The 288,358-nt window shown below is 40.9% G+C and overlaps 2 protein-coding genes across 2 annotated transcripts; one reads left to right on the top strand and one right to left on the bottom strand.

The window, feature by feature from the left end:
• Positions 1-8,584: 8,584 nt before the first annotated feature.
• LOC124154922 lies at positions 8,585-9,049 on the bottom strand. The gene has a single exon (XM_046528696.1). It carries the CDS (start codon positions 9,047-9,049, stop codon positions 8,585-8,587), a length of 465 nt encoding a protein of 154 aa, XP_046384652.1.
• On the top strand, positions 8,953-170,361 carry LOC124155498 (T-box protein H15-like). The gene is made up of 6 exons (XM_046529359.1): positions 8,953-9,580; positions 67,927-68,587; positions 157,705-158,080; positions 162,968-163,129; positions 165,007-165,083; positions 166,715-170,361. Exons 1-6 carry the CDS (start codon positions 9,442-9,444, stop codon positions 167,385-167,387), a joined length of 2,088 nt encoding a protein of 695 aa, XP_046385315.1. The 5' UTR covers positions 8,953-9,441; the 3' UTR covers positions 167,388-170,361.
• The last annotated feature ends 117,997 nt before the right edge of the window (positions 170,362-288,358 follow it).

A 288,358-nucleotide genomic window follows, 5' to 3' on the forward strand; every position in this document is an offset into this window, starting at 1 on the left:
GCCTCGAATTACAATTTACATCATTTTGGCAATTAAAATTTAACTGTTAGCAGTTCCAGTTCTTATATGTCAAAACTAGACAGAAGTTTTAAAATAATTTTTTAATTTGTCTTGAGGCTTTGAGGGATGATCATACCACCCATAGTTACGCCGCTGGTATCGACAGCGTTTTTTACTCGTCCATAAACCTCTCCGCTGAATCTTCACTATTCCACGAAAGCCTACACATGGATAATCTCTCCCTCAGTAAAATACTTTGCCCAATCACGGAGAAAATCAATCATAAATTACTTTCGAATAGCTAAGTGAGAGTTTTTATGTTGAAAAAACTGGACAAGGTGTCATTAATATCCGATTTTTCGAAGGGTTCTAACGCAGCTGTCTTTGTGACTTGCGACATTCGTCCTTTCACGGAAACGCTGTTAATATTTTCGGGAGGAAGCAGATGATCGATACACTTGTGTGAGATAGGATTTGCATATCGGTGAAAGCCTATTATCACGTATAGGGCGGCAAGAAGGCATGTACCTCTATTTTTTGTTACCTTCCACAAATGAAAATCACCCCGATTCGTGTGGACCCAAGGAATTTCTCCGTTTCCCAAAACGAAAGCGGATAATGTATCATTAGGGGCCCTCATTTGGGTCTACACTGCCTCCCAAGTTGTTTTTTTTATTTCCGCCTCAATGGCTGATGGGATTCCATCCGTCCCGCATCGTTATACGGCATTTTCAGCGTCGCCGTAACGACCGGATGCAACGTATCTTGGTTCTTATTTTTTTTTGCTGTGAAAATGAACGCATTCATTCGGCTTCACGCAAAAGTGCATTTCATTATGGAAACAAGCGGTTGGAAGTGGAAAAGGAGGTGAGGGGGGGTGCGGTTGAATCGAGAGTGCCTCACCGGATTGGCGATTCGATTGGCGGTCTTTCGCGGTGAGCCTACTCCGCCATCATCCCCTACGTTTCCGCGGAGACCCGAAGACAATGGCGGACACGGACTGTGGTTCTCCATGCACAAAAAGAATAGGTAGTTTCCTTCATCACAGAAAACGAAAGGCATTGATTGCGATTCGTTACTCACCGTTAGTGTATTCATAATATACAAATTATATGGTTTTAGAAATCCCAGTTTAGACGAATGTTAATGGTCAATTTTAACCTCATTTGAAAAAGGCCAGATTGACGCCCATACGATGCCACTCAGTGGCGTAGCCAGGGGTAGGTCCAGGGGGTCCGGACCCCCCCGAAATATAAAAACACACTTATTTTCCTTCACAGAAGAAATCAAAATATTGAAAAATCATGAATTTACGAAATATTTCTTTAACAAATGAAGTTATTTCGTATATGAAATGTATTAAAATTAATTGCTATAGTAATTACTTAGTTAAATTAAATAATTACTTAGTGCCCTGTTTTTCAAAAATATTCCCCCTGGTTCAGGACCCTCCCCGAACAAAATTCCTGGATACGCCACTGATGCCACTCCACGTGACGTCACAGGAACTTACAATTAGATGCTATACGAGTAGTCCGGAGTTTTACATCGTCTGCCATACATTCCAATGCATGCATGTGGCACAGAGATCAGTGAAACATCTCTTCATAATCACTTATGAAAATTGCCTATGGTCGGAAAGTTTCCTTCGTTTGATAGGGTATTAATAGTCCTTATTTAAGCCATGCGCCAGCTGCTAGCAGCCTGAATCGTAGCGGCGCTCATAGCCTCGCACCAAGGTGGTCTCATACGGGGCAGCCGGAACCAGAATGCCCTAACACGGGCTTTTCCCAGCATTCATACTTAGCCGTCGCGTTTTCGCGCGCTTGAAATTTTTCACTTTTCATTTAATCGCCAAAAATAGATATCGTCATTTAAAAATCTAAAAGCGTGAAATACGTACTCCAGGAGTAATAATCTTTCGATTTAGGCAATAAAAAAAACTATAGGACCCTATTGTTGCCGCTCTGCACGCATTAAAATCAGATTTCAATATCGCTACTCGCGGCGCTACCAGTTACTATACATGTCCAATTTTCACGAAGAAATTAACGGCAGTAGTATGAAACTGAGCCAATTAGCATATGCACAACACATTTAACGCATGCGAGGCGATTGTAAACTAAAAAAGATCACTTCCACCACGGTTACTGGCGGATGTAGGCTTCCCACCCAGGGGACCAGGGTTTAAATTCCGGCGGTAGCTGAGATTTTTTAGAGACATCACAATTTCTACTCTTTGCGATTTCGATTTCTACGAGTGCATTTGGGAGGGGCCTTCAAGTGCAGCAATCCTTCCATAGGAAGGGGCGTGAAACCTTGGTCCTGTTGGCACCTTTCGTCACGAGTTCACGGAAAAATAATTTTATAGTCGTACCAGGAAATTATATAAATTGGACATAAAAAAGTCAGCCAAACGGTGTGAAGACCTTAGATTTGATGAGGTGGGCTGAGGTACCGGAGGGACCCCTTACGAAACAAACCCTTAGCTGCTTTTTTTACATCAGGTGACTGAGTCAACATCGATAAGTTTTCATTTATTTATAAAAAATGCGAGAAGATTTCGTCATTAGTTTGTTGATAACGTCATCAAATTGCAGAGCAAATAAACTTTAGATAAGTACATCTTTTTTTAAAACGACTGCTTTTACATGTCGATTAATATCTACTGCCGACAGAAGTCTATGGAATAGGATATCTATTCGTTTCTAGGAATGTATATCGTAATTTGTTTCGCTTTATCTACGGTGGTTGCTCTGTCCTTATTCATATTCATCGATTTAACGTTAAAACTCCTTGCACACGGATTTTTTCTTCTTCATATTGTCGTAAAAAATAATGTATCCACTTCCGATATGGATATCATCAAAAGAACTCTCACGGATTAGTATTGCATTTACAATGAAGTTTATCAACTTCGCGAAGTCTGAATCTGCAAAACCCATGCTTATTATACCTACTAATCTCATTACCTACTTAGCAACCGGTGCGACATAACACTCGAAATGTATTTGAAGAAAGCGGAATAGTTCTTCGCAGAGGAAATTTACGTTGTTATGAGTTGCAATATCTTCTACGAAAAATAACCACGCGTCAGAATTCATAAGTTCCGAGAGTTGCGTAAGCTTATGACGATACCCATTATTTGAAGACTATAACTGCGTAATTCCCGTCTAAACATTATGCATTAAAGCGTCTTCACAATGGATCAGCTAGCATAATTTACCGTGTTGGTTGTACTTCAGTTTGCAATTATATTTTGTCCCTTAGCAAAGTCAGGGTCAGATGATGGGAGTCGTGCATCACAGAACTTGAGCTTTTGTTGACGACGGTAATCAATATCAATTAGAGTCCTCTCTATTTGAGAAGGTAATGGTGTTTGAATTCTACATTTATTTTAAATCCTGCTTCTTTAAGAAAGCCAACTGATTTTTTTAACGGCCTTTTAACAAATAACCGCATTGAAATAACTATTTTCCGAAAAATTGGTTGGCAACATCCAAAATTCAGATCCAAGTCCTTATTTAAATTTTCGTCACATTACCCAGTTGGGTGGGTAAGGCGACGAAGTGGGCAAGATGGCGAATTCAGTTTTTTTCTGCTGAGCACCAGTAGGTAATGATACAGTAGAGCACATCAATGATTTTCTTCCGTCTGACTCAATAGATCTCACCAAGTCTGGCTGTTCTGCATCGAGGGTTGAAATGCCTAGAGTTCTATCAATGAAATTAAGCAGTCCCTTTGTTGACCTCTCTATACTTTAGGTATATCTGGAACTTTATACTCATTTCTTATCTGTCAACCTGTTAGCATGATGTCTGGTGTGATTTATTTGATTAGTTTACTTTCATCACATGGTTTTATCCAATTTTCTTTTTTTTGCATGGGATTCTTTAACCGACTTCTCGAGCTGGTAAATTAAATGGGCGCTAGACAAAGTAGTAAAAATAAAAGAACAGAAGTCTTTGAGACTTCGCTCTGGAAATACAAAATGGATGAATAGAGAGGTTTACAACGGAAGAGGAGAAGAAGAGACTCTGTGACGCACCATTTGATGAAATAGAATGCGTGTGCACGCGCCCTTTTCTTTAGGGGTTTCATTCACTCACTCTGTGACCTACACGAGGGCTAGTTTGGTTAGGTGAGGGTAGATTTCACTCCGAACCAGGTGACAGGCGTGTGAACTTCACATTATCAGGGTTGGGTGCGAGGGGAGGTTTAGGGGGATAAACCCCTCCCCCCAGAGCTCAGAGAAATTTTTTAGGTGAATCCATTTTTCTTAATTGGATTAATATTACTTATAGAATAGTGTAAATATTAATAAAATATCCCTCCGAAAGCCGTGAAACTCACCATTTTGAACCATTTATCTTAAAAATTTTCTAGGGGACAGCCCCGCATCTCCCGCTTACCCTGGCGGGTATTCTACACCCCCCAGTTGCGTCTAAACCCCCCTTGCCTTAATTCTTAGCTGCGCCCGTGGGGGGCAGTTCCTTTCCCTGAGCCACTTTGCACTTGCAGGATTTTACTTTGGGCATGTCCGAAGGCTTTACCCGAGATTTTAACTGGAGACTCGTCGATCAGCAGCGAAAAGGCTCTATCCACTAGGCCACCACGCTCCCTCATTACTATTACCCGGATGAATTTCATCGAACCCGCGGACTGCCAAACACAGTTAGTTGTGCTTTTACCAGTTATCTCTGTAAATTAGTGTAGACCCACTGGAAAAATCAGTCTCAACGCGCAAGTAATTAATGGATGGAAAAATGCAGAAGATGGAAGAATGCAGTAGGGGGCAAGGGACAGGCTCTTTGTCAAGTGATGAAGGAAGCACCAGGAAGAAGAGTCACGGGGAAGTAGGTAATAGAATTGGGAGACGCAAGAATATAGGACTGCATTGTGTAACACCTAGGATTTCAATGTCATGTAATGTACCTCATATATATATCTCATGTTAAACTAACAAACAGTCAAATGGATAAATAAATCTACATGATACCCTGCGCGCCTCCTCAGGGGTGTTTGGCAGGGGTGAGTGTAAGAAGCCGACCTGCGGCATGCAATACACTGCGTCTTTGTAGTCATCTAGAAAAAGGCCTTAGCACCTGCACAAGCCAGCAGTTGTTGTGGGGTGTTACTGATCATACATTGCTACCCGCACGTTAACGTCAACCTTGCAAAAAGTACCAAACTATTGAGTGGATATATATCAATGCAGCTGCATAAAACTAGTTAGATGCCGAAAAAGAAAACGGGGACCGTCAAACCCGCACTAGAAAAGGGGAAATAAAGAAAAGAATACATGCATTTGGGCGACATAGCGAGTGCAGCATTTAATAATATTATTTCTCAGTTTTGCTGTCTATTTCTTTTACCTTCCTCTCGTGATCTCTTCTACTATAGATAGAGAACGCCGCGATGCGCTATGAGAACAAAATAATCGCTGATGAATTGGATAATACGTAGAGAGGAACACCTAGCACAGAAAATCAAGGAAAAATTGCGAACAAAATTAAGAAGGAATGAAGCTGAAAGATATGCAATTGCAGCGTACATATATTAGGGTTGAAAAAAAGTTAATCGTTACGACGACGAATATACGCATGAAAGTATTTCTTCCCCGTTGTCAGCGATCCCTACTTTATCTCCACTTGCGTGCCCCTGTTAGGCCATTACCCCTCGGAAATACCCCCTTGCACCGTGATCCCTCTCGGTATGGTAATATGATTGCCTCATTTATTCAGCTCTCCTCGTGAACCCCTAAAACTACCCAAGCTCCCCTTGGGGGAGGCGTGGGTGCAGGCGCGTTTTCCCATGCTTACACGACGTGATGCGTGAGTGTGGATGTGAACTGTCGGGCGAACGAGAGTCACCCGTGAAATAAAATTTGGTAAAATAGGTTACACACACATGGAAATATGAGCATTTAGGAAAACTACTTTACATCACATACCTCCCGAGATCAACAACAGAAATGCGAAGGGAAAAAATATCATAAAAGTTCTACATTCTATTTTATATAGTATCAAAATATTGGCAGAAAAATGAAAGTAAGAATAAATAAAACAATGGAAGAAAGTGTGATGATTAATGAAGCAAAGGTTTGGGAAATTACGAAAAAAACAGAAATAGTTTATTGACGACTTAGAGAGATTACATGAGGTGGATTTGCAGAAAGAGTGGACTTGGAAGGAAATATAGTCCTAGAAGTAAAAAGGAAGCAACTACTCTGGTTTTGCCATGCCAATAGGATGCATGACATTAGATGGCCCAAGCAAGTATTGGATTTGAAACCTCTAGAGAATCTGAAAAGAGAAATACCACGAGAGAATGGGAGAATGGAGGGAATAAAGAGAGCAATGGAAACAAGAGGAATGGGGGGAGAGTCATGACAGAGAGAAATCGATTCTGAGAGCAGTAAAACGGCGACAGTCGTAAACAACCTCCTGATTGTATACGAGTAAAATATTTAATGTAATTAATTTGATGGTGAAGTCTTTCCCGCTTATATGCCTCCGATTTCTTGATACGTCTAATTTATTTATATTTCGAGAAAAGCATGCTAAACTGTTGTAACGGCGTACCTTGAAGACTCTAATAAATGCAAGTGGTTTTTTGGATTCCAATTTTTCGCACAAAATAAGGCACCCGAAGCCGAAGTTCCAAACATGGGTCGGTTAATATCAACATCTTTAAAAGTTTCACGAAAACATTCGAAGATACTCAAAGCATATGGTGACTTATGTTAGAGGATCATGCACACCATGCGGTCATGAAACTATTTCGCATAGTAACAGATATGTGCACATTATGAAAAGGCATAACTTACCAACGGTAATTAATTCCATTATTAAATTCATGAAACGTCAGAACAATGGAAAATTAAAAAAAATGCAATGAATCGTCCGAGCGAGTGGCGCCATTAATTTTATTAATCAAGACACTGTTACTACCCGCAATAGTACGAGGAAAGGATGACATTTTAAATTCATATTTTTTGCTGTCCATTTCCTATATTTTAATCTAGTGAGAACCAGTGGCGTAGCCAGGAATTTTATTCGGTGGGTGGGGGGGGGGGGGGGGGGTGAGGGGGAGAGCAAGGTCCAAAACCAGGGGTGAAAAATTTTGAAAAACAGGTAACTAAGTAATGGGTTTAAAACTAATTTGAAAAATTTTCATTATCGAAAAAACTTCATTTGTTGAAAAAATATTTTGTAAATTCATGATTTTTCAATATTTTGTTTTCTTTTATGAAGGAAATAATTGTGTTTTCATATTTCGGGGGGGGGATGTGGACCCCCCGGACCTCCCCCCTGGCTACGCCACTGGTGATAACGTCTACCATTGCACGACGGTAAACGAAGTATATTTTTCACATCGTCTAGGAAATATTCTCCTTCATTTTGACCAAGTTAATTTAGCCTATATACCTCAATCTACGCCCCTGTATCGATTCCCATCCTCAACTCACCAAGCATATCCGAAACGCTGAACTTTTTGTGTAACAACATCACGAAACTGGCCACCTACGCAATAGCCTCATGGTGCCCCTAAGTATTTTACGGACTCGGCATCAAATAATTTAATAGTTGAAACCCGCTAGCGGTGTGAATTCTTCTTGAAGTGATATCCTTTTCTCAAAAATATTCATCACCATACACTTTTCAGGATTTAATTTTAACTCCAAAGTACTGCACCATTCATTAACATAATATTGCGATTAGCTGTTGAATCAAGTGAAGTTTTTCTTTCAATATGAAGTGCTCAAAGGATATTCACAAAGTAATTCCTAAGAAAATTAACGTGCTTACATGTATGTACTTTAATTTTTCATGGCACTCAAGCTTGGCATGATTTCTTCTGTCCATGGCAGGTTCATGGCGATTAGCTACACGAGGTCCAGAAATGAGTGTGGAGAAGAATGAGGGATGTAAGTTGGTACAGAGCGCGAAGAAGGAAGAAGAAAAGGGTTCTACTTGAAATGGTGGCGAAAGAAGTCTCCTTCAAAAGATCTATATTTACATACTACACCGCAAGCCGCCGCAAATGGCGCGTGGCGGAGGGTTCAGGGAGCCAGCCGTTCTCGGTCAAAATATCTCGATCGCACAGTTACCAGGTAAATTTTAGCTGCTATTTCTTTGTCCCGAGAACCTTAGACATCCCCGTCCGAATTCCCTCGCCCGTAAATCAAAGCAATTCCTTGGTAAGCTTTCTGTTACCTATTTCGGAATGCCTTCCAGATGATTCACTCCTCTTAATCCACGTTAGCGATTCATAGGGATGAATCTTTTCCACGCAATAAAATCGTGCAAGTTGACCAGGCGATTAAACCGAAATAAAACTCATAGAAAAGAAACAAGGGAGGTCTTGAGGTGGTGACGTCACAATGCCGCAGACCAATTCCCATGGAGATTCCCCCCACCACCACTTTGTCAGCTCCATCCCTCCTCCTCTCCTCACCCTGCTGTATTGTATACACCACTCCCCCCTCTCCCCCCTCCGCTAGCTTCCTTCATACAGTCCCCTCCCTCTTTCTTAAGGCCCGACCCCCCCTCCCCCTCGGCCTCAGTCTCCAATCCCCACTTCATCTACATCCCTCATTCCCGTCGCTTCGCTTCATTCCGGTCTCCGACTGCCCGTCCGCGCCCCAAACAAGCCACGCCCCCTCCGCGCCAGAGAAGAGAGAAATGGGAGTGGGCGTGGCTTGATCGGCGAAGGGGGTGGGGCGTGAGAGACTGAAGCCCCGCCCACCCGGCGTCCACTCCTGCCATCTGTCGGTGGGACAACCAAACGAGGTCCCACCCTTCTGGCGCGCGGGGGACGGACCGCCGCTGGAGAAAGATGGAGGGCCCCACCCACCCCTGCAGCCCCCGCCCCTCCGCCCCCACCACTCCCTGCCCCCGCCGTGGGGCCTGCCCCGTTCTCTCCTCTCGTCGCCTGCCCTTCGTCCAGTCCGTGAGTGGTGAGCCAGCCATCGGGAGTGTGTTGTCGGTGAGTCCCTGCCGACGTTTCGCTGCTGTCGCCGGGATTTTCTCCCTTCCTTAGGCATCTTTATCCCTCCCTCTATCCATCCTTCTGTTTGCTCCTCTTTCCTCCAGCTATTCTCTTTGGTTTTCTCACTCATCTGATTTCCTCGACGAAATTCCCGGAGAGGAGTTCTCCAGGAGACGGACGTCGCATTCATTCCTTCCTCGGAACAACACCAGTGTGATAGCAAGGACCAACCAGTTCGGCGAGATCACGAACCTCTCAGACATGTTTACAGTGTATCCCCGTTCGGGTGCCCCGGGCCGACATCAGTGCCCGCACCACCGCATTTGAGTGTGAGTGGGGGCGAAAAGGCCCTTCAAAGTGAACACCAGGGACCCCTCCCCCCCTGTCGGTGCCCGCCCAAACACTCCTTGCCCCTCGTTGGCGAGGGACGCCCGTGTCTGTGTGAGGATGCGCCCCGTCGTCATGGTGTCCGCCGGCAAGACGCCCACCACGCGGGCCACCGACTTCTCCATCGCGGCGATCATGGGCCGCGGAGCGGAGGCCGAGGAGAGCGGCAGGAAGGCCGCCGACTCGCCGCCAACCGACGGTGAGTGCTCCCCCCGACATATCACCACCCTCACCGCCAACTTAATACAGTGATCGCAGGCAACTCCCAGTATCTATTGGGAGACAGACCGTATGTCTTTCATCTTACATCCACGAGGAACCGTGCTAGCTACCACCAGCGTGTGTGGCAGGGGGTTAAACCACACCACGCATGTAGCCCTCATCCTATTATAGTGCTATGATGACTTCTCTAACTTATTTACTACAGACAGACTTGCGAAAAAAATACAGCACACTTCGGCTATGAATGGATAACATATCGTGATGCTGACAGATGGCGTACGCTCGAAAAATTCGATTTTTTCAGACCAACATCTACGAGGTACCGTGAAAGCCACCTCCTGTGTATGTGACTCGGGATGGTTGTACATCAGGCTCTCAGCCTCAATCAGAATCGCGGTCGCTTTCCGGACACAGGCTAATTGTAAGTACAAAGGACAGCGATATGAGGTCAGACAAGAATCTAGGTGAGCGCTAAATGACGGTTCCTAGGCTGTTCCGAACCGGGCGATTTTAGTAGTTCAGAGGTGATCGCTGAATAGTAAATGCGGTGCTAGAAATACGCGGCCCGATGTGTAGATTGGAGGGGAAAAGACTTGCTAGAGACGAGGTTAGACCCGAAATAAGAGTGCCCATATGATTCCAGAAGCCGTATGAATTACTACAAAATTGAATATCGAAACAAGCTGATTCTATATCTTACCATCCTCGGTGGCGGTATGCTAGAGCCCTCGCCTGCGTAGCCGAAGGTCGTGGGTTCGAGTCCTGCTTGGTTAGGAGGTCCCTATCCATGGATGTTTGCGTTTTGCATTGATAATGTGGGAACACGCGTTGTAAATGCCGCTACGCGCTGATTCGGGTAAGTTGATGACTGGAGAAATAAATAAAGACGGTAATTAACAGAAGAACATCCAAAGTTGTGTAAATATGCTTCTTACTGGTAAACTCTTTGTTCCTTTCAAACAAAAAAACGAGGCTTCTTTCAGCGATTAGCGAGGATAAAATTAGAAAAAATAAGCGCGATGGAATGGAATTTTTCCATATTGTAAATGACGCTTAGGTACGAAAGGTTTTTGTACCTTGAAAATGATGAGGTAGATCGCAACCTCGGTCGGAATTGAAGTTCATAATCGTGGAAAATTGCAAGTGTTTCTTTCAATATCAAATGCTAGTTAGAAGCTTGCCTAAGCTGGTGTTAGTAGCAGGGAGAACTTCGGACACATTTACAAGAATTGGAAGGTTAGAAATTAGCCCCTCATTTTCCACGTCCCCTACAGGCGAAGATTCTTAATAGTGCCTGGCGTATATATATCGGGCCCTTTCCCTCCGTTGGGGGTACGCCCACTTTGGGGCCCCTGCGTGAGGGCTCACACCGCTGAGGTGGCGTCGGCGACCGGGATCGTAGACTCCCGCGTCTTCGGTCTTCTGCAGGTGAACTACGTGTGCGGCACTTGAGAGTTTCACCAAAGTTACCCGCGTGCTGCAGGAACGGAGAGAGTCTTATCTTATCCGAAGATGCCCTTTTCAAGCAATACCGGGAAGTGTGGAGGCAATTTCCATGACATTTGCAGTTAGAGATGATTTTCCAACGCTGAACGTTTACAAACGTGCTACCGTGGTGGGAACGAGGGATCTGATTGATGATTTATGGAGGAGTACAAGGGAATTGTGGATAATTAAAAAAGGGCATTTTGATTTCCTATAAAAATTATTTGGCCTTTAAAACCAACGACATTGCTTAGCACTTGGCGACATCATCTAGTCACTTCGCGTTCGAACATTACTCGATGTATACATGTTGCTTGGAAACGTCTGGGTATTAATATCATTCTTCGTGCAACATTGATCACATATTTTTTCACTGAGCCACGAGGCTTGTTTATATTATTGAATTAAATTTATAGAGAATACAAGTATAGTTACCTATGGCCACCGGCTATTACATGGGAGAATATTCAATGAAAGAACGCCGTTGAAGATAATATCACTGCCCCATTGTAGAAATAAATAGTTGGAAGAGCTTATGATAAAAATAGAGATAAAGATAACTGCTTTTAAAAATGTCACCGCTTGGAGCAAAACCGCAAATATCTTCCTCAAAATGCTTTCACACCCCTATCCGTACATGCTCATATTTTTACCGCGTTAGAATTTGATGCAGAGAGCAGAATTTTTTGACGAGAACTACCAAAGATTAGCCCTTAGAATGCCGAAAAGAGACGTCGCTAGGCAAAAAAAACTGTGTACCGGAGAGGCGAATGTGTTGAGCGCCTTAGAAACATTGCCGCGTCTTCGGTTTGATATGAGACGGTACAAAAGTGGAGCCGATACACGGAACAGTAGTAGAAAACATTGTTAATCTGATTCATGAAACCTTCAAGAATAACATTAAGCCGCTATGGTGTGGATACGTTCTTTGACCCCCGAATTTCAAGTCAATTGCTCGTGCTAATCGTGCTACCTCAACGAATGCCTTCTTAACGGATGAAGTGGCATTGTAAATAAATATAATATACAATTGAGAGTCAAGAGTGAGCGATGAACCTAATATAGGTGAAGCTGTTAATGTTTTTTTCTCAAAGCCGCGCATAGGTTGAATATTAGATTAGATCAGTGTTGTCATGGCAATATTAGCAGTGCCTGAACGCACTTATCTTAAAAAATTTTTACAAGTGAAATATTACTATGTGTTTTTTTAATTACAAGTTACGTCTACATATTTTAGAATACATTTTTGTTTAGGCTGCGAATATCTCCTTGTATCTTACATAGGAAATGTTGCGGCACTAAAAATTGATTGAAAGTGTAATTAGACTATAATGTCTTTTCTTAACCAGTGCTGGAACGGCGTTCCGGCGCCATAACAGCACTGGATTAGGTATGAAATTTTGCCATGTCCGGAATTATGAGGTATAAGTTTCAATATTTAATCTAGCGGTAATTTATGAGGCTACTGGAGTCCTTTGGGCACTCTTAGTTTTGAGTCTAACCTTGTCTCTAAGAAGTTTTTGCCACGGCGAAAATATCAGAGGAGGACCAACTCGGACGTTGTGCAGTTCGGCTGGTGTTCTCTGTGGTGGCACCGGGAGCTGCAGCAAATGTGATGTTTAACATTAACTATGTCCTGGATCGTTCTCCAATGAATAAACAATAAATAAGTTGTGATCTTATTGGAGGGAGGCCGGCATTTTTCTTTAGAACTTAGCTCGTCCTCTGTCATCAGGTCAGTTCAGTACTTAATGCTGGTTATACCGCCGTGAGTACTGGATATTGCCTGCACGAATGGGCAGGTGTGAAGAGTGGATGTAGAATCTTCATTAAAACGAAATACGGGAAACCTCGTTTCAACCTCCTATTATGCGTTACGCCTATTTTTCGACGCCGACTATTCGTATCGTTTGACGTCTTTCATATCTTCGTCTTTCCATCCACGAGGCCATTCTCATTCCATCTCGTGTTTTTGTATAACCTTCCGATATATTCAATATTCGTTCTTCCTAGACATTTCCCGGATTCACTCAGTCAATCAGCGATTCAACCCGTGGGTTGGTTCGGATGGGTGACGATAAAGTTCACCCCGGACTGAACTTTAGTCGTGTGAAGTCATACATTTGAGGGGACGTCCGAGCTGATCCCCCTCGGATATTTTCGCCGAGGCAAAAACTTGTTGGCGACAATATCAGATTCAAAGCCACAGTTCCAAAAGGATTTCAGCAGCCTTATAAATTATCGCTAAATTAAATATCGAAACTTAGACCTCATAATTCCAGACACGGCAAAATTTCATAGCCAACATGATATTCAACATATTCACGGCTTGCAAGGAAAAGCATTAATGGCTTCAATTCTTAATTTTATCTCTCTGCCTCCCCTCGACCTTCGAGGATTTTGTGTGAAAGCTGCACTGGGGATATTTGAACCGGGTACCCCTCGATCAGAAGCCAAGCCACTAGGCGAATCTCAGAATAGTTTACCGAAATCCGGCTCAGACAAATGATTTATTCATCGCGAATTTCATCTTTGGTGAATACAACTTTGCATCCGCGCGCATCTATGCGTACAAAATGACGTATTTCATGCAGTGGTTTTTCACTCTGGTTATAGTCTTCCATTAATGGTTTCAAAATTAACGGAGTAATATCTTCCCTGGGCAAATATAATTACAGTGTAATCGAAAAATGTAGGAACTCTAAACTTAAAACAATATTAAATTGAAACGAGACCTAATAAATTATTAGAAAATGATCTTAGAGTAAATTACAATGCAGACTTGGTTGTTGGTTGATTATGTTTCTCAAGAAATTTTTTTTCTTATGGCTATCGTATTTTGTTGAGAGGTGATATTTCACTTCAATTTTATTTATGAACGCTTAACTAAAATGCCCGTTTTAGTTTAGCTTTGCCACCAATCGCAATAAATTCAATTTTACTCGAGACGTTAACATGTTCCACAATATCAGTTCCATTTGTCCTCTCTTATCTTAATTACTAGTTTTAGGCAACGCTGCTGGTCTTGTGAGCTTTCCTATGAAACTAATATGTCTCCGACGAACCCCCGCTTCTTGTCTTCTGTTTGAGCTAATGTTCCTTCCCTCTCTCGAACTGTTCCATCGATGATATCTCTCAGGCTTCCGGTTCCGGACGGGTGTGACGTAAAAAAAAGGAACCGAAGGAACGAAGATTACGAGGCGTTATTAAAATGTGAGCGTGGATCGGTATATCCACGCCGTTTTGTCCATTTCTTCTCCCTACACTCACACTCGATGTTAATTGAGGCGGAGAACACTCCACGGTCGTCAATTGGCCGCCCCTTAATTATATCTACATCCACGAGGAACCGTGCAAACCACCACCACGGTGTGTGGCATGGGGTGATTCCACACCAGACATGCTGCACTCATCCTGGCTATATCAATGACAGACACTTTGTCACTTCCACCAAATATTTAAAAAATATGTATTTTATGGCTTTTGTGGGAGTAACAAAGTGTCTGTTATTTATAATATGGAGCCCTTCCACCTCGTACAAGCTTCAGGTTTCGAATTAATTCTGATCCTGGACTTAATCATTAGTGCCCTCGTTCGCCGGACACAGAGCAAGCATTCAGGACAGCGATACGCGGTCGGACCAAAAACTAGGAGAGTGCTAAGGTCAATAACATGCTAACATGTAAATAAAACTAGCAGTTGGTAATAGAAAAACGAAAAGTTACCGTTGCAAGTGATTAATTCATTATTATTATAGTCTTCTACCGATTAAGATAGGTTTCCATGGAATACTAGAGAATAATTCTGGGATCCTCCCTCCCCATCAACCACATTCCCTCTTCAATTTACAATAAGGCCTACTCCCTTTCATTCAATCTAAAAATCCTATTCTATTCCTTCCTCTCCCTCGTTTACCAAACATTCTACCCTCTAACACTGTTTTCAACATGCCCTCCCCGCTAAGTACTCGCTCCATCCATAAGTACCTTCTGTCTCCTTCGTATCTCATCTAAAAGCTGCCTCTCCTCACCCACCATGTCCAGCACTTCATCGTTTCACCTCCTTTCTGCCCATTTAACCCTCTCCATTCTTCTCCATACCCACATCTCGAATGCCTCCAATATTCTCTCGTCCTCCTTCCTAAGTGTCCACGTTTCTGCACCGTAAAGCGCTACACTCCAGAGGAGACTCTTCACTAACCTTTTCTTTAAATTCTTACATAGCGATCCTCTTAGAAGCTCCTTCCTGTTCATCAACGCCTCCTTCGCTAATGCAATTCCCTTCCTGATGTCCTTACTACTGTATCCGTTTTCCTTTAACGTACTGCCTAAATAGATGAATGGCTCAACCTGCTCAAGTTTTTCACCACCCACCTTCACCTTAAGTTTCACATTCCTCGCTCGTGATGCTTTAAAAAACCGCATTACCTAGGTCTTCTTGCGATTAATCCGATAAATTCATGAGTGGTATTATGGGGCACTACATAGGTACTTCATGAGAACGTATTATCTAACGAGATTTCATTCTCCATCTCGACCAATTTTCTTCCTTTCCCAATCTCGTTACCCTAATGTGCCTCCCTTTATTACGGATACCAATAACTCTTCGCCTCTCTATACCTTCTCCAACCAAAGTCTCTTGTTCCGATGAAATTTTCATCCCTTCCGCGCAATCAAATTGAAAATTTAGGTGTTGTGCAACAGATAATGGCATGCAAATGATAAAAAAAAGTAAATTAATAATTTGATACGAATTTTCATTGAATACATTCATTTAATATCCCCCAAATGGTTTACCATGACTTTATAAAATTAGTGTGCAAACTACATGCCAAAAAAAAATGGAGATATTATTTACGAATACACAGTGCTGTAGTTGGGGAAAAAATTTAGGCGGTACGCACCGAAAATTGCCAACAGCTGAACATGTATTATATGTACATCCGGCCGAGATTGAAATGTCGTACACCAACTCTTATATTAGTTCCAGGTTGTGCCAGGAGATAACTCTGAACAAGTAAATAATCATTCACGATTTTTCTATCTGAAATCCAATGGACAATTTACATTAGGGATCTTTTTAACAGATTTAAAAAGGTATTTTTACCGGTACGCATATAATGAGTTTGGATTTTAAGGGGTACGCCGTACCGGCCCAACTACAGCCTGCAAATACAATGAGTTATTAACTGCACATGCAGAGCTTATTTTCCCTAGTGCGAGTCAAATTTTCCTAGTGCCCTATCCTATCCATGAATATCGATGTATCCATTGGTATGATTTTTCACGACCCAGGTGCCTTCCCCTCATTGAATGCCCCCCTTCCGTCCCAATCACACCCTCCACCCACCCTTCCCCTATGATCTTTCTCCGCCTGCACAACAAAACGGCTATGCAATTTCGGTTCCGCAAATCGTTCATGGCGCTACCCTCGAATTGCGAAGTGCTCCCTCCAAAACGGAAAATGGAAATTATCATCGCTTCCATTCCCTCCCACTTTTCTTTTTCGGCGTTCGCGTGCCATTGAAGAGCACCCGCACCTTCGCCAAGTACACACCTGTACTTCACACACACAAACCTCGCAGCTGCGTCGGAGTCGACGATGGGATTGAAAATTAATCAATTGAGATTTTTGACCGGTTTGGATGTCACCTCTCATTTTAAGCGGCTTAGCCGAAAAATTTTTTAATGGCGACTTTCATCCTTGGTGTATATATATCTTGCACCCGTGTGCGTGACTGCACACCACGTTACTTGTTTCATGCAGAGTTTTGTTATCACAGTGATTGATTGAGGACCGAAAAAAATAGTGTTAATTAATGACTAGCACGCAATTCTGATGACAGTCGCCAAGTTGTTGTAGCAAAGCGCATAATTAAGATGGAATAGACGAACGCGGGTCTTTGCGATGGCGATGGCTTCCTCTATCGTATGCTTTTATAAAATACGGACTTCAACTTTTGTCGACAATTACCTAGAAAGTATAAACATGGAAATTACGTGTCGTTCTCTTAGGATTGACTCAGTGATTTCTTAAGTCACTGAATGACTCTCATTAAAAAAGTTATAGTAAAAAATTTGAGTGCAATAAAATTACTTCATCCGATGAAAATTCCTAAATTTTTATTTTAATCTTTTGTTTTCCTGTGCTGTCCATGTTGTGCAAGAGAGACAAACTAATGACTAGCAATACCGAATTTTCAATTTAACAGTGCGGAAGTGAAGAAGAGATATGGGATAGAGAAGTTATAGAGAGGCGAAGGGATATGGATTTTCGTAATTAAGGAATATTAGGGTAAAAAGAATGGGAAAGGAAGAAAACTGGTCCAGATGAAGAATGCATTGTCATTAGAAATTAAATTCTTACGGAGCACCTAGTTGTGAATGACAATGTAGATTCTTTCCACCATCAATACACCTAAAGCAGTAGATAGTAAGAGCGGGGAAGCTGAGAAGTTTACTTTATATTCAGAAATACTTTCACGATTCTTCTCAAGTTTTAAAACTTGTTTATTTGTCTTTCCAGTAAGCTGAGGATGAGCCAAATATTATCAGACTGAACTTAGTTTCTCAAACAAAATTTAACTTCTGATTTTAGAAAAAAACATTCCATCTTTCTTTAAGATTTTACGCTCACCCGCCCAAACATTGGCCAGCTATTTACCGTAGCATGCTCATTGCCTCGACAGTGAAAAAGTTTAGCGTGTTTTCAATATCTTGGAAGCAGCACATGTTGCTTTACTGCCGCTCCTCATCCAACACCTGGCGCAACATTTGGCCGCGGGGGAAATAGAGACGAAAGGCTCAAAATTGCATTAAGAGGACTCTATCGTGCAAGCACTGACTATGCATTCACGCACATCGTTTGTGACCACAAGCGCTATAATAATAGTAAATTACTGGACTAGAAGGACACCAGATAAACAGATATGAAATAATTTATCCCTGGATTATGCAATGCCGCAGTTATGATCAATCGGGTTTGAGGAATACGAGCCGATGGAAAATAAATCTGCCATCGTCTCCTGAGCGTGGCATATAATTGCTCGGGGAATTTTCTAGGAATCATCTCGTGGTCATAAACACTGCCCGTAACATTCGGTTAAGCTCAATTTTTATTGGCAAACGAGTCCTGCATTCGTATAGGTTATGTATGCTTATGGTGTGATATAGAGGCTAGCTTGAATCATAAAGAAATCACAATAATTAGTCCGTAGCGGTTATGAGTTAAAATAATTTTCCGTTGAGTCCTAGGGGAAAGGACGCAAAGATGTTGACCAACAGTCTTGACTCTATCGAGGGTCACCATTTGACCACGTACAAATGCCAGAATCGCTTGAGGTGATGCAATTTGTCGTCTGATCTCCTTGTTTACTGACCATCCGTTTTGTCATGAGCTTACTTCTGCTTCTCTTGATTTTGCGTGGGCCAGTTGGCACGGTTGCTGGAGACGGTGTGAGTAGCCGTGGAATCGGAGCACAAGGCAGTGCAATGAGGCGTTTAAGTCCCCGACTAACAGTCGTCTTTTTTTCTTCCTTTGTATTTGTGCAAGAAACGCCAATAACCTCATTCTCCATCTAAATAGCGAGGATTCCAACGGCCAAAGTGGCACGGACCTCAAAGTTTCATGATTTACTCCGCAAATTTGGTTCACGCACTGCACCAATATACATTCTGTTTGTAGAGGATTTATTCATTTAAAGTGTTATTTACGAGCGTGAAATAACGCATATTTATTTTTTGTGAGAGAAATTGCGACGTTATTTCAAAAATAAGCAGATGAGAATACATTCCATAAGCTAGCATATCGATTGAAAGTCTAAAAAAGAGGCCGGGAAAATTTGAATACCAGGGAGGAAGTACTAGTTGGCAGGTTCTCAATACATGATAAAATTTATTTTTTCAGAACTCACCAATGCCCCTATGAAATTGTTACTTTTATAAAATTGTTCATTATGCGTATAAAATGAATGCTTGAACTTAATTTTGATAATATTAGCATTTTACGAGAGAAGGCCATATAATTAATGGAATTCGGTCCTTTTAAGTATATACTACCTCTTTAAGGGCAGGAACTAACATAATTTTTCACTGGTATACCCTACCATTTTACTTTAGAGTCTACCTTGATGTGCTATTGTTCATGTTTCATGGATGAATAGATAGTGAGAAAAATTTATTATTAATGTAATATTATGTGCTAACTTACAGCTCACTTAGTTATTCATAACACTGTGCCTCATGAAATCATCTTCCGGAGACATTAACTTTAATCCTCTGTACTGTGTGAAACTCGCCAATAATCTCAAATATTTAAGCGAAGATGGGAGCGCTTTGAGCATGCCTAACTAAATCTACATTTCAATAATTTATTGGACTAAAAATAATAATTTTTGCTCATATCCGCGTGAAATTTTCGTCTTCGCGGGCCGCGGTCACCGGTTCGACCGCGGTCTTCACAGCACGACCGCCGCGCGAGGGGGGTCCCGTCGTCCCCGCGACGGATTCCCACCTCCGGCCGCCGCTTTCACTGCGCAAGGTGAGCCGACCGCGACGCCCTGAGCAAGGCGGAGCAAGCCGAGCTCCTCCGGCACACACTTCCCATCGAAGACCCGCGGTTCTTGCTGCCCACCTGCGATACGAATTGAGACACCTCACTACTCTCACGACGGAAGGGAATCAAGTGTGGTCACCACGATTTACCACCGATTACCACTAGTATTTCAATGAAGGATTCCCCAGTCGGCCGCCAGATAAGCTTTTAAGAACACTCAGCGAATTTATATTGGCTCACAAAATTCGCCACTCGCGTAGAAGGTGATTGAACGATCAGAATTTTAGTGAAAAATATACCTACTATTATCAGTGCTGCTGCCCAAAATGTATATTCTATGGTGTAGAATCCATTGATTTAACAACTTTTTGTTTTATATATTTTTATCATAACGTATAACTTACTTTACCTTTACTTTTTAGAACTTATACGATCACACTCGCTTCATACATTTCGTTTTCTGCCATAGTTTACCAGTCCTTCAATTATTACTGCAACATAATAGCCTCTATCATTTTGTACAAAGTAAATACTTCTTCTTTCCGTTTACCCTGGATCTTTTCTTATGCTAAATGTCGTCGAGTCTCATATCTTTTTCTTACATGAAGTGCACTAGCATAATTATTTTATTCGCGGGTTACTTTTATCGTTTTACAAGCGTTCTCTCGTACTTGGACATTTCAACTACTTCCTTATCGGACGTAAGTACTTGTGGTCAAACCAATCTTCGGAATCATTCTGTTGCTCCGTATCTCATGGGTGCTGATTTGCCTTGTTTGCTCTCGTAGAAAATGGCGACTCTTAACAGGTAAAATACGATAGAATGGATGTACCATCACACAATGATCTTTTTTTCTTAAATTTTTCCTACTTCGCTTTTTTCTTCGTTTAAATTTGCTTGTGGCCCTGAAGCTATTACTCTTGAATTTTCGTAATTTTTCGTCAATTAATTAGCGGTGGGAAACCGTGGAAATGGGTTTTAATGATTTATTATAACTTTTAATGATTTATATTTTGATATAGATGAAATCATTCAATTTTTTCTTCAACCGAGCCCTTCGATGACTATGATGTTACTTCGGCTGTGTATAAAATAATGGTGACGGATAGGTAAACCTATCCGTCACCAAATAGGTGTCCTTCCGCCGCATTTCTCTCGCTAGTAATGTCTGGTAGTAATAGTGATTTCTATTTCTCTATGTATTGTTTTTTTTCGTTTTTCCTCTTTATTTGTAGGAACTTAGATTTTCCCCAGAAGTTCATTTGACAATTTTTTCTCCTATTCCTCGTCAATGTTGTGGTTATATTTAGGTTGTCACCAGGGGCGCCGACTTATAAAAAATATTGGGGGGGCCCATATCGGAGGTCTTGCCCCGGGAAGAGGTTAAATTCAAAGTGTGTCGCAGCACCGAAACACTACCATGATTCACACCACTCGGTTCAGTTAACCTGCTTAATCTTATAATTATTTGTTTCAACACACATTGTTGAATTTATTTTAAAAGGTAACTATCGTCAAACATGGGAAATAAAAATAACAAATATATTTATGTGATTTCACAAAGCATAATATAACTTAATTATTTTCTTGAATTATTGAGGGGGCTCCGCCCCCCCAAACGAATCTTTGAGGGGGCTCGGGCCCCCTCAGGCCCCATGGAGTCGGCGCCACTGGTTGTCACTGTGAAATGTGGAAGCGGATTGTGATTATTTTCTTTGATGTTGACGTGAATGAAAAAATTCAATTTGGGTATCAATTAAAACGTAGTAAAGCCTAAAACTTCGAAGGTAGAAACTTCTTATATAAGGAGGTTATGCCTTGAGCAATTGGGAAAAAATATATATTTCTGATATGCTCTCTATTTTGCATCTGCCTCCAGTGTTGGTAATAGTTTTGGCACCATAGATACATTCCGTAACACTAAATTACCCAATAAGATTACTTAATTTTTCTCCTCCTTTTTTTAAAATTTGACGGCTAAGTTTAGCCCGTGAGTTTGAATGAATCAGTTGTGGAAAACAGCAGAAGTGGGATTTTCATCATTTTCTTTGATGCCGTTGTGAATGCATTCAATTTGGGCCTCGCCCTCGTCCACCGATGTATATCTTGAAATTTGCCGGCCTCTGTGGCGGTGGGGTGTAAACCTTTCCTACCAATCATAAGGACGCAGGTTCAAGCTCCGCCATGGGTAATTAGCCCCCAGGGAATGCATGATAATCCATTAATAATGCATGATAATCTTTGATAATCCATTGTTGTTTTTTGTTGATCCCCGACGTAAATGTCTAACGGTGCTTTTTTCGGGGTGATGTATTAAAAAAAATTAAGAATTAAATAAAAAATCTTCAGAGGCAGTTACCATTTGAGTGACGGATAGGTGAACTCTGAGGATGTCACTTCCCCGCAGCATCGCTCTTTTTCAACCCAGGGACCGGCCAAAGGGGTGGGAGTTCGTCCCTCGGATCGTGGAGGGGCATCGCACGTAAATCAGGGTGCGTAGTGAGAGAGAGAGAGGGACATTGGTGGGCGTTAGTTTATGGGTTTCTTTCGTCGAGATGATTAGTTCCGCAGGAGCGGGGGATCGAAACCATTCCTGACCGAAAGAGATTGTTTTTAACGGTCGCCGTATTTATGAGGGCGACTTGCAGAGGGAGAGGAGACAGGATACGTTCGATATAAATCGTTCACTCTCCGAGTGGTGTCATGTCTCGATTATTCTCGATCACAAGGAGAGGAAGGCGCAATTCGGGTAGTAATGGTGCTCGGAGTAAATATAATGCCAGCCCCTTCCGAGCGATAGCTCCAATGATAGCGGAAAAATGACGCAATCATTTTCCAAGGATGGGAATCCCATCCCTTTCTCCATCACTCGGCACGTCCCTTTTTCCGTCGCTGAAACCATCGCTGGCACAGTCTTTCAGCCAATCAGAACGCACAGCCGCTAACAGCGATTGAAACACCACTCTGGGCTCTTAATGGAATCAGAGCTGTAAATATGGAATGTGACGGAATAAGTAATGGAAAAAGGGACGGTGGGAATGACCGCGTGATTCAGAAAATGATAGGTGGCGCGATGACTCCTTTGTTCACTGAAAACATCGCTGGAGCTATCATTCTAAGCGATGGAAAAAATGATCGTGTGACTCAGGTTTAAGCCTACGATTTTTAAATGAATAAAATTGGTTTCAAGGTTATTGAAATTGAGGCAAAAGTTGAAGCTGGTGGATATCTCACTAATTCCATTGTTATTGGAAATCGTAAAAGTTGATCCAAGCCTTAAAAATTTGTTTGTTTTAGAGCCTCAACCTTTCCCGAAAGAAACAAACTCACTTCTATCATACAAAAAATGCTATCATAGGAATTAGCCAATCTGAGATCTTCCCTATCACGAGATAAGGGCTGGATGGTCGTATTGGTTTGGGGACTTACCTCTACCAAGCTAAGTTTGAAATGGAGTTCGTACGTGGCCTACAGGAATTGAGAAGAGAGGTAGAAAAATGATTAATGAATATCTTGTACTATATGTGGCGAAAGTTATTAATATTAGTTAAATTGCAATATTTCTACTGATATTATAGTAATGCATCTTCCATTGTAATTTGTATTGCAATATTTCTACTGAAGTTATTGTCGCTCGACGTGTTTCGTTGTCACAACAACAATTTTTTGCACTTGACATCGTTGTTGGGACAACGATTTCACGTGCAACAATTGGTTGATTCTTGAAAGTTGATCGTATTGTCTTCTAGGACCTACTTTCTGGGTTACTTAATTTTTCGCATGCCTATTTAAGCTGGCTTAATTCTCTACTGAACATGTTTATTACGCATAGATCTCACAACAACAAATTCTTGCACTTGAAATCATTGTCGCGACAACGAAAAGCATCGTGCAAAATTAAACTAAATGGAAATATTGCAATGTCTTATGCAACTAACAAGAAAAATGAATAAGAAAAGAGGAGGGAAAAAATACCCAAAAATCACCAAACAATCTATTTGAAAAATTTGCTTGAAGACTTTTATTTTAACCCCATCCACTTCGATTAATTTTCCGAATATCGTGCTCCTATTCTCTATTTATGTTTTCTGCGGTTCTCTTTTAAATGAAAGGTAATGAAATGATATTTTTTAATCAACGTAGAACCGTGAAATGAAATGTGATTATTAAGGATGGAGAACACTGCTATCGCTATTCGAATAAAAAAATCATTTTAATCCTTCCAATGCATCATTTTTCTTTAAATATGAATTATTTACGTATACAATGTATGTTTTAACTTTTTTATGCTTTCAAAATAATTAATAAATATTGTTCCTCTAAATAGTGCTAAAATTATGAAGATCCGATGATGAGATACACTCGTCATTGCGCGGTTTGGCGTCGAAAGTTCATGACGAGCTAGACTCGTCATTACAGCGCAAAGGGGTTAAGGTTTCGTGGGTTCATCTTCCGAAGGATATCTGCTAGTGTTCTCAGTTGAACTCAAAATATTGAATCGTTCTGCCCCATCCTTTCCCCGAGCGGCCGTGGTGGGAGTGAACGTAAGAGGCGTTCGATATAAATTGCTCGTGCCCGGAGCGAGTCGTGTCCCGATGGTTCTCGCCCGACTACTCCGGGAGTGCAAGCGCGAGTCAGGCAGTAGTCCATGTGTGCATGTCATTAGCGCCACTCGAATCGTCCGCGCTCCGGGAGCCACCTGGTGAGAAGGGGATTAATTATTTCCGATAATGTGGCGAGGAATTGATCGCCCCCTCTCGCGGGGCAGCCGTCCCCCCGCCCGCTATCCTCCTCATCCTCCCGAGCCGCGTGTGTTACCTCGGCGCGCTCCAAGGGATTTTACAGCAGCGGCGGCGGCAGCGACTCTGTTGGGGCCCTCTTGCGGTCAGCGTGATGAATTCTAGAAAGTCGAAGCCATCAATTTCATTCTTCTGGGAGGGTGGGGGTTTTTATAGCCGTGGCTGCGCCTGGGCGCGTTTCACTTGTTAAACAAAGACATGAGTGCGTGCTGGCGTCGGCTTTTGCTTTTTTGACGGTTCGATTGATGTCTTCGGAGGAACATCTCCTTCCCACCTACCTCCTCCTCTCCTCCCACCCCCCCGCTCCCTCTCCAGACCCTCCCTCCTAACCCCCCTCCATCCCCTCCTCTCCCTCGTCCGCCTTTCTGGCATCCCAAATCTTTTTTCCATCCTCCCTCGTCGCCCACTGCCTTCTTCCCCATCTCCCTTGCCTCCGCTGGTCCAGGGGTGCTTAGCGAGGTCCGTCTTGAGCATCATTATTGCCATCAGTAATTATTTTGGCTGCCATGGAGTATTTATGAAGTGTTCTAGAAGTATAAAATACGAATATCCAAGCGCGATGGAGTGGAATTTTTCCGTATTGAAGTAAAGAATTGCAATTTTCCACGATTATAAAATTTATTACGACCTAGGTTTTGATGTTACTAGCTCATCTTCAAGACCCTGAAGATCGAATCCTATGTCGTCATAAATTTTATAATCGTGGAAAATTGCAAGTGATCATTTCAATATTCTGGAAGTCTCCGCTCCCTTCATGGACTTCCGTCTTAAATTCACAATAAGTCCGACTCCCTTTCATTCTATCTAAAAATGCTATTCTTTTCCTTCCTCTTCCTCATTTAATCAACATTCTACCCTCTAAAATTATTTCTAACATCCCCTCCCCGCTAAGTACTCGCTCCATCCATACCCTATATCTCCTTTGTATCTTATCTAACAGCTGCCTCTCCTCACCCACCATGCCTGGCGCTTCGTCGTTCCTCCTCCTCTCCGTCCACTTCTCCCTCTCTATTCTTCTCCACACCCACATCTCAAATGCATAGTCTTCCCTCGTGCTCCGTCTTAAGTGTCCACGTTTTCACACCGTAAAGAGCTACACTCTAGATTATACTCTTCACTATCGTTTTCTCAAAACTCTTACCTAACTTTTCGTTTGTCAACTCCTTCCTGCTCATGAACGCTTGCTTTGTTAACGCAATTCTTTTCCTCATGTTCTCATTGCTGTATTCGTTTTCCTCTAATTTTCTGCCAATATATTTGATTCGCTCTACCTGCTCAAGTTTTGATTAAGGATAAAATTAGAGGGTGGGTAGTTAGCACCCTCTTCGGTAAACACGTGTACCCATCATGTGTATCACGTGACGTGGAAAATTTGACATAAATGAGAACGGGCGGATATATATTGGGCACATAAAAAAATGAAAGGCAAATTATTAAATAAATTTTAACTTTACTCGCCAATGAAAAGTCAATAAGCTTCCCTTGAATAATTTCTCGCAGGTGCACAGCAATAGTTTATCATTCGCTCTTTAGTTCGTGGACATTTTTCATTATGCAATTGCAAATATTTTCTCTGAATTACATAGTACAAATACATGCAGAAAGCAGCGACTTGCTGTTCATCCTCATGGGTTCAACGGGCTTTCAACTGGACTTAACCGGTAGAAAACCGAAAACCTTTCCTGCACCTGATACGCCGGGTAAACCTTAGATCATACAGTACAAATACATGCTTGTAGACTGCCTCCACATAAATTACGGCGAGAGAAGTAATGGAGGGAACTGCCAGATCTTTTAACGGAGTAATTTAAACGGAGTAAAGTAATCCGAGTAGTAAAAAAAATATTTTGAGGACTTCAGTGCTCTGATGTGAGGTAATCAATTTCGCCTTTATTGCGTGTTTATTCATGGATGTGTCTTAGATGGGAAGGATATCGATGCCGCTTTTCAAAGGATCATGTCTCCTCAACTCAATTCTGACAATCAATAGTTTTCCATATGGATTTGAAGTCTGTCGAGGGTGGATCCTCCCCTCCTCCCCGTACTTTCTAATAATATTTACTCAACGAGAAATCCAAACCACTCGATGAAATCAAATTGATTCTCTTTTCTTTAATAAATTCAAAATGGATACACACTCAACAAAATGAAATTTATTCGTTTGATGTCGTTCGGTTCGAATCATGTCATCCGTACCCAATCGTCAAAGTCTATTTTTCTCCCGAACAGTCGCTTCCCTTATTTCGTCGATCGATTTTTGTGGTATGGGAGGGATTTTCAATCAGCCCAATTTTTGATTGCTTCAGAAAATATCAACATCACATTTAACGAAACCATTTTTTTTACATTTTGAGGCAAAATAATGACTAATTGATATTTTGTATCCATATTTCATAAAAATATATTCTCAATGTTGAGAAAGAATGTGGCTCTGAATGAGAAAAATTTTCAAGAGGTAAATGAGTTTTCATGGTTTATTTAAAAAATACCATTGTATCAAATATTCATTATATATATACATATTTTCCCCCGTTTTTTAATTCAGATATACTTATTTTATTTTTGGATTTTAGCAAGTGAAATTTTAGTGCTTTTCAACCGGTGAATTGATTTTGCTGTCGGTTTTAAGCGTGTCGCCTAAGCTTCATAATATTTCTTGCGTTACTATAAATATCAGTTGCGCTTGTTGATTGGCAAATCATGCAGAAATTATTAAATGATTTTTCCAGATAATTTGGATTAATCAGCTGAGAAATGTATGGCCACTAACACATCACCACGCGATTTTCAGCAGGGGCTTAAAAATAAATTTAAAAAAACCTGCAAATTATATGGCTTGTTAGGATAAAATGATGTTGCACTTATAAGATGTCCCTTGTACCAGATGATGGGTCTGTGAGCAGAAAATCGTCGGGCGCATTAAAAGAAAATGAACAAACTCATTTTTAACTGTGTGGTATACGATTTTAAGATTTCTCGGTTGGATAAATATTACTTTTACCATCTCTTTTTAAAACTTCCGTTGGTTGCTATGGATCTGACAGACACCGCGCGAGTTTTTTTCACTCCTTAGCGCCACTAGGAGGAAATAGACCATTGACGCTTATAGCAACTCTGTTTTGACTCGCTCTATTCCACCTTGCACTTTTCGCATTAATGCCGGCTGAGCAGTGGCGGATTATTCAGCATAATTAAGCAAAATAATGGCACAATAAAGCGATATAAAAGCATTATTAGATAATTAAGATAGCAAAACAAAAAGCACTGATCTTATAGAATTTACATGCTAAGATACGTTACATATAATAATACTAAATAGCCTAAAGAGCATGTTAAATCGCAACTTGCCGGATCACCATGGGGCCTTATGACGGCATGTAAAGGGGTATATGCATAGCATGAAAGACATCATGTAAGTGTTCGATTACACTAATAATGGTGGCTTTAATTTTAAAGGTGTACCAATGAGTTTACCATGCGATGAATTTATAAAGTTTGTCACATCTGTGCCTTTCAGGCACATTGCGCCTAAAGTCGGCAATTCCAATATTGTGCCTGACAAAAGGTTGAAATAAAGCAGGTTTCCATGAATAATCGTCGACATTATGAGTATTTTATAATATCATGATAATAATAATTTATACCTGATTATGATGGTGATTACTAACCGAAACCCGAATCACTTTATTTAGAAAAAAAGAAGTGGTTTAAGAAATAGCTATCCAACCAAGAAACATCGAAACGCATTCAAATAATTGTGGAAAATTGAAACTTCTAGCAAACTTCCACTGTATCTTCCGCATGAATGTGTTGAATTCGATATGGCTTGCTCCTCTTTACGTGCACATATCGTCGTTCCGTCCGTCTCGGTTTTAGTTTGGAGTGATGGGGCGTGCGATTCAGGCGGCTCTGCTATTTCAGCCGCTGCTCTTTGGGCGACCGGGGGCGCTGGCATTGGCGGAGGACGCGATGGGGTGTGGGGGGTTTAAGGGGGGGTTGGAAATCGCTCACCCTCCCGCATTGCACCCGCGCCTTGCGCTTTCATCGCCCTATACATATGCGACCGCGAGAGGCCCTTAATTGATCCGACGAATGTCTGTCTGTCTGCAGCGAGCAAAAGGAGGAATGGAAGCCAAAAGCCAACCCACCCACCCATCCCCCCCCAACCTCCCTTAATGATCCACACGGGACATTCCGTCCACGAATACGCTCCGAATACACACACGAGGACTGCTTGGTTGCTGCTGCCGCTCCGTGTTGTTCATGCGATCGCGCCGTCGTCGCACGGGAGTGAAACTTGAGCTCACCAGGATAAGCCCGGAACGAATGCCTCGATCGCGTGATATCTGCGCACCAAGGTCTACGTTTGCATGAACCCCTATGAGGCAACGCAAGGGTTTGTGGCACGGGGTGTTAGGACATTAGCCGTGACCGTGCAGTGGAAAAATGGAGTTCTTACGTGTACTATATAAACGCAGGTTGTAAATGCAGCTAAATATGCTATATGATCAGCCATTTAAACTACATTTATCATCTGTTATAAAAATTTTCGGATACTACGAAAGTCTTTGAGAAATTTACTTTTCTGTTTATTACCTGTAATTTGCACACTGGTTTAGATCCTTTCATTTGTTTATTTTATTTATTTTCAACTTCCCCGTAAACAGCACATAGAGGTTTTTACAAGGGAGGAATTAACAAAGCTCGACGCAAACATCCATGCCTTGGATAGGGACCACCTACCCAGGCGGGATTCGAACCCGCGACCTTCGGTTAGGCAGGCGAGGACACTACCCCACAGCCACCGAGGCCGGCCATGCCGGTTTAATCCCGTATGCCTGAGAAAAAATGAGATCCGTAGACATTTTTCGTATTGCATTCATTTTTTTGTGCTGGCATTTTCCAAAAATGGTCTACTTTCAACTATCAAGCCGGTGCTACAATGAAGCTATCTTCGAAATCCACGCTATTAAGTGGATCTTCATTTTACTACAAAGAGAGACCAATTAACAACCAAGTTACAATGTTGAGCTCCGTATAGAATGGACAAATCTGTAAAACGTTTGTGATATGTGGCACGATGTAGTGGAAGTCATCAGTATTATCCAAATGAGACATTGCAATGCGAATTTCCACCGAATTTATATTCGCACGACGCGTTACCTTTCTACAAAAATTTATGCGTTTAACAGACACGTTGAACAAAGAAAATGCTATTTTATCAACGAGACGGTTCGTACGGAAATGATTGCGGTAAAAATATCGCAATGTCTTATTTAACTAATACAATTTTTAAAAATTACAACGGTTGTTTCTTTGTGATCTTATTGAGCTAGGTAGGTGGCCAATGTCATTTCAATGATTCATCTAAAGAATGTTTTTTTTTAAGCATAACTAGTGACGACAAATATTCAAACTGGAAAAGGGTCCAGTGTCAAAATTACCGGGAGGAACCATCAAATGTGTTTTTGTAAAGGCATCCTACGCCACTAAGCTGTGACCTTAAAAAAACCTGCATTAGAGATGGATAAGCCATTTCCTGTTGTATCCAACCATTGAGTGTAATGCTCAGCAATGCATGGGATTTTGCAGACCCTCTTTGGTTAATCGTGAGTAACAAGGATCCCATGAATCATTTCTGTCGCTTTCAATGAAATATTTAGGCACATCTCAGACGCTGTAAAAGCTCCATTAATCAATGTTTGAGCCTTTTTTAAGCTATAATAACGAGGAAAATTTTTAAGCTTCTTCTCACTTCCGATTCCATAGTTCTTGCTTCGTAAAGTAACGGGTTAAATTGCCTGGAAAGTGGTTCAGGAGAATCGTAAAGTGAATGAAATCGTGTTCGTGGAAGAGACCAATGGCAGTCGTTAAGTATGGGGTCAATCGAACGTATGTACCCTTTGCTCGCTCCATTAGGCCAGAAGAGAACGCCTTATGGATGAATGAACTCGCAAGCGAGTTTTTCTCCATTTCCAATGACCAGGATAAGCGCATTAACCTAAATAATTATTACTTAGGGATAGTACAGTAATGTAGGACGTTTATTATATTTCATTTCACACGATCAGAGCAAGCGTGGATGTGATGGGCATATTTCCTTTGGAGACGCTTGAATGAGGAAATACATTTTCACGTGGTAATAGGAATAGTCTCTGTTTTGATTCGGAGGGTGAAAGATGTAGTCTATATTCTCGCTATGCCTATTTTTTCTCATATAGCAATACTCTTCCTTCGCATTTTATGTGCATATACTCAACTTCGCTGTCCCATTCGGATTATAGTTCTAGGCGAATGATCATGGAAGTCCCGATGCTGCTCCGGCACCAATTTTTGGGCGATCACCTTAAGTTGCGGCCTACGATATTTGCGAATTACACGATATTTCATCAAAATATTTTTTAATTAATAATATTTTTAGCTTGAACAAATTTTATCGATTTTCTGATAATAAATTTCATTTCTCCTGTGATAAATGTCATATTTTAGTATGGTAAATGTGGAAGTTGTGAAATTACTCGAATAGAACTTGTTCAAACACCAATAAAATTGGACGGCGTAGCCGGCTCCGGGGATTCTAACTGTGTATATATACAAAGCATTGTGATAAGGGCCCATAGAACCTATGTACTTACTGATGATATGGATAGAATATCTGTTATTTTATTTATTTGATCAATACAATAATTACTGCAAGTAGGCTATCGCCTGTTGGTGACATGATAATTAAAATAAATGAATGAATAGCCACCTACTTAAGAACAAAGTGAAGAAAAAATACACCTATTTGATAAAAACACAAAAATGCGACTGCCAAACTAGTAACAACTGAAATTTTAACCAAATAACCCAATATCCAACGCTCTCATATGATCCCTACTGACATCAACCAAGAATCGATGAACACTTACTATTTAAAATCTTAAAATTAGTGTGGGAGTTCTTAAAAACCTCTTCAAATATGTTATTCCACACATTTATTCCTCTAGGCTCAGATGGTGGCGCAAAATTTGGGAAAATGCTGATGAATTTATTAAAATGCCATTTATTCGTTGCGCGATAAAATCGTCTCGGGGGGGGGGGGGGGGGGAGGGGGGGGGGGGAGCGTGACCATTGTTCAATACTTTGAAACAGACACCGACGACGATTTCGAAAAACCCATTGCTCATTCATAGCATTGGTCGCGGTTACAACGACAGATGTTACTCATCAGCGATAATTATTACCGCGAGCACGTTTCAAGTGGTTCGGTTAATTTGGTGTCGAGGGGCGGCGAGTCCATTTTCGAGAGGACGCTTTTGCATTTACCGGTCTTCTTTTTTTTTTTCACGCGGAGTCTCATCGCCCCTGAAGCACACCGGGACGGACGGGAGAAGGGGGAGTGGGTTCAGTGGAAGGGGAGAGGCTCGGTGTGCACGCAAGGATTGTCGGGAAGGGTTGAAGTGACAGGAGGAAGGCGTCACCCATGAATAGCCCCCAATGGGATGTCGAGCGTTTGTGCGAAAGGCCGCGTTCGCCGTTTAAGACGAAATTAACCCCTTCCAGAGAGAGCGAGCTTAGGGTGGCAAATCAAACAATCGTTTAGGGAAAGGGGTTGAGCCGCTTGGGCGTCAGTGATCCGCTTTCTAATCCCTGCAATCCCATAGAAATTGGAGCCTTGATGAAACTGCAGCGACGCCAGGTTTGTGCCAAATATTTTTTCTAAAACATTCAAGGGAAATAGTTCTTCTGTTGAATAGATTAAGTGCACTTTATTACGTATTTATTGAAGACAATGCAATTCACTCGTTAATTAGCACAAAACCTAAAGTGTAATAATATGTTTAACGTGTGTTGTAATATGTTTAACAATAATTGTGCATGTTAGGGAGCGTTAAATTTATTATTACGTTAGATCAATTCGAACAGGCTTGATGAGGTAATAGTGCTATCGCCAAAAGTCGATATCAACGATAGTAATACTAGAAGCACTCGCCAGCTATTGCCCTGCCTCAGCGTCATCCTATGAACCAAATGTAAAGCTAATTGAGTTAAAATCCTTGTAGGATAGAACAAACATTCCTTTCTACTGGTATTTGCTCAATAAGATTCAAGGCATATTACTTTCAGGAACTACAATGATTGGCAATATTTTGAACTTGTTCATCGTATCACACCGGAGCAGCTAGAGACGTCACTCCTTTAACGGAAGGAAATTTATGCATTTCTTTACTGATTCCCATGCCATCGATTAGAGCACATATTGGCCATTTTACATTGGGGTGATCAACGATTTTAACAACTGCACGAGCACGAAAAACCGTGCCATGAAATGGGGCTCTCTACTCAGGCGGGACTGTGTATCATGCAAACTTTAATAGTGCGATAATTTGGGTAAAACGTACTGCATTCTACGTCCGGTAGCGTCTCAGTGGAGTTTCAAAAATGCACTTGGATATTTCCCATCGGCCCGTCGTCTCGCACTGGTGACCCGGTCATTTGGCCGTGGACTATGGTCGGGAAGGGGTGGGACCGCGGTCGACACGGAGACGACGCATGACTGTGGAATGGAGGTGAGGAAACGCGTGTTGGAGGCGACGGAGCGAAGAGAGAGTTAATGAACCAACTTCGGGAATGATTTCGAACGATTCTCTCTCCATTGTCCATTTCATTCGGACGAAGAATGAGGGGCAACTTAATGAACTGATCGCGGTTCGGTTCCGGAGCTTGAGATAGGAGTGGATACAGCCCGAGAATGCGCCTCTCTAGATGGGTTTTATTCTTCTCCGTTGAGTAGGTAGCTAGCGTCTTATTTTTCGTCGCACGTAAGGAATCATTGCAGGTTATCCTCTGGGTATATGACGGTCACGCTTTACTGTTTCAACAACCTGTTTCGAAACTCAAATAATAAGGCATTACGAGATGAAAAACAGTGGTAAATAACATAAATCGTGCCACCGTACTATTAACCCCGAACTGAAAGGAGTGGAATATAACTAAATATCTATAATATATGGGAACTGTAAAACTATGTGTCTAAATCATTTTATCCTAATCGCTAAAGTTTGCAGATCACTGAGTCTGACATCGAGTCATGTCAGAAATATCAAGGACCAGTTCTAATAATGTCTTTATCCCAATCCCAAAGTGAAACAGTTTTTAGCACGATACATGAAGAATTGGTTAAAAGTCGCCCCATTTAATTCAGCGCACCTGACTTTCAGCATCCCAAGTGCGAGGAAACCATTTTGTTTTATCATGGAAAATCGTTTGGGAATCAAGTTTTTACATCCCTTCATTTTTTCTCACTCAATGTTCATTATCAGCCAATGAAAGATAATTTCCATTAATGTTTGGAAGGAAATTTACTTTTAACTCTGATTTATGTATCGCAATGCGTGCTGAATGCACAAAGTGCTCTCTCTCCATTGTTCTATTGGTGTCGTGGTCGTCCCTCCCTCCCTTTGAGGGGGGATGCCCACGGTTTCCGCCGCCTCGCTTCCTGCGTGTTTTTCCCACGTTCGACGCCGAAGGCGCGGCCCTCCTTGCCTCCAGCCACCCCCTCCGGGCGCATCACACGCCCCTTCTCCGCCTCCCCAACCCCGTTGTCCCACCGGGATGCGTGTATCGCAAAAGGGGGGCGATTATCTCGCGAGCAGCCTCTGGTTACTCCTCGCGTCGACTCATATCTCCCTCCCTTCCTCTCACAGCGCCATTTCCCCCCATAGGCGTTTTTCACCTCCTTCCTCACATTCTCGGTCGTCACATCGGATTTGCCGCCCTCACAGGGAAGCACCTACGACCAGCGGATGCATCAACCCTTTGTAACCGAGCGTTATTTCTGTGAAAATCAAACTTGAAGGTTTGTCATGTAGAAAATATTAACATTTTCAGGTCAATCGCAATTATCAAGAGCAGCTTTATATTTGAACATTCCATTTTTCAACATAAAATGACCAATAGCTCATGTCTATCTTTAGTACAGTTTACAATGCACAGCGCACTCATTTGTAAATGACACTTCCTTCATGTTACTCAGGAGCAGCACTGGGTTAGAAAGGGATTTAGAAGGTCCTACCTCAAAACTAAGTCGATATCTTTTAATTTTTTGACGAAATTTTCAAAATAAAAAAAAATTACTGAATTTTCGGATGCTTTCCTTTGTGTGTTGTGTGCAGAAAGTTTTCTCGGGATTTCAACCAGGTGATAATGTCCGTGGTTTGCCGACGCGACTTTTCGGAGGGTAACTCCGTCTGTTCACTCTATCCACCATCCCTGATGACGGAGGTACATGAATGGCGCACTCAGCCACGGAACCTGTCACCCGGTCGGAACCTCGGGAAGTATATCTGCGTCTTAAGCAGTTGTCAATTAAATTTATAATTAAAAATCGCCTTCTTTCTGTACTTCATGGGCTGCGGATAAATATTTGGATTTAAAATCCCATGTTTATTTGGAAATGAATGATAATTTCGTCAATGAATCTGGAGCATGGACTGTAGGAAAAACCGATTAGAGAGAAATGCCCACAATTCTTGTGATGGAGGATGATGCAAAAGGTAAAATGCACGATGAAAGTGAGAATAAAGAAGATACTTCTTCTTCTTCCTTCCAGGATTAGGCTACTAAGCCTATTCCGGCTCCACATCGCCATCTTTTTCTTGGTATTCCAACACTTCTCTTGCCAATTGGTCGATATTCCATTGCTTGTTTTTGAATTCTTTCATTTGGCATTCGAAGTAAATGTTCCTTCCATCTTTGCTTGTCTTCTTTTAATTTATCAGTAACTGCCTGGACACCCAGTCCATCTCTTATTCGAGCATTCCTTAATTTATCCAATCTTGTGCAGCCTTTCACTGATCTTAAAAATTTCATTTCCGACGATTTTATCTGACTTAATTCATTCATTCTTTTTTGGTACCAAACATTCTAATCCATGGAGTACAACAAAGAAGATACACAGAAGATATTTCACATTCTCAGGCTTAAGTTGGTAGAACCAAATTTCGATAATTTGGAAATTAAATCACTTGGTCATCTTCCGCCGCAGTTATAAATTTAATTGGACGAACGGAACTTTGTAGAATAAAAAAATCTGGGCGTTAGCCACACAATGGTGCCCTGAAAAAACGTGGAAATTACAATTAAGAGAAAATTAGGGGTAAGGAAATGAAAGAGACGACCAATAAACGGGTCCGGGGAATAATGACCGCGTGGAATAAAGAGAACTGGTATTGGGGGGGGGGGGGGGGGAGATGGAAGGCTGTATAATATAAATCCTAGAATTACAATATCATGCAACTATTGATCGGGTATTTGTCGAAAATACTCCCTGACAAGATGAAATATTGGTTATAGAGCGCCCGTTTATCAATTTATTAAAAGTTCTACCAGTAAGGTAGTTTTTAGTGGAGAATTTTCCGAATCACTTTGGTATTTTCCAGTTCCAGTCTAATTTACATCTACAAGGATTCATGTAAGCCACCGACAAGATGTATGGCACGTGGTGACTCCACACCAAGCATGCAGCACTCATCCTAGCCTTAATCAGAAATCGCCGAACACTGGCCAAGCATTCAGGACAAAGACAGGCGGTCAGGCCATGAACTAGGAGAGTACTAAGGACACGAACAGGCTACCATGCAAATGAAAAACTGCTAGTTAGCAATAGAAAAACGGAAAGTTAGCATATTAAGAGATTCGTGCATGGTATAAAAATCATGCTGATAGTATTAAAAAATATAATAAGTTGATAAACGTTCATGTAGGGTTATAAACAATGCAAATTATCGTCACAAAACGGCCTGTTCTGTCCATTCTGTTGGTAAATTCTATTCTCTTCCTCCAGTTCAACTGTCATTTTCCGCATTATGGCGGCATTCCACTGGAGCCTTTCTTCCTTATGGCGCCCTGGAATCACTCGTTTCAGTCCGTCCACGTAGCTTCGCGGTAATCGGTTGCGGCGGGAACGCTGGGGTGAGCGGGTGGTTTTTTTGTAGCGTCCTCGGTGGCCCGCTTCGTAAAACTTTTTTTATAAAAAGAATCCTCATATTTTAGCCGCTGAAAGAGCTCTGGATCACTATATTTTGCGGTACTCGCGAGCGCTACCTTTTTTCCTCCTTCGGTCGGAAAAAAATAACTTCTCATCTTGTTCCGCGTTTCTACCGCCGAATTACAGCCCCCGGGGGCTGGCAACCAGGGTGGCCCGTTGCCTCCGAATGGTGTCCGGTGGAGACGGCTACGACACTCCGCGGGTGGCGCTAAGCCTTCTCTTGTCACCCGTTAATGCCCCTCGGATGGTGGAGCAGTCATACCCGAGGTAACAAGTCGGTCTTTTCTTTACGCTTTTATGCAGCTGATTTTTTCATGCATTGTGTGAAAAATGCGACAGGTTATTTTACGTTGAGTGTCTTTTACTCGTAATCAATTGTCCACGTCAGTGGAGGAGATTAAATTCATGAGAACGGAAGGTGTAGTGATTACATTGAAGATTTTGTTTTTAGAAATGATTGACCAATTTTAGCAGATGTTAATGTGATGCATTTGACAGAAACGCCAAAGAAGACTGCATTTTAAAAAAGTTAACTGTTAGAGAGATTATTTTGAGCGATCGGTACTTGTAAAATTTGTTACTTTGTATTCCCCCGATAATTTTAATTGTTTTCACAGGTAGAAAATAATCAGTTCAATATACATTTACACACGGAAGGTGGCATAACATGTTTATGCCTATTTTCTTGTCTTTACCGTCTGTTTCCAATTCCTCGCATTCGTTATGAAATTTGTTTCCATTGTGTCCAAATTCCTCAGACTGCTTCCTAAAATGATAATGCTACTTGAAATTAAGACGTTGACAAGAATGGCGTTTGTTTGACGTCCGATTTTGGTTGGAATGCGTAAATTATATGAAGGGCCATTATAAATTTCCGCAAGTGCCGTAAACGACTGTCTGCGAGGAGAGGCGTGGAGATAAAAGTGTTTGCATGGAAGCGTTTTCAGAGTCCCACCTGCCCACCTTTCCAGCAATTCGTCCGCTGTCGACGTGGGGTACTCAGTGGGCAGTATATCCTGATGTTATCTCGAAATTTTCCAGGCTTGCCACCACCATATTCTCTCTAAAAACCCCCCTCCCTTGCTCACGGAACGTGAAGACCGGCCTGAATTGCCGCATGAGCGCTGGCAAACTGCCGCGTTTTCATTTTCATTTGTTTCCCGTTGCTATACGTTCTTCGTTTTATGTGCTCAACCCCCGTCCTCCATAGTCATCGCTAAGTTGCGAGGAAAGGAACGAGTTATCAGGCAGCAAAAATACCCAATAATTTGAATGATGCACCATGGATAATCTTAATGTTATGTTATCTTTAGGTGGCAATAATTGATATGAATTGAAATCTACACTAAGTGACGAAAATTGGTCTGCTCACCGTATGCGTCCCGAAGGCGCCCATCCAAATAATGTCTGTCCACCGAAAACTGAGATTATCAGGTTGCAAAGGCGAAAGGATACTATAATTTAAACCCCGAGGACTTTCGAACAGTTCTCATGGGATTTTGAGATTTTCTTGGAATCACTCTCTTTACCTGTACGCTTTGAGGAGGACTGACGGTGTGTAGATGCCTAAACCGTCTCACCGTTTGCACAACAAGCTCCTTGGTGTCTCTCTTCAATGTCCCGACGCCGGGTTTCTCTCCGGCTATCGTTCCGGCCTCATTTGTTTTAGCAAAAATAACCTTGGCCATCAGACACCCCCCCTCCAAGAAGTATCCCATCATCATAATCATCCTTGGTCAGCGGCCCTGATATTAGTTATATGCAGCCGTCCACTTAATTCTGAAGACAGATTTTCATTGAGAGGTATGCCTTCCCGTTTACATCCCTCTTCACCGGTTGTAAATATTTCGTTCAATGCCTTCCGTTGCCTATATTTCCGTCCGCTTGTCTCACTATGCCTTCATCAGACCCTCCTGCCTCATGATTTAGCTATACCAAATGGATAAGTGTCCAGAGTTATTATTTTCGTTATTTTACGTCTACAAACCACAAATGACGGGCTATTTGCAAAAACAAACACGTCGCAGCGAACGCGAAGACGGTATCGGTTGATAGCCAACAGCTTTCCGTTTGCCGTAACCTTCCCTTTTTCCTCTCCTCAGCCCAGACGGTACTCTTGAGCCATCCATTTCTCCGCTGAGCACGTTGACGTCAAACGACTCAAGCCGTTGACGCGCCTTTTAATCCGTGAAATAACCACTGCCTCGTATTCCCCCGCTTCGAAGCCTTCAGCTCAAGAGAGAGGAGAAGCCCCACGCAAAACGCACTCACTACTTGCTCGCTCTGGGGCATCTTCACCGCTCGCAGGAATTCCGAAAGCCTCTTCTTCTTTCTTCGCGCTGTTGTCTTTGCCCGTCCGAGGATGAAGAGGCGCTGCTGGAGAAAGGGAAGAAAACGGCGAGCCTTCGGAATGGTGCGGAAAACGTCTCGGGCGGAGAAAAAAAAAAGAAAAAGCGTGGCTGCGCTGTCGGTTGCTCGTGTGGGTTTCTTTGGTGACACCATTGTTCGGCGAAATTTACGAGGCATTCTTGGAGGACTTCGACGAACCGTCCTCTCTAGAATGATTGCCATTCTTAAGCGGTCAAATAAGTCGCGATAGTCCTAAGACGGTGGTTGCGAGGAAGATACATTGGTAATTTTGATGAAAATTTCAAAATGTACTCTTCTGGCTGTACTTAAATCGACTGGCGGTCAAAAAATAACATCCTATTCTCATTGTAATACCTGGTAAATGGCATTCAAAAATCAGGCACGCTCCTATGGCATTACTTGTCTGAGCGTAGGAAGAATATGTCGATTACTGATAAAATATTTAGATTTAGATCAACATTTAGATTTTTAAAAACTCTTTGAATTTCGTTTTACCATAAGAATAATGTCAAAAATAAAATGTAGGTGTATCATAGAAGTATACACATGCTGCAATTCAAGTCAATTCACTTTATATAATTTGGAAGTCATTTTTAAATACATGAAGATCATTAAACTCTCCGTGAAAAGTCTCGTAAGCTCCACCGCATGAAGTACTTCATTTCATTCGCAGTGCAGGGTCCATTATCTTTCTTTGATTCTATAAACTTTTTGAAACATATTACCGGCATATGTGTTCTGATAAATATTACATTCGGTAATAGTCTTTTTTTCGTGCTGCGGTGAATAAAAATGATCCTTTCAAAGCCAACGTTTGAGTCATTGACATCTATTGGCCAAAACAAGAAAGACATTAATACCTTTGGTGAGAGTGATCAAAATTATCCAGATTATTGATATCATGTAATATTAAGATTGGGAAACACTGTCATAAATTCGTAATGAAAGTTATTGACACGAAGTTTCATGCGTTGTGAATGCGGAATAGAGGGGGATTTTGAATTAAAAATGCTTCTCTCCTCAGGATTGGTGTCAGGATTAGCCGATTTGGAAAACAAGAAAGAATATCTTCGGTTGCACTGTCGGCCATAAATATCAGAGGGCCCGTAATCGAGTGTAGAAATGGATGGTAGGCATATATAGCGGTGGTTGACCGTAAATGGAGAGCTTCGTGCGGTTAATGAAGAGAGGCGAGATGTTTGGAGATGCCGAGAAATGAAGAGGCTGGCCGAGAAGGATGGAGGATAACTGCACCCAGGCAACATTCGAATTGATAACTGTTCACGATGATTACGACGGTGTGAAATCTCATTTACAGTGCAGCCACCGCGTCAGGATTTATGCGTGAGATGTGTATTTTCTTCACGGGCAACCGATTTGGCGCCTACTCTGTGCTCAAGGGATTCACATAATTAACCTTTCTCTCTTTCGACGCATGGGGAAAATTTCTGCTGAGAAATATTCGGAGTTAAATCAGTATTTACACCTCTTGCAGACCTCAGAGAAATATTTTAATAGAAATACGTCACTAAAATTTTTGTTTCTTTTTGATCTAACCTTCTTATTGGCCGTAGATTTTTTTTAGATGATTTTAATTCGATTTGAAAACACGAAATCTTATTTCGTTTGAGGATTCGTGCGATGCGAATTACTTGCAGCAAAGTTGGCGTCCTCAAATACTTGCTATGGGTTCATTAAACTCTTACTCATGAAGTTTCTTTCAACTGTGCCTTGCACTATAACGTAGATACATAATACAACCTAGAGGTGAAAAGTTGGGTGAATTCCTATATTTTCCGTGATTTAAAATCATGTCACTATAGCCCCGAAAGGGATGCTTTTGTTTTATAATCGGGTTCGAATGAATTTTGTGATTCATAGATTTTCTATTTTTGAAACCGCATTTGCGTCGTCAATAGCACTATAATGTTGAAGGTTTTTCTGTAATTGAGGCTACTTTATAGCTCCCTTTTCTGTTTAACCGCTAGTTTCCTTTACTACTTAAAGTTTTTGGGAGTTCCATCGCGCCATTCGAACTCTGCGTGAGGTGCGTGCGTGGCTACGAACTGACGTCTAAGGGGCTTTGAATTCTGCAAACGTTAAGTAAATAAAATCCTAAATTGCGTGCATGACAGCAATCTATTGATCAGAGTCCGGAATTTCACAAAAGTTTCAAAGGAAAACAAACAGGTCTTCGCTAACAATCGTGCTTGAGAATGATTCATCTGTCCGGGCTTGGAAATTAATGTCCGTACGCATATTAAGGCTTCTTTGCAACGTTGGAGACTATTAGGGTGAGGAAAACTCAGAAGATGCCGCTAATGCTTTGTTCCCTAGAGGTTGCAAAAAACAAGCAAATCGTTGCTTTACCGTGCGCCAACTTAACTCAATGGAATTCTGGTGGAATTTCAGATGTAACAATGTGGTACTCCATCGTGTAGAATAAAATCAAGTTGCTACTATGGTTCAAAGAGCAGAATTTTCACTCCGAAAGGAAATGCTGTTGAACTTCATTTACGGTTACTACCGCGTAGGTTGCTGTGGTGATGACAACAGTTTTCTTCGGTTCTCACATAGAAATTATATTGATCGAAGCATGGTAGCCGTTTGCACTATTCAACCCGATGGTAATTAAGTCGAACGAATCGAGTACACTCCAATGGTGTTTGAGCTGTAGAATAGTATTTCGAGGCAAGGGCGTATCCAGAATCATGACTAGGGGGGGGCAAGCCATGGTCTAGGGGAGGGAAAACCAAGTTGTGACATTAGTTTATGAGATTATTTCCTTGAAAAAATACATTTACTTTAGTTACATACTATCTTATACTAGTACATGTCATTTTTCGTGGGATTAAAGAAAATTTGTTGAATGGTTTCGTTTCAATTCAGTGCTGATTTTGATTAAAGACTTTTGCTATTTTTGCATCTAAGGGTGGGGCGGCTGCCCCTCGCTGGGTACGCCCATGTTTCGAGGTAGAAAAACTCGGGACGCTGGTGATGCGCGCATTAAAATGATACCATGTGGTATTGTATGCTGGTTATTGCACCTAATCTGCAGTGTCGTATTATAAAGCCTGATATCCAATGGAGATGCTGGGGTGTTCATAACTTAGTTGGCTCTTGCATTACGATAGGAGTTGAATTATTCAAGTTCCTCTAATCTATTAAATTTCACTACCGGCTATGTCGCGGCTTCTAAAAATAGAAGTAACAATTTTTAATTCAATGCATTCATTGGGGATTTGGAAACCTTACACCATTCGTGATTTTGTCTCGTCTTACCGCATTGACGCGGTCGAATAAATTCGAGTAATTCAGCACGCCACCGCCGCCACCTCTTCCTCCGATGAGTGAACTGCATTGGGCATGTAACCTCTTCCGTTCTCGCTCGACGCCTCCGCTTCCGCCGCTCCCTCTTTCGGGTCTCTTAAAAAAAATGAAGAACGTAATGCCATAAAACGTTGCCTCCAAAAAGGAAATTAAACACAATTGAAGGACGAGGGGAATAAACGCACGATTAAAATTCGACTCAATTGCTTTGCTTGAATGCATGTTCGATGCAGTAAACCATGCGCGAAACTGGAAAAATGGTAATAGAGTTGGCAGCCGAAGGCCTACCCACTTGTAATATCGTCACATTTTGGAGTGCGTGACTGGAGCTTTACAAAATATGAAACCAGTGGTGAAATATATTCACAGAATTTCAGAAAATCTAAGGTTTAAATGGAGTATTATTTATTTAATCGTAGGAGGATGTTAAATGTTTAGATTATAGTTACGGTATTGAATTACGATGTAGAATACATTTTATAGTATTGACCGTGAGGCAATTATTCGACTTAATAGTGAAGCGACATCGAATGTCTAGGGGAAGCTATTAAATTGAGAGAAATGCAGAGTTTTACATGTTCTAATATAATTGTTATAAAGTCTGCGCAGAATATTGAAATTATAAGAGTCGGCTCTTCCAGTGAATGGTCAAGCATGCCCTTACTTAGCAAATTAAAAAATTGTTTTATGTGGATTGCTGTGCGATGATCCGTACCATTTTTTATAAAAAGCGAGATAAAAAATTTTCAATGCAAAGATGAGAGCTGACGACACTGGGAAACGGATTGATAAATTGTATTTCATTCCCAGTTTATTTCATTACAACCGATAAATAAGTAATACAAATGAAAAAAATATTTACTATCCTTCAAATAATTAAAAATAATATTGATAATAAATCAGATTGGAGCTTAAGGTGGTTTCCAGTGGCTTTTGCAGGTGGGTTAAGCTTCAGAAAACAATTGTAATATTGTGTCTATCCTTGAATAACAAAAATGTCTTCCAGACGAAATTTTAATTCGCAATTAGTAAACAGTAAAGAAAAAGAATGGAACTGAAATTTAATTGACAAAATTAAAAAAAGGAATATGATTTGGAAATTCTTCTTTGAGATATCCCCTATAATATTTTTATTGGTATATAGCCAGAGTTTCATATTCTTTGGGAAGGTAAATATATTATTATACTCTTTCACTACATTTAGCAATAGTTGCCGAGATTCACTTCCAACCTGGGTACCTAGACTTTTTGTAAGGACAGTAAGTCACCGATTTCTTCCAGTAATTTGGAAAACGCATCGAATTTTACAGAAATTGCTCCAGGGCATTCGTTGTCAATTTAAGGGTTTTCTTTGGGAATTTCCGCACGTCTGGGAGCCCGCGTTGCGATCATCGCCCGCTGAAATCTGAGCGAGCGACTAGTGTCCGTGGCCGTCCACACGCGCTTCGCCCCAAACCGCCCTCCGTCCGCCCCCCCCCCCCCCCACTCTCAACCATCGTTCCCTCCGCCCCCCCCCCCTCCGGCCAAACCCGTCTCGATTCCCCGCACGCACCGCCCCCGGCGTTTGTTTACTCGCGCGCGCAAACGGTGAGCCCCAGCGACTCAATGAGCACGAGGCACGAGCCGCTGGCGATTTCGCGTGCACTGTGCGGATGGGGGAGAAAGGGTACGCGTAAGGAGGAACTGTGCGACCTAAAAAGATATTGCTATTTGCTTAAAATGAAAGAAATTATGGAAAAAACCTAAAATAATAGAAATGAAAAATATTCAACTTTTAAGTAACATTATGTATGCCATTATGAAAACATTCTGTGATTCATGGCCTCAATATTTAATTTTTATGCTTCTGCTAACACAAACAACACACTACACACACAGCACAGACAAATTCGCACTGAAGAAAGAAACTTCATGAGAAAGAGTTTAATGAACCCATAGTAAGTATTTGGGCATTGAATCTTCAAGTGGCTGTTTGGGGTGAACATGTTTTACCGGGACAGCCCATGTACACGTCTTGGGCGCGACAAGTAATGAGGAAGGGTGCGAACATGGCAATTCAACGCCATTTCTCTTCTTTCGTCGAATTTATTCGGCTTCGATTTTTCGCAGCGTTCATTGACTTACGCGTGGCGCGTCCCGGATGCGAAAACTATAGGGCGATTGATTTTCTTGGCGTACTCTTCCCAAATTTTCCTTTGGCCCTTTATGCTCGCCTAAACGAGAGCGTGTTCTTTATTTAGCTCCGGTGGTTTTGCCAAAATTAAGGAATAGTTTTATTTCATGCTCTTTCAAGTGCTATCTCGATATAGTTTCCACAAGAAGCTACATAAACCCTTTTTTTTTTGCTTAGAGCCGCTAGAGAGCTGGAGCAAGCGCGGTCGGCTTAGGTTTGTTGAGCAATTTTAGAATAAATATCTTTCAGAGCGACACTGAGAATATCATATTGGAACCTCTCTATCTTTCTACCACCGACGGAAAGGATCATTCAATAGAGATATTTTGCCGAACGGATAAATGTGGTAATTCGTTTCTTCTCCTGAACAACAAAGGACTTTAATAAATGCAAGGCGGAACTTCGTTAGACCATTTTCTTTTTATTTATGTACGGCTGGTGTCCTTACATCCCCTGCCACACGCCTAATGAGGCTCCTTGCAGAGTAATGTGTAGATGTAGATGAACTCAGTTGAAGTCTTTCATCGTTTGAGGGAAATATTAACAATCAATCCACCAAGTTTCGGAGATTTTAGCCTAAATTACTGAACATAGTTGTGGCCATCGCAGTAGTTCAGGTTGCATGAAATATTTCTGAGCCGTTCGCTTCTTTTCTGCGTCCAACTGATCCGCTGGGCGCGGTGACCATAACCTTTCACGGTCGGTCTCACCGCTGCGGCCGGCATCGCGCAAACCCGGCGACCGCCGCTACTCCTGAGGACTTGCCGGGCGGCATGAGTGATGGCGGCCGGCGTCTTTATTCACATCTTGCCCTAAGGATAACTCGTATTAATTCAACGTGTTACACATTTTGGACGAAATAGCTCTTCAGAATAGTCTACCTTGATTTCGTCAACAATTTTAAACCACTTTGGGGTAGAACATTCCGAGAAGCAAGAATTTTTCCCATTGCATCTGGCCACTTCCTGGCGACGTGCCTTAAAACGGAGCAGAATTTTATAAGTGTTGGTATCTTTATCACTAATAAATGCTTTTTCGGAAAATAGGTTGGTATGATGATCCATTTTCTACTTGGTTACCAGTGGGATTAATTGTTTGTTTCTATTGAGATTTTAAACAGCAAAATTATGATTGGAAACGTGGGTTGGCCAGAACAGGTGCCAGCATTAAAAATAGGAATATGATCTCGGAACTTGGTTTGAAGCTTTGAAATCCAATGTTGGAATAACAAACACGTGAGCACTATTCAATTATCAAATTCATTTACTGCATTTTTTATGTAATGTTTTAAAACCCACTTGGCGAAAAGGCTCAAATATAAAATAGCGACTGGATGGTAGTCTGGTTCTTTGCGATAATAGGCCATGGATTTGCGAGAATAGGCCACGCGGCGATCTTTTTGTCATTGAAAGCTTTGTTTTACTTCAAAAATGTAAAATGTTAATTTTAGAGTGTAAGATTTTACTTGATTTCCACCATCAAGTAGTTCCTCGTTGGTGTATGTTTTTATGGGAAACTATGTCTAGCTTGAATAAGGCTTTCTCGGGTTTCTATCCGGGTGAGAGTGTCCGTTTTCTCCAATATTTTGATTTCCTACACGTTAATTCATCATTCATGGCATCATTCTCTGATGACGAGGAACGTGTCGGACCTCAAAATGTTATAGAAAATTGACACTCTCTTACGAATAGAATGGCTTATTCAGTCTTTTCGTTGGGCAATCACCATCTGTTCCAATGGACTGCCTATCTCCTTTGGCTGAGATGAACAACATGTCAATTGCCCAAAATGGCTCAATGTCCCTAAATATCAGGAAAACCTTTGTCTTTGCAAGGGATACGAAATACATGTCCTCAGGAATGATAAAAGGCCTGAAGTTTCAGTCGCTGCAGCAATGGCGAGGGATATTAACGGCAACGTTTCACCGGTCGACGGCCGTGCACGTCTCAATAAGCATTCTCCGTCGATAATAATTCAGGATTTTATTCCGATGGCAAATCACTCCGATTCATTGGGAGCTCTGTGATTTGTGCGTAAGGCGTGGGGGTTGTCGTATTGTGCTGTCAATGGCGAAATCGACACTCCCACGTTGAAACAAAGGGCTCGCCCTAAGAGGAGCCATTATCGCCGCCGGAGACCCAAAGGCGATGGCGGCCTCAGTCGCTGTTCATTATGAAGTCACAGAAATTGACAGTTATTCCGAAACGCTTGAGTGATTATCGGATAAACTTTGAAATTTGAAAGGCAAGGTGAAAGGTCAGCTCTCTAATACTTACAAGCTATCCGTCGTGTGTACGACGTAGATAAATGTTTTCAAGCCAACTTATTAGGTACAACCAGTCTCCAATTTTAACTCGGACGTGTATTGTGCAAAAACAACGATATTAAGTTCTGAGTGAGAACAGTGGTGACTTTATCCATTAATAAATATAATTTATTAACAAATATGGGCTTACGTGTAATTAACCAGTATTATATTATCCTTCACTCAGTGGTTTAAATGGATGGTTGCATCTCCAGATTTCTCATTTTAATAAGGGATTTAGAATATTAAATAATTATAAAAAATACAACCCCATTTTTGTTGGCATTGAATACGAACCTACCCAACTCTGGATGTAATGTGTGTGATGACGCAATCGTTGATATTCATAAAATTCTTCTATAGGTTGCATTTTGACGTAAACATCACTTTTCATGAGTGATCATTAGGTAATTTTACTCCTGGCCATTGAAAGGCGATCGTTTCTGCTAGCAAAGCCATTCATCACCACTGAGATCATTATGTTGAGGCTACCTCCTACGACGATCTATGATGTGGCTACCACCTCATGGCAGATATCCTATAATTATATGTTTGGGACAAAGATTCATGCTACCTCGTTAAACATGCGTCTATCTATCTAAATTAAAGACTACATGCGCATGACGTATGGAAGTTCAAGAGGTTTTTATATTTTACCCTTTTGCTAATAATGAAAAAAATATTAGTAAATAACAAATAAAAAAATATTAAAAGTGTGCCCTTCAATAATTTTCTGGATCATATTTTGACTGGTTTTTGGAAGCTCTTCCGCTCTGCTCGCATATAATCCGATTCAATGCAAATAAAGCCGGTCTTTAGTGATGAAATTAACATCTTGAAAGACGCATAGAGTTGTCTGAATTAATTATCCCCAACAGGTTTTGTGGCGAAGTAAGAATGAAGAAGGATCACCATGCTTTTAGTTTGTGTCGCCGCCTCACTACTCAAGCTGTCAAGCTGGTGGTCAGGCGAGTTCCTCGCGGACGATCTCGATGCAGGCTTAAAAGAGGATCTAGAAATGGTAATGACGGTAAATTCTATGCGGTTTTTTAGGAATTTAGCCGTAAAGTGGCCGGGGTTGGAGGAAAAAAAATACAGCAATCTTTTGTGTCTCCGACACACCATCTGTGAAGATTGGAAGGCAGGCGGAGGCGGCTGAATTTTCATCCCTAAATTTATCTCCCGTGAGACGTGGAGCATGAATCATTCATGTTTGATATCGGGATGAAACGAGACTTGAATGGAAGAGAGTTTGGACAAATTATTCAAAAGTATTGGTTATAACTCGCTGGATTAGGCCTCGGTGTGGGGAAGGTGATGATGAATTTGAAGCGCTAACTTGCTATCTTCCGATAAATATTTTTATTCTTGACCATTCGATGTTCGTATTAACTAGAACCTTTTATATTATATATACATTAAAGACAAAAACGGGCTGCGTAAATAATTTGACTGAAAAAATCCCGTACAAAATATTGACAGAATAGAATCATGCTTTCCTAATCTGAAGTTGCGCTACGTATATTTGAACTGTTTATTGATTGTGAGTCCTGAATACTCAATGAGGCGGTAGGGTTTTTTAAAACGTATATTTCGAGAGGAATGGCGAAACTAAATGTTTCCTCCAGAAAGAGTTAATTCGGTAGAGCGCTTTATTGTCGCCAGTGGGCATTAATGCAAAACGTTTGGAGTTAAATGGTCATGAAGCGATCTATATAGACTAAAGAACTGGAATCATCTGGTAGTTAATGATAATATTTATTTCAATAGTGCCCTATTTCAATCAGGTGGGAAATGTTACTTTTCAAATGTGTGTAAAATTACCATTCAAAAAAGAGTATTCAGGAGAGTGTGGACTGCAGTTAACGTTCGGCAGTCTATACATTTGTAGATCCCATCCTCGGTTTTGAGTGTACTTTTTTGTGGCGAAAGAATTCACTCGATATATCAACTTTGTAAATGAATCTACAAGTTGCAGTTGGTGGCTAATCTAAATGCCTTTCTGAAATTCTGTGGTGTAGGCAGATAAAGATTTAGTATTTTTTCATTGAAAGTTATTACGCCAAGTGTGTGGAAATATAAATATCGTCATTATAAGCGCTGAATATATCCATCCTGAAATATATCTCCGCGATGCAGCGTGAAGCAATACGATCGATTTTCATCGTCATTTCAATGCATCAATCGTACTGTTTGCTCCGCGACTTTTGATTTGAACGTGAAATGAATTAGTTTTTAAAGTCTTAAGTGACGAGCCTCCGCTGAGCGGGCCATCGAAATATTAACCCATCCGTTCATAATCTCCTCGTTAATAATCCACCCAGCGCGTCGTAATTTCGGCGGAAGGGGAAAAAGATGAAGGGAGAGGAGCGGCGCGGACCAATAAAAACCGTTCCCGCGGGTGCCGCGTCCCATCTCCCTTATTTATGCTCGCGCCGGGCCCCATTCGACTATTTGGGAAATTCAATCGCCGTCAAATGCGCCGCGGGCTGGCAGGGCATTAGCTGGGGCGGGGAAGGGGGAGGGGGGCGCTTTCCGTGCTCCCTACACGAGTCAGATCGTTCGATATTCAATCGAAATCATATAATGAGCATCGTTTTGCTCCCGAATCGTTCTTTTGTCCTCGCCCCTCCCCATCGGCAACCCCGTGAGGATATTATCGTCCCCTCCAAAACGAACCTTTTTTTCGTTCTTCCCTTCTACTTCTTTCACTTCACGGGTGAAAAAAATGGAGGTCCCGACCCCTTTTATCCTCCAGAATGAAGCTCGAAATAGCCCGCCCGCTCTGTATTTATTGCGCTTCGGCGTTTGTCTTTTTTCCCCCCTCCTCTAAAGCCATTCCGAATTCTTATTCCGTTTGCCTCTGCCTCCATTTCATTGAGTTGCATCGTGTTTACACTCACACACCACGGTAAGACTTGAGAAAAATGCGATGACACCTAAAATGACAAAAAACATTACGACAGCCCAACCTGCTCAAGTACTCTAATCATATCTCGACCATGGTACTCAATGCTGATTTCCAATACTGCGAGACTTAGTGTAAGCAGTTGGTCTGAAGTATGTGCGATAAAATTTATGCATAAATATTAGGTAGGTATTAATAGTGCAAATATTAATTGGAAATAATTCTGCAAATAATCTTACCTATGAAATCTTCGGGTAAAAAGCAGGTGACGTACCTAAAAAGCCTAAGTGAACTCCAAGAACTTGCTATGGAAATATAACTTTGTTCAATTGTAAAGATGAGGCATTGTTTTCTTTTCTCCATCTTGTTAATACTAATGAGAAATAAGACTTGATGCTCTATGACGTATATAATTTCAGAGCATAATACTTTGTGATGTCTGACGACATAAGGCATAATGTGATTGTGGTGCGTGGTTAAATTGGTACTTAGCAGTCTGTTTCACCCAATTGTAAATTTATCTAAAATCTTACATTCGTATTTAATGAATGCCTGATATGATTTCACCTTTGCGTGGAAATTTCCTTCAGAATTTCCGCTCAATCTTCAAGTTATTATTTATTCCACTTTGCATCTTCGTAAAGGGTTTTGATGCTTTTCACTTAAATTCGTGAACCGGGCGCGATATTTCCCCGTTCATGTAATTTTTCATGTTATCATAAAACTAAAGATTCCTCACCAATTGGCGCCATTGATAGGGAGCCCGTGATCACGTGATCTTACTTCTCCCCCACCCCCCGTTCCCTACAGCGCCCCGTGGAATGGCCCATGTTTTTCTTTTTATCTCTTCCAATCGGTGTATATTTGGGTTTTCTCACGCGTGAAGCGAGCAGCAATCTTTTTTCCCTCCCTCCATTCCTTCTAAGTCCCCCATGGTCCTTTTCGTAGCTACATTGTGTGGGACGCCGCCGATAAGACCTTCGCCTCTGATCCGTCGATCCTGGAAATTGTTCGCAACTTGTCGCCGTCTGTTTTTTCTCTCATCGGCCCCAAAAATCTCTTTGTGACCGATTGTGAGTCGGGATTGCGACAAAATGAGAGAAAATGGTGGAAACGGTATCATTGAGCAGTGATCTACACCGAAGGCCGATTCCATTTTGCTCTCGCTGCAACTCATTTCATTCCTTGAGACTTTGAGAGCACTTCTGCATTCTTATATTATTACTGGTCGAACTGAATGTTTTCATTTTATTTACCATCATCGATTTCACTTAGTGTTAGTACTCAGTGACCTACCTATGGAGGAACATACCCATTGAAATTCCTTAATATGGTTTATCAAATTTTATGCTTGATTTTTTTTAAATTTACTATTTCTCAAATAACATCGCCTTGCTATATTATATGATGCCGCAGGAAATTGTATATTGTTAAGTTTAGATAAAAAAATTGTACTCCACGGCAATGAAGACGAAAAAAATTCTATACGATTAGAAATTTCAGTAAACTGTGGTGGTTTCCTTCAGAAGGGGACTTTTTAATTGTAACGAGTACCTTCAAGAATTCTGAATTTTATCCATCGTTTTCTCGTTGTTAGCTGTGATTAAGTACGTCTAAGTGTATATACTCTATCTGGTATTTTAAGTTTATAATCATCTTAAGTACCAATATTCCGATATAATCTTGATTCTTTTGCTTCCATTTATTGAGGTATATCTATCGATAACAACATTTATTGGCACAGACCTCTTAGGCTTCAACAAAAATGAGGAATAAAAATCAATATCAACATTGGGCCCAGTGACTTTCTTCAGATATGCAGTTAGTCACTCAGTTAGCAGTTACCAGTTGATTGTGGTTAATTATATGAAAAAATATTTGCTCGTAAATTTTAATGTGTCCTTTGTGCACGAACTCTAAAGGTACACGGCCGTTTGCATATGACTTAGCTTTAACAACGTTATTTATTGTAAACACGTTACAATTTTTATATGCAATTAGTAATGAAGAACGTAGATATCATATTTCGACTTCATATAATGTATATCTATTTTTACCAATCTTTTGCGTAAATTTAACCCTATTACTGTGCTAACACTGATATTTTTTCTATGTAGAAAATATCTCACAATATTGTGGCATTAGATTTGAATTTACATAAAATCCAATTATTGCACGATCGGGATTGACAAAACGCATTAAAATTTTGAAGGTTCCTAACCGTGCCTTTCCCTGTATGAATTGAATGAAGGTAAGCCGATGGATCACTTTTCTTGGCCTACGGAAGTCGTCACGCGGTTGTTGACGTGGGGAACTCGAAATTTGAGCCCTTCACCGAAATACAATGTCAGGCGACGAACAGGTGCTGTGACTCTCAGGGAATTCTCTCAAGAGGGTGGAGATAGTCTTCATGATTTTTCAGTAGCACTTCATTTTCCGTGGAAATTGAATCGGGCTGCGAGAAGGAATTCCTTTTACAAAATTCACTTCCACAGAAATTAAAGTAATTACCTCAAAATTACGGTAAAAATTGGTTTAGAATACATTTTGTATTCGTTATATTTTTTGCTATCATATGGAAATATTGAAAATATCAATGTTATTTCAAAATTTTTATTGCGTTAAGATTATTAGGCATTAATGCGGAAATATGACCATATATTTGTTATGCCTATGCATCGCTCCTACTTAAAATGTCATGGCGGTATTTGCTGTGGAATAAAATAATTCCTAAAGTCGGTGAGTTTTTTTTTATATTTTGGAAAAAAAAGATTTCTGTCTCACCATTGTGCCTGGTTGGTCTGCTTAACCAATTATTGAATTCTGTGGTTGAAGATAGTGCAATGATTGATGAATAGTGGACCAAATCACGTTTTTTTAAAATGGCTGTATTGAATAAATTCGTCCCAGAAGAATTTTATCACCTTCATTCATCAAATAAAATCATTAACATGCTGTTTTCTCAAAAATGTGTTTCAAACATGAACGCGAAGTTATTGAAATTAGAAAATATAAATTATGTATTTTGTGTCGTTCATACCCCTTTTTCAGAGAAATGGTATGGTTAAAACTCCAACTCTTGGCGTTTATTGTTATTGATACTTATAAAATATGCCAGCAAAGTGTGTTCACCAAAATATTTATTCAGATTCGTTAGCAAATACTATGGTCGGCAATGGACTGCAACTGTATATAGGCCATTTCAAGTCATTAAAAGATATTATTGCCAAATTAAATGGAAAAGGTTTCCATAATAGCGTATTTATAACATGGTGTATTATAATAGATAAATAGCTTAATGTACTTCATTGGCCCTTCAGTTTCCCAAAATATCGCAATTCCCGCGCAATGACGGCATAATGTGAGGTATAGCCTAGATATGCGTGTAATCGAAGTGCAGTTTAAGGTGTAAATGGAGTGTATAGATTTTTCTGTAACAATATTAAAGAAGTGTTCATTTTCCATTCAAAAACATATTTTTATCCGTTTATCCATTCAAAGCCTCATTATTTGGAAGAAAAATGACCCTGGAAATGTTTTCATTGAGTATTTAACGCCATTATTCAATTGTTTTTTCCCAGTTTATATGGCCGAAACGGCGACATCAGAAGGTGATTTTTTAATTTAATTCAATAATCAATACTAAATTTGATGTATTTTGTGACTTATATTTTATTGATATTCAGTGCAGTTTTTGTCAACTCCATTTTAAAACCTAAATTGAAAAATTGATTTGATGACATTGTATTTGGATATCGGTGACGTGAAAAGATATTTCATTCTTTAAAAGATAATAGTGATATTTTTTTAACTTATGCATGTTTTGCTTGGACTGTTGGTCAGGAAATAACCCTTAATTCAGAAATACGCCGCTGTTTTAGAGAATGTATTGGCCCACATAAAATAGAGCTTTATTCTCTAATTTAGGCAAAGCTAAAAATTATTATGGACCATCTGTTGTTTGAATTGGTTTAAAAGGAAAAGTGTAAGTATTGATAATGGTGAAAACATAGCCGAACGATATGGATTTAGTTTTACCTCCTCAAGATATCGGCTTTTAATGAATGACATCGTTTAAGCAGTTTCCAATATCCTCGCCCTTTCTTTGAATCCAGGGACAGGAAGAAATTAGACCTGGATATCATTATGTACTCTAGAAGGTCAGGGAGTTAAACCACTCTTGAAATCTGTTCTCAAACTGGGAAAGTAGGTTATTCCTTCGGTCGTAGAACTTAACTTTGGCCAGGAGAGGGTTCCATGCGATGGGCACATTAATCTTTTCCAACTACTTCTTAATGCTTGGCCTCTGCTCCCCTTCCAGATGCGCTTAATAAACCCACAGTTCATTTCAAAGTGAGCACAAACACATCTCTGCGCCCTTTATATATGCCCAAATAACACATGAAACATCTGTGTTTTTCGGATTTATCTGTTCCATTTATCTATCATTGCCCGGTGGATTTCGACGATGATTATATCATCAGAAATGGTAGTGGATCTGGGACACATGTTACCTTAGGTCTCAAGACAATTCGAGGATCTCTGCAGTGCGCATTGCGATTGTCATCTTTGATAGCCCGCTTGCACATCGGGTCCCGCCTCATCTCGGCTTAATTAAGCAATTTCGCGGCCTAATATCCCGTGGCGTTCGCTTTCTTGGTGCGTGTCACTCCTCGCAACGAGGACGTTAATGACATAGTTTCGGTATTTTGATTATAATTTCACGGATTTCCGGAGAAAATGAGCAGATTCATTGACGAGGAACAAATACTGAGACGGGTTAATGGCTGTGGGTGCTTTTAGACGCAAGAAAGTGTTGTTTTGGACCCTAATTCTTTTCCTTATATTTAGTTCTGAAAATTTGGCTTCGCTGAGTATATTTTTCGATTTGTATGTCCCCACTTCTTTGAATTTTTTGTTTGACTCCATCGGCAGAATAACATGAATGGAAGAGATCACTCGAGGGATTACACTGTGTTACCTGGAGTATAAAGCTTACGGTTATAATGCCTCTTTTGTAATGCGGTCTAATATTTGATAGCAGATAGAGTTCATCTCTATCTGCTATCAAATATTAGACCATCATCTGTACTAATAATTTTAGGCACTGATAAAGTGCACGACTCGTCTTCAAACTTATCCAATTAGGCCATGTGCGGTTATCTATCTCGGGGGAATACTTTGAATGAAAAATGAATGCTTCAATTCTCTCTTCAAAATTCAGAAATTTCAAAAATTTTTAGGCATTGCTTGAGGGAATTCTATAGCGGCGAATTTAAATGCTTGGTAAGCGATATTCCAATATATTTTTATATCTGCACTGGTTTCTTCATTTCAGTGCCATTTTGAGGGTAAATTAAGGGAACCTTATTTAATATAGAAGAGAACATATGACTACCTTTCCTGATATTGGGACTGAGTTGTTGTAATCTTTCGGGTTTATAAAAAATTATGGAATAATACCTATTATTTGAACAGTCCCTCTGTAAGCCTTCGCAGGGGTGGCGTAACTAGAAATATGCTTCGGGGGGAGGGGGATGGAATGGCTTGGGGTGGGGAGCAAACCCCCCATAACAGTTAACTTTTTCGGGAAAATATTTTAAAAATGACATGCCTGTATTACACATTTTACATAAATTTGGCTTTACAAATTAAACAATAAGCAGATGCAGTTATTACAGTTCAAAAATAGAAAATAATTGTAATAACTTTCAATTTCTCAGAGGCTTTTGGGGGGGCATCTATCCCCTCATCCCCCCCCCCCCCATAGTTACGCTCCTGTTTCGCAGTGTTTTGAAGATTCAGAGGATTGGTATAAGGGATATACACCGCGTGTGTCCATCTTGGTAAATGTCCTATATGGACCAATCAAGAGACGCCTGACTCCAGCAGATGTGTATATAAACGGTCGATACAACCTCTCTGCACTTTATCGTCCTGAAGAAGCCAGCGATAATATCGGCGAAAGATGGAAACTCACGTTGCATATCCCGTATACCACTCCGCTAAATATTTGAACTGTACATACAACTTACAACTTGTTAGTAGTTGAGCACTTATCGCAATTGTATTGCATTTACAGCGTCCTAACTTCATTATTTATATAGCTTATATTTTTAACTTCTTTATTTTCCGGTTTTGCGTAATTTCTAGTTCATATAAGTATAGCAATTTATACATTGCTGATAAGAATAGGATTTTGTTTCTAAAAAATAAACATTCATTCTGGTATGAAATCGTTTCATGCTTTATTTGGTGGAAGTTCGATATCTCCATAATGAGAGAACACAAATGGTAATTTCCACACTTTTTAATTCCAAATCTCAACTACCGACCCAGGTTTCAACACATTGGAAATGACACTATGTGTTGAAACCATGGTCATTCTGGCTTTGATCACAATGCAGTGGATATCGCTGTCTCATTTGTGTTTTAAGTTAAGTGTTGGTGTTGTTATTTCGGGCTTATATTTTTATTAAGTTCTGGGAATCCATACATATAATCATACTATGAGAGTTTAACAATAGCGTGGCATCATCAAGTCTGTGTCCTTGTTTGTAATTATAACTTTTTCCTGGACTCGCTTTGTTGTTTGTCATCTTGTCCGAGTCAAACCTTGTAAATCAATTTAAAACCACTTTCTGATTAGCTATCAAGCTGAAAATTTTAGGATAACTCAGAACCAGACGGCAATGCATTATTATAGCGCTTTTATTCCGTTTGGGACGGACTGAATCTCGATTCTTATTCATAATTTAAATTTGAAAATGGAGATTATTTCATGAATGGCCACCAAAATCCACTGGCGGCGCTGGTAGAATTATAGAAAATCATAACGAAAAATTTGTTTAGATCGAAGTTTATTGGAAATTTGTCGCGAGGCAAGGGTTGCTTTTTATAAAAATTGATTTTTACATATTTTGGAGATGAAATGAGAGTTTCCTGAGTTTCGTCTGCACTCACTCTCTTCGGCCCCTCCTCACATTCGCGCGCCGCAGATGGCGCATCGATCGCCCGCCAACTTCAATTCCCCGCTCTCCACACGGATTCACGCTTTCGACACGCCTCGGCCGCATTCGCGAGACCGAATGAACGGCCACCGCTCGGGCACGTGCGGGCGCAATTGCGAGCGGACCGAATCGCCAACCGGATACCAATCGATCACGCGCCAAAGGATCCAATCCTCCAGACCGCAATCCCACGTGGCGGAGACGCCATGGTGTCGTGCAGCACCATCCGAGTGCACCGTGCACCAATTCTTTCCTACTTATCTCCCAATTCTTCACCATCATCCTTTTGCAACTACTGGCTGAGGAGATCTAATTTGGGAAGGCGCGATCGGAACCAATATGAAGTAGGACTGATAATGTGCGATGATTCAACAGAAAAAAAAACAATCATTCGCTTTGACCGGAGCGACGGTGTCGTGCAGCACCATCCGAGTGCATCATGCACCAATCCCCACCAATTCTTCTTTCTTCCCTCACAATTCTTCACCATCATCCCTTTGCGACAACGGGCAGAGGAGATATAATTTTGGGAGGCGCGATCGGGACCCATATGAAGTGCGACTGATAATGAGCGATAATTCAACAGAAAAAAACAATCATTCGCTTTAACCGGAATTCGAATCCGGATCCCCCGATTTCCGGTCGAGTGTCCTAGCTAGTCAAGCTACCGAGGCGACATTCTTCTCTGTGGAAGGCGAACTATTTTTTCTCTGTGGATTTTTCGCACAATTTGTGCATAGCGGGCGACTCCGTACAGTTGCCACTGTGGCTTGTCCCGCTATACTATAATTAGTACTGATAACAGAAATCAATGGAGTATAGTGCAGGGCGGACAGATTCGTGATGAGTTGTTGCGATAATAAGTGCAGCGTTTCCAATATGTCAGGCGAGTTAAGATGGGAGTCGTTACAGGAGCTTAGGGCAAAGTGTAGGCTAAAATGACTTATATAATTCGGAGAATATTTTTTCTCAAATGACGTGAAACATATCCATTGCTTACTGGCGTTATATGGCACACGTGATCACAAATTGAAAGTAAAGGAAATAGACTACAAGACATATGTCATTATTCCCTCGTACTATTCAGGACAGTAACGGTGTCTTGATCAATAAAAATAATGGCGTCATTCATTAGGACGACTCATTGCATGATTTTAATTTCTCCGTTGTTTTAACCCTACATGGATTTTCTATGACTCTCTTGAGGTAGCTCGCAAGGTAATATGTAGATGGTGCAGTGGATGGAGATTCAGGACCTTCATATTTTATTCATTTCCGACTACCGCGAAAACAACACACATTGGCATTTAGCACGGGTTTATTAATACTTACTATGAAAAACACATGGTTTGATGGCAATAAGAGTTACAAGACAGAGTGAGAAAGTAAGAAGTAGAACTGAACGGAGGCAAATAGTTGAGGAAGCCAAGGCGCACACTCTCTGTAGAGCAGGAGATGTGACTAAATGTTGGGTGAACTTTTAACCTCTAATCAGACACAGCCTGAAGGTTGAAATACTGAACGAAATCAGCGTTGATCAATGTGAGGTTGTAATGAAAAGAAACACAGGGAATCTAAAGTAACTCTTGGTTGGAGAAAACGGGATACCACTCTTTCCACAAGTTTTACTTTGTTACGACGCGTTTCAACCGCTAGGTCATCATCAGGTACATACTGCTCGTCATCAGTAATGTATCTGATGATAACATAGCGGCTGTAACATGTAGTTCTGAAATAAAACTTGTTGAAAAAGTGTTATCTTGTTTTCTTCAACCAATATGCATTCTTTCCTTTGCGCCTCGCCTGCCTCAGTCAATTTCAAGTAACTCTCAATACTTGTAGTCGGGCTCTTTTTTATCTCCGAAGCAGCACTTCTTCCTAACCGCCTTCGCTATAAGGGCTCATTGAAAATCAGTGAGTGGATGGGGGGGAAGGGGCGGCTGAGGCGGGCAGACGAGTCCAATTGGGCTCAGGTGCGCATGAGTAAGGAGCGCTCTAAATCACGGACGACCTCTCATCCTCACATTTTACTCTCAGCTGCATTTCACGATCGCCGCTTGGTTCCACATGTTGTCACGGCGCGCATGACAGTCTCGAGGAGCGGACAGGCCCACCAACACCACGAGGGTGAAGAAAGATGAATGCCTGCACTCCACGATGAATATGAAGGCCGTGATCAATGAGGATTAACGCGGGCGCGAGAATGATATATGTTGAGCATGGAATCACTCATAGTGCTCACCACAAACATAGAGAGGGCCCAAATCATTCGTCTGTCGTCTATACCCAACGCTCGCTTTGGTAAAAGGCTCAAACAACAGTCTTTAGCACTTCCGGACTATGATTGGGCTTATAAGTTAAAACTCGCTCAAGTTGTCTTTGTTTCAATGACAACAATTTAATCTCAATCACTTAAGAGTTTCAACTTTAAGGAAGGTTCGGATAGGTGGAGGTAGAGTTCACCACGAACTAAGTGGCAAGCGCGTAAATTTCACCTTTATTAGTGACCTATTACCTAGCGGGAGCTTATATAGGTACCTTTGGGTAGCTTACAAAGAAAACATCGACCTTAGGGTGTCGAGTGCTTGAAAGCAATAGGATCATGACCTTTCGGGAGGGCTGGAGGGGGTAAATCAGGATACGAAAGCACCCCATTAGTTTCCTCCCTGGGATGACCCAGGCCGGAGTGAATTGATCACGATGACCCCTTTTGACTGAGTTCAGGAGGGGAAGCAATCAAATGGGAACTGCGAGGCGGAGGCGAGCTTTCAAGCAGCGCTTCCGACGAGAAACAATTAGCGGTGAAGGCGCAAGTCAGGAGCCTTCACCTCCGGTGGGCGGGAGGCGTTGTATAACGTTACCACACATATTCAGCAGGAAGGAGGCGCCTACGTAAAAAGCAACACGGAGCAGTGAGAGCAAGCGAGAGTAACGAAAAGCAATGAATCACCCACGATCCCTCTCTTTCTCATATGCATAAATATGTTTCCCCCATCTCCCCGATCGCTGCCTCTAATAGGCCGCATCCCGTGTGGGCAGCGCCGGATGTGTAAGGAATCGAAGGCATCTGGGGGGGGGGGGGTGGCGGGAGGGAAGTGTGGGAAAGAGGGGGGTGGGTACGAAATGGAGGGGATGAGCGCGTGATATCGATTACCGTTTCGTTTGTCACGCGACCAGGCGGCCGACTTCCAAACCTCACCTTCCGCCGCCACTTCCTCCTCCGCCCCCGGGGGCGGCCCTCCCCGTACGGCCCCTCCCCCGCGAACTCCCCCCTCTCCTTCATGGAGATCACTCTCAAAGGGGTGGAGGGAGCGAGCACACGTTTCCATCTGTACTGGAAGCACGACCCTTAATAAGCATATCTTCAACCTCGCATCTTGATGATGAACTTAACACCCATGAAAGCAGTGGCGTAACTATAGGGGGGTTTGGGGGAGAGATCCCCCCAAGAACCTCAGAGATATAAAAAAATTATTTGTAACTATTACTTAGTTTTGACTTATAATAACTGAATCTGCTTAAAGTTCAAATTTTAGTGCCAAAATGATGAAAACTGTATGTCAAGGAATGTCATTTTTCAAACATTTTACCAGATTTTGCTTGGGGCGAGCGGTTGCCTCCCTATGCCATCCCATCCCCCTCAGTGCATATCCCTAGTTACGCCACTTCATGAGAGGTAGTATTATTTTATCCCAGCAAGTCGTATATTATTTTGTTCTCAGAAGTTATTACTTTTTTTTAAACTTATGTAATAAACGGGTATCACGGTGGCTTAGTGGTTGGAACGCTAGGTTACTGATGAAGGGGTTCGGGGTAAACTTACGGACACCCCCAACCAAATTCCTCGATGTGGCTCAAGAAATGGAACTGGCTCCCCTACCACGAATGTGTGAAATTCACACGCCTGTGGCTTAGTTTGGAGTGAGCACTACCCTCACCTATCCTAACTAAGCTTCCGGTTAAATCACTGATGTCAATGACCTAGTCATTTTCAAGGTATGTACGGAAAATTCTTATTTCTTATCATCAGTATCTCAAATAGGGGTTTAGTGGAAGGGTCAGGTGGGTTTAGGGATTAAGTGGAAGAGGGGACTTCTTAGTCTCAACCTCACCCGAATAAAGACATCTTATTATTATTATTATTATTAAATATGAAAAGTTTTCGTAGCATAGGTAGTTGCTGAAGTAAAATTTTCATGTTTAAAGACCTGGTTACACGATAAATCAACACGTACGGGTTAATGTCGAAATTTATGAACGCGATAATGAACGCCAAAATTCACCGTGTAACCACCCAACTTGTACGAATACATGCATAGAAAATAGAGCCTGTTCTAATTTGGTTCATGCATTCGTACACGTTCCGTTCCGATTCACCAAAATCATTCACGCAAACGCACATTAACTCGTATGCGTTAATGTACCGTGTAACCAAGCCTTAAAGTATATTCGATTCTTGAATAAAGTCCAATGTATACATGCAATGAAATTTTGTAGATGTTTTCGCAAGTTAAGCGCAAGTAATACGTCAGGAATTCTACGCACTATCCACTGCAAGTGATGCGTCCTCTGAACTCATAGCCTTAGTTCCTTTTTGGTGGCATCTCCTCATAACTGCAATTTATTTTGATAAAATTGTCCTTTACAGATCAAGTGTGTCACCTGCGTTTCATATCTTTCTCTAAATTGGAAAATTTCGTTCCTCAGATTAAATCATACGGCGTTATAAAGCAAAAGTAGGGTACATGAATGAAGAGATTGTTGATTTATGTTATGCTAGATTTTGCTATGCTATTGTTGATGCTAGTTACTACTTCTGCTTCTGGAATCGAGTGATTAAAAAAAATTAAGGGAAGGGTAACAAAGAGTCACATAAAAATGTATATAGCATATAAATTTACTGGAAGTGGAAATGAGTATGCAATAACTGAGTTACGGTGGTAGTTGGTAGCCTGTATTACAAATCCATTAGGATAATGACCGACGTCATTTTCCTACATAGTAAACCTAAAATTTAGAGTAATTCATAAGATTGAAAGGGGGCAAACTTCGAAATTAGCTTGGAGTTTCTCCTCAATGGAGCGAACACACTAAAATCATATCTGAATTCTATCCAAAAATATTTAATATATTTAATCTAATTCGTAACAAATTTACCCCTTGTGGGTTGAAAATTTCGCTCTCAGAGGAAAGTTTAAATTGAAAAACGATGGTATGAAACAGTGATAGAATTCGGTGCTAATAATTCCATAATCGTGCCTCATGACCATAGACAAAGAATATTTCTCGCCTTCAATTGGCGTCGGGTGAAACATATGTCCCGACCAAGTCTCGGCGGTTGAAACGGAGGAGCGAATAAAAATGAAATTTATAAGTAGCTCCTCATTTTCAATTTTTCCACCAATCATTTTCATTTCGGCTTCTCTTCCTTCCTCGCCGTCGCTTCTGCATTATTCATCAGCATTGTTCGCTCCGTCGTGTGTATATATTTTTTCCCAACCTCACACCTCCACACTAACACATACACACAAGCCTTTTGACTGCCAGCCGAATGTCGGCTCGGCTGAGAGAGACACCACTTCGGCGTATTGAATGGAAGTTTTGGGAGTTCGGGGGAGACGTTATGAATACGATTTCGACGGTTAAGTGGCGATCAGTACTCCTTCATTGCATGACACCTCCTCGCCAAATCCGCCAAAGTGTCACCCGTTTCCCAACCCTCCTCCTCCCCCCCCCCTTCGCTGATCCGACGTTGCCATATTTCATACTCGCTCTCTTCAGCGTCCATTGTTCTTTTGTGGAAATTATCTCGCTCTCATCTCAGTCTGGGAGGCGAGGAGAGTTTTTGCCTCTTTTAGACGCCTAACACCTTTTAATGCATCGCTCGCGGACGTCCAACTCTCATGAGCTGACGCTTTATTTTTTTTTAAAGGAACAAATCCTTAAAAAAAGAAATTCTTTCTTTGCCCCCTCTCGTGATAACTTGTGAGTGTGCGCGCCACTCTTCGCCGTTATGGAAATAATAAGCTCGGGAGTGTAATGTCGAGGATCAAGGGTCACGCGATGTTCCTCTTAAGTGCTAACGAGTGCCCGTGCCTTATGTGGAGGATTTTATGCAGGATCTTGTGCAGCAAACGAAGTGTTTAAGAAGGCTTTGAAATCATAATAATACGGATACATAGTTACATCTCCATAATAAATACAAGAATAAATAAATACATTTACGTAATTCATAGCATACCAAAAGGATCAGTCTCAATAGAAGAAAATCAGGAATCACGCACGACCACTCTTTTGGTTGGGTTACAAACCGATACAAATGGAGACACAGGAAAACATCTGAGCACAAGACATGTTTACGCACGGATAAGTGTCCCTTATTACAAAAGATCAGCATTAATGCACCATTATAACAGAAGAGATATAATTACAACCGAAAAATCAAAGCATTCTTAAATTTCTTATCAAGTCAATCCCTAGTCAATAGTTTTAAAACGTCCTTCAATTTTATAATATAAGATCGACCCCCTGGGATTAAATTAATCTTCTACGGAAAATAGGTCCAGCTTAATATTTTAATGTTCATACGATCATCACACCATTTTACATTTACCTTCTTCTACCCAAAATTCAGGAGAAGATATCTAAAATTTTGAAGTAGACGTGACGACGTCAGTATTGAGGACATTCCAGGGATGAATTAGTTTATATTTGCTGTTCAAACCTCTTCCAGTGGCATGGCTAATTGGTATGCATGCCAAGTTCATTTCCGTAGAAATGATACACATTTCTGAATCTTGTTTCATACTTAATGTTAATGGAAAATTCGATGGTAATTATCAAATATGCATTCATTTTGAAAGAAATTTGCAGTTTCCGAAATAACTTGAATGTTATTTACAATACAAGCAGAATTCTTATCTAAAGCAGCAAATAATTTCCATGAATATTCTTATTTATAAAAGGAGACGTGGCCATTGAATATTGATTTCCGGAAAACTTTGTGGAGGAACGTCTTTGATACATTCTGGCATTTCCCATTTTTATTCTAATAACCTCCTGTACCGTTGGACAATTATGTTGTGAAAAATACTATCATTTGACAGTGAAAGCATTTTTATGTACATATGACTCATAAAATAATGTGATTGTAATATAGTGCATCCCTGATATCAACAACCGAATTTTTTTAAGTCGTTCCGAATTCTGGAGAAGTAAAAGGTATGAGTTTAGGAAACCGTCTGGCAAAACTATTCAATCGTAACACTCTTCCGGTCGTGTTATTATGCTCTCAGAATTTTTGAGTATTTTCCCCTGAGAATATCGTAAAGTTATCATCTTTGAGTGTGTGTCAGTACGAACTTACTGAGTGCCTAAAAACTGCACGTTTATCTTACATGATAAAAGACTAAAAAAACAAGAAAGAAAAAACAGAACGTCGTCTTTGTTTAAATGCGGAAAATGAATGCGTACTTACCATGATGAGAGATTTTTGAGACAGGCATGTACTGATCGTTCAAGGAATTTTGGAAGAAAAATACGCACATGTAATTCTTAGGGTATTAAGAAGAAAAGATTGGGAAAGTGAGGAAACTAGATGAAGCTGATTATGGTAATTAACGAGAAATTGATGATTTTTTTTCGTGGGATACTATGGAGGTTGCCAGATCATATCGCGGCAAATGGGACTACATTAGCAGTCTTGATGCACACTGAGGGTGATGCTATCAAAGCCATGGCGCAGACAATTTAGTAAAAGATCTTTGTGGGAAGATCTCAGCTTCAAACATGCCGGCGATGCTTAGCGTTTGTCTGTGAGGAATGGGCTAAAATTTATTTCTTTGAATTTGTAGATCTCATGAAGATATCTCATTGCTTTCATCACGAATTTTCGCTCTCAGACGAATTTTTGCGTTCGCAATTTTCCTGATGTCTGAAAATGATGTAATCCTACGCGGTAGAGGATTTTTATCAATGGTACAAAATGTCAATTCTATGGAATAATCGTGCAAACCTAGATGATTATGGCTTTGAGTGGTGACAGCTAATTACAAATGAAGTAGAAACCGTTGAACATTGAAAGTGGAACTTGATTTTGATCGCAATCAGCCGATACCCTTTTAAATTACCTTATACAATCGTTTTTTATTCAATTAAAGTTGAAGTGGCCCGTTTTTCCTCTCGAAAATTAATTGTTTTCAGTGCTTTTTATTCTGATTAAGAACTAGTCTCCCTAGCTTATCAAAGCGCACAAAAATAAATTGGATCATTGAATCCGAAATAATCCAAAATGTGTCATGCCAACGTCCTTGATGTCGATAAATGTGTTTATTTATAATTTTTGGCCCTGATTGTAAATTTTTATATGTATGTTTGTTTTGTGTACATTTAATATTAATTTATCGCCTTTCTACATTTCTTGTTCAGATGGGGAATTGTATATAAATACGCATGATGATGTGAAACAGCAAGTTGGTCAATTGAGCTCTGAAGAACTTAGGTGTTTCAAAATGTGCTTACGTGATGACACCGTGCATTTACCTCGTTAACCCAGCACAACAATAATACGATCCTTGATTATCCTGCGCGATTTTGTTTACGTGCTCGTCCGTCGTGCTTTTTTTGCGCTGGTGTAGGGATTCGTGTGTTTCTAAGTGGTTTGTGGGGAAGAGGCAGACCTTAACCCTGAGGGTAATTCCCGCCTGGTGCGACGGATCCCCGGCGTAACCCCAGAACGAAAAGTGACGGACACTTCCGAGCCCTCGGCTGCCCTCGGGGTCTGCACATTGTGTGCGTGTTGCTTCGCAACGCGCCATGTGTGGAAAACCACCCCGAAAAGCCGCCGAGGAAAACATATAACAGGGGAAAGATTGGCTGCTCCCCATTATGAAACATTTTGCCTGGGCACTTGAGAGAACCTTTGACGGCAAAAAATGGAATGGATCTGAAGAGCATCATTATCCTAGCGTCATATTTTTGTCATTTTATAAAATGATTAATGATCGGGAATGATGCTATGTAGTGAGAAGACTGTTTGTGGGTAATTTGTGAGAGCTGACCAGCATGTGCAACTGGGATGGAAGAGCCTGGTGATAGTTCTGCATATACACGGTAACGCGCCAGCCGCCTCAATGGGAGTGTGACGGCGGTATTAGGAAACCAGTCGTTAGCAAATAAAAAGGAAATGCTCTAATTAAGCTTCCCTTGGAATTTATATAATCCACGCAGAATAAATTCGAATTACACGATTTAGAGAGATATTCCCGCTACCTATGGAAATTCCTTTTCCCCCGAACAGTAAAAGTAGTTAAAATCCCTTCACTACGTACTTATAACTTGAAAACTTATTTCGGCAGTTCCATGGAATCTTTCGCTAAAAATTTTAACGTACCTGTGATGAAAAATACTTGAAACATGAAATCATTTGAGTGGGTTGGAAGCCATGGGGTACAAGTGGTTTCTTTTTTCTATACAGAGTTAGGTTCAGAAATTAGGAATGCAAAACTTTTAATCAATTAGATACTCAGTAGTGCATTTGATTTCCCACTCGATGTCAGCACTGAACAGAACCTCACTCGTTTCCCTTGGCAACCAGGTTTTTGTGTATTTCTTCTAACAATTAATTTCACCTAACTCAGTTGAGAAAAATATCACTTGTACCCCTTGGCTTCCAACCCACTCATTTAAGATTTTCCATTGGTTGATAATTTACAATTGTAAACGACCCTTTAATCGTATCACATTGCGTTATGCGGTTGCTAACCTAGCTCCTAATATGCACTCCAGCGATCTCAGGGTTCTTTTTCTCTTCATTATCCTCCATCTTAACTCGGGGGGTCTGCATTCTCCCCCCCGGGCCATCGTCGCGATTCTCTCCCGGCTGTCGACCCTCTCCATCGCCGCTCCTTCCTCCCGTCGGAGGCTCGCACGGAGGCTGGCGGGGGGTGCCAATCCACCCCTCCTCTTTCCCCCCCCCCCTCCCGCTCGCGTCGTTGGTGCAGCCATGGACGCTCCGAGATGCGCCCTCGCCCAACTTGAGGGAAGGGGGGTAATCCCAACACGCATGCGCGATCCCCACCCCTCCGCCGCGATTCCCCCCCCCGCTTTACCTCCCCTCCTCCCCGACATTTCCCCCTTCCACATCTGCTCTCCCTCCCCTTTTGATGGCGTCGCCAATCTAGCGAATTTCGTGCGGTCGCATCGGCGGCCGACCCAGCCACATAGGCCAGCTAGACTTTTCCTGGCTGCCAACCCTTCTCTTGCTAGCTGCTCCTGTCCGCCGGAAAATAAACTGTCCGAAGTGACGAAAGCCTGGCGATCCTTTGGCGCGGGTCCGGGTGTCGTTCCCTCGTGTTAACTGCTTCGGGATAAATTATCGGGCAACGTACGCGTGGACTTCCGCACAACTCTCCCGCTCCGAATTGGGTGTGTTGTTCAGCCACAACCACATCGAAATACAGCAAAAGGTTCTTTCAATCTGAAGTCATTTGTATTCAATAAATATTTATTCCCAATGCTTCCATAGTACACATATATTTAGAAATTAATGGGAGCTTTTACACATAATACAGCAAGAGCTACGTTTAGGAATATTCCTCTTCAGGGCTTATGAAAAAGGTTATTTCAAGTTAACATTTTTAAAACATAGATTCATGTCAGCATTGTGAATAATATTCTTGTGTAATATGTAATTCGTTTCCGCGTTATATTCTTGCCAAAATGCAAACGAAACGATGGAGCCCCTTTTGAAATTAATATTTTTCATGCCCTTATGATAAGGTGAGTAATTGAAAGATACCGTGCGTATTCAAATACTTAAATTATTATGTAGATTGTGGAACGCGTAAGCGTAGTGGGTGGAGCGCGTGGCTGCTGAACGCAGTGTCTCGGCTTCAATTCCCGGGTGAACACTTCGGACATCATAAATCGAAATCTCTAAGTGCGAGCTGGCCTTGTGAAAGGAGCTGGGCCCATAACCCTGAATGTGTGTAATTTGCAAAATAGTGTGAGGTGAGTTATATCCTCATGTGACCAAACCATGTCGAGTCCGTCTGGCTAGGTTGCCCCTATCCAGGACGTGTGATCGTCCTACGTTGTTGTTCTTTAGATTCTCCGCCATATAGGCTTTGAATGAGCTATTTTCGGGGCGATGAAGATTAAAAAATAATTCGACAATACTGAGGGGAAAAATAACATGCTTTAGTCATTATTGCGTTTTATGAATTATGCAAATAAAAATATCCCCGATCGAGGAGAAAATAACGAAATTTGAAATATCTCTATTTTGTATTGTTTATAGCCAGCAATTATGATTGGCTCTTCCAAATAATTTGTTTCGTATTTTCATCACCTTTGCAGGGAGGCTTTCGACGCGAAGGGGCCGTCGCGTGCCGTCTTCCCGGCGGCGTCGGCGGCGCCCCGACGCCTCCTCCTCCTCCTCCCCCGGCTCCCCCGCGTCCACGCACCACCCTCACTCCCGCACCAACCACCACGGCGACGGCGCCGCGGACGAGGAAGGCGCCGACGACGAGGACATGGTGGACGACCTGGACATTGACGACGACATGGACGAGGAGATCCTGGAGGAGGAGATGGAGGAGGAGGAGGCGGAGGAGGAGGTGGATGTGGAGGAGTGCTCGGATGCAGAGCCTCCGCACGACGCCCTCCCCGAGGACCTGAGCGCGGAGCCGCGGGTCAGCTCGTCCACGTCGCCCGGGCCGTCGGCCGAGGACGGGGGCGTCGGCGGCGTCGGGGGCGGGGAGAGCGGCGGTGGCGGAGGAGGCGGTGGAGGAGGAGGCGGTGGAGGAGGCGGCGGCGGAGGCGGGGGCACGGGTTCCGGTCGCAAGAAGGGGCGTCGCCGCGGAGGCGGTGAGGGCTCTTCGAAAGACGCCGTGCCGGAGGTCCGGGGCAAGTGCAACAGCGAGGCCCTGCGCGGCATCTCGTGTCATCTGGAGACGAAGGAGCTGTGGGACAAGTTCCACGAGCTGGGGACGGAGATGATCATCACCAAGACTGGGAGGTAAGTGTCTTGGAGTCTCCCTAATCCTCCCTTCTCCACTCACGCCATCTATGTCAGCGTTGGGAGGCGTACTCTCCAAGTGTACCTCGGGGTGACAACAGTGGACCCATTAAATTATCATTTCTCTATCAACCTCGATGCTAGCAGTGATTGTAATGGTACCTCGGGGTAGCATCGTTGCTCCCATTTTATTTTCCCTTGCTCCCTACCTCTAATGATACCAGTGATCAAATATTGCAACTGAATCGACCCACATAGAATTTTTGCGCTTTGCTCAGGTATATCTCCTGTACGTTTGTTGAAGTTATCCGAAATTAAAATCTGGTCCTAAGAATTTTTCTGGCCCGTATTTTAAGAATTTTTTGACTGTAATTGCTGGCATATCACGAAAATTATCTTAATTCAGTATGTAAATGCATCCATTATATTGAAGTATATGAGTTCCAAATATTGATTCATACCTTTAGCACAAAAAAGAATGTTTAATGTATCCTCCCCTTCCAAAAATTTGTTAGCGTGGCCTGTATAATGCGTTGATATTATGGTATATCTCTTGCAACAAAAGAGTTTTCTAGGGATAAGACCTTTTAACAGATATTTTGACCCTTGCCTGCCTACTTGGTACAATGGAGACGATTCGGAACAATATGGAATGCAGTGCAAAGTGTTACTTAACGGTGTAGAGACTGACATATCAGTGGAGCAAGGAAAGAGGGAGTGCATAAAGAAGCTAAAACGATCAGATTAAAACGCGTGGGTAAGAGGATAAGTAAGGGACTGATTGAGAAAAGTACGTGCATATCCAATTTTTAGGTAAATGGGTAAATCACGTAGAAGTATAGAACTTTTTTCACCAGCTTAGGTATTTCCATTGAAGATGATGGGAAAGTACAGTTGATCATAAGAAGGTTTTCTATAACCCGAATTATACAGGCTGTGGTTGATTTATATGTTTTATCGTGCTGCAAAAATACTTTTTTCTTTGGGATTTCAATGCATTTAATATTGAAATAGCATATATTCAAGTTTTGTGTACAAAGTAATGGCAAAAAGCGGAATATTTACTTTAAAAATATGATGAGGTGTCCTCAACTAATCAACGTTAGTTTCGGGGGGGGGTGATATTTCCCATACTTAAATATGCATCTTCACCTTCGGCACATGTCCTCGCATGGTTTGTAAGGAGCCTTATAACACAGCTCCCGCGATAAAGCGGGAGATGATAAGTTGTCCCTTGTCTGCTTACCTGGCGCATTCGAAACGACTCGGGAACAATGTGGAATGCAGTGTGAAGGGTTACTTTATAGGGCGGAGACTGACATCTCAGTGGTGAGAAGAGGGGGAGGGGTCGGGTTAAGGCTGAGGGGAGAAGTCTACTAGGGTTGGGTAGGGTGAGAATAGTAGTATGGAGCGTAGGGAGTTCGACCCTTCCCCTTTGCCGTTCGACTTGGCTGGCATTCAGGCTCCGCGGATACGCGAGGGGGAGGCTGCTAAAGGGAAGGGGAGGGGGAGCAGAGAGATGAAAGGGATGCCTGTTTCGGCGTGTCTCCGCCGCGCCGCCATTGTTGTCGCCTCCTCCCGCTCCTTTGTTTCTCGCTGGTTCGCCCGGGTGCCGATGGATGAGCCTCGCTTTAATGGCGTCCCCGTCGCAATTACTTCGGTCGTTGGGAAATTAATCGACCCCGAGATCGTCCATTACCGCACGCTCCCTCTCTCTTCATCTCTCTCTCTCTTTTGGAGGAAGATAGACTTCACTTGGGAAACGCTCTTTTTTGCGCGGCCATTTCAATCTCCGATCGCGGAATCCGCGACCATATTTGCAGGTTCACGAGGATATGCATAGAGTTCGTGTACGAGAAGACAAAGAGCGGATGATTTGTGCATTCATTTTGAATTTGGGGTCACAGGCAGTAGAACCTACTGCCGAAATTTCACAATAACAAACGCTTACTGTCGTGGACCCACAAGTTCCTGATGACTTTTCAGAAATAAAAATTCAGCTTGCTTATACAATTGGAAAACAATAGGATGTAATAAATACCTAAGAAGTACAGATGAAATATTACACTCAACAGAAAATAAAAAAATATGGGAACAGCAATTTCCATTCAATTCACCATTAATTATGTAACATGGGAACAGTGTTGACCTGGGGGAGAATGGAATTTTAAAAAATGTTGACAGCTTGTAAAGTATAAAAGAAAAAATGATTGCACCGAAAAACGTAGTAGTATCCGCTAGAGACACATCACGCCTTTTTACCATTTACGGTAATTCCACATTTACTCTAGTGCAGAAGAAAATGACAGATCATGCATAGCTTTGGAACGAAACACGGACTGAAACAAAAACCAAATTTAGGATGTCCTCTGCTCATGAATAATGCTTAGGAAATTCCCTTTCATTTTTTTCAAAAATAAGAATTTGAATTATTGAAATACAATCATGCATCTTCATGGTTCTCTTGCTTCTCTAATGTTAGAGGAGGAATAACTGTAGCAAAGAAAACCTCTCAATGCAAGGGAAGTCTTCAAGTAAACTAAGGCATAAATATAAATTCCAGGAAGGGGATGAAAGGCCCTTACCTTTCTAAACTTTTGCAGTCAATTCTGCTTGCTCAAACGAATTCGTTTTTTTTTGTTTTCATTCATTAAGTATCATAAAGGGGAGCGTGGTAGCCTAATCGGTAGAGCACTTATAAGATGCTGATCGAGAGGTACCCAGTTCAAATCCCGTTTGAAGCCTTCTTTCACCCCAAATATAAATCCTTTTAGTGCGAGGTGGCCCAGGAAAGGAACTGGACCCCACCCTGAATGTGTGACATCCGCACGCCTGTAGCTTAGTTCGGGGCGAACTCTACCCTGACTTAGCCAAACCATTGTTCGGGTTGAATCACCGAGTGTGTGACTGGGTCCCTTTAAAAGGTTACAAATATGATTTCGCAATAAAAAAGTATTTTCTCGTTAAATATTTAGGTCTTTCAGAGTAGGGATCAATTAATAATCGTAATTAACTTTCATTAGTGTCTATGTGCAGCAGTTGCGCTCGCTTTGTAATTTATCGGTATAAATAGTAGAGGAACATATCCCAACAACAGATGCCTGACGTTAAAATTTCCCTGTTACTACGAAGGGGATGCATGTAGAAAATAGATGGTTGTTGCATTTGCGACTCGGAAAACATCCAATAAAATCTTCAAATTGGTTATTATAACGTTATTCATGCTTTTCATTTGCAATTATAAACCGGGCGCAATGAAGATTGATCGACTTTTGCGACGGCTAATCGGCGATAAATCACTAATCGCTGCACTACGTGTTAGGTATTGAGAAATTGACTTTAAATATGATAAATCGGTACTTTATGAAGATTGAATGAACAGGAAATATTGGTATTCAAGGATATAATCTTTCGAAAATCATGTTTAAAAATCCTTGCGACTTGAACGAGGAGAATAACTACGCACAATTGAAAACTGCGGATTAATTACCATTTGGATGCCGGGTAATATCGGCTAGTGCTTGCCTCATGTCCTATTGAATTGTAGCCAATAGCCACTGGGATAGGCGGTGAAATTTCTCAAGCCCGCACTCTGAAATAAATCCTGAGAGAATTTTACGGCCGGCTCGTTTACATTAACGGCCGCTCGCGGCGCTGAGAGAATTCTTCCTCTTTGGAGGTAGGGAATACAGCCGAAAGGACAATAGATGGCCGTAAAAAAAATTAAGACTTGTCACCCGTGGTGACAGGAAAGCTTCTTGAGACCTCGAGGCATCGTTGTAACCTCCTTAAAAATGACCGTCGGTGAGTAGTACACAGTTTCTTAAAAGTACCCACTAAGTCTGAGCGTGGGAGAGGTGCAAAGAGAAAATTTGCCCGGAGCGCTTGGTTAATTTAAGGGAGTATATTAAGGGAACAGTTGTTGAGTGCCGCGCTAATAGCAGCGCCAAACTCCCGAGGCTCGCGGCCAACAGCCTAAGTAGCTCCGGAAAACTTAATGAAGACGCTGAGACAGGTAGGAGTATATGGACCGGGTTGACTTGAGGTGGGGTGGAGGGGGGGGGGTCTGATCTCGAGCCAAATCTTTTCCACTCCTTTTTCTTTAAAAATAACCCCGTTTTTCCCCACTTTCACACCACCCACACTCCGCTGTATCGGTGTCCGAGGCGATTAGGAAATTTATTTGCATTGCAGGCGACGCGGCTTCCGGCTTGATGAGGTGGAAGCGTTTTATATCGAGTTAAACCCATCTTCAGCAGCTTATGGTTCTCTCTTAAACTGCTCAAGGAGAAGATACGTCGGCCACCGCAGACACAGAAAAATCTTTAATAATGTCAACATGCTGGCTAACGCAGTTATCTTTATCTAGAACTTCACGGAGGTCCAATAATCAAAAAGGCTCGGTATGAATTTGAGATTTTTTTATTTTCAGGTATGAAACCTGCATATTTGTGCTATAAGTAACAATAAATCGATCATTGGGGGGTGATGTATACACCTTATTAGTGTTCCTCCGCTGTACGAGAAATGCCATTATTCCTGTACTGTATCTTTGCCTCATATGGAGTTAATATATTTTTGCCTTTTGAGTTATAATACACTTATGACTCCAAATGTTCTTGGCAAGATTTGGAGAGATGCTCATTAACTTTCTGATAGGTTGCGGAATCTTTTTTGCATCTAACGACAAAAAATGGAACCAAAATGAGACTTCAGGATATGGTCTGATAATAGGTAATCCTTTTGGTCTATTTTTCCATAGGCAATCCGAATCTAAGTAATTTACTTCCACGCTGGTTACAGAAACATTCTAGTCTTGTGGTCCGTTAGGCATTTGCATTTTCATGTAACATTTACTGTTCTCATTTCATTTTTTTTATTCCTTTACTATTGTACAGTTCAGGTGCTGGTGTATTCATTGGTGTCTTAAGAGTCTTTAGGAAAGGATAAAATAAAGTATTAAAATATGCTGTTGATTTACACCGATCTGCAAGAGTAACATGAGAATTGACATGTACTGAAGTCAATTATTTGATGGATACGTAAAAGTTTATAACAATCATAGCCAAAATTACCTTCCAAAGAGATCCAAATCCATTGAAAAATAAATACCTGTGATATTTAACGGTTATGTGCGAGTGGGATCATTTTGTTCAGCAAATTAAAGATTTATCGCAGGAATAGTTCTCCTGTTGCACTAATTAAACGCGTTTTTGGTTCCTTTCCATAAAAATATAACGCGTTCAGTCTGCTTCCACGACATGCTTCATTAGCAATGCCTCTATCCTGGAAAAGATTTCAAATGCACCATTAGCGACAACGACACGTTATGTCCTTTCAGATGTTGTAAATTTCTATCCTTGGGGGTCTGAGAGAATTTCTTTTCTTTGGAAATTGTGATGGAATTCACTTATCTTTAGTACTTTGGCAAAATAATTACCACTGGAAGGGGTAGGGGGAGGAAAAAAAGAATTGTCAAAGGAATACCCCAACCCTTATTTATGTCTCGGCACAGCTGCGAGGGGGAGGGGAGGATACAGTGGCTAATTAGCGCGGAGCGAAGAACCCCTCTTAATTTATGGAAACAACGGGCGAGATTTCTTATTTACGGAAAATAGGGATTGAAATTAATGAAGCGTTTTCTCGTGGAGAAGCCAAGCGGCAGCCGGCCCGCCATCGGAATCCATGGTGATAGAGTGAACTCGAGTCATAATTACCGCGACGACCGCGGCAGACGCCGAAGAAGGTTTAATCAAAGAGGCGAAATAAAATGTCGTTTTTGTGAAAACTTTCGCATTATATATTCTTTTTTTCGTGATCCGTAGACTGTTTTGAAAAATAGTGAAGTCTTTATTTTGTTTTTTGAGAATTTAATTTTATAACCCTCAAATATTTGGTATGTTTCAAGCCAGTGCCGGTATGTTCGCATGAATTTCAGATAACGGCTTGGATGTAGAGTTAGTTTAAGCAAAAAAGATATATAAGAATTGCAAAATTATTATGGGTTAACTTATTTTGGTATATTAGCAAAATAATACAAAAACAGAATTTCAAATGCGTTAGTCGAATGCAAATGTTTTTGTTTGAGAAAGTTTTTACTTTGTAAATATCTTCTTTAACGATTATTAAACTCCGTATTGTCTCATCTTGTGGATTGACATCAAAGGTCATTTGTGGACGGTAATTTTTAAAACGATGTATCAGGTAGATTGAAGTTAGCTATAGTTATGTATTGAAGCGTGTTGCAGTGATGCAACTTCCAATGCTTAATTTATTCAAGAATATTCACAGGAAAATTTGCACATAAAGTAGGTCATCAATTGTCAATACGATCCTATGCTTTTTGAAAAAGTGTTGAATGTTTTTATTAATATTTTTAAAATTTAAATACCCCTGTGCCCTCTTTTTTGGCCATTTGTTCTATATGAATTCAAATATCAGTATCTATCATGTATGTATCTCAATATGTGGGCCATAATTGTTTTCGCCATTCAGTCGGAACGACATATGTATAATCAATCAGGAAGTTTCATAGAATCTGGAGGTGATAAAATTACAGCGGAAATATTTTAGCGACGCTTACGTATATGTTTCCAAGATCACGATTAGAAATACGGTCCTCATCCCTTCTTACGATGGATAAAATATAACTCGACTCAGGTGGCCATTAGATAGGGTTCCAGACGTGACGAATGCAGCACTTTAGGGAGGCTCTTATGGTGCGCCGTCTCCAACTTAATAATCGTAACAGATCCCTCACCTGATATTCGTCACCAATGAAGCCGAATGAAGTGCCAATTCGTCATGAATGGAAATTAACTTCATCGAGATGCTTTGATAACAAATTTAGGAGCTATGGAGGTAATGAAGGCAACATACATAGGGTATCATCCTTGCTATACATGTCTACTCGAATTCAGAATTTACAGAAAAAGCTAAAAATTTGCTCCAGATTTCAGTCTTGAAGACCGACGGTATAGTGTAGAATTGCAACAAATGGCTGAAGTGTTATATTGCCACATGAAATCAATATATTTAACTTATAAAACATAAGACCCAATACTGTGTGATTTTTATTCGCTTCGTGGACTATCAAAAGCTTTTATTTTTTTGGTTATACGTTATATTTTATTTGATTCTATTTTTCGTCCACCCTTTTCAAAAATATCAATATGGCAGAATTAATGGACAGAGGTAAATTTACTTCGACTCAATATAATTGGAAATTCAGTAAAGAATAAAATTTTCACTCTGTGAAGAGAATGAGTGAAAAATAAGTGTTTTAATAGTGCCGCAACGTAGCGTGTTTGAAGACCAATTTATCCCACATGGAAGCGATTGCTCAATAGAAAGGCAGCTTTAGGTAGAAATTTACAATATTAATGGAGCTTACATTCAAAATGTTACACGCCTCATCATTATGGAAACGCACCTGGAAAGCATAAATATGTGGAAAAACTCATGAAGAATTACATCAATGGAAGCCGAAGGACACGAAAATAAATTTATATTGCATGGGTTTTTGGTTAAAAAATTAGGCATTCAAAGAATTTCTACCGCCTCTGAGATCTTTATCAACTCCCGACATCAATTCACAAGCTATTTCTTTCAAAATGAAAGTCGTGAACGAGTTCCCTTTGTCGCTTCTCAGCACAAGAGAAACACAGGCTTCATTAAAGCAACACGAGATCTCTGAGAAGGAATTCTCTTGTGGTGAATTTCCAAAATTTTCATATTTCTTTTTATTTTCTGATGAGGAGTAAATTAGAATTAATTGCGGGCGGGACAAGGCATTTTAAAACATTCCATGTTTCAATTTTTCCTTTGTGTGGAAACGCGAATATTAACGTAACGGTTGAGTTTTATTTTTTAATCCCATTCCTTCTTCCTTTATAATTCGACCAAAATTTTCACGCCGAATTATCGATGAAATATGGTAATACGGTTATTAAGTCCTCTTAACATTCACTTCATTAATTTTTCATTTGCCACCTGAGAGTTTGAATTCTTGTCACGCAGGGATGGTATCGTGGTTCCCTTTATTCCTTCTTTGGGAAGAGGGGGAGATATATATAGAGAGATGCTATCGTGCTTTTTCACTTTTCTTTGTCCCTCCAACCCTTTCCCCCGACGCCCTCCTCGGGTTGATCTGGTTTTAATTTCGTTCGTCGGATCCATTACGGGGGAAACATTCATTTTGGTAAGGAGTCAATTTCTCTCGGACGACCTCGCCACATTTTTCTTGGAAAAAGGGACTGGGACGTTTTGCGGCCGCATTTTGGTCGAATTTTTCACGACGGTGGTAATTTCGTTCCTTTCGGCAAGAGGACATAAAGCGGCACAGGGGGGAAAACGCACGTGGGAGGTTCCCTTGGTTAAAATACCCCTTCTCTCATCCCACCGACCTTCCCCTCCAGCTTTCTTCAACCAACAGCAATACTGCAAGACGAAAAAATGGTGAAGTTTCATTAGATGTCGCAAACTCACTTGATCTGTGTTACATGCTCCAAAAAATGAAATGAAGTATCAAGTGCTGCGGAGTTATTTAACCCTTTCTAACCCTGAGCTGTTTCTGGAAGAAATCAAATTTCAAGATTTTTCATTTTGAAAACTTGAAAATTTTACACTCAATGATAATTATCCTGGCAGCTAAATATTTCGTCATTAAAATGTACACTAAAAATAATATTTAGTTTAGATATCTCCTAAATAGAGCTGAAATGTTAAACATTTTTGATGTTGCTTAGAAGCAAAATTGAGTTTTAAAGGGTTAAAACAATCCATGCGACCAAGCGGCTTAGATGCGGCCTAGGTGGTAAATGTAAGACTTTAAGGCTGAACATGAGGTGCCGAGCTCAAATGTAGGTCTAAAAGTGAAAGATAGATTCAACAATTTAAAACGTTGATTTCTGAAATATTCACCGGAAATAAAAAATATCATTTGGAATAAAGTTGAGGACTATTCCCTATAATAAACTGGAAATATTTCTTGATTCATTTGTGTAAAGCTAATAAATAAAGATTAGAAAATTTGATTTCCTTTTAGTGCAGCTGGTCAGCGTAGGGATATCTGAATATTGACTTGTTAGTGATTCTGTTCAAGTTAGCGAAAAAGCGAAATTAATATGAATTATAATATTTTGTGGTGCTGGCAAATTTAGGCGAGCCTTGTGGCCGCAGCTCGCGCGGAAATAGTCTGCGCTTTAAGGCTGTCCTGGGCGCCACCAAAGCCGCGCATTACAAAACGGTTTCACCCTCTCGATGGCTGCTCGGTTGGTGTGAGTGTGTGAGGAAGGGAGGCCCGAATGCCCACCCTAATTGCATTTATCTGATATCAATCATCGGGGAGGTGGAGGAGATGTGTGGTTCGTAAAAGGCATCAATTCCGACCTCCTCGCCCACCCAACCAACACTCCGCCTTAATTTTTCTCGATCAATCATCTCCGCGGGCATATTAAGGAAAAATGTGTCGAGCGTTTCACTTTGTAATCCCCACACCACTTCCCCCCCCCCCTCCCTTCGACCGGCGGGTATGCGGCCAAAGACCACTCCAATTTCAACCCCCTTCCCACACCCCCACGCTAAGGGGGGGGGGGCGGAATACCAGAGGGGTTGTGGCCGCCCTTTCATTGCCTGCGACCGGCCTCCCATTTTCAACACCTGAATTCGTGACGCGTGCGTGCATCCAAGGCGTCACGAGGTGAAGAAGTCCGAGGCGAGGGAGAGGTGTCCCTGTTTCTCACACACTCATGATACCCTTACATAGCCGGCCTCCGGGGGTGGCGGGGTGAAGTCCTCCTCCGAAGGTCGCGGATTCGAGTCCTGTCTGGTTAAGTTACCTCTATGCAGGAATGCCTGCTTACAAAAAATATTGGGGGGGCCCAAACCGCGGAACTTGCCCCTGGAAATTTTATAAGTAGGGAGTTTTAAGTTTTTTAAGCATTTTAGAAGAGTCATATGATCAACATAAGAACCCTGATTACTCGAATCTCGATATCTGGACACTCCGGGGAAAATCGACAAGCCTGGCACATTTTTTCTTCACACCCATAACAGATTTTAGAGGGGGCTCGGGCACCCTCAGGTTCCATGGAGTCGGCCCCACTGCCTCTATCCAGAACATGAGTGTTCGTGTCTGTACGGTTGGTGGTTGTAGGAATCCTCCATGTATTGACCGTTGCGAGCTGTTTTCGGGGTAGATGGAAAATTATATAAGTTTTAAGTCCCGTCAGCATGCGTTGAAAATGACTGAATTAAATCAGTTGATTGAGGCGTCACTTGGAAAAATTAGTTTATTTTACATAAAACACTTGAATTTCACATGTATATAATTTTAGACGACCGGTTTCGTGCAACATCACCTGGTATTATTACTATTAAATTGTTTAAAGTAGGTACATGGTGCGGTGTTAGCATTAACGTAAGAGTAAATCAATTGATAACATTATAACAAATCCTTAAAAACTTACACCTGAAACAGATTCTTTAAATATATATTTTTGTCGGGAAGGGCTCAATATTTTTTCTTGTAGATCGTTCCCGTAAGGTCCTGTTCAAGAGGGAGAAGAGTTTTGCATTTGTTCTCTGTGATCAGCACTTAACTTTATCAGTAAATCTGCCTTCCCCCCAGCTTCTTCCCCTTTCCCCACCTTCTTTTATTCCTTGTGAAATGACGCAAGTCTGGCATTTTATGCAATTTATCTGTACGACGGATTCTTTCCTTACTATAATGTACCTTATGATGGCTACAAGACAGTGGAAACGCGTGTTATAAAGTTTTTAAATTCAAATAAATACACTGTGCGATATCTTTGTAAATATTTTCATTATGTTGTTCTATAAGAGTTAACTTCACTCTTTATAAGTCCCCTCAAACCCCGCCAATCCGCCATCAGCCACCCAGCTTTCCTGATGGCCACATCGCGTGACTCCCAGTTCACTCTCTCGTCCCGTACCCTGGTGCGATCCTCGCCTCCATTGGATACCCGGAGATCCTTTTGCACCCCTAATCATCATCACAATTCTGCCACCCCTTGCTCTTATCACCGCGTACTAACACCAGTAATTTTTTTTACACCATTTACACCCACACGTACATATTTTTCTGCTTATTATTATACAGATATTCTACCGATTAAATATTCTTCCGCTTTCCATTGAGTATAAAAAAAGTATTCTGGGAGTCTCCCTACCAGTCATGGTCTTCCCTCTTAAATTCACTGAAAGGCCTTTTGCCATTTATTTTACCTAAAAATCTTATTCTCTTCCTTCCTCTCCCTCGTTTACCCAATATTCCATCCTCCAACACTGCTTTCATCATCCCCTCCCACCTCAGAAAAAATATGGGAAACAATGACTTAGGCCATTTTTTCTTTAAAAATATTAGAAATACCAAAATAAATATTTTCGCTAGGCATTTACCTTTAAGGATACTAATTGCGATGTGGGATTACATAGAAATCTTAGACGAAGTTCAACTAATATGATACAAGGTAATATTATGGTAAAATAAATATTATTTATTATTATAAAATATTTGATGCACTATTAATTATTGCTAGTGGTTCATGCCTAATATCATAGCTTTATTAGGTGAAATCAATCATCAATCATTAATTACAGTACAATATGGTATCATCAGAGAGTTGAATTCTTTGTATTCAACAGTAAAACGAAAAGAAAAATACTGTGTACATCGAAAATCATGTAGAAAACTACAAGAAAATACTATTATAAAAATATACTTTCACATTTAGTATAGTTTCCTTACAAATTAGACATTAAATAATGTACTGTGCCTACTCAGGATCAAAAATAAGAAGGTAATAGTGGGTAACTCAGTGGAGTATCACATAGTGTAATTGCTTAACTGAAATGGATAGCTCATTGCTGTAATTGATGTATCGCGTGTTACAAATTCTCACTCATTGCTTTGGTTTTCTTCAGTTGCGGCACTTATCTCTTCCCTTGCGCTTCTTCGTGCCCTGAAATCCTTCCTTTAGATGGATACCTATTCTGCTCTATTCGACCCAATCTCCCCCTCCCCCAATTCCCCATTTCCCCCCAGGTCTCCTTTCAACCCTCCCACCACCCAACCGCTCCCCCGGTGGCGGACGAAATTGCTGGAAAAAAATACATGTTTTCCCAAGCTCCATTTGTTGGTCTAGCCATGCTTTTTTCCTCTCTTTTGATGGCCCTAAGGGAAGTCTAGGTGGGAGATCTATAATTTGGGGAATGTAAAAGGAAGCGATTCTAGTATTCTCGCCTCATTTTCCTTCATTAGAGGAATAAAAGGATACACTCTTCCATGAATAAACTCTCCTATTTTTCTCTGTCTATAATTATAGCTATCAATTCTAAACGACCAATTCAAACCTTTGCATGTGCCACTCAAGATAATCTACATAAACCGAAAATGGTCTTAATTTGGTATATTCATTAGATTTATTGAAAAAAAGGAATTTAGCGTTAATGAACTATGATTATTACCGTGAGAGAACATAATCTTTTAGAGATTGTGAGTGTAGTCTCATGATTTATCATATTCATTTCAAATCCGGGCTCTTTATTTGGAATGTTTATTTAGATTAATGTCTATTACGAATATTCATGTCTATGCCGAATATTTCTCTGTACGGTGAGAAAAGTGATAATATTTATCATACAATGCAGAGCCTAAACTTGTATTTATAAGATGTCATTTTGATTAAAATAAATGAAATCAATCAATGCTAACTCAATTATTTCTACCTCGAAATGATTAACTGGTGAAATATTTCCTTTATTCTTTTTAAAATGCTATTTAATTATGATTTATCATGTTATCAGATTTAGCTCTTTGATTTACACGTGCAAGGCTAATTTGAGCGTTTATTTTTTTGCCGCCAGTTGAATTATTCAAGAATAATAATTATTAGATTATTAATAGAGTATATTTAAAGGAAAAATGCAATTTTCAAGCAATTTGATACAGAGTTGTGATTAATTCCTCCTAATGTGCGTGCAATTTCGATTGAATTCCAAATGCACCTTTTTTTTAAAATCAGCTCGCAAATGTGTTTTATGCTAGAAGAATGTTTTTTTTTTAATTTTAAGAGTGGATTACGTTGATTGATGTGATGCAACATACGTTTCCATTACGGAGCCTCAATCACTTCCCACGAGCGCCTATTCATTAATTACTCCCCGACAACCCTTCCTCCCTACTCTTCCCACATTTTTTTCTCGAACCCCTCCCCAGACGATTTGACACATGACCCTACCCAATTTACCCAACCCTTGTAAACCCTTTTAATTCCTGCCCACTGCACCCTGAACTGCCCTTTGGAATTGGGCCTACCCCTTAGGGGTAACTTCGGGTGCTATCCTATCCCCGTCCCTTCATTCACTTACACCCTCAGGCTCCAATAACTCTCATTTTCCCCGCCCCCTCCCCGCTCCGGCACCCTTTTTAGACTCCCTTTGGCTCTTCACGAGCCTCGATCATTCCCCGAAGACACCCTTCCTCTCGAAACCCTGACGCTATCGGGCGTTCGTATCTCCACAGTACCCGCTTCCACTTTTCCGTATCCCTAACACGTTTCGCCCCATTCCTCTCCTCTCATCTCCAGGGAGCGGTTAGCTGGTTTTGTTCGCGTGTGATTCCAACATCCCCCCTTCTCTCCTCTTCCCCTTCCATGGACTCAATCCCGGAGACATCTATTTCCGCCCCCGATGAGCGGCTTGGTTCATCCCTCGCCCCATCCCCAAATTTGTCCATGCGGACGATTTGACTAGCAAAGTAGTGATGGGGATCAGTTTAATGGAGCATTATTGCTATCAACTCCCTACCATCTCATCACAATTGTGATGTATTCGAAAGGGTATCAGGGCGTGTGAGTGCTTGGTGAGGGATGAATTATTAGTATCAAAAGTGATCGAAGTGCGTGCTGAGAACTAAAGTGACGCGTGCTCTTTGAATATTTTAACCGTGCCTAAAAGGCGCTGATTGGCGAGAAATTCTTTGGTCGATATTTTTTTGAAAATGACCAGTTATAGTTGAGTTCTATGTTCTCAGTTTCCTAGCATTGCTGTGATATAATTTTTTTCTATGCTATTTGCTAAAACTAGCGTTAAGCTACTATCCGAATAACATTTTCGAACAAATTTAATGAAATGTAAATATTAATATCCGTAACATGTTTGAAAATGTGAGCATTTCCAAGAGTGCAATAAAAGTGACGGATAGAGAAAACAGAAGGTAGATATAAGGAAAGTAACTAGAACAGCTGGTGTCAACTAGTGTTCTTTTGGTGTGCTATTGTTAAAAAACTCATTGGGATAGGTAATAGAAAAGTGAATATTTTGATTTTTCTGTTCAATCCATTGCAATAAAATGTATTATAAAAACGATATCTTATGGATCTTTGAATAAACTGCTGCAAAAATGAAGGACGCGATTAAGTAAAGAAATCTGTGCACTAACTCTTAAAGCCAAGGGGATTTCAGTATTATTTCTCCTTTTAGTTCTCGATCCATATAAAGGTGCTATTTTTCGCTTATGCATTTCTTTCTGTAATTTTCACTGCACATCCACGCTAAAAAATTCACTTAAGGATGGAATAAGGTTGGGAGTTCAAATTCAAGTTTAAAGCCAACCCAGAAGTAACTGTGGAATCCGTAGTTGCGATGACAATACTCACCGCACGACATTATTGATATGAAGAGGCCATGGTACTGTTGTAAAATCCATTATTTACCTCCATGGGGACGCTGATTCCTGGAGATACACATTAAGCAGAGGTTCCTGATTTATCTAAGCTGTGGAGTCCCTCGAGAGAACTTAGGGGTATCTGTGAATGAATTGCGATAGAAAGCGGACATTTATTTCTGTGTTTTGTTTGTTCGAGCTGCGGGTAAGGAAAAATGCCTGCCAGAAGTCCTGTCACTCACCCAAAGGACCCTTGGGGGCACCCTAGTGCGAGGGGTCAGCTCGCGTCTGGAGACCCTTTTCACAGCCGGATGGCTTTTCCAGGAAAAGGACCAAGTCCCTGACACCGTCATTATTGGCCTTACACAAAGGGTGGGGGTGGGCGACCCCTCGTTCTTTCCTTGTCAGACGCTAAAGCGCTTTGTCCCTAATCCTTTCTCGGGGTCTTCTTTCATCGGTGGAAGGCGTGGTGATCTATCTTCTTAGTGAGCACGTCTTTTGATTTGAAAAAAAATAGTCGGGATGCCAAAATATTGCCATCGTCATACCGAACTAACCGAAGGTTTTCGCATTTGTTATGATATTTGCGTCGACATCGTCAGTCACTGGCGTGAGGAATGGTTACTACCGCAACCAGTGGTTAATCAATTTTTTGGAGAAGTTGGAAAAGTGGTAATTTTTAAAGTGGCTCTCAAATGTTAGTTTCTATTCCTACCAATTTAACAACCAATGTTCAAAATAAGGAATGAACATCTACAAGCCATATGTCCGTCATCTTATTCTTAAGGCAGAACTAAATGAATTGATCAAAATATTTCGTCAGTTGTAAAACCAAAACGTCCAGGGGCGCAGTAGGGGCGATGATTTTGTGGATAACAACTCTCGCAAGGGCCTGATTGGACTTTTTTTTGCTAAGGTTCCCATTAAAATTTATTATTGAAAAATAATATTATAGTAATAATCTATTCAGTGTGAATACTGCCGTTTGAATAATACTTTTTATAAATGATGTCAATATGAAATACGTTAAATAACATTCGCGGCGGTCGAAAACACATCCAGAGAAAACATGTACATGAGAATTGTCTATTGTAATATTCGTGTTTCTTGGTTCCATAGAATGATATTATGGCAGTGGCGTAGCCAGGGGGATTCGGGGGGTCCGTACCCCCCCCCCCCCGAATTATAAAAGCGAAATTATTTTCCTTCATAAAAGAAAAAAAATATTGAAAAATCAAGGATTTGCAAAATATTTCTATGAAAAGTGAATTTTTTTCGATTATGGAAAGTGTTGAAATTAGTTTAAAATCCTCTACTTAGTACCTTGTTTTTAAAAAAATTTTCCCCCTGATTTTGGATCTCCCCACCGAACGAAATTCCTGGCTACGCCACTATTAAGGAATGAGGAGGTTGCAGCAAACCCATTGGCAGCCCAGCACCCCCGCCGTCTAAGATGAAATCGACGTAAGACTCAACTGGGAGTCGACGGTTTACTTAAGCGCAGTATCGAACGGAGAGGGGTTCCTGGCGGGGGGGAGAGCTGCATTGGGCATTCTTGACCTTTCAACCCCCCGACTCGGGTCGGAGGAATGGATTCATAAATATGCGGTGCCTTGAACGTCTCCTCGGGGGGAAATGCGATTCGAACGAGGACGCCTACGTGGAAGGAGCGGTCTCAATGGATGGTGTAGACTCAGCTCCGGTCGTGTAGTAGGCGTGATTAGGACACAGGGTGGTATAAAATGGCGAGAGGCAGCAGCTTCGGTGTCTCGCGAGTTAATCATCTTAATTGCGCCACTCAATAATGCCAAAACGACTCACTTTGCCGACCGCAGCGTCGCGTGGGATTATCACGTTAGGCCGCGGGCATTTATGCATCGCTTCCGTTTTTAGCGCGCGAACTGCATCGGCTAATAAGTAAAGTGTCATTGCGGAGACAGGAACGACTTCATCTCGTCAAAGATGGACGGGGAGGAACTGCAGTTGATGTCTTGGTCTTATTAATTTGCCCATCAAACTGGCGGTAAAATAGTCGTTCGTCTGGAGTGGTTAGTTATCATTTGTCAATGGAAAAAGTATGCATCCATTCACTGACATCTACATCTACATAATATCGTGCTTGCCACCTCTAGGGTGTTTGGCAGGGGGTGATCAATAACCAGCATGCAAGAGGGCCCCCACATACACACCATTTGGTCATAAAAATACTATGCATAATAGCAAAATATACGTCCACATTCATGCAAAGGCGAAACTTGACAACTGTAGAAATTCTTATAGTAAATCCATACACGTAGAATTTCCTTCGCGAACAGTGTGCATGCGCAATACAACACAAATTAAGCATCCCATATCGGTATCACAGTTATTCGGGCGTCACCAATCCTTGGTTCATACGCCGAGCAAAGAATAAAAATGCACTGCCAAAGAACAAGGAAACCAGATACAAGATAAACCGATTACTCTAACGAAATCCTTTTTCTGAAGCGATGGTGAAGGATGTCATCTACTTTTTAGGAGCTACTGAAAGCGACTTTGCGTCGGAAATGAAAGGAATGACTGAGGACGTGAAGTAAAATCGTATGATTTGAGAGTTGGATGGTGATTTATCGAAGATATGGCGTAGAAGTGAGGAGTGCTTTTTTGTAGTCACTTGCTGCCAAACAAGTGATAGGAGGAAGGACGTGAAGAGAGGGATGTAGAAACTAGGAGTGTCATCAAAGTGAAGTGCGAATGCTAGAATCAAAAGAAAGCTATCAAGTGAGCCGTGATACGGAATTAGATCAATGGAATCGATGACGAAGTTGGAGAAAAGACTGACGAAAGGCTTTGATTACGAATATCATAACTGTAAAGTATCTGCAATGTAAAGCTAGAATCTTTGCTAGCAATTCTATGCCAAACTTAGATTCCCTAGATCAATGGTGGGCTGGAAAGTTCAATTCAAATATGATTAGGGACGAAACTTCGAAACAAGGCTGAATAACTCAGTATGATCTTGGGAGGTCGAATCAAGAACAGGCTAAAATCTGAAGAGTAGTTTTCTTATTGTAGATAAACATCTATTCTATCAAGGAACTTTACCACCCATTTCGAAGTTAATGGATAGATTGGTGAACTTACCCAGTATGCGTTACTTTGTGGATATTTTTAAATACCTCTTCTCAAATCCATTCTCTGTGTGGTTAACAATTGGCTCTACCTGTTGTGCAACAATTCATTTTTTTAATATTTGTCATCTAGTTTGAAACATTTATGCAGTGGAATCTATTGTCGTCATTGAACAGTCGAAAATTATAACCGTGGATGATGATTGCTTTGAGACCTAATGATTTATTACCGTCCATCAAAAAAAACTGTTTAAATGAAAATAGTGCCTATCAGGAAATTTTAAAAGGATCGCGAATGCTGAAAGTTGAATTGCTTTACTCATTAAAGCCTCGAATGGAGGTTGTCAAGCGTCGATGCGTCGCCCGACTCTCTGACCATTCACTTCTGGTCTTCAAGAGAGGGGTTGAAGCGAAGCGCATTGGACAGTGTGAGGAAATAAGAAAAAGCGTGGCCAAAAATCACAAATCCATTTTGTTTAATATAGGACCATGATTTTTTCCAATGTTATAGTTTTTCGCTATCTAAATCCGAATTTGATATTTGTTTTCGGGGAAGAAAATGTAGTGACCTTAATAAAAAAGATGGAAACCGCAAAACCCTCATTTTTCAATATCAAAATGGTATTCAACTGCAAATAATGGTGCCTAAAGGTCGCTAAAAAAACTTAAACCGATCATTTTCAGTCGATATTTAACCGTTAAATTGGCGTTTTTGATGTATTGACACGCGGTATGGATTGTATATATTAGGTTTGTATTCATAAAAAGATATGATTTGGTTTGAAATATTCCACGGAAGTATTTTTTTTAATTTTTATCTTCGTTAGAATTTGAAATATAATTCTGGATCTGGATTCAATGAGTTATTAAATGCATCGCGATGGTACTTGACGCAAAACACTCTATAGTTGGAGTTATACTCGTAGGGATATGTCCTCCATGGATTGCCACGAGGGATGAGGCATTTTGCCTTTTCTATTTGGATTTATATTTAGCCGTGGTCGAGTGAAACTCTTGGGACAGCGTTATTAATCACCGAAATAGCTGAGGTTGGATTTCTGGCTTTTGAAAGGGGAGTTGGTGTTGGACGAAAGGGATTTTTGAGTGTGGCTTAAGAGGGGGAGTGAAGCTGTCTCAGAGAGAGAGAGAGGCATCAAAGGATGAGCTGTGGGGAGGGACTGTGGGATGAAAGACGTGTGAGGCAGAGAGGGGACTTCATTGATGTTCCTGCGGCTGTGCAGGGCAACGCGAGCAACGCTATATCTGAGTTATGACATTGTGCGGCATGAGTGCATATACTTCGGACCCATGCGTCGCCGATTCGCTGATTAGTGTTGTCAAACAGTTGAACGGATGCTCTGAAATGAGAAGATCCCGTTATGTTTATGATTTATTCAGCTCGATATGTCGCTCTTACAGCGCTTTTCGGCTCAGCACACTATTTCTGCGGTGTGTTCTAGAACCTATGCCTTGCTCAATTGTACGCAGCCGCTGCTACTTTGAAAAGAAACGAGTAGTTTTTGGTTGTTCAGGGCCAAAGATAATATCAGATTAAAATTTTATTCACAACATACTTTCGCATTAATTGACGTCAGAATACCCTTTTCAATCGACAGAGATGTTAATTTTGAATACTTGATATGTTGACGACTGACCCTGCCTCAATTTCAACTCATTATCTTGGCAATGCAAGCGCCAATCAATTATATGTGCTTGAAATATTTTAATTCGCGTGCTACCTCGGGAAAGTTGTTCCGATATACCTGTGGTGGAATAGGTACAATTTTTGCGAGATACAATCATTGAAATTTGGGGGAGATAATAATTTAGCTCTTAAATACTAGACCCTCATTGCCCATTTCATCCTGAGCTATAATTAAAGTTTAATCCACTGATGTCCCACCATTATATTGTTGAAGTTTGCGTTACTAAAATAGGCTGCGTCATTTTCATTAAGTATGAAGATCTCAGGCGTTCGGTAAAATGAAGTTAACTACATGTCAGGTTGGACAGTGTAATGAAGTGTGTTTTGAACAATGCTTGAAAGCTGAGCAACGTTTCAGAGTACATGTCTGTGAAAGCTCCTTTGGAAACTTGGAAATAAATGGTACCTACTCCATGGTTTCATTTTGTCCGAGGATCACATTTTAATTATGCACTTAATATCTACTTCACAGACTTGTTCGCTGCGGCTGCATACATAAGCAGATTTTCTGGAGGCCTACCCGGGCTGTAGTTTTGAATTGCTAATGGGATCTCCTTTGCCGAAAAGGTTTCATCTTCTATTTTTTTCAAAAGGCCCCGCAGTGTGGAGAACATTCCATATTGTTTCGCGGAGGTGCTTGGGAAAAGCGGTGTCCTTTGTTTATTCCGCCACCGTTAAGGATGTGGTGTCATCCTCCATTTTGAATGATTTGAATAACTTTCAAGTCTCCCGTGAGATATTTGAAGTTCTCCGTAGGGTATTCTGTCCTCGTTTTTTCTGCATTAATTTCTGGGAACTCAGTGTAGCTCACGCAAAGAGAAAGGTATTTGGAGTGTTTTTTTTTTGCAGATTCTGGTTGTAAAGATTATTTTTTAAATCTTAGATGAGATTTATTTACGTTCGTTGAGATGAAGGGCTATTTAAATTTGAGATAATTTTTCAGGATGTTTATATTATTATTCATTCTAAATGCAGTTGAAATTTTCTCATATACGTATGTCTAACTTCATTCAACCTCCTTTTTTGCTCGTATGATACCGTGAAACAGACCATCGAGATGAAAGAGGCACGGAGTGTAAAGTTTTATTTTGATAAATTGCGTTCTCACCGAGAGATCTTTTCTGAAGTTATTATTGAAATTTACCGTTAGGAAACTATCACTAATATTTTGAAATAATCACGGCGCCAGACGATTTTTTTTACTGTTCTTGAGTTAGCGAATATATCAAAAACAGGTCAATGATGAGGGTGTTTTATGAAGCTTTGAGTTGCAGATTTAAGCGCTATTGTACTTAACATTAATGCGAGAATGCTTACATGCTAAGATACCTGTCATGCTTGGAACGATCATTGCCGGAGTTATAAGGGTGTCAATTAAATGGGATTGTTTTCCTCCTGATGCGTGTAATAAAAATTGGTTTACCGCATTAAACCAATCCCTTCCCTTGAATACCATCCCTTGAATCAAAACCTCGTCAAACCTGGCTGTCAAGGCTGTTTAGCGGTGGTACATGTTGCTGTTGATAGTCACCCTTGAAGGGCAGGTCGGAGAGTAAAGGGATGAAAGGTAGTCCACGTGATGTCGCGTAAGAAAACAATGTTTCAATTTGTGTAGGAGACCCATAATAACCCTCTCCGTCCCCGGAAAATATGATACTAAATAAGGTCTTTTGAGCATATGAAACTTAAATATTTTTGTATGCTTTTTATTCACGCGAGTTCTAACTTTTTATCACTGATACTCAAAATGTTTTGTGCTTTTTTTCGGTCAGAGAATAGGAATATACTCTAAACCGCTGAAGAAATCATAAAAATTCGTTTGTTATAGTTGGTAGTGGAAATAAATCGTACAAACGCATTGTGAAAAAGCGAAATTTCACAGTATAATTTAGCGTACAACTGATTCATTTTTTGACTATTACGGAAAAAAATATGATAACAAATCCCGTATTTTCTGCAGTGGACTACATGATTATTTTTGGACCTTTTTCCTTCATATCAACATGTAAGGGTGCGTCTTTTGTGTGGTTTTCCGTCCTTCTACCTGCCAACCTCATCAATTTCCATTTAGTGATGGACGAACGTAATAATTGCATCGCTCATTGTTGTCGTCGTCGGGGAGACGGGCGGGTGGTCCATTGCACGACCGCATCTGATTAGAGCAGCCACCGCACGGGAGCCCGGAGACTACTTGTCCCACTCGGTAGCAGTCGTGAACCAAACGTCCACTGTGACTCTTCTTTCCACGCTTCAAGCGGAGGACTCCCCAATCCGATTGTGGCGGAGTGACAGCGAAACCCACAACGAAAGCAACGCTCTCTCTCGCGTCCAAACGCTTATTTTTTCCACGGTATCTCTTTCATCCCCACACTGTGGACCCCGACACCGAATTCTCGACTTTTGTCACCCGTCGACCCCAGACAGAGGGAGAGAGAGACCGCCATCCTATCGGGCGTCGCGACCGCGGGACGTGTTCACCAAAAACCGAGCCTCATGCATCCCCCTCCCTGTCCATTTCGTACACCCCTCCTATTCAAAATCCCCCCTCCCCATCGCCTCCCTTCATTATCGCAGCATTGTTGCCTTTGTCACGCCGTCACGTGGGCACACTCGGTGTGCTCCCTCATAGAAAGGTCGCCGCGGCCGACACCAGCATCCCGCCCTCCCGGTTATGCCCATGGTAGCGTGTGTGTGTGTGACGGTCTTTTCGGCGCCTCCAACCCTAAGGGAGTGGGGTGGAGATTTTTATGCAGCCTTTAGGAGGGGGGAAGAAGTATGGGAGGACCTCGAGCGGGTGTCCGAAAGGATGGTTATGGGGCTCACAGGGGCGGCGGTTATAAGTGTGTGTGTGTTTGTTCGTCATTTGGGTTGGGCGTGAAGAAAATCTCGTTTGCCAACATTCTTCCTTTTCTGTCGTGTTGTGGCGTATGAATTGTCCCTTCATTAACACCCGTGAGAGAGGAGGGTGAGGTGGGAATGAATAAGGGATGGGAAGGACGAAAAAAAGAGAACTTGCGGGTCTTTCTCTGTCCTCTTCTGTGCTCGCGTGGTATTTTGAGATGGGACTGACGACCGCTCCCTTTTCAATATCAACGTTCGTTGCGACGTAACCAATTAAACAAGCCTTTCAGCTACTGGTCCCGCCTCCACACATAGTTGTTGCAAACATTGAGCGAAAGGAAGGGACAGGCGACGAAGTGGTAGCATTAGGCCGAACGGTCATGAGCTCAGCCATAACTTATGCATTAAGCATTCAATGATGCTTACGTTTGTCGACTGTTATAGGCATCACTTAGGTACATTTTATGAACAAGTTATAAATTTTTTGGTAAGCTATGCCAGGTAAAGTTGTCAATGAAATCCCAGTTGATGCAACAGCTACCAAAACATCATTCAAGTCGTTCACATCATTCAAGTACTTCTGATGATAACATTCTCAGATACAAGCATTGTTTCTCTCTCTTTGATTGATTATATACTTCTTTCTGTTTCTAATCCTTCTTTGTTCACTGTACATTCATTCCAATTTTAAGGATAAACATTTGCATGACGATTCCTCTCAAGCGAAAAAATGTTTGCTCTCAATTTTAATTTTTCAATGTAAAATATTAGCTCATTTACAAATAACCGTTATGAAATTAGCAGCGGTAAACATTTAGACGCATCGTTTTGTGTAGTTGTTTACCGCTATCAGGAATGTATGTTTGCCTTAAAGTTTATCAGTGTCTATGGGCTATGACGTGCTGTATATGAAGGGTGAGGAGATGCAGCTTCTAGTGAAGGAGACCGAAGGTATGGATGGGAGTAGGGAGTACTGGGGAGAGGATGTTGGATAAAATATTGGAGGTTAGAAAGTTGGGTAAACGAGGGAGAGGAAGGGGAGGAGAATTTGATTTTTAGATAGAATGAAAGGGACTAGGCTTTATTGTTAATTGAAGAGAGAAGTCCATGAAGGCAGAGGAGGCTGACTGAATACTTCTTAAATACTTCACCCACCTTAATTGATAGAATACTTTGATAATAATAGTAGTGGGCTATAGCATACCTACACTCTAAATATAAATTTAGGAGTTATTTGGTGGAATGCCTTACTCTCTTACCAATCATCTATTCCTTTATCACGGTCACTGAATGATTCAACCAGGGAATTGGTTTGGTTAGGATGGAGCTCACCTCGATCTAAGCCACTGGCCAATGAATTTCACACATTCAATGTATGGGGGGTGGGACCACTTCGCACTAAGAAATAAATAATGAATCAAAGAGAAAGAAACAATACTTGTATCTTAGAATGTTATCATCAGTACATGAGAGGATGGAAGGCTTACAGAATACTTCTTAAATACTTCGTCAACCTTAATTGGTAGAATACTTTGATAATAATGATGATAATAATAGTGGGCTATAGTATACTCTCTAGCTATCAATTGGGGAGATATTTGTTGGAATACCTTATGTGAGCAAGTAAAAAAATGAGCTATTCTTAGCCTCATTGTTCTTAGTACTGTGGTAATACCCCGTAATTACTTCGGATAATGTCGTGGTGTCCAGGAAGGGCGTGGAAGAAGAAAAGGGTGTTACATGACTCATACCCGGTAGCAGGTGATAAACCGTTGACAATTTTTTGCTTTGGCTCCATTGTGAATGGGAGAGATTTCCTCGTGGGTGGATTTGAGAGGCAGGAGGCTGCGACAACAGTGGAGAACTCAGAGAAGTCGCCTCCTTCCTCTCTTGGGCTTTCTTCTCACACTTTTGTGTTCCCGCAATCAACTCCCGTTTTCAACACCTTTGAAAGGCAGGCAGGGAGGAGGAGGGGGGGGGGGGAGAGAGAGTCTTTCTCGGCGAATCGTATAAATCACTCACGGTTACGGGGACGCAAGCGCGCACACAATGTTTCATTTGTTCGTACGCGCCTCCACGCAAACTCAACTCCATCAGTTCATCTCTCAGCGACTTCCGTGCATTCCTGAGACTCAGGTCGCAAGAGAATATATCTATCTATGTGTTTCCCTCTGAAGAATACCTTAAGTATTTTTTTTTTCGAAGAAAATAAACAAATGAAACTTGATGCAATCTTCAATGCTGTGTGACTCGACGAGCTGGAATGGATTTATCGATATTTCGTCGTTATCATGATCCTCTTAGTGCGAGGTGGCCCCGGGAAAAGAGCTCCCTCCGCCCCCTACGTTGAATGTGTGAAACTCATTCACCTGTGGCTTAGTTCGGGGTGAACTCTATCCTAACCTAACCAAACCAACCTCTGGGTGGAATCATTCAGTGATCGTGATGAAGAGATAGATGATTGGTAAAGGATGAGGTGGAAGAAAAGAACAGTATTAATGGCCAGAACGACGAGGATGCGACCATCTCAATATTTACACTGCACAAACGCTCAACAATCGCCCACCGAATCAAATCCGCTCATCTAGTAGCCCTTATAGTACTAGATGAGCGGATTTGATTCGGCGGGCGATTGTTGAGCGTTTGTGCAGTGGACGTATCGATCAGCCAAGCTGAAGAAAGCATTGCTGAGTATGAATCGGAATGGAGGCGATTTGAATATTAGGCTGAGGTTTTGACTTCCCAACCAGTGGATCTGGGTTCAAATACCGGCAATGGCAGGGATTTTTCATAGACTGCCGAATCCCTGCTTGAGTAGTTTGTGGAGGTTAAAACAAGTGCAGCACTACTTTCGTCGAATGGGACGTCAAACCGTTGTCCTCTTGATGCAGACTTCCGTTAAGAGCAGGCTATTGTCGACGCCGGGTTTCTCTCCACCCTCTCTCCTTCAGCCTTTCATCATGGCGTAAATTTACTTGAATGTGGGTTGTCTCCTCTAAATACCATCAAAGGTAAAATTTAGAGCGGAACGTAATTCAAAATTGTCAATATTTTTTCCTTCATCAATACAAACAAACAAACAATTTAAGCGTTACTATGAGTACAATTAAGAGGAAAATGAACACTGGAATTGTTTGTTTTCCAGCTCTTAAATATAATGACCATTTTCATGTAAGCGCAATCATCGGATCTAGCTTCATGGGAGGCACCGCAGTTTTTCCAATTATGACCAGGAATGTTTTCATTTCCTGATTGCAATCTTTTGCCGTTGAGACAATTTGTCGATTCTTATCGTTCCTCGCCACGATTTTCATGCCTTTGAGTGAAACAAAATTTTATCAGCGATTTTGTTTTAGCAAACCGCCGGGACGACGATGCTTATCTATTTGCCATTTTTCCGTAATCGGCCCTCCATTCTGTTGATCTTAAAGGTGCGGAATCGGAAAATTTAAGGCCGTCGAGCCTTTGTACCTCGTAGCTGACGTGAAAAGGCTTGAGTTAATATCCCTTGACATGTTACCTTTAACATGAGGGTGAAATGATGATTTCACGATTAATGAATCATTCTAAAAATTTTCTCTTTGCATGATAGTCTCGCAGCAGGTATAATGCTCAACAGTTGGCTTATTTTATGATAAATCTCAAAGGAACACGTATTCGTATCTGTGTGCAGAGGTAGTTCGGTGATTACGAGTATTTTTCAACGCTATGAAAACTTCTTTCCTATCCAGTTCTTAGCTTACTAGACGGGCATAGCGGAGAAGCTAAATAAATGACAACTGGACAGTATGAATTGTTATTTTTTCTCAAGTTTGAAAGGAATATAATTTGGTACAACGAAGAGAGCGAGGGAATCTTTCAATTAAAAAATAATAATAATTTGGATATAATATATCGTTTTTCTTTAATTTTTTAAGAGGCTTCGTGGAAAAATTTGGTTATCTATGGCTTAGTTGAAGTCAAAGCATATTGCTTACATGATAAACTTGCTGCCGTCAGTGACCGACTTTTGTCCAGCCATTTGAATGCGCGGTGGGTTAAAACACGTCTGGAAACCTAATCCTGTGCATCCACATCTACATACAATACCACTAGTCGCCTCCAAAGGCGTGTGGCGGGGGTTGCTAGGACACCAGCCTTAAACAAATAAAAAGGGAGTGCTCAAACAAATTTCCGCCAATGATTTAATCAGGTCCCTTACTGTTAAGGGGAAAAATGAATTCCCACTCCTATCCGCTCGGCAAAATATCTTTCTTAACCCCATCCACTTCGATTAATTTTCCGAATATATAATATATATTAATATCGTGGTCCTATTCTATATTTATTTTTTCTTTGGTTCTCTTTTAAATGGTAGGTAATGAAATGATATTTTGTAATTTGTAATCAACGTACAACCGTGAAATAAAATGTGATTACTAAGCATGGAGAACACAGCTATCGCTACTCGAATAAAATCATTTCAATTCTTCCAATGCATCATGTTTCGTGAAAAGTGAATTATTTATGTTTACTATGCATGTTTTAACATTTTTAAGCTTTCAAAATAATTATATAGTTCCTCTAAATAGTGTTAAAGTTATGAAAATCCGACGACGAGATACACTCGTCATTGCGCGGTTTGGCGTAGAAAGTTCATGACGAGCTAGTCTCGTTATTACAGCGCAAGGGGTTAATATATCGGTTCTGTCGGACCTGGAAATGTGATGGGGTTTCTGTACGGCCGTAAACTAGTCGAGTGATATTAGTGCAATGAGATTGTAATACAATTTTGATAATATTCTGTCGTAATAATATACGTTCCTCGCGGCGTGTGAGAAAAATCTGAGTGTGGAGATGCGGAGTCGGCGCAGAGCAGAGGGTGACGCTCCCGAGGACGGTTTTATTACCGTCCCAGTAGAGGGCGCATCGCGGGAGGGGAGGGGGGGGGGGGAGAAAGAGGGGGGGGAGAAGGGGAGTGGAGGGGAAGCGAGCGCCCCCTCCCCTTCCCTCCGATCGATCGAGTTGAACGATGCGCGGGGGCAGATGATGGCGACGAAAGCAGCCAATGGGAGTCGCGGGTGGGCGTGGATATGCACGCGCCGCCAACCCTCTTTTGTTTAGCCCGAGGGAGAGGGGAGAGCGGGAGGGGAACGGAACTGGGGAATGGGGGGTGAATATATGCATGCATGGGATGGTGGAGGGAAAAATGGGTGGGGGAATCCGCTGTATATCTAATGTCTAAATCCTCTTCTTATCTCTTATCTGGTATGTGAATATCTTTTATCTTTTTAATCTTCGAAAAAAAATGGAAAAAGAAAAACATATCTAGATTTCCGCGTCAGCGAATTCGTCTAAAATAACGTCAATACAAATTGAAATAGCAGTTTGGTTAAAAAAATAAAATGATATCGGAAAAGAAAAAATAATGTCCTACAATTAAATGCTATCCACATTAGAGAAAATAGCAAACTCATGTTAAATAAAATCATAACAAAATAAAATACCAGTTTGGCATTGAAAAATTTCGAAAAGATATTGGAAAGGAAAGTCATTAAAAAGAGCTATAAAAATGACAGTTTCCAAAAAGAATGATTATTTGAAAGCAATGTATTAATGTCGCTATATCCTATGCTAACGTGTTCTGTTCTATTGCCAGATTATTACATTTAAGTTTCCTTTTTTCATACAAACCTGGTGGAAAGAGTGAGGGGGAGTTTTTCGCTCATATTTTTCCGGAAGCGAAGTACAATTCATGTATTCTTTTTATGCTACATTTTTCTCTCCGGTGTTTGGGAAGAAGAATGTGGTGGCATGGTAAGTGGATCTTCGCTATATATATACAAACATATATAGTTGCGGGTGGTTGGGCGTTAGTATCCGGTTGCTGGAGTGGGTGAGGCGTTTGCAATGGGTCGATGCCTGCCTGGTTTCGCCTCCCCGCCACACTTGTAGCTAACACCTCGCGCGGCGTTTCGCGGCAAACGGAACTCGCCCCTTTACTTTTTTCATGAAGACCTTTCTTTCTTTTTAAAAAAAAACTCTTTCCCCCTCCCCTTTCCCGCTTCTCCATCCCTGCCTCATCCTACCCCTCCCTTCCCTCTCTATCTCTTCCCTTTGCATCACCAGCGTATCCTCGACTCGCGATCTGGAGCCCTGCGGAAGAAAGAGAAGGAGACGTTGGGATGAATACAGAGGCGACCTTCTCCTGTCAGTCCCATTTCCTCCTCCCGCACATTTCCCCGGCACTGAACACTTAACTCTACCCTCAGAATGGACCACCCAATGTGTGAGCATGTACTCTAGGGTTTTCATCGCGGCTTCGATGTTCAAAAATGTTCTCCAACTTTTTATTTTCGCTTATATTATTCTAAAAAATATAGAAAAGAAAGCTAGGATACTGGTACGCAACAAAAGGAAGGTGGCTGGGACAAACATTAAGCTTAGAAGACAAAAGCTTAAAGCTTGGAAAGGTGAAGATGTTTGAAAATGCTTATTCTATTTTTTTGGCTTATATTTTTCTAAAAAAATATTGAAGAGAAAGCTAAGATATTAGTACGCAGCAATACGAAGGAAGCTAGGACAAACAATAAGCTAGGAAAACAAAAGCTGGGAGAGGTGAAAGAGTTTTCTAACCTAAGAAGCCGAATTACCAACGATGGACGAAGCAAGAAAAAATAGTCATTAGAATAGCACAGGCGAGGAGGGCTTTCCACAAAAAGAAGAATCTACTTACAGCTTAAAATACGAGAATAGAAGTTAGGAAAAAATTGGTCAACCTCGCACTCTTGTTTGAGCATGCCCGACGGGTCACTCCTACGTGAAAACAAGATCCTCCGAGCTGTAGTTTACTACTCAATCCAAAGTTAGCGATTTTCATGCATGAATCGCAACCAGTAGTGTAAATCTACAGTATATTTTCGATGGCCCGTGCTGGCGTTGGGACCAATACCATTCGAAGGCGTGTATCAGTCAAAGAACAAAATCGAATGGACGATCAAATAACAATTGAAACTCCATAAATGCCACAACGGTTGCTCACACTGGGGAAGGAAGTTAAATATACACGAGAAAGTACAATATTTACTCAAAGCTCTTTGTATGCACACCGAACCTCAAGTCTATACGACCCGTCGACCCTACGATGTAGAGTTGAACCGATGTGAACCCGTGGTTCGCTTTTGGCGGTACAAACGTTCTAAATAATGCATTCATGAATAGAAAACTCTGAAACGCGATCGGGCGACGTAAATACGTGATAAATCAGCGGGGTGGGCACAAAAGATAGCTTTTTATAAAAGGGTGGGTTAACGAAAGGCGATGGACTGCGTTGGCTGATGTGAGAACAGGAGTCGGGAGGATTTATGGCGTGTTTAGGAGAGAGGGAGAAAAACAAATAACGTCTTGCCGAGAAAAAGTGACGAACGAAATACTGAGGGCGCATGCGTAAAATATTGCTATGTGTGTTACCGAAATGTAGGCGCAAGAGATAGCAATTTGAATGCGACCCTATTTGAACAAGTAGCTCATAAAGAATGGTGTGCAACAAAGCGAGCGTCGCTGGTAAGTCATTATGCAAATGTCGCACATTTCGAAATGAAAGATAGAAAAACGCGGCTCCCAAACCAGGCCTCTGTTTCGTACAGTAATCCATACTCAACTAGTAATAACTAGAAATATAAAAAACGGAACATTTTAAATGGAAAATCGAATGTTAATTAATTCAGGTAATGGGAAAGAGTTTCTCGATGAAGAAAATAATATCACACTGCTATAGCTATAATTTGATTTATGAGAACGAGGCATTTATTAAGTAAAATGATAGTTATACTCTTTCCTAGTATATTATCAATTTTTTGAAATGACAGGTACTCTTTTGAGCTGAAAACGTTAGAACCAATGGAAAACAACACCGTCCCATTGTCTGCGGGTTAAATCCTCGCATGATAATCCAGAGGTATTGGATATCAGTTTCATACGAATCGCTTTTTATACTCTGAAGCCGTTGGAATGTGAACTGGATCTGTTGAAATTACTCTCTGGAATCCTGGAAAGTATCCAATATTGGGAGATCTGGATTGCAATTGCAAGGTTCGTCCGGAAACGGAAATATTATAAAATATGTCAGTTTGCTGCGTTAAAGTTGACACTCAATGACAGCAAGTTACAAATATTGAATCAAACAACAACAATAAAATAGAAATCATTATAACAAAACATTTTATGGATATTGCTCAAATTGCTCATCAAAACAATCCCTATCCAATAGTTAATAAAACCTTTCTATGTTTTCCTGCAAAAATGCTGGAGAATATTGCATATCGCGACATTAATGTGTCTACACAGATCAATGTCGCGATTAATTAATTAATCCTCGCGGCGCTGTTGTCAATTTCTTCCACCAAGCTTCCAATATTTCGCTTCCAGATCACTTAGCGCTCACTATATTTTCCCTCGCGTCAGACGTGGACCTCGCCTCTTGCATGCATTATTACGGTGAGGCCGGGGGACATCTGTCGAGTCCGCCGTTGTGTGCATAGGACGGAAGTGTTTGTATTTGCTCAGAGGAGTCGAAAGAGATGGAGACAGCGGATACAAAGAACCGTAACGAGGTGACTTTCTGTGTGCTTTTATGCAAGGGGGGCATTCTGTGGTCACAAACTATTCGTGGAGAGGAAGAAGGCATAAACTCGGTGGTTTGACATAATGATCTCTGCTCACATATCAAATGGCAATAGTGAAGACGGGATAAGAAAACAGGGTTTAGGTTCAGTTAATATTTTTCCGAAAATGACCGTGGGCTGTGGAGTGGCCTACCTTGGCGGATCCATTTGCGATAATGACCCCGGAGAAAAATGATTTACTTAACCCGGGATTAATCTTGAGTCAATAGGGCTTAGCTTGAAGCTTTTCGGAGCGGAAGGTGATTTGATTGACATTCCTATCGTTTCATTATTATTATAGGAGAAATTTTCTAAAAAAATGATAAATATGAGGATTTATGGACGACAGTACGATATATTTTGAACAGATTCTTTTGGACTAAATGCATTTTACTGGACCTGTCTCAGGGAATATTACCTTCGAAGCGAAAATACGTTTGCAATAAACAACGACCTTCTAAAATTAACTTTTTGCTCACTCCAATATCTGCCTTAAATATAAAAAGAGCTATAACGTCTGTTTTGGAGAAAGAAGCGGTTATTGAATATTATGATCTCCGAATGCTTGGCCATTATCATTGCTTCAACTAGGTAGTTTAAAAATTAACATACACTAGTATGAGAGGTCGAGAGATGTCTAGATTCCTAGATTCTTCTTCCAAAGCAACTGGAAGTCCTATTCAACCGTCTGCGCACGAGGTGAACGCACTGGTATTCAAAAGGAAACAATAAAGAACGAGATGGTGACGGGTGAAATCCTTCGGTTTGTCGCTCACCGTATTCTACCTCTCCTTTTGGGTGGGCCATTTCTGGATATTTTTTTGGTTGTCTTTGCATTCAGGCGATGAATATAAGATATAGATATTTTATGAGTGAGCGTCGCGGACCTTCCTCCTACACCGAAATTCAATCCTTGCTGTTCGCTCAGGCAGTTTCCTCCTTCACCCAGCCAACGGTCGTTAACGTCTTGATAACAGTCGCTATGATTATGATGACGCACGCCCAGTCGAGGGGATAAATCTCCCGGAAGCACGTTGGAGTGTGAGGTGGAGGATGGGAATTCATATGGCGACGACGGAGACTCGTGGGGATCAGCCATGATTGCCTAGTCTAAACCGAGTGCTAAATCATGTTTTTCCTATTTTGAAACTAGGAAACATTCATGAGAGAGAACTAGTAAGGTGGCTAGAGTGCTGCGTTGTATTTCTTATTTCTGTAATGAAATGTTGACATTACATTAATTAGCTTAAGGGTAGTACCACGGTTTCAGGTCGGTACAATTTTTTGACGAATTAAATCTGCTCCTGCCAATAAATCTCATCGAGTTTTCTCCGCCGTTGAAAATATGCTGAACATCACCACCTAATTCCATCTTCGTTAAGTTTTAGTAGTATTAATGTACTAAATTCACAGCAATTTTAATGAGAATGAAATGAATGCTTTAGATGTACCGTTTCATGGGTATATGTCTCCCCGCAAGGTAGTAGGCGCTTAAAACTACGTAGAAACTTAAAAAAAATAGTGGGATTTGGGACTCTCTTGGTTTGAGATACATAGTCAACCGGTCTCATGAACGAGTAATGGTCTTACCTCTCTTTTATCAATCACAGTGAATTTCCAACGATTAAAAAAATAAATCAAATCGGCTATCTTTCTATTCTTAAGTTGCTGAGTGCTTCAGCTAAAACTCGTTCCTAACTAAAGAGCAGATGTGTTGGAACTGAACCATTGGTTTCTCGGTACAATATTTGATATATCCTGATGAATTGATGAGCGTCGCCCACGTTGCTTCTAAATGATGAAATGGGATGCACGCATGCATTTTCTTTTATGATAAACCCGAAATAAATTATGTCCAATCTAGGCAGGACCTGTATTTGACGCGGCTGTAAATCGGTGACTTTTTAATCCTCTCCGGCGCGCCACCTCGAGTAGTGGACATGAAAAGGTTTCCAGGGAGCCTAAATGGTTGAAAATTCCAAGCTGTGAAAAGTGGAACCTACGAGATTCCCCAGATTATAACGCTCGTGGCACATCACCGAGCAAAGGCCTGTTGAAAGTCGAGTGAAAAGGTGGTAATGGGATATATGTGTTCGTGGACACACTCGGCTTGGCTTCCAGGAAATGCAACTCAACTACCCTCTGGTGGAAGCGATCCGAAGCTCGAATTTCATGAGACCAAACATAAACGGGAACAGTTATAACACAAAGAATTCTTAACGGTAGGGTTTCATAGATGGAAATCGGAAGTGCATAGAAGCTGAGGGGTAAAAATATTTCTCTATGAAATACATAAGAATGCAAAGCTTATATTAAATAACTTCCCAAATGGTATCTATTTGTAATTTCGCAAATTAATGATATTTTTCCTTTCGTGCTGATATAATTCTAAGCGAAACGAATTATTATAACCAAGGAAATATGAGATCCAGTCATGGATAAAGGCCTTAAAAACATCTGAACCCATGGCAGTATATTTATCAAAAAATTTCTTGAGCATTTATGATTGGCAATACGTACAGACTGACGATAAAAATCGGAAGCTAGACTTTCCTTTTCAACGGAAAGAATATTTCCTGGATAGTTAGCTTCAGCTATCAGCACTCTTGCGAAAGTTAAATAAGCAGTGAAGGGTCTATTCACGGCTTGATGGCTGCACTGAAGATTATATCTCCACAATGATTGACTCCATCTAAGAATTTAATTGCAGCATAAGTTGACGTGTATCGAGGAGGAAAACAACTGGCCTATGAAGGATGGAGGAAAAAACTGTGGGAATACATGGACGAGGAGAAATCATCCGAGTTTATCAAATACGCAGGAATACGAAGTCTACTCGTCAGGTTTTTCCCTCCGTAGAGGCGCTTTTATTCATTTGAGGATAATTTATTCTCTGTTTTTTCTTAGGCATTAAAATAATGAGTCGTAAATCGGAGTAGATAAGTTACTTTACTTATCTGTCGATCAAATCTAAAAGCAATTAAAAGTGGTATCTAAACTTTGATATTCGTTCAAGTAGATGTGATCGCGGAATTTAAAAATAGCATAGGTAGATGACGCAGCTAGCTGCGTCGTACATGCGTCAGCTGTCATTTTCTTGTGAGAAAACTCAATACGTCTATCAGTGACTCTTTTTATGGCAACTATCTGCATAGCTATTAGCTGGTATTCATATCTCGGATTTAATTATGCATCATGATATTGGATAAGGTTTGCTGAGATTCATTCAGATTATTTACTTTTATTTTGGAGGTCTAACTTCTTTATGTTTCACTAACTGCAAGTTGACTCTAAAAAAATACTTTTTTGAAGCGCTGTCCGTTATAATTCGTGAGGATCGGTGAAATGTTAATCCTTTGTAATCTTTGCGGGATGTGTATTGACTCCTTCTAAACGTTTCAATTAACCTTCACTCAAGTTTATAAAATTGTCCACGTCATGATAATTCTCCTCAAGGAATTTTACGCTATCACATACATCGACTATATCAAAATGGCCGTGAAGTATGCATAGAAAACAATCTTTTTGCTGTTGAAATTGCAACCCACAGGATGAAAAAGGTCGGGGAAAATGACCTCTGAATTGAGAACCACTCGTGTTTCGAAACTTAAGTGACAATTGACGATTAAACCAGTCGTACAACCGATGATTGCACCTTTAAAACACTCAAGCTGAATCCTCAACAGTATCGATTAAAACTTTCTGAAGTTAAAAACGAAACCCTAAGCAGCTCGAGAAAAACTCTCATTCGAACTCTCATCCAATCTCCCGAAAACACCACAAGACGGCGAATATGTAGAGGGCTGTAGGTAGGAAATGGAAAGATGAAGAATGGGAATCAATCAACAAAATGAAATAGGGAAATTCCTCAAGAATAAATAACCACGCGCATTACAGAACTTCTGGGATAGTAGATTTTTCAAGGCGGTGAGAGACCCGATGAATACTTTTTAGCTCTTCTGGCGAGATCTTCGAAATGAAGATAGCAATTAATTGAAGATGAAACAATGAAATATAATATGTATCAATAATAGATGAACATATTTATATAAACACAGCTTTAGCTTTCTTAGCTTTCTTTTCTCTCTGCCATGGACCTCCTTTTCACTCTTTCCTCTCGTTTCCAAAAACTCTCATTATTCCCCGTATCCAATTCACACTTGATCTTCCTCTTTCCAGTTTTTCTGGTCTCCAATCCAAGATTTACTTTGGTTATATGGTGTCATAAATCCTATTAATATGGCCAAACCAGAGTAGCTGCTTCCTTTCTACCTAGTCAAATTTTTCTGCTCCATCATTTTCATCATTGTATCATTTCTACTTCATCAAGTCTAATTTTCCTGCAACCCCTTCTCATATAATCTCTCTCAGTCGTCAATAACATGTTCCTGTGGGTTTTCTTATACTCCATACCTCTGCTCCATATGTTGTCACACTTTAAAACATTATTTTTATATATTCTCAATTTCGTTTTTAAAAAAATAACACATTTATATTGCATCCAGGATAAAAACACAAACGGTAATTTCCACACATTTTCACCTTGAAAATGACACAAAGTGTCGAAACCATGGTCGGTCGTGAAGTTTTAAATTAAAAAGTGTGGAAATTACCATGGTTTGTGTTTTATCAAAATTTGTGTTTTTATCATGGGTAATACAACATTCCACAGAATCAAGCCTGAAACGATATTTCTATTGCCTAAATCTCGACTGCAGACCGCATCATTCCTCGCGGCTCCCAGCGAACTCGTGAAAAACTCTCAGGAGAGCTCTCATCCCAGGTCCCAAGAAAACGCCCTGAGGCATCGAGTATACTGTGTGAAGGGTCCGTGGGGGGGAGGCAGAACAAAAAACAAACAAGAGATAGGATTCGGTGAGCACACTGTGACAAATGAATTGTACATAAAAGATGGACCAAAGGGGAAAGGTGCGAGGCGGGGAGGGGGAGGGGGAGGAGGGGAGGGGGGTGAGAGGTACAGGGAAGGGAGGGAAGAGGTGGGATGGGGATGGGATGAAGGTTCCCGTGAAGAGAGAAAAAACGAAGTGTGGAGGAGGAATGGGAAGGTGGGAAGGAAGGAAGATTGGGAGAAGAGTGTGAGTTGGGAGAGCATAAGTAAGGAGCGTGGATCGTAAGGCGAGCCGTAGGGGGTCCAGCCGCGGTCAGCACTGGGGGGAAGGGGATGTAGGGGGCGCCGTGGGAGGGGGTGGAGGCGAGTCACAGGTGTGTTCTCTCTCTCTCTCTCAACCCCGTGCGTGACTGGAATTCGTGGTTCACAACACCCTCCTTCCCCCTCAACACCACACTCCCCACCTACGCCATTCAATTATGACTGACCCCTACCCCTTCTACCCCCACATACATACTTCTCTCCCCTCATCCTCCTATCCCGTTCCAACCCCACAGTCCCCACCCCATCCACGAGCAGAAGAAAATGCTATGTAAAAAAAGCGAAAGACCCCTTCCGTTCAGCTCTCCATCCCCCCACCGCCCGTCCTAACCTATCCCATTACATCGTCAGGTGTTCTCAACTCACCCCCACCACCCCACGCGCTCCTCTCCTCCTCCTTCTAGTGTTGTTAAATAGCAAAAACCTTCTCCTTTCCACCCGATCCCTTTTATTCTTGTACCCCTCCATCTTTTTACTATCTTCCATCCTCCTCCTCTCTGTGGCGAATTAAACATTTGGTCTTTGCAATGAAAGAGATCGTGATTGTGATATTCGAAATGAAAGTTTAATTGCGACGTTTCGTCTAAACTTATTTTATCTATCTCTGCTTTAACATGCAAAAATTTACTATGCTATGTGGCAACATTACGCTGCATAGAATCACAGAGGAAAACTCTACTCCTCTCTTCTCTAACTCTCCTACTGTATGATAGAATCTTCATTTACAGATGCATAATACCCTGAGAGCCACCTTCATTGTGTTTGGCATGGGGCGATAAATCGATGGCATGCAAGAGGACCCCCACATGCTCACCACACGGTGATAAAAATTATGCACAGAGGAGCAAAATATGTGTCCACATTCATGAAAAGGCAAATATTCCCAACGGTTAGTAATGCCATTGGAAAATCCATACTGGGTTAAAACAATAGAAATATAAAAATATGCAATGAGTCATACCAGCGATCGACGCCATTAATCTTATTAATCGAGACCCCGTTGCTATCCTTAGTAGTACGAGGACAGAATGACATTTTTTATCCCTCGGTTTTGGAGTCTGCTTCGTTTATCTGACATGGAATGATGACTTATGGTGAAAGTTCACATGTATTGTTCGCGACCTTCACTATTATTCAACCAACGTGTTGAAGTTTAAGATTAGGCATTGATATGCGTTTAAGTCTAATATTACGATGCTGAGGTGCCGATGTGTTATTTTTATCAAATATCTCCAATAGTGAGGCGCAATAGGATACGGCTACATTTAAATGAAAACTTAAGTTACAACCTGATCTATTCGTAGATACCCATCACTATATGAACCCGTAGAAACTGGAAAAATATTAAATGCGATAAAAAAATTATAGACGACAAAAGCCCACATTTCAAAAAGCGTAAGTCAGTAGAAAAAAATAATTTGGACATACTTCGACGCTTTCACGAGATTAACGTTATACGCCATTCTAAATCACGTTTTATCAACGCACCAGTCGTTCCACGCGGCTAATTTAACGATAACGCAATGAGAAGGAGTAGAGGGAGAGACTTCACTCGTTTGCTGTTTTATCGTTCAGTTTTCTTTCTTGTTTTTTGCTTTGCTTGTTTTTTCGGGAGAGGGGTTGGGGGCGGGTGATTGGTGTTTTCGGGACCGCTCCTTTCGTCGCCGGAAACGATTCTTTTCGATTTTTTAAACACCTCTCCTCCGTCCGCCTCGACCGCGCGTGCCCCCAACAGGATCAATTTACGTAACTGGTTGCCGTTTATCGAGATTTCATATGGCCAAGAACAGGAGGTATAAAATTCAAATGCCGTCTTGATCCCAACGCATTTATCGCAGCTATCTGGCTTCCTCCTGTATCTATACTGATTATTTATTATTGCGGGTGTCGGTGGCGGCGGGGTAAAGCCCATGCCTGCCAAATAAGAGGTAGAGGGCTCGATTCCCGCCGGAGTAGAATGCTCCTATTAAGGGCATGGATGTTCGTGTACGTTTAATTTTTAAATTATTGGAAAATCCCGTTGTAAAAGGCCAATACGGTGCAGTTTTCGGTAATATAGGTTTAAATAATATAATAATTAAATTATCTCACTGGCATCAATTCATTGAATTCTTCAGGGAAGTATAAGGAGTATCAACAAAAAATATTGCTATTTCAATACCAGTCGTGCAACTCAAAACGTAATTCCAGTGTATAGTTTCTTTTTTTCCTGGATGTATAGAGACTCGATCATGATTCCATCGAAATTGGGTACTGAAACTTTACCTCTTAAGAAACATAATTCGAAAAAAGTTGTAGATATTAGAGAGTCTATTCAGCTTTTAGTATTTGTGTCACAGACCATATGACCGTGTGCTCAAACTTTTTCATCTCCTTTATTTTAAGTATCGCTCCTTGATAATGCTTTATATTATATTTCGAAATTTGATTCGATCGTCATCCGCGATAATTTTTAATTAAGCTAATTTTTTAAATACTAGATTAATGTTCGTAGCATTAAAATAATTTCCCTAATAGCCATATTTCCGAATGAGAAACTAGTCGCTGAAGCTTCAACGACTAAGTAGGTGCGTGATGAAAAACTTGAGAGAGTCAGCAGGCGTTCGTTGCGACATGAGTGAAATCGTCGAAGATCATAGCTCATCCCCGTTTTCAACGGATCGTAAATTGTTCAGCTTTAAGTGGGTTTCCTCGCCGTTAAAAGGTCACTAAAGGCATGCATGGATTAAAATATTGGCAGAGGTTATGGCCCAGGTTTTGCAGTCTCATGATGATATCATATCGGAGAGAGCCCGAGAATTGAAGGTCAGCGCGAGCAACCCTTTCCTATGAGCGAGATAAAACTATTCTCCTCGCTAGTAATCAGCTGAAATGTGAATCGCTTGTCTTCGATGCATTTATGTGACTTTTGATGAATTATTTCCTAGCGATTAAATAAATATATCTCAGTATTCAAAATTTATTTGATTTAGGAGGAAGTTTATTTGTATTTCCGCAAGCTTTTAATGTTTACCTGGGACTTGTTAGCTGCTGTAGCTGCGAAATACTTGGATGGCCATTTTATAATCGAGTATCCAGCCTTTTTATTAGGATTATTGTTTGAAATCTCGATTAGAATTTTTGACTCTGAAAAGTGGATGGGAACCTAAGATTTTCAAGGGTCAGCTCATCCACCGTTCTATTTCTGAATTATAAAAAATTAACGAAGACTAAAAATACAAGTATGTTGTTGACAACACGCTGATGATATGAATGAATATAGTTAAATATGAAGACTAAGTAAATTCCTTAAAACTTTTGATTGGACAACCTAGTTTTTCTCGTTATTAAGATCATAGTGATTGTAGATGGTGATAAAAGTTGTCAAAACTTATGTCAGCTCATTAAAAGCTTTTGTTGTCGAGTTTGCGTATTTTATTCTATAAAGTTAATTTAATTTGAATCCATAAAGTTTCAAAAGTATAGGTATAAATAGATTTGAATATTATCAGTGGAATCCTTGATAACTCATTATTCAATAAAAAACAAGTTCAAAAATAAAATATATTTTGTTTTAGCTCCATCATGTTTTTTCCAAATTACTTGCCCTTACTCCTGCGGCCATATAAACTCAAGATGGTTCAAGTCCACTCTTCTTTGTCTTCCGTAATTTATATTTCTGCTCCAAGTCTTCTTAAATCCTTCGGTACTTGATCTCTTCAATGCAGTCTTGGTCTTGCTAGAGGTCTTCTACCATTGGGTCTGCCATTAAAATCCTATTTTATCATGCCGCTGTTGTCCTTCTCAATATGTGGTCCGTCATCTTAAAATTTTGCTTTTTATTGCTGCAATTATATCTGGCCTAGTATTAATCTCTCTAAGTTATCCATTTTCTCCGATTCTCCAATCTCCTGCCTCAAAAATGGGACCACATATTTTCCTTAGTACTTTATTTTCGAAGGTTATCATTTTTTTAGATCCTGAAAAGTCAGGTAATTTCATTACAATTCTTCGACTGAACCGCACATGATACCGTCCTACAATGCGTTCATCGGAATACCTCGGCTTAGCTGAACGGTACGAAACTCTCTCGCCTATAAGAGGAGGAGAAATTTTCGTTAAACGAAAAAGTTTTCTCCGAGCCTTGGAAGCCGGTTGAGCAAGCGGGGGCGGCTTGCCGTTTGAAACTAGAAAAAGAATGGAGTCGATCACGAAGCGGAGAACTTTTACATCTCCGTGGACCAGATCCACTTAGGTTGCGATCAGTTTCAATTATAAACGCGCGGAGAAACAATCTCTCTCCCAACGAGTCGGTGGCACTCAGGACTCAAGGGGGACCAACGCAATAAAAAAAAAAGTTCGGAAAGAAAGGGAACGAAAGAAAAAAATAATAATTGAAGTCGCCCGGCTCCGTCCTCCTCCGGTGTGGGGGACGAGAGCTATGCAAACATTTTACGCACGTTAATTTGCTTTCGTTGGAAAAGGAAGAAGAATTCGTTTCGGGACAAATCCCTTGGCACTTCCCCGAGGTGTAATAATAATACAGGCGATGCTATCTCCGATCCTGAATCTCCCCGACTCCTTTTTTTTCTTCTTCCTCTAGTTCTTTCCTTGCCCCATTCCTCGGGGATGTTGGACAGGGGTGGGTTGGTGGGTGGGAAAGGTCCGAGGCAGACGGGGAGACGACGCTGCTGTTCCCGGCCGAATAGTTTGGTGCGCGGTGGTTGAGCGACCGCCCGACCCACCCCCTCCCCCCTGCCCATCATCGGATATCCACGGCGACAGCCGCCTCACCTCCCCGGGGAATCTCCTCTCTCCTCCCCCGGGCTGCCTGCTTTTTGCCATCTGTCTCACCCTCATCCTTCCTCCTTTCCCGGCCGCGCTATCTTCGCATCCATCTCTCTCCCATTCCTTCTTCCTCCCCTTCCTCCTCCTCCCCCGCCATCCCAAGTCTCCCTTTCAGGCCTATGGGTGGTCCTCGTATCAAGCCCCATCACCACTCACCTACCCTCCTCCACATCATATCCTCCTCCTCCCCACCGTTTTCACTCTTCGAGACCAAGGAGACTCCTCTTTTTATCTCCTCCTTACTCTTCTCTATATCTCTCCTTCCTCATCTTCTCTCTCTCTCTCTTTGCACATCACCCTTCTTTCACTTAATCCTCCTCTCGATTCTCTGAGTGCACGTGTACAATAAAGGGCTTCCAAAAGATACCTAAAAGTTATTCCATCCTAATACGATTTAAGTGGCATCGAATGGATTTTACAGGACTTACTTCGCTAAAGTCACGGATATGCATATTTTTAGAAAATTACACATCTTAATTTTTAATAAAATGAGTTTAAAAAAATTCTTTTCTCGGCCTCTTGTTTGATAGTAGATGAGTTTCTTGGAGTGTAGGTCATGTGATAAAAATAAATAAAATGGAATTTTCACCAACGCTATGAGATAACATGGGACACAAATTACTAAAAATATGTAACTGAATGCAAGTTTTATTCATAAAAAAAAACTTTCGGGTCACATAGACCCTAAGTAACTTCTTTGAGGGTTAATCATGGAGGTGTGTGATCTCTTTGTTTCCGCGCGCGTCTTCATCGAGCGCGGTAGTGGTCTCTTCATCAGGGAGCCTCCGTGGCTACCGCTGTTCTGCGACTAATGGCTGCGCCCGCCCCTTCCATCCTCGCATACCTCTCTGGATTCCAGCCCAGCAGCGCGATCACTCTGCCATCACCCTCCAGCCCCTCGAGCGTCCATCTCCGACACCCCCTGCCATCAACCCCGCTCGGTTCCCCGCAGTCTACCTCTCTCTCTCTCTATCCGTTCTCCTCCCACAGCCTTTCCCATGGACCCCTTCCCACGAGTCCCTCGTCACACGTCAAGCGGTGTCAAAGTCACTCGCTCACTGCGGAGAGAGAGAATAAAATCCTCCTGACATGTGAGCGGAGGTCTTCAATGGGTGACCTGCGTACGTACGTAACAGTTGCCGCGGTAACAATCGAGCTACTTTGGTGATATTATAATATGAAAGACTGCGAGGGTAACATCCACCAGTGGAGGGGTGTGGATCGAGAAGTTTAAGGATTACTTACTGGAATCTGTTTCGAAAGAATGATAAGGTATGTTACCTCAAAACTCAAGGTGGTTTGCTTTGGCTGTAAAATTTGTTGCGACGACGTAAACATATTATCAAACTTGAAAACGGATGAATAGTGAACTTTTCTCTAATATCTGGTTAAAGGGGTTTATTGCTCTTCGCCAGGTTTAGGTAACATCTAAGTAATTTTCTCTATCCACTCAAGACCTTCTTGAATTGCTTTTAAGCTTTTTTTTTTGCTGACGATTGCAAATATAAATCCGTTAAATTATTCTCAAGCACAATTTGAGAATACTGAGTATCGGTGGTGGTGAGGAACTAAAACAGAGTAAAAAATATGTTCTTATCATTTGTATATTTGCCTAATAATCCAAAGCCGGAAGACTCACAAATTTTAGTTTTATTTTTTAAATTATTTTTATCAAATAGTAAATGGATACCTATAACCGCGCCTTGAGGTATATTTTTAAATTTATAAACAGTCCATAGGTTCCTTGACAACATTCTACGTGGGTCTCTTTGGTCAATAACTACTCCAAATCTAACTTGATCTATGCATTGAGATTTATGTTCGCCAAAAAGTTGTCCTTTCCAGTTTGGTTATCTTCTCTAAGCACTAGTCTCCTTTCCATTTTCCTTTCGGAATAACTACGTTAGATTTTTTCATTGCTTTATTTTAGTTTGAACACCGCGTATTGGTTTCTAACTCATTCTCTTTGTTGGCTCGAAAGGCATTCATATATTGCAGTCAAATCAGACCTTAGAGAATGATGGAAATAGACTTATTAGGACGAACTTATTATTATTTCACTTTATATTTTTTTTGCAAAATTGAAATACTCATCATTTAATATTGTTAAATTGATAGAAGTAGTTTATGTATCAATCAAAATTGGATTATTATAATTTAATTATCTCAAGCTCAACCTGAGTTAGCTAACCGTGGCTAAAACTTTTCATTTTTAAAGTGGTCTCCTAGTTACGCCGAGGTGATGATCTGAATCATAGTACAGCTTTTATCTTCCTAGTCTTATTCTCCTTGTCTTCTCTGGCGATCTTCTTAGTCTCCAGTTCTTCCAGGCACTTTTTATTTAATAATCCTAGATTTTACTACACACACCTTCGTGCTGTAGGTCCTGCGGTCTCCCTCCATCTGTCCTCATCTTCTTTTGTTAAACTCACGCCTTCCGTTGGCCACAGCGAAGGAGGAGGCTTATTTAAATATGGAGGTGTGGCCGGAATTTTATTTTATTTTTTGAAATATTTTAGTGGACCTCCCCTGGGGAGGAAGCTGTACGTTAAGCGTTGAATGGGGATTTTCGTAAGACTGGCTACCTCGACCCTTTTCAGAGTGAGTTGGCAGTTAGCATTCTAGCGTGATTCATTGAGGCAGATGATGAGAGTGAGTGAATAAGGTGATTTCTCCCGTGAAACGAATCGGTATACAGGCACTCACGGCTGGCACAACATTGAGTTGGAGAAATATGGAGTGAAACAACTCCTTGGCGGAGGATGAGCCGCCTAGTGGAATAGCAAAAGTGTTCTTTTACCACTGACTTGGTCTTCAACTTTCATTTTGAATAATACTCAGAATATTATAGAAAAGAAATGTGAAATTACAGGGGCGAGTTGTTTTAATACCATCATTATGTAAATGTAAAATATTTGGCTTTCTACAGTCAATTATTTGTCGATAGTAAACGAACATTGTCCCAATAGGTTGCAGCTTCTCATGTGGTGACTTCAATGCCCGGGGAACCATACTTTTTCAGCATAGTGAACTCACTTCGGAAATGTGCTCCTTGATGATAGTGTTGATTCAATTATTGCCAAATTTTTACGGCTATTGCACTTCTGGAGCAAAGAGAATCGTGAAATGTGTATCATTACCTTTGATCGACCATTATTACTCCCATCCAACAGTTATAAAATAAATATCGGGAAACTAATTCCACAGTTGAAATCGTATTTCCACAGTTGTAATCGAATTTTGTAGATTGAAATGGCGATTACAGCTCCCTTTAAGGATATTCTTCGGTTGACTCTTGGTGTTTTGTCGCTGACGATGAATGAAAAACAGTGATAATAGGTACTTGCTCCAAGTTTTCACTGGGATAAATCCACGGATCAAGATCAAACTCGCACACAAAAATGTTCTTTTCCCAATACATGTTACTCCCGCCTGCATGGGCCCTTCTTAATCCTCACCACCCATCCACTACTTACTCTTATCCCGCCAGCATCTCCCCTTAAGCCTCCCGAACATCTTCGCCAAAACTAAATGACTTGAAATCCGACGGCTAAGAATTTTATGTCCCGAGTGGCAGGAGACATCCTCACCGGTTTTATCACGCGCGCCGATGTGGCTACTGTTGGGACGGCTGGGAGCCGAGGAGTGAGGGGAGGTGGGGAAGCATTTGACACGGCTTTCAGTAGGTTCGGCAGATGGCCTGAAACGCTATAAAATTCTTTCCGAAGGTCCGAATGTTATTATGGGGAAGAATCAGTTCTCTCAATTTTCCTCCCTCGAGAGAGACCTATCTAATGAATAGGTGTTCAAAGTCCACGCTAGTGGCAGTCCTCAGCTTACTTTGATGACATCGTACAAGTTTCTGTCGGTGCGCGAACAGGAGTGAAAACTCGACTCGCTTAACGCTGTAATCGTTTGACGTGTCCGCATGGGTTTTCGCTGCCCGAAATTCGATATCCAACCGATTCCCGGCGAGTTTCATGCAAATAAGATTCGTGCAAAAGAACATCTCTCCGTGGCGTCGGGAGGTTGGGTCGAGCCTTGAGGAACGTCGAGTGAGGATTCCTCAGCCCATCTCCTCCCCTTCCCTCCTCCCTAAGCCCTGAGGAATTCCTCGGAAGCCAGAGAGATGCGAGGATATGGGGAAAAATCGTACCCTGTTCGGCATTAGAATTTTTTGCATGTTTGCCGGGAGAGGTAATACTTTCATACAGTTCTTTTCCCTAAATCCGTCTTAATTTGCCTTTGCGTTCGTGTTGTGGCATTCTTCTTGGGATTTTCCCTTTTATTTTTTTCTCCCCGCTTCGTTGTAAACGACATTTATATCTACCAAGCGATGATCTTTCCTTAAATATGGTGCTCCAAAGCTGTCCTTCCTAATACTGATCTTCCTTGTGACTCCTTGTTTTGCTATGTGTTAGAAACTTTAATCTTCAGTTTTTCGAAGGCATCTAGTTCTATCTTCATTTTTGAAAATTTTGCAGCTTTTTAATTGTTTTATGTTTATGATGTAAAGAGAACCACAGATCACACAAGTGTTCCAACATGTTTCAGGTTGTGAATATAAATAAGGGATATTCGAAAATACCTAAATTGGCAGGTTTGAGCTAAGGTGGTAGGTTACATAAGGAGTAAAACATTCAACAAATTAATTACTTACGATTGTTTTATGGAAAAAGGATTTGCAATAAAAATTAATCCATACTAACCATCGCACCTATGCCAACATTTCGCCTCCATATTCCTGCTATTCGACGATCCTTCCCTTTCTCGAAATCCGATTCCCTTTCCACGGCAAACTCTCACCCCCACCCTCCCCCTCCCTCCTTACATCCTCCTCCCTCCCTCCCCGCCATAACACCACCGCATTCTTCCCATTTCTCGCTTCCCTTCCCCCGACACCACCACTTACACCTTGTTCGACTCCTATAATCTCCTCCGCTTAACTTCTCTTTCCCCCCTCGCCTTCCATGCGACCCCTCCGTCCGCCGACCTTTTCATCGGACCGGGACCCCGAGCTGTCATCCGAGCAGGGAGAGTTTTTCGGGGGAAGAAAGAGGGTTTTTTTTACCCTCCCCCGTTCGGAGTGGACCACGGCTGACGATCCTTTTGCCACCAAATAACGTTTTCTTTTCTTTTCTCTCGCCTAACTCGCCTGCCAACTTCTTCTCTCTCTACTGTGTTGGAGATGGGACTGCCGGACACCCACAAATCCTTCGAGACGAGAAAAAGCTGATCAACGCTATCGATTAGATATGACGAAAAATGTTTTCCTCCCTCTCCTGTTTTGCTCCACCTTTTAGGGCCTCCAGTCCTCTCTCTCTCTTTTTTTATCATCCCTTTCCGAAGCATTTCATTCATTTCGTGTTTCATTTTTTTTTTACCGCAATCATCTCCGGATTGCCGTCGACTTCTTCATCTCTCTTGGGCCCAATTCATCCCTCAACCAAACACGCCCGTCTCCCGGAGAAGTCGGATTGTCTACTGTTTAAGTGTCGTGTCACCCGCCTTTATCGGGGTTTCCTAATGGCCTCCCGTTAAGAGGGGCTTTCCTTCGAGGTTTGAGACGTTCGATGTCAGTCTCGAAAATGCGGCTTGCTGCTCCTGCAGCCTGTTTCCTCATCTCTGTCTTGTTCCCCACCTTCCATCTCATTCCTCCACCCCGATATTCACATCCCTTCACGCTCATTTTTTTCTCCTACAAGATTTTTCCCTCCACGTATCCAAGATAGGGTTGCCAACCGTTCGAATTATCTCCAATTTGCGTGCATTTCTCTGAAAGGAGAAATCGCATTATTCTGGACGGAAGTAAGACCATACTTATTTTAGGAATAGGTTACATTTTAAATGAATTTTATGAACTTTTAGAGTAATGATTGCAATGAATTACTGAATTGTTTCGTTCAAAGTGGGGAGCATTGATGGATTTGCTGCCTGGAGCAAAAGTTAGTTTCTTGCCTTATATAGTCGGCCATCCTTTGTTTAACTAGAAGTGACTGTCACTTCCAATTCTCACTCCCGGCCCGATTACGAGTGCGAAGCATATAAAGCTGAGCTTGCATCTACAGCCGGCTATAAACTATATCAGCAGAAACAGAGATTTTTGATGCGTGAAATAATTCATTTCAGTTATATCAAAACATTATTTAAGGGCAGACTTACTATTTGTAATGAATGCAACTAGTCAGTTTGAATTATCAAACCGACCCAGTATATCAAATAGAAATTACAATACGAGTGCCTTGTCTTAACCGGAAGCAGATTAGGTTCACTGTCATGCTTATTTATTTGTAAATCAAATTCGCATTCTCACGGGTCGCCACAGGCGAATACACAATCATTTATCCAAATAAAAGATGAAAGAAAGAGATACAAACACAAGCATAACGTTGAAATGACGGTGGCGTGGAAATGGAATGATGACCGTAATCACATGAAAAACTTTCACCTCGACCGGGAATTATACCGCGGACCTTCTGACTTCCAGGACGATGCTTAGACTACATTTATTTCCAAGAAACATATGCCGAGTTGTTTCAAAGTACACAGTGAATATGTTATTATTATTAGAACAGAAAAGAAGATATCATTCCCAACGTGGGCGTACCCAGAATCGAAATTGGGGTGCAAAACTAGCCGTGGTCGTTCAAGTTGTAACTTCTTTTGCACAGAAGAGGTTAATGAAACAAATATGTTAGGGAAATTATGACAGAAATTTATAAAAAAATTTATAATTATTTGCGTGAAAAATAATAATTTTTATTTTAGCTCCATGTCGTATACTAATATCATTTTTCTTCAAAAGAAATTTTGTTCATAACTTTTGAACTAGATTTATTTTCGCTTCTAAGTGGGAGCAGTTACCCCCCTGTTCCCCGCTGGGTACGCCAATGATTCCAAATAGAGTATTTAACAGGACGTTATCGAGATTACTCTTTATAAATACAGGTCGTGATTGATTCATCTCATCTAATCTCACATGATTGAATTCTAAATAAGCTACATATTCGATTGCTGGACTAACTGAGAATAGATATCTTTCACAGAAACACGGAGAACATCATATAAGAACCCCACTATATTTCCTGGTCCTACAGAAACGATAAATTAAGAGAGATATTTTGTAGAACGGATAGATTTGGGAATTCGTTTTCCCCCGAAAAATAAAGGAATTAAATAAATGATAGGTAACATTTCGCTAGAGCATTTCCTTCTTCTTTTTTAACGGCTTGTGTCATAACACCCTCCTCCAAACGCCTATTTAGGCGTCTCGCGGTTTAGTATGTAGATGTAAAAAAAGCCTAAGTCAAGAACAGGCCTAACGTCCGGAATTTCTCCCTTGTACGCTGAGAATATCAACGCACAAGGAAGAAATTCCGGACAACGTAAAGTATACATATATTTTTCTCTGGAATTCCAGCTGAATGAAGTTGGTAGCTCTTCTCTCGGTCTCCGATCTCACCGAAGCGACGGCGCTGAGAAATATTCCCATCCTCTCGTGATCCCGAGAAACCTTTGACACGTCGCCTTCCTCAACCACACATTCCCGTCCCCTCCTGCTCACATTCATCTTCTTCGATCCGCTCGCCTCCAATACATTTTTCTCCTTTGTCCTCCTCATATTCTCACAGGTGTAGCCTATACACTCTTTCCCCGTCTATCCGTTATGTCAGTGGGGTCACATACCCACGTCTTCGCGGGTTACGACACTGCCCTGTTGCCCCGGGTGACGGATGGGCCCCAAATAACAAATGACATCTCGTCCTCTTTTTTCGCTCTCTCCGCAGTAATGGATCCTTTCACAAGGTTTTTTTTCTTTCCCATCGCCTCTCCAGCCCACCCTCAACCATCGCAATGTTTTGGGTCGATAAGAAATATTGGCCTTTACATTTTTTCGAGACAAGTCCCATAGATAATGTGTGGACAACATGTCTACACGCGATTGTACCTATGCTATCAGATGTGCCGACGTCATTATGGCCGTTAGAAACTCATATCCAAATTTCCCGTGTATGTTCAACACATTTCCACCCACTGTAGCCGCGTGACTGCATCTTACAAGTCTGAGCATGTGAGGCTCTTGCAGAAACTCTGCACTCCTTTTTGCTGTAGAATTGCCACAAATACGTTGTTGAAGCTTACTTTCTTTCACTTAACTTTCAGTTCACTTATAATTTTATTTTTGAAATCAGTGGAGATAAGCCCGCTGACAGAAAGGGACGGCTGCGAAACGGAATTTTAACATGGACGTCTAATGTCTCTAAATGACATTCAAGTGCCATAAAAGTGAACAGGATCGTATGGATTATTTTAACTTCTTTTCATCAAACATGCTTTCCCTGGAGATTCTTCCTTTCTATCGTGATCATTCGTATAAATTGAACAGCATTACATCCTGACGTCATTACCTTCCGGTGTATCCATCGCATATGGTTACGGTTTATGCTAAAGAAACAGTGTGATGTATCACCAGAATATTGCAACGGATTACCAAAGACGACCATGGAAGTAACATACCTAAATGTCTTCACAATTGCAAGCATAAAGTTTTTTGAGCGTAAGGGGGTTAATGCCCAGCTGCGTTAAGGCTTTGCGTTGCAGTTTCTGTTTCATTGACGCCGTTCAGTGTTTTTGGTTACAACCCATTTTGGAGGTAGTTGCGTTATCCTGGTGTCTTTTATAAGCGTGACGCGAGGGGATTAATGGGCCATGATGTCATCTTTGGCATGATATTTGAAGGGATTGAAATCTTTTAATGTATTAACATAAAGCCAAATCATCCTCATGTTTAAAATATCATTTCGCGAAAAGGTGAATATATTACTTCGACTCAATGTTAATGTCTCTTTAAAATGTGCCGCTTAAGGATGCCGCAACTGCAAGGCGTGAAATTTCATGGTAATTGTTATTCACTCATGCCTTAACGACGGAGCTTATGTTTATTGACACTTGTAATCAGTAAAAAGGGATTTGAAGCTCGCATATATCAGCTTGTTTCTGACACTATAATTAATGTTTATCAATATTACTGGAATCCTGGATCAGCGGAAAAAATTCCGCTCTCCTGCTTGTGGCTAGTTCCAGTTCGGGGTATTGGTTAGTCTTGCAGTTTATATAGTGGGTTCAGTATGGTATCCTCAAAGTCATGCCTTCACTTATTATAATCATTAGCTTTTTGATGAGATAATCATCATTATTGCTAAAACACACCTGTAGATGAGACCTTCCTTCAAGACCTCAGTGAATCACTGTTTTTTATTTAAGTTTTTCATCGATAATTGGGTAGTTTGCCTTCATGATGCATGATTTATCTCAACTTATTATAAATAATCGGATTGAACAGAAATTGAGCATTTAAATTGTTGATTTCCAAGTAAATGTAGCATATTTGCTCTCATAAAATGCGTTTGTATTATTTATCTAACATTTTAAACTAAAAAAAATCATAGTTATTTAGAAGATTGTGTGACAGAAGGGATCGACATAGGATAAGCGCTTTGAATATATAAATTTGAATTGTTGCACTAAGTCAGAGACATATATCATGCTTGACTCTCAATGAAACAGAAATCCTGTGAAGCAGCCTACATAGCATGCTTTGATGGCATTCGCTTGTTTTTAAAAGAGGAGAAAACTCCAAGATCTTCAAATGTTCTCTCTTTACGACTGAGAGCGGTGTGAGGTTGAAACATGCTCCGAAGATGCGTGGCTCTCGTTTCAGTAATTCGAGGTGGCGACTCCGTGGAATTTCAGCTGCTATCTTCTTCAGGCCCCGCTCAAGCCGTACTACCTGTCAGGCTCTTTGAATTTTACTTTTTTTTTAAATTCTACTTAAAAAAAATCATTATTGCATAAGTTATAAAAGCATAGGAGGCCGCCATTTGTCGACTCGAAGTATTCAATTATAGTAAGAAGTTGAATCTGAAAAGGTAGGCTGTGCTGCTACTAGACCATATCAATATTTCATTCCTTTTGAAGCCTGACGGGCTGCCTCTTAGCGTAAAAATCCCATGACTGGCAAGAACTTGCTTCTGCTATCTGCTCCCGATGTCTTCCATTATGGGATGGTTTTATGCGTGTTTGCAGTGACGTGGTCTTTAATGCTCCAGTGGGTGGGCGAGCGACGAGAATTCTCATTCGGAGTGACAGAATACGGAGCACTTATAAAGTCACCCACGAAGAGCCTATCGCCCTCCCTTAGCTTTTGCGCAGTGTGCAGCTCGAAGATAACAATATACGGCGAAATTGCTTAAAGTCGAGACCGGCTGTGCAAAAATGAGTGAGTGAAAATTTATAAGCTATGTCTCTTACGTTTAATACTAACGGTACTTTCTGCTCTGGGCACTACATTGTAATTTACGATTCCAGCGTGACAATTTTTAAAACAATTCGAACGAGTTTACTTATTTTTTTTAGGTATTAAAAAGCAATTTTAAGTGATAAATCATCCAAATTACTAGAAAATACTAGAATAGTTTGCGGAAATCCCGTGCGTCCGTGGACGTAGGAAACGGGAAGAAATAATGAATTGCGTCATCATGTCTTACAATTCACACATAGTAATGAATTACAATTCCCACAAAGTAATGAATCTTAATTTTTGCTGAGTGGTATCAGGTAGCGAATGGAAGTGAAGGGATTACTCTAATGCTTTTAGACGCTACCACTTTTGCCTTTGTAAAACGACTTGCTATTCATTGTGACCATGTCAAGGGTGAAAGTAGATGGAGAGTTCTTAAAACTTTCCTTGCCGGTTAATCGAAGTGATCCAATGATAATAGGGCGCTAATGATTTTTTTAATAGTACTATTTTCATTTTCGATCTGTAAATAAGAAAAAATGTATCTCGCGGTGCCAGGAACTTCATTATTAGTCATGCGAAAGGGAAATGGATGATCTAGGTTCAAATCATAATAAAGCAAAATTATGATTTACATCAAGCATTTATTTTCTCATGTCATTCACGTTTTACGTGATCGAATCTCGAAATTTATTCATGTCGCATGTAATGAAAAAAGTATATCTGACCTAACAGACAAATGTTTTGTAAATATTTTTGCCGGCCTCAGTTGCGGCATGTTTATCTCGTTGCCTGTTAAACCGTAGATCGCGGGTTCGAGTCCCGCCTGGGTAGATTGCCCCCTTCCAGGTCATGGATGTTTGTGTACGTTTAGTTGGTAAATTTTGAGAAAACCTCGAAGTAAAGGCCAATTTAGTGCTGTTTTCTGTTTGCTGGGTATGGGATTTAATAAATAAATAAAAACAAAATAAAAATTTTCCCAGGAGTGCATATGTTACCAGTTCATATATTTGTCGTTTTAAAAATATATGTTTACCATTATTAACATCAATAATACATGCATAAAGTGAAAACAAAATCCATTAAGAAAACTGTGCGGGAAGATTCAAATACTTCCTGAATCACAGTGGTAAATAATCGAAAGAATAACCCAAATTTATCAAAATTATATCGAAGAAGAGAGATAGTCAATGAGAAAATATTGGAAATGTTGCTGCTTATTCCTTTCCTCCCGATGACACCGTTTAAAACTTGCGAGGATATTTCCTTTCACTCTACGCAAATAAATACTTGGGCAGATTATTTACGGGAGACATAAAAGTGGGCTCCCAATATTTGCCTTGCGAGGAAGAGAACACTTGCCTAGGGTTTCATGTATGATTCAAACACAGCCAATCTCCCCATTTGGTAGCGCTGATTAGTGGCAATGTTGACTGCAAGAGGCCGATCGGATGGAACGTAAACCTTCGAAGCGTGCACGGAGGGTTTGAGAGCGCGTGACAAGAGATGATAAAGTCGAGCTCGACGCTTCCACGAAGCAAATATCAATCCGTGGCAATCCTAATCCTCACCTCGCGGTTCGCCGAGTGCACCAAGCCTACCCACCCTTCCAGACCATCACTCAATTCGCAATATCGCTCGTGGCAGGCGGGGGAAGCGGCCATGCCGGCCGGAGCCAATAAAGGCGCGCTTAAATCTAGTGAAATTATTGCCCTTCTCCCCATCGCGGACTCCGGAGCGCCGTGTCATCAGCGGACGCACATAATGACCGCGTAAGAGTGAGACATTCCCGCCTCGCCTTCCCTCTACACTGCGGCCCGCCTGCTGCACTCGCCCCCCCTCCCGCCCGCTGCACTCGCCCCCCCTCCCTGCCCTTTCCACCCTGCGTGGAACACCTCCCTCCCGTTTCCCACCCTCTCCAGCAGCCCTTTCCGTGATATCTCATACCAATCGCTGCACCGCGTTCCTCGAGTCGTTCCCTCACCTACCGCACGCCGGCGCTACTATTTGCTGCGCATGTTGCTTGCAATAGAAATAGTAATGAATAATATAAACCATGAAATATTTACAATAGTTATGGTTGCAATAATTAATATTAAAAATTAAATAATGGAGGACTGTCTTTGCGAAATATCAAAATGTTCAAATACCTCACCAGGGTTACATAAATTAAAAAAATATATTTTGGTCATGATGAAATGATTTAATTTGTAATGAAAACCCATTGCTTTTTCAAAATGTATACAATCAACAAAATAGGTATGTTCCCTATAAAATGCACAAAATACATTCGTTTTTAGACAGATGTATACTTATAGAAAAAAGACTAAACACAATTCAAGCGGGAAAATTCTGGTTCATTAAAAAATGATACCTTTACGTACAGAGGATTCTTATCCACGTACCTTAGACAAAGTTCATCAAGAGGTTTACACAAATACATTTAGCGGTCCAGTGTCAAAAGCCAGTGTCTTGTAACTCAAACGCGGCGGAAGGGAAGGTGAGGATTGTGGAGGGGGAGACGCGGAAAATAATGACGCGTTTGTCGAGTTAATGGAAACGTCTACCTTTTGAACTTTCTATTCCCGTTGTCCATTTCTCTCTCTCCCTGATTCTGCAGTGAGTCTGCAGCGCAACAGCCGGTCCTGATGGGCGTGGAGAGGATGAGACACGTGTTGTGTATTCGAGGGGAAACATTTTTGCCCTTGCGTGATTCTGCTCTGTTAACGACCGCCTTAACACAGTCTTCTCTCCCTCCACTATTCAACTTATTGTTCCGGCAGCCGTCGTTTTGTTTCTTTCCTCACTCGTACATGGCTAATTTATTAATCAAATACGGTTCGGCGTAGCCGAATGAAACATGAACTTGATCACATAGTCAAATGGCTACTATTGAGATTAACAGTGGAAACCGTTAGTTTGGACCTCAATAAGAGAAAAAACAAATTTAAGGAAAAAATACTACCGTTTATAATAGGCACGAGACCTGATTGTAGAAACGAGACATATGTAGATATAATAAGATTATATTGCTTTAATAAAAAAAAATACTTGATCTCTTAGGGACCGTGAGAGAGATACAAGTACGAATACTGAGGTGAATTGAGATGCAACCTAAAATCACCTTGCAATAATAGATAAAATCAAATAGCAGTCTATAATTGGGCCCCGGATAGCCTAGCTCCGCCGAATTGCGGAACAATTTTTTACAATTTTGAGCGAAAATGTGATTGGAGAAATAAAGCCAGTTCGATCAATATAGTTGTTAGTGCTTCAAGGGTAAAAGTTCATATATACATAAGTGAGGGTTCTGAATATCAGCTCCAAATTATGTCCTTGGTCACTCATAGCTTACTTACTTACAACGTCATAAAGTAATAAATGGCCAATTTCTTTTGCGGGTGTATGGTATGGCTCCAGAAGCTTCGGGCAGCCGATACTTGATACAGATATTTAAATTGTATATCTCAATTTATAATAATAATAAAAATATAAAATGCCTTTATTCGGGCGAGGTTGAGACTAAGAAGTCCCCTCTTCCACCTAACCCCTATTAATTAGATTTTTAGATTTCATCTCAATTCACCTCAGTATTGGTACTTCAATCTCTCTCAATTTCGAGGAACACTTAATAAGCTAGAATGAACAACGTGGTCACAGTTAATGGAGGTCGGAATAGTTCGTGCCAAGTTAGTTTCGAGTTGATGAAGAGGGAGGGGTACGGTGTGATGGGGCGCTAAGAAAGATGTGGGGGGGTGGGGGGGGAAGGCTCGTCCCATCGCGTTGGCTCCTCCCATCGTGACCGGGGCTGACGCAGATTTATCTCGTGTGGGTCACAGAGGCGACATTGACAGAGGTCGAGCCCCTCTTCCTCCACTCTTCTTTTCACGGAAATCACCAACTCATTGCCATCGACGGGTCGCCTTTCGATTCGACTCCAACCCGACCCCCTCGCCCTCCCGTATTGTTGGGCTAATCGACGAGGTCACAACAGTCAAGAGGCACTTGGCCTGATCTTGGATTCCGTGGAGGCACTCCCATGACGCCGTATATGTTAACCAGGCCATTGGAAAATGTACGATAGTTTAAATATTGGTGGAACTTCAGTTTCATTTTTGTTGGTTGACGGAGGGAGAGTAAAATCTAGATAAATAGCTATTGTGCCAGATATATGAGTCCAAAACTCGTTCAAAAATGCTTGGCTGCCATCTAATTTGACTATCGTTCATGTTTTCAGGGCAGAGATGATTCGAGCCTCCCAAGTCCATTTCAAAAATGATTTTTTACATGATATCACCTGATAGTAATTGATATGACTCTTATTTTCTGCTTGAAGTTGGTTCAGTATTGCTCGGAATAGTTTAACATTTACGTATACCCCATGGTGTATTCGTGACGAAATGTTACTCCCAACAGGGCAGGCACTAATTCACGACTTATCACTACATTGACTATATACAATAATTAGGACTTACTTGGCTGAATATTGGTTAAATATTCCCACGGGTATGTTTCATGATGGTCAACCACAAACAAAGTTTACCCACCACCGTCATTCATCGCTCAAATCATAAATTTGCCATGAGGTTTCAGCGTTTGGGTGGTGTACATATCTTTGCTCTCCCTTTCCAGCTCTTAATCGCTACCGCCCCAACCGCAGACAGGTCGCTTTCCGGGTTCATAATCAGAGGGATGGGAATTGGGAGATGGAAATCCGAAGGGGCTGGGTTATGCTTTATTAATGGTGGAGAGGGGCGTGCCAAAGACTACAAAGTTAAGACAGTCATAGTTTCCGGTAGAGGGTTGAGGGAGACGCCATCTCAACTTCATGGGCCCATCAATCCATTCATCTCTCACCCCTCCCAGCCCCTTTCCCGCAAATATCTCTTCCGGAGCTTATTTAACCACTCACACCACAATCGACTTCAACTCCCTATAGAAAGGGAGGAGAAAGGGCATCACCATGTTTACACTGCCTAACCAACCCGGGGCGCGCGACCCCCCCCCCCCCCCGAAAAACACCTTTAAGCTTCCCCCAACTCCTCCTGGGGGCCTAATTCGACAAACAAAGAGTCCGCTGTCAGGACGGAGGGGGTGAGGGGTCATTCTATTGGTTCGTTAGCGTTGGCAAAAGGGAGACCCCAGGGGAGTGGATATATATTTAAGGGTGTGAGAAGGGTGCGGGGGGGTGTGTGAGGTGGTGTTGTCGCCCGGTGCAGCGGGGGGTAAAAAGAGGGGGGGGGGACCCCAGCGGGTGGCTTAGGAGGTTTGTACCCCCTCGCCCCTCTCCGGGGGATTTTTGGGAAGTGTATGGAATAGGGGGGTTGAAGGCAGCCAAAACTTTTTGACTTTCCGATAGAAAGGGGGGAGTGAGGGAGGGGTGGGAAAAAGCAGGCTTTGGAAGGTGGGAGGGGTAGGGGAGGGGGCGATGGGGATGGCCCTTTTGTGTGCGTGAGGATGCGTGTGGGCCCGTTGGTCTCTTCACGCCTGCTCTCAGAAAGGGATACATTTTTCATTCCTGGTTACCCAGGCAACCAACCTCTCTCCCTCCTCCTTATATATTCACCCAAAGGACTCCTCCTTCCAATTCCTCCCCCTCACTCCTCCCCATAACCATATTTCGTTGACACAACACCGTGGCTGGTGGTAGACATTCGGTCGCCCTTCGGTTGGAAATGTTTGGCCACACTCCGCCAAAATTCTGATTCCATAATGATCAGCAATGCTCATATTTCCTGTAAATGCTGTTGCTGCATCAATATTTTTTCATTGTTGATGTTGATTAATTGAAATTTAAATTAATTGAATTTATAGCAAATTTTTAACTCTGTGATCAAATCATGAGTTTAAATTTCACTGCAAAATATATTTTGGAATCAGTCTTACAATGCATTCAAAATGTTTCAGTGGTAGTACCGAACAATAAAATTTCTTGCATTTTCTTAAGAAGTGATTCTTTATAATTATCTAGCAGCAAAGCCTTAAACCTAGTCATAATTTTCCTTTGGTGTTTACACTCTACTCTTATTCACTCAACGCTGAAATAATGTATTGCTTCCATTACTTGTAGTCCCGAACATCTCGTAAAGACTTTAATGAAAATTAGTTTTTGCTCTTAGTTGTTGTTTGAGTGCTATGGAAATATATATTTCTGTTTCCGGGAAGTGGGCTATAGTAATTGACAATACAGTGGAACCGCAGCCAGTGTCGAAATCGACTATTATCGGGATAGCATTGAGGATATGAAAACTAGCGGTGAAATAATTTTAACGAACGAATAAGTTGTGCAGTTTCCTTTGCTTGGTATGTTGGTATACGGTTGTTATAAATTGTGCGATCAACGGTTGGTCTAGGCCTCTTTTTACGCAACAAAGGTGGCAAAAACCAAGAAAAAAATCAACTTCAAGGAAAATTAGTGGACTGTATTGTAAATGGAAATTGAATGTACAGGTTGACTCGACAAGGGCACATTAATGTCTGCAACAATCTACACTCCCTGGTCACCACCAACAGTAGGCAAACAAAACACAAACGACAAGTTCGCTCCATCCAATGACAGGCAAAGGAGCGCATTACAGCCATCTTGGCGCCAGCAGCCACTCCTCTTGACTCTGCGATCTGAGTCTCATTGTGTGAAGCCGGGCCTCCGTACACCCAAAGGACATTTCCCAATCTCTCCCATAGTTCCTCTTTTTCAACCCTCTCTCCCACTTCCTCCCATAACCATATTTCGTTGACGTAACACCACACGTAGGAGCAGGGCTAAGACTCGGCAAGACGATCTCTCGACTCATCATACTTTCCGCTGGTGCGACCCGCAAGCGGGTTACACTTCCCTGCCCTCACATACCTACCCTTTGAATAAAAAAAGACACCCACCGTGGCAGCAGCAGCCGCCGCCACCACCGGCACCTAATTCTCCTCCCTCATAAAATACACCTCAAGGGTTTTGTCACGCGCTATCATTTTCCTATCCCGCATTGTTTGGTTTTACGGTCCTTTTACTCTTTATGGCAATATGGCCACCCTCCTCTCCTCTCTTTTTTCCTTTCCACCTCTTCTTCCTCGCGTGGAAGAGGAGAATTAAACACCTCCATTTTAGAAAGGAAGAAAAAACGGTCCTGTTGTCGCTTACATTCCTCTTCGGCCATAGTGCCGATTCCGGTTTCTTCCGTCGGTGGTCTCACGGCGCGCGGATCGAGTGCGAGGTCTCGTCGGTAGTCATGACAACAAGACCGGTAGCCGTGAATCGCGCAATCCGGTTTCTTTTGTCGTTGCTGGGTCTTGTGTTTATTCTTGCTGGATGGAATACTTATGGCCAAGCGTCAGTTTGCCTCTCCTGTTCCAATAAGTTCCAGTTGTTCATTTCATCAGCCGTTGTTTGTTTGTGTATCACATCGTCATATTTTCTTCACCGAATAGGTTTTTTTGTTTGGTGCGCTCGCAGGCTTTACGAGCTCATTTATTCCTTTCCTGAATGTTCTTCTGCTGATATTGTTCCATCGGTAATGTCACGAAAATTTAGTCCCATTTTATTGTGAATGTGAGTCACAAGAAACCAGTTTTTAATATTTAAACCTTCCACTGCGAAGCTCGATTTTTTCAGGATTTCGTCTTTATATAAAAAAGAAACGGGAATCTCTCTATAGCCTGCCGTTCAGTGATAATGAAATGCATAATTTACCGTTATAAAATAATATTTACAACTGCTATTATGAATTGTACGGACCGTAATCACAACTAGCTTCACAAGAAAATTGCATGGCTATCGGTCTTGCATTTTTGCGTACGAGAACACAAATTTATTCTATAGCTAGGTTAAGAACTATTATTCAGATTTTGTAGTTTAATATGACAATTTTTAATTCTTAATAATGGTTTTCTATCGACGGATTTTCACCGGAAAGTTTTTTTTGAATAGGCAATCAGCGAAAATTAGATATAGATTAGCAGGTACTTTTGTGAGAAAATTGCTTAATTTCACCGCTGGTTGGGAATTCTCTGTGTGTTTTTTCTTGATGATTCCCCTGATTCCCATAATTCCCCTCGAGTTTTCTTTAGATCCTTAAGCTACCATAAAATCCCAGTACGAAACGGATAAGTGATTGTTCTCACGGCCGAGCCCCCAGAGGGCGCCGTGAATTCCAACCCGAAAGGAATTCGTGAAACACGGCGTCCGTTTTTTGGGAACATGTTTACAACACCCGCGCTACGCCCGACGGACACATTTAAGGCTAAATCACAGCAACCACGGCTCGGGAGAGAGCACGTGTGTATATATATTATATCTTCACGCCCGGTATTCACCAATTCACGAGATTTAAGGTTGTCGCGAGCAAATTTAATTGCGCGAATTGTTTCGTCATTATAGCGCCTGACATAACTTCCGAATGTTGCGTGCTGGGTTGCTTGGAGCCTGGGGGGAGAGAGACTGGTCCCTTCCCGAAGCGGTTGTCGGGCGAAGGGGGGGGGGGGAAGGTTTGAAGTTTTTGTGAGGTAGTTGTGGCGGTAAGGGAAGGGAAGGGAGGGTGGGGGCTAATTTACGCCCGATTCCTTTGATTTATTTCCCTAGTACGGGGATCGCATTGTTGTGGGGGGAGATCGGTAACCGAACTTAAAATGTGTTTATATTTATGATAATACGATGGGAATTTTTCACAATGGTCTTCAGCACACTCACACTCTCCCCTTTCACATTGGAGGCTCGAGTATTTATTTACTGTGTTTGAAAAGGCACCTTTTACGGCTCCTGGCACTCTCGAAGTCTTTCGGACCTTCCTATTTCTCTGCCTATTTTATCTTTCGTTCTCTCTCTCTTTTCCCCTCATCCTACACTCCCTAAACCCCATTTCCGCTGAGAAAACTTTCTGCTTGCGATTGTGAAGATATTTAGGTTCGTTGATCCAATGGCCGTTTATATTAATCCAACGATATATTTTGGTGATACATCAACATGTTTATTCAGAATGACCCCTAGTTATACTGGGTGGTAACGAGGTCAGAATCTAATTTTAGTTTATTTCTAGGAGTGATATTGAAAGAATGGGTGAATATTCAAGGCAAGAATTTTTCGATCTTGGAATTTTTGGATACTATATTTGGATTGTGGAAAGTTATATTAAAAAATAATCCACAAAATGCCATTTTATCGTTACTTTTATGATACTTGCATGCAATATACGGACGATTGGGGTTCGTATCAATTTCCCGCGTCGCACATGTCTCTTTCCGTCAGAGGGCTTGTTTTGACGGGCGGAAATACAATTTAAATCATGCAACCAATGTCTTTATCTAGTGTAGAGACCGTTAGTATTTTAAGATTTGAAAATTGTTGATTATTGCCTTCTTAATGATGGGAGATGATTTATACAGATATTCAGATGAAAAAATGCTCAGCTTTTTTCACTTGAATACCAGGTCGAAAAAGGGAGTTCAATAAGGTTCATTTAAAACAGCCTTGCGATCGAAAAATTAAAAATGAGGCATTATTGCAAAGGTCAAAGTAAATTACATGCATCATAATTTTTTGACACGTGAACCACAAAACTCAAAAAATGCCTTTTCATATTGATACCAGCCATTGCTCTAGTCGCATGGTATCGAAATGAATATTTTCAGGTGAAGAATTTCTAAATTTCATGTGATTAAAGCCCTAGATCAAAGGTATTCAACCCGTTAACATCGAAGGATATTCTTTGGTTGATATTTTTAAGAATTCCAATTAGCTTCTCTTAATCCTCTTGGATGAAAGAGTATCAGAAGCTGTAATTTAAATCATGCAGCCGATCTCGGACGTTTTTTCATCTGAATTTGGGCCCGGATTTTTTTTTTCAAATGAGAAATCACCTCGCGGGTATGTAACATCCCTCTGAATTCCGAGGAGCGTTTGGAAAAAAAAAGAATGTAAAATAAAACTTTCATTCAGCCATGTAGCGTTTCACACCCTTCGGATGTTTCGGTGCGGGCCGGAGGGTGGGGAGATGTCGACGCACTGCTGGTTTTGAAAACCGCTGGAATTGATTTAAGCGGCATTAGCCGTGAAATATTTTGGTGTTGTCGTGGAGGAACCTCCGCTATCTTCGCACGGGAGCCATTCTCTCGCCAGCTGTATCTTCGTGGGCGGCGGTGGTGGGGAGTTACTTACAATGAGGACCCTTTCCTCCGGTTAGGGAGCCGTCAAGTAAGAGAGAACTCTCCGTCGAAGAAAAAAAAGAACGCAAGATCCACGATTCGGAATGGATCCAAAATTCTCAGCGTGACGGCGAAGGCGGAGATTTAAGACGAAATTAAGGAACCGATAAAGAAAAAAAGAAAAGGAAAGAATATAGAAACGAAAATATAACGCTAATTTTTTTCACTTCAGAACAAAGAGATCGGATTACCTATTAAAAAAGATATACTATTTCGGGGAATAAGGAGAAAAACTGAGCACTGAAGAGGAAATATTAATCTATTTTTTTTTCACTTCACAGCACAAAGATCCAGTTATATAAAATAAAAAATAATATTTTTAAGAGATCTTGTTATAATAACTTATGACAGCATGTGAGACACACGGAATTTTTGATAAATACATTTAAATAAAATATGAAATGTCTAATTTCAGTCCAATAAAAGTTTTATTTTCAATGTACTGAAATAGTTTAATTAGGGTTCGAAAAGATTCATTTATATAAACATTAAAACAAGAGCTCAAGAATAAAAGAAGCATGTAAAAATTAAGTGAAAAATAAGCAGCTATTCTCGTAGCTATATCACCCTACTACGGAGTCAAAGCTATCGAAAACCCATCGTGTGATTATTTTAAGTGAGTTGAAGAGTGTCTTTTGTTGACAAACAAATAACTTCGTCTGAAACGTGTTTTGGTTAGTTGATGGACTGAATTCTATAGCTCTACCTTTAAACGTTCGCGTGCGTTACTGTGCTAAATGTTCCTCGTCGCAAAAACGAGACCTGGAAATAATACACCGCGAGAGATGAAAATGAATTTTCAACGATTAACGGCTGTGGTGCCACTCCCTTTTGTACTTTTTGAGGAAACTTTTTTGATGCATAGTTCATACCCACTTGGTCCCTTCTCCTGCATGACACTCTGGGTGGATGTGGTGTCAGGGTTGGCCAGCGGAGGCGGATTGGAGCTGGGTTTTCGGTCCACGGGAGTAAGGGGGGAGAGGGTTGGAATGGGGTGAGATGGGTGGGAGGGGGATGATGGATGCGTGGGTGTGGGTGAGCGGCCGTCATATTAATATTCTGGAACGTTGGTGGCCGTGAGGGGGCGGTCAGGTAGCCGAGTGGAGGGAAATGGCAGATCCCCGCCGGGACGCGACAAACCTCCTACGCTCCCCGGTCGCCCCCATCCTCCGGCTGCCTCAGCCCAGCAGCATCCCTCCTCGTGTAGGATTACCAACTGGGTTTGGCTGGAATTCCGTAGAAAGCGCGGACAACAGTGGCGCAACTATTGGGTAGCGGGATTAAACCCCCCAGGATCCAAAAAAATAAATGTATAAAATATTCATGTGACAGCAATCCTTCCTTCTTGAAACTGAGTTATCATATGTTTTAATATTACTTCTATAATTTTGCAAATGAGTATTTTACTTTCATTATTAGCGAATTCTAACAGGCTTCACCCAGCATAAATAAAAATTTCGGGTATAATTATGCGGTGCGGTATGTTATTCAATATGATCCATATATTCCCCAAAGCCAAACACGACACCGGCCGATTATTGTCATATCGGGCATATAGGAAATATTCATGGGGCCTCTAAGTGGAGGAAAACATTATTTTTACGGTGATAATTTAAATAAGGCGAAAATTTGTTTAAATTTTTATAAACTTGAATGCATCGGGGAATTAGAATACGGGATCAATTGATCATACATGATAATAATGAAATATCTGAAATGCAATTGTAAAGCTTTTTATTAAATAATCAATCAGAAAAACCCTTTTGCGTGATTTGAAAAATCATATAGGAAATATTCAATTTAGTTAAAATACTAAAAAATAATATCATCAAGTCTAATTTGAAGCGTGCCGGGTCTCCGTCAAGATCCATTTTTAATTCGCTGTATATTATGGCAGCTTGCTTTAAAGACCGTTTTACACGGGACACATACTTACACAATCTGACGTGTGTACGAAGGCACAGTAAAAATTGCGTCGTGTAAAGCGACGAATTGCTAGAACACATGCGAGAATGCGTGGACGTGAGATACCAAAATAGCGCATGTTCTAATTTCGTTCATGCATTCGCGCAATTCCACACCATTTTAGAAATTAATGCAGTTCTAACCTGCACAATTCCGTACCCCGTGTAAAATGGCCTTAAAAGAGTTGCATTTTGATGACAAAAGTAATTCATTTAGTGTAGTTTTCAGGTTAATTTTTTATGCATACCGAATGAACTCCATGGGTATATAATTGTAACACTCAAGAATTCAATGCATTGTAGAATTTTGACAAATGTCGGTCCAAGTATCTTCTGAGGAATCAAAATCTGGACCGTTTATAGTTATTCCGTGCGGTTGGCAACCCTGCCCCCGAGACCCCCCCTTCCGTTATCTCCCCTGCTCCATCTTCCTCCCACCCTCATCGCTCATCCATGTCCCCCTCTCCCTGGGGTGCAACTCGCCAGCGATTATGCGACGTCACTCCCAACTCACCAATCTCAACTCTTTGCCCTCCCCGGGGTCCTAATTCGGCCTCGGGGCCTACCCTCCACACCCCCCCACGAAAATTCCTCCTCCGACGACATCCCCTTAAACATCTTCCCCTCCCCATCCAATCTTATCCAGGGGTCCCGGACCACCCCATGCTCTACGAATTCCTCCTCATCCTTTCGGAAACATGGCTACCTGGATGGATTTCATCAAGGAGAAGAGTTTTTTTAAAATTCCATATCGAGGCCTTCGGTGAACTGAGTGTCTAGAATTGTAGCGTGCTAGGAGTGTGAAGTTGATCACGTGCAATCGTATTTCTGAAAATATCCGGATGAGATGTACTTGGTATTAGCACTGGCGTTATTTTATTGGTATTACGCCGGCCCAATTTGTAGAACAAGTATTATAATTTATATTTTTTAAATTTATCTTCACCTCCCGAAAATAGGACACTCAATGCCCTTAGTAATCGAAATATTCAAATGATCTATAACGATGGATTATCATAAATAATCATGCTCTGGTTAGGAACAATCCACCCAGGCGGGAATCGAACCCGTGACCTTGGATTTGGCTGGCGAGGACACTACCCCACCGCCAACGACGGCTTTAATTAATTAATTAGCTCCAAGTACGTAATACCTGCCATCACTACCCATTCACCTCCTTGAAGATTGGCAACAAATACTCTACATGCTATTATTTTAGTTTTAATTCAATTTTAATTGGCATTAGGCTAATAATTTTCCGAGGATCTCTTGGAAAAACACCTCTGGCAGATCAATATAACTTACCTGGAGCTACTAAGCTCTAGCTGAGACGCGCGTTAAAGTCTCCGGTCCAAAACAACCCTCCTCCCCCCCCCTTCCCCAACGAGTTGACTGATTGACTTGAGTTCGCTTCATCAGCAGCACGGAAGCCCTCGAAACTTTTTCCGCCGTAATTGGTCCGTGTGGTACACGCCGTGTGTGCGTGAATGCGATGATGAGGATGGGGATGCTGAGAAGTGAAAGGGTGAGAGGAAGAAGAGGGCCTGGAGAAGTGGGTGCGGAGGGCGTCTCATAAAAAGGTGTTTTACATACGGGCCACGGAGCGAATGGTCGGCGCGCACAAAAAAATATCACGATAATAATATCGGGGAAGTCACTCTCGAGTGGGTGTCTCGGGGAATAACTTATAAAATTGTCGTGCCGGGAAGAGAAATGCGTTCACCCCCTCGGCGTCATGCGCCCGCCGCGTTGATTAATGGCCCATGTTATGACCGATAAGGATCGCCGGTCATTGAGTCCAATCGAGAGAGTGCGTCACACGGCTCGCTTGACGGCGCAATGCATTCGCTTCGGGGAAGTGCGCGTAATGCATGCGCCGGTGAGGAATCAGCGTCGCGTCGCGTCGCGGTCAGTGTGCTGCGACCAGCCTCACCAAACTCCTTGCCCTTTCGTTGTTTTCAGTTTCACTTTATTTAAGCTCGACGTCAGATGGCAGTAGGGTGCAATCCGAGGCTGCTGTGATTGTTTTATTACATGGCTCCTCATGGGGGATATATGTAGTTGGCGAAGGAACTAAGAAATATCTTGGTGATAAATGGGTAAATGGTCTTATTTTGTCACTGGATGTTCTTCGGGTTGTGGAGCTACAGAAAGGGCAAACTTTCTGGAGTGAAAGGTTATAGTTTGTTGAAAGCTAATCCAAGACGCTTATCGTATGGTGACACATTATCATCGTTGGCGGTATTTTCTTGTACCAATTGTTTAAATTTCATTTATTGAGGCTATTACTTTATTTATTTTTCTTATGTGAAGGTCGTTGGTTTTAACGTAAACGAGTTCTTTAAGGTAAAAATATTACAAAACTCAGTTTACGAAGAGTTCGTCTGATAACATGGTAACATATGGTCTTCTTTGGAGTTATTTTATTTATACATTTATTTCATTTATAGAGATATATTTTAATGTAATTATCTATCTGATGATACAAAATATTTACTGCTATAGTATACATAGAATCCGTCTGTTAGTAGCCTCAAATGGATTGGTGGCGCCACGCCGCGGCTGGCTTCACTAAGGGTATCACGACGGAGTCTTCCACCCTTTAACTTTTAATATTCATGGTTGCGACACTTAAAAAAAAGGCTATGCCAACCGGAGCCGTGAAAATTATAATGAGCAGCGTGATTTTGAGCGGGCGGATCGTGAAAAATTAGTCTCCGGTAATTATGTTAATGTTGAGGTTTCATTTGCATAACGTTTATCAAATTAACTTCTGGGACCCACTCAAATTGAAACGGTGCGTTTCTCATTTCGATCACATCTGTCTGCATTGAAGGCCTTTCCATGGATGAAAGCTCTGATTCTTTCCCGGCAAATAGAGTGAATAACCTTTTCTCGGGTTTCCAACCGGGTAAATGAGGCCATTTTCTTCAGCGTTTCGAGGTCCAACACCTTCCTCGTCATCAGCGTAAGACACTGGTGCCGTGTTCGTAACTTGCATATGTGCTCGCATCGCAGGTTAGTCTTTTCCCATTCATTGGCACCGATTTTCCTCCTCCAATGGCTTAATAGCTTTCAGCACTGGCCAACCACAGGTAGGCTCTGAGCAACACATGGGGGTCTGTGGTTTCGGATCTCCAAAGAGTGTATCGGTTGGTTCTTACACATTCACGTTCTGAGTTAAAGTAAAAGAAACGGTTTTAAAGGAAATTTTCACATTTTTTTATTTGTGACAGCTTAAAAGTTTTGAAATATTGGCCTTGTTTATTTTATCTACTTTATTGATCATAAATGTTCCATTTATATAATGAGTTATGCATGGAAATATCACTGGGGAAAGATTATTTACTTCTAAGAATACATTTAGGTATGAAGACATCAAGTAACGCCCGTCTGACAAGATATTATTCGTGCACTTTAGCTCATTATTACATAAGCTATTTCCAATTCTCTTTTGTCGGCTGTTGAAAGCCGGTAGCTTTTTTAATCATTAATTGAAAAGTAAACAATAGAAATCATGATAACCTCGGGATGTGCAAGGAGATTAGCGTTTTCAAATACCTATCAAAGAATATCATTCGAAATTTTACACTCAAGCTCTTGTTTCCTAAGTCTCAGCGAAGATCATGATGCTAGCCTGAGCATGACTTACGTTCGTTGAAAAGGATTAAGTTAGGAAATTTAAAATAAAAGAATACTTTAAGTATATGCAATACTTACGTCAGATCAATCACTTTATTGAACACTAAAACTCACAAACTTGTATTTGTGGCAAATTTTTCGCTGACATTTAGTCCACTTAACAAATTTGTTTGTTCCTGAGCTCGACTGGGCTCCAATTCTTCCGTCTAACCTTGTTAGCGTCACCAAAATTTTCCACTGGAATGGATTCAAGCCGGACTTTATACCCTCGACCCGACTCGTCGTATCTTTATCATCGCTTTAATCCGTCCTCTCTCTCTCTCTCTCTCTCTCGAAATTTCGGCTCCAAACGTCCATAATGACTCGAAAGAGCCCTCGTAATAACTCCAAATGTCCTTCAGCCTCCCCTCCTTATTCCCCGAACTGAGAAGAGGCGTTAGGAACTTATAAAAATAGAATAACGTGTGTAGGCATAGGAAACCTCCTCGTCACGAAAGTGACATTCATTCGCTCATTGAAATCGGGTCGCCAAGCCCGGTAGGGAAGAGAAAATAAAGCGAGGAGAGATGAAGAGAGGAATAAAAAAGAAGTTGAGGAGCTGGAAGCGTGAAAAAAGGAGTTGTGTGTGTGTGAGAGAGAGAGAGGAAGAGTGAGAGGGTGTGAGGGTATCACGAGGTAAAATATTGAACACCTTTCCGAGCGCGAGAAAGGCGTGTAGTGGTGTTGGTGGTGGCTGTTGAAATGGCCGGGGGCATACCAGAAGGTCTGCGTGGGAAGGGAGGGTTGGGTGGAGGGAGTGAGGGAAGGGGGAGGCGGGCAACTGAAGCGGGAGGTGGAAGGGAGGAGGATTAAGGGAAGATATGCCGAGAGGTGGGCAGCGGTGGTTCTCCCTCTCCTCTCCGTGTCAGTCTCGCTGTCTGCAGCAGGAGGGCCCCTGGCATTGCCACATCACTTGTCTCGGGAGACCCCGGATTACGACTCTCGGTGTGGCGGAAGGAGGAGTGAAGGGTAGTGTTTCTGGAGGGAGGCACTCCGGGCCACCCAGAGCGAGAGGGATGCGGGAATGCGGGGGGCGGCGGTGTGGACCACACTGCAGTGCAGACGGACGAGGTCACCCCGGCTGCCCCCTTCCCTTCCCCACCCCCTCCTCTTGGCCATTGGGAGGCGGGGTCAAGGAGTTGGGCGCCCAACTGCTCCTTCCTCCCTCCGGTGGATATGAATGTATTTCGTTCCCCGTCTCCTCTCTCTCTCTCTCTTTTTGCGAAACCATTTCGTATCGGAGAGCGGAGTGGAAGGATATCCGTGTCAGGTGATCGGAGAGACAATGGGTCCGCGTTCCACGCCGATGGCGAGGTCTGAGGAGAGGCTGTAAATGTGTCTCGGTGTGTGTATTTACTTGCCAAAAGGTTCAGTGTAAATAAAAAGCTCGAGAAATCCGCCTAATATTCTTTGAATATTAGGCGGATTTCTCGCCTATATATTTTTGAATAATTGTTAAACTTTTATGCTCCTGGATAAAATTGTCTAGTCTAAGTAAAATTTCGTACTCAATTATTGTCTTTTTTAATTTTCGTTTTTATTTTAATGTTTTTAATCGTAAAATATACAAATTTACGAATGAAGTATTTAGTTTTATGATTAACATCGAGCTTTAAACGTGGACCTAAGGACAACTGTTCAATTAGCATAACTTTTTAATGATGAATTTAAATACTATTTATATAAGATTTCAGATAAATAATGCTTTTCTAAATAGACCGTAAATAAATAGCATACGTTACTGTTCAATTAGCATAACTTTTTAATCATGAGTTTTTAATTTAAATACTATTTATATAAGATTTCAGATAAATAATGTTTTTCTAAATAGACCGTAAATAAATAGCATACGTTTCGAGAGCCATCACGCTTCTTATTATTGCCAGATACAGCTAATAACAAACTCATCCATTTTAATCTATAATTACATGGGATTGAAATGTGGGAAAGATTTAAAATATAATTTTTCTCAGACGTGATGAAACTGCGGTGATTACTAGCAATTATTTTACGGTAGGTAAGTAGCATGCAGTTCTTTGAGTATAATTTTTTTGAGACTGTCCCAGCTGTGTGACATGGCTAAACCTGACCTATAAAAAGATCGCCAACATAAATAATTAAAGGGTGAGGAAACCCACATTCGTAAAATGTTAACCTCGCGCACAATATGGAATTGCTTCATCAAAAACAATAGGATAGACCAATCATATATTCCTTCAATTTTCATTCAGAGGGAATAGAAATGAGTTATAGTTGGTAAATCCATTGATACCGTGCGAAAAAGATTGTCTAAATGGAGAGGCTTGGATCCTTGAGACGCGAATGTTATCCGAGCCTGGCATTGTATCATTTCGAGAGGCACTTTCTCTTTTCCCAGCGCCACCGACTCCATCCTCATCACACATCGGCATCTCGTCTGCAATCAATCAGTCACATTACTCCCCGCATCACCCCTCCTCCTTCCGCTCCGTACAAATAGCGCGCCCCCTGGCCTCACCTTACGCACCTCGCCTTTCGAGTTCACCCGCGCATGGAATCGTGCCGACCCCATCGACGGCCGGCGTTATTCTTTTTTCTTCTTCTCCTTCTTTTTTCACCGATGTCCCGCTTAGCAAATACGCTCTCCCGTATCGGGTCTTATGCCTTCTCTTCGTGCTCCACTTGGCAGTGATTATTGCCGCAGCCTCGCCTTTGCGGGAGCACCTCTAGGTTGGCGCTTCCGTGTCAGCCTGGACAGTGGCGCCGCTCTCCTCTAACAGTGGTTCTGGTACTCGAGTGTGAGTCGATATGCACATCCAGAGGCGTAACGCACGGCAGGGGACCACCCCCAGGCAACGGGGGTTCCAGGAAAATTTTTGAAAATTGACATGCCTGGAAATGCATTATACATCATTTTGGCACTTAAAATTTAACTTTAAGCAGATGCAGTTATTATACATAAAAACTATAGAAAAGTTTGAAAATAATTTGTTAATTTGTCTGAGGCTTTGGGTGGGGGGGATCTATACCCCCCCCCCCATAGTTACGCCACTGTGTACATCCACATACCCCCGCGCAAACCGCCTCAACAGGCGTGTGGCGGAGGTTTATAGGACACCAGCCGTTTACAAATAAAAAGGAAATGCTCTGACAAAATCACGCCTAGAAATAATTAATAATGTCCTTTGCGGAAAAACGAATTCCAAAACCTATCCGTTCTGCAAAATATCTCTCTGAGGAAATAAAGTGAGCTCCTAATATGATGTTCTCCGTGTCGCTCAGAAAAATATCTATTCCCAATTCCTGAAGCAATCTAAGCCTAGCGCGCAGCCTTTTTTTGAGTATCCAGCGGCTCCCATCCTAATTCGTTTAAATCTCTGTATCGCTCTCTGTACACCCGCCTCTGTTTTTTACGAACCGAGCATTTTTCCTTCGTGCCTTGATGGACGAGAAGTCGATCAATAATTAAGTACTCTTTTCTGCAATCACTTTTCGTGTCTATTCTAAAAAGTAGTTTTTTGTTTCCTCAATTTTTCTCTTGTGAGGTCCAATGCAACGATTTTCACTCTTCATCTCAACAGTATCCTTATTTGAAAAAAATCAATTTTCAATTATTTCTTCGCTGATGTCTTCGACGTAATTTACCTTTTATGGATACTCTTGCTAGGAACATTTCCCTTAGATAATTATTAGTTTTACACCACTTGAGCCATTTTCTTTAATTTCCTTAATGCCAGCCTCTTTGTAACATTTTACTTGGTTCGATTTTTGGTTCTCATTATCACAAATTTGCATGCTAATTGCTTCCGTTATTTTTTATGTTTTAATCTTATCTTAACCTTCACTTTATATCAATTATTAAGTTTAACTCTTTCTAAATTCTTTGGAAAGCTGGGGGAACTGTTCCATCTTTTTATCATACCACTGTACGAAGCCTCATTTGCATCAAAATTTAAATTAAGCTTTATTCAACATTAGTACCCACTTAATCATCGAGTAAACGGCACATGTTAGACCTTAATTAAAGCAAAGTGATATTTTATGGTGACACCCTGTTTTTTTTATGCCTGGCACGTTAAAAAATGGAATATTTATTATCTCCAGATGGTCTGGGGAAGTGAAAAGTGGCAGCATTGCCAATGTGGGCGTTAATTTCGACGTGATAATGTCGAATGTTTCATTCTCTCCTTTATGCAAGGGAGACAGACATGGGTGGTGCGTGGGATTGGAGGAGCGTTGAATGGAACTCCAGACTAAAAAAATATTAATATGGGATGTTCGAAGCCACCGTTTCCGTTTCTTGGGTGTTGAAGAGATGGTTTTGGAGCGACTGTACAGGAGAATACAGCGATAAACTCTCTTTTTACGTAAATTTTACGATTTTGCTGGGAATTTTTGCATGGTAGAAAGCCCAAAATAGCAATATTTTAAACAATACCTTTGAAATAAAATGTGTAGCGTGGAAGGAGTCATATGTTTCTGATTCTCAATCATTCTTATTTTTTCAATGCAAGTGACTCATCGTGTCGATCGTAGCACACCATAGTCATCGCGCTACCATTAAAATTCCTTACGCTGATGAAACATCTTGAACCGTCAAAGAAGAAAGTATAAAATATTTTCAAGCTTGATTTAATGGAATATTGCTATATCTATGATAAAAACACGAATGGTAATTTCCACACTATTTAATTTAACATTCAACGATCGACCATGGTTTAACATTCTGTGTCATTTTCACGACTTTAAAAATGACACAAAGTGTTGAAACCATGGTCGGTCGTTGAGTGTTAAATTAAAGAGTGTGGAAATTACCACTTGCGTTTTTTTTTGCTTCGAAGAAGAGTTAAGTTACCTTATGAGTAAAAAGAAAAGCTGACGAAGTTCTTTCTTTCTAATTTTATGACTCTCTCGTAGCAATAGAGGAGCCTTTCATTGCTCTTTTTCTAATGAACGTTCTGCACTTATTATATTCTTTCTGATGCCAAAAGCGTTGGATTAAGCTTGATAACTGAAAAATATATCTTAAATCATTTCGAAATACGTCAGCATCTTTGAAAACTTTTAAATTATAGCAAATTGTGGTATTCAGGACGTGGTAGGCGTTACTCTTGTTCATAAGATGGAAAACTTACTGAAATTTGGAAGCATATTTTATTTTGGAATTGCATTTACGGTTTGACTGACTTTATCATAATTTTTACATTTAAAACACTATTGGTGCTAGAAGGAAATAATATAACAGGTTATGCCAGTAGTTGGTAACCCGTCTTATGAGTGACCCGAGTTTATATACTCAATCTTTTTTTTAAATCTATTCTCGTTTTCTAAAAGGCAAAATATGTTTTATCTGCACTGACTGGGAGGACTATGATGGCATTAAAGGCATTCACCATGGAACCTACTTATGACAGCTTTGTCGGTTTCAGTTCGATCACTTAAGACCCCTTTCACTCAGTCTGTCCATCACTTTTCTGGATCCCAGGCTGGCTTGTGATCGCATTTAGACCGTCTGGACAAGAGTGGACCCCACGGTCACCTGAGAACCTCAAACTTTTGTAGTCTCTAGTAGCACTGTAGTTAATCCGTTAAGAGGATATTGGAGATTGTTAAAAGATTTGGAATAGTTTCGTCCACTATCTCCCATTTTTTTACTACGCGGTCCCATCCCAGTTTTATTTTACGAGTTCCTTTCCCCTTCTCAGCTTTCCGGTTGGTTTCCAGAAAATAAACCTGTTTAAAAGAGATGGAAATTATTATAGATATAACCCCAAAAGAAGTGTGACATCGGTTTTATTTTTCCGTCTCATGTTTTCAGCGCCGTCAACCGCCGAGCGCATGGGAAGGGTGGAATGTCATGTCCATCCGTAAAAATGAAAAAAAAAGGAAGGGAGGGAGCCGTAAAAATATTATGTTAAACATAACGCGCGCTAACGATTCGGAGGGGTTTTTGTCACGACCGTAATTTAGCCGTATAACGCGAGCCGCAGCATTACGGAGCACAATGCCTCTCACCCGCCTCTCCCTCCCTTCTTTTAACAGTCTCCCGTTTATTATGTTTACCACATTTCCTCTTCTCGGCATCCGTCGTGGATGTTCGCTCTCACTCGAGGCGTGCGGCCGTCCGAATGGAAGCGAAGAAGGAGACGGTGGCGAGAGAGAGTGCATGCAATACGACGACTCCGCTCCTAAGGGAGGGAAAAAAAATTTGTTGGATTTAGTGACGTCGTCTCCCTCCGTTTTCGCTTCCGCCCTCTGAGAGAAGCGCTTCACGCCCTTCGGGACAGTTGAAAAAAAACACAGAAATAAAGAAAGGAAGAGGAGAAGTAAAAACAAAAAAAAATCGGAATGTGTTTCACTTTTCCCCCTCTTCGCTCTACTCATCTTCGCGTCGTTTCGACTGATACTATTTGCTGGCCTCAGTGACGGCTGGGTAAAGTTCTTGCCATACACACAAAAGATCGCGGGTTCGGGTCCCGGATGGGTAAGTAGACCCTATCCAGAGCATGGATATTCGTTTACGTTTAATGGATAACTTAAAGGCCCCGATGTAAAAGACCAGTGGTTCTGTTTTCGATGGTACAGGAATGAACAAATAAATAATCACTCGAACTATTAACTTTTCGGTGCTATTCCTCGCTCATAATCATCATCAGTCAACAATTCTAAGATTGGTTTGACGCAGCTCTCCATTCCTCTCTCCTATCCACTAGCATTTTCATAGTGACATATTAATTCTCTTTTGCATCCTTTATAACCTGTCCTATGTAAATAATTCGGGTCCATCTCTTGCCCTTCTACGATTGTTTTCAATAGGCTCATCGTGTGGCCAACTAAGTTGCCCCATCGTCTGCTTATTCCTCGCTATAGAAAACGATCTTATTTTTAAATATTTTGAATGTAGTATCGTTCCCCTTTGCTCCCGAATGTATTCAGTGGACGAGAGGTTTACGAGGGCATGCAATTCCTTCTCTTTCCTACCGCCTGCCAGCAAGTGTCGCCATTGTCGCGTTTCGAGAGGGGAGGGGGGCAGTTGAAACATCATCCGAAACAATCGAAGTGTGGGCGTTTGATGGGGCAAGGCGTTATTTATCGCGGGCTTTGGCACCCGGCGTTTGACTTTTATCTCGTGTGGATGGCTTCATGGGACGACTCCTTAGCGGGTGAGATCACCGGATGGTTTAAGACGCTCCGCTACTGCACGGCGCACGCGATAAAAAAAAACACTCCGGAAAGATAGGCATCTTTGTGTGGTGCAGTAAAATGATCGTCTTGAAATTGAGCCGGGGTCGAGCTTCCCCGGACGACTTTAATAAAAATGGAAATGTTTAGAATTACCTACCTTATAATCTATTTTCTGTGGGTGGTCCGTTTGATTACTTGCCATGGAAACGTTGAGGTTTTTCTGGTATTTCAATGAAAAGCTTTGTGTGATAACGTATATTTGCCATCCACTATGATGTTTATTTCTAGCTGGTGACTATAATAAGCTAATAATAATAATGAAATGATTTAATAATCGTGATAATTATACTTATTTTGTGCACCAGTTCTACGTTTATTGCTGGAAGCATTTGAAATATGCTAGAGATGGCTGATGAGGATTAAACGGATTGACCGAGTGAATCATTAGATTTTCCAAGTACGTTTTGGAGAAAATATATATGTTCTGAAAACTTTGATAAGAATACAGGATAGCTCAGTCGGTCTCATTATGAGACTGCACGCAGGGCCGTAGCCAGGAATTTCGTTCGGAGGGGGTCCAAAAGCAGGGAGAAAATGTTTTCGAAAAACAGGGTACAAAGTAGAGGATTTTAAACTAATTTTAACTTTTTTCACAATAGAAACAACTTCATTTGTTAAAGAAATATTTTGTAAATTCATGAATTATCAATATTTTGTTTTCTTTTATGAAGGATAATAATTGTATTTTTATATTTCGTGGGGGGTCCGGACCCCCTGAACCTCCCCCCTGGCTACGTCACTGTCAACACGGTATGACGAAGGACAAATAGACGGCAAGGAAAATGAATTAGGACCTGTATTTGACACATACATAAATTAATATTATGACAAATGTAAAGAAAATAAATAAATTCCTGACAACGAACTGAGGTGTATAAAAAGATTGAGTGGAGACTTGAATGAAACAAATATCAGGGTTATTGATCTTTGGTGTTAAGAAATAAGAGTTATTTTTAACTTCTTATGGTGGCTAAAGCCTCCAGACTCGCGAGTAAAGCGTAGGGCCGAAGGGCTACAGGCTCACATCTCGGTTGAAGTTTCCTATTCAAGTTGGACACCTCCGAACAAAAATCCTCGAATTGCGAGTTGGACCACGGAAAGGAGCTGACTCCCTCATCCTGATCAGGTGCCCAACGCTTTTCGTACTCGGTCACCTTTCTCAGAATATAACTTTTAGTCCTATTATTTATCATCAACGGCCAGATTCCCTTAATTGATGTGAATCAAGCACCCCTGCGACTTAGTTTGAAGTGAGCTCTACCCTAACCTAATCAAATGAACCATAGAATCGAATCTCTGAGTGAGAAAGAGGTAGTTACAGCAGTGGCGTAACTATGGGGGGGGGGGGGCTGAGGGGATAGATCCCCTCCCCCAAAGTGTCAGAGAAATAAAAAAGTTATTTAACACTATTGTCTAATTTCGAAATTTAACAACTGCATCTGCTTAAAGTTAATTTTTTAGTGCCAAAATGATGTAAAATGTTTATCCAGGAATGTCATTTTTCAAAAATTTTACAGGACACAGCTTCGTTTCTTGGGGGGGTCACCACCCCACGCTATACCGTCCCCCCCAAAGCATATTCCTAGTTCCGCCACTGAGAGCATAATTCGTTGATTCCTCAGCCGACCGCAATTCTGCAGTGTATTCTGGCGGCGCATGTTTGGCCACCCGCAAATTCCACAATGCAGAGTGGTGAGGAGGAGTTTTAGTGTCCCCTGAGAAATGGTGGAGAGATGAGGTGGGTCATCGGGTCGTCCGGCAAAGCGGCCGCTGCTGTTATGACCACATGTCACCGCCGAAGAAGAAGATCGAACGCGCCGGCATGACGCGCTCTCCTTGCGGCGTCCCGGTTTGTTTTGGGTGGTCGTGGTTTTCGGAATGCCCTCTTGTTTGGCCCTTGTATTGAAGGACGTGTGTGTTGTCGTCGAGACACGAGAAAGGAACTAGGCAAGAAGAAAAATGGAGTTCCCCTTTTGCGCCTTTGTGACTCTTGTCCTTTTCGTCGACCGTGGAGAATCAGAGCTCTGCTTGCTCGTGGGTGGATATGTCTCGGGGGAATGAGAGAGGGCCCTCTCTCTCCCTTCGCTTTTCTTTCGCCCCACTGACTCGCACAACCAACACTTCTCTGTCCGTCCAAATGCTTGCTTCTCTCTCTCTTTTCGCTGCGGGTGTGTGGAGAATGACCGCTTCCAGGAATCGAACACACCCTCACGTCTCCCCGTCTCACTTTGGTTGTTGTATCGTGACCCAGGAGACTTTGACGGTGAAATATGGCGTGCATCGCGAAGGCCAATGGAAATCCAAAGGGATTTCATTCAATCTACTCATGGTCCGTTTACATACCGTAGCAACGGCTGGAGAAAGATGAGCAAAAAGAAAACACAATTCCTTCAAATTACCTGTCCTAAAATATTGTACGAAAAAGCGCATTCACGTGCATTAATAAATGTCAAACATTACCTCTATCTCTAAGCGGACTGATTGATCTCCATTCTCTAAACATTTGCTTCCAAAACATGAAAATTCAGTGTTCCAATTTTTCTACTTGTCCCGTTACAAGAACGAGTACTCATAAGTGACTGGAGCGATTAGATTTTTTTTGTTTCACAGACGATTCCACAAGCCCTCGGCTTACCCATAACCTGAAGGGAAATCACTCTCACATAATTTTACTCTTGGAGTCGGTGAAGTACCCATGAGTTGAAAAAGTTCATGCTAACTTGTATATCTGATTCTTTTGATTGTACCACAGGCGGTGGAAACTTAACGTGGGAGAGAATGGGAAATACAAATCGTTCTGTTCGCTCCCATTTGGTTGAAAGTCGTCTTCTTCGTAACGACACCTCATGACTGCAAGTACCTCTCTTCCAAAATATTCTTCCTGCGAGAAGATTAAAATATATGGATTTGAAAAACGGTGGTGAAGAAATATGACGCAAGAATTTGACACATTTTCAGTCGTGAAATATTTTCCAATATTTCAGGTGACGAAAATAATAGGATCAGTTTGAGTGAATTGGATAAAAATCCCGAATAAAACTTCCTCCATCGATCCTTTTTACGTACCACTTTTGCTACAATTTCACTGGATAGGCTTTGTCCCATCTGTCAGCTAACTGAATGTTTTCCTTTCCCCTCTGGTTTATTCTTTGTTAGTTATTTTAATTTGTCCCATTTCATATTTTTGTTAAAAATTTCTATTCAAATCGGTATGTGAAAAATGTTGTAACCCCCTCAGTCTCGGGTCATATATCTCTCGTTAATTAGAAGTTAAGAAACAACACTAGTGATTTCTGTGAATCATGCTTCAGTATTATGATGCTGTCATCTGTCAGGAGGCATTGAACTAGTTGCAATATTGACATTTAAATTATCCAAGCGGTGAAAAAAACAAACTTCGGCGCATGGTTTATAATACGCCAGGAACGAGGAAGTTAAAAAAAAATGAAAATGTTGTGCATTGCGATCAACTAGGCGTAAGATGCATGAATTACCCAAGTGCAGTTTGACGGAAAGTATACAAACGCATAAACGGCGTAGGTACACACATATTATGCCTCCTCGTATGGTTAGGAAGGGACGCATGAGGAGAGCATGGGAATTTAATTCGTTCCGCTCACTTTCGAGCGCGCTCGTGTGGAGGTCATGCACACGGGGTCTTCTTTTCCCCGCAGAAGGAACGCCGGCTCGCCACCACGAAAGCTGGAGTCTGCCTTGGCCACCGAAGAGGATTTGACGTAGCGTGGAGCTGAGGGAGATTTTCGTGGGGAGTGGGGGGATGAGGGAAGGGGCGAGGGAGGGGGGAGTTGAAAAGGTGGAGAAGTGGTCGAAATTTATGACGGCCCTTCTGACGTGCTCTTAAAGTAGCCTCCGGAGGACCACCCTCGACACCAAAAATTCTCCCCCGTTCCCCGCGGGGTTTCTCGCGCCCCCCCCTCTCCCATCACCCCAAAATGCCCCCTCGAACCTCTTCACCTCTCCCTCTTCAAAGCAGTGAACCCGTGAAGGTCCTCTCACCCACAACACGGCCCGCGCTGTCCTTTCCGCACCTTTCCCATCCCCCACCTCCTCTGCACCCCATTGTTGCCTTGCCCAAACATCGGAATTAGGCCGTCTCCCTCTTTCTCTCTCGCTCTGCTTTTCACGCGCTCCTCCTCCCGTCAACTGTTTCCTTCTCTCTTGTGTCCACACGTAAACTCACATCGCAAATGCGATAGACTCTCGCTATACGATATCAATCCGTTCCATCGTTATGTTGAATCTGAATTTTTGTCCAGACGATGAATCAGTTTAAAGTGTATCTATTTACATTGTTCTTGACATCTTTTTTATATAAACTACTATTTTATATACATAGACCTATACATCAAGAGTTTATATAGGAATATAAACTCTTGAGGTCTGGGCCAAATAGAAAAAAAGCATTAGCTTCTAAATTTTCATTTTTGCATGCTTCATCAGATGTTTCTCTTAGGGCGTGACATACAGACTCATCCTCAGATGTCACGATAGCATTCGCATACTTGATGACGATGCTATCGTGACAAGTATTTTCCTTCCTTTAGCAATCAATACATTTCTTTTGTTCTTGAATTGTATTGATTACTCCAGGAGGGAAATAAATTTTCCCCAAATCATCCTTATCTATCGGTACAAGAAAGAACCAAATAAACATCAACAGTATTTCACGCCCAAAGAGAAAACACTTATTACCTGATGAAGATAAAAAAATAAATTTAGAACTGAATATCCTTAAACCAACTGAAATAGGAATTAAAATTTCCCAAACAGTTTTTTCGGTTGGCTAGGTAAACAAAATCGGGGAGAGTAAACACCGGCAAAGAATTACTCGCCACAGCCATGACAATGAGAGCAATGGTATCATTCCAAAGTGAGATGGTTTCAATCTTCCTCTCAGGTTTCGGTTGCTGGAAACCCAAGACCCATCGGTCTTGTTTGTATTTACACCCTGAGCTTTTCTTCTCCTCTCTCGCAGCTCTCTTGGCCGTCCATTAGCGGGCTGTTTTGATTGGCGTCTCGCCTTCCTAATGACCACCTCTCGGGTACAAACCCGCTCGCGCTTGATTGAATATTCTTCTTTTTTTTATATAATATATATTTCTCTCCCGTTGTTTCTTTGCTTTCGGCGCCGAGAGGCAGCGGTGCTGCCACCCGCCAAACCGCTCGTTCGCTTTTCGGCCCCGGGGCGCCGCGGCCCGCTAATGAATCCGGAGGTAAATTGAATCCGCCCGCGCGGGGCGGCGGATGAGCCCCGAGGAAGAGAGGCGCTCACTCACTCAATCCTGATTGGTGCTTTCGCGCGGGAATGAGTGCGGAGGGAGGACGTGTGATTCTCATGGGTTTCTAATTGAAAAAAATAAACCTTTCCGGCACCGTTATCATCTACGATTCCGGCCCTCGGTGACCCAAATAAAACTTTTAATGCTCTATACCATGATGGAAAAGTGCTCTGGATCTCCGTTTTCTATCGTGGTTGTTATTCATGGCATTTTAGTTTCGGAGCAGTTTGCAATTATTATATCTTCACGAATAGAGCCCAAATGGAATACAATTCAGAGCTACTACAATTAAATCTTAAACGCATGACATTCGCTATCTTTTTGAACATATTGCATAGGGTGAGGAAATAAAAGTCCTTTTTTAAACTTAATTAAATCCATTGTATGAAACGGAAATGCTTTATTTATTTTTTAAATAAATTTGAGGCCATAAAGTGGGATATATTTCTGATACATGAGGTGTCAGAATCAGAGGTGTTTATTATGAATACCGTTCAGGAGCAAAATTAATGAGAAGATATCCATTTTTACTTTCGACATTTTATTATATTTTTGAAAACGGCTTAGGTAACATATGTAGGTGTTTGAAAGGTTGCAGAAAAAAACTCTCAAAAAGTAGAAAAAAAATCTCACGAAGAAAATAAAATCATTTTTGGAAGTGTCACAGCAATATTAGTGGTACTTATTAGTGGTGAAAAAATGATAAACAGCCGTTCTCCTTTAAAAATTGATATTTTAGAATAATAAGTCTTTCATATGTATTCTTTAATTTTTTTTCGAATGGTCTCTGACAGCTGATGCTCTTATAATTCCTATTTTTAACTCTTATCCAATATTAATTTGGTCTCATTTTTCCTAGATGGCGGCCATTTCCACGATGTTAAGCACCTTCCAGCGACTCCTCTCATTCACGTACTCGTGCGCTAAAAAATGGAGAGAGAGTTATGAACGCCTCCTCGCGGTAGGGGTGCCAATTTGTTCTCGTCCACCTCCCTGGGAAGCTTTCCTTTTATTCAATTCGTTGCCTTCGAAATTCTTTCCCTTCGACTCCGAGGCGGAAAAGTTTCCCAAAGAAAAAGAGAAGCTGCAGCAGCCAAATAAATGGCAACACAAACTTTGTATGCCCGTACTTGTGTCGACTCGGTGAGAATCAACGGCTAATCGAATTGTTTGCATCGTTATGTGTAGGTTCGAGAAGAGCTATTTTAACATTAATGAAAAGTAAGACTTAATTTTTCCATAAAAATTGCCACATCTGATTGTTTAACTATTGCATAACTTTATACGTGTTTAATTTTGTTATGAACTCAATGAGATGAATCGCTCGTTGAAGTCACTTGAAGTACTTTGAGGTCAATTGAAGGCGCAGTTGGAGGGAAAATTATATTAAATCGATATTGGGAGTCACTGATTACTAGGAGTTGATTTGCCGGATGGAGAACCTTTTTATCTACGCAAAAGGAACATTTTGGAATGAAATGACGCCTGATTCCTTTTCAGCATGCTAACTTTTCTAAATTCATCGCTATTGTTTCTCCTCTCTTTTAATCCTCTTGACCTTTTACTTCTTCAGACTCTGTAATGGTTATGGTAAATTTCATTACTTGTTTCAAAGTTTTTACTGTAAAAATATTGAATTTACTTCAACCTCCTAAAGCTAACCGAGCTGTCCACTCTTATACAATCAATTGCACGACAAATTTTGAAAACGTATATTAGTTCATAGAGTCTACTAGTAAGCTACATTTATGTATATACTTATAATATACACTTATTCACATATAAAGGTCACTAATCGCAAGACTTTTACTTAGGTACTGGGAAATTAACTGTGGAAAAAACAGTATAAAATGCATATTCTAATTATGTATTAAATTAGAGTAAATGCGAATAATTAATGTATAATGTAAGTAATCGAATCGTTAATGCATTATTAGACCGAAAGAAGGACATTAATTATAGGAGCTTACGCTATTGCATGAGACGTAACTTATAGAAAGAGTTTTGAAACGATAAAGTAGAGCTTGAAATGAGGAATTTTCCGTATTCTTTTCCTTCCCCACCTCCGGTAAATTTTGCCTTCAACCTGTTCACTCCTCCTTAAAGTTTCATGGGAGGAAGTTTCCATCCCATTCCTCCACCACGACCCAGCCCACTCGCATCCGACCCTTCCTCTCTCTCTCTCTCTCGACAAAGCCGCGGATTTTCATCTCTTGGAGACCTACAGCGACCATCTCGGAGAACCGTCTTCGTGCGCTGCCGTTGAAGAAGAGAAGCCCACCACCATTTCGATGAATTCTTTAAGTCGCTGGCAGGCGATAAATTACGGGGGAAAAAGGCGAGGTGTTGGTGGTAGTGGCCGTGTGTTGCGAGGCTTAAAAACGTTGAAGCGCGTCGCCCGTAAATTAAAAGGGAAATTGCCGGTGCGTGGGAGAGCGGCGTGACAATTGGGTGTGAATTCGGAAGAATTGCGACGACTGCGACCCTGTGGGAGGGTGGGGGAAGGGGACGTATATGAGGGAAAGGGGGGAGGGGGAACAAGGTATAATGGCTGGGAGAGTGGAGGGGGGATGAGATATTCGGTAGTGGCTGGAGTAGTAGGGTGGGAGGGTGATTTTGGTGGCCTCCGAGGAGGAGTGCGGTGCGGTGACTTAACGTTGGAAGGACAGGTGGGAATAGCGGGAGCCGTATTCACGGCCGAAAAAGTATGTTTTTTTTGTAACTTTGGAGAAGCGGGCAATTAAAGCCTAAAATTAAATTATGCTCCGAGTTTTCTTCAGTAGACAAATGCTACTTAGTTTTCCCCGATGATTTTTTCCCGCATGCACTGAAAAATCGTAGGTTTGTTTAATGAAATTGAATACTGGATTTAAACTTAATTTCTGTGATCTTTTCTCCTCCACACTTGTGAACGGTTGGGACTCAAAACACACTCCGGTTTCACTACCACTTGGAGATGACTTAGGACCGGTTTTTATAATGTATGATTGACACTAACCATAAGATGACACAGCCTTCAACTATACCTGGGGGTGACTGAAGGTTCTTGTTAATTTTCGTCTTCAAGGTAACCAGAACTTTCAACCAACGCCAAATAATGCGGAAGGCTGTATCATCTTATGATTAGCGCAAAGGACACATGATAAAAACGGCTCTTACAGTGGTGCGACTGCCAACATACTGGACCGGAAATGGTGTGATCCGGGTTCAAATCCCAGTGGATTGAAATTATTTTTTTCATAGATAATCTTTTACAAATGCGACCCTTTGGTAGGGGTCATATGTATAGAGAGAGGGAGCAGAGGAACAAGTTATAATGGCCGAGAGGAATAATAAATAAATAATGGAAGTGGAGGCGTCCGAGGTGGGACCAATGGTAGGGTGATATTGGTGGCCACATTATGAAGGGAGAGAGGTGAGTTATAATGCTGGAAGGACTAGTGGAAAGAGTGGGAGCTCTATTAATAGTGGCACATGTGTGCTTTTTTCTGAATGGGGAGGAGCGGGTAAGCTTACCTGGAAATTAAATTAATTTCCAAGTATTCTTCATCATGATGATGTAAAATGTGTTTTCTAAATTATTTTCCCTGAAGCGCGTGCAAATGTTCATGACGGACTTATTATTCATTAAATTGAGCGCATGGGGTATTTTCACCACGTGATATGTATTTCCTTTCCCCTATCTATGAAGAAGTAGAATGCATAGCCAAAATAGAATTGCTGTGAGGGATCTCTTTATCCACCAACACTCGTCATCCTCTTCTGCAACAAAAATATAACCTTTAATTTTCGCTGCCAATTTCATCCTTGGTGTATACGAGTTCCTCTCCATCCGCGAGGCTGCGCGCATTGCCATTTGTTATTATAATTATTCATAGAACACATCATCAAATAAATCGATAAATTATTGCAATCAAATGGAAAAAAATGTGCATAAACCATACTATATACAACCAATAGAAAGCCAACGGATAGAAAAAGGCAAATGACAAAGCAGGAAAATCAACAAAAAAACTATCGACAACAGATATCGTAAAGAGACGAATAAATAAAAATAGATATGTTAGCTAAAAAATAAAATATGTTTTAAGAAAGAGCTCAAGTACCCATTTACAAGTGCATTTCCACAAAATATCTTGCTATAAGAGAATTAAAGGTTTTCGCAGAGTGCGGAGGAGGCAAGCACGGCATGGCATTTTGGCGAGAGATGGCGTACACTCCGTGGGGGTCCACTCTGCTGCTCACCACTACCTATACCACTCGCCTTCTCCTGCTTCCCCCCACCGCACCTCCGTTCTCCGACCGCCGTCAACCTTGCGGGAGTCGAGCGCGAGGTGTCAGCACCAGTAAATCACGGCGGACGGCGCGGCGTTAGTGGCGATGGGAGCAGTCGTGTCGGTGGGCGGGCGGTTGACTCTGCAGTAGGCTCTCCCTCCCTCCCTCCCTTCCCCCTTCCTCCTCACCCCCCCCACCACTTCCCCTCCTCACTCGCGGAGGACTCCCCGTGGACGGGTGAGAAATAAATTGCTCGCCGATTCACGGTTCACGAGAAAGAGTCACGGAGAGGGGGCGACACCTCCGCCACCCTGTCTCCAATATCCCTCGCTTGCTGAGGGCTTGCGACGCGTCGAAAGCAGTGTGCCGCGATTTCTCATCCACGGCTCGGGTCGATATATCGATTCATCCACATGCTACCACGAGAGCCGCATCGATAGGCATGTTGTGGGGGGGGGGGGGTGTCGGGACACCAGTTGTTAAAAACTTAAACGGAAATTCTCTAACGAATTTGCACTTAGTATTTATTTAATGATCTTTAATTGTTCGGGGGAAAAATGAATTCCCGTACTGATTCGCTCGGCAGAACATCTCTCTAAATGCATCGTCTCTGTTGGACTTGTAAATATTGGTGAAGAAAAATTATGTCACAAAATGTTAACCCAGGATAGCTGATGCCAGTAGTAATCAAAATAACTAATGGCGTTTGGGTCGAAAACGCACCACCAAGGGTTAAACTACAGAAACATTGAGACAAGCGCTCCAAGCGGCCTTGGATACGTCGCGGTCTCCGGCAGGCAAAATAATCGAAATCATGAGTTGTCCTTCGTATCCGGCAACAGGGCAAACTCGCGACCAATCGGAGCACTTGGCTCAAAGTTTCTGTGGTTTGAAAATGGTGCGTTTTCAACCCGAGCATCGTTTTTAATATCGGCTAATACTTGCATCAACTGTCCTGGGTTAATATTTCGCAACACGATTTTTCTCCACCCTGAATAGTTCGATTCTAACACGATTTTCTCCGTGTCGCACTGAAAGATATCTATTCTCAATTGCTCAAGCAATTCAAAGCTAAGTTAAGCAGTCTCTGTTTCTCTTAAGGCTCCCAGCCTAATTCGTAGTGTTCGTGTCTCCGAGTTGGCGACCCTTTGCTCCTTGCAATACAGTTGGTACTCACGAAGCCTGCGACTCGTCGTAAATATGCGTTCGTCGCGGCCGAAGCGCCTCGCTCTGCGTCCGGCAGACGCTCTCATTATATCGACCGTGACAGAGTCTTGCAGGAGCAGAATCTTTATTTCTTTTCCATTTTCCTTCTTGTCTGCCCGTCTGACTCACTAGTTTGCAGAAAAAGCACGTTCGTGGAGCAGCAAGGCCAGAGCGGTCATGAAAGAGTCCGAAGAAATAAAAAAGAGTCCTGAAGATATAAAAAAAAAAATAATTGGTCGTGTGGTGCTTGTTGTGAAGCTACGTTCATGGGATTCATATACCAGCTTGAACCGATTTCCGAAAACTTTTAACGCAATTTGTTTCATTTTTATGATTATTGAATTACTGAAACAGTCAAGATATGTTTAATTAGAACATTTTGCCGATCACCTCTGCGATACGGTAGTCTCTCCTTCCAATTTGAGAGTTCCCTCAAAATTTCACAGTAAATTCCAACTTCTTTCAATCCATCCAAACATCCTATTCTCCGCCTTGCCCTACCACGCTTACCCAGCATTATACCCTCAAATACTGTTTCTAACTTCTCCTCCCTGCTGTAAACATGTCTCCTCCTTATGTTTTCTAAAAGCTGCCTATCCTCACCCACCATGTCCAGCACTTCGTCGTTCCTCTTCCTCTTCGTCCACTTCATCTTCTCCATTCTACCTTGTACCCGCAAGTACTTTTGATAGTCAGTTGAGTAAAATCAATGTTGAGGACCTGTTTTCATTGGTCGTTTAAGATAATGTGAGCATTATTTTATGGTAGTTCTTGTCAGCTGATTGGATTGCGAGAAGTGAAAAATCGAAGTGCCTTTTTATTCTCTCTCGTAATCATAATTGTCGTTCCTGCACTTTCAGAAAACCTTTTACCAGCCTTCTTGTGCATATACAAATAATCTTTTACTATTTCCAACCCCGTCCACAGTTGTCTACGCTTCCTAATTTCTGTCTTGAAATATCCTTCTCACTTATCTGTTTAGCGTAGATGGCGTGGGGCTGATTATCCTCCGTAAATGCCAACATGCATCAAAGCTCAGTGAGAATACGGTAGAGCTTTTATACTGATAGATATCTGTCTAAACGCTGTATGGGAAAGTCTATGCAACGATGGAACACATTCATGATGACATATCGGCACCGCTTACATAGTCTCGCGTTGAAAAGGTTGGTGGCAGCAATTTCCAACGTTGTCGAAGTGGATCATTTTTCGAATACACATTTTACACTGCGACCAAAACTTGCCCTTTTAAATCTTTTCACTCGAGCGCAATCATATAAAAGTTCGCCCTATTTGTAAATACATTACTAAGGTGCTTATTTCAATTGCATTGTTCCCATGTACTTGCTAACAAAAATGCCTTGATGAATGATTCATAATTTTATAAAGACCCACCTAACCACGATGATTGCATATCTGTGCAACGTACATAATGGATTTTGCTGCGAGAACCAGAAATTTAAGGAAAATTTTACATTATCTTCTATAAATTCTAGGCATGATAATTCCTCATATCCCGTACAGGGTATCTCAATTGTGTTTTGGTAAAGCTATGTACTGTAGTATTATTCGACATTTCATCTTTACGGATATTCAATTAACCCAAAATACTATACAATTATATACATTTAAAAATACTTACCCCGGATACCGAATAAATTCTTTTACTTACAGATTCATATTTAAGCTCAGAGTTTTCGTTTCCCTGACCATAGATTGCGTTTCAAAGCGTTGAATTTTCCTTAAAGATATGCTAAATGCATGATACGAAAAGTTATTCCAACTAAATGCTCATATAGGAAGAGAAAACCGTATAATACGAAGTGTTATGCTTACTGTAATCCCATATGAGAAGAAAAAATCATATAGCCAAAAACAAATGAGAAAAACAAATCGTGGGAAGAGAAAATCCCAGTAGCCACTTAAATCAATGGATTTAATACGAATGCACATTTTATTCCGTATGGTGGAAGCAATATCTTGTGATTGGTGTCGACTGTTGTGCGCACAGTTTTTCTCAGGATGAAATACAGCGACTTACTGTCGAGGAAGCGATGCCTAAGTGATGACCACACGTTGTGTTGGCACAGCAGAGAACACTACTTGGCACACGATATCAAAAAAGTCTTGTCCTCAACTATATTTATTTATGAAGCTCAGTGAAAGCCACTTTATCAGGCTCCCAAAAGAATTTCATCGAGGGAACAGTGCCAAAGTGGATACGAGTGGAAATATTTCAGACGCTTTGAAGAATATGTTTTTTTTCCATCAAATATGTTCCGTCGCTTCTTCTTGACAGTGCTCGAGATCCGTGATTAATGATTGGCGCCTTAGCACTGGACTATAAATGTCTTCATTTAATCGCAATATGTTTTTCTAAAATTTGTTTGCTTCGAGGAATGGGTCATAAGTGTCATAAGTTATATGTGTGGTATTTCAATCTCTGGTAGGAAAATCAAGATAAATTATGATTTCGTAACGAGATTTTTACCACTCACGTGTACATGAAAATCTTCGATCATGTGCGTTAACTGCTACCACCATTTGTATCTTTAATAGCGAGGCCTATGGTCCCAAATTAACTCAAACCTTCGACCAGCGTTGTTGGAATGTCCGCGCCCCAAGCTTCTCGCGATAACTGTTTATGTATCATAATCGCCACTTTCCTGAACACTAATTTATTATATGAATGTGGAAAATATTCCGAGGAGACTATTTTTATTTTATTACAGTTTCATGTTTATAAAATGAATTAGGATATCTTTTCGAGCATGCATTTGTAAAATCGGCAGCATTAACGGACGCACCGCTGGCACTTCAAACTCCGAATAAGTATTTATACTTTTTTCGTTGTCGTCCAGAACAGACCATGACCTTGTTCACAGCCATAATTAAATTTATTAAATAAGTTTATGAAGTTACATATGATTCTAAAAATCGTTGAATTATACAAGTTATGATATAGTTTGAGTTTCTTTTTCTTCTTTCGTGATAATTAAATCGCATCCTTAGTCCTAATAGAGTCCTCGTGATTTTGGTGTCAACATTAGAGGGCAGATGAACCTTAATCATACCTTATTATAATTAATGATTTTGTTAGAAGGAAATATTTTTATTTCGTGATTTACATTTTTCCTGTAACCAAATTTGGAAGTGTTGGAAGTTTGGAGCACCATTGGTTTTTTTAATATCAATTTATTTGATTCATATTACTTCGAGCAGAGTGGATGAAATTGTGCAATCGTATTTTTCATACTTGCTCAATACTCTCACTTTATTAAGCACAAAGATTAATTATTTCGTACACTTTTAATCGTATATTTTCGTCCAACCTTAGTCGTCCTTAAAGATCTAGAGTATCAAATAAATTGTCGAAAAGGCTGGACACCAAAAAACCCCTTTTCATGGTAACCGCAAAGTGTATTTAAAAAAATGTTTGCGTTGCCATAGCTCAGTAACAAAGGAGTTGCGACCCCAATATGGACAAATAATGCTTAATACTGTCTCACCTACTACCTCCTGAAGAATTGTAAATCCTCCAGAAACACCCAGCATATAGATTCATTGCATCGCATCGCGTTAATCCCCCTGTTTATGTATCATAATCGCCACTTTCTTGAACACTAATTTAATAATTAATTGTTGAAATTAATAATACGAATTCTACTTTTCGAGATAAGTAGTTGAATTTGAATATTATTTGTGACTTCTTTCTTTATGATGCTTTCAATACCTTTACGAAGTTGGTTTTAAGTTGTCACTTGGAATTGAATTTTTCTTACATCGTTTTCTTGTTGATTTATCTATTTTATGTGTATTTTTGCAATATCTCAAATTTTCCTGGAATGTAACACAACACTTTCATCCGCTAATCCCTGTAATTATAATTATTACGTCTTATCTCTGTGATTGCTGATTGTGTGCTTGTTCCTCTTGCGACCGCGATTTAACGTTCGGATTTTCCGCTCTTTTGTCCTCCCTCTCGCGAGCAGGAGGATGTTTCCGACCCTGCGGGTGTCCTTCTCCGGCGGGCCCCTCCTGCCTCCGCCGCCGCCGCACCACCACCACCACCTCGCCCACCACCACGCCCACCACCCGCTGGCCGCCGCCGCGGCCGCCGACCCGGGAGGCGCGGGCGACGGCGAGCGCTGGGCCGTGCTCATGGACATCGTGCCCGTGGACCAGAAGCGCTACCGCTACGCCTACCACCGCTCCTCGTGGCTGGTGGCGGGCAAAGCGGACCCTCCCGCACCGCCGCGCCTCTACCTGCACCCAGACGCACCGTTCACGTCCGAGCAGCTCCGGAAGCAGGTCGTCTCCTTCGAGAAGGTCAAACTGACCAACAACGAGATGGACAAGAACGGACAGGTGAGTCTCTCGCCTAACTACAAGTTACGCAGATTGAAAGCTATCAACCCAGAAAACTTTGCGCCTGCGATTGTGAAGATCTTTAAGTAAATTGTTCCTATTTTGATTTTAAGGTTTCCGCAGCGATTAGATGAACTATTGCAATCCATTTTCGGGTGTACGTCTGCGTGCTTAATATTTAAACTCGACGTTTCGTTCCTCCTGTTGGGAACGTCGTCAGGAGACTGAAGATGTTCATTTGTTTCTCTCGTACCGTTGGAATACTAGTACATTGTTTTCAAAGGTTTAAAAATTTAATAAAAATAAAATAAAAACAATTTCTTTGAAACGTCAGCTATAAAAAACGGGGGAGAGTATTGGAATATTGTTATTCAATTTTTTGAAAGATGTCTCTTCCACACATGGCTTAAATTATATCCATCATTCCTGTTAAAATTTATAGCCCGTTAAGAAATTTCTATCGCCTCTCTAATTAGCCTTGGATAATATGCAGATGATGACTATGACTTTGGCCTCATCCAGGAGGATCTTGTGTCCTGGCCCCGACATGAAAATATCAATCTTAAATATATATGTGAATATAATATATATTAATATCAAATGTGAATATTTACATCTTCAGTCGCTTGACGACGTTCCCAGCAGGAGGAACGAAACGTCGAGTTTAAATATTAAGTCCGCAGACGTACACCCGAAAATGGATTGTGATAGTGCAAATTGTTCCTATGCTCGTCTCTAGTGATCCACTGAAATTAATAATACGAATTCTACCTTTCGAGTTAATTGAATTTCAAGATTATTTGTCGCTCCTTTTTGTATGGTACTTGCAATACCTTTACGCAGTTTTTTAAATTTGAAGTTGAAATTTTAGTGTTACATCCACTTATTTCTTCTCAATGGCTCACAGCTGCTGTGGGTGGTAAGGAAGTCAGAATCTAATTTTTTCAATTTCTACGAGTGATGCTGATGGAAAGAATGAATCTTCAAGGCAAGCATGTTTTTGGATGAGGGAAAGTTAAACTAATATGTAGAACGCCATTCCCTGTATACTTTGATGGTATTTTCCAGTAATCGGAAGACAGTGGGCGTCCATTTTGAATTTCCCTTTCGCACCCGTCTGCTTCCGTCTGTGGAATGATTTAGACCGACTTGAAATAATAAACTGATCAGTGTTTTGACTTATTGCCAGCTTCGACGTCACATTTTCCCAATTTGACAGGAAAAAGGAGTGCAGGCTTTCTTCACGTGGCTCATATGCTGAGAATGGTAGGATGAATCCATATGGCTACTGTGGGTGGAAATGGGTTTATTAATGTGATCATGAGCATTACTGGCATTTTTGACTCAAGTTACGTGCGTTCAGTCTTCAATGTGTCCAATTTTCTCGTAAATTAGAGGATTTATTGTGTGATGAATATTGAAACCTGTTCATGTAAAATAAAGGTTTTTGTGAAGACCAATCACTATAAGTACCATTGATTATAACAGGTCGATAAAATAATCATTGTTTGATCATTTTTAAGTAGGTGTATACCGGGCTATAAAGGTGTGTGTGTTCCTTTTTACCAATCGCTCCAGTCTTTCCAACGTGCAGCATTGAATTCTTTATTGGTAAAAATTAATTATTTCTAATTTTTTCAATAATTATGGTCATAAATTGTAATACGGCTTCGAATGATCGAGATAAAGAAACAATCGTACGTATAAAACTGCGTCAATGTTTATTATGTTATTACTTTAGACATTCTTACGCTTAAGATGGGGGTTTGCCTTGTTGGTAGTGGCTTTTGACCTTATGGTCCCGGGTTCGGATTCCGGGAAAAGCTTTTGGAAACTATCTAATAAAAATCCTCGAGGAGCGAAGTGGTCCAAGAGGAAAGGAACTGACCCACTGAATCCATGAAATCACGTGTCCGCACGGGTTTAGCGATACCATATTTTGCCTATACCATCCTTTGGGTCAAAACATGAGGCCGCTTCAAAAGACTGAGGAAAATATAAACCAAACCTACGGGAATAACAAATTATATTAATATTAAAAATTCATGTACAATTTTTTTAGATTTATTTACATAGTACGTAGCGGGCTAGTTTAATTTTCCACCCCTGCCTGACCCCATATTCCCATGTTTAAGTTTCATCTTCAGTTCGACATGAGGCTGCCTTATCCTCCAATCTATCTGTGAACTTGTCTTCCCCCATTTCAGTCTGTTACTAACCAGGCAATTTTATTCTTTTCATCACAGCTTTCATCATTTTCTCTCTCCAAAATACCAGCTCAATGATCACTTTATACCTCCTGTCATTCTCTTAACTGGTATCCACCACTCAAACACCATGCATAGCACTCGTAATCCCATGAATGACATTCAAAACGTTTCTATGAATTAAAAGTAACAGAATGTAAATATCATTTTCAAGTGCATTTCTTGCTGTCAGCTCTCGTCGTCTACGGGGTGTGGTTGCAATATACAATTAGTCAACAGGAGAGGTGATGGCCTAGATTACGCTCGCTTATGGTGAATAAATGAAGGCTACCGATTAAATTAAAAGTAGATCGATAAGAGCGACATTAATACGAGTTAAATATGGCAGCATACACTCATAATCTAGGGTAATGACTTGATCTACACGTATTTTCACATGACACTATATATTCCTTATCAGTGCAGCAGTACCTAATGTACCAATTACGCCAAACTGTTCAGCTTAGTGCTATAATTTATTCGCTGAATTGAGGATGAGAAATTTTTCTGCCAACGGTAAAACTCAAGTATTGAAAATTCTAGTCTGGCTGTTGAATGCTTCACCTTCGTTCAACCTCAGCGGTGGCGGCATGGCCTTCCTGACTGCTGACTCTAGGGTTAGAATCTATTGGGAATGATTTGTTAACCCCGTGGTATTAAATTTTATTACTTGTAACATAGGAAGTTGTCAATGGATTTTCAGTGGAAGTTTAATTGGTTTATTTACTTAATGCGTCTTCTGTGAACTACATGATATTCTTCATTGCTGCTACAATAGTATCCTAATATACGCCGAGGAAGAAATTCACTTAAAAAATATTTCGTTTTTTTCGGCGGATCTTGAGATTACCGGTCAGGTATGCCACCAATTACACCAGCAAGCCATCTTCCTATAAAGCTAATCTCAGGATGAGTTTTACCGAAGCCAAACATTTTTTCGTGGCGAATTTCATCTTTGGTGCGTATAACTTTGCACCCTTGCGTGTGACTGCGTACAACGTTACTTGTTTCATGCAGTTGCGGCACAGTTGCTATTCGATCACATCATAAACGGGAAGCAGCGAGTTATGCGTGTTCCATTTCATGTGATGGATTGCTGGTAGCACTCATAGGTGTAGAAAGTAGGTATGTTTAGCTGCCATGATCAACTTCCAGCCAGTCCGATGGTAGGATAAATTATCTCCTGCTTGATGTATTTTCAGTTATTGATACGGAAAGGCTTGCTCGTACATGTTACCCCGTGAGTTAATAACGCCATTTGCATTTTCATTGCTAGTGTTTCGTAATATCGAAATCTGCTTGAGAAATGTAAGTGTTTTGATTCGTTTGAAGGCGTAATTTTACCGTTATTATGGATATATTAGCTTCATTATTACTTGTAAAGTAAGGCATAGAGATTCAGGAATGAAATGCATTGCCATATGTTTATGCTAATTGAGATTTCATAAAAATGAAGTATTTCCTTGGCATATATAATGTATAATGCCTTTTTGGATAGTCCATTTAGCCGTCGTGCATACTCTGGGTATCGTTTCTACCGACCATTCGGGAAACTCCATCAGGTTCATGGCGTCCCTAACTTTGACAGCGATAATGATGCGTGCATTTGTTCATATTAGACGTTGTGAACGAGTGGGCTATGCATAGAGTTAATGGAGTTTAAGACGATATTTTCACCTGTTTATTTGGCTTGAGTTCGATGATCATATACGAGAACTTTTTAAATTCTGCTCTCATTAATACTACAAAATAGTGTCCGACTGCCGATGCAGAACTCTCTTTACGCTGTGGAAGGGTATTCCATCGTTGTAGCTACTCATAGATGAGAGAAAAATATTTCATGGAGTCTTTGGTAGGATGAAAGCAATATTTGATGTTGTAAAATTTACAACTTCTTCCGTGCGAAATTTTGCAGTTCAAAGACAAGTAGGTTTGCTCTCAGTTAGGCGTGTGAGTGCAATGATATAAGCACCTACAGAAAAAAATCAGTGGTAAAAATTTCAGTTGAAAATTATTTCAGTTTGTTGGCCCTGGTGGTGGCGGGGTTAAGTCATTGCCTGCCAGTTCAGGGGACGCGGTTTCAACTCTCGCCTGAAAGGGGTATTTAACAATTCAGGATATGGGTGTGTGCAAAATTCTGTCCGTCTGCTCCCGGGAAAATCTAAATACAGGCGACGCCTTCTCGGAAACCCATTGGCAACATGGGCTAGGGACTGAATCGCCAGAGTGATAATGAAAAAATTATAATAGGTTATAGCATTGGAGTCCGTATCTCGCGTTTAGCGATCAAGTATACCACCAGTTACACTAAGTATCAAAAAGCATACCTACTTATCTGCCTCGAAATGCGGGAGTCCAAATCCTAGGTCAGGGAATTTATTTTTTCACCTCAAATATCTTCCTTTGGCCTGACTTGTCTGTACCAAAGTAAATGGTTAAATAAGAAATTCTAATATTTTCACTGTATTTACACTGATATTAATAACTTCCACCACACCGTAGCGCATTACATCTAAAATGTAGTTAAGTAATCGACGGAATCATTTTTTGTAGGAGGCCATCTATAATATTTGCATCAAAAGAATGTGACTGGATGATTGTGTGATGCGGCGCATTCAGATGTTCTTTTGTTTTCCCACAGATCGTGCTCAACTCGATGCACCGCTACCAGCCTCGCATCCACCTCGTCCGCTGGCGGGAGGGCTGCGGCGGAAACATCACGGACCTCGAGGCCGAGGAGTACAAGACGTTCGTGTTCCCGGAGTCGGTGTTCACGGCCGTCACGGCCTATCAGAACCAACTGGTGAGTGTGGTTGTGCTTGCTGTCCGCGTGAATAAGCGACACTGAAATACATGAGGGAGAAATGAAAAATAATTCCATCCAATTGCGATATAAATCAATCACACGCGTGTCAAATGAGAAAATTTCAAAAAGAGGGGCTGAATCGAACCTAACGTGATATTTTCAAGTTGTTTCACTTAAACTTAGGTAATTTCCGCATTGGACAAGGCGCTGCTCGTCAGTAATCCTAATAACTATTATTTCTCGAATAAAAATTCTCTAATTAGGTTTTTCTACGGGGATAGTTAGGTAATTTATCACAAAAAATAACTTTTTGGCCAAAGATCACGAATAATAGTTGAAATTTCAATGGAAATGTTTTTAGAAGCCATTATTTTGTCAAAAATGTAGTTTTTTGAAGTAAAATTTGAGCTTAAATTTTGTTAATGAGGGTATAGCATGTGCTTGACGCCCGAAAAATCAGTTTGTCTTATATTTATTCCAACTCAATCCAGTTGGCCATGCGGAAATCGTTTATGCTGAAGAGATCTTGGGAAATATTAGGTTTATTTTGATATTTGGTCGACTGCAGGAACGTATGCTCTCAAAGGTTAGAATTTTTTTGATCCTTTCAAAACCCCACGCATTTAAAAAGAGTTTCCTGAGTGTGAAGCACATGTTAAACAATATTTTTCCCTGGAATGGGGAAAGAATTATTAATTAGTTTCCAATCATTACCTTATTCAAATAGTGATTCATTCAAAATTCAATATCTTCAATCGTGATACTTAGAATCATGCTGCCTGCATTTGCTCATGAACATGAATACTCGAAGAAATATATTCATCATATGATATTATGCACGCTGCGAGTTTGAAAACAGGATTTTGCTGGACTAGCTTACCTTCACCCTTGTCTCGTCTCGCATGTCCGAATGAAATTTGCAAGGCCTCCTGAATGCACCGACCCATGTCCATCCAACGCGTGAGTCACTCCGGCAGAGGTTTTCCTCGGGCGAGTTTTCTCGGGTGAACTGCCTACAATGAGACCCGGCGGCGGCCGAGTCAAAAAGGTGCCGTCTGTTGAAAAATGACGAGTGCAGTCTGCGAAAAATAGTATATTTCTTTTCTTTCCTTGTCCGAGGTCAAAAAGAGAACTCTTTTCAATTTACACATGCTCGAATCTATACCACGGATCTGCTGACTTGGTTTCTTCAAGGATAAAAATGAATATGTCTGTCACTGCATGAAGGCGGTAACCAAGGGGACTAATACGAGAGGCTATGAGTATTGCTACTGCATACTTGGTTGATGTCCCTAGGCACCACCAAAAGAGTGTTTTGGTTCCTAAGGACATCATGATAATATTTTTTGGAAGTTCTATTATTACATTTACTAGACTTACTATAAATGTAGGAGGACTCGTCTAAATACGAAGTCACAATAATGATGTATCCATATAAAAAGTTTTAATGTCTTAGTATAAACACCTAAACTTGTACAACAAAGAAAAAATAGTAAACCATAATTGAAACTAAAAAGACCAAAATAACAATGTATGGTCATTCAAGAAAATAACGAAATAAATAAACAAAAAATAGGAGAAAAATAATAAGGTAAATAATTAGAACTTATCGGAAAAGTCTGCTCCTTATTAAATAATTTTACAGCATCAGAGAAAGGTTGTAGGATACCACAAAGATGGAATCCATTAAATTACGAAACATTAGCAAAGAATTATTTTTAATGACCCAAACTGACGACTTACCCTCGATATTTTTAATGGGTATATTTATTCATAGGTCGGAAAGTAAGATACTCTATGGTATTATTCTTCCCACCTTTGCTTCACAAGCCTGCTTGTATCCATGACAATGTATTCCCCTTTTCTCCTTGCAGATCACAAAACTGAAGATAGACAGCAACCCGTTCGCCAAAGGATTCCGAGATTCTTCGAGGCTCACAGACTTCGACAGGTGAGTATCGAGGTCGCCTCTTGTCGACCAAAACATCCTCATTGCGTCGGGAAGTTGAAAATGATGGGGTGATGATGACTTTTGCTTGAAAACGTAGAATGAATCACCATCCGATTCGCGACGCGTAGTATTTCGTTCGAGTGGAACGAAGTGAAGATGATCGGTGTGTGAGCTTCGAAGACGGGGAACGCACTCGATAATCACACGGTCGAGAATCACATATTTTACGAAAGTATGCCCGCAAAAGGAAGTATCAAGGAATCCATCTCAGTAATTACAGCTCTGTAGGTCTCGTCCGAGTTGACTTAATGCTTTCAACCGACGACCTGTCTTGGAAGTCGTAACCTGCTATTTTGTGCGCTAAAATTATTGCCTCAATGCTGGTGTTTTCAAGCATTTTCTTAGGACTAAATTTGGTCGAATGGACATCAATCGCACTGTCAAAAACAGAGGATTCATCGACGGGCATTGAAAATTTATAAATGATATCATTATATCGCTTGGAAGGCTTTATTAAGGAGACCGGTAACTCAAGTGGGCAAGTAATCATATTAAAACATTCTTACGTTAGCAGTTTACGTTCAAAAGCATACTTGAATCATTCCGGTGATAGCAGAAAGATAAATGCCTTTAATTTATTGATTGCCAAATTAAAAGGGCTATAAAAACATTGAAGATCAATGAAATATTGACACCCAAACATTAACTTGTTTAATTTCTCGCGCAATAGTTACGCATGAAGCCATAATACCTAAAAAAAATCCTAATGCAAAAAAATAATTAATGGCTTCTTCATGTCGAAATCTAGTTCTTATAGTTAAATTGGGTGACTCCAGGAATAGTAAAATCTTTTTGACCACTATACAATTAATTAGCTGATATTCTTATCTAGGCGAATGTCTATAGTTCAAGTTTCGCCTGAAAAAATTACAGTCAGTGTATTCAAATAAAAAATATCTTTGCATTGCACATCATTTCACATACGTTTTATGAATTGATTCATAAACTTATATGACTTTTGGCCATTTATTGTCATCGTTATTGGGTTGTATAATGTAAATTTTAAACCATCTAATTTTACTGTCCTGTAATTTGATTAATAGAATTATAATTTTACTAGGTAAATTTGAACTGAGTGGGTTTTATTCAGCGAATATAATGCTATATCTCATTTAACTGATATCATTGAGTTTTATTTCTTTCTCTTGACGTCTATCTTTAACGTTGATAAGTGTCTTGGAGTTTGGGCCTTGAAGAATTTAAATGCAAATTTTTGCCAACGTTAACGTATATTTATACACCTTCATTAAAACAAATCCAATTTATTGCAACAAAGAACTCATGAAAGTGTGTAATTGTACCGAAACGTTCGCAAAAATTTGCATTAACATTCTTCAAGACCTACACTCCAAGGGACTAATGAACACGAATATTATTAGCATCCACTACATCATGCCACATATCATTCAAGAAATTATAATTATTCAATTAATGTTAATAATTGAAGTGGGGCCATTGGGTTATTTCGCCATCAGACCAATAGACTCCATTGTTAACAACGTACTTGTAATAAAGGTAATGATTGAGTAACTCATGCCCATTATTTATTTCTCTTTCTCCAACCAATTCAGAGACCCAATGGACGCCATGTTCATGGAGCAGCACTTCCTCCGCTCCCCCTTGAGGCTTTACGCCGCCGAGTTGGAAGCCGCAGCGGCCGCCGCAGCCGTGGGTGCGGACCAGATGGGCGCCCACCACCCGCACCACCCTCATCACCACCCACACCACTCGCTCTGGGGGCGGCCTCCACCCCTGCCCCCGCCCCACGTCGCCCCCGCCGCCTCCGACCTGCAGGCCTTCCTCATCGGCACCCTGTACTCGCGGGGAGGCGGCGGCGGCGGCCCTCCCCAGTGCCCCCCGCTCCCCCTGCCCGTCCCGCCGCACCTCTGGGGGCAGTGGGCCGTCGGGGGCCTCCTCGGCCCTCCCGCGCACCAGTCCTCCCCGCCTCCACCCCCACCGCCCCCGATCATGTCCGCCGAGGGCGAAGCGCCGCAGTCCCCGGCGGCGGCCGCCGCCTCGCACTCGGCCGCCTCCCCCGGGTCCTCCCCCGCCCCGCCGCCCTCGTCCCCCGGCGGCGCCGAGCCCCGTCTGCCCCGGGCGCTCTTCCTGCCCCACGCACCCTCGCCCCGATACAGCCCGTACGCTCCGCACCCGCCCCCGAGGACGACGCCGCCGCCTCCGCCGGCCGCCGGGCCCCCCGTCCACCTCTCGCACCCGGAACCACTTGTCGCCGAGAGGAACTGACACTACGCGGGTCGGAGGACCTAAGGGGAGAGTGACATTGCACACGAGGAGGCTGTTCGGGAGTGTAACAGTGTTTATTCGTCAGTATTCGAGTTTACCGAGTGAACACCTGGATACTCCGATAAATACATCGGCAGGTGCTCGAGTGGAAACAATGAATATTTCAACAAAACCATGGCAACCCATGAGTCGTTATATACATTTTAGGGGTCGTATTCTAGTACGTAAAAGGCAACCCCCGTTTCCTCCTCAGCAATACAATCTGAGTTATATGCTGTTGATATTCTCGGTAGAATGTTAAGAAAACTATTCATCACTGACCAGCAAATAGCCAACCATATAATGAGATCCCCCGGTATTCGATTTCAGTGGAGTTCACTGCAGTATCCGTGTGGTTGCAATGGTATTTGTGTGAATAGTCCTTGTTTTCATGAGTGTACTCTCATTTATTTATTCGGGTACTCAAAGGACATGAATGAATAAATACTCTTGGCATGCCACTAAGTATTGGTCCTCCTCTCTAAATAAGTGCATGTGTATGGAGTGAAGGCCTAGCCGTGGGCTCGAAGAATATATATAAAACTTGTAAAATCAAGCGCAGAAGCCAAAGATGTGAGGAAGGGAGTTATTTATTTAGCCAGAGGATGCTTGAATTGGGAAGGAAGGGTGGCGGGGTCCTGGTGTGTTTGTGGGGGAAGACGCTTTTGTGACGTGTGAGACGTGGCAAGGCTGTTGAGGATCGAAATTGAGACGATCTACACTGTAATTGCTGCATAGTGACTCGTTGAAAAAGTGTAAAAAAAAGCCGTGAATTCGTGTGAAAGAGCTTGTGAGCGTGGACTTGCGAACGGTTTTCCCGCAGAGAGCACATCTTGTCAGCAAAATTGAAGTTGACAAGTTTAACGTAACATTCATCATTTTAAGAAGTATTGGAACAAAAATGAACCCTCAAGAAATTGTTCTCGCATGTTTGAAATTTCGACAAGGTCCACCCAAGGTGCACTTCGGCGAACTAGAATACATGTGTGCATGTGAGTGTGTTTGAGATGACGGTGTGATTGCATTGAACGTTTAGTGGTGGACGAGTTGATCCCAATTAGTGTTGATAGACTGGTCGGTGTTTGTGTGAATCTTCTTAGGAGGAGAAACCTCGGATGTTCATTTGTTTATTAGCCTATCAGCGATTGTACCGCTGTGGACGGTCACACAAAAAAAAACTTGGCCTTTGAGGAAAGTAGGAAAAAAGCTTCGAGATTCTGAACCGTTCACGGGCAGAAGAGGGACATGTATTACAGAGTATTCTTCCGATTTGACCCAAACCACCGTTTACTCTTCCCGAGCCCAAGCTTTCCCGTCGTGATGTGCAATTCGTTTGTAAGTTAAGTGACTCGAATTATTTTAATCCAGACCATTCCATTTATCTTCGGGGAAAGCCTCGCCTCTTCGTGCCAGGGCGCTCCCAGACAGGCGGGACAGGGCTGGGTACATGTTTAGACAGCCTCCAGTGATATCTTACAAATTATCTCCAGTTTTGGCGGTCGAAACAAATAAGCTGCTGGCGTCATTAGTGCGAAAATGTTGTGAACTACTCAGAACTCCACTGTGTCCTAAAAATATCAATATGAAAACAATTATAAGAAAACGTCTTAGGGAATATAGCAGAATTGGTTACAGTGACGTGTTCTCAGCCTCGATCAGGGTTCCGCGTTTTAGGAGGGTGAAACTCCTCCATGTTGGGCCAAATTCCTATTCAAATTTTCTCAGAGGGGCCAAAAATCTTCCCTAATGGGATGATTGTGCTGTTCCAATCCTAAAGCGATCATCCACGGGCATGAGTGTAGCAAGAACCGATGTGCATTACGACGGTGGTTATCAAACCCTTGCATTATCGCTACTGTGGGTATCGCTAGCGCGCACTTTTCGTCGTCTTCGTAACGCTTTGTAATTCTTGAATGAATTTCAATTGGCTCCTAAAGCCTTCCTGAATTTGTGGTTGCCTTCGTAAGATTTAATGTCCGTTCTTTTATACTCGTGGAGCTATTTTCTAATTCCGTTTCGCGTTATATTCGTTCTTGTTATTTAGCCCGTTCAACAGCGCATGACCTCTGTCCAAGATTAAATTTTCTCTGAAACTCAAAAAAATATCTGTAAAAAGTACATTCTGAAAATCAGTTTTAAATTAAAGATCGACATACGTGACGCAGCGCTATTACTTTAGCCCTGGTTCCGATCGTCTGGAATTTTTTTTTGCCTTCGTTACTGGATCTTGAAGTGTTGTTCTTAACAGGTACAAGGCTGAGGAAAGACGAATACTCCACCTGAATTCAATACATACTTTCCATATCTTCGAGCCCTCGGAGTTAATGCTTTAAAATATCGTTTATTTATTACCTATGCAGTAAAACGCGGAAGTATTTGTAGATTTTAACGAGGTTTCCCTTTTACGCAAATCTCATCTTCAATATAAGCAGGACCGGTGAAAATCCACTGTTTGTGTGCTTTTGGGGAAGAAGATTAAGGCATTCATGTTCTACGTCTTTTATGTATTCGTTCCATTGTATGTAAAAAAAGAGGAAATTCCTCAAGTAATTCCTTTTAATGACGAATTGTGTCCACGCCTGGTTCTTGCTTATGGTGCGGTACAAGGAATGTGATTATATTAATCATTGTGTATTATACATTTGCCTCCACTATCTCATTACCGCCATGGTTGATTTTGTATTCTCGGAAGAAGTGTTTTCCAAGAAGACGGGGACATAATCCGTGTGTACGACGGAAAGAACACTCTCTGTCCTCGGCCACCCTTCAAAATTGAAGTGACTCTGGTTTTCCCTGGTTTCGTTTTCAGATTGTTACTACGAGTTCCGTTACCATGTGAAAACTGAAACAAATGAATATGAATAATGTGCAACTGGAAGCGTAATTCGATGATTTTTATTGTGAATGATAAATATTAAACGAATTTGACAATTAATATGGTTGAATATTCTTTGTTTTGACCAATTTCCTTTTCCCTCATCCTTGTAAGGCTGAACGCAATGACTCTGCTTTGCGCTTCTCCTTCTATTGAGCATCATCATATCCGTAGAATGTGAAATGCTATCTACAAGAAAATGCCTAGAATGGATAAATAGCTCCTTGGAATTTCAGCGAGGTAAATACTGGAATAGGAATAGTATTTACCAAAGTTTTTACTACATCCATTTAAAATTATGAGTGTTTTTTTAAGCAGGTTTGTCAGAATAGACACCGTCTTGGTAATTGGCCGCATCATGCATAAACCTCCAAACCGTCAAGGAAGTGCCACTGCGAAAAGTCAATGGATGTACGTGCAGATTAGTAAAGCCTTTTGAATACTATGCATTAGGGTGGGCTGAAATATGATACCTAATATGACCCTCCACCCCTGACCTTTCCGTGAGAAGAATGACCGCAGATTGCCCGAATTTGCCGATAGTTTTTTTTTTAATGCAGCGGTGGGATTATTTAATTCTGGTATTATTTGTGCTCATATTAATCCTAGTACCTAAAGAGACGAAGCGGCATGGAATAAGGCGTTTTTTTCTAAGCTTTAATTACTAAGCCTATTATATTTAGCAAGATAAAATCGCCATTGATAAGAAATCACTTGGTTTTTGCGTTAGTCGCGGTAGTCGACGACTGCGCAGACACGAGGCCCCTGAAGCCTTGCTCACAATAACTTAGCTTATAGTAGATATGGAGTGGAAAATTAAAAATGTGCTTCTATTGACTCAGAACATTCTAAAATGTTAGTGTTTACTTAGGATCGTGGTATGTTGAGCAAATATTAGCCTTCTATTATAACTAAAACAGTAACAAAGAAGATAGTTTTATCTATCGAGAGACATAAATACGACCGCGAGATCGAAAAAGTGATCTAAAATCGATTTCACAATTTATGCGCAGATTGTGCAATCGTTGAAGGCACACGGAATTCATGGGTCTGGTTCATAAAACTTCCATTTACGCCAAGATGTTGTGGGTTAGCGGGGTAGCCTAGTGTGCGTAGGGTCGGGTCGCTCATCGGAGTGTCCCGGTTTCAAATCCCGAGTAAAACCTTTGCACTTACAAAAAACAAATCCTCGCAGTGCTGAGTGGCCCAAGGAAATAAAACTTCCCCCATCTCTAACCTTAATGTGTGTTATCACAAAGCCGTGGCTTAGTCTGGGGTGAGCTCTATCCTCGAAAGTCATTAAGTCTGTCTCCCAGTAGGAATGAAGAGAAGCATTTCTGCAGCTCTACCTAATGGCGCAGCCAGGAATTTCATTCGGGGGAGGGTTCGAAAATCAGGGGGAAAATGTTTGAGAAACAGGGTACTAAGTAGAGGGTTTTAAACTAATTTTAAAAATTTTCGTAATCATAAAAACTTCATTTGTAAAAGTAATCTTTTGTAAATTTAAGATTTTTCAATATTTTGTTTCCTTTTACGAAGGAAAGTAATATTTTATATTTCGGGGGTTGGGGGGTCCAGACCCCCCGACCTACCCCCTCGCTTTGCCACTGGCTCTACCCTAAACCTACTCTAACCAGCTTCCAGGTTGAATAACTTAGTGAGTGCGAAGCGTTGGTCTGCAAGCAACTCACCTGGCGAAAAATCCGAGAATATTTCACAGGTAACGTACGCCGGGGGAGAACAAAGTCATGGTTGAGTAAGAAGTTGTTTTGAAAGGGCCTTTGCTCCTTAGGATTACACTCAATCCCTTTTTGACGGATACTTCGCAAACAAGATGGCGGCTGGTTTCATCGGCTCAGGCGACATAGTGGGAAGGGGTGGGGGGTAAGGGCTGCGACACGTAGGGGGGGGGGGAGGGGGTGGAGGGGAAGTGTAAGGGGTGGGGGGTGAGTTTGACAGATCGGCGGCTCATTTTCTCTTCCCTTGTGTCTCGACGCTTCGCTGTGCCACACACACACATTTTTTCCTCATTCTATTTTTAAGATCGCTCGGGGAGAAAGAAAGGGAGTGACAGATACACCGCCTTTAACATCAACTGATTACGGCTCCGTGTTGCGTCGGCATGTTTTGGAAACAGCTTAACGCCTCCTTGTTAATTATCTCGTAAGCTCTTTAGACTTTTCAGACGTGGATGAATATCACGAGAGCGAGGATTTTCAACGCGGTGGACCGTTTTATGCGTGGCTTTGGTGGGAGTAATAGGGGTAACTCTAGCTAAAAACTAAATAATTCTATCGAATTTTTGCATTTATAAAAAATAGAGTCCACTGTGAAATATTGTTTTGGATGTTTTGCTTTTGTAAATCGCCGAAATTATTTTTTACATTCAACCAAGAATGGGTATCATGTATTTGGAGAACATAGGTTATCAATTTGATTAAGATAGCAAGACACAGGATAGCAATAATATAAAAGTCCACGTCAGGTGGTGGAAGTTATTTCGATCAACCATTGCATCGTGTCCAATCCTACATTTCGGCCGACGTTTTGTACCCTCGAGTCATTCTTCATTACTCTATGAAAGAATTGTATCGCTGGAGATTTATTTATCATCCCTCTACCAAGTTCATGACATGGAATGTGTGCACTTCAAATTGGTATTTTTTACTGTTTGTACATTTTTTTTCCTTAAATAATTGAATAAAATGTTTGGGATGTTATTAAAATTTAATATGAGATAGACTGTTTCTATTGCAGCGAAGGCGTAGTCAGAAAAATGAGTTTGGGGATATCACCTATATATCACATTTGAGTTGGGCATTGGAGGGGATACGCTTCATGCGATTTCTCCCTAGCTTTCTGAGGGGGTTGTTGAGCTCCTGGACTGTACCCTCCGCTCGCGACGCCCTTGATTGCAGTTCCCAATCCTTAGAGTGGTACTAATATAGAGTTCCATAGCTTTAGATATAATTCCTTTCAGCTCGCCTTCCTACGATCATGCCTCTCCATCCTAATCTCACTCTTTGACTTGCGTTGGTTTTTTGACTTCTCTCGTTTTCGTACCACTATCTATTCCTTCTATACCGGACGTTTCTACACATACCCTCAAATTCTGCTCTTCTTTTTTTCATTACACCATCATATAGTTCAATCCCTTCTCTTTCACTCTCTATGACTGACTTTTAACTTCGTATGAAATAAATTATTTTGCTCGGGCAGGGCCGTAATTTAGTAGGAATAATGTTAAAACCGCCAAAAAGTATCTGGTGATGATTTTATTGCTATCTTCTATGCTAGATAGTAAATTAAAACATCAGGCAAGTGAAATAATGGCATTTTTCTAAATTGCTTTGATTAGGAGAATACGACTTATCAGTGGAATACGACGTATTTTTCGCAGAAGTACAGCATGAGTATAATCGGGAAAGATGTGTTATTGGGAAGAGTAAAATCATCAATGCTCACGCACTCATCGAATAATAAAAAAATGCATTAAAAATTCGGCACTCATACAGACTAGAAAATATTCAATAGATCATAATCGCCAATAATTTTCACCTTGCCCGCGGCATTAGTCATCAAGTCCTCGGAGTCAGTTATCCATCTTTGAAAGAATGTAGCCTTAACCCTTCCTAACCCAGAACTGCTTCTGGGAGAAATCAAATTTCAATATTTTTCACTATGAAAACTTGAAAATTTTGCTCTCAATCACCATCATCGTGGCAGCTAAATATCTCGTCATTGCATTTTACATCACAAAATAATGCGTTGTTTAGATATTTCCTAAACTGAGCAGAAAATTAAAACATTTTTGATGTTGCTAAGAAGCAACATTGGGCTATAAAGGGTCAAATCGGACTCTAAAGAGGGATTGAGAGCCCGAACTCCTATCGTTGCGAGCGTGGACACGAGGTGCCTCAGCTGCACATCCTTCCGCGGGGGCTGCTTGTTACGCTGTTTGACTCCAGGTATTCTGAACAGTCGCAAGCCGACCTCATTGGCTCTCGGCGACTCAAGCTTCCAGCGAGGGCCAAACTGCCAGCGCATTGTGGGCCAAACCTCCAGAGTTATAACCAGAAAAGTGCCCGATTCATTCAACCGTTCGAGTGGAGCATAAATGTACGCAGACTTTTGGAAACGATAGTAGTGAGTTTTTTTCCGGGAGTTTTTCGGCTATCCCTCTTAAGTTGAAAATATAATTGTTGCACGAACGATATCGCAGCCACTTCGAAATTGCGGAGTCAAATGAAGTGTATCCATTCGATGGTATCAACGTTTAGTGGAGAGTTGATCGCTTTCCTCTCACAGTTAGTGTCGAGTGTGCCTACGGTCCGGTTCTCTCGTGCTGGCCACTTCTTGATTATTCTTTCTCAAGTGTGAGTGAGTATAAACCCCTTGTTGTCGTTCCCAGTACTTCATCGCAGTTTTTCTCGATCTTCATTAATTAGTGAAAAGTTCGCCGTGTGAAGCTTTAGTGTCGTGGTATTAATTAATCAGTGAAAAAATTCGCCGATAACGGACCTCGCACCAATCGCGAATTGTTCAGTGATCGGATTCTTCTCGATTTATCCCAAGCGACAGGTTTTCCTTGGCTGACCGTTTGATGCCCGTCGTCATCAGGGCAGATGAATGCTCACTAATTTTGCCCTGATGATGATGGGCGGCTCGAGCATCGAACCGTCGGCCATGAAAAACCTGGCAATCTGGAAAACCTGAGGAGAAGTCCTGGAACTAGTTCGACGGGAAATCCTACGTTCATATTCTGTTAAGAGAACTTTCCATGGTATTTAGAATTGGGTGCAGTTATTGCTATCCTCCTTGTTATTCTTTAGACGGGAGATAAATTTGAGCATTCCTTAACTAATAGCAACTTCATGTCGAGTTGCGACCTTTATTGTGTTTTTGTGCACAAACAGTGGCTCTTCTCGAATTCTCGAGTCGTAATTTTCGCCAAGTCACGTGAAGTTTATTTGTCGGGCTCAAAGGTTGCAGGAAGAAGAAGTGATTTATATGTTTTACCTGGCCCAGACGAGGCCACAATCCGGCCTCATCTTCCTCAAGTGACGGAGTCTTCGTCCAAGTCTGTGATCGTGAGGCTTTTGTCGTCGTCCCCTGATCAAGGCCCGTGTAGGGGCGCTGCTGGGCGATGACGGCGCCAGCGAGTCGCGTGGTGGACGCCGCACGAGGATTGATAAGGACACCGCAGCTGGAAAAGGTAAGGGAAGGAGGGGTTTTGCAATGGAAGGGTGATTGATCCAGAATTAAACGCGTCGGTTTGTTGGTCAGGCCGTGGGGAGTCACCTAAGGAGCGATCTCACCCCGAAAATTGGTCGTCTGATGGTTGCTTCGCCTTTTGCATGCAGATTACACACCGGGGAAGCTTCTGGTCTTTTGCCGAGAGTTGATTCGATCTGCTTGATGTCAAAATCCAATGACTTACCTTTGAAATAATAACATCAAACTAGTGTGTCGGAATTTTGTTACGGATAGTGGAGACAGTCACTTCATGTTCGCTCTAAGGAGCATGAGTAGAGCGGGAATCCGACATGTGTGGTGGTCGGAGTGTTGGATTTCCACCCACTGGGTCCGGATTCAAATGCCGGCGGTGGTAGAGATGTTTCGAAGACTCGTTTGTATCAATTTTTATTTTTTCTTTCGGGGTAAACTGCAGGATTAGATAATGTTTAAACATTTTCGTCATTTTACAACAAAATATGCGTTTTAAAAATACGCAAAAGCCATTTTCTTGGTGTACATAAATGTTTGCAACTTATTGTGGAAGATGAATGCTGTAAACGTAGTAGTTTTTCCTAGGCTGAGTTACGAAGTGCTTGAAATTGACTAAACGGCTAATGCTAAATTTATCGTTTACTTCGTAAAAATAATAGTAAATTATAAATTAAGACTTTGATTAGTTTTTCAAAATTATTTGGTAATGTGGAAACGTTTGTATTCTGGCTACAATGCTATAGCAAAGTGAACTATCAGATCATTCACTTATTATTCATTGAAAAATCAACGCAAAGGCTAAAAAAAAGCAATTTTCAATAAAATGTTCTCTTGAAAAAGTCACAAACGTAGTTTTCATTTTCACAACTGGCGTACAGAGTATGTTCTACGTTTCCACATTCACCCCTGTGTTGTGCTTCCAAAATGCCATAAAGAACCAAAAGGTTCGACATATTTACCTATGAAGCTAAATTAGGAAACAATCGCTTTTATCATAGATTGGGCATCCCAATTGTCCCATTTACACTTGGCCTTGGGGCCAATAATATTCATCGGCTTCTGAAACTGGCGAAAAGGTAATGTAGTAGACAGAACACATTTAGGTGAGGGAAATGTGGAGACGTTTCCACATTCACCCCTGTGTTGTGCTTCCACATTGCCAGCATCGGCATATTGACCTATGAAGCTAAAACTATGCTACATTTTCCAGATAGTAGATTACTTAATTACACTAGATTGTAGCATGTTTTATGCTTAAGAGTAACTTATATAGCACTAAGAAATGGCTTGGTGGACCAGGTGATTAAATTAATCTTAAAAACTTAACTCAAAAGTTTTACGAGTGGAGAGAAACTTGGAACAAGTATTTCACAGACAATAAACCATGAGTTGACTGTCACCGCTCCTAAAGGCTTACTAAAGAAGCAGGCCAAGAAGTTGATGCGGTCACCACTAGCCTACAGTACCTCCCAAGCCCTAAAGGTTATGCTTCCACATTACCAACATGCTCCCACTTTTGCACCAGTTCCTCTATAATTTCTTCAGTGGAGATAGAGATAGTGAAAAGGTATGAATATAAAGCCAAAATGGCGAACTAAAGGTGAATAGGTTCGAAGCTATCGTAACTCCCAGGTACTTCACGTAATCAGAATTTTCTAATATTGCGCTGTACCTCCTGTTAATTTCGGCCTTCTCGGTCCAAACTCACACAAAACGGAAAAAAAGGTGACCCCACGAAGGGCTCGAAGTTATTGTAACTCCTAGGTACCTCACTTCACAAAATTTTCGGATATTGCGCAGTTTCTCCTGTTAATTTCGTCCTCCTCGGTCCGAACCCACACACGATGCAGTTGACACGATTTTTGCTTCGCGCTGCCTCGATCCGCCGTCCACTTCGAAAATAAAACGCTATCAATCAGTCGCTACTCCCCCCCCCCACACACGACCCTCCTCATTCCGCTCCCTCCACCCCCCCCTTGAAAACTCACACGCGCTCGGCCGATCATCGTCCTCCCCCCCCCTCACCCCCGGATTGCACCCCTGCTGCGTGCGTGAGTCCCATGCCCGCTCGTTAGGGAGAGTTAAATGAGTCGTAAGTAGCACTTCGCCCCGGCATCGAACTCCGAGACGCGGCTTTAAATCCGTCAGCCACGTACTTTGTCTCTCGCCACCTCGCGTCCTCCATTACAACTTCCCTTCTCTCCATTTCGTCTCGCAGGCAGCCAGCCACACGCACACACCTCTCATGGAACCCTGTTTCCTCGTGAATTCCCTGGCCGCCCGTACCCTCCTTCCCCTAAATCACCCCGTCCATCTCTCATCGCGGCCCTTAAACCGTTTCCCTCCCCCCCTCATCGCCCACCCTAACCCCACACTCAAGAGAGAGCCGCGTTCCTCCTCCCCTCATTCCAAGCCCTCCTGTCCGCTTCGGGAGTCCTCACACGCGGCTCCCTCTTCCTTGTTCCACTGTTTCGTTGATTGCTCTCCTCCTGACTCGAGGCTTCCCGGCACTTATCGATGCAGCACGAAAGAATGACGATCTTGGCACGGGATTTAGAGTACATCTACGTACTACCCCGCAAGCCGCCACGTTAAAATCATTATTACTGTCGCCTCATTAATTAATAATTTTGAATATGTCGATGACGAGGACTAGTGCGAGAACTAATGTGAGTAATATAATTTTTGTTTTTTTCCCGGCGAACAATTGCAATGAGGTTTTCTCGGGTTTCCTCCATTTCTCCTTCCAACGTTTCGATGGACAACTCGCCCATCGTCATCAGGGATTCAGGAATCCAATGATTCCATCCAATCCATTGGATTCCTGAATCCCTGATGACGATGGGCGAGTTGTCCATCGAAACGTTGGAAGGAGAAATGGAGGACCTGACCCGGTGCGAAACCCGAGAAAACTTCACTGCAACTAATGTGAGACCAATAAGTGATCATATGATAAGATATGTCGCCAACAATCATTTTTATGAATGACATTCCATAGAAATAATGTTGAACATTCCATTATTATTACATTTTATATTTCATCTTCTTTAATCAATTGGTACACTAAAATTTTTTTCGAGATGGATTCCATTGAACTGCCAAAATATGTATTCAAATTATAAGTAGTCAGAGAAAATCGTTTTGTAACTATCTTACTTTCAACTTTTATAAGATCATCGCTTTCTTGCTCGAAAATACCTAGTTAGTGTCCGCCTTATCCCTCTTCTCCCAACCCAGATTTATGAAGTGGACTAATGATAGCATGCCTATTTGCGTGTGCATGTAGGATAGGACAGATATCGGGTCTTAAAACCAGAAATTTCGGATTGAGGGGCGGAAGGATCCGAAATTCTATCCTTTTATTTTCCAATTTAATCGCGTTCTTTCTCATTAAATGAGTGACTCCAACACGATATATATTAATCCAAATAATTAAATGCTGAGTCCTTCAAATCATTTTACATCAAAGAGTGGTGAGCAAGATTAAAATTTTTGAGTATGCGATTTAAAATCCGAGATTTACGTTCGGATCATCGTAGGGGAAGACATTTTTATGGCAATCAAAGTTACAAAGTCTGACCATATTTATAAATCAAGCCCGTTGGCCAAACGCCTGGCCTAATTAGTTTTTAAAATTCAGCCCTATAGATGGATACTATTATGTATCCAAATTTTAGCCTCAATTAAAGGATTTAACACTAACAAAACTTGGGAGTAAAAAACTGAATATTTATCTACAGTCCATAAAGCTATCACAATGCCCATAAAATTGATTTCATAAGTGATCACTCAGCACGAGTTTTACTTGATTATATTTCTGAGTGGAGCACTAAGAACTCTCTAAAGTTACATAGCAATAAAACTAAAATGTTTCCATTTAAGGAGGACCATTTGTTATTAAATGCATTCTATAGTGTGGATGAATTCATTGAAAAATTCAACCAAAAGTTAGCGAAGAGTGTTGAGCGAGTGAGAGAGTCGTTCACTCATAGCCTAATTAAATCATTTCGGAAGGCTAGTCATGAATTGGAAATTCCCGTGTCGACTGTTTGGAAAGTTTTAAGGAAACGCTTACGACTGCGAAATTGCCGTTTACAGTTATCAAATACTCTAAAACCTTCAGACCACGGACTACGTGCCACATTCGCCACGGAAATGTTGTTTCAAGGCGATGATGGTTTTCAGGAACATGTTGTCTTCAGTTATGAATCGACATTTCACCTCAGTGGAGATGTTAACATTCATAATGACACTGGACACTCATAATGTTAGTGGACACTGCTCAACGTTTGGGAAGAACTCGGCTATAGACTTGATGTGTGCCGTGTGACAAATGGTGCTCATATTGAACACTTATAATGTGCGCACATGCGCATTGTTGCAAACAAACAAAACTGAGTTGCTCTTTCATTTGACATAAAATTTATAACTTTAATTATAATGTAATAAATATTATAAATCGTCAAAACTCCGATATTCGATGATAAATACCCTATATTATATGATGTGTCCATGTTTCTGGGTCTCACCGCGTGGATTTTCATTGTGACGACAGTTTCTCCTGTTTCTCGATGATCGACCTGAAGACGCCGGTTGGAATACCGGAGAAACTGTCGTCACAAAGAAAATCCACGCGGTGAAACCCAGAAACATGGAGATATCATCTAGACAACGCTGCGGAAAACTACGCATCAACATATTATATGCTAACTCTAGCTGTTATGATCTGATTAGGGCTGCTTGGATAGGGAGCGAATCAAAATTAGCCAATGCACCTGAAAAGGATAGAACAAATGTATCAAAAGAGGGAGGGTACCGTGTCAATCTCGACTAGTATTCATGACGTGACAAAAACATTAAAAGCTTCCTACGTTCCAAGGAGAGACTGAATCGTCTCACTCCTAATTCTCGCTCGAACTCTGTGGGTTTTCCAAGCGATGAACCTCGTTAACGACTCAGAAAAAGTCCTCCTGACTCCATCCAAAGGCAACAATCGTAAATAGTCCCTTCCTCTTCGCGAGGTGTTACTTTTTCTGTAATGAAAAGAAGAGCGTCAAAGCGCACGTTGACAGCGACATCAGACTGTGGAGGTGCTAGACTTAAATTTTCGTCACCACCGCCTTCTCTTTGTGGTAAATATAGATTTACACTCATAATGTCTTCGAAATATTAAAATATTAGTTATCCTGAGATATTTAGATTATCTACTCCGAATATCAATTAGGTATTGATTTATATATTTACATGTGAATGAATCAGGTTTTTCCCATAATAGTGTATGAATCATTTAAGTCGAAGTTTTCACATTCATAAAATTCTATTAATGAATTCTAAATAATGTTACTATAATTTCTGTGATGAATCCCTGATACTATTGAACTTTAACTTATTAAACTTTATTATTAATTTTTTATATATGTATGATGAAGACCAGTGCACTGTGTGTATTTTTAGTGTTTTTACTTTCAATAAATGATGATATAATATGAGCAATAATGAATATGGTAAACTTAAACACAAAGATGATGGCCCGCAGAAAATTTAATAGTCATCAACGATCATTTTATGGATGGGATTTCACAGAAAAGATCTTTAACATGCCAATCTTCGTACTTTTATAGCAGAAAAATACAAATACCCAGCAAAGAAAGACAATGAAAGAGTTGGGGACTCGACATAAGATGGGAATTTCAAGAGGCTTGCTGATTTATGCACGCCTTTACTTCTTTTTTAGCCGTTGGACTCGGTTCAAATCTAGCGATCCTTCTTTTCCGATATGAGTTTCCCTCCGTCTTATACAAGCTTCGTGATATTCCTCTCAAAGGATTAGCTGATCGCGAGAGATGAAACTAATTCTTAGATTCTTAAGATTATTACTATCGCGATAATGAGAATGAATTCCGTCAAACAGGATAATATGGTTGTTTAGCATCCGAAACTAATGGCGAATAGAAGGATGCAACAATGATTCCTTTCTTTCCTCCTGGTTTTATATTTATAGCCATCGAATGAGGAAGCACTTCAGACCTTAGCACTGAAATCTCTTTAAGCTGTATTCATCACGCTAATTCTGCAGACAGTTGCGAGGATTGAAACTTTGCGATCAAGTAATTGCTCGCTGCATAAGTTGATGAGTCACAAAGCGTCCATAAAATACAGGATATTTCATAAAGAACACACGCATTTCGAATGCATGTATTTATTAAACTTTAAGACATTCGAGTATGAAAATTCACACACATATTTGCGAACTTTTCAAGTTTAGGTTACAGATGTTCAATTTGCCCACCATGAAAGTAACAGAAGCCGGCAAGATATAGTGGAAAGACATGCTGTTAGTATTGAAAGAACAGAGAGATGGCACTTTTCCACTGGTTTATCGTTGAAAGTACGACGTGTTTCGACCGTCAGGCCATAATTGTACTTGTTAATGACCTGACGGTAGAAGCGCGTCGTATTTTCAGTGATAAACCTGTGGAAAAGTGCCACTTCTCTTTTTTTTTAACACTAATGTCCACCATGAGTGGCACGAAAAATATCACATCGATAATTAAAGTCTCCCATACTCGGGAACGTCCTTCGTCACTAATGCTATGTCAGCATGGATCCGGTTCTTCACCTCTTCCAAGTTCTGTGGGAGTGGCGGCACTTGAAAGTTGTCTTTAACTAAACCCCATAGTAGGAAGTCATAGGGTGCCCAATCCGGTGACAGTGGAGTCCAGCTGAGACTTCTAAGTCGCTAGCTTCTTGGCCAATCCAACGGTTCGGTAGAGTTTAATTCATGCATTCACGTACTTGGCTACTTCATTGAGGGCTTTAGAAATCGACTCCATAAACCTTAAAGATCACCATTGATCTGAACGATGGCGATACAAAGCACTTAGGAGTTCCTTTCATTGTTATCTAAACGTCCTACAATACGGAAAAAGCGATTGAGAGCCAGACGGTAGGAAACTCACCTAACTCATTTTATCGTATCGAACAAAAAACTTTTGGGCTATATCGCCGCGTCAATTTTTGGGTGGCCGCAACGTTTCCCGACCGATGCTGACGCTTTCTCAAGGGATTCTGATGAGGTGGGAATTTAAATTCATACACACAGGTATCTGTGAATTTAAATTCCCACCTCTTCAGAATTCCTTGAGAAATCGACCAGCATAGGTCGGGAAACGTTGGGGCCACCCAACAATTGACGCGGCGACATAGCCCAAAAGTTTTTTATTCAACGTAACGAGTACCCGTGAAAGTTTTAACGAAGAATTTCCTTTGTCGTAATTCGGGTCATACTAATATACTTCATAAAAAAGCCGCAGCAAACAATTCACAAAAATTTATTTTAAATTTGATAGAATATTCGAATTAACAGGCAAAAGAAGCAGTAGAACAAGGGTTGTTGCCAATAATATATCTTCCTCTCCATGATTTCCCTTCGTATGAAGTTTCTTTCTGCTGTATCTTGAACGAAGGAGGGAGGAGGAAGCATGGAGGGCGAGAACCGGTGATAAGGAATATAAAGGGAGACAGAATGTGAGGAGGGACCATTATAAAGGAAAGGAAGATCAGTAAACATTGAAGAGAACACACAGTATTTATATGGGATGATGACACTTCAACCGTAATCCAAAGTGAAGAAAAAATTCGTGCAAAAAGTCACGGGCTCATATAATGAGGAGTTGCCTCACCAATATAAATGATTTTTTTGTTATCAGCAGCAAAAACAGTAAATGGGTCTTTCCAAGTAGGCTTCCGCGGAGATTATGATGTAATTTAGTGATTTTTCCGTGTATTCTTCCGCGCTTATCCACGCGGAAGAATACCATGAAAAATCACTAAATAACAGTAAATGGGTCGTTCAGGCAGAACCGAAATAGCGATTCATTCAGATGGAGATATTGAGTTATTACGAAAAAAAAACAATCTTCCTCATTCAGCCATTTTCTCATAACTTGAAAATGAGAAAATGCAGAATTTGCCACCCACATTCTCGAAATTTGAAAAAATATGCCATCAAGTTTTATTCCTTATTGGATTAAAGTTGATGTTTTACATTCCCAAATATCTGTTTCCTTAAAAAAATAAACTATCCTTTAACAACTTTGGGAGCTGGGTATACATAAAACCCATTAAGGAGGAGCATACATTTTGTTTCGCTATCGTTGGCAATTAATGAGCGGATGACATCATGGTCCTTCTAATAATACTTTCGACAAATGTCATCATAATCTCATGTGAAATATGTCTCTCCTCCTCCACGTTTACTGGACGTCCTTTTCTTTGCAATGGTCTATCCTCACATGCTGCCCACACATCACATTCCCCACATAAATAAAGATGGTTCGTCCTATGAGTGCAATTTTTAAACCGATGAGTAAACCAAATTGTCACCTCTAAAGGCCAACCGAAATAAGAGCGGTAGATATGAGTGGATGATTTTGATATCACATGCTTACTGTCAAGGCCGGATCCAGGATTTTTTTCTGGGGGCGCACAAAGGTGTGACAGGCAAACGGACATCTCATATTTGAGTTTAAAAACAACATTCAACAATTACTATATACATTATTCTCTTTATTTTAATATGAATTTCATTAATGTAGAATTAAGTGATTGAGGCTCCGTAATACACAAAATAAAACAAACTTAATGGTGACCGTATATTAAAAATCTTGTCTTTTTAAAATTTTCAAAAATTAGAACATTTTTAAGCGTCTGAGAAGGGGGTACGTGCCCCCGTCTCCATAAATCCACCTATGCTCGCTGTTATACTCTTAATATTAAATTTTAAAATACCAACAAACATTTTTGTGTTCAACTACGAACTGATCCATGAATAAAAACTCTTTAGCATCAGATGCCCACTTAAGTAATCTATACTTAATTAAAATTTTTCTAACTTGATGAAATTTTACCAAATATTCTTCCTATTGTGGACAACTTCAACTTGGTGTTGCCGAAGCGTGTGGGCTGCTTTTAGAAACAGCCGGACACTAGGCATTTCTAGACCCCAATTAGAGAAGTTTATCGGCGAGTTACCGGAACACGCTTCCACGGTGAGGCGCTGTGCGTATCAAATTCCCATCTCCTTGTCAGTGTTAATGTGCTGAGGTGGCGGAACGTTGGGCAATACGCACACGCGAACTCAACGCCATAGAAAACCAAGCGCCGTCTTGCAGTGATAGCCAACGAAAACACACTTTTGCGGGACGAAGCCTATTAAACGAGATAGGAATCGAAGGGAGAGGGGAAGGTCTCCCACTCTCTCTCTCTCTCCATGCTTGAAGAATTGAGCCATTCAACACTGTTGGAGGAGCATTTAATTGCCGCCAGAAAGATCACGACAACACACACAACGGGATAAGCACGGTGGCGCTTCCTGCGGCTTTGCGCAACACTATTTTAGCGTCGTATGTTTTTTTATTCATTTCGCCTGGTAAGAGGAGGATGGGGAGGCCTATTTCGGATTGATCTGCCTCGATAGTCATGCAAGCAGTCCCCGACGTGAGATATGAAGGGTGGAAGGGGCGGGGGAGGCGAGATATTAGCTCAGCCACGAGCCTTTCGGCCGGAAAGAATGGAGAGGGAAGGGCGTTCTATTATTAAATAGTCCAACTCCCTCGCGGCGGAGGAGGAATAAGGTCGACTTGAATAGGTCACCGCGACGTAAAAAGATTTCATGGGTTACCGTTAAGGCTTGATAAATTTAAAAATAAACTTTGTCATATTCCACACATTATTTATTTAAAAAAACACCACCGGTTTTGGACTTTTCAGGTCATTATCAAGAGGTATAAGAACAATTCGATAGATTGATAGGGTGGTATATATGTATACTTGGGTAGGATATCACAACAGTTGAACGAGGTGGGAACGGGGAATTTCGAGAATGGTGAATGAGTGATTGAGAATAGTAAGAAATTTTATGTTTGAATCTATCACGTCACCATCACTCGAAGTTAACTCGCAAACCACTGATTTGATACCGTTAAGGTAGACACTTGTACCCTTTAGGCCAACTTTTCAGTATGCGTATACTTGGATATTCTGTATTAATGTATTTCAGTAATTGGTCATTTATTCCATGAAGTTATTTTTGGAGGCATTCTGTTGCGCAGATTAGTATAGAGTGTACGTCTTCGTGAACTGAACTCCCTTCTCTAATTCTCGTCCTCCCTCTTACCAGCTAACCTAATATCCTTCCCTCTAGCACAGTTTTGGGCATCTCCTACCAGCATAGTACTCGCTTTTTCTTTTTTATCCATCTAGCTCCTCATTATGTTCTTTAGAAATACTTTACTGATTCGTCAAATATTTATTCTACAGAACGCATGTGAAATTTCTCTGCAATCGTTTAAATAAACTTAATTTTGTGTTTCCGTCGGTAAGAAATGCAGCGACACGGGATATGACGTTTTAATAATATATTTTTCGCACTTTTCCAAGCAGGGCTTGCGGTTGCCATAATCGCTGCAGGTGAGATAGTGAACTGGGGAGTTAATGTGAGAAGTGGGGCTAGGGCACGGGGATTTTTTTGAATTTCCCAAACACCCCTGCATCAATGGGCGGAAGTGTGACGTGATAAGACTCTTCCTTTCGAGAGAGGACTGCTGAAGAGCCAAAAATAAACACCTCAGAACTATGGTCTGGGAACACAACGTGATGACCATTGGCAATAAAGGTGTGGATATATTAGACCAGGATACAGAGGCAACGTTTTCACCCACAATATTCCTACTTGTGCCATTGTAGTATGTTATTATAAAAGTATTATTGCCGATAAATTAGGTTTCTATGTAGTATTTAAGAAGTATTACGGTAGTCTCTCCTCTCTCTTTTATCCACAATTAGGCCTACTACCTTTCATTACGTCTAAAAGTCCTATTCTCTTTACTCCTCTCCTTCGTTTACTTAACTTTCTACCCTCTAACACTGTTTTCAACGTCCCCTCCCCACTAAGTATTCAATCCACCCATACCTTCCATCTCCTCCGTATTTCATCTAGGATATTTTGCAAATACAAATTCCATCGAAGCTTTGATTTTTACTTGGCCATCACGAGTTTTTTAAGTAATTATCAGCATGATAATGAAAAACACGATATTACGATATTTTTAATGCTGAATCGATGGTATATTATGAGACTGATTGAGAAAATAAAATCACCTTCAATGAGTATAAGGCTTAAATTAATTAAAGTAGCACACGTATGATAATTGTTTAAAGCCCTTCCAAATCCGACTACATTAAAAGATACGGTAAATCTTGCCTATCAATTATTCGTCATAGTTTTTGAGGATTTTTTTGTGAAATAGCAAGAGAGGTGGTTTAGCATTCACATTTTATTTAAGAAAAAATTGTTTATCAATCATGCTGTTTTCGATTCCATGAAGACGCAAAGAAAACCAAAAGACGTAATCCTTTCAAAATACCAAAATAGCAATAAAATTGTAGCGCACACGTAAACTTATCGTGGCCCTGCCATTATCTCTCGATCTGCATGAGTATCAGTTTCTTGAAACTGACCTTTCACACTCCTTCTTTCGAAACCGTCCGGCCGTTGCATTGAAATATGTTTGCAGGAAGAAGACTTGAAAAGAGACAGCCTTAATAAATTGCAGAGAGAAAAAACTTGATGAGGGGGACTACGTCCAGTGTCTGTATCCGTTCAGAAGGAAAACAATGCCTCTTTTTTTCGACTAACCTAACGTTTAAAATTGTGCGAAAATCCCTCCCTCTCCCCCGCCATGTTTTTTCTCCCGCCTCGGCAGGATGCCCTTTAGTCAGACATGCCCGGAAATGTGGTGTAAAGTGGTTTAGCAGCTTCCTGCGCGATTTCGGAACTACGTATCTCCGCTCGTGATTTCCTTTACACCACATTGGGAAAAGAAAAAAATAACAATGCGCCCTTCCTTCAATTAAATGCACGTTCTATGCAGTGCTTTCAATAAAGAATAGACAATAGAAGTGGTCACCATCATCAAGTCAACAATCGTGAGATTGGTTTGACGCAGTTCACTATTCCTATCCGCTAACCTTTTCATAACGACGTATTTCTCCTTCTTTACATCCATTATAACCTGTTCCATGTAACTCATTCGGGGCCGCCCCTTGCCCTTCTTTCCTCCTATCCTCCTACGATTGTTTTCATAAGACCATCATGCCTCATTATATGGTCAACTAATTTGTCCCGTCTTCTCCTAAAGGTTTTTAGAACACTTCTCTTTTATTCCACTCTTCTAAGTATATCCTCATTGCTCACTCAGGCGATCCATTTTATCTTCATCATTCTTCGGTAGCACCACATTTGGAATTCTTCTACTCTTGAATCGCCTTCACCTGTCAACGCCCAAGCTTCGGTCCTACGGAGAAACATGCTCCTTATGGCGATGAATTGTTTCCATTGCTTATATACTTATAGTTTCAGCACTTAGTAGATTCTTTCCACATGTTCCCACATTCCCTCAATCCAGATTTTTATTTTAAGGCAGTTCAGCGATAACAAATTTGACTTGAACAAGGGAATTATTCGAAGGACCAATTCCTTTGGATATAAAGTACGAGATCGCCGAAAAAACCTTTGCGAATTCATTGGTGTTCTAAGGCTTTGGATTTAATTTACAATTTCAGAAGTGCTTGCCATTAAGTAGTAGGAACACACCTGCCCAAACTTGTCGTTTTAGTGTTATATTTTTTGGTCGCAATTTCATAATTATATTGCGAAGAGGCAGGAGGGAGGTTTTTGATAACTTTCTTTTGAATCTTTACGCATTATTTTCATCTTAATATTTTGAAATGGAATGTGATATTTACGATAGATTTGATTTAAAAAAATCGAAAACAAGCATCAGGTAGGAACTTATTATCCTGCAGACGTATTATGGCAGCACAAAATTTGTTGGAATGCTTTTTTCCCGTTAATATATCTATTAATTGTATGAAATACTAAGCTAGTTAAAAAATTAAACTTATAGCAAATATTGAAAAGGGTTAAGGCCATCAGGGGCGGACAGGCTCCGCCTTGGACCTCAGTTCCTATCAGTTTTGAGAGACTAAAAGCTTTCAAAGAAGTCAAACTTTGTATTTCAGACATGTTTTCTCAGACTTCGCAACAACTGAAATGTGTTGCATCTAATTGTAAATTGAACTGTTTTGCGTAAATAATAAAAAAAACTACTCACATAAACGCAGTTTCACTTGTTTTTACCGGCCCTGATTGCTATAATTTAATGAAGTAAAGTATGCGTGACTTCTTTTGAGAATAATATGCATGGATAAGTTACGCCATTGGAACAATTTAGATGATTTATCCCAACGCCATGTCATTGATTGCAATCTTTCTGGGGAGTCAAAAATTATATCGCAGACATGTTTCTTCAGACTTAGAAATATCTAAACAAATGTAATTTAAAATATTTATCCATGAATTGTAGACTGAATTGATTTCCTTAAATTATAAAAAAAACTACTCACATAATTAACTAAGTCTCACTTGTTTTAACCGGCCCTGATTTCCGTATTTTAATGAAGTAAAGTACACGTGGTTTCTTCGGAGAATAAGTTGCATGGCTATGCTACGCTATAGGAGAAATTTAGATGATCTATCCTTACGCCATGTCGTCTCATAAACTATGCTATTTCACTGAAAGCATGCAACGCTTGGCAGGTTAGAAAGTTTCGCGGAGTTCACCGGGGGAATGAAAGCAAGATTTAGCGTCTGCACTACTAAGCGTTTTACGAACTAGTTTCAATGGAAAATAAGGAAGTCATGAATTTAACGCTTATAGTGGACTTATTCGAAAAAAAAGTGTGCATATTGTCTCCGTAGTAGATGTAAATGAGACATATTTCAAGACAGTAGGGCCGCCGAGATGAATACAACTTCGGATAGCTTTTTTGAGGACAACTATTTTGAATCGGAAATGCGAGACAATGGATAGCGCAATAATTTAAGATAATAGAGACAGTCTCCCAGACGAAACTCGTGAAATGGCATTCTCTTGAAGCATTGTGCTAGCTTACGACCAGTATTTGCCTCGCCCAATTTTCTCAAGAATGTCTGCTGAAAGTAAGTAGGCATGGAGTTTCCAACAATAAGTTTCATAAGGTTTGTGAAGAGAAATCGTGAAAGAATAGCATACCATGGATGAATAGTAACGGCATTCAGACGCTAATAAGTTCAGTCCTCACAGGTCGTAAATTAAGCATATTATTCACGCAGCTTTTTTTGTGACGAGGAAAGTGGGTCTGATTATCTCTTCCTCTTGATTTGCATTACTTGTATTAAAAAAGTATTTTATGTATCCCAATGTAATGCGAGGGAGAGGAAGTCAGAGAACAGGATTTTTAGACAGAATAGAGGGAGTAGTCCTTACAGGGAATTGAAGAGGGCAGTGCTTGAAGAAATGGGATTTTCCCGACTGCTTCTTAAGTACTATGTATAAACCTACCTTAACCGGTGGAATGCCATAATAAATAAATGTAAAGCGAAAAATAGGAGTAGGAATAGAAGGAATAATAACTTTGCTATTTCAACATGGATAATATTGAGACTGATCATGGTTTCGTTACAGCGTAACATTTTCAGGTCAACTTCCCACCTTGGCAATTTTACTCTTTAACGAATCCATGGTCGGTCTCTATAAATTACCATGTGGAAATTGCAAATTTATTATTCCTTCTTTCCTACGATTAAGGATTTCCACCAAGTTATGCCCGCTACTATTACCAACGAAAAATAGGAGTTGAAAATATTTGTCGGGTTTCAATAACGAAAAAATCCCTCGGCGCTGATATTTTGGTTTTGACCGGTTTTGCTCCCTTAAACAAAAAGATGGCCATGTTTCGTTTTGAAGACGCTGAAATTAGTTTGAGATTATTCGTTGAATGAAAGAATTACTTGGAAAGGTGAGGACTTCATAACATTATTTTTCGGGCAGGGTTGAGGAATTCGAATTTATTTATCTTAAAAAAAGCTGGGAAACCCATGGCGCAGATTTTCGTCATCCATTTCGTCCTGAAGGACTTGTATCGGCGCCAACCAATTGGAAGAGACCACAAGTATATATACATGCCATGGTCAAGGCACCAGAATCATTCACTGATGACAAGGAACCTGACAGACCTCGAACGTTGGAGAAAATGGACACTGACCAGGCTGAAAACCCGAGAAAACACTAATCAGTCTATCCGCGGGGAAAGTACCAGATCTCTCTTCATTATTATTATGGTATTCTACCGATTAGGGTAGGTTTACATGGAGTAATAAGGAAGGAATATGGGAGTCTCCCTTTCCTTCCAGCACTGCCTTCTTTAATTCACTGTAAGGCCTACTCCCTTTCAATCTATCTAAAAATCCTATTCTCTTCCTTCCTCTCTCTCGTTTACCTAACATTCCACCCTCTAATACCGTTTTCAACATCCCCTCACCGCTAAGTATCCCCTCCATCCATACCTTCTGTCTCCTCCGTATCTCATCTAAAAGGTGCCTCTCGTCACCCACCATGTCCAGCACTTCGTCGTTCCTTTTCCTCTCCGTCCATTTCACCCTCTCCATGCTTCTCCATACCCACATCTCGAATGCCTACAATCTTCTCTCGTTCTCCTACCTCAGTGTCCACGTTTCCGCACCGTAGAGAGCCACACTCCAGATCAAACTCTTCACTAACCTTTTCTTTAAACTCTTACATAACGATCCTCTTAGAATCTCCTTCCTGTTCATGAACGCCTCCTTTGCTAATACAATTCGCTTCCTTATGTCTTTACTACTGCATCAGTTTCTCTCTTCATGTGCTGTATTAATTTCAAATAACTTTCGCGCCATTTTAGTTCCCTTAAAATTGTTTATATAACGCAGATCAGGAAAATACTCTACGAAAGATACGAAAAGCGCGGCGAGCGGGCAAGATGAGCGAGCGACCTGCCGCCAGTCCCTCCACGCCGTCATCCCGCGCTCCGTCGTACGATTTTAGCGCGCTGACCATCTACCGCCCGTCGCAGAGGACGATGGTTGCAAGTCTTCTCCACCTAAATGTATTATAGTACTTGATAAAGTTTTTCTAGGGTTTTCAGTCCGGTGATAAGTGGTGCCCATTTTCTTCAACGTTTCGAGGTCCAACGAGTGGCGCCGACTCCATGGGGCCTGAGGGGGCCCGAGCCCCCTCAAAAATTCGTTATGGGTGTGAGGAAAAAATGTGTCAGGGTTGTCGATTTTCCCCAAAGTGTCCAGATATCGAGATTTGAGTTATCAGGGTTCTAATGCTGATCATATGACTTTTCTAAAATGCTTATTAAACTCACAACTTTCGACTTATAAAATTTCCCGGGGCAAGATTCCCGGTTAAAGCCCCCCCCCAGTATTTTATTTAAGTCGGCATCCCTGGGTCCAACACGTTCTTCGTCATCAGGGAATGAATGACTTTGGCGTGTGTTTATTCTTGTAACGAAGTTGTAGTCTCTTCCCATTCGTTGGCGCCGATTTTCGTCTCCCAATGACTTAATAGTTTTCAGCACTACTAACTGCGCTGTCCCAACCACTGGGAAGACACCACAACTGCGATACTAGTACAGATACAATATCATTTACCAGATCTTTCTTCTCCCTAGATTTTAGTTGTGAAAATCGTATTCCAAAAAATATCCAATTTGTCCCGTGTGTGTCTTTAAGAAGGGACCTTGACTATATGGACTTTTTATAGTCTTCCTTTCCTCTGAAATTATCGCCGCCTCGGCGCGCAGCCGCTGCTTACGGCCGCGTCATGACCGCCTCGGTCCACAGCCGCGGTGTCGGTGTCGGGTCCGACGGGTCGACTTGTCCTCGGCCATACTCCCCGCCATTAAATGGAGATCGTCCCCTTTAATAGTTCTCACATGCTGGAATGTCTTTCGGGGAGCTTATGGAGATATCCTAACAAGCATTTTTCTCGGAAAGGCATTTCCGAGAATGATCATTGTCCTTGAAAGACGGAACTTAAATTTAAGCATCTTTCTAAGTCAGCGCCGTGGAAGGCCATCAGGCTACGGTGGTTGGTATGCGTAGTTATGTACCTACTTAGTACCGACTTTACGATATTGACAATGCGTCATGGATGTGTTTTGTCTTTTTTTTTTAAACGATTGGGTATTCAAATACGAAAATTCAAATTAAAAATATCCACAGATTTAGACGAGCAGTAGAGTAAGGGTATGCTGCAAGAAGTTGAGTGAACATCGAAATTTTATCGATTTTCTCTTATCAATATCAGGTCTATTAATTGAAAAAATAAAATCGAAGACTCCGGGGTAGGTGAATAATAGGTTAATAACTACCTTCGGGGATAAAGAATGTAAAAGATACAGCGTGTTGGTGCTTGGTTATTCATTATGTTAATCCTCCTGGTTCAACTGAGTGAATTGGATCCAGGGAAAGTATGTTTTTTTTCGTTTTCTTTTTCAATAACACTAAATTCATTTAACCATTAGTACTGTATTCCTGCCAATAATAATGGGACATAGGAACATGGAAATCGTACGCTGTTCCAAGAAGATATAAATCCGCGCGATAAGTAAAGGCGACTGTTGTAATGCGTAGTTGAGATGCAAGAGTTCACCCGAAAGGTACAGATAGGTATCCGACGTCTTAATTATAATGCCGTTTAAGTGGTGCACCCCATTTATGAAGCTTAAAGTTTGAATAAATAACTTTTCAGTCTTTTCCTAATTCCTATCGACCTATTTTGGGGATCATGCATGCTTAGCGTGTACTTTTGGCCATCCTCAATTCCTTCCAATTTCTTGTTATAATTTCTGCGGTAATATTTCATTCAGAGGGACCTAGGAGGTAAGTATTTTGTAGTTAAATGGCAAGGTTTTCTCAGATTATTGGCCCTTTCTTTGTCCTTCGTTTCACCACTCTGCAGCCTTGGGGACTTTTTAACCTGCATAACACTTTTCTGGTATTTTTTTGTCCTACAATCGGTTAGTAATCCAGAAACAGGTTGAAATCTAAGCGGTTTGTAGGATATGGTAGGTAGAATTTGTGTAGGGCACTTGCGTTACAGACGTGCCCTCAAATTTGAATGTGATTCTTGAAAAAATTATAGCGCCCTGAGCACCGGTTGAAAAAGGTGGATGAATGGGTTAGTTGCCGTAATTGGAGTGAAGCTCTTATGTATCTCTCTTCCTCGCTGAATTTCAAGGTGCGGGTGCCATGTTTTAGTTTCACTGACATAAGGAGAGAATTCGAGAAAGCAAAAGCAATCTTTGGGTATCGATTACAAGTGGTAATGAGTCTAAAATGAAAAGTAAATTGAAGAATGAACACCAAAAGTAATTTGCGTGACGTCTTCTTGGGATTACCACTCGATTAAATTATATTGTATCACCAGCGTTACAACTGAAAACTCGTCTGTCTTTGTGAGGGTGAATGAATAAATTTGACTGTAAAAAAAATCACTGAGATGTAATTATGAATTGCCGCAACAATTGGGTTACTCCTAATCGAACGGAGGCATCAATGTGATTTGGAAAAAAAGGAGAAGTTCTAACTAATAGGCGGGAAAGAATTATATATTATTTTCTTTGAGTAATCTTTTTATCACAAATCTCTGATTATAAATTTATATCAGGCAATCTGAGTCATGAGGAGAAGCTGGATTCGTGGGCGAAGCCAGCTTGTTCCTTTACGCGTGATATCTTAAAAGCGGCTTCTCTAGGATAGTGAATAATTCATCTACGCAGCGCTTTCGATCGTCTGGAAGTTATTTACGCCGGGTTTACACCTGAGCATCCCGTCCGTCGGCAGAGGCCCGCGGGGCGCACCTGACGTACGCGAAGAAAAACGGCCCTCATCCCATCGGATAGGGGAAACAATGCCGAGAGTTCTCATCCTTCCCCGCAACTCGAAATACGGGTTTCGGATGTGTGTATCCGATTAGCAAGTCTCCTCACACACCCATCACATATCGATAGTCTCATCTCATCGCGCATAGGGAAGGTATATCTGGCTGCGATGATCGCGGGGCAAAGAGGCTCATTACCACTCCCAGAAAAAAAAAACAAAAGCAAAATCCGCTCACCGATCCGCCCATACAAAGAGTAGAGGGCGGCATGCATCGATCGATGGGGCTCTTTTCTGTGAACCGCCGCCGCGCCGACCGCCTCCTCCTCCTGCCATTCATTAGGTACGACCTCCGCGGTGGGACGGCCGAATCATCCTCACACACTCACGTGCTAGCAGTTGAGATCCTCCACCCACTTTCCGGCTCGCAATCCCGCCGTGACAGGCGAAGAAACTCTTCAACGGAGCCCAACCGGTTGGCTCGAGAAAATTAAATTATTGTGCGATTAAAAAGGGCTTTCTTCTCTCAAGGAAAAAATGAAGGGAATTCATCAGCAAACGATTTAATTCTATCAGTTACTCAATGTTGAAATTTACTAGGTAATTGCCATTTTCCACCTATATTATTGAAGTATTCTGCTGATTAAAGTAAGTTTCCATGGAGCATATACGAAGTATTTTGTTAAGTTCCTCCTCTCTCCATGGAATTCCCTCTGCAATTCACACTAAAGCCTACTCCCCTTCGTTCTATATAAAAATGATATTCTCTTCCTTCCTCTCCTTTGTTTACCCAGCATTATACCCTCTAACACTGTTTTCAATTCAATTCAAGTTTTCAATTCAATAATAAGTTTATTTCCAACGCTGCAAGTGTAAATGGACATTTACTTAGTATTCTGTAGTCTGTTTTCAACATTCCCTCCCAGTACCAATAAACCAATAACACATTTAATAAATATAATCATAAATACCGTGCAGAACAGGAAAGAATGGACAGGCGTCTTGAGGGAGGCCAAAGCCCATACTGGGCTGTAGTGCCAAGGAAGAAGAAGAAGAAATCATATATACCACTGGTGTTATAGTGCCGGAACGCCATTCCGGCACTGGTTAACAAAATACATGATAGTCAAATAGCACTTTTATCAATTTTGTTGCCTCAAAATTTCTAATATATTCATAACCAAAACAAAAAATTTTGTGAGAAAAGGTAAATAATAATTAGTAATAAAAATACACATTAATATCTCACCGGCAAAAAAAGCTAAGGAAGTTGAGTTTTGGCACTGCTAACTTTTGACGAGACGTCACTGATAAATTCTGAAATTACGGGAAAGCAGGTACGGTTTTTAAGTTTTTTTGTGGAAATTATTAGGACTGTTACTGGATAAAGGCGGTAGAGGGAAGTCTTTGCCTGCCATACCAAAGGCACGCCTGGGTACGTTGCCCCTATTCAGATCATAGATCTTACGTATACGTAGTTAATAGTGTACGTTTAGTTGTTGACTTCTTAAAAACCCGGAAGTAAAGGCCGATTTAGTTCTGCTTTAGGCGTTACGGGAATAATTATAAGTAAGACAAAGAATTAAAAACATGTAATACTGTTCAGTGATATTGACCGGCTCCTAAAGAATATCACCAGCGTATTTTCATAAGTGTATGGGATTGTGTTTATTTCAAAATAATATCTTCTATTTGTAATAATTATATTATTATTATCATGTAATCTGTACCCGAGACAAAACTTTTTCCTCTCCTTAGGTTCCTATACCTGTTTTTCAGCTCCTTTGATGGGCGATGAAACTTAGCAACAGAGCTGAATAGGTTTGCACGAGAAAATAATAATGTTGTGTGGTTAAAAAAGGGATTTCTTTTCTTAAGAAAATAAACAACGAAATCCATAAGAAAGCGGTTCAATCTACCTGTTATTTATAGTTGCTATGCTTCAGTTAATAGTCAATTTGCAGCAGTAGCACAGGTAAAAACATATAAAGATGATCAATTAATAGCAATATCATGAATTCATAAAAATATCATTATAATTAATTTACCGGGAAGAAAGAACACTTATCAGGTACTAGTTCACATCGTATTTATCCTAATATTTTCTGAAGGATTAACATTTTTTTTGTGAAAATATTTTCTATACATAATGATTACATGGTTCCTAGTATCTTTGTAACGCCAGCTCCTCTCCTTGGAATCCTCCGCCCAATAGCGGCTTGTCTTGACAGGCGAGGAAACTCTTCAGTGAAGCTGAACCGGTTGGTTCGAGAGAATTAAATAACTATGCTATTATAAGGCGAGTTATTTCCCGGAGAAAATAACAGAATCCATCCGCAGTTAGTCCATTTATACCAGTTATTTTTGGTCTTCACCAACTACCTTTTGAAATTTTACTGAAATGATCAAAAACTGATGAATTGACATGAAAGAAAACGGATAGCAACTCATCAGTTATTTTTAAGTAAGCGTTTACTCTTCTTGCTAATTATTTGCACCAGTGGTATGATTAACTATGAATTTCAGTTGACCAGTATGACCAGTTAATAATGAGTTTCACGCGCACTTTTTCAATTACACCTCTAGTGATTGCAGTGCTTCCATTTGGTTTCGGTGGCCTTTGGAACTAATATCCAAATCTAATTTTTATTTCTGAATATTAATCGAGACACCGTTCTGATCGTGGTAAAGTGTAAGAAAATTGCATTGCCATCCAGTTTTGAGCTATCCTGAAAATTGTAGCGCTCTAGCTAATCAGGATGAGGTCGAAATTTGATTTGCAATTTTTTGACCGGAAGGACAAACAAACAAGCAGACAAACAAGAAAGGGAGTTGAGGGAAACGTAGTCAAAAAGAAACAGTGGTATATGCGTTACTGGCATCAGGTGCCATTGAAGTTCCTACGAAGTACACTGGATATTTTATTATTATTCCTAATGCTTCAACTTTCCTTTCCTAATTGACCTTCGCAAAGGTGAACATATGTCCCATCCTCTCCAAACTTTTTATGGCTGAGCTCTCCTCAGAAAAAATGTTTACTTAGTCCATTTATCTTCACTCTCTTTAAGATCGGATATCCAGCATGTATTTTTTTAATTGTGCGAAAATCATTATTGCTATCAAAGTATCAAATTGTTTTTACCGTGGCTAGTCCTGGTATACTTGAAATTTTTTTTAAATGTTTAAACAAAAATCATCAACTGATTCTAGAAGCACTTGAATTTACCCTCCCTACGTCCTATACCTCATAGCAAATACTTATCTTAAATCTTTTCTTATCCCCGGTTGTAATCTCAAGAATTTCCTGTCGTGTTCTATAAAAAAATCCTCCTCTCTGTCTATTTTCAAAGCAATGCCATTGCAGTAAGTACTTACGGCAATAAATAAAAGTCAGTTTTATGGGACATTGCTTCAAATTATCTGGGCAATTTTTGTCTGATTTTTCTCTTCTTCCTAATTATGAATGTTGTAGCATGCCACCCGGAATTGATCGGGAAGGATAGTATCCTGAGAAGTTAGAAACTTGGAACATGTAATTCAGCAAGATGTTTCGGTGCGCTGAACATCATATAATGGAAAATGAATTTCTGTATACCGCGTAAGGCATCAGCTTACAACCCGCTCCACAACATTGATTGTTAAGTGTGTCGTAACCAGCGTAGACAAAAATGTCGTGTGAACGCATACTCCAGCAAAAAGGATTGTACCGAGAGAATGAATAGTTAAGTATTGATTCTTTTCAGTTATCTGGTAGGACAGTTCCCAGAGAATTGAAAAACCTTGGGACTTGGAATTCATGGTCATATGGCAGGATGTTTAGTCATAGGAGCAAAGCATGTGTGGAATGTTATTCATATATAACAGCAAACAAAGATAATAATAATAATAATCCGTGATCCGCGCACGGGATAAGCTTTGACCCCGCTCAAAAACATTGGTAGTTTTGAGTGTCCGTATACGCGTAAACAAAAAATGTCTTGCTAACGCATACTCCAGCAAAAAAGGGTTATACCAAGAGGATTAATAGTTAAATGTAGAATAGGGTTACATTTTCCTTTTTGGCGTGTCAAGATGTGTCTCTACCCGGCAGGTTGTCCAACCGCAGAAGTTGTATGACGTGACATAAAAAAACGTTAATGAACAAACGACACAAAGGACGCGTCGGGCTCAACCGAAAGTAGCGCTACGGGGTTCTAGTGCATGAGATGCACCCATGTACCAAATTTAGCCGCGACCTGTGCAGCCCTATGGAAACTCATAGCGGACAAACAAACAGATATCCCTCTGTTATATTTATAGATTGCATCACTGTGCACTTTGTTTAATTTTACCTCGGTGTAATATTGTGCTCAAAAATTGCTATATGTATTTGTATTTTCTCTTGTGAGGAAATCCAGAGTATAAATAAACTCCATTCTTTCCCTCTCGTTCAGTTTTCGATTATGCCCTCTATCCATCTTTAGCCTTTCTCCGAAACCGCTTCTTCTTCTCTCTTTCTTTCTTTCTTTCTTTACCGCCTCCCATCCTCTCGCCACCTGTGACCCTCCCAGCACAGTATTGAGTGAAATGTGGCTCAGACGAGTACGCCCACTTCGAACAGATTACGCGGCCCCTTCCCTGGACCCGACTCCACTTCCCCCCATTCCACCTTCGCATCCCCCACCCCTCCACCCACCCCCCTTCCCCTCCCACTCGATATCTCTCTCCATCGCTCTCGTATTTATTAAATTTGGAACTCATTACGCCCTTCCAATCTGCTCCCCACGATCGTTTAGGATTTTTGTAATTAATTTTTAATTCCATTGCTTTTTATGGATTAATCTTGCTCAAGTACCACTTTTTTTAGTCTCCACACACCCGGCACCACATCACACCAATTTTTTTGCAGCTGTTGCCCTGTAGTGAAGAAAAAATGTGCTAAATTAAAAATCTGGTATGCATTTTAATTTAATTCGCCCATATTATGAAGTTTGAAAACAAGTCTCCACGGTATAGATTTACTAGCGTTTAATTTGATAGCTAAGCTATGATAGACATTTGGCTCTATTCTGTGAATAAACAAAATCCAATCACTTATCAAACAATCAATTTTCTTCAGAGATATCAAAATATTTACTATTCTATCATATTTTTGCTTCGGCGCTAGAATATTTTGCGAAAGTTTTTCTTCTACCACATATTTTCCAAAGTTATTAAAATATTATGTCTACATGAAACCTCAATCGGTAATAATATGTAAGCGTTAGTGTGATTGACTGAGCAATGCGTCAATTTCTCATAAGGTGTAAAAATATACCACTCGAAACTTCAATCCATTGATTACTTTCATTTAGTCTTAATCTGCGTGAAGGGATATTAAACAGTAGTTTAGATATTATACACATATTGTCAGTAAGGAGAATATTACATACTTTCATCTGGTCTATTTGATGCTTGAATAGAGCATGTAAGAGTAGCATCCATGAAATACGAGTAAGTCATTGAAGATATTGTGCTAGGAATTTTGAAAGAACGGTACTAAATTATGCACTTAATAAATAGCGCGCAATAAGAGCGCGTAGTTCAAGCAAAATTTGAAGACGGCGAGAAAAACTCCTACAGTAAAAGAAATCTTCAAGTTGTTTTTTGTCCTCATTTTTTTGCATTCCTCAGAAATAATGCTAAGAATGGAGCAATGGAGTATTTTCGCTTCACTCATTCCAGAATGTTTTGAATTTCCGGAAGTCTTTGGTTGCGTCACTATCACCTTGGAAAATCAGAGTGTTTTTAGAATTCCTTCCCCTGCCGCTGTTTTCCCTGTCACAGGATACTTCCCCCACGCTCCGACTTACCCACTTAATAATTGAATGGGCCGTTGAAAGTCGTTTTTTGTGGAATTCGATAATTAGGGGGAAACGGTAGGTGGCACTGCGCATCACACGAGTCTGGCACCCTCATCCAGTCTACATGCCATGAGAATGATTTCAAAACTTGCTGCGCGGAGCTATTAGCGTTAGCCTTCCACTAATATTCCCGATGATTGCTGGCCGTGGAAAGCGTAAATTTAGACGCGGCGATGGCAAATTGATGGTTAGAACGCCGCCTCCACCCATAGTAAATTGAACGTCTGTGATTTTTCTGGCCACCCTTCTTCCTTCATGGGAAATGTCCAGAGGCTCGCAGGTAAAGGAATTAGATCCCTCCTTCCTCTAGGTGTAAATTTCACACGCCTTGAGGCGTTGAAAATAGAGGGGTGTTCGACCACTCCCAGCGCAGACTAAATTTTGGGTTTGACTCCCGATACATCCGAATCGGAAGACCTAAGGGGTGGTAATGGGAGTGATCAGCCCCTAAAGGAATTTTCGAACGAAATTAAGTGCTATCCTCCCCTTTCGAGGGACTAAATTCACACCGTTGGCGTTATAATGACTTTATATTTCCATGATTTTAATAAATAGGCCATTTCAATCATATTGCCTCGCTAGAGTTTTGATGAAAGAGGTTTAACTCTAATAACATTCTAATGATAGAAATTTCATTAGACTAGAGAACTGGAGCTATTATTGAATGGTAGTGTGATGGTTAGGGAAAGCTGGATTTTGACTCCGAAATATTTTTCTCATTTTATTTTCTCGACAATATTCTCAAAAAAACTTGTTTCACCTAAGAATTCAGCAAAAAAGTAAAATATTCGTGTTATTCACGATGAGTTGTATTCATAAAGGATGGGACTTAGGATAGGACTCATAAAGGAAAGGTAGTGTGATGGTTAGGGAAAGCTGGATTTTGACTCCGAAATATTTTTCTCATTTTATTTTCTCGACAATATTCTCAACAAAACTTGTTTCACCTAAGAATTCAGCAAAAAAGTAAAATATTCCTGTTATTCACGATGAGTTGTATTCATAAAGGCTGGGACTTAGTCTTTTAAGTGGAATAATATATCAGAGTTCAACAGAAATTTTATTATGGGAGCGTTTGTGCTTCATTGATGGAGCTTATTTCATGAAATTTAGTCATTTCCTAAATATTGGGCCTTGGTATTACAGAGAGACTATCCCATCAATCTTGTCTTTTTGAAATTTAATTTTGGCACTTTTCTGACAGTTATTGAACGTTACGTTTCATCAAAAAACTCAAAATATGCTTAGTACGCTCAATGAAATATATTTTAACGTTAAATTGGTTAAAAAAAATAAAACATTGGTTTCATGGAGTTTTAATGTGAAGATAGAGGGATGATAACTTGGTGCTGATTATTCTCGAGCGTTATGCTATGCGCCTCCATGTGGTTGTGCCCTGCCCTCTCAAGGGATGAGAGAAATACAATATAAAAGTTTTAATAGATTACAATTACAAATTTCTCTTTGAGAAAGTACTCAGTAGGAATAGAATTACTCCTTATTTTGGTCCTGCACATGATGCATTTGCCGTTAATATTTTCTCAAACATTGCTTTCACCACACAAACCAAGATTTCAATTAATTATTATTAAATGCATTTGCATAAAATAATAATTGTAATTTTTGACTTTGGTACTTTAAGCAGAATTTACTCCTTTGATAGAGGTTACTGCAGCTGAAATTGTCTTTCTATCAGCGCTCGTGGAATTCAAATTTTCACTTTTGAATACTGAAATGTAACGATTACTCAAACGAATTTTGGAGTGGATTACAAGCAAAAATATCGTATTTAAAAATGCATCGATTAAAAGTGAAAATGCAAAGCTCTAATCTAAAGGAAGTGAGCAAAATTTTATCGAAATCGCACAGCCTCAAGTTCCCTAAGATTAAATGTACAAAGGACGCCCAATTAATGGGATAGCCTGTCTAACATTGTGTCCCAATCCTCAGGAAAGGACTGATTTTCATGAAATCATTATATCAATGTTGGTCAAATTGTCTCATGATATAATGTCTGTAGAACTCTACGATTTTGGGCTTTTGCCGAATAACTGGGTGAAACAATATTTTTTGAGAATTGAACAAAATGTTTCAGAAAACAAACCCTATTATCCGTATTCATTTCACTAAAATTTAATTATAACTCCTGACCTCTAGTCTAATTAAACTTTTATAATTGCAATGTTAACAGAGTTAAATTTTTGTCATTGAAATTCTAGTCAGGCTTTACCATTTAAATCATGAAAATATAAACTCATCATATCACCAAACGGTGTGAACTTAGTGAACCGAAAGAGAAGGGTAGCGCTTGATTTCGTACGAAAATTTCTCAAGGGGCTGATCACCACTATTACCACCCCTTATGTCTGCCGATATAATCTCTTTAATTTTTTATATTAATCGATAAAGATTAATACCCAAGATGTAAGCTTTAACGCTGATTCGATATCTTTTACATCGATACATCACTTCAGTGGTGATAATGTATCAATGACAGTGATGAATGCAGACTTTTTTCTGAGTATTCATCGGGAAACTGTGGGGAATGTCTCCTCCTGTCAATCCTCGCGCGGCGCATCCTGACAGATCGTCAGAGCGATATCCTCGAGGGGTTCGGTGGCGCTGTCTGGAACTACGCGATCTCGGAAGGAAACCATTAACGAAGTAGAGTATGAGAAGAGTTGTGGACGGACGCGAGAAGTGAAAATTAAGGGGACCCATTCTTCCTTAATGGATTCGCGCGAGGATTTTGGAAACGCTCGAAAATTTTATTACTCCTTCATTTTTTTCTTTTACGTCGTTCACTTTTTATGTATATACCCTTTAACTTCCGCGACGGCGGCGCCCCGGGCGTCATCCGCTCAAATCAGCGAGGAAAGGGGGCGTGGCAGTCCGGCGTTCATTTATTTCGTCTTTTTCCACCTCCAGGGTGACGCGCGTCCGTTACGGGCCCAAAATAAGTACGTTTCTCTCGTTCTTCCGTCTTAGTCGTTGTTTTTTTTTTACTCTTCCGGGGCGGGTGGCGTCGATTGTAGTCATCAACGTCATGTCTCGAGTTTCTCTCTCAAAGCGAGCCGACGACGGTGTAAAATTTCGGAGAAATCGCGTCGGCGGTGAATTTTTAATAAGTCGCGGGACTCGTCGGCTTCGGTTGTCAAGAGGAAAGCATTACAGACAGGACGGACATAATTGTTATCCAATTTGCATATAATTGAATTATTTAAATGAATTTAACAAAGATTCTCTTCAATTTAAAGATGTGGCTTACGTACATCTGCATATAACCCCACCTCAGTAGGTGTGTGGCGGGTTGTTCGAGCACCAGGCATTTGCAGGAAAATAGTGTGCGTTGGGGTGAATTGGCTACTGAGTTCCACCCAGGATGAACATTTAGCCCTTTCTTGTTCGGTGGAAAAACGAATTTGCATGCCGATCTGTTGGGCAAAATATGTCTCATATTTAATTGTTACTTTTGCTTCTGGAAATATGGTAAAGTCCTGAGGTGATGACTACACCAGTGTCGCAGCTAGGGGGATTTCGGGGGATAAAATCCCTCTCCCAGAGCTCAGAGAAATTTTTAGTTAAATTCGGTGGGAATCCCGAGAAGAGTTTACTCACATCATTCGCCGGGAAAGCATCAAATCATATTTCGCTAATGACATAATGACCGAAAAAAGTTTTTATGGTCCACAGAATATTATTACTGTCCAACATAGGTTTCGAAAAATTATAGCATTTTTAAGGTGGAGATACACGTATTGCGAGCAAGTTTTGCAATATTTGAAGGTAGAGGGAGGTGCTTAGAAATTGGAGGCAGAGTATTGGAGGACTCTCTCATGGACAAAGAGCTTACATGTTCGGTTTGAAGTTGAGGATACATGAGAGTAGAGATGAGAAGTGGGTATCCGTAGTACAGTAGTTCTTTATGTGTGAGTCTAACATAAGTAAGTCTATAGGATAAGGAAATACATGGTTGGCTCCGGCATAAACGAATCATAATCGGTAAGTTAGGAGATTTTTAGTTTGCTAAACTGGACCGTCAGTTAAAACAACGGGGGTGGAGCATAAGAAGTGTTGGGTAAAAGGCGATCCTATCTCAAATTTTGTTAAGCAATAGCTGGATTGTAAACAGGCATGTGAGTTTAATGTAAAGGCTCATAATACACAATGTAGAGGGAAAAAGTTGTAATTTTTGGAAAATTTCTGTGACTTGTCAAAACCAAAATGTACATACGTGTTACATATGGCCTTTTGTATCCATACCACTCCTCACTCAAACCTAATTTTTGATACAATGGGGGAAGTGCTGTATTGTATTTTGTCAAAACAGCGAAGCATTTTTTCTGTCGTAGGGCTTGGTGGCCCAGCTGATAGTATATCTGAACGGAAATCGGGAGACCTGGGATCTAAACCCCGGCTAGGAAAAATGTATTTTTTTCATGGCGAGTTTCATCCTGGGTGGCAATAACTTCGCAACCGTGCGCGTGACTGCGTACAAAGCTGCTTATATCACAGTGTTTTCATGGCGAATAAAAAACTAAAATGTAGTGAGGGCGTGGATGGTAAAAGACACTGGTGAGAGAAGCAGACAAGTGCGGAGGAATGCAGGAGACGTCGGAAGTGTGGGTGGAGACGGATATAAGATGCAGATAATGAACATAAGTGGGCCTATTACGCTTCCTTGTGGGACACCTGATTTCACTTTAACTACATCCGAGCTAATTCCGTCAAGAACTTCTTTATGCTTACGATCACTCAGAAAGTCGCGCATCCAGTTTACTAAAGTTTCGTTTAACCTTGTACCGTACAGTTGTACTATTTCCTAGCTACTTTCTGCATGCAGTATTTTCATAGGGAATTCTGAACTTGGTGGTAAGAGGATTGCAGGGGACATGGGAACTGTGTGAGGAGACGGATCTGAAAGAGGATGTATGCAGATGTAGAAGAAATGCTAAGAGGGGTGCACAGAATAGGGAGAAAATGTACGAAAGGTGTGAGGAGACGAGAGGAAATGTTCGGAGGTGGGGGAGTAGAGGGGAAGTGGAGTGGGGGGGGGCACCGTTTCACAAATGAGAAAGGCGTGGATGGAATAAGTCATGCGGAGAGGGTGGGGGGGATGGGATAAGGGGGCTGGGTGCAAGTGAAGGGGACGTCGGCCTTTAGGCATAAAAGCAGGGGAATAATCGGCTGAAGGTGGAGAGATTCTCCCTAAATCAACTCTTTCTTTCTCATTTAAAATCTTTCGAGAAACAATGGATTACCAGTGTCGATTCTTCCCTTCCCCGAAAATCGGATTTCCCTCCTGTCTAGTTTACGACTCGACACCGATGTGCATTCATTTGGCTCAATCGTATACTTCACATTCAACGTATACTTTTTTATGACAACTTGTTAATGACTGAATCAGTCTTTACTTCGGTTGTGAAAAATTTAGAAAGCGCGGATCATAGTCAATTATATTAATTGAAAATTTTTACAGCTAATTTAATTTATCCATTGCAGGCAACATAATACAGGAAAACGTTTGCATGGTTCACAGAATTCTATTAATTCTCCGTCCTAGGCTTCGACTATTTATATCATTTTAATGTCATTATTATCAATTTGTTTCAAAGGAAATATGATTTCCAATCAAAATTAATGTAATATTCGCAAAAAGTCAATCAGATTTATCACACCCCTCACGTGATCTTTGCCATTTCAATCTTCGCCGTAAATCGCTTTTGTTTGTATTTACTCTGAGGATCGTTCTCTCTATATATCTGCCATACCACACTTCCTGAGCTTTTGTTGTTTCTAGTTTCACTTTTTTGAAGCTGTAATTCAGATGGTAGTAGGGAGCATTTCGAGAATACTGTGATTGTGTTGTGGCGAATAATTGTGATTCGCAGAAGAATTTGGTTATATCTTGGTATAAATGGGTAAAGGGTCTTGTTTTGTCCCTGAATACTCCACCGAGTTAGGAGCTGCAAAGAAAAGGGACAAACTCTCTGGCATGAAGGCTAAAAGTATGTTCAAGGCAAATGCAAGTGCCTTGTGGTATTCTATTCATATCTTAACAATCAATCTTCGTTGGTGACATTATAATATACACATTGCTTAACAGTCATATAATGAGGAATACTTTCACTGTAATTATACAGGGTGTCCCATTTATCTTGACCACCCTAAATAACTTTTTGTCCAAATGCAAATTCAAAAATGTGTCAAGCAAATGTTCATTAGCCGTCAGGGGGACATTAATCAGCATGATTTCCTTCCTTGTAGCTTTGTTATTTACAAAGATATGAACATCGGTATTTCTTTTTTAAAGGGCACCCTACATTTTTTATTCGGCAATTCATTTCTTCTCCAAAAGACCTATTCAAAAATGTAGCACAGTGGACCATTAACATAAACACAACGTCATGAAAACATAATAAACTCGTCCACTTGCTGTGGACGAGTTTCTTATTACTGGTGTGCATTTTACTATGTTTTCATTTGCTCACGGTCAACGTCAGCAAGTGGAGTAGTTCCAATACCCGCGTACCTGCACTAAGCGCTAGAGAGTCAGTCATTTCTCCTAACACCGTTTTTATGTTAATGGTCCACAATGCTACATTTTTAATACGTCTTTAGGAGAGACAATGAATTGCCGAATAAAAAATACAGGGTGCCCTTTAAAAAAGACATACCGATGTTCATATCTTTGTAAATAACAAAGCTACAATGACGGCAATCATGCTGATTAATGTCCCCCTGACGGCTAATGAACATTTGCTTGACATATTTTTGAATTTGCATTTGGACAAAAAGTTATTTAGGATGGTCAAGATAAATGGGACACCCTGTATATCTAATGTGAACGCCGTTTACCTTAACCTGAAGTCTTAGGCGGCCATATTTATCTTCGTCTGAAATATAAAATGCTAAGAAACTCCGTAATGTATACATAGAATTCGCTTGTTTGTAGCGTCACATGGACTGGTGGCGCCGCCCGGCTTCAGCAGAGGTACCTATCCCGGCGAAGTCCAGAATCTACCATCCTCTAATTTTAAATATCCATGCCCCGTACAATGGCTGGTTTGTTTATGCTGCACCGGAATGGATGACACCTGCGCTCATTGCTTTGGAAAGTGGCATGAGGGACAATTGTCACCATGCCTTTCCCCCCTTCCCTGGCGGTCGAATTGACGGCTGCTGCCGTGGTGGATCTAATTGTCCCTCGTCCACTCTTCCACCTCAATTTCTGCCTGGCTGGCCGCGCAGGCGATTATCCCCCCCTCTCCGCGGAGCTTCCCCGTCCATCCGCCGGTCGGCGCTGACGTTCACGCCATCACACATCCTGCAGCCCGCGCAATTGTCGAATTAGCGCAAGAGAGAGAGAGAGAGAGAGAAAGGTTTTGCGCGACCCGCGGTCAATTAAATTTAATTACCCATTTAATTGCGTGCGTAATCGACGACCTCCGCGCTCGCATCCCCAACACCCGTATTTATTCGCAATTAAATATTTCAAACCCCGCCATGATGACTATGACTGCGTCGATTAATTTGCGCACCATGCGCTCGCTGTATTTAGCTAACTCGCAATTTTCGATCGCCGGACGTAATTCGCTCGCCTTTTGTTTTTTCCTCGTCTCAAAAATTGGATGAAGTTGGTCGTCATTTTATTTAGATAAGTACACACGCAGGATGCAGGGTAGATATCTCACTCGCATGATTTCATCGGTGATTTTTTTCACTCCCGATTTGGCACGGAAGCATAATTTCACGCGGAACGCAAAATTTTTCTCCGGTGATATTTTCGCGTGGCAGAGAAAAAATACCCTCTATATCTTATCGGAATGAATTAAATTGGTCTCATCACGCCACGGGCTACGTTTGCAGGACGAAAATTTAAGGCAAATCCTTGGTTGATTAATGGTTTTGGCCGCGATTCAAGTGATTACACCTGCATTTTGGTGGCACGATTTTTCGTTTCGTATCAAAAACTTCCGCTAAGTTATCTGTAAAATTTTAACCAGCACTCTTTGAAGGTGCAACCACGCGAGCCAAAATGTTTTAATTAATTATTACGTGTAGTCTGGCATAAAATACTCGACAGATATAGGAAGTGCAATTGGAGTATTAGATTTTTCCTAATAGCAATGAGCAACAAATAATAATTGAATAATTAACAATGAATTATTCGAGCGTTCTTTGATATATTTCTAGGACGATTCCGGGAATTTAATTTAGTTATTATTTCATAATAGGGTAGTTTCCTTCATCAAAGAAACCGAAAGGCATTGATTGCGATCCGTTACCCACCATTAGTTTATTCATAATTTACAAATTATTTGGTTTTAAAAATTACAGTTTAGGCGAATGTTAATGGTCAATTTTAGCCTCATTTGAAAAAGGCCAGATTGGCGCCCATGCGATGCCACTCCACGTGATTTCACAGAGGCCTATGAATTTTACATCGTCTGAGATTACTAATGCATGCATGAGGCACAGAGCTTAGGGAAACATCTCTTAATAATTACCTATTATAATTGCTTAAGGTCGGAAAGTGTCCTTCGTTTGATATGGTATTAATAATCCTTATGTAAGCCGCAAGCAAACAAGCGCTACCTGCTAGCGGCCTGCATCGTAGCGGGGCTCATAACCTCGCACCAAGGTGGCCTCACACGGCGTCAGTCGGAACCAGAATCACGTCACACGGGCTTTTCCCTGCATTCATACTTAGCCGTCGCGTTTTCGCGCGCTTGAAAATTTTCACTTTTTATTTTATTGCGAAAAATGGATATAGTAATTTAAAAATCTACAAGTGTGAAATACGTACCCCAGGAGTAATAATCTTTCGATTTAGACAATAAAAAATAATAGGAAACCACCCTATTGGTGTCATCGTCAGCATTTATGGTGGAGTGGAAAATTCTTCAACTGCTAAACCAAAGATCGCATGTTCGAGTTCCATCTGAATATTATTATTATTGCATATTGCTGCAAGTAGGCTATTGCCTGGTGGCAGCATTATATTTTCACACATGAATAACAAATCCACCAATCTAATTACAAAGTAAGAAACAGAAAATGCACCTATAGTAAAAAAATAATGCATAAATTCTAATATCATACAAATAACAATGAACATTGACCCAAATCACCCAATTTCAAACTCTCCATGATAAAGCACTATGCAATTAACCAATAAATGATGAACACTTATTCCTAAAAAATATCGTTTTTGCATGGAAGATCTTAAGAAATAACTTCAGGTCGGCCGTTCCACTCCTTTATTCCTCTATGTAAGAGGGATTTTTCAAAATGTCTGTTTTCTGTTTTTTTTTAAACTTAATTTTGATGTATGATCTTTCTTTTCTATGTAGTACGGCGAGTTCAGCGTTATACCTATTTGTGATATAATTTTTGTTTTTTAATTTGTATAATTTGTGATGTAAAATTGTGATATAGATTTTTCCCGGCGAAATATTGCAGTAAAGTTTTCTCGGGTTTCGCACCGGGTCAGGTCCTCCATATCTCCTTCCGACGTTTCGATGTACAACTCGCCCATCGTTATCAGGGATCTATGAATCGAATTGGATACCTGGATCCCTTATGACGATGGGCGAGTTATTAATCGAAACGTCGGCAGGAGATATGTAGGATCTGACCCGGTGCGAAACCCGAAAAAACTTTACTGCAATTTAGACCTATTTTTTTCCAACTCCGCTCTTTGGTAAAGACTTTGCACACCCCACATAACCTATTATTGGTTCTTCTCACTTTTAGAGGTTTCCAACCTAAACAACCTAGCATAACTGTTACACTTTCCCCCTTCTGTTTCCTTAGAGTATACCTCTCTGCCTTTCTCTGAATTTTTTCAAGCCTGAAAGATTCATTTTCACAATGGGGATCCTACACCGAATAGGCATATTCTAGTAGAGGTCGAACCATTGTCATGTAGGCCATTTCTTTGTTTTCTTATTCACACTCTTTTATATTTCTCATGACCCAATGCAGATTTTTAAATGATTTTCCCACCACCCGATCAATATAAATACCTTAATCAAGTTTGGATGTGAAATTAACTCCCAAGTATTTAACCCTTTTAGTGCTATCCTTCTTCCCGGGGTACAGTCGAAAAATACGGAGGGTATTTTAATAAAATGTAGCAACTAGGAAAAATAAACATTATGTAGTTAATTTTTAAATATTTTTCATTTAAGCGGTTTTTTTAATTGATGAGATTAAATTGGACAATAATCACGACATTTTTATATGTTTATTGATATACAAGTTTTCTTATTTCAATGCCCTTAAATTTAACAACAACTACGTAAAAGCCGCTATATCGGTGCGCCGCACTAAAAGGGTTAAGGTCGTTAAAGTTGGAAATATTTTCCCCCAGCAAGATCTACGACAGATTGTCCTTGTTTCTCCTTCTCGTAAATGTAATTCACTTATATTTTCTCGTATTAAAATCCATTTTGTCGGAGATTATCCATGAAGATATTTTATTTAAGTCATTTTGAAGGGTACACCGTCTTCACTGCTTTTGACCCTTCGGCAGATTATGCAATCATCCGCAAAAAGGCGTATTTTGGAGTCAACTCCCACATGGATGTCGTTAATGTATATTAAAGACAATAGCGGTCCTAATACGCTTCCTTGGAGGACCCCTGATGCTACCGCTATCTCCATAGAATATTCTTCACCTATTCTTAGCCTCTGGGATCTACCTTTCAAAAATTCCCTGATCCATGCTTTAATCCCATCATCTATCCGTAGCCTACTTATATTCTCTATCAATTCAACGTGTGGCACCGCAAAAAAATCTATTTTGAAATCAATGATCACCGCGTCAATTTGATCCTTGATCCAAGACTTCAGCAATCCCTTGCGATAACTCCAGTAATTGGGTCCCACAAGAGAAGTCCTTCCTGAAACCATGCTGGTACATGAATAGCGAGGCATTTTTATCCCAGAATTCACGCAAGTACCAAGCGATATGTAGATTTTATCCAGGATAAAGGTATTTTTAGTTGTTCATAGTTAACTTTTGAATGCTCGCAGTCGCAAGAAGCTTCATGCGTGTAATTTGCAGGGGAAATCGATACGAATATAAATGAATATTAAGTTTTTCACAGCCACGATCAACAAAGGCAAGTACTAAATGTCCTCGGTAACTTCCTGCCTCATGCAGTGACAATACCCCACAGTATGAGGAATCAAAAAGTCACAAGCGCCAAAGTGAAATTGATTAAGTTACAAATTCAGCGGAACGATTACGGGTTAGGCAATGTGTGTTTCCAGCTTTGTAGATAACAATTTCGCCGGCATTGCGACTGGCTTCTTCAGGTCGATGAAGTGCAAAAAGGTGATTTTGACCGTCTTCAATACAAATACGTCGGAGTCAGGCGTCTTCTCAGTGTATAAAGGACAGTCGATATCAGCAGGGGCGGTCTGGCCAGGTCGGATTGTCGGCAATCGCCGAGGGCCACGAGTTTAAGGGGCCCCCTCAACGCTCGCGTTTATCGTGAAGGTTGTATGAAAGGTATATTAAAAAAGGATAATTTCCATGTGACCCGTGTCTATTTGCAATTATAAAATTCTACGTTTTCATTAGTTATTTACAACATACTTAATGTAATAAAGATGATATATTGTTACAAAAATAAATCAAGGTGTCAGGAGATGAGAGAGAATGGAAAAGGTTATTTAGAGTTATTTTTTAGATTTGAGTGCAGTTTTATCGAACTAATTCTCTAAATAGATAATAGAACCATATTATGCTATTGAACTTTAAAAGATTTGAAATTCTCACTATTCATAGTATTTTTTCTGACGAAATTACTATTCGTATTGAATTTAATCTAGTTTTTAAGAGCCAGAATGGTGTCCAAATTCATTTCCGGGCATGCTATTTCCCAAAAATTGTCCGGGAGAGAATCCCCGAATTCTACGGTAAGGAGGGCCCCATCATGAGCCCAAGCCAAGAGCCCCAATCACCCCATACCGCCCCTGGATACCACCTCTGTGCACTTCATCGAGCGGAAAAAGTCGGCCGAAACTGTGTGTATGACTGAAAATGTCTACAAAGATGGACACATGCGCTGCTTATGACGTAAACCTCTCCGCTGGCACCCTACCGTAGCGCGAAAGAATACACTGCACTGCACACTAGGGTTGGTTTAGTTATATTTTGGATATAATACGTTGTTTCTTTCAAGAGTGGAGTATTTTAGGTTATTTTGGCCTAGGTTACGCAACAGAAAGGATAGATCTATCTCTCATCCTCGCCTTGGGCTCTAGATACAATCGCCATCCACACTCGCGAGACCGTTTGGGCTTGAGCATCACGCGATCCCATTCACTTGTTTTTTGCTTCGCCTCTCACTCCGTCACCGAGGAGCGAATTCCCTCCCCACCCATCGCCTGCATCTCTCGAGGGAGTTGTGCCTGTATGTCTGTCGCCGACTCCTCCTCCCCCCTCCCCCCTCTGCATTCTCCCTTCACGGATAGCCTGGGATTTCTGTCGCGGATCGACCGTTTTGCTGTCCGCGACCCTTTACGCGACCCCCATCAGTCACTACCTCCTCCCTCCCCTACGATACGTCTCAGGACTAACCTGGTAAACCCTCCCTTGCCTTCCTCCGGTCCGGCAAAAAAAATCTCAGTTGCTCGTTCTCGATGCATCCCCCTCTTATATACTTCCATCCCTCGTCACCTCAGTGCGGTTGCAAGGGATTCCTTTCCCACCCCACTGCTTGCTCCAATTCCAACAATGCAACCCCCCACTCCCTCCCTCCTCTCCGTCAGTTCGGATTGGCAGGTGATGCGTTGCTACTCCATCTTGCATTCCTGACGAGCTGCATTCAATGGAAACCTCTTTCGTCGCAAGGAACTTTAGCGCCCACCCCTTGAGGTTAGCGTTGGGGGGGAATAAAATTCTAAGGTATGAAGTAGTATAGTGGTGAAGAATTCGCCTTCAATAATGTTGAGTGAAGACGTACATGCGATTAGTGATCGGTGGTTGTCATTCGATCCATGCGACCAACGAAGCTAGATGTCGATGCTACAGGATGAATGTAAATGTTTACTCGTTACGGCTTTCGGAGCAACTCATTTTACGTTTAACAATCTAGGCCGGAGAGCTGATTCCCTCATATTCAGTTCCTACAGGATATTCATAGGAAAAATTTAGCATAAGTGTAGGAGAAACGGAGAGTTTGCTACATGTTTCAATTGAATATTCTATTCCCCCTCGAATTATTCATTCTTTTCCTTGGATAAATTTATTTCAATGATATTGCAAGTGATACTTTTTAAAGTAGATCTCGAAAGTGGACTGCACGTCTAATTTTGTCTTAAATGATTCAAGTTTTGGAGTGGTACGAATCTCCAGATTAAGTCTCTCAGACACAATGCTTCTTTTTCCTGAGGAGATGCCCTGCGTCTCCACTTAAATTTCCGAATACCGCAGCTGAGACTGTGTTCGATAGAAGTCTTTTTAGTCAGCAGGAATTAGCGCAAGCCCACGCGGTATCGCACGGGGCATCAAAGGTAGACACTCAAATAATTAAAAAAGGAAAAAAACGAAGAGTGGCACGGATTACACAGTGGCGAAGAATACGCAGATTTAATGTCGAGTGGAGACGGAATGGCGATTGGCGATGGCGACCTTTGAGGCCATTGGCCTGGCATCTTTGACCCTTGAGCGTCAAAGGTCTCCTATTTTTGCGTGATATTATCCGTTTTCCTCAATGAATACTTCATCAACTTGTCTTAATTAATGTTAGGAAAAATGATAAGTTCAAGATGTACTGAAATACTGAAATCAGAACTGACCGAGCAATTCAAAGCAATAGACCGGACGTAGCCATAATGGACAAAATGTAACGACACGCTAACCTCATGGACGTAACAATTTCCTCAAACCATAATGAACACGAAGCACACTCCTCCAAAATGAATAAATACGCCGAAATTGCTGCATAGATTAAAGCCATGTGGAAAATGCTGTCATTGGATGTATTTCCGATAGTTATAAGCACAAAAGGTATCATTCTTTGTGAAATGCAACATACGTGATTCCATTCGAGGCTCGTTCGATCAAACTTCATGTTTTCAGGGAAGAGATAGTTGGTAGGGTTTCCCACTTCCATTCCAACAGTGTTTTTAACGTGACTCCATCACGTGGACTACTTTTCGTCTGGCCCCTACCCTTCGACCTATTTGGCATGGGTGGCTCTACCGGAATAATTGCGAATTAATCCCGCCAGCGCAGCTCTAGGGGTCATAGGAACAAGCAAGCCTTTCCACCGCGACAAGGTCGTAGTCTAAGGGAAAGGATAAAAGGGTGTAGCATGGTTATTTCGAGTGGTCTACTTTGCTGGTGAACCTAGTTCAACTCATAAAATAGGGTAAGTAGTGCTTACTGAGAGGGAAGCCTTCCATTTCAATGTGATTATGTGGACTGTTGATAACAATACGGTACTGTAATATAAGTTTAACTTCATTGCATTTTAACTTTACGTTAACACTTTAATTGCTCATTTGTAAATTGTTTCCACGAATGTCTGGGAATAGGTACCTATTAAGTGGATAATAAAATACATTATAAACATGAATGTATACAATGAAACATACCAGTTTATCTATTGATGAATATGTTAATGATGAGAAAAAAATTTCTATTCCGTATAAAGTAGCTCAAAGAATAAAAGAAGTAAGGACATTTCTAAAGCATATAATGGTCTTGGAATTTTTATTATATCTACACGCTTCTGCCGTTAAATTGCTTTTTCATTAGTGGCTAGAGGGTCACCCGGCGTTGCTCGGGGAGGATATTACCCATAGAAGTGGGAAACTTGGAACTCATGGTCACACAACAGAACTTTTAGGTGTAGCAACACAGGTTTTTATGGTGAAGGTGTATCGATATCCGTATACCGCGCATGAGATCAGCTCTACAAAATTGGTCGTTGTGTGTGCGTGTACGTGCGTTTCGTGTGAACGAATACCCCAGTAAAAAGGCTTGCACCGACAGGATTGATAGGTAAGTGTAGTATCTTTTCAGTTGTATTCCCTTTGAAAGTATCAATATGTGTGCCTAATCGGCAGGATGTTCGACCGCATAAGTTGTAAGATGTGACGTGACAAACAGTGATGAGAAAACGACACAAAGAACGCGCCGGACGCAACCGAAAATAGCACTAAGAGGATAAGGAGCTTAAGATACACCTATGCACTAACCTTAGTTACAATCCGTATAGGCGTATGGAAACGCATAGCGGACAGACAAACATCCATCCTCTTTGAAACAAATAAATTTCTAGTAATCTGGTCCAGAGAGACCACTGTTTCTGCCTTCACCGCACCCTTTTAAACCTGGAATCTCCGCAGCCGCCCCAACCCCTCTCATCCGCCCCAATCCCTCTCATCCGCCCCTTTCTGGTATAATTATGGCACCCAACACATCTGGCACCACTCGGAAGCTCCCTTTGCCTTGCGGCGCCTCTAAGTTGATGGCGACGATCGGAGGTCGCCCACTAAATTACCAGAGAATTTACTCGAAAACTTTGAAAGTTTACACCCGAAATATATATACTTTCAACCCCAATTTTAACCCCTTTTCCAGTCCCAGATCGGCGATCAGTGGGTTATCGCGTATCACCCTCTTTTATGCTCTTAACTCCTTTCCGGCCCATCATTTTCCGCTTTCGTCCGGGAATGTTTGAAACCACCGCACATCGGATGCTTAGTTTTATGGAAAGGTTGCAAATAAAAGAGAAAAGCGCCTGAATTACGTCGGTTAAGATTTGCTATCCATAATATTCAGATATTCAGCTCCTCACGGAAAGTGCCAAAATACTGTGAATGTGAAATGTAATAATCTAATTAATATATGTAAGATTTAAAGTTAAAAATGTGGAGTAAATTCTATGGAATACCAAGGTTTGGCTTTTGTAACAGAAAATCCGGCTGTCAGTTCGAGTGGCGTTGGTGATATACGTGAGCTATCCTCCATTTCACGTGCAACGCGTTTCATTCTTTAGTCTTGTGACTATTTCCGGGATAACGCATATAAATATTTTCCCTCCAATTTTTAGTAAAGATCATAGTTTATGGTGTATGGTTTATGGTAAATACACGAATGAGAAATGTAAATTTATTATGCACGATGCCAGGCAATTGAAGAGTCAAATAGAGCAACTAGGTCATTGCCACTTCTAAGTTTTGTCTCAATATCTACCGAGGTACTTTTATCAATGAATGAGTGAGTGTTCTGACAAATGATGCGACCAGTTAATTCCTATTGTTATGTAGCCAAAAAAATGGGCAGAAAGTGGAAGCATTTCCGGGAAATTTCTTCGCTTTTCGGTCAAAATACTTCGCTGATCGCGGTCAATATCAACCGTTAGGCAGCCGGAAAAAAATTGAGCGGGATTCGACGTAAATTTAGAAGCTCAAATTTAGCGATGGTGCGTTGGGTAGTCGGAGTGATTGATGGTAAGTGGCAGGGAAGAGACTGGAACGACCTTTCCCCGTCTCCAGACGTCAAGCGACAAATTATCGTTAGCATCCCCTCCTCGTGACAGCCCTTCAAAACCCTGATGAACTTTTTTCCTCATATGTTCCTATCATTATCTCATTCCCACGAATGTCTGGGAAACTTTCCTTCCATTTGGAGATATGGGTGACTCTCTATCATGTCGATTAAATTGAAGCCAAACTGATACTCGATTTGTCCACTGGAATTTTAGGACGAAGTTCTGATTTACTCACTCCATTCATTTAAACTTCGTATGCGATGCCTGGCGATACTTAAAAAAAAAATTATTAGGCTATTTGACTTTAAGTATTAACTCTCTATGTTTCAACATATCCATCTTTCACATATTTTTTATATATGTATTCGATGTTTCACATATTTTTACTCTAAAAATAAAATAAATTAAACCACCAATTTCTCAGCAAAAATAAATGCATTCCAAAACTCTAATTAATTTTAAATCCATTTCATTTATGGAACAATAGTAATAGATTTCCTTGGACAGTGAAATATGGTGAATATAATTTTTTTATGTCAGTTAGAACTAGAGTTTTCTCTATGAATCAAACCTGCACACTGCAATGAGTTTCCAAAATCTTCGTCAGGCCTACGATGGGCCGCTATTTTTTCATGATTTGTAAACATTCAGCCATCTAAAAATTATATTCATACTCAGTCATCCTAATTCATTTAGCCGAGCTGTACATTTTAATGCGTTACGTTTTCTGTGTTACTTACAGGTGTTTATTGAAACCATAGTGCTAATGAATGAAAGAAACAGGCAACAATCAAAATGCATTTCACGGTGGGAACTACTAGGTAAATCGCAGTGATAATTTTCTTAAATTTCCCCCCCCCCCCCCCAGCTATTTTTGATCCTGGGTGCGCCCTTTGTAGGTCTGACGAAAATATTGTATGCATTATTACGTTCTGTGCATGGGGACGTTTGGTGAAAGCAGTTTTGATGTTGCTTGAAATGGTAATCATAAGGTTTATAGTGGAGTGTACTTTTTACATCGCATTTTGGAAAAAGGTCGACGGTCGTTATACCACGTGTCAAGGTTGTTAAGAACGGTTTCCGCCGTTGGTCATCCTAAATTTAAGTTCAGCGCATCTCACCATTCATAATGACCTCAGTGAGCACTCACGTTAATAAATTAAATTTATGTGTATGGTATGTAATGATAAATTATCTGGGCAATTTTTGTCTGATTTTTAACTTCCTCCTCTGATTATTACTATATGCTTTCATTATGAACTCAATGTAATATTACTTCGTTGTAATATTTTTGAGTCTTTTTGCCAAGACAATAGTTTCAGGAATATTGTTAGTGTTTGAACAGAAATTGTTAAATGTATTTGCTCTTTTGAGGAAACCAAGAGTATAAGTAAACTTCATTTTTTCATTAATCCATCTCTTCGATGATATGGTAATCATTTCATGTTTTATATGTTACAGGCTATGCCAGGCGTATCCTAACTACGGCACCAGATACATTTTTATCTACGGAAAATAGTACGGATAAAAATTTGGCCATCCCCACTTATAAAAGTCCATGTGTATTTTAAAATTGCTATTGAATAGTTACACAAAAAAGTTTAAAATAAGTACTTGAAATAATCCACATCGATGGATATATATTTTTAATTGTGCAATAGGCCCCAAAATTGCTGTTTTATAGCTATTTTGGCCCTTGGGTGGATAGATTTTGTGAACCCTGGGCGATGAGTTTTTACTCGACACGATCATGCAGTGAAAATATGTTTAATTTTAAAACACATTATTTTTTATTCACATTTGAATAATTATTACGCTATATGATAACCTGCTAGGTTATACGATTGTAATTACAAAACACATTTTGATCGATTGGGTACGACCACTTCCTCAGGAGCAGCCAGTAGGGAGAGAGTAGTATATAACAAGATCATTCGCTCTGTTTGCGGTCCATCTGTTTGTCAATACCAATATTTTCGAGCCGGCGGCGGCGCAGACGTGGTGAACTGTGGATTTCCTGAGTGGGGAACTATTTTTTTTGGTCACTTTTGAGCTTTGCTTTCGAGGGAGGGAAGATATAGTGGAAGAAGGGATGAGGATGAGTGCTACTTGGCGCGCTCTTTAGTGCCCTCTGGTGGATGTGCGGCGTGGGAGGTCCTATCCTAACGAAGCCCATATACTCCGGGCGAACGACTCCCACACCGCTCGCTCATTAGGGAGCCCCCTCCTCCCCTTCCCCCCCTCCCTTTCACTCACGCCTCCTCCCTCATCAAAGAGACTTCTCCCCCTCCCTTCATTACATCCTTCCTCCCTCACGCCACGCACACCCCCTCCTCAAAAATCTCGCTCACTTCTTCTTCTTCTTTTCCGGGATCGGCTGGAAGATTATGAGATCGGAGGATGACTTCTTATGGGTTATATGGAGTTCATGGTTCGAACCTTGGCTTTATGCCTCATATTTTTCCATGGTCCGTATCGCTATCCATTCGGAGGCTGCGCTCTAGGCTTAGATTACTTGAGCGATTGAGAATAGATATCTTTCAGGAATTTTTACGGAAAAAGTCATATTATGAGCCCACTATATTTCCAGGTCCGTTAGAAACGATTAATTAGGAGAGATATTTTGCCGAAAGCTAATGTATGAGAATTCATTTCTTGAGTTAAAACGTAATATTTGTGTAACACTTAAGTTAATAAGGACAATTTTTGTTAGTGTGTAACATCTATTTTTGCGGGCGAAAACTCAACATAATGTTTTTTCTGCATAGTTTAAGTTGATACCATGTATCGCTGTCGGAAAAAATACAATACCTGCGCTCAAAAAATGAAATAGACGGGAAAGAACGGAACTTAAGATCCCTTTTCTGTTGTTACATTGCCAAGATTGCTGACCAGAAGAAATACCTGAAAAAATATTTTTTTTAAATTGGGTCAAAAATTTAAATTTATGCGTAATAATGTGGTCAAGTTTTAATTCAATGCTGCAACTAAGGAAATGATGATTTGAAAAAACTTTCACTGTGATGCTTGCATCAGGTTGATATACGCGGCCGGTTCAATACAGATGAAGAATGAAGTGTTGAGAAGTACGGAAAAACAACTAAAAATATTAAACTTTTAGGAGAAGAAAAAATTTAACTTTAACTCAATATAAGAAGATTATTTTTCTTCGAGCGAGGAAAATGGACAGCGCAGATCGATAGCAACTTATTGGCAGTTGGATTGCAGGCTGAACTGTTGAACCGTTTGTGCCCCAAGTTGAATTAGCGGGCCAGTATCGAAGTTTTCAACCTCCTCCCTCCAGCCGTCATCGTCCCTCCAAAATGGCCTTCAAATTGCGCGGTTGACCTTGGCTGTCCGTCAAAGTGCTTCCCGAACACGTTAATGATCGACCTACCGCAGCAATGCCTACCTCCCCCGATCCGACCGATTCCTTCTTCCTGCTCAATAACCCCGCTAAACCTTTAATATCCTTCCGCGAGGGATTTACAACGCCAGTGCAGTGTGCTCTCTTTATCCTTCCGCTATAATTTTCCCTTCACCGTCGCCCGCTCCGCCCGCGTGTTCCCTTCGACGCGGTGGCGTTTCCGCGGCTCCGAGGAAACGAAGAATGGGCGCCGGGCTTCGATTTATGCGCCTCGTTTCAAAGGGTCGATGTTCGGTGAATTCACGACGGTCCCGTTAACTAGAGGGAGTACACGGCGGCGGCGGAAATGGTGGAAGTTTATCATTCCAAGGCGAATTCAAACCACTCGAACTTCATGAGTAGTTTATTCCTAAGGAGATTCTCAAGGCGACTTAGGGAATCAAAAATCATATGTGATGCCATACATATTTTTCGTGAATCGTTTAGCAAATATTGTTTTACTTTGTAGTTGAACATGGGCTGAAAGTCTCCAGGCATCAATGTTGACTTTGACCCGGTGGGTAGACCTACTTCAACTGCAAGACATCATTAGCCGGGAAACGACGAGATTAATTGTTTACTTATGGAAGCCTTCCTATGATAGCATACAAAATTAGGCTATACTTGAGGTGAACCCTATCCAAGGTAGCTAAACCAACCGATAGATATTTTAAAGAATACTTTGGAATAATGGTTATTTCCTCGCGTGCACTGAAAAAAGCAGGAAGTACTGCCGTATAGAAAATTGTAGTAGAAAATATATCATGTCTAAATCCCGAAGCTAATTCTTAAGCGAAAATGGAATCCTGATTATACGGGCATCTCAAAGAAGACGTGCTGCTGCAAAGTGAAATGACTGGACATTTTTTTCTCAGAGATTATTTAAGTACGCTTTAATTGAACTTTTGACACCGGTAGAGTGATATATAATGGGCTATTTTTCTCAGATGCATTAATGAATTTAAAAGTATTTCCACGCGTGGTAAATAAATGAACGATGATATTAGGAGCAATTATCTGAAATGATAAGCGGTACGAAATGATGGAAGTCATTAATATTAGTTAAATAAGTCCTAAACTCGGTGGCGGAGGGATAAAATCCTCGCTTGCCAAACAAGAGGTCGCGGGTTCGAGTACCGTCTGGGTAAAGGCCATGGGCAACCAACCAACCAACCAGGGCTTGGTTGTTCTTGCATGTGCAAGTGTTGCACTATTGAATAATCTCCGTTGTAAAAGGTGTATTTTTTCACGGTATGAGAATAAAAAATATATTTTCAACGAATTTATTTTTTCGTCGTTACAACATTCTCAAAACGCGTCGTGAGAGAATAAATTATTTGAAAATATTGCAAATCCGTATTAAATAATAGGAGAATTAAATTTGATCTCTACCTTCTACCTAGACTATTGCCTCCATTTCTTCGCACTCCCCTTCCTCGCCCGATTCCAGAGCAAGCCCCTCATTCCATAATATAATTTTTGTTTTTTTCCCCGGCGAACAATTGCAGTGAAGTTTTCTCGGGTTTCACACCGGGAACAGGTCCTCCATTTCTCCTTCCAACGTTTCGATGGACAACTCGCCCATCGTCTTCAGGGATTCAGGAATCCAAATCCCATCATTCCCATCCATCCCTCCGCCAAGGTCCATCCCCCGCCGCAATCCCTCCCCTTTCCCACTCCCACGCCAACAGCGATCTCTCTCTCTATCTCTCCTGGAAACGTCTCTCGGATGGGTTGCATCGGATCCCAACATCACCTCCTCCCGTCTCTTCCTCCTCCCCCTCGTTCCCGCCTTCATTCGAGGGGCACGGACAGACAGGAGACGCGGCGGCGGAAGCAAAAAAAGGGGTAGAACGAACTCGGGGGAAGTCAATATAAACGATCGCAAAAGAGAGGAAAGTGGGCGAGTGTCTAGGGATTGATTCAATGAGCAACTCAATGATTTGTTCTAATTAGGGATGGACGGATCCAGGATTTTTTTCGGATCCGGATTCGGATCGGATAGCCGGATCTTTCGGATCGGATATTTTCGGATCTAAATGCATTTTCAAATTCCTGAAGCTGAGATTCCCCCGATTATTGTTCCATCTCTTGGGAAGAGTCACACTATGTGCCAGTCGTATTTTGCCTTTTTTATTTTCCACGGCTGAAATTCTCCTACGTAACCTCTGCGAGAGCTTTCAAGCAAAACGGTTCATGAGTAGGACAAGAATCGCATGCGACGGCGCATTGGAAGATAGAATCGGAGCTCTTTCCACCCTTATTCACTAAAGCTATTATTCAAAATTTCGGATCCAGATCCGATGTCTTCCGCGACTTTGGATCCGATGTATCCGATGAAGGGCAATATCCGCGGATATTTGGATCGGAGGTATCCGATCCGACCATCCCTAGTTCTCATGATTGCTCGTAATCACAAGAAGACCAAGGTTACGCAGTTTTATAAAGCATCGCGAGCGAGGAATGTGAGAGAGATTTTCATCGCTGTCTACAGAGGTACAATCGGTACATGTCCGTTAAAGCTCTGCGCTGAATCTTCATTACACTGCGAAAGCCCACACAAGGACGACCCTTTCACCTAGATGATAGCGCGGGCGATACACGAAAACCCACCGAGCGGTTGCCCACCATAATCAAAGTATTGGAAGCGCCATCAACTCCGTCCAAATTCTATGGCCTCATTAGGATCGACCCACAGATGTGACGTCAAATCACCGCTAGCTGTTAGGACTTGAATTGAGACTAATTTCAAGGCTTTAATTTACCTGCGTTATCCGTTTTGCTCTTATTGGTAGAATTGAGAATTAACGGAATTTCTGTTTTGGCCCCTGAATTTTGCTATACCCTAATAACGTTGAGTGCCCTGATCACGAAAATTACGGTATAGAATTCTTCAGTGAGCCTTTGGATGAGTTGTACTCCGCGGCGCATTTAAATGCTTGTACAAAAGTTGCCAATCGTGTAGCTGACGGGCCAAGCGATATGGATTCCACGGATAAATGAGCCATGATCGGTGATTTCAACCAAACTTTATATTCCTCATGAGATCATAATGTCTATCAAAGTAAAATAAAACTAATGAACTAATAAAAAGGAATTGAAAACGCTATAATGCAATATATTTTTTAAAAAGTGGATCGTTATGCACTCATCGCTGCCGAGATTTTTGAAAACCGATTAAAAAACGACCGAAGTGACAGCAGATATTAATCCCTTCCACTTCGATTAATTTTCCGAATATCGTGCTCCTATTCTCCATTTATTTTTCTGTGGTTCTTTTGCATGTGGTAGGTAATGAAATGATATTTTGTAATTTGTAATCAACCATGAAATAAAATATGATTATTAAACATGGAGAACACAGCTATCGCTTCTCGAATGATATCATTTTTAATACTTCCAATGCATCATGCTTCATGAAATATGAATTATATATGTATGCCATGAATGTTTTAACATTGTTAAGCTTTCAAAATAATTATATAGTCCCTCTTAATAGTGCTAAACTTATGAAAATCCGTTGACGAGATACACTCGTCATTGCGCGATTTGGCATCGAAAGTTCATGACGAGCAAGACTCGTCATTACAGCGCAGGGGGTTGACCTACTGCGCGACGGAATGGTTCCTCCTCAATGCAGTCCCTTGGCCCTGATTATACTTTGAGAAGGAATTGAGGAGAAGACGCGCGAGCGAAGAGATGCGCTTTGAAGGATGGGTGAGGATTTGTTCGTTGCATATTTTATTCTGCTTTTCCCTTTTTCTCTATGAGATGAACGGTCCCCAAACCAAATTTTTCTCTCTTCCCCCTTGGCCCCCTTATGCTTTCCCCCGTCTTCGACGAGTGATGAGGCCAACCATGAGTTCACTTAACGCGCAAAAGAGAGATATATTTCTTCCCTAACGACCTCTCGAAGGAATTTTTGTCGGGAATCGCCGACTTGTGTTCGCGCGAGGGAGAGATTTCCGCGAACCGCTGAGAAATAAGGGTGGTCCCAGGAAGAAAAATAAGTTTTCTCCGTTTGACGGAGGCGTTGGGTTGTTTTTTCCGGCCTAATTCACCGCCCACAGTGGCTTCAGAAGCGGCTGTGTTTCATACAAACATTGGTGACACGTATATGAAAGTCAGTTTAGGCACAGGTTAGATTCTACCTTGAATATGCAACAAGCACGTGGGATGTGGCGCAGAAAGACTCAAACTTTTTCATTAACTTCTGCAGGCGAACCAACAGCTTTGAAATCATACATTAAAACAAATTTGGCTGGTATAAGTATGGGAATTCATTTTTCCGCCGAACAATAAAAGACTTAAATGAGTGCGTTGCCGAACTTTGTTGGAGCATTTCTTATTTATTTGTCAACGGCTGGTGGTCTAAAACCCCCGCCTCAAATCTTTTGAGGTGGCTTACGGTGTAATATAAAGATGTAGATTATATGTAGCATATGCTTTAAATGATAATGGTGTTCACTTCCTCAGGGAAACCATCGAGTTTCTGCGTTACTCATGCAAAAGCCGTATTTTGCTCATAAATGCTAACGTCGAAGTTTCGATTAAAACATTCCAAGTTGTTTATAATCTGCATGACTTAAGAATATCATACCAAAATGGTAGGTTCTTTTAAAAGGTTCCCCAATTTCATAAAAGCTATCAATTTACAGGAGGAAAATGTTTCTTTATCACTAATGATACGTGTAAAAGCATGAAGAAAAGAAAACTTTGATAAAGGGAAGCTGAATATTATGGGAATATGAAGGGAAGTTGAGCCGGAAACCATGAATTTATTATGTTGAAATAAGCAATTTGCATGTTTTCCGAGAGTGCTCTATATATTGTTGGCTCCTGAAGCAGTTGAACACAATTTTATGGGAGATTCTGTGACTGTGCCTCTAGATAGAGTGGGAAAGATTCCATCAAAATACGGGAATACTTACTCCCTCCATCTCTCTTTGGGACATTCTCATCAGAGACTAAATACAACCTACAAGCCATTATCTTATCTTACATTATCATTCATAGCCTGCCTTGCTTCAGTAATGCTTACCATGTATTCAGAAAAATGTATAAAATATGCAATTTAATGGAGTTAGGTAAAGAAGTAGACCATAAAGAGAAAATTAAACTATTTTTCAACAGAGTGGGAACATTGTGAAGCCAAGTTATCACGCGACGTCTTAGACTAAGCGCTATCTTCCATATTCAGCACTACTCGTATGGAACAGATTAGGAGTGACGCATTTCATTTCTTTGCTTCAAGATAGACACGCACCCTTGCTTAGTAAACTATAATCATGGAACCCTCACAATTAATATTCCAGATAATCAAATATCAAGCTTATAAAGGATGGTAAAGGGGTAAAATTTTAGAGTAAAATACAGGACCCAAATCTCCGTGAGGCAACTTCAAATGCAGTTTTCTCCTCTCTATTACTCCCCAGTGTCTCCCGTTTCCCACTTCCGTCAGATACAAAATTCATGTTTTATGTCCACAATTCCCTTTTCGACCATCTTCATACTGTTTCATTCATCAAAATGAGAGTACCTACCCGCTACACCCGTTCTAACTCCCTTTTAAACATGTCATTAACCAGGCTACTTACAATTTACAAAAGACGACAGTCTTTCAGTCTCAATATATTACGACCTAACTGACATTTATCCATTTAATTTATCGATTTAAAATTTTACTGACTTTGAAACATCTCATTTAATGCAAAATAGCCAGATAACTTGCAAATACTAAGGATTTGTCTACCGTATCGGTTTGTAGTTTTGTTTTGCACTGTTTTATTTTTAATTTTATTACCTTATTTGTTACATTTTTATTTGCTTTTATTAATTGCACGATGAATATCCATTATTGCTGAAAGTGTTCCATTTTTACATAAAAAAACTTAAAAAATAAGTAATAGGCTGATAGCTTTCGGTTGGGTTTCACTAAATGATTAACCAAAAAAATATGCCAGTCCCGCGAAAGATCCACAGAGAAAAAATCATTCGCCTTGACTCTTCGCACGACTGTGCATTGCGGGTGACTCCCGTAAAAGTTATCACCGCGGCTAGTCCCGGAATACTTTAAACTATGCCAGTCCCAGTGAAAAATGTATGTAAGTATTTGAGTATTTCATCGACTAATGTAGGTTTCCATGGAATATTCAACACTCATCCTGGGAGTCTCCCCTCACTTCATGTATTTCCCTCCACAAATCACTTTAAGGCCTACTCCCTTTCATTCTATCTAAAAATCCTATTCTCTTCCTTCCTCTCCTTCGGTTACCCAGCATTCCACCCTCTACCACTGTTTTTAACATTACCTCCTCACTCAGTACTCGCTCCAAATTTATTTTAATCATGAAGTGTCAATGAGGGTCAGGTATGGTGTTACATGCACAATAGAAAATGTGGGTTGTAGAAATTAATGAGTTAAATCGTAAATGGTCGCGTCGGGTCATATTGACCCGACTAGATTTTCTTATATGATTTTATAAATAAAATACCATTGTTCGAAATTGGAAATTTTTATAGTCCACTAAATCTTATGATTCTACCCCTGAATATAGTTCGATTTTCAAAGTATTGCTTTGTTTCGCTGCAACACATGTTTTTGACCCGACGCAGCCGTGAGCGTATTAGATTTTTTCCATATTTGACCCGAAGCTTTATTCTGTTTTAGTCTTATATTATTCTGTTTTATATAGCAGGCTGATTTATTAAAATGATGTAAAGCTCAATACATTTCCCCCTATTTATAAAATTCATGTTTCTACACATATTATCTGCTAAATACCTATTGATAAGAATCGTTTTCAATATGTATCTGCCGTAGTTTATGCAGTGTTTATTGTGTACCTAACTGCAAATTTAGCCATAAAAATGTATAAACCGTATTAGAACAATTTACTTAGTGAGTAGTAGAACAATGACACCAATAAATTGACAAACATTTTTGCTAATCGCAATAAACTCAACTCGGGTCACAATGATCCGACGCGTCCATTTACGTAAGTTTTAGGGTGCGACCAAGTAAGGGTTAATGCGAAAGGTTTATTACAGCTATAATTGGCTAGCCATTAGAAGACAATACGGCAATCGCGGCGAAAGTCGCTCATTCATTGGCTTACTCCTGTCACCAGTCGCGAATAATTACCAGAAATAAGACACTGGAGAAAATGCATGACAAGTAATCGTGAAGACGAGAAGGTAGGTTGGGTGCATGAGAGCTGAAGGAAACAGGAAACTAAGAAGACCTCGGGAAGAAAATTTTTTCCGGAGATGGGGAAAGAACTAGCAGAAACTAAAGGGGGAATGCTTTACATTATCCTTTTAAAAAATTTATGAAAGTCAAAACTGGACTTTAAAAATCTTATTTACTTGCCTAGCAACACAAATTCAGCCACTGTCTCGACTATTACTGTAGATCGCATCGCTCACAACTTTCTGGGAAAGGTAAGGTTGTTTCTCGACGCAGATACAGTTTGAGAAAGGTCATAAATCACTCATTCTGTGATTCAACCCGAAGGTTGGTTTGGTTTGATAAGGGTAGAGATGCCCGTACTATGCCACGGGCGTGTGATATCCACAAATTCATGGAAGGATGGCCAGTTGCTTTCCCTCTGCCACCTATAATTTGCAGGATTCTATTTTAGGGTGTCCGAAGTTTTCACCCAAAATGTGATCCTGGGACCTTTAAGGTGCATTTACACTATGTAACATGTTACATAAACAAATTACATATAACATGTTTTATGAAAAAGTTAAAAATCCGTGTAACATGTTACATGTAACATTGTGTTACAAAAGCAAAATTCATGTTATACATATAACAAGTTTTTGGTGTTCCGCACGAAGTGGGAAAATGTGTAACATGTTACAGAAAAGAGGTGAGGCGCATGGTGGGGATAGCCAGTTGAGGGGTGGGCTACGAATGAATCTGTAACATGTTATTTGTTCATTTTTGGCTCCGCTAGACTCTTGTTATAAACAAATTTTCTATAAAATAAATGTTGCAAGTTACTTGTTACATGTAACATGTTTATATAACTTGTTAAATAGTGTAAACACACCTTTAGGTCAACAGCAAAGTGCTCTACTCCCTAGGCTACCATCCTCCCATAAATATATGACAAGGAGATAAAATATACGGGGTTAAAATATGGTAATAAATGTCATATTAATAATGCAAGAGTGATTCATGTATCTTTGTCGCTGAGTTGAAGTGGCCACTTGTGATTGGACTACCCCCAAATGGTTTCACATTGATTCTCCAAGCAATTTCGTTCAAGTAACCGCTCACATGCCGTCTATGCATGCTACCATAGGGCATGCTCAACATGTTTTCGAGGTCTGCTGGGACCTTTATTATTATACTGCGACGATGTGGTGTGCTCTGCGCTGACAATGTCGTGAGACCCGAGTCATGCTAGTGGGAGCAGGGAGAGAGGACACGAACTGTCCACGATCCCTTCTAGAGCGACGTTCGCGAGTTTCAACTTCGTTTCTTTTTACAGTTCGTCTCCTCGGACGAGTCCCGCTATTATTTATACCGCGTGTCACATGTATTTTAGCGAGTCGACGTGCCGTGTCGCGCGAATCGCCGCCGCCGCTGAGGGTCTCCCGAATAAAAAAAAAAGAACGGTCGAAAAAAAAATGACAGCCGTCGAGACCACGTCTTGTTCTCCAGGCAAAAGTTCTCACTCGATTACCGGCGCGTTTACCGCAATAAATATCGCGGCCGACCGCCATCGACCGTGTCAACCCACCGGCTACCCCTCGACGACCGTTTTTGGAAGCACCGGAACCTGAATGGACACCACGCCCATGTGGAAATTCTCAAATGTGCAGAGAGAGGAGAGGATGTTGGCTGAATGTGGTGCGAAAAAATATTTATATCCTTCGCGAGATGACATATTTATTAAAATGTTGACGTTAGTAAAAATCTCCACTATTGTTCGCATGAAATACTGCACTCCGTGAATCAACTTATTTATCGAATTTTGACATCGATGAAAATCCAAAAGATATCTTCAGTTGTTTAATGAATTACGCAAGACGAAGCATATCGGTGCATAAGCCTCATTTTGTATTAAGATATTTGCTCATTGAACATGATGTGAATTTTTACTAAAAGATATTTTTTTAGGTAATTACCACGGATTATCCGGCGAAGTAGGTAAAAGGAGACACTCAAAGCAAAGTTCACATTACGTGCGTAAATTTCAAATAGGAAAAATCTTTTTTCTAGATCGAGGTTCTAATTTTTTCTCCTGTAGAGGGTATTTGTGTGCTGCGTGGATACAATGCTGATAGAATTATAATTTATTGATGTTTTTTATATTATGCGTATTTTTTAGCAGGCCTCGTTGGCGGCAGGGTAAAGTTCTCGTCTGTTCCGAAGTTCACGGGTTCGAGTCCAGCCTGGATAGGTTTCTCCTAGTCAGGGCATGGGAGCTTTTGATCGTCTTGCGTTGGTTCTTTAGATTCCTCCGCTTAAAAGGCCTTAATGCGCCTTTTTTGGGGCGTGTGATTGTGAATAAAAATTAATCTGTATCATAAGGTATCGCCTTATAAAAAAATATTTGTACTTCATAAGTGTATCTCAAATTTCAAACATGAAACACCATTAAAATGGTATGAACATCAAAGGACAGAGCTAAAAATCCATAGAATTTGGAGGTAAACATTGTGACTAGCTCCTTTCGGTGCCCCAAAGCGATAAAAATGTCGTCGAAGTACGAGTAAGTATGTCAGAAAGAGCTCCTTTCACGTAATTTATGTGTCATGGAAGAAATTTTTGATTGTACATATTTAGAATATTGTCGCATGCATGCTGATTTGTATCTTAACTGTAATCATTTTCTCACGCCAAGAAAAATATCAAAAGCAAAAATGAGATTTATCCCTGCCAGAAAATTTTATCTTACTTTAAATGAGATGGACGCACGTTTACACTGCGCTCTATTCTATTTCAAAGTCACTTTAGTAATGACTGGAGCTACTGAAATTCTGGGTTAGCACTATCAGGAGACTTTGGATTACCGAAATAATTTTATTTTATTTCCATTATGATGGAGTTTCGTGAAGATTCGCGGGCCATCATGAAGTCAATTGATGAATAAATTAAAATAGAATAATTGAATGATGAATGCCCTAATGTAACTCGTGAGAGCAAAGAAAATAAACTATATATGTGACTTATTCTGCTCAGAAAAAAATTAAATGCCATTTAACAAAATAATAAATATCAGTGATATAGAAAATGTAAGTTTTAAGGTAAAAATGAAATCGTAAGAAACACTCATGAGAATAGTGTTTTGGCAACACCTAAAAAGAAAATTGGTAAATAAACTTGAATGAGGGTCTTCAAATAACAGCATAATATTTCACAAAAGATTTGAAGGGATTGTGATGATTTGATGCTTATCGGTAGGGAATGCCAGAATTTAGGAGAAGTAAGCTGAAAATATTTTAATTACATACTGGTGTGGGCTCGAGGAAATATTGATGTAATATTCACGGCATATATATCAATACCTATTTTTCGAGAATCGGAAGGATTCTACATCTACATTATACCCCGCAAGCCGCCTAAAAGGCGTGTGGCAGGGGGTCTTAGGACACCAGCCGTTTACAGCTAAAAAAAATGAAGTGCTCTAACGAGGTTGGGACTAGCGTTTATTAAAGTCCTTCATGGTTCGGGGGAAAAACGAATTCCCATATCTATCCGTTCGGCAAAACATCTCTCTTAATTTATCGCTTCTATCGGACCTGGAAATATAGTATGGCTCTAATATTATGTTCTCTGTGTCGCAAATGACCTAAGCTATCGGTCGCCTCCATCAAAATACCATATATCCATTCTCAATTGTTCAAGCAATCTAAGCCTAGCGCGCAGCCTCCGAGTCTCCAGCGGCTCCCAGCCTAATTCTCTTAACATCTGGATAACACTGTCTGAAGGCCCATAGCAGTTTTTGACGAAACGCGCAGCCTTCCCTTGTATTTTATTCAGTTCGCGAATTTAGTCTTTCTGCACCGGATCCCAAACGCTCGCTGCATATTCAAGGTGCTGTCGGACGAGAGCGAAATAGCACCTTTCTTTCACTTTCTCATCCGAAAATCTTCCCACAATACGCTTGACGAATCCTGATTTCTTCACGGCTATGCCACAAATATTCTTTATATGTGTTCCCCTCGTGAGGTTCGGGGTTATCGTAACTCCGAGTGACTTCACTTCGTCTGTTGCCTTTATGTTAATACCATCCACTGCATAGACATGGTTAGAGTTGGACGAATTCCGCAAGAAATTTACCGACATGCATTTGCTCAGATTAAGTTCGAGTCCCCACTCTTGGCAGGATTATTGATGAGGCGGGTTGGATATTAGCGTTTAAAAGTGTTGATCAATGCACGGATGCGAGGGCAAGATTAGACCCGGTGCACAGTGGTGCCCAGTGGTGTTCCCAATCTAGGAACACATCGTTTATCGTGGGGAACACATGAGAAATATTTGTAGGAAAGCCATGAAGAAGCTCGGATTCGTCAAGAGTGTTGTGGGAAGATTTTCGGATGAAAAAGTCAAAGAGAGGTGAGTGAAAGAGAGGTGTTACTTCGCACTCGTCCGGCCAGAACTTCAATATGTTGAGAGCATATAGGATTTGACGCATAAAGACTTAATCCGTGCACTTTATCTAATACAAAGGGAAGCTGCGCGATTCGTCAAAAAATTCTACGGGCCAACAGAAAGCGCTTCGCAGTTGTTAAACGAAAGAAATCGGGAGCCGCCACTTAGAGGCTCGGAGGCCTCGCGCTAGACTTGGATTTCTTGATTAATAGAGGGTAGGTATATTTCATGACGACTAAGCGAATATCATATAAGAACCCCTCTATATTTCCAGTTCTGGCAGAAATGAGAAATTAAGAGAGATATTTTTCCGAACGGATAGGTATGGGAATTCGTTTTTCCCCCTGAACACTATAGGACTTGAACAAATGCTATGCGGAACTATGTTGGAGCATTTCCATTATATTTGTAAAAGGCTGGTGCCCTAACAACGCTCACCACACATCTATTGACTAGGTTTGTTATAAAGGATGTAGATGTGGACCTGAAAGTTAACCGGGAGCAGTAGATGTGGCTAGACCGTCCTCTCAAGGAAACACAAACACGCACATAATATGAGGCCACCATCTGCGCATGCCCACGTCCTTTTGAGGACTTTATTAACGACTCTTGACTGCAATAATAACGGCGACAACAGCAACAAAAGTGACCGGGCGGGTTCCTCATGAATGGAGTCAAGGACTGCGTCAGGAAGAATGGGTTGAAAGGGGCGGGAGGAGGCGTTCTGAGGGGGCTGCTTTTAAAAGACATGCGGCGGGTTTTTATGGTTGGCTCCTGGGATAGAGGAGCGTTCCACGATGCGAAGAGGTGAGGTGGAGGGATGTAATGTATTAATGGGCGGGGCCGAGGAAGATGAGAATAGGACATGATACAAAAGGTAGCGAGAAAAGGGGAGGGAGGCTATGAGAATATAGGGGACTGGGTAAGGATTGGGATATTGATATTTAAAGTGCAAGGTCAAAGAGGCAAGTTAGAGGAGTCCATGGGAGCCGGAAGCCTATATATTTTATTTAGGGATTAAATTCAGTTTTGCTTTGGATATTTTACTCGGCGTAAAAAAATGTAAACAGTTAAGACAAAATCGGCAAAAATGTAACAACCTTACAAAAAATTGCAAAATTCATTATTATCATTTCGGTTATCATGGAGTGACATAAAGTAGTGAAATACCATAACAGAAAAGTAGAAAAAATACTTTTGAATGGGCGCTCTGATAATGATGTAATGTATCCCGCGCTCAATTTCTAGGTGATCCTTTGGATCGTTCGAGGATTTATTCAGGTAATGAAACTGGCCCCTATTCCAAGAATGTACGATATATCATGCCTATGGTATAGTGTTGGGGTGAATTCTACCCTCAAATATCCACATTATTTAAAGAAATTACTTATACTGTAAGACACAACCATGGTGCATGCAAATGAGTGGTATGGACATGCAAGAATGTACCATTCATTCCGATGCAACAGTATTTAGGTCCAGATCTGCGTGCATCGCAACCTGAGGATGAAAGAAAAACAGTCAGAAAATAGGTCTAGAATTCGTATAAGATATACTTCTTCAGAGCCTTACCCAAGGGGAGGCTCCAGTCCGTTTTTACTGTAGACGTTTGATTTAGCAGTCACTTAGGGTGTCATTTTGTCGATTCCTAAAAACTTTATGTTTTTTACATGTTGCAAGTTGTTAGACATGTTTTCAGAAAATTTTGGACATATTTAAGTAAACCGGGACTGGCCGCGGTGATAACTTTTACGGAGTCACCCGCAATGCACAAATTGTGCGAAAAATCATTCGCTTTGACCGGGATTCGAACCAGAATCCCAGTCAAACCCGATTTCCGGCCGAGTGCTTTAGCCAGTTAAGCTACCGAGGCGTCATGAACAGGCATTTTGGACATGTTTTGGTTAACGATCTATTTGCAATATGGATAAGAATCAACTGATAATTTAATTCTCTAGAATCATCAAAAATCCCTTCCATGGCGTGTTAAAACGCATGAAGCTGTATTTTCGAGTCGATTCTCAATTAACTGCAAGGTAAGGGGGGTGTTAGAAGAGCATTTCCTCGGTCTATGATAAGACTTGAGAATTTTTAATAACTAGGCATTACAAGGCTAACAGTTTTAGAGAGTGGAATTTTGGGTAAACGAGGGAGAGGAAGGAGGAAAATATGATCTTTAGATAGAATGAAAGGGAGTAGGCCTTATTGTGAATTGAAGAGGGCTGTTCATGAAGGGAAGGGAAAATTTAAAGAATACTTCTTATATACTACATGGAAACCAACCTTAATCGGTAGAATACTTCAATAATTATAAAACAAGGCCTAATTTCTAATCCTATTATTCTTTTCCTTTGGTTAATAATATTTTCTGCTATGCTGTTACTGCTATGCAATAAAGTTATAAAACTCATTGGGCCCTGACGATTCTAAAATATAACTTCGAAACTTTGGAAAGAGAATTGTTAAATTAAAAAATATGGGTATTGAAGTATTTCCAGTTAATTCAGGACATTTTATGAATGAGAAAATGGTCGAGATAAACAATGGCAGCCAAGTAGTCCACTTTCACTTAGGGCCGGGCTTGAGTGTCCCATCGAAGAGGCTCGACTCGAGCCATAATGGGCAGGTGAGCACCCATTCCCGTGCCATTGGTCGGGTCCCTTCGAAAGTCGCACCTTGGCTGGGCCAACCGGAGCACGGGGTGAACGGGGGGGAGGGGGTGCACCTTTCCCTTTCCGGGAAAAATACACGAGGCGGCGGCAGCACCCCCCACCCATCACCTCGCAGCACACGCGGTCCTCAGCTGAGAGATGAGGAGACGGATGCATTGGTTTGAGGGGAAGAGGCGGAGGAACCGGTCTGCTGCGGCTCCCTCTCTCTCCCGTTCTGGGAAAGAATGTCGCATCATTGTCATCTCCCGGAACGATAGCCTCCCCCAGCCGCCGCTGTCTGGAAATACATGGGTGGGACCATCGGAATACGCCCCTCATTCCGCTAAATACTCCTCAAAAACGCCACCTTTTTTCCCAGCATGCCCCGCGTCCCTCCAACATCACCCCCCACCCCCCGTCCCACTTCCCCGAAACATCCATCTGTCCTCCGCGCCCTCTCGCGTCAACTGATGGAACTAACGCGTCCTCCCTTCGCCGCAAACGAAGCCACTCTCTTTCTCTACACGGCTCATTCCCCTCCTAAACGCCCTCCTTCCCCCTCAAGACACAAACCCACACACACACGGATTCCCATTCCCTCAGATCTTGCTGCCTTCTCCCGTGTCCTCTTCCTCCTCACCCCACTCCCCCGTCTCCTCGCCGTCTCTTCCCCACCCCCTCTCTTCCTCTTCTGCTTCCCTCATTTAAAAACTATTATTTATGTTTGTCCTCCCTTCGCTCCGCCCCAAAGACTCCACAAGAGGCCTTCCCTCTCTCTCTCTCTCTCTCTTTCTGCTTCCCTCTTCTATCTTTCGTGTTCCGCTTCATTCTGCGTCACGCCGCGTCTACGCCGATCCCCCCTTCCCACCGCTCCTTCACACTTCCCCCATTTTTTTCCCTATGTTCCGTCCATATATTTTAACCTCATCCCTTAATTGAGAGCGAAGCGGTGAGATTTCTCGGGAGCACTGGGTTCAAATCCCGAACGCTTTCGAATTCAGTGAAGAAATTGTGATCGTGCCGGCATCATAATTGAGAAAACTGTCAAAAATAATTAGAAATCAAAATCTTAAAAGTTAACTTATTGAAGTTTAAAATGAAGTTTGTAAAAACCAAACGATCAGTACTAACCTTTCCAGTGGTCCAACGTCGTGGCTGTCTCATCAGGCCTGGTGCAAGCATCAGGTCCAACGCCAAATTGAGTTCAACGTCACAAGGTTATATAAGGGGATCATAAAAGGGCAATGTTTCAAGAGATGTCACACACAGATAATTTTTAAATAAAACACTCTTGAATTGAATGTATAAAATAATATTACAGACAGGGGAAGTTTACTTTAAATAACAAAATAAAACGTTTAAAAGGCTCCAATGAATCCTGTCAATTATTCCTTTTTTTCTAATAATAAATTAGGAACAGACTATTTTAATTGAAAACTAGACCGTAAAGGGTTATAGATAAATGATTAACATCATTTTACATTGAAAATCACATTCTCAGTAATTTTCAGGTAGGATTTCTTAGATTCAGAAGCTGTAGTTTCCTTAATCTCTTACTCTTATAAATCTATTCTGCTCATATTTTTGAACGTTTATTGTTATTTTCTGCAGCGAAGTGATATGTTTTCTCCGGAGAACTGGCTTCAAATCGTGAACGCTTTCGAACGCGGTGCTGAAATCATGACCGTGCTGATAATACATATATTGAGAGGACATTTAAAAAAATAGCTAGTCAAAGTGGAAGTTAATATCAGAAAAGATAAATTATTGAAGTTCGTGGTCCGAATCCCGGTCCAGTGGAATTTTTTGTAGTGACATTTTACGTAAATGAACTTAAATTTTACGTAAAATTCACATTTTCAGTAAATTTCAGGTGGGATATTTTAAAAGTCAGATTCTGCCAAGCGATAGTTGCTTCACTTGTGCTTTGCTTTTGGATTCATATTTTGTGTGAATATTTGGAAGACGGGTGAGTATATTCTGAAAGTAAAGCAACCGTGGATATTTCCCTTCGGTCTGTCACCTCACTCCGTCGCTTCTTCACACTTTCCGCTCCTGCCTCCATCCGTCGATGTATTTTAACCTCGCCCGTTAATTGAGATCGAAGGGGCGGTTGTTGGGCGGTTTCTCTGTAGTACAGGCCTCACACATCGAGTTGTCTGTATCGAATCCCAGACGTTACTACGATAATATTTCTAGGAAACATAAGTGATTCTAATCATCATCGTAATAAAAGGTCAGAAATCCTGAGATCAGTTTCACGCAGTTCTACACTCTATCTATCGGCTAGCCTTTTCATATTTCCTACGTCTACTCGTTTTTGTTGCCTTCATCGCCACTCCCAATATGTCTTCCATGAGACAGTCCTTTCCGTATAATGCAATACTGCAACATCATAAGTCTTCACACTTGATTCTTTCATGTTTGTACAGGGGAATGAGGGGCAAGAGTACGCATCTAACATACAATGATGAAAATTATGCATTCAGGTTAAAATAATAATTTAAATTTCTATGAAAATTAGATAAAAGTCGCATGAAAATGAAAAATAAGAAAAACTCACGTTCTGTTGTTCTTTGTCTTCCACTGAAAGCACCCCTCGTTCACGTAAATGAAACTGATTGACTACAAGTGGCATCATCCTGGAATTTAGAGAAATATTTCGGAAAAGAAATCTTGCCCCATTCGCGCTCTTGCCCCTCACTACCATACCCATACACTGATTTTGAGAACCGGTCGATGTGATTTTTTGAAAGTACTCATTTTGGGTGCTTTATCTCAATAATTTGAGGGCCTTGTTTCAAATCACAGCTGAGGTATGCTTGTGATTGAAAAAATAAAATTACAAAATAAGAGTCCCATGGGCGGATATCTTATCTGGGATAAATGAGATCCACCCAGGTAAGGTGCGAAGCTATGGTCGCCGGGCTGGCCTATGACACGTTACCCTGCTGCAGCTATAGCTAGCATGCTAAAGAGGTCGGGAAACATATAAAATCGCGCCGTTTGCTCCGTCCCGAAATTGCAAATGTCTTCGTAAATTCTATGGATGGCTCGCGAATTTGAGTTGCAAATTATATACTTGATGTAAGATGATTCTCTGCGTCCCAATCGCTCTTAAATCCATAAATACATCGTGTAAGCACCTTAAGAGTATATAGTTCAATAGCTTTAAAGTGCTTTAATAACTCTATGGAAGCACCCATTCATACTTGACGTCTAAAGAGAACTAACTGGAGAAGGATGGGGTAGCCCAACGTGGCAATACTCCGATAATTTTTATCAAGTACGTCGCAATTAATGGACTTACAACTGCTGTTGCTCTAATAATTGATTGCCTCTGCTGAAATTTTTAAGCTTTTCAGATTGGCTGAATATTAGTACAGTTGAATTTGAGGGAGAAGAGCTGATTTAAGAAAAATATCGTTCAATTGATATTTACTGAATTTTTATTTGTCCATAAATTTGTCAAATTATGTAGAAAGTTGTCGGAATAGTTCTCTAGGGTTAAGGGATATCATCTAAGTTGAGTGATGCAGATGCGAGGGTTATATTTTACATAGGAAAGGCAATCATCATGTGTAGCTTCCAATGAAAGTCGGGGACGTATTATTTGTATTCAAACTCGTAGACTTCCATTATATTTCTTATTTAGTACGACATACAGTATGTACCTCCTCACCTCATAATCTTCACTCATTTGCGGCAAATATCCTAAACAATGTTATTGACTTCTCGCACATAGCCAACCCAATTTTGTCCGCTTCTCGCCGTATTCATATATTCTGTTATAACATCACCCTCCTTTTCCTCGTCACCACGAATTCTTGCCCGCTTCAAAATTTATCTCTTGGCATCTAATTGCCCTTAAGCTCCGTTGGTGAGTATGACGGTTCTATTAATAGAAAACATCAGCGTCTCTAGCCTATATTTCCCAAACGAGACCTAATCGCAAATAGGAATCCAATCTCTCCCATGCATTGAAATTATGGCCCATTGGATAAACACTCGCACCCGAAAAGCGACAAAAATTTTAAACCAAGCGGGCACCCTTTTTTTAGATGTGGGTGATAGATAATCGCTTCCATTTCAAAAGGTTTGTGAAATTCCCCATGGAAATTGATAAGTAGGGCAAATAATGCCGGGAGTATTGTGCTCAATCAACTATCGACAGCAATTGTCAGAGTTAGCCACTAACAAGTTTGCTAAGCATAAATACATAGGATACGAAAAAAGAATTATGAAAAATCTTAGGTGCTGGCTATAGCGGGAAGATAACCTTATTTGAGTGGACAACGTTAAAATTGAAATAAGTGGAGTTCTAACAGTGATGGAGTTCTGAAAACAACAGTATAGTTCAGTCAACAGTTTAGGCGCAATCAAAATTGCGTCGTATAAAGCGGTGAATTGCTAGAACACATGCGAGAATGCGTGGATGCGAGACGGCAAAATAGCCCCTGTTCTAATTTCGTTCATGCATTCGCGCAATTCCACGCCATTTTAGAAATTAGTGCAGCTCTAACCTTCGCAATTCCGTGCCCCGTGTAAAACGGCCTTCACACTCTAAATCTATTCCTATGAAGTCGATGGCGGAAAAATCGCGGGAGCTAGAGCTATACTCCTGGAACTAGATTACTCTATTCTTCCAAATCCTCACCCCCCAGAGATAGTTCTCCCCCTCCCACATTCCCCCTCTTCCCTCCAACCCCTCCTTCCTCTCCCCCCCCCCCCCCCCCCCGACTCCCTTCACTCCTTTTTGTCGCCCTGTTCCGCTCTCCCCTTCACACTTCGCCGTGCCTCTTCAACCACCGACACCACTCGTAAAACTATCGTCCCCGCCCTCCCCTCCTCCCTCCCCCTACACTCTCATTTATCACCCTCTTTTTGCTCCTCTCCTCCGTCCACTCATTTATTTTTTTCGTTTGAGATTTTTTTATTCGCTTCCTTCTCTCAGTCTGTTCCGTTTTCTCTTTCCTGTCATGCATCTTCCCTTCCTTTGTCCCTTCCATTCTCTTTATCTATTCCTCCTTCTCAAAGCCCTTTGCTTTCACTCCTATTAACTCTCTCGTCCGCTCTTATCTTTCGAAAGGTTTTTCGCTTGCTTCAGTCCTTCAGCTTATTGCTCTCATTACCGTTCGTTTATTAACTGTGCATGTTATTTATTCTTGTATTTAAGTAAAATCGCGCTCGGGTTAGTACGTAATGTTCTCACAATGTCACATTCGATATTCCCGAAAGTTGAAATGTATCAGCCAAGATTGAAATTAATCATCGCATATTTAACTTGGTTTTAGAGGAAGCTTTGGAAGAAAGGTGAAAGATACAGGAGGCGGAGCCTGGTGGAAAAATAAATGTTTTAGCACATGCAGATGAATTATGATATGATAATGATGATGATGCACTTCTTGTAGAAAATAGGGAAGATCTAAAATATTTAACGAAAACATTATTATATGATAAAGTTGGATTGATAATAAACGAAGACAAAACACAGTATGAAAAAATATGTGGAGAAGGGGTGAGTGAAGTACTTACCATAATTAAAAGCGCTAGGCTCTAGCTGCAATTTAACCCAATAATTTCAATATTTAGGCTAACAATAGTTATCAATAATAGAAAATAAAGTAAATTCTTAATTGGAACGTGGAGAGAGTAACCGTTCTCTCTGTTCATGTTGTTCGACGTCCTGATTATATCTATGGTTTCCTTGATTAGTCTGGGATAACATCTCTTTGCTATTGCTGTTGCTTGGTTAAAGATTATGTTGTATCCAGGTTCACTCCACTCTCAAAAGTGAATAGTTTAAATTGTTTATTTTTCGTGACCATTTTGTGTTCCTGGAGAGGAACTCCCATAGATCTGCATGTCTCCCCCTTATAGACTTTCCCAAAATACAATCGTAGAAAAAATTGAAATTACACTTGTAGAAGTTTTATACACATATGAATGGTGAATTCCTGCTCATAGTGTAAGCATTTATAATATTGGACCACCAGGAGCCTTGTTAACCATGACTATGTGTCACAGGAAGCTGGAGTCATTAAAAAAAACGGGAAAAAATCAATTGACGAGTAGTTTTGAGGTGCACTTCGCCCTAAAGTGTCTCCAGGAATCGCCCCAGTGCTCGTCATATGTTTGCAGTTCTCCCTCGTTACCTCGAGGGGCGCTCGTATCTCAGTTCGCCAATATTCGCCTCGCGTGGGGTCCATTGCTCCCCCTGCTTTTACTGCCTACCCCCCCCCTCACCACACTCTTTCCATCGTCAGCGTCACGTTTTCGGGGCGCTCCGACTCGAGGGGAGTGAGTGTTGTTGGAGGGTATCCTGTGTGGTCGCGTGGAGACGGGAAAGGGAAACATCGTCATTTGATCTCCTGCGCGTCGGGAGCGGTTGTGGGAAAACTTGTATCGTTAAGTGCTCCCTGAAAAATTAGCGTGTAAACTGGCGGGAAAGACATTTTTGAAATATACACCCAGGGAAAATTTGAAAGTTCATGTTTTAATCTTTAGAGATGTCGGTGCTGTATCGGCCTTTATTGCTGTTGGTGTCAAAAACCAAAAGCAATGAGAGGTTTATAACCATGTTTCCAAAGACATTCCATTTACTGAAAATTATGTTAATTAATTAAAAAAATAGGGTTTGATTTGTGACTCAGAAATGGTTTTTAATTTAGAAACACAATTTTATGTACCTTCCAGGCACAATGTCCTTAAGGCGAAATTAAATCAATTTCTCTCTCAATTTTGTAGAGAATGAATGTGTATATGTGTATTAATTCCGATGGCAAAAAATTAGTGTTTAGCTGCTGGAAACGTTAAGGTATGATTTTCCAGTTCCATATCGTTTGTTTACCATGTTTTGCGTGGACACTGGTCACTCGTATGCCTTTCAAAAAATGCTTTTCCTGCTAGGGTAATAGATACACTTGAGGCGAATGGAAAAATATTATTGAAAACATGATGCAAACAAGACTGCAAACTAAACTGTAGGGTGGGCTGTGATCGCCCTCATTTTGAACCGACCATTGAATCACAATTAATTGAAAAGGCTTACCTAAAGTTTCTTTTTGATCGCAGAAAAAACATTTGTCTTTACAGAAGAAGTATCTCGAAATTGGCATTTTAAATGCTCACTCGAATTGTTGCGTTGAGTTCCTGGAGCACAGGGTGCAAAGTAAACCTAATTATATCGATTGAAGCTTTAAAAAAATTTCAAAATGATAGAAGAAATTGTAATTCCTAATTGAATTAATGATGGACTTTGGAACAAAATAAACTTAAGAGGTTTCCGAAATGGCGGATCTGTGTAACAAAAACCCAAGTAGACAAATGCAGGACCCTGGGACAGGATGCTAACCAATGATTCTACAAGCTTTGAAGACCAACATCCAGGGAGAAATTGCCAACTTAACCCCTGATAAGCTCGCAAGAGTCATGACAAACGCCAGAAATCGGTTTCCTCAATATATGCAGAATTAGCACGTCACCTATCTGATTTGATCTTCAAAACTGGGTAGAACAGAACTTTAGATATGTCCATTTATCGTAAATGAATAAGTAAAATAGTTCTGATCAAAACAATGGCTTTTAATAAAGTTTGGAAAAAGGAAGAAATGTTGTCCTATTTTTTGGCACACTGTATTTTGGCCATTGAAGGGAAGATACATAAATAATAATAATAAATAGTAATAAAATAATACGTTTCATTACTCCCGAAAACAGAAAAAAAACTTTGCAAGTAATTTGCAGGCTCTAGATCCAAGGGAAGCTTTAGGTACGTAGCGTCTAAGAAATAGCTTTGGTGAGGCTACCATCTCAGACTTTATAGCTGCATATTTATTTTTAACAGAACACCACAGACTATTATAAAAAGAATGTAATTTACAAAAGTTTTAAGATGAATCAAATGGAATACAATAGTTACAAAAAACTTCATACAATAATATTAAATAAATTGTGTACACTTGGAGAAGCGAGGAAGAGGGGCAGGGAGAGGCGAAGCGGATAACGGGAAGGAAGAGGGATAATGAGGATGAGAGTGGTGTGGAGAAGAGGTGAGAAGGGAAGAGGGAGTGACGAGTGAAAGAGAGAGAGAGAGGAAGAGAGATAGAGGTAGAGAGAGGTTGTCTGATGGAGTGTGGATGGGAGGCATTGGTGTTTCCGCGAGAGAGAGAGATAAAAAGAGAAGCAAGGACAGGCAAACGACCGCAGTGAGCAGACGGAATCGAGCACGTCAGGGTGGTCCTCACATTTGTCGAATGTTTCCTGCAATTCTTTGGAAAAAATGCTCGTTTATTTGTGATTTCAATCTAATTATGATTCCACATATTTCTTTATTTATCTACATCGCCCCGAAAACAGCGCATTCATGGCCTTTAAAGTGGAGGAATAACAACGTAAGACGATCACAAACACTCATACCTGAGATATGGGTGTAAAATACCCAGGTGGTAATCGAACCCGCTAACAAAATGGCTTTTCTCTCAGGGCACTCGTGGCCTCAATCGTCAATCATAGTATACATTTTTAAGGTTGTATAAGGCTAATAGGTAAAATGAATAGGGAATTGGCCTTGCTCTAAATAATAGAAGAAAGCTCAAAGTGGATGTGTCATAGGATAATTCGCAAAGTAATCCCAATGAGCCCTCCATAGCTGGGAATACTTGGACTTACCCTGTCTTCCTTCGTGTTTAGGTTTTCGAAGTCCTCTTCTACACTTCCCTCGCCAGACTTTCCATGAATTACCATTCTTCTGTTATCTACTTTTTCATTGGAAATAAATGTTTTCAGTGCTCTTATTGCTTCTCTTTCAAGACTCTAGTACCTCCCTCCTTCCATGAAAAATTCTACGATTATCACTTCTGAATGCTTCAATTAATGTATCCGTAATGTATAAACATGGATGCAATGAATTTTTACGTTTCAACTCTACGGTTTAAAATTCTAATGTGGATAATATAATAAAAATATTTGATTTGCAAACGTCACGCATTATATATCCATTACAATCAATTAATTATCAGTGCTAAAGAAAAAGGCTCTTGTGACCTAGGTTTATATATGTACTTAACATCGAATTATCACGTTCATGATGATAGTGTGACAACTTAACCTGCTTAATTTTATTATAATTGAATGTAATTTACCGACAGTAGGCTTCTACATTGAATTTCTGTTATAAACCCTTTTCTTTCCATCATTTGGCTTATTTCGACCTGCTTAAAAAATAATATATTAAGCCGATTATGTTACTGCCTGCTTCATCAACATAGTCGTGGCAATTCGACAACAAAATAAAAAAGATCGCGTCTCTCTCAAGCACTTAAATGCTCAGAATAGTAGGATGTAGCCAAACGGTTACTGCTGGGCGGAAATGTGTAAAATTAAAATCCTTTGAAAATTGGGTTTTACTCGTACACCTGGGGAAACCATCTGATTCAAAGTCGCATGCCCCAGATGAAAGACCCACCTCTTCCCCGAAGGGATTGCCTTAGACCGTAGGAAGCCATCCTCAAGCAAACAAAATGCACCGACTAATGATGTGGAGGCGACAATATTTTTCCCCCACCGGCGGAGACGATGTGTAGTTTGGAGAGGAGGAAGCTGCGAGCTCGTAAACTCGTGAGAGTGCCAGACGACTCCGATCATCTCCGCGAGCGACCTCAAAGGAAAGAAGCCCGTGACGAAGAGTGTGTGAATTTCAGAAGACGCCGAATCTGAGCCGAGGAGGCTCTCGAGACGATTGAGCTGGCGAGGAGAGAAGGGGTCCCGAAGAGACATAACTCTTTGGCTGAGAGAAGGAAGGAAGGAGTTGAGTTACGGAGGGTGGTGGTGGTTAAGGGTGGTCTCCAGGGAGAGCGCTAAGGGTGCAGAAAAGATGTGGATCACGGGTGCCAAGGGTCGCTCCTCTCTCCACGAGGGTATTTCCAGACCACCGTAAAGGATTCTGCTGTCATTCTTTTTTTTTCCTAGCTTCACGCCCTGACAAATATGTGAGACTGGCGTTTTGAATAATATATCACCCGGGAAACCTCCATCTTTTCCTGCAGTCCTAGTTGAAAATCCATGGTATGGATTAGTCAGGGTTTGTTAGTGTCATCAAAGAAAGTTCACGCCTTGGGGTGTGAGAAAATCAGCTTGTTAAGGCCTGGGGTCAGCAAGAGATAGTGACGATCGCGGGAAAATATTATCTTGGATTTATAACTCTGTTTATAGAAAGAAATCCACCGATTAAGGTAACTTTTCATAGGTGTAGTAAAACTCAGTTCTTAATTAGTGGGTTCTAGCTAATAAATGTTGAAGTGATTTATTTTAAAGCAACCTAGTCAAGCTATACTTATCAAGAACAAATCGCAGAGGTAAGAGCAAAAGAACCAAACTTTCTTAAACAAATTATATAAAAAAGAAATATTTTTTTACTTCAAGTAAGATTTATTTCTTTGCTTCTTATTACTTCCTGCCACTACTAAGCTTATCTTCTTGAACATTTTGAAACAGTTCATGTTGAATGTGTTGAGTACAGTGGCGGTCTGGCCAGGTCGGCTGGTTGGCGATCCCCAGGGCCCCGAGCTAAAGGGGGCTCCACAACGCTCATGTCTATCGTGAACCGTATATGAAAGGTATAATAAAAAGACTGATTACCTGAAGCAAAGTTATTTAGCAAAGAATTTTACTTTTTGCATTAGTTACTTTATTTACAGCATACTAAATGTAAAAAGATCATATAAAAATACATGAAATAGAGGTGCCAGAAGAATAATAGAACCTGATGCTTTTTTGAAAGGGTAATTTGAAAAGTATTTTATTATTTTTTCCCGATATAATTATTAGTATTGAAGTGTCTAAAGGCTTAGCTTGAGCCGCATGCAGTTGATATAGAACGCGCTCTTTAGGATGAAAATACTTACAAGTATGTAATTTCTCTAGCAATATGACATCGCAGTATCTTTTACTAAATATAAAAAAGTGAACATATTTAATTTAAAATTAGTGTTCAGTTACTGCAGTAGGCTGGAGGGCCCAGAAATATTTAAAATGGAAAATTAAGTATTATTTCGTGTTTTCCCGGAATACACCGTCTTGGAAGGCTACTCGGGTTTCCTAATCGGGTGATTGTTAACAATGCTGCCGACGTTTCGGCTTCCATTTTCAGGGCTGAGGCAGGATTGGCTCAGAGTGGACTCGGTTCTCGAAACGTCGGCAGCAATGTAAGCAATCACCCGATGGGAAATATTCTGCCTCAATTCTGAAGATGGGAGCCGAATCAGTTCCCGAAGCGTCAGTAGCAATGTCCGAAATCACCCGGCGAAAAACCCTTGTGGTCTTCCAAGACGAAATATTTAATTTGCATTCTTGCATATAGTAATGCAGCCATGAGTGTCATCCAGTTTGGGGTTACCCTCGTGTTTGGCAAGCAGGTGACGGGCGATGCCGGGTGCTCTGCCTCGGGGAGGGAATATGAAGAGATGGGGAAGGGCGCAGGGCCGGCGGGGACGGTGTCAGGGGGTGCAATTCCTCTTCTCGCCAAGTATTCACTCCAGCTCCACTCTCGGAGCGAGATAACTGGAGTCGAAATGCACACTTCCCACCCCTCCCTCCCCCACCCCTGCGGCCATTCCACTAACTCACCCTCTCCCGCCCTTTTTTCGCACCCCCTCCAGCCCTCCAACCCACCCCTCGCGTCGCCCTGGGGGGCCCAACTCGGCCGTAATGGACACGGCACTTATTTAGTTGTTTCCACGTGTTTCCCCAGCCTTTCCTCCTCCTCCCTCCCACTCTCCCTCACCCTCCTTTTACCGCACAAAAACACCGTTCCCCCGACATCGCTACACCCTCCCTTCTCACCCCCTCCGCAGCACCGAAAACTAACCCTCCCCCACCCCCTCTCCGCCACCAACCAGCGCACGAACCGCCCTGTGACAGCAGTTAATCTATTTTCCCCCTCCCCTCCCCTTCCCGCAACTGCCTCCTAACTCACCCTACCTCTCCCTCCCCCCATTCCCACACCACTGCCGAATCCGCACCCGCCTCACTCTCCCCTCACCGAAACTCAATTAAGACCCGCACCACACTGCCTGAGCCCCCAATCTCCCACTCCTCTTTATCCCATCTTTCACTCCTCGCTTTTACGACTTTCTGCTCCATTCTTTCCTCCGCGTCTCGTCCTCCTTGCTTCCGTTCTTTTTCTTCCGGCCAAAATGCGATGGACGTGTTTCCCATGTTTCTCTATGGGTGCGAGGCTTGGACGTTGACAGCGGCAGAGAAGTCAAAGAGTGGAAGTATTCGAAAGGTGGTGTTGCCGAAGAGTGATGAAGATAAAATGGATCGACCGCGTAAGTAACGAGGAAGTGCTAAGGTGAGTGGGAGAAAAGAGAATTCTCCTTAAAACTTTAATGAGAAGACGGAACAACTTTGTTGGCGACATTATGAGGCATGGTGAAAATAATCGCCGAAGTGCAGGTGGACGTGAAGAAGGGCAAGAGAAGGCTCCGAATGAGTTACATAGGACAAAGGGTTGTAAAGGAAATTAAAGATAAGATATGCGTCACTATGATAAGGCGTGTGGAGAAGACACATTGGATAGGCTTACGGTTTCCCGCTTGTTTCCATCTTTGGAGACAAAGTTTTACCGACGTTGCAACATTCATCAACCTGAAGAAGTCAGCTGCAATGCCGTTGAAACTGTTGTTTTCAAAGATGGTCACACGCGGTGCATGTCCCGAAAACCTCTCCGCTGAATCCGGATACAGTACTTCATAATCATCATCATCATCATCATTATAAGTCAACAATCCTAAGATTGGTTTGACGCAGCCTTCCATTTCTCTCTCCTATCCCGCTAGCCTTTTCATAGGGACGTATTTATTCTCTTTTCCATCCTTTATAACCAGTCCAATGTAACTCATTTGGGGCTATCCCTTGTCCTTCTTCCCTTTCACTTGTCCTACAACGATTGTCTTCATCAGGCCATCATTTCTCATAATGTGGCCAGCTGAGTTGTCCCGTCTTCTGCTTAAGGTTTTTAGAAGGCTTCTCTTCACTCTTCTTAGCACTTCCTCGCTACTTACACGGTCAATCCATTTTATCTTCATCATTCTTCGGTATCAGCGCATTTCGAATGCTTCCACTCTTGACTTCTCTGCTTCCGTCAACGTCCAAGCCTCGCTTCCATAGAGAAATGGCCAAATATGTCTACAAATTGGTGGTTCGTTTCTGTGTTTATACAAGGCGCAGATGCGTATGCGTATATGGATTTTTTGTCGGTAATCGAAGACGTTATTTTACTTGAGAAATGCTAATCTGAATTATGACTCGATTGATTGCTAATTAAGGTTCGTTAAGTGAACGTAATCTTTAATTAAACCTTACTGATCACTTTCTTTTAAAATTACTCCGGTGTACCCCAGGGAATCATCTTATTTCAGGCATGGCAATGACACAACAGTATATGTGCTCAATATATGGCAATAACGTTTGCGTTATCTACAACTTGCTGCACGTATGACTTATTTTCAGGAAGGTTGCCTCGCATAATACTCATTACTAGATTATAATGGTGTATTCTCATAATGCCCCTATTTTTTCCCAGACCCTCACCTCACCACCTAAGCCCTATCTACTCATCCTCTTTGCCTATCCTTATTCCCCTTTTTTACGAGTCTCTTTTCCTTTTTTTCCTTCGTCCGTCGTCCTCCCCTTCCGTTATTTGGTCACCGTGGGATGATGGATATTAAAAATTAAAGAATGGCAGATTCCCCACTTCTACATGATACCTTTGCTGAAGCCGAACGCAGCCCTGCGCCACCAGTCCGTTCGAGGCTACTAACAGACGAATTCTATGTATGTTTCGTAATATTTTATCTTCCGACAAAAAATAAATACGGCCAGCTAAGACGTAAATCATGGATGTGTCAGATGGAGAATAATGCTAATTGTATGCGATATGATGATGTGGAAGAGATGCTATTTAGATAACCCCCCAAGCGTCTTTTGCATTCATCAAGTCGAATAGCAGGGAAACGGCAATGAAGAATGTGATCAGATGATTGACCAACAATATCTTTGTAATTTATTCAGTCTAGGATGGCATTGTGTGTTGCTTAATGTACGAAATTAATGAAGGCAGATAAATTTTTATCACTTAGCGAGCCGCTATCTTAAATAATGTCACAGAATTGGGGCACGACAAAAGCGCTCTTAAGTAAGTGCCAAGGTAGGTAGTTGCAGTAAAATTATGCCTAAGCAAATGAAATTTAAACAATGGATAAATATCGCCAACGAAGATTATGTGTTTCCATGCGATAAGCATCGAAAACCGCGAGGTACTTACCTTGAACGTACTTTGACCCTTCACAACGGAAAGTTTGTCCTTTTTCTTTGCATCTTCATTACCCGTAGAGCATCCAGGAACAAAATAAGACTTTTATCTTATTTATAACCGAGATGTTACCATATTATTCTGTCGATGACAAATATCCGCCATAAGCCGCCACGCAATACAACAAATGCAGTAGCCTCGGATTGCTCCCTACTGCCATCTGACGTCCAGCTTCAAAAATGTCAAACTAAAAATAAAAAACGCGCAAAGAGCTTGGTGGAACTTCGCGGGATCATGGGATCGAGTTCCACCACGATAGAGTACTCCCTGATCTGTACCTTCCTGCTTTGATTCAATCCTTCTTCTTTTATCTTTTTTGTCTTCACCTTTCCGAGTTTTCCTGCCCCTTCTTCGCATTTCTCCTTCTTCTCTTCATACTTCAATGGCGGCGGAGTCTTCTCGTAGCCTGCCAACCCGAAGGTCCCAGGTTCGACTTCCTCCAGCATAAAGTGATCTCAGAACCGAACCAACTATGTAAAAGTATCCAGCGGAACTTTGTGGAAATATAAAATCGTTTCAGATTCGATTTTGTGGAAATTCGATATATCCATGATAAAGTAACACAAATGGTAATTTCCACACGTATAATACAAAACTCAACAACCGACCATGGTTTCAACACATTGTATAATTTTAAAGGTCTTGAAATGTGTTCAAACCATGTTCGTGTTGAGTTTTGCATTAAAAGTGTGGAAATTACCATTTGTGTTATTTTATCATGGATACTTAGTGGAAATGTAGAAATCTCCATGAGGTGAGAATGAAAGACAAAAGCGAATGTCCACACAATTTTAACTTTGACCGACCCGGTTTCGACACTTTGTGCCACTATCAAGGTACAAGTTGTCCCTTTGAAACCTCTATTTTACTCATCAGCATGCCGTTACCGTTGAGGGAAGGGGGTAAAATGCGTAGAAGGGGCAGAAAAACTCGTAGGTAAAGGCGAAGGTAGAGACGGTATAAACAGAGGTTTAAATGAGGCTACTTGTACATTGATAATGGCACAAAGTGTCGATACCGGTTCGGCCAACATCCAAAATGTGTTAAATTTCTCTGCAGTCGTCCTTTCTCATTCCACGTACCACTCCTCCTTGGACCAAGTTTGCCTTCCCATCCTATCCATCTCTTTCCGCCCCAATTTAGTCTGTAATCCTGTTACCATACGATAAGCATCGAACACCACGAGGCACATATCTTGAACGAACTTTTAGTCTTCACCCCCGAAGGTTTGTCCTTTTTCTTTGCATCTCCATAGCCCGTACAGAATCCAGGAACGAAATAAGATCTTTTATTTATTCATAACCAAGATATCGGTGGCATATAGATATCAGAATCAGTGGCAATTTGATGAGACCCATAGGTCGTGGTTGGAGTCCCGTCAGTATGTAATACACCCCGAATCGTACCGCACTGCTTGACCTCTTCAGATCCACACAAGTGCATCTCTACGTTTTTATTATTATAATCCTTCGAGTGTGAATTATTGTCGTTCAAACCTGCCTTTGCCTTTGAACTTCTTAGTAGCTTGTAGTACACGATTCTGCCACTACATGCCACATGTATTTTGTTTTTAATTCGTAAAACATGATGGATGGCACCAAGGGGAATGCATGGAGGAGGCTCAACTCCATCCCATTGAAGGCTGATTTCTTTTGCTACTTCGGTCGCATTTAAATCTGTTTTCAAAAATGTCCGCTGCGCGGTGGTGTGTGCAATGTGATCCACTTTTGTCCAATATTTTGTACTATAATGTTTGTAATTGCGAGGAAAAGAATTGAAAAGTAATGAATTTGATAGATCACATTATCACGTGTGTAAATTTTGATGAATACCCCAAATTATACCTTATTTCCCCGTAAAAATTTGATCAATTTTTCCGTCGGCGACGCGAGTGGCGACATTGTAAACTTATTTAAATGCGAGGTGGCTGACAACACATTTGAGGCCGACTTGAGGATCCTCTGTTGTAATGTTCGTGGATGACCCGATGGCAAGCAAGATAAGTGTGCGTCGTCATTTGTTTTTCACTAAGCTATGTATTCAGTTGCTTAAAATTGATAATTAATGTTTATTAATGTACATGAATCGAAAGTAATGAATGATAACAATGTATTCTTGATGAGAATATTGTCTTTGTATTATCGTATCGTATTTGTATTGTGCATACAAATACTGTCGTAAGATCCCAAGCTGCACACATCTATACCACACTGTAAAATAATTGTTGATAAATATTTCTTTCAAATTTCACTGTGATGTTATTATTTCCATCCACTCTGATAATGAAAGGAACCTGAAACATAAATAAAACATCTCAGAGACTCATCGGTCTGAAGACGTTTAAAGCGATCCCCTCCATAATCTCTATCCTGTATTAAGATCGCAACAATTACAAACTTGTCCCACTCCAAGCAGATGTCTTCTGATATATTTCTATGGATAATTTTGATAATATAATGGTAACTTTGAATTAGAAACGGGAAATCTAGAATGCTCCGTGTCCGGCAGTAAATATTTTCTGTATTTTAATTTATTTTACTTCTTGTTTAATAGCATTTTGATTTGTTTGAGCAGGTTAAATAGAAATTACGATTTAGGAAAGAAATTTTTAGTGGGAAAATTTATTTAAAAAATCTGTTGCTACGTTAGCCAATATGTGATATTTATTGCAAATGGTTACAACTGTTCATTTTTCCTGCTAAGGTGCTACCTTTCCCTCATTACATAAGAAAATATATTTATCGGTGGAAAGTCACAAATCACAGAAACTGGTCCCCTCAATTTCATTTGATTTCTACTCCACACCGTGGGAAAAAATTGAGCTAAATGGTCTTTTGCGAGATTGATTTCGCAATCAGGTTGATTTTTTTGTGCGGTTCGTGTCGTGTCATCTCGACTTCATTGACGACCGATTCCGAATGGGCAGAACGTGTTCGATTCACGGACGAGCGTACAGACTTCACACCTGAATGTCGAAGACCGTGAGGGAACACTCCCCACGACCGCTGCCCGTGTCTCGGACCTCAGGGGGTCGCAATAGATGACTTACCCGTCCCACGCGATGGGAATTAATGACGCTCCAGGTTGACATCCAAAGCGGAGGGTTTGGCTCCCCTATATTTTTTACAAGGGGCTTTTTTTTACCACTAACAGATATTTTCTCATGGTCCCGACCACACCGATAAATTAGGGGAGGCTGGATACTGGATAAATGAGTGGCCACGAGGAATTGTTTCCCCCAAACAATTTACCACCGTAAAAGAAAAGTTATGAACGAAATGGAATTCGTAACCACGAATAAACAGTCGAATTTCAATTTTTTCTCTCTAGAAAAATGTCTGACTTATTAAATTCAGTGCGTAAATCATATTGACTAATTTTTATTTTTCTACATTTTTTCAAATTTCTGCCCAAAATACGGTGCTGGAGGAGGTAAGGATTTACTTTTTGTGGATTTAAAGCAGGTAAATCTAAAAATTTTGACGATTTTCGGGTTTTTATATGGATTCAAGAGTTGAGCCTATGGTTGCAAATAGTCTTTGCCGCAATATCGAGCTTAGCGGTTACCGAGTGCAGGTAAGGGTTAAATCGAAGATGGGAATTTCTAGTCCCAATCTCGCCCAATAAAGTCGAATTATTATTATTACTATTATCTAATGCCTTGCTCTCAACTGAAGATGTGATCTCTAGTTTCCAGTGGTGCAGCTAAGAATTAAGGCTAGTGGGGGTTTTATGCGAAACTAATATTTAAGGGTGTGGGGGTATTGCATACCTGCCAGGGTAAGCGGGAGTTGCGGGGGCCCTTCTCCAGATAGATGTTAAGATAAATGGTTCAAAGTGTTGAGTTTTACGGCTTTCTGAGGAATATTTGATTAATCCTAACACTTTTCTATAAGTAATACAAATCCAATTAAGTAAAATGGATTTAACTTAAAAATTTCTCTGGGCTCTGGGGGAGGGTTTATGCCCCAAAACCCCCTCCCTCGCTGCGTCACTGCTAGTTTCAATATAAGAAACGAAAAAAGCATAGATTTAGAGTGGTTAAGGAGAGATTAAACATGATCTGCTTCAAGCCACTTTAAAATTTCCGAAATTTAGCCCATTAAAATTAATCAAATCAGTGAAAATAATCAATTTTGAACATCAAATGCAAATGCTGTCATAATAATGACGAAAAACCTTAAAAAATCTTGATGCTAAATTACAGTAGCATTTTTATGTAATGCAATTTGACGAATAACATAGAGAACCTAGGATATATTATTCTTTAAATGAAAAAAAACATTAAAATTTTAATTGAATGATAAATAATATTCTTGCTTGAATGAATTGGAATACTAATGAAAACCTCATCTTTAACAGGCTAAAATTTCAATCCGAGCAGACCTGGTATCGAATTAATAATTATTACGATTATTTTTGGCGATATAACATATGTACCTACCGCTACTTATTCATTACTATGCAGTATCTGAAGGCAAACGACAACATTTGTAGGTACTCGTCAATGGAGCAGTCATCTTTTTTGTAAGTACTTGTACGTATCGAACACTCGTTGTTTTATTAGGCGTGAAAAATCTCAACTTAATGTTAGACAAATCTTAACTTTAAAAAGTTCGATCGAGTGAAATATTTTTTAAATCTATTGTCCAGTTTCCATACAATGAAGGTTTTTCTAAAAATGTTCCAGTTTAGATTCTCTTAGAAATGTGGATGGATTACTTTATTTTTTGCTATCATTAGAATAGTGAAGCGATTCAATGGTAAACTTTGGTATAAATTTCGGAAACCTTAATGGAGACATGGGCGATGGTTTTCGCAATTGTTGTTACCGTTCCATCTTATTGCATTTCAATTAAATCGTAATTATTAAGTCGTGATTATTAACTTCTACAGAAAAATTAGCATATATTTATGCTAAGCAGTCAAAACCAAGCCACCATTGCATTGAGAGATGGAAAAGTATAAGTAAATTTACGCTGAAATATGCTAGTGACAGAACATGTATTTACCTTAATGTAATGTAACGAAAATTTCTTCAGTGCTTTCGTACCAGACCGTGCCACGTCGAAACCTAGGTCTAAAATCAAATGTTTATGTGGCTCTATGTAATCTAAAATCTTAGGTCGAAATTAAACGATTCACCCTGAAGACGATGGCAGAGAAGGCCATTGAAACGTAGGAAGCAATGTCCATCCTTACCCGGCTGATTATCCGTGAAGATTTTATTAACAGTGAAATAATGGTTAATTAGTGAAATTGTAAACTTGTAATTTATTTAATTAATCTGAAATGTACCAATTATATTAAATTCTCATATTTAGGTTTCAAAGATCCTAAAAATGTTGAGTCATTGTTGTTTATAAAGTTGAAACTTGAAATGTAATATAAATGCTAAGTTTACAATGTTCCACTATGTAGGATAAATGAAACCTTCTGACAAGTCGTATTGCTTAGAATGACCAAGTTGTATATGCTATTTAAGGAAATCTATGTATAAAAAAAAGAACAAGGTTTTCTTAACTTTTCATTGAATCAAGTAGGTTCCATAAAGTCACACCTGAAATAACTAATTATGTATTTGCCTAATTAAATTATTATTATTATTATTATATGCAAATTAACAAGTAGTAATAATCAAAGACCAAAACAAAAATTATTTCGTGCATCGTGCTTACGGGAAATCTTTGCAGTTGTATTTTTATTTCCTCGCAGGGACTTGTAAACGATCTCTGTCGATGATTCAAATCTCGCACCAACGCCTCGTTCCACACAATTTTTTTTCCATTTACGGTATGCATCACTCATCACGACTTCTCCCCCATTCTTAGCTCTCCCCCTAAAATACATTCCCCGTTTTCCTTTCCACCCTCGGTACATACATTACTCCCCATATCTTGCACTTCTTCATGCATACGCATCTGACACCTTCCTCCCTTCCCCCCCCCCCCCCCCAACCCAGTATCCGGCTCCGGCCATCGTTGTAACCAACCGCCGCTAACTACCCCACACGCTAATTTCCATACGCCCAATTCTCAAACGAAAAAAAAAACGTTACCATCCAACCCTGCCCACTTTAACACTTCACCCCCGTGCTTCGACCAATCCTACACCTCCCCCATTACACCCTCCGACCAACGAGGACAAAAAAATATATGAACAAATATATTGTCCCACACCGCGTCGTTTAACATTGCCGAAAAAAAATCTCCGGGCTCCCCGAAATAAATAAACAAGCAAACAAAAAAAAAGATAATATCTTTCACGCCAACACGTAAATCCACGGCAATATAAGGACAGCATCATTCGTTTTAACCTCGGGTAATTTACAATTTTCGCTTCCACCAATGGCGGGAGCTGAGTTATTTTTTATTCTTCGGTGGATTGCGGTATGGAGGAGTGTGAGATATCGCCGTTAGCTCGTTTATTTTTTTTTATACACGTGCTCTTTTTTGTTTCTCGGTACCTTATTTCCATCATTTTTTCTCTTTTCAAACGCGGGAGCCGTTCTGCCTTTCAATATGACCACTGCTAGAGCCTATGAATTCACGTTAATTATCTTCAGCTTTCCTCATCATTCAGAAATCTGATAGTTTTTTTTTCGGTACGAGTTCCAATTTTCAAGCCAAATTTAATGTGATAAGCAATAAACAGGGGAAACAATATCAAGATTTGTGAAAAGTTAATTTTTGTAGATGTTTGATCCCCTCTGATTTAGTGAGCTGTTTCACTCTTAATCTGGTGATAATATAATATATTGATAAATTAAAAGTTAACTAGAAATTATCTAAAACTACTTAAGTTTTCCTACTGCGGCCAGTTCCAACACATTTTATATTATCTTATTATATTGTCTGACAATAACAAAAATGCATTGAAACCGGTGATGACAAGAAAATTAAATTTTTGTGAAAACTTTCCAGTACGTTTCAATTTACTAATTCTTTCTGACGTCTTGTTGTTTGGCACAAACAATGGATATCACCTGTTATGCTAATAATAGTATAAATTTATGAAAATAAGGTCGATAAAGAAACCTTTATGTGCAAGTTGGCTTTATAACATGAAAACGTGTAAAATTCACACGCCCATGGCTTAGTCAAAGGTGAGCTTTACTCTGACTTTAGGGGGAATTTTACTCTGACTTGTCTGAACCGACCTCCAGGTTGGATACATGAGGGAACAATATATTTCCTCTTCTTTGACCACTAGCACATCATAATAACTGAGCTAACTTGCCTCCGTCTAACCAAGACCACCTACCAATGACTGGTATACATAGCATCGCCTTTTTTTATCTCAGACTGTCTATCTTCAGCTATGGATAAAATTGTAAATTTACGTGTTGATGTTCATTACATTAAATCGGTAATTTCCCATGTATTTAATACAACTGCATCAATTGGGAATTAGTTAATTATTTGCAGCCTTTATACCTGAATATTCCGGCGAAAGAGTCATGCAGTTAAATAACATTTTTGAAGTACGAAGTCTATGCAAATAGCATGAGAAGCTTTCGCGTGGTGAATCAGAATTCGTTTCATTTAAAATGGGGCATTAATTTTTTTCTCGATGAACTTCAGATGAGTCCGTCCCCTAATGTTTTAAATATCTAGCCATCCCGTTAATGACAAGTCCATAAATAGCCAGCGAAATATGACGCGATGGGACATTAGTAACTTCCCCTCCGGCTGCTCGGGTTTGTGGGATGAAATAAAAGGGAGGCAGTGATAGAAGCCGTGACGTCGAAAAGAGTGTTTGGGGTATCGCCGGAATTAACTTAGCGACAAAAGTCACCCTGGCGGGCAGGTGACATACGAGCATTATTCAATACTGACAACATTCATTTTGACATTGTCTTACCTCGTGGAGTTCTTATGATGCAGATGTGACTTTTAGGCCAAAAATGTCATGAGATGACTTCCGTGCCATTGAATTTTCTAAAGCCAAAAATATAATTGAAATTTATCGTGGCGCTAGCTAAATCGTAAAATTCCCGTAAACACGTCGCAGTTTTCAATTCTCAGAAGGAATCTGACTCGGATCGCATTCTTCTATCCTCGTTTAGCTTCTAAAATAGACGCATCGTTAAGAGAAAAAGGTCGTCGAATAGCTGGAAGAATGTCAATTAAAGCGCGTTATAGAAGTGGCCGCACTGAAAGGCATAATGCCTCCCAGTTCGGTGAAAGAAGTTGATGATATTGAAAGGAGGAAATGCGATGGATTTATATTCTCGCAGTTCAAGCACATTATTGATGTACTAACGGAAGGTTCTTCTCTGAAAGTATTCCTTTTTTGTAGTCAAAATTTCAATCGCATTGTCCTAAGTCCCCTTGTTCATCAGAATATGTTAAATACTTGGACCTGTGTCTCGACTGGAGGTAAGCTCGACCATCACAATCAAACCAATATTCGAGTTGCAGCTCTTAAGGTGAAAGTGTTATTTCGTGGGTGAAAATATTTCAGCCGCATTACGCGCAGATGATATTTTTAACTCTTGGTATGATCGGTAGCAAGTGCAAGGGTTGAAGTCCCTTAGGGAATGGAACTAGTCTCCGAACCAAAATTTATGAAATTAAACCGCTCTTGGCACACACGTCAACATGTATATACTTGGTAGGTAAAGTTTCACGAAAGTGTAAATCAGTTCAAATATTTGGGAACTATTAAGAGCCTATAAAACAAGGATCTCATAATCATCATCTAACACCAAGCACACAATAGAAAGATCCCTTGATAAAAACAAGTGCTGGTCCGCCCTTGTCAGCCCACCGCTCAAAAACGCGGCAAAAAACTTAGGTACCGGGGAAGAAGAATATGGTTTGTAAACGAAAGAAACAGCTGAGGAATGCGTCGCGATTTGTTGATTGGCTACTGCAGGTGTGTTACGCATTTCTACGCGGAAAAAGTTGGGGATCACGACATACCAGATCCGGTAGAAACACCTCATGCAGCATGCGGTTTACATAACTATACTAAACAATCAGAATTAACTTTTTCATTTTTTTTTTGCATATGAATGAGGTAATTTATTCGGAGAATGGAATAGAGGGTCGTAAGGGCTATATTATCGACATATACTACATTAGATAAGAAGGATTGGTAGAACTACCATATTTTGATGTAGTTTCTTATTTAGACGATTGCAGAAAACTATAATTTGATAGTCATTTGAAAGTGTGTGTCGCGGCCGCTTAGCAAATATTACGCCTCTGCGGAGAAGTTCATAAGATTGGCGCATTTTCCATTCCATTTTCTTGACTGACTCTTTGTAGCACGTCAATTTCGAGCGGTGCGAAGTTGAGATGCAGCTTAAACTGTCATTCTTGATTGAATCTACTCCTCATAGCACACTTTGAGAAGTTGAAATCAAGAAACCGAGGAATATTTAAAAAAATTATCCTCACCCTGACGTGCAATGGCGTTCTCATGGGAGAGGAGAGGGCTTGTGAGCAGTGGCGTAGCCAGGAATTTCGTTCGGGGGGGGGGTCCTAAACCGGAGGTGAAACTTTTGGAAAAACAAAGTACTAAGTAGAGGGTTTAAACACTTCTTGGTTCAATGCCCATTGCATTTGAAGGGCCCTGGAAGCCGGCCATTTTTTAAATTTCTACGCGAAAGCTACAAGTATACAATTAAACTCACACAACTCGAGAAGTAATGCCTGTTTGTTGCATGAACAAATACACGTTTCTATAATGAACATATATTTTTAATGCATACGTTTTTATTTCTTTTTTGCGAGAACAATAACTCGGCCAAACGGTCCAAAATAATTCCGTAAGCGGGAGTGACAAATCATAGTACAAAAACACGTAAAAATACGTAACCGAATCACAACCGCTGGATGAGAAAACGCGTACTTTTACGTGAACGGACCGCAATGTGTTAAATTAATTTTAACACTTTTAATTAACGAAAAAATTCATTTGTCAAAGAAATCTTTCGTAAATTCTATATTTTTCAATATTTTGTTTTCTTTCATGAAATAAAGTAACTGGGTTTTCATATTAGGCGGGGTCCCGACCCCCTGGATCCCCCCCATCGCTACGCCACTGCTTGTAAGTGGGAGGGAGGGTTTGCCACGCGACGTATCCGATTGACACTTCCGTCGCACCCGGAGTGAGAGAGTCGCACTCGACCGAGTCAGCAACCAACCCCCCCCCCCATTCTCCCCCGGGGAAAGCAGTGGGACCACCGGCAGTGACACTTTTGACGCGTCCGCACTTAGCCACGCCGTCCTCACGTGTCCGAATGACTGTGTGTAAACACTGCGTCACGACTGCCTCAAGCTAATTGGGCGAGAGACTTTATTGGATGGGACGGGCACTAGATTATCAGACCATTTTGCGTATTTTTTAAATTCCTTTTATCGAAAAACTTATAATTATATTTTGAAAATTTTTGCGTTTCTCGAATTTTTTTGCCCCTTTTTAAGAAAAATATGCTGGTAAAATGAAATAACTACCATGGGCAATTGTTAAAAAAATATAAGTTGAGCAAGAAAATGCAATATTTCCACTGAATTTATTTCCGCGCGACGCCTTTCGCTGTTACAACTCTTGAGAATGTTGTGCAAACAACGAAAACAGCCAGTACCCCTAAATTTCTTCATGAGCCCTGTGGTATTTTCAAATGACCCTGAATGTTCGTAATTGTGCATGTTTTGGTGTTAAAAACAGCATTTGTGCGAACATAAATTCAAATGAAATATCGCAATGTCTTACTTACTTAACTCATGTACCCTTCACCACATCGTGCCGCATATCTTACAGGATTAAAAAAAACTCGATGTACACATGGAACGGTAGAGAGAGCCACTCTGAGATGCTTGCCCAGTAATTCAACCTGAAACAATTAAGTGAGGGTAGAGCTCTACCATCACTACTCCACAGGCGCTTTAATTCACGTAATAAAGATAGGAGGGCCACATACTTTCCCAAGGCTTCAAGAGATAATGGTTTTGGGATGTCCGAAGGATTTTACCGATCATTCGATCAGAACGCTCTACCAACTGGTCCACTACGCTATAAAAAAACTATTTTTTTCGCGGAGTACATTTTAAGATGTAGAGTTCTGGAGATTAGCGCTTTGCGGTGCAAAAATATGGACACTTAAGAAAGAGAGCTAGAGAAGACGGGAGGCGTTAGAGATGTGGGTTTGGCGAAGAATTGAGATGGTGAAGTGGACGGAGAGGAGGAGGAACGACGAAGTACTGGACATGGTGGGTGAGGAGAGGCAGCGTTTAGATGAGATACGAAGGAGATAGAAGGTATAGTTGGTGCTGAGCGGGGAGGGGTTGTCGAAAATGGTGTTAGAGAGAAGAATTCTGGGTAAACGAGTGAGAGGAAGGAAGAGAATAGGATTTTGAGATAAAATGAAAGGAATAGGCTTTATTGTGAATTTAAGAGGGAAGTACGAACATTCCAATTTATGCGTTAAAAAAATAAGGTTGATATATTTCATCGGCAATACTTAGCTAGTGTAATCATAATTATCGAGTAGAATTTGTAATAACTAGCACCCCTTAATTTCTGTATTAGCCCTGTGGCATTTTCAAATGACACTAAATGTTCAGAATTGTGCATATTTCGGTGTTAACAACCGCATTAGTAAGAGAAATCCGACTTTTTCTGCCGGTTGAGATTAAAAAGAGATCATTGGCGTTGGTTTTGTTCATAATTTTCCCCCTTGCTATAAATCACATGGCCAACGGCCACATTGCAGTATCCGAAAAAAAAATCGCGGAACATATTCGACAGATAACGAGACGTATTATCCATTTGATTCGAGAATACAATGAATCATTGTTGCACGCAGCCCAATTCGAAAAATTAAGCGAGACTTTCGACCGATCGTGATTGGCAATAAAAATCGTGAATTGCCATTCATAAAACCTGGAATATTTAATTTTGTGGCGCAGGCAAAATGTGTAAAAGAGATCCATCCATAAAAATGACAACCGGAAGCGTGGGAAGAAATTATTTTTCAATGGAAACTCTAAATGCACTGAAATGGAAAGTTATTTCGAACGATTGTGCCTTAACGAGTCTAGCATTCGCCGAAAATGCGTGAGAGGTCAGTTGATTTTTACGCTTGAGCCATAATTCCTGGATGAGAATATTTATAAGCATTAGGTTAACGATACATTTTTTTTTGTTTTCGAATGAGGCCAGGTTACGCGCTGCTATTGCGGGCACGAATTTTACGGGAGAAAATCACCAAAGTGAAACGACATTTTTGGGAATCGGTGCAGCAATTGAAAAATAAATCATTTACGACGCGGCCGAAAATCACAAATTCATACCCTGTCGATTATCCACTAAGCAATTTATTTCATAATGGCCGAACATTAACCTTCAGCGTGAACGATCAAACTTTGCTAATAAAATTCGTCCAATGATAATTGCTAGCGTGTAAATCGGTGCAAAAGGGTATTACAATAAATGTATAGCATTACTAAAAAAATATACATTCTGTCTTGAATTATACTTTAAATCTCCGTTTTTTTAGTAATTTTCAAGGATAAAAATTGAATGCATGCGATTTTTTTCTAATGGGAACAGTGCTCTCATCAATCTTCCTAACTCCTATCTTTGAACTGTCATTTAGTAATTAATTGGCAATTTTATGCTGATTCAGCCGATGAAAAGCTTCACTGGGAAATTTTGTCTATTGCTCTATCATTTCCAAGTTTTGCCATAAAATATTTTTACTCTGCCAGTTTATCAAATATAAGTAACATACATCTATTTGAGGTAGAACCTTATTCGGGAGAATATTGGTCTATTCGTCGAGATTTCTTTCAGTAATTTTGATCACAAAAAAAAAGACTATTTGAATATGCTAATTCTTTTCCTAAAAGACGCTCCGTGACCTTTGATGACAGTGACCGTGCATCAAAGTATTATTCTGATTACTTAATTTTAGTTTTGGCCTCCCAAAATTAGACCTTGAAAATGGCGGGATGATGTGCTCGCCTAATGACTAATCATGATGTCCAAATTTTATGAAAACTTTTTATCAAGTACTGAGATGATACTCGGATCCTCGAATATCTCTTGCATTTAGCAACAGCTGCACGTATTAGCATTATTTTTTATTATAATTTAAGTAATGAGTATGGGAATAAGTTTTCTTTAGTAGATTCTAATTATTAAAATATTCTACCGATTGAGGCAGGTTTTCATCGAGTATTTAAGTAGATTCTTGCAATATCCTCTCCCTTCATAGACTTCCTTCTTCAGTTCACAATGAGGCCTACCTTCTTTCATTATATCTAAAAATACTATTCTCTTCCTTCCTCCTTCTCATTTACCCAACTTCCTACCCCTTAACACCGTTTTCAACATCTCCTCCCTGTTCAATGCCCGCTCAATCCATGCCTTCTGTCTTTTACGTATCTCATCCAGAAGCCCTATCTCTTCATCCACCATGTACAGCACTTCGTTGTCTCTCTTGCTCTCCGTCCACTTCACCTTTTCCATTATTCTCTAGACGCACATCTGGAACGCGTCTAACCTTCTATTTTATGATTCGTAAAAATAAGTAACTGAATTTATAAGGGTTAAGTGTATGAGGCTGAAATACATGCTCGGGAAGTGCAAATTTACTATTTGAAAAAGTAAACAATAAATGCCCCACCTTGAGATTCTTGTGGTTCTGACGACTTAAATTGAATGATCTCACTCATTGTCAGCGCTGCAATCCTTAATTTGAGATGGATAGGTAGGGTAGAGTTCAGGTCAGTATTCACCAATTCAGGGTATAGTTATCAGTACATTTCCCGGGTCTCCTGGCACCACGTGGATTTCTTTTGTAGTGTCCCACAGTTCCATCTTTGTTACCAACCCTGGAACGAATCCAGGACCGAAGACCGAGTCAGTATACGAACGCTGTACCTGCTAAAATCCATGCCGTTTAAAAAACATTTTAAAACATCGATAAAGAACATTTTATTTATTATAAAAATAAAATATAAATATTCTTTTCCACGTTATTTTCATGCGCACCAGGTTTTATGATAGATTATGGTTCTGCGGGGCGAAACACGTCGTCGCGTTGAGGAAAATATTTAAATTTAATATGTACGTCGAACTTCGCCTGAAGCGGTTGACTGTAGTGGAACCTTTTCTTTAGATCCCATTTTTGCATCTTCATGTATTTATGTATTCAATGAATGAACCCAATGGTTTGTTTGGATATGTAGCAATAGAGTTTACATGGGCTGACCCACTGGCGTGTTAGCATTCAGGGTAGAGGTTAATTTGTCTCCTGAATGACCTCGCACTGTGAGACGACTTTCTTAGATTTTCCCGAAGGGTTTCTCTTGGATTTGAACCTGGGACCCTTCGGTCAGTAGCTGAGCGCACCTCCAACTTGCAGACGCCCCACAATCCCTCAAACATTGCAGTTTGCAATAATATTAATAAATGCACGATTAAAGTTCATTTGTTCACTTAACCCATCATGCAATAATAACAACCATAATTAATAATATAAAGGAAGTAGGAATCCCAGAAAAAATACTTTTTTGGTGGGGTTGCCATCCGAAACCCATGGCAGAACAGACAAACAAAAGTATGTAAGTATCAAGGCAAATTTATACAAAAAAAGAGTTCATTATAATAAAAGTTGTATAATAAGTGGTAAATAATGGAAATATAATAAAATGTCTCAGATACGTCTAAGGAGGTCGTGCTATGTAGCGGTTTTCAAAGCCCTTATCCAGCAAACTTACTTTAGATTAAGTACCCAGGATATTATTTGCTTAAAATATGATTTATAAGGTTTGGGCGCGATAGAGAAGGCTGCTTTGTAATGAGATCCGTTGGGGAGATTCGACCAGCTTAAGTATAATCAAGCTCCTTGAATTCAAGCCACGCATCGAAGGATTACTCATACAACACATTTTTTATCAATCTCAACTTTGCGCTCTTGGAACCGCACGCCGTATATATTTACGAAATTTCTTAAGCTTAAATAAAAAAATAATATTTTCTGAACTGTTTATGCTCAGCAGCGCACGCGGCGTTTCATGAATATCCATTAAAAAGCAACTTACTGGGATTAAGCGCGGAGGTGGGATATGGGAAAAGACACAAAATATTCTCATTATATAAATGGTTAATGGTGAATGCTAAGCAGTTACTTCTCCTCCTTCTAAACATTATGGAGGAGGGTAAGGAATTGAGTGGAAAAAACGGCCAATTTATCGAGACAAGCGCCTTAAAAAAACAGCGGTAAAAATCCTCCACAACTCATAATTCTCCATCTTGAACGACTCTTAGCGAGCCATATAGTCTACGACCACCACAGAATCCGGCGTTGCTAACTAATAAGGAAGCCGTTGGATCAATTTTCTGTGGGGGCTCGACAGCCACACAAAGGGGGCGGGGGAGGACCCTGCTTTCCTTCTTGTTTAAGGAACAGGAGGGAGCATTAATTTTAAAAGTGTTAGCGTTGCTCAAGTCGTCGACTGAGGGAGATTTAAAAGATTAAAGTACCTTTTTTTTTAGCTGTTCTCGTAGTTTCCTCCTCTGTCAATATCTCCATTTCTTTTTACCAAATGCGACGTTTAAAAACCAGCCCTTTTTGAGAGGAGGTGGGCAATGTAAGATTATGGTCACTCAGTGATTCAACCCATAGGTTAGTTTGCAAAGGTGAGGGTAGAGCACACCCCCGACTAGGCTACAGGCATGTGAACTTCTCAAATTCAGGGTAGGGTTTTTTTACACCAAATTTTTACCACAGCAATGCATTTCCAATTAATACAAGTTATTAGAGTTACCAACTAAAATTATCTGTTAGGTGAAGATACAAATTGGGTAAGCGTGCGTATAAGCTAAGGATAATTATCATAGGGAATTTTTTTATGAAAATATTAGAATTTGAAGTAGAAAGTGAAAAGTGAAGAAACTCTACAGATATTAAATCACTTTCTATGAGTACCAACTAAAATCACGGCTTGGAATATGCGCATTCAGTTGCCTCCCCGATTGTTGTTCAATAAAAATTCATTTCTCTTCTCTGGACCACCTCACACTTCGAGGATTTTGATTTGAGGTGTCCCAAGGCTTCACCTAGGACTTGAACCGGAGGCACCTCGATCAGCAGCCTCACTATACTATTACGCTCCCCGACAAGATTATAGTATTGTGGATGACTTTCGGTAGCTGCGCATATGCTATAGCTGTGATGTTAATGGACACTCACAGGCAGTGATTTTATTTCTGTAAAGGTGGCATTTTAACTTCCAATATTATTATTTAAAAACATATAATCATTATCATCAGCTTTTCTACATACTTACCCAATTTCTACTTTTACCTGGCAAAAAATTATAATAGGTATTTCTAGTAATTTGTTATAATTGGAAATGCTTGTGTATGTATTCTTGTTTTCTGTTGGATGCGGAGCCTGAAAATTCATTCTCAAGTCATTGCCGAAAATTCATCTACTACCGAAGTTTCGTCGGTAAATGGTTTAGTCTGGTCGTATTCGAGGTACTTCTAAATGTTTGCATGGACAAAGAAACCTTTGTGGAAATAACGTATTATGTATGAGGAGCACTTTATTTAGCGTTTACTTCAATAAAATAATAAATAGCTTATTTTTCTGTAAATATAGGAAAACATTTCTGGTTGTGATTAATAAGTTTCAGTTCAATTTTTTTCTTCCAATTATTTACCAGTTTATCATTAACCGTACTGTGTTTTTGGAATATTCATCTCTGAGGAAGTAAAATCTTACCTTCATAATATTATCAATGGCAAATAATTACTATTCTGATTTCGAGGATAAAACAGTGATAACAGTGATATGATTAATTGATACCGAGTTAATCTTGACACAATCGTAAGTTTTTAGACTTTTTCCTATTTTAAATAATAATATCGAAATTCACCATAATTTATCTATTTACCTTACATTATCAGGGCTCTAGTAATTTTTAGAACGATGATACGGCTGATATTGGATGGGTACGTGGCGGTTAGAATGCTGTTCTCGCTACTTCTGAAAAATATAGTGCAAATGAGGATCCCCAGGTACAATAAATAAATCTAACGCTACAATATTCTCCATGTGCAGCTAATTTTGAAAATTATTTTAATTATGAACTCATCGGAAAGCTGTTTATAGATATATACTTTATCCACCGGAAAATAGTCTCAACGAGTAACAGACGTCATAATATCTGTAAAAGACCAGGAAATCTCGAGTTATTTAGTTTTCAGAAAATCTTCTGGGGAAGATAAATGCAAGTAGCTTCAATAGAAAAAAATTCGGCCTAAATACGGGGATCCAAACTCATTCCCTGAGCAGGCCAAATGATTTTACACTGAAATGTTTGCATTAATATTTCGTACTCATTGGCCACTTATAACGATTCATCGGTGCACAGTTGTTTTGCCTGAGGTTTTCCAAAGCGTTGCATGAACACGTACTTTGTGCGCAATTACGCGCACGCTTTCAAATTTATATACGGTGAGGATGAAATTCGCCATTAAAAAAATCATTTGGCTCAGTCGGTATTACTCAGATCTCCCGATTGCCGGTTAGGTATGCTGCCTGTTATAACATCAAGTTATCTTCCTTCGAGGGAGATCCGGGTTCGATTCCCGGCTAGGCCAAATGATTTTTTTCGTGACAAATTTCACCCCTGGTGTACGTAGCCTTAGGTTTTTCTCAAACAAAATGGCATCATGTGCCCCCTAAGTGGGTGCTGTTGACTCCTCTCCTGAAAACATTCGCCCCTCTTCTTTCCTTCATTTTACTTTTTGTTTGAACGCTGCGCAAGATCGTTAGCATAATGGTTTTGCATAGTCGCCAGAAGGGTGTCCGCCTGTATATCTGCTCGTTGCCGCGGGCGAGACTCAATTTTGTGGTGTCATTTTTTTCAAGGAATGGGACGACGTTAACTCACCCTCACCGTCTCCTCCTCACCCCACCCACCCCGCGGATATATAACGACTCGTCCTCCCATATATACTCGACCAATTCCCACAACCCACGGCGGCACTTCTCCCTCGCGACCCGGGCGTCAGCGGGGTTACGTATGCGAAGCCCCCTCTGCGTGAAACACCCTCAAGAGCTGGAGTAGCGTGGCGCTTATGCGCGCATATCAATTATCTTTTCTTTTGGCGGCCGAGGAGTGTGGGTAAACGCTTCCATCTCGGGCGAAGGAAGCGGTGGTTGTGGTGGAGAATAGGGACACTTCTCGTGGGGATGCTGTTGTTGGGGGTGGGGGGATGAAGGAATGGTTTATGCGAAGGGCGAAGAGGCCAAAGCGACACATTTTAACCCCCCCTCCCCTCCCCACACGCGGCTCCCCCTTACAAATGACATGCACTAAAAAGTAAATAAAGGATCATCATAATCCGGGGGTAAGGGGCGCCAAATTGGGTTTATTAAGGGGGATAAAGGCTTTCGCATTCGAGGGAGGGGTTGCGACTGTATGGAGGGCTCAAATCGACTCCTCCCCCACTACGAGGGGGGAAAAACTATGCCTCTCTCTCTCTCCTACCATTTCCCTCGGCCTCGCATATAAAGCCATCTCCCCTAATTCCCCAACAATCTCCGAGTGGTACACTAGCATAGCTACCGCCACTCCCCCGCCATTCTTGAAGGCATCCATCACGTTAGGATTGGAAGGTTGGGGGTGGGCGGAAGACACCCCTCCATATCCCATCCACTAAACCCCCTCAGACCCAAATGCAAGGGGAGACACCCCTTACTACTACAGGGGAGACGTACCCTGTTACCATATCCCCACCCCACCCCTCTGGAGCCAATGAAATTGCTTCGGCCTTTTATTCCATCGGTTAACCTCATAGCTGCTAGCTGCTGCCACCCCTTATGCCAGGGCCCCCGTCTAGCTGAGCGTCGGTGGCAGCGAAGGCTTTTGCCGGCCCCCCAGGGGACCTGTCCCACCCCCCCTTCCCTCTCTCTCTCTGTGTATCCATCTACCCCCTTTCCTCCTGCTACGCCCTAAACAATCCCGACCCTGCCCTCTCCGCCCCCAGCAGCGATTACAAACGAGATTACTATTACCTCAGCGAACCCCTACCCCCACCCCAAACTCCCCACTCCCCTAACCCCCCTCTCCGATTCTTGCGTCGTCTTCTCGGATATTCGAGACTCCTCTTGAGTCGAAACGTTTTCCTTCTCCGCAAAAAAAAAACCTTCCGAACAAATTCTCCAATTAAATCCTTGTGTAGGCTTTCGGGGTGTAGTGAATATTCAGCGGAGAGCTTTACGGGTTATGCACCGCGTGTATTCATCTTTGAAGACAACACTTTCGCCGGCATTGCAGCTGACTTCCGCAGGTTGATGACGCGCAGACAGGTAATATCGACCGTCTGTTATTCGCACCCGTGTGCATGTGTATAAATGATGGTTGATATCACCTCTCTGAACTTCCTCGACCTGAAGAAGGCAGCTTCAAGTGTGCTGAGAGCGTTTATTTATTTATTGAACACTAAAAGCAGCACTATAGCCTTCAAATTGGGTTTATAAACAAAATAAATTATGTAAATTATAATAAAAAACAAGTAAAAAATTCTCACAAATGAAAATCATTTTTAACATGTACAATACATACTAAAGGCGGGTATCCAAAAGGAGATCTTTGCAATTGGCTATTGAAATTGTTGCGGGAAGCAAAAAGGTCCAGGGGAGAAGAAGTATTGGAGATGAGATTGAAAAGAGAAGGTAAGCGGTAAGAAGAGGGATTTGTGGGATATTGACTGTCGGAATTTGGTCTGGTGTAGAGTTTCAGTATTGCGGATTTTGCGAGCTGGAATGTGGAGTGAAAAGAATGTCAGGAGATCAATGCATATGAAGGACCCATTCATGACCCAGTGAAGAAGTTTGATGTCAGATGTTAACTGGCGGTAGGTGGGGTATAATAATCTAAGTGAGTGTAGTATTTCTTCGCGTGAAGAGAGTCTGAGATGAGGTATGCGATGTCGTACTATTGTTATGAAGAAATTGAGTGGATCGTTGAGTAGTTTTAGTGTTGTAGTGTAGTGTTGTAGTTGTCTACAAAGATGGAAACAAGCGGGGCATATTCCGTAAACATCTCCGCTGAATATGCACTAATTTATATCCCCTCCTTCCTTACAAACACAATAAATCCCCTTACAAACACAATATCTCTCTCCGTCCCCCTTTATGATTACATATTTGAATAGCTTCACAATTTTTGTCCTCCTTACGAGTTTATGGCTCGCAGCTCCACGTGCCGACGTGCGAAGCCATCGTCCTTCGAGTGAAAAAGAAAGCAATACCATCTTTTGGCGATTTTATTTATTTATGTAAAGCCGTTATAGCAGAAACAGAGAAGGATTTGAAAAATATTTTGGCTAATATGGGTAGGGTAATGAGTAGATATCAACTGAAAATAAGCACGAAGAAAACCAAGATCTTAGTATGCAGCAGAAGAGAAGAAGTCAATACCAACATTAAAATAGGGAGGCAAAAACTGTTAGAGGTGGATGAATTCTGTTATTTGGGAAGCAAGATAACTAGTGACGGGAGAAGCAAGAAAGAAATTATCAGCAGAATAGCCCAGGCGAAGAGAGCATTCCACCAAAAGAGAGACCTGCTTACAGCGGGAAACTTAAATATGGAAGTAAAGAAACAATTCATAAGAACCTACATCTGGAGTATGCTCCTATACGGAAGTGAGGCATGGACAATGACCGCAGCGGAGAAAGCAAGGATAGAGGCCTTTGAAATGTGGTGCTACAGAAGAATGATGAAAATCAAATGGATTGACCGAGTTAGTAACGAGGAAGTGCTAAGAAGGGTAGGAGAGAAGAGAAGCCTCATGAAAACCTTAATAAGAAGACGGAACAACCTTATAGGGCACATCTTGAGACATGATGGCCTGATGAAGACAATCGTCGAAGGGCAAGTGGAAGGCAAGAATGGAAAAGGAAGACCTCGGACAAAATATATGGAACAAGTAAAGAGAGATGTGAAGGAGAAGAATTACGTAGGTGTGAAAAGATTAGCTGATAGGAGAACTGAGTGGAGAGCTGCGTCAAACCAATCCTAGGATTGTTGACCAGTGATGATGATGATGTAAATCAGTTCTCACCAATACAGCGGTGACACCAATTCATCGTTAAAAAGTTTGACAAAAACATGAAATCAAACAAAGTAGAATAACAATGCAAAAACTAACATAATAAAGCAGCCTAGAGAGGAAAACATTCAATCAGCTGACAGATGGGGCAAATCTTGTACGGGGAAATTGTTGTATGATAATTAAAAAGGATCAGCGGTGGGAGGGATTGATTTAAGAAGGAAGGAGAGGCGATGCAAAGGCGAGGGCTTGGTTAGGGAGATCCTGGGAAGCAGATGGAGTTGGGAAGACGAGCGGGTGGATCGCGTTGGTATTCTAAAATTCAACAGATACAGAAGTTCAGGGCAGTCAGAAGTCGAGTTTAGGGTATGATGAAGTAATTTTAAATCCATGTCAAGTCTAAGATTCTGTAGGTTAAATAAGGAGAGAGAAGACAGCACAGCATCAGAGGACATTTTGCATTAATATGGGACTGAGGGACGTTAGGTTATGAGTATCGCCCACATTAGTAAAAATTTTAATTGTTATAGCCAATTGATGTATGTTAACGAATAAGTTAAAAAAATACTCCATATGGTCCGAAAGACCAACATATGTTCTTTTTACCTGTTACTATTAGAATATATCATCCTTGTGTATGAAGATATTGTGGAAGGAGAAGGTTTCACTAAAAAGGAAAGGGTTCAGTTACTGAGATTATGGTGTAACATTTTTTTAAAAGAAGAATAGACTATTTGACTAATACGATAAAGAAAAATTCTTATATTTTAGAGTGAAATCCCTCATTCATCTGAGGATGTATTAATAATTGCACGGTCGCCGTAAAATTTTGCATGATGTAAATAGGTTATTATGATTATTATTTGTCCAGCATTGACAACCCAATTTTTATAGAAATGTATAGTGTTGTTGTTTCCTCAGTAAAAACGATTATATTCATAAGGCTAAAAAGAAGAAATGAATGGAAAAATAGTATTTTCAAAGGTTTAAGCATTGAATTTTTTTAAATAAATTACCGACATGATTCTCCAGAAACATCCCACAATTTCAATCTGAAGGAACAGCGAGACAGCTAAAGGAATCAAAATAAGGAAGTTCTGAACGAGGAAAGGTTGCAGCAACAAAGTGATGGACGTGATAGCAACCTCGCTTGTACCTCCTAACTATCCGGGCCTCCCGTCAACTCCGACCGGCAGTGGTTTTCTTGATCCGGATAAAAAGGGTTTCCGAAACAGATTCCCCCGCCCATTTCGTGAGGCGCTGAGTGAGCCTTTCATCGATTCCGTATCGAGTCCCTCTCACGCTAAAATGAACTGTTGCGTCCACTCTTAGAGTAAAGGCAATTAGACTTTTGAACACACGGAGGGAAATATAAAGTATTTGTTTTCAAAGTTCACCATTCAAGCGGTGGCTTTGGCTTACTATTTTTTTAATACGCTCAACCGGAGTGTGTCCACGATAAAGACACGCATTATCGGCTCATCGTATAGTCGTAGCGACACTAACTTCAGAGCTAACTTACTTTTTTTCTTTGACGGGGTATCTTGTTTTCTCGAAGGGAATAATTAAGCTGTCCAGGAACAACTTTTTCGAGACGAGGTAAATAGCGGATATCCTTTGCCAAGCTAAAAACCTTTTTTTTCTTACCTCTCTCAACTCCAGTACTTCGGAAAACCGAGCGAGCGAACTAATTAAACGTGCGACGGCGCGAAGAAAGAGAATGGGTCCGGTGCTTGCTTTCCTGATGCGCAACAATTATCCGAAGGGAGGTATAAAAAAAAACAAGTTAGCATCACGCTGCGTTCGTGCGCGGCCATCAAGACGTCGGGAACCCGCGCGTCCTTCAATCCGTTGGCACAACAATGGCGCGCGATGGTGGTGGGCAGCATTTAAAAATTTCTAAGAGGTTATAATTGACGGCCAATTTTTATGGCAAGAGAACAAAATAAAAAAAAAACAAAGGAACCACCAAGAGTTCGGTTCGTGAAGATAGGTCCCTGTCAGGATAGTCGAGATTGAGAGAAAGAAAAGACTGTTGCGTGGCACGCGAGGGCTTGAGTGAAAAACTGAAAAAAAAGTAAAGGTTGTCGAACCTTCTTCTAAAATGGAACAATCCTTTGATGATGTTGTTTTATGCAAGTCATGAGCATTGGACCAAGTTTTCATTCATGATCACGGCCAGTGATTTTGACGCTCGACGGGAAGGCTTTAGTCAATGGCCCTTCGTCATTCATCGTTTCTTTCAGCTAGATGCCTCATCAATGAAGCGTAGTCAGAGTTTCAAATCGACGTTTAAAAGGTAAAAAAAATCCTCAAGTTATGAATGAATTATCGCCTCGAGGACTGAAAAAAACGGATACATTCTGACACGAGATATTTTATGAAGTAATACAGAATATAAGGTGAAAAGCCACTTTGCTACGCTAACGATGCTCTCTTACTAAGCAAGGTATGTTGTGCATAAAAAATACTACCAATTTTTTGCTTTTATGAACTTGGGTGAGACTTTCCAATCTTAGCCTATGATCTAGCTCAGTACGAGCGTATTAATGAAGTGGCTTATGGCTACATTTACCGATCTTTTTTTCTTTGACATTATGTCTCATTTACATGAAATGCCATGCGAAAAAAAGCTCTGGCTGGGTATCAAACCAAGGACCTTTGATTTTCCGCAGACCACTATCCAGATTCCTATAAGGCAGTTGGACTGAGAGTCATGGAGATGTTGGGCCCTCGTGGTCCTGTAGTTTGGAACCTGGATAGCGAAGTGGTCTGCCCATAGGCCCAGAAATCCAAAGGTCCATGGTCCAGTAGATATGTTTCTCCTGGAAATTCATGTAAATTTCACCGCCGTTCACGAAACACGGTCGAAATATCACACATTTTGTCAAAATGAGCTTATCAAGATAGTGGCGCTTTGGAAACCCATAGATTTTTTGTTACATGTATTGTGACATAGAACCTATTTTGTAAGATAATGATAATTTATCATAGAAAACAGCTCAGAAGTTTTCTAGTAAGAATTAAAATTACTCTAATTCTCACATGTTGTGCCATGAGCAAAAATTCCTCAGGTATGATTGATCAGGATTTGTTATGTGAATTTTCAAATGCTGTTAAATTTTTTGTATTTTATTTTTTTTACTAACAGCTTTGATGCAAACAAGAGAAAACGTTTAAGAGAAATTATTTACAACCTATTTTTTTATGAATTTGTAACAGAATTAAGGTAAGGTATTCTAATTACTAATGATCGCTTTTTAAATTACTAATATTTTAAAAATATTGCATTTTAGTACCAACAGTAAAGTAAATTATATGCATTTTATTGTCCATAATTCGATTCAATGAAACCAAGTTCAGGTCCGCTTTGCTGAAAAGAAAACGAAATAAGGAGATTGGTGTAAATACGCGTCGCATCTCTTAAATATAATTGTGGACGGTAAAATACCACAACATTTAACTTCATTGTTAAGTTGATATTCCACCAAATCTAGCCTGCAACACTCGAGTCAGAACTTACCACAATTATTTCTTTTTACATATTACGGATTCATTCATTACGATTTTTTTACATATCTGATAATATACTCTCAATCACTTGAGTCAATCAGTTTCCCTTGGGATATGTTCGTACGTTAGTTGAATTTGGATCGAACGTGAGTTTTGTCCTTCACGGATTTTGTAGCTGCTGTGGTGTAGTTCCGTAGCCCTGCAGTAACAAAAATAGCTAAAACGCGAGACTATAGTAAAACAAGGGCATTTATATAACTTGTAACATCGATTTCCGTAATTGAGACTGCTTTAATGTTGATTAATTGTTGTGAGGCAGTTTATATTGGGTCACCCGATGTATAACCTAACGTTAAATCTAAAACGTAAAACAAACCTTAGATCAAACATTTGGGAGGCAAATGGCTAGATAACCTTTTTTCATGTTGATGCATGTAGGAAACAGCTTCAGTTTCAATACTAAATGTTGGGAAAATGGCAGTTTCCTGCATCTCAGGCACAAAGGCTTGAAAGAAACAAAAGGAAATGGAGAGAGAGATGGAAAACCTACTCAGAACATGAAAATAGCCTTTCTTGAATGGGTCACGAATGTATGAATGGTGAAACTTGCTTTCGAGGTGCGTAATGCCTGGTGCCTCAAATAATTGCACTCACATTGAACGGACCAAGGCCAAACGCACGACCGAAGAGGAAAGAAAAACAGTTGAACGGAAGAGGGCGTGACTTCAAATCAAAGAGCGACATGAAGACGGAAAGGGTGGAAATGAGAAGGGGATTGTTCGGCAGCAGAAGAACAGCCACTGTTCATGGAGAGTAGAAACGCCGGCTAAGCGATCCAGGCGATGCCTTTCACGCGTTCATTTTGCGCCATTCAGGGGAGAAATTAGCGAGCCAGCCGTCTCCGATGTTGCCGCATCGCGAATGAACAGCATAGACCGACGAATCTTCTCGCGTAGGGTCGAGAGGATGATTGCGGAGGTTTGATTCCTACGCGATTGAGCGCAAATTCAAAAGGGTGGTTTCCTATTATTTTTTATTGCCTAAATCGAAAGATTATTACGCCTGGAGTACGTATTTCACGCATTTACATTTTTAAATGACGATATCTATTTTTCGCGATTAAATGAAAAGTGAAAATTTTTAAGCGCGCGAAAACGCGACGGCTACGTATGAATGCTGGGAAAACTCCGTGTGACGTCGTTCTGGTTCCCGCTGCCGCATGTGAGGTGACCTTGGGGCGAGGCTTTGAGCGCTGATACGACGCAGGATGCTAGCAGGTAGCAGAGTACCCCGCTAACTGGTAGCGCTTGGCTTAAATAAGGATTATTAATACCCTATCAAACGAAGAAAACTTTCCGACCTTAGCCAGTTTTAATAGGTGATTATTAAGACACGTTTCCCTGAGCTATGTGCCTCATGTATGCATTGGTAATCTCAGACGATGTAAAACTCCTATCTTCTCGTATAGAAACTAGGTCCCTGTGACGTCACGTGGAGTGGTATCGCATGGGCGCCAATCTGGCCCTTTTCAAATGAGGATAAGAAATGGACCGTTGCCATTCGTCTAAACCGCTATTTCTAAAACGAAATAATTTGTATATTTTGAATACACTAATGGTGGGTAACGAATCGCAATCAATGCTTTTCGTTTTCTTTGATGAAAGAAACTACCCTATTAGTATTTCACAAACAAGTGTCTTTTACCTCAGTTTAAATTTGTGGCCAATGAAACCACAAAAGGTTTTTCGCCTATTGTTGTCGTGAAGTGCTGAGTACAACAGAATATTCTGGCCGTGAAACAATAGTTAAAACGTGATCTGCGTTTATAACTCGGCAAGGGGAACTCTAAAATTCACGTATAGAAAATTTTAAAGTAATTTCCTCATCGACTTCACCGTATCCATCAAAATATCGAGTGTAGGTTGTTCGCCATCCGTCTCGGTTCTGCATCTGGACTGGTGTTACGTTTATCCTTTCTGCACTTTATTTCCCCACTGCAGTCCTGTGCGCCCCACTGGTTGTCCGCTTCGTGGAAGATTTTCTGCTGCCATCCTCAGTGTGGAGTCCAACTTCTCCTCCTCCTGTTCACGTGGCCACCTTGATCTCTCCACCGTAGTCTTGGGCGCTGCAAAAATAATGCCTTTTGCGTGGTGAATTACAACCAACGCATTGCCACCACCTTCGGCCTCTTTTATTTCTCATTCTACGTAGCAGAAGTGAGTACGTAGGATACAATTAAATTGCACCTAAAATATTTTTGGTTACTTTCAAGAACTTACCTTACACTCTCACCTTCCCAGCGTTGCTTTTAGTTTGAAACCCCAGTTTTTTTACGTTAATTTACTAAGTGCTTTTTTAAAATAAATCTGTACTACCAAGTTATTGATGAAATAACAAAGCATCACCTCCAACGATAAAAGACTAAGATGGAATCGATATAATTATTCTATTTATTTATTTTATTCCCAAACTACCGAATATAGCTCTCATGGGCCATTTTATATCGTTGTATTCAACAAATGTAACAATTAAACGTACACGAAAAACCATGCCCCGGATCGGGGAAACTTATCCAGGCGTGACTCGAACCCGCGACCTCATGTTTGGCAGGCGAGACTTTACTCCGCCACCACCGAGGCCGGTGTATTAGCAGTTTTAATTTATTTAAACGTTTATATCACAATAAACTACATATGTTGCTTTATTACCAACAAAGAAAGTAAATGAGTATTCTTTGTACCCATAACCAGAGCTTAGAGTAGCCACATGTTGACGGTTTCGTAACAAGTGTGAAGTACTGAATAAAACAGAATATTCTGGCCATAAATAATTAGTCTGAGCATACTCCGCCTCTATTAATCAGCAAGGGAGACTCAAGCATTCACACACGGACAATGTTAATGCAATTTCCCTCTCAACTTCTCGATCTATACATAATCGATAAAAAATCGAGGGTTGGTTGCCATTGTGGGTGATTAAAAATATTTCTTTTGCCAAAAATATTAGTCAACGTTTCGGAATTTTTTGAATTCCATTGTCAGAGATGCACAGAGGGAATCATATTTGTGTATAACACCTACGTTTCGTAGCTCATTTAAAAAAACCGATACAATTTTAAGAGTGATAATTACTTTAGAATTTGTTGTTTGGCTACATCATATTTGGGTGACTACTATAGAAGTACTATTTGGGTGTTGGTAGATTCATCCAAATATGAAGTAGGAACAATGCCATACCCATACTAAAAATTCTAAGCCCTAAAAATTGTATGAAATGGATGGATTATCCCTCTTATTATAGTAATATTTTCAATGGCTATACAAAATTTTAATCCGAGTTTGAGAGATCTACTGCCAAAATATTACCGGTAATATAATGAATCAATTTTATTCGATCCTGCAGTAAACTGGTCGCGTCATCATACTAATTAGAAGAAGAAATCGTGATCAAAACCCTCGAAGGGAGATATCTAAATTGCCCGCTCTGAATATCCGCATTTCACCGTAATTTTAAACAATGCGGATGCCATTAGACTTCGGAGACGGACCGCCGAGGTGGCGTGACCAAGGAAATCTTGTCTAAGACGACCTTAAAAGAGAAAGGCAGACGCAGGATGCATGTCTTTTTAGTAGGTATGAAGCCAGGGGACGAGGGGGTTAAGGGGACTTCATCCGCCCACTTTCTCCCCCTCCGAAATTTTTCCTTCGTCGAGACTACCCGCAATGCCAATTACTGAGCAGATCACTGACCCATGAGTACCAATCCTCTGACACGGACACCACCAAAGAAAATCCTCGGAGTGCGAGGTGACCTAGGGCCCCCTACCCCGAAAGTGTGAATTTCACTCTATGGCCTAGTCCGGGGTGAGCTCTACCCTCACCAAACCAAACCAACCTTCGGGTTGAATGACTGAACGAGCCACATTTCATAAAGTCTGCTTACAACCAGTATCATCCAAATGAAATATACGGCTGCTTTAATGAAATGAGTTTACCAATGTGCGAATTGGAACACAAAATCACTGAAGAAAACACACATTCCACCCAACCCCCCTCGAAGTATATTTCTGGCTGAGTGCCTACTGAGTCGTACTATCTTGGCTTGATTAGGAGGCTGTAAAATCAGCGTATGCTAAAATAGAAATGAAAGCTTAACTCGAAAAGGTATGTAATCGGGAAAGAGCTCATTTATAAACTCTTTTCCGAAAATAATATTTTTGGATGGATCTGAGAAACTATCTAATCGGCCAAGAGTGTCTGTTTGTGGTAAAATCTTCACTTCTACTTTTACAGCTTTAACTTTATTTCAAGACCCGAGTGCACATTTGACATAGGGAACTATAAAAATATGTCATCAACTTCCAACTGGAGCTTTTAAATATCAAAAATAATTTTTTATCGTATATATACAGTGCCAATATGGCTTTGAAAATGTTATTTTCTCTGGGTATCAGTTGCGTTATTAACGAAAACAATATTTATGACTAGATGAAGTTTCGAGGTAATATAATTATATTTTTGTTGTTTACCTTTTGGATAAAGAAACTAAGAGGTTAGAATATTAGCCCCACTGATTGTTTGCATCTCTCTCAATTTATGTGACCGCACAATACTAATTTGCCATCAGGCCACCCCTCATAATGTTTGTAATATCGTTCCCACGACCACAGTTCACTCTTTATTCATCTTGGGAAACGAGTGTACCAAGTTCCAGATAATGTGCACTCTCCAATTCCATGGTCTACTTCACGCATTCTTCATCGAGGGCAAATACGAACACGCCATGCCGCGCGATGCGTTTCCCAGTTTTTTTTCGACTAAGCGAACCCCTGGGTAATCCAATATCACTCGGAACACTGACTTCCGTCGGTCTCACTGCGGTAAATGTATTCTTTCTTCGCTGCTGTCATTATTTCCGAATGCAAATCGCGACTATATGCCACCGCCCTCCATATTCTCGAGAGAATACACGCTCCGATTCAGAAACAGCAGAAACTCAAAATCTCCGTAACTTAGTCGAAACCCATTTCAAAAGATTATAACAGAAAACGAGATGCAACATGCGTCGCATCGGCTGTTCTGTTCCGAGCGCCTGAAATTACATATACGCACGACAACACTAGCGGAATTGTTGCGGAGTTGAAGTGAATTTAAAGGGATGAAAGTAATGTCCACATTCTATAAAGTCGTTAGCAATAGTTTCAGGTGTTGCTAGGTGAAATTGCTTAATCAATTTCACACGACCAGTTTCGTCGCGAATGTAATATCATCTGGTGTAAATAAGGAAAGTGCCAACTCTTAAATACACTAGGCAATGTGTGAGGACAGATAATGACAGAATGAAGGGAAACGTTGAGTAACAGGAAAGATTTTGCGTACATGATTGGTTTCTACCCTCGTTATGAGAAACTTTAATGTGTAAAATACAAATTGAAGCCGCGCGATTCGTCAAAAACTGCCAGGAGCATACCGAAAGTGTTACTAAAATGTTAAACAAATTAGGTTGGGAGCCGCTACGAGAGATGCGGAGGCTGCCACAACATTGGAATACCACAGTATTTCTAGGTCCGACAAAAACGATAAATTAAGATTAAGATAGACATTTAGCCGAATGGCCGTCGCCAATGTGTGCTAACCATATTATTAACAATATGCTTTTGACGAACCTTGTGCGAAAGCTCTACTGAAAATTTTGCTCAGTCAACCGCCTAGTATGAGTTAATATTTAGCTTAACTCATGCCATAATCGTTTTGGAGGGTATTAATTATCCTTTAATAAGATTTTTTTGTATCATTATAACAAAGATATTGTTTTGTTTAAAAAATGGTAAGACTATCGTCAAAATATTCCCTAAAAAGTACTCGCTTCATTGAATGAAGAAATAAGACATTTTCCATTACAGTTAAGTGAAGTTTCTGATATTCGGGTTATTGTGTTTTGCACGCCACTACAAGGGCCTCGTTATCATCATTTCGGGCTTATTTCTATGTATTCCAATGCTCTATGTGGTCCCCAGACATATAACATTTATTCATCGATCTACCTATTCATGGGACAAATAGTAAGGATTACATATGCATCGAGGACACTAAAAACGTCGCAATTTCGTGGATACACTGCTCCCAATACCACACCCCGATTCTAATAAAAACTGCCATCCGTTCCCACGAAAAGTGTCCCTTCGGGCGGAAAGACAAGACGCGTGCGACCGCAGGAGTTTGTATTCCTCACTCACGAAAACAGATGAAGGCGCGGACCGCATTTCTCTGGAGAATGGTAGAAAAATAGAAATAAAAGCGGAGTGGTGGGGGCGGGGCGGGGCGGGGGGAAGGCCTCTTGGGGGATGCCCCGTCCTGCTCCTCCCGGGAAATGACGGGGCAGTCTCCCAGCGCCCCCTCCCGACGTCCTCCCTGTCCCAACGACCGTCGCACGTGCACCGGACGACGCCCTGAATCGTAAGTCTCCGGGATGCTCTCTTAAAAAATCCCTCCTCCGTCCCAGCTCTCCAAAAAAAAAGAGAAAAACAGCGACCGATCCTGAGAAAAATGGAATATCTTGGAGAATACTAAATTTTCTGTGGATAGAATTCTGCAGTGCGAGTAATCCAAAGCATTCGATGGTCGATTTGTTTCCGGTCGACCACTGATGTTCAGGAGAGCGCATACCTCCCGTTCTGCTGGACGTATTTTCGTCTTTATTCGTATCGCTCGTTTAACCTCGACAATTTCTTCGAGTGCGTGATATAGATCCCAATCAAAATTTGTAAATACCCCAATAAGCCACAATTAACCCTTCTGTGACTGTGCCTAGAAAACTTACGCGACCGTGTTGGGCATCCCAGATGTCCCATTAATAATTCATTAACCCTATTAGTGCGGTGGGTCGATATATCGGCTCTTACGTAGCCCATTATCTAATTTGCTATTATCATCATTAGTCAACAATCCTAAGATTGGTTTGATGCAGCTCTCCATTTCTCTCTTATCCGCCAAAATTTTCGTTTATTAATTTATTTTCATTACCCAACAAACAGCACATTTACGGCCTTTACAATGGGGAATTAAAGATTAACAATGAAGAGTATTCACGCACGCCCATTCCCTGGATAAGGGTAACTTAACCAGGCGGGACTCGAACACGCGACCTTCGGTTTTCTACATATTTCTTCTCTTTTGTATCCTTTTATAACCTGTCCTAAGTAACTCATTCGGGGCCGTCCCTTGCCCTTCTTCCCTTCCACTTGTCCTTCAAAGATTCATCATCAGGCCATCATGCCTCAAAATGTGGCCAACTGAGTTTTCCCGTCTTCTGATTAAGGTTTTTAGGAGGCTTCTCTGTTCTCTTCCTCTTCTTAGCACTTCCTTGTTACTTACCCGGTCAATCCATTTTATCTTCATCATTCTTCGATAGCACCACATTTCGAATGCTTCCATTCTTGACTTCTCTGCTGCTGTCAACGTCCAAGCCTCGCTTCATTAGGGAATCATACTCCATATGTATCATCTGATGAACGTAAAAATATTTTGTCAATATTAACTAGTTTAATCTCATCAATTAAAAAAAGCATATGTATAGGTAATAAAATAGCTTTGTATTGATTTTTGTCCTTGTAGCTACATTTTATGAAAATACCCGCTGCATTTCTTTCCAGTACCCCAGAAAGAAGGATAACACTGGGAGGGTTAATTATATTTTCTATTTTAGTCTATCCTGTAATTCTACTCAGCATGGCTCTTTTTTTTAACCATAAAATATCTTGTTTTGTATAATTTATAATTACATTGTGGGCTAAATTGTGTTTTTTTTACATTGATTTTGTGGGAAAGGGCAGGAATTTATCATATTTTGCTATTGTAACAGTACATTGACTAACATGCCATGGAAAAACAAGTGCAAATGAAACCGTCATGTAGAATATTGGCGTTGTAATACAATATTTATCACATTCACCTTTTCTCCCTGCACTCATATAATAAACAAGCTTTTCTTTTCTTCCCACCAACAGCTGTAAACTCAGTTACCCCACCAATAAAAATGGAAGCTTTCAAAAACAATTTATGTGTAACAATCATTCGTTTCCTAAATAACAACAGAGTGGGTGAGCGCAAATGCAAAAAATATCAAAGCGACAAAATTAAAATTAAAAAATGGCACCATTTGTACTTGTTTTTCCATAGCAGTTAGTCAATGTACAGTTACAATAGAAAATATGAAAGATTCCTGCCATTTCTCAAAAAATCAATGTAAAAACCTAAAAGTGGCCTACGATGTATTTATAAATTTTACAAAACAAGATATTATATGATTTAAAAAAGAGCCATGATGTTGATTTACTAGACGCACAATCACGGAAGGGTTATGGTGTCTGAAAAATGAAAAATTTCCCTGAAGAAAATGCTGAGGTACAATTCTTATAGTCAAGGTTCAGGCTTACTTTGCTGACAAGAGCCAACTCCGTGTATTCTTGCTAGTCTTAAGACGATGACCTAAGTTTTGTAAACTTCGCGAATGAAAGATCGATCCAGTGAGAGTGATGCATCGTCTTAAAAGCTTAGCAGCTGATACTCGACGGGTCAACATACACTCTTCACTTAGCTGGTGGTTACCTGAATCGATGGAAAAACTATTTTCGGGGATCGATTTTATTTCGACCGTTAATAAAGATTCAGATAATTATATTCGAAACTCGATGCCAATTCCAAACTTATCCAATTAAATGCAACATCTCATACTTAAAATAAATTGATGATGTAAAATAGTAATCAAGGCGCGATGAGCGAATGAAAAACGATGAGTCTCAAATGAATGACCTTGACTTTATTCAGTTTTGGCCGTAACTATGCGGAATATCTCCTTGCTGATGCATCGTTGGAAAAGGAAAAAAAGCATAGTGAACCTGCTTTTCTCTTATTTTTTTATTTTTTACATAATATTCAGTGGTGTTTATTGGTTATCGTAGGTGATTTATTGATGGTATTAATTATTATAGATAGTGTACAGCGGAGGCATAACTAGGAACATGCTTTGAGGGGGTATGAAGGGGTCTGAGGGCGACCCCCACCGCAACAGGAAAATTATTTAAAACTGACCTGTTAGAATAAAATAAAATAACTTTATTTTATTCCACACTATTCCACACCTGATGATAGCACTAGATACTGAAACCCGGGTCGTGCTATTTAAATTAAACTGTGGAATAAAACAAGGTTATTTTATTTTATTCGATAATGAAGCAATTCCACAAAATAACGCCTGAGACCGTGTCTTATATTAAAACTGACATTACTTTAAACACGTATTACACCATTTTGACACTTAAACTTTGGATTTCACTCGCAATTCTGCGGGAAATCATCACAGCAGGAAAAAAGTAGTATACTAAAAAATTTTCTAAGGCTTCGGGGGTGTCGGGGGGAATCTATCCCCTAATCCCTCCCCATAGTTACGCTATTGGTCAACAGTAATAGTATGTTTATAAAAACATTATTAATTACGGCTGAGTTTTCCTCTTTGATTCGTTGTAGGTCGAATGTGTCCTCATCCGATACCTGATTGTGAGGGGTAAACACTGCTCTCATATTTCCCTTTTCCCGCACAACACAGTTTGTTCTCTGATACAGCTTCTAGCTACATCTTCTAGCTCAGTACATGGTCCATCCTCACCTTATGTCTCTTGCAGTTTTTATAGCCCATTGTGTGTCGAGAATCTTTCTTCGATTTCGATGATGGGCAATGAATAATCGATGAGAAGTATTGGATATTGATTGCTGGTAGTCAGTGTTAATGGTTATAGGTTATCAAAATTGATTAGATTAACCATTCAATAACTCTCAAGCAACGCTCCTTACCTCCTCTTTGGAAGAAAAAGGGAAAGAGTACATCGGCCTATTCTAGTACCTAAATCTAATCATCAGTACCTAATCTAAAACCATGATATAATTTGTATTACTGTGCAGCTGAGCTTGTTACATAGCAATATAAAACGTTGCCGTTTCCTAAAAAAGCCTGAAACTAAACAAATATATATGCGGCCATAAAAAAATGCGAGTATTCAACTCTTGAATATTTTTCGTACCGTTATGTGAGAAAAGCATTGAATATAATATCCAGCATATGAATTATTAAATAACAACATATATTTTTCCATTGATCGATTGATCGTAGCGTCAATTGTGGTGCCAATCTTCTGTTGTTTCGAGCAGTCGAATTATTTTCATTTCAAATTTTAAATTGAATAAACTTTCCTGCCTCATGCATTTTGGTTCTCTTGTCTCATAAGTATATCTCTCCAGATAACAATTTCGCCGACGTTGCAGCGACTGAAATTGAGGTCGGAACTCTTCGAACTGAGGATGCCAGCTGGGCGAAATTTTTTCCCGGCGTTGTATACATATCCCTATGGAAACCCGGAAGAAAAGATATTCCGAATTACAGTTTATTGAATCCCGATATCTCCTCCTTTGGTTGCTTCAGAGGCGGAGGGGAACAGGCGGGAAGAAGGGTAAATTGGAAGAATCTGTGTTGCGTTGGGGGGACTTGAGGAAGTCCGGGGGAGAAGTTGTGGAGACGGGTCAGGGAACGAACGGGTCGAAAGGATGGGGTGGGGTGGAGGGGTGTTGGAAGGGGGTTGGGAGAGTGGAGGAGATGATGCTAGGTAGTCCCAATCCGTAAACTTGGGACTTAATAAATATCGCTGCTATGGTTACTAATACACAGTAACTTCGTTCGCGATATCTTGATTTCTATCGGATGGAGAAACAATGTGTCACAACATTTTAACCCTGAGTAGCTGATTATTATTATAGTATTCTAACGATTAAGGTAGGTTTCCATGGAGTACTAAATAAGTGATCAGGGAGCCTCCCTTTCCTTCCAGCACTGCCTTCTTCAATTCTCTGTAAGGCCTACTCCCTTTCAATCTATATAAAAAAATCCTATTCTTTTCCATCCCCTCCCTCGTTTCCCTAACATTCTACCCTCTAACACCATTTTCAACATCCCCTCACCGCTAAGTATTCGCTCCATCCATACTTTCTGTCTCCTCCGTATCTCATCTAAAAGCTGCCTCACCTCACCCACCATATCCAGCAATTCGTCGTTTCTCCTCCTCTTCGTCCATTTCACCCTCTCCATTCTTCTCCATACCCACATCTCGAATGCTTCCAATCTTCTCTCGTCTCTTTTCCTGTGTCCACGTTTCCGCACCGTAGAGAGCTACACTCCAGATCAAACTCTTCACTAACCTTTTCTTTAAACTCTTTCATAACGATCATCTCAGAAGCTCCTTCCTGTTCATGAACGCCGATGCCAGTGGGAACCAAAATTACTGGTAATGTTTAGGTCGAAAACGCACAATTTTTTTTAAGTACAGATGCTTTGAGCCAAGCGCTCCGATTGGCCGCGGGTTTTCCTTGTTTGCGTATGCTCTGGACAACTCATGACTTCGTATGCTTTGCCTGTCGTAGATTGCGATGAATCCCTGGCAAGCGGAAACAAGGGAAACTACCGGCCAATTGGAGCGCCTGGATCAAAGTTGCCTATAAATGGTGCGTTTTCGGCCCAAACATCATCGGCAATTTTTGTTCCTAATGGCAACGGGTATCATTGTTAAAATTCCGTGACAAAATTTTTCGCCGCCCTGCATATCCGTTAGAAATATAGGATGTAGGTCGTTCGTTTGGGTAACAATAATATTTTTAGGAAAAAGCCACTGAGAAAAAATCATTCGCCTTGACCGGGATCCCGGGATTTTTTCCCTGTGGATTTTTCGCACAAATTGAGAATTGCGGGTGACCTCCGTAATAGTTATCACCGCGGCTTGTATGCCTAAAAAATTAATATTTTCAGTATACCTCATCGAATGACAGCCACAAAAGTAGACTTTCGGTTGTGTGATTATTAGATGGAAATCCCATTTGAAAACTCGCATTTTACTCAGGTTCTTGCGAAGGTACTTTTCTGGGATAAGAAAAATACAGTACTTTCCTTCTAAACCCATTTATTTATACACCCATTAAAAATATCGAGTGTGGATCATGTACTTTATTACTTGAAGTATGTTTTGGAGGACATATTCATTTTATTAAAAACAATACTGAGGATTTTCACCAGGATTAACTTCGGATTGAATCATGGAGTGAGTAGTATTTTTTTTTAGTTGTTTCCGTTTGTATCGACGTCATGACGTAGCGATGGCTGACGGCGAAGGTTTTTTGGGTGTGGGAGCAGGCGAGAGGGTGAGCGGAGGAGTGGGGGAGGAGGAGGGAGGGGGGGAGGAAGGGAGGTGAGGGGAGTGGGGTGGTGGTGTTGTCGGGTGCGTTGGCCTGCCTGGATGGGGGAATTGCTTCCGCCGTGGCGTGGAATTAGGGGTTAGCCGGGGTCACGCGTCTGCCCTGATGAAAGTGGAGCGACGGCGCTGCTCGGGGATAGAGACATGTAAGTTATACACCACGCCCCCTTAACCCCCCCCCCCCCCGTCCATGTACATTTCTGCCTTTTGCACTTCCTCGCCCGCTCTCAAAACCGATCCCACTTCTCTCCCTCACAGTTTCCCGAAGATCTAATCAAATTCTCTCTCTCTCTCCCGCAACCCATGTACTCTTCACTCGGATATCCCACAAAATCCCGCCATTCATTGTGCTCCGCCAAAGTCGTCCCGCGTACCATCCAACACTCCCCCAACTTTTGGGCCTCCCCGGCTTCCTATCGTGCGACTTTCGTACCGTTATTATTCTCTCACTAGACCCTCTCCCATGTGCCTATAATCTTCATGGAGGCTTTTAAGAATGGTTGAGTCGGGATCGGGACATCATTCACTATCAATTGCGTGACTGACCATTGAAATCATTTGTTCATGTAAGATGTCTTTTACTATTGCAGTATTCTAACTGTTAAAGTAGATCTACGTCTAGCATTACTTATGCGAATTTTTCCGATGCATCGCTGCACGGCGTGTCCGCCTCGAATTCCCTCTTCAATTCAGGGTACTTTCTTTCATTCACAGTAATTCCTTACTCCCTTTTAATCTACCTAAAAATGCCATTCTCTTTCTTTCTCTTCCTCGTTTACTCTATATTCTACCCTCTAACAACAGTGTTTTCAACATCACCTCCCCGCTTAGCACTCGCTTCATCAAAACTTTAAGTCTCCCTTGTATCTTTCCAACATATTATAACCAACTAGCTGACCCGGCGAACTTCGTACCGCCTAACATTCAATGAACTTATAGTTTAGTTGCACCATTTATAAATAAAGAGCGGCTGTATCATTTTAATCATATTTGATTTATTATAAATTAAATGAGAAAATATTGATGAAATAAAAATTATACGCATTCAGTTGTTGGCTATTTGTGATATTAACCGTAAAAAAATGTTTTTAGGTTTGAGTCCGTAGCGTAAACTTGGCTCGTTCACTGGGCAGGTTAACGCAACGCTAGACCGACGCTTGACTGATGCTCAAAATAGTGTAAGAAAAGACCCTATGAAGCAGCATTCGTATCAAATGATTTAGGCGCGCCAGTTATAGTATCGCTGTTTGGAAAAAATGCACTGCGTAAGCGTGCTGCATGCGTAAGCGCACCACTGTGTGCCCTACACATTCGGGTTTAATGTCTTGCGTCAAGCGCCTTCTGATAAACAACAGTTTTTGTTTTGTTATCAGGCGCAAGATAAAGCGAATGAAGCTAAATAAAAATAGCGAAGCGAAGCAGGGACGCAGCGAGGGGGGTTTTGGGGGTTAAATCCCCCCCCCCCAAAAGCTCAAAGAATCTTTTTATAAAACATTTGGTTATTAATATTAGGGAGACGGATGAGTCACAAAATATTTAACTGCTCATTAGGCCGGCCCTTATTTTTCATAATTGCGAAAAGTTATGTTTTCCTGGTCTCAAAATGATCCAAATGGTGTTCATATTCACCTGTTAAAATTTGGTTACTTTAAAATAACGGCAACCCGTGCCCCAAGGGCCCTAAGTACTAAGGACCCTCAATTGAGTTTTTTGGGGCCGAAAAAGCACTAATTCTATGTAAAACGTAAAAGTAAAGATCTACAGGGCCGATTTTCTGTCTGTTTTGACCTATCTCTAAGCGTTTAGGAGATATCGTCCGTCGTAATGCAATCCCCCCCTTAGGGCGCCACCCCGCACCGCGGCACCGCTGAGGTATGTTCCGCACCACTTACTAGAGACTTCCCCTCAACCCCCTCCCCTCCCTCGGCAAAGACTTTGCTCCTGTTATCAAGATCTAGCCTCTGAAGAGATGTGCTTACCTTAGAAAGAATTTAATTGCCATAACAATACTTCCAATCCAAGAGATCAATTTATTTTCACTCTGTCCATGAATTTCGGTACGTTAACCAAAATAAAATAGATTTTCATTGTATTTCTAATTTTTCACGCTTGCTTGTATTGCGATTAAAAGTCACACTTATTGTTAGTAATAAATTTTGAAAGCTCTCCTCCTTCAACGTGACTGCCTAAAAATCTTGAATTAGTTTCACTCCTCTCGCTGCACAATCATTTCCCACTTGATGACCCCGAATAATTTGCAAATCGTTCTTGTATGTTCATCCCCTTCTCGCATGTTCACATCAAAGAATGCAATGCATATTAACTATACATTAAATAGCTTTCTCGAATTAGTGGTGACAAAATTAGGTATAGATACCTTAGTCATGTCTTTACGTTTATAGAATGCCTTCTTCGGTGGATCATATTTTCCTACACAAGACCATATACGGCGTCTCACGTTTTTTTCACACCTAGAAATGGATCCGTCAAAGAAGGACAGGCCTACCAACTCCTCACTCATGTACCACAAGTGGTTTGAAAACCTCTTTTGTGCTGCTTTCGCTATGTCTAGGTTAACACTTTCGTAATTAACAAGTCTTTGTAGGAACTTTGGGTCACTGATGGGAGCTAATGCAACAAAAGGAGCGGAGAACCACATCTTTTCATTTCTTC

The sequence above is a fragment of the Ischnura elegans genome, chromosome 3 (genome assembly GCF_921293095.1).
Source record: "Ischnura elegans chromosome 3, ioIscEleg1.1, whole genome shotgun sequence".
Classification (NCBI taxonomy): Eukaryota; Metazoa; Arthropoda; class Insecta; order Odonata; family Coenagrionidae; genus Ischnura; species Ischnura elegans.

Bases quoted from the DNA above. Each gene is read 5' to 3' on its own strand.
- LOC124154922 (XM_046528696.1), bottom strand. From the start codon at position 9,049: ATGCCTAAGGAAGGGAGAAAATCCCGGCGACAGCAGCGAAACGTCGGC.
- LOC124155498 (XM_046529359.1), top strand. From the start codon at position 9,442: ATGCGCCCCGTCGTCATGGTGTCCGCCGGCAAGACGCCCACCACGCGG. The intron at 68,588-157,704 runs GTAAGTGTCTTG...TCTCGCGAGCAG, and splicing joins ATCATCACCAAGACTGGGAG to GAGGATGTTTCCGACCCTGC. The intron at 163,130-165,006 runs GTGAGTGTGGTT...TTCTCCTTGCAG, and splicing joins CGGCCTATCAGAACCAACTG to ATCACAAAACTGAAGATAGA.